At 43.7% G+C, this 204,649-nt stretch overlaps 18 protein-coding genes and 1 long non-coding RNA gene across 42 annotated transcripts; 8 read left to right on the top strand and 11 right to left on the bottom strand.

Annotated features, from left to right (window-relative positions):
- Positions 1-384: 384 nt before the first annotated feature.
- On the bottom strand, positions 385-2,283 carry kcns2 (potassium voltage-gated channel modifier subfamily S member 2). The gene has a single exon (XM_076041169.1). It carries the CDS (start codon positions 2,281-2,283, stop codon positions 841-843), a length of 1,443 nt encoding a protein of 480 aa, XP_075897284.1. The 3' UTR covers positions 385-840.
- Positions 2,284-7,852: 5,569 nt separating this feature from the next.
- On the top strand, positions 7,853-29,470 carry nipal2 (NIPA like domain containing 2). The gene is made up of 11 exons (XM_076040738.1): positions 7,853-8,264; positions 14,745-14,813; positions 15,652-15,820; positions 23,154-23,213; positions 24,256-24,377; positions 26,914-27,010; positions 27,274-27,409; positions 27,690-27,778; positions 28,444-28,507; positions 28,600-28,697; positions 28,887-29,470. Exons 1-11 carry the CDS (start codon positions 8,175-8,177, stop codon positions 28,991-28,993), a joined length of 1,101 nt encoding a protein of 366 aa, XP_075896853.1. The 5' UTR covers positions 7,853-8,174; the 3' UTR covers positions 28,994-29,470.
- Positions 29,471-30,166: 696 nt separating this feature from the next.
- pop1 (POP1 homolog, ribonuclease P/MRP subunit) lies at positions 30,167-38,494 on the bottom strand. Its single transcript, XM_076040737.1, has 16 exons — positions 38,330-38,494; positions 38,043-38,151; positions 37,606-37,734; positions 37,342-37,517; positions 36,990-37,241; positions 36,792-36,879; positions 36,496-36,674; positions 35,720-35,991; positions 35,508-35,601; positions 35,310-35,418; positions 35,097-35,216; positions 34,228-34,349; positions 33,934-34,125; positions 32,944-33,098; positions 31,901-32,146; positions 30,167-31,243 (listed from the first exon to the last, which is right to left on the bottom strand). Exons 2-16 carry the CDS (start codon positions 38,146-38,148, stop codon positions 30,565-30,567), a joined length of 2,919 nt encoding a protein of 972 aa, XP_075896852.1. The 5' UTR covers positions 38,149-38,151; positions 38,330-38,494; the 3' UTR covers positions 30,167-30,564.
- A 146-nt stretch (positions 38,495-38,640) lies between these two features.
- Positions 38,641-41,424, top strand: LOC142898025 (2-iminobutanoate/2-iminopropanoate deaminase-like). Its single transcript, XM_076040740.1, has 6 exons — positions 38,641-38,850; positions 39,683-39,788; positions 39,931-39,985; positions 40,090-40,158; positions 41,173-41,228; positions 41,314-41,424. The coding sequence occupies exons 1-6, from the start codon at positions 38,786-38,788 to the stop codon at positions 41,371-41,373; spliced, it is 411 nt and encodes a 136-aa protein (XP_075896855.1). The 5' UTR covers positions 38,641-38,785; the 3' UTR covers positions 41,374-41,424.
- A 961-nt stretch (positions 41,425-42,385) lies between these two features.
- On the bottom strand, positions 42,386-45,758 carry LOC142898026 (uncharacterized). The gene is made up of 3 exons (XR_012928520.1): positions 45,387-45,758; positions 42,999-43,064; positions 42,386-42,691 (listed from the first exon to the last, which is right to left on the bottom strand). It is a non-coding gene; the product is annotated as an uncharacterized LOC142898026 (long non-coding RNA).
- A 13,216-nt stretch (positions 45,759-58,974) lies between these two features.
- LOC142898200 (uncharacterized) lies at positions 58,975-64,198 on the bottom strand. Its single transcript, XM_076041022.1, has 2 exons — positions 63,762-64,198; positions 58,975-61,600 (listed from the first exon to the last, which is right to left on the bottom strand). Exons 1-2 carry the CDS (start codon positions 63,847-63,849, stop codon positions 60,132-60,134), a joined length of 1,557 nt encoding a protein of 518 aa, XP_075897137.1. The 5' UTR covers positions 63,850-64,198; the 3' UTR covers positions 58,975-60,131.
- A 222-nt stretch (positions 64,199-64,420) lies between these two features.
- On the bottom strand, positions 64,421-73,764 carry LOC142898180 (matrilin-2-like). 2 transcript variants are annotated; one of them, XM_076040985.1, is made up of 13 exons: positions 73,572-73,764; positions 71,913-72,057; positions 70,973-71,545; positions 70,224-70,346; positions 69,620-69,742; positions 68,655-68,777; positions 68,245-68,367; positions 67,775-67,897; positions 67,202-67,324; positions 65,948-66,358; positions 65,677-65,829; positions 65,167-65,259; positions 64,421-64,597 (listed from the first exon to the last, which is right to left on the bottom strand). In XM_076040985.1, the coding sequence occupies exons 2-13, from the start codon at positions 72,037-72,039 to the stop codon at positions 64,542-64,544; spliced, it is 2,151 nt and encodes a 716-aa protein (XP_075897100.1). In that variant the 5' UTR covers positions 72,040-72,057; positions 73,572-73,764; the 3' UTR covers positions 64,421-64,541. The 2 variants fall into 2 exon arrangements, with proteins under 2 accessions (XP_075897100.1, XP_075897101.1); XM_076040986.1 differs by lacking the exons at positions 69,620-69,742; positions 70,224-70,346 and having other exon boundaries at positions 73,572-73,763.
- A 390-nt stretch (positions 73,765-74,154) lies between these two features.
- On the bottom strand, positions 74,155-82,347 carry LOC142898182 (lysosomal-associated transmembrane protein 4B-like). The gene is made up of 7 exons (XM_076040990.1): positions 81,631-82,347; positions 80,539-80,650; positions 79,072-79,145; positions 78,794-78,916; positions 78,503-78,601; positions 77,724-77,819; positions 74,155-75,381 (listed from the first exon to the last, which is right to left on the bottom strand). Exons 1-7 carry the CDS (start codon positions 81,721-81,723, stop codon positions 75,301-75,303), a joined length of 678 nt encoding a protein of 225 aa, XP_075897105.1. The 5' UTR covers positions 81,724-82,347; the 3' UTR covers positions 74,155-75,300.
- A 149-nt stretch (positions 82,348-82,496) lies between these two features.
- On the bottom strand, positions 82,497-89,172 carry LOC142898181 (protein LYRIC-like). Of its 3 annotated transcripts, XM_076040987.1 has the most exons (14): positions 89,018-89,172; positions 88,372-88,710; positions 88,010-88,129; positions 87,170-87,251; positions 86,686-86,871; positions 86,361-86,411; positions 86,097-86,237; positions 85,569-85,643; positions 85,410-85,472; positions 85,169-85,314; positions 84,545-84,658; positions 84,218-84,331; positions 83,921-84,047; positions 82,497-83,527 (listed from the first exon to the last, which is right to left on the bottom strand). In XM_076040987.1, exons 2-14 carry the CDS (start codon positions 88,705-88,707, stop codon positions 83,463-83,465), a joined length of 1,620 nt encoding a protein of 539 aa, XP_075897102.1. In that variant the 5' UTR covers positions 88,708-88,710; positions 89,018-89,172; the 3' UTR covers positions 82,497-83,462. The 3 variants fall into 3 exon arrangements, with proteins under 3 accessions (XP_075897102.1, XP_075897104.1, XP_075897103.1); XM_076040989.1 differs by lacking the exon at positions 89,018-89,172 and having other exon boundaries at positions 85,193-85,314; positions 88,372-89,011; XM_076040988.1 differs by lacking the exon at positions 89,018-89,172 and having other exon boundaries at positions 86,698-86,871; positions 88,372-89,011.
- Positions 89,173-89,815: 643 nt separating this feature from the next.
- Positions 89,816-118,010, bottom strand: ubr5 (ubiquitin protein ligase E3 component n-recognin 5). Of its 9 annotated transcripts, none has more exons than XM_076040980.1 (59): positions 117,742-118,006; positions 112,584-112,628; positions 112,371-112,452; positions 111,783-111,859; positions 110,453-110,572; positions 109,709-109,985; positions 109,429-109,588; positions 109,115-109,282; positions 108,075-108,286; positions 107,764-107,880; positions 107,528-107,638; positions 107,108-107,262; positions 106,863-106,980; positions 106,389-106,573; positions 106,155-106,264; positions 105,615-105,727; positions 105,336-105,473; positions 105,115-105,226; positions 104,829-104,983; positions 104,536-104,733; positions 104,195-104,405; positions 103,796-103,922; positions 103,481-103,632; positions 102,936-103,031; positions 102,708-102,831; positions 102,482-102,579; positions 102,039-102,196; positions 101,357-101,448; positions 100,902-101,048; positions 100,639-100,757; positions 100,372-100,498; positions 100,123-100,252; positions 99,854-100,014; positions 99,521-99,760; positions 99,272-99,395; positions 98,954-99,065; positions 98,683-98,814; positions 98,247-98,279; positions 97,366-97,623; positions 96,971-97,239; positions 96,646-96,857; positions 96,272-96,505; positions 96,073-96,146; positions 95,810-95,982; positions 95,599-95,712; positions 94,999-95,216; positions 94,610-94,730; positions 93,848-94,220; positions 93,593-93,680; positions 93,321-93,465; positions 92,968-93,098; positions 92,778-92,838; positions 92,425-92,606; positions 92,209-92,293; positions 91,952-92,107; positions 91,390-91,503; positions 91,125-91,269; positions 90,914-90,999; positions 89,816-90,555 (listed from the first exon to the last, which is right to left on the bottom strand). In XM_076040980.1, the coding sequence occupies exons 1-59, from the start codon at positions 117,801-117,803 to the stop codon at positions 90,343-90,345; spliced, it is 8,550 nt and encodes a 2,849-aa protein (XP_075897095.1). In that variant the 5' UTR covers positions 117,804-118,006; the 3' UTR covers positions 89,816-90,342. The 9 variants fall into 9 exon arrangements, with proteins under 9 accessions (XP_075897095.1, XP_075897091.1, XP_075897093.1 ...); XM_076040976.1 differs by having other exon boundaries at positions 95,563-95,712; positions 117,742-118,005; XM_076040978.1 differs by having other exon boundaries at positions 93,875-94,220; positions 95,563-95,712; positions 117,742-118,005.
- A 4,135-nt stretch (positions 118,011-122,145) lies between these two features.
- LOC142898042 (Krueppel-like factor 10) lies at positions 122,146-125,269 on the top strand. The gene is made up of 4 exons (XM_076040770.1): positions 122,146-122,301; positions 122,923-123,144; positions 123,258-124,071; positions 124,442-125,269. The coding sequence occupies exons 2-4, from the start codon at positions 122,932-122,934 to the stop codon at positions 124,690-124,692; spliced, it is 1,278 nt and encodes a 425-aa protein (XP_075896885.1). The 5' UTR covers positions 122,146-122,301; positions 122,923-122,931; the 3' UTR covers positions 124,693-125,269.
- Positions 125,270-125,371: 102 nt separating this feature from the next.
- LOC142898016 (antizyme inhibitor 1-like) lies at positions 125,372-135,656 on the bottom strand. Of its 7 annotated transcripts, none has more exons than XM_076040721.1 (12): positions 135,500-135,656; positions 130,524-130,644; positions 129,288-129,496; positions 129,003-129,176; positions 128,478-128,650; positions 128,170-128,304; positions 127,974-128,055; positions 127,696-127,770; positions 127,440-127,605; positions 127,186-127,301; positions 126,591-126,808; positions 125,372-126,496 (listed from the first exon to the last, which is right to left on the bottom strand). In XM_076040721.1, the coding sequence occupies exons 3-12, from the start codon at positions 129,387-129,389 to the stop codon at positions 126,382-126,384; spliced, it is 1,356 nt and encodes a 451-aa protein (XP_075896836.1). In that variant the 5' UTR covers positions 129,390-129,496; positions 130,524-130,644; positions 135,500-135,656; the 3' UTR covers positions 125,372-126,381. The 7 variants fall into 7 exon arrangements, with proteins under 7 accessions (XP_075896836.1, XP_075896840.1, XP_075896841.1 ...); XM_076040725.1 differs by having other exon boundaries at positions 129,288-129,483; XM_076040726.1 differs by having other exon boundaries at positions 129,288-129,478.
- A 753-nt stretch (positions 135,657-136,409) lies between these two features.
- Positions 136,410-142,104, top strand: LOC142898018 (V-type proton ATPase subunit C 1-A-like). Its single transcript, XM_076040728.1, has 13 exons — positions 136,410-136,570; positions 136,974-137,134; positions 137,698-137,765; positions 138,469-138,554; positions 138,946-139,040; positions 139,141-139,232; positions 139,846-139,944; positions 140,033-140,101; positions 140,228-140,320; positions 140,425-140,518; positions 140,754-140,851; positions 140,960-141,086; positions 141,397-142,104. Exons 2-13 carry the CDS (start codon positions 137,003-137,005, stop codon positions 141,493-141,495), a joined length of 1,152 nt encoding a protein of 383 aa, XP_075896843.1. The 5' UTR covers positions 136,410-136,570; positions 136,974-137,002; the 3' UTR covers positions 141,496-142,104.
- A 1,108-nt stretch (positions 142,105-143,212) lies between these two features.
- spire1b (spire-type actin nucleation factor 1b) lies at positions 143,213-171,117 on the top strand. Of its 3 annotated transcripts, none has more exons than XM_076041037.1 (17): positions 143,213-143,917; positions 147,767-147,795; positions 154,211-154,441; positions 155,638-155,763; positions 159,629-159,697; positions 159,945-160,109; positions 160,219-160,305; positions 161,100-161,229; positions 164,047-164,097; positions 165,000-165,166; positions 165,275-165,392; positions 165,501-165,643; positions 167,114-167,251; positions 167,401-167,471; positions 167,566-167,593; positions 167,942-168,273; positions 169,063-171,117. In XM_076041037.1, exons 1-17 carry the CDS (start codon positions 143,506-143,508, stop codon positions 169,316-169,318), a joined length of 2,553 nt encoding a protein of 850 aa, XP_075897152.1. In that variant the 5' UTR covers positions 143,213-143,505; the 3' UTR covers positions 169,319-171,117. The 3 variants fall into 3 exon arrangements, with proteins under 3 accessions (XP_075897152.1, XP_075897154.1, XP_075897153.1); XM_076041038.1 differs by having other exon boundaries at positions 143,217-143,917; positions 165,275-165,368; XM_076041039.1 differs by lacking the exon at positions 164,047-164,097 and having other exon boundaries at positions 143,216-143,917.
- Positions 171,118-172,131: 1,014 nt separating this feature from the next.
- On the top strand, positions 172,132-180,574 carry LOC142898296 (dynein regulatory complex protein 9-like). Its single transcript, XM_076041168.1, has 9 exons — positions 172,132-172,457; positions 172,573-172,607; positions 172,710-172,832; positions 173,422-173,506; positions 173,652-173,789; positions 173,876-173,950; positions 178,457-178,585; positions 178,666-178,755; positions 180,340-180,574. The coding sequence occupies exons 1-9, from the start codon at positions 172,329-172,331 to the stop codon at positions 180,448-180,450; spliced, it is 915 nt and encodes a 304-aa protein (XP_075897283.1). The 5' UTR covers positions 172,132-172,328; the 3' UTR covers positions 180,451-180,574.
- LOC142898295 (uncharacterized) lies at positions 178,725-184,608 on the bottom strand. Of its 3 annotated transcripts, XR_012928563.1 has the most exons (4): positions 184,482-184,608; positions 182,733-184,304; positions 181,581-181,735; positions 178,725-178,816 (listed from the first exon to the last, which is right to left on the bottom strand). XR_012928563.1 is itself a non-coding variant. In XM_076041166.1 (3 exons), the coding sequence occupies exons 2-3, from the start codon at positions 184,216-184,218 to the stop codon at positions 181,665-181,667; spliced, it is 1,557 nt and encodes a 518-aa protein (XP_075897281.1). In that variant the 5' UTR covers positions 184,219-184,304; positions 184,482-184,608; the 3' UTR covers positions 181,158-181,664. The 3 variants fall into 3 exon arrangements, 2 of the variants coding, with proteins under 2 accessions (XP_075897281.1, XP_075897282.1); XM_076041166.1 differs by lacking the exon at positions 178,725-178,816 and having other exon boundaries at positions 181,158-181,735; XM_076041167.1 differs by lacking the exon at positions 178,725-178,816 and having other exon boundaries at positions 181,158-181,735; positions 182,733-184,301; positions 184,482-184,604.
- A 342-nt stretch (positions 184,609-184,950) lies between these two features.
- Positions 184,951-187,446, bottom strand: LOC142898262 (uncharacterized). Its single transcript, XM_076041116.1, has 5 exons — positions 187,304-187,446; positions 186,848-186,962; positions 186,699-186,737; positions 186,246-186,350; positions 184,951-186,039 (listed from the first exon to the last, which is right to left on the bottom strand). Exons 2-5 carry the CDS (start codon positions 186,930-186,932, stop codon positions 185,849-185,851), a joined length of 420 nt encoding a protein of 139 aa, XP_075897231.1. The 5' UTR covers positions 186,933-186,962; positions 187,304-187,446; the 3' UTR covers positions 184,951-185,848.
- A 1,389-nt stretch (positions 187,447-188,835) lies between these two features.
- rnf144b (ring finger protein 144B) lies at positions 188,836-199,812 on the top strand. Of its 3 annotated transcripts, XM_076040913.1 has the most exons (9): positions 188,836-189,128; positions 190,427-190,566; positions 191,438-191,715; positions 192,679-192,783; positions 193,267-193,327; positions 194,208-194,421; positions 196,650-196,794; positions 197,038-197,127; positions 198,635-199,812. In XM_076040913.1, exons 3-9 carry the CDS (start codon positions 191,539-191,541, stop codon positions 198,806-198,808), a joined length of 966 nt encoding a protein of 321 aa, XP_075897028.1. In that variant the 5' UTR covers positions 188,836-189,128; positions 190,427-190,566; positions 191,438-191,538; the 3' UTR covers positions 198,809-199,812. The 3 variants fall into 3 exon arrangements, with proteins under 3 accessions (XP_075897028.1, XP_075897027.1, XP_075897029.1); XM_076040912.1 differs by lacking the exon at positions 190,427-190,566 and having other exon boundaries at positions 188,837-189,128; XM_076040914.1 differs by lacking the exons at positions 188,836-189,128; positions 190,427-190,566 and adding an exon at positions 190,620-191,337.
- Positions 199,813-200,459: 647 nt separating this feature from the next.
- Positions 200,460-204,324, top strand: LOC142898133 (uncharacterized). The gene is made up of 14 exons (XM_076040911.1): positions 200,460-200,641; positions 200,888-200,964; positions 201,049-201,121; positions 201,224-201,336; positions 201,422-201,447; positions 201,621-201,758; positions 201,909-202,018; positions 202,111-202,206; positions 202,294-202,377; positions 202,459-202,585; positions 202,674-202,779; positions 203,335-203,517; positions 203,665-203,739; positions 203,931-204,324. Exons 1-14 carry the CDS (start codon positions 200,614-200,616, stop codon positions 204,012-204,014), a joined length of 1,320 nt encoding a protein of 439 aa, XP_075897026.1. The 5' UTR covers positions 200,460-200,613; the 3' UTR covers positions 204,015-204,324.
- The last annotated feature ends 325 nt before the right edge of the window (positions 204,325-204,649 follow it).

Below are 204,649 nucleotides of genomic sequence, written 5' to 3'. Positions count from 1 at the left end.
AATCTACAAGTAGTAAGGAATCATTTTCCAATTGAATCTCATCAGATTAAGTAATTAAGGGTTGCATATTTGACCTAATATTTGTGACGTTTGCTTAGTTGAGACCTTTCACTGAGTCCTAACCATGAAACTGTTGTCTGTCCTTTGTCGGGTTGCACAGCGATGCCTTCAGAATTACTTTTAGAGGCATGTCAGTCACAAATGCTTGTTGCTATGCTTGTCAGGCTGCTTTAGATAATGTGTCAGTCAGGAATTTAAATCTGCTCCCCCTCAGGCTCAGACATGTTTTCTCAATCAGTCACTCTTGGGGGAGTATGCTAACAACAACAACAACCACATAAAAAAAAAAAGGCCTCCATGCGAAGCGCGAGAAAAGTTGCGTATTTTTCCTTAGTTTTGTTTTAATCGTTTTCGTCTTAACCACACATGTTTCTTTTTTTTCTTTTTTTTCATTTTGCAACGTAACACTTACACATCAGCATTCCTCAGGAGTGATACAGCTGGAGATATTTTTCGGACAGAATTGATCACGACAGATACAGCCGGAGGGTTGACTACACTGTGACGCCACAACTACAGCATTCTCTGTCTCTGCAATCACATGAGGCCACGGTTTTTGTTTTGTTTTTTATGGATTGCGCTCTTGCACAGCAAATTGTCTCGCACGCGGCGTGCTCAATTTCTCATGACACACGTTTACACGTTATTGCACTGAGCTACAGACGATCGACATCAGTGGAAGAAAGTGGGCTTTTTTTTCTTTTTTCTACGTGTGTTGCTTTCATTTTTTTCGGCCTGCAGGAGCTTTCAGCACTGCGGACGGCTCCGCTCACCTCCCCGTCAGTGTATGGACTCGTTGAGGCTGTGTTCGCTGGGCGAGCTGCGGCTCATGTTGGACAAGCTCGCCATGAGGGACTTGACCTTGTGCGCGTAATAGTTCCTCAGGTTGACCGAGGGCACCTCCTTGATGTCCTCGTCGAAGTCGCAGCTCCGCATGGCGATCTCCAGCTGCTTCTGTCTCTTGTAGAAGAGCGAGAACTTGTTGAAGATGAGCGTGATGGGCAGCACCACCACCAGGATGCCGGCCAGGATGCACGCCGACGCCGTCAGCTTGCCCGCGATGGACACGGGCACCACGTCGCCGTAGCCCACGGTGGTCATGCTGACGGTGGCCCACCACCAGCACGCCGGGATGGTGGTGAGGTCCTCGTTGTCCTCCTTCTCCACCGTGTAGGCCATGACGGAGAAGAAGGACACGCCCACCGCCAGGTAGAGCAGCAGGAGGCCCACCTCCTTGTAGCTGTTCCTCAGCGTGGCGCCCAGCGAGCGCAGCCCCGTGGAGTGGCGCGCCAGCTTCAGGATGCGGAAGATGCGCATGAGCCGCAGCACCTGCGCCACGCGGCCCAGGTTGGCCAGCGCCGGGCTGCTCTCCGCCACCAGGTTGAAGAGCAGCGTGAGGTAAAAGGGCAGAATGGAGACGGTGTCGATGACGTTGAGCGGGTGCTCGAAAAAGTGCAGCTGGTCCGGCGCCACCATGAAGCGGGCCACCAGCTCCAGGGTGAACCAGCCGATGCCGAAGTGCTCCACGGTCTCGAAGCGGGGGTCCTCGGCTGGCTGGCCCTCGTCGTCCAGCAGGCTGAACTCGGCCATGCTGTTCATGCACATGGTGGCGATGGAGCCGAGCACCACCAGGATGGAGAGGACGCTGATGATGCGGCTGGCCACCGAGTAGCCCGGGTTGTCCAGCATCAGCCACACGCGCCTCCTCACGCTGCCCAGCAGCTGCTTGTCGAACTTGGAGGCGTCGCTGTAGAATTCCAGCAGCTCGTCGAACGACGAGGCCGTGCTGCCCTCGTCGCTCCGGTCCTCCCAGTCGTCTCGGTCCTGGTCCATTTTCCTGCAGTGGTAGGCGCTGCTGCAGCACGAGTCGATGAAGAACTCGTTGATGCCCCAGTACTCGATCTCCTGGCTGAAGGAGAAGATGCACAGCTCGGCCATGACGTGCAGCCGCCCCGTGTTGTAGAAGTTGAGCACGTAGGGGAAGAGCGCCGGGTTCCTGTCGAAGTAGAACTCCTTCTCCGTGTCGTCGTAGTCGTCGCACAGCTCCAGGATGGACTCTTTGGACTGGCAGTGGAGGAGGCGCGCCAGCCTCGTCTCGGGGAACCTGGAGAGGGTGTCGGGCTGGAGGCGCTTCTTGAAGCCGCCCACGTTGATGCTGATGGCGGCGCTGTCGTCCGCGCGAGCCCCGGCGCCCGCTTGTTTGCCCAACACCTGACCCGTCATGTCTGCACACACAGAGGGAGGCAGGCAATTTAGAGTTAAGAAATATATAGATATAGATATAGATATCGATATAAATAAAAATAAAGACGGGGTGGTGGTGGGTTGCTTAGGTTGGGGCTTGTGAACACAAAGAGAAGGGCAGACAAAGAGATGAACGCAGCTCCGGGGAGAGGAGAGGAGAAGATGCAGAGCAATTTGAGCTCGTGTCATTTAAATCCGATTCAACTTTTTTCAGGGCAAAACATGCCGCTGTGACATTCGCGGTGGTTCCACCGAGCTGCGTGGGTTACAACGGAAACAGCGTAACAACAGGTGAACTTACTTTCAAAGTGCGGCCAGTGTGTCGAATCCCCCTACAAGCGGACCCCGCACTCGGACTCCTCGGTCAGCATACTGCAGCTTTTCGGGGCCACAGGTTGCCCCCCCCCGTCCCCCCAACCCCCACTCTCCACTCCCCCCCCCCGGACTCAGCGTGTCAGCGCGTGGATGCCTCTCCCACGGACTCGGCGCGACGTCATAGGTGATGTTGCCTCCGAGTGTGTGTTTTGCCTTCCGCAATGAGAGAAAGAATTGAAAAGAGAGAAGAAGAAGAAGAAAAAAAAAACACACAGCCAGAGGCTTCGCTCGGTGTGGTGGCAGCCGCTCGTTACATCCTGCTCCCACCTTCGGGCTCCGGGCATCGGATGCTGCATTCATCAAGAGCCAAGCGCGGCTGCCGTATAGGAGGCGACACACGCCCTGGGAGCCGCTTTTGTGTCTGTGCGAGGGAATTCCTCCCTCTCTCCCTCTCTCTCTCTCTCTCTCTCTCTCTCTCTCTCTCTCTCCGCCTCTCTCTGCCTCCTCTCTATCTGTTGCTGAGCAGCAACACGTAGCTCTCGACGTGCGCCACCCTCCAGCATCACAGGGTTTGAGGGGCGAGGCTCGGAATACACGGCACACACTGACACACAACGTCGGATGGAAACACAGGAGGGGAGTGAGAGAGAGAGAGAGAGAGAGAGAGAGAGAGAGAGAGAAAAAGGCAGTTCCCATAACCTCAAGCTGCGTGCATAAAATATAGTTGAAATGTCAGCGTCAACAAAGAGGGGAAATAAAATGTCAGCGCCGACAAAGAAGCGATGATACAGTTGAATGTCAGCGTCAACAAAGAATGATAAAAAGCAAATGAAACAATATTTGTTTTGCTTTTATTATAGTTTTATGAACATGCCGAACGCCCCATCTTTTAATTTAAAATGCATATATGTATATATATATATATATATATATATATATATATATATATATATATATATATATATATATATATATATACATATATATATTTACTGAAAAGAAGAAGAAAAAACCCGACGTACACTCACGCACGCACGCAGACTACAAATAAAACACAACAACCACAGAGGTCAAATGATCATATCTGTTAATAATGAGACGTTGTTCTTGCCACACAAGCTCATCTGGTTTCATCAGACGTGCACCGACAGCCGATTTAAACCAAAACTCTGGACTAATTCTCAGTTGAAATGTCCTGTCCAAATCCAGTGTGCGAAATACACCCTAAGATTAACCCATGAGACCCCCTGAAAGCCTCAAAGCAAAATTTCAAGGGAGTCTCATAGTTTTTTTTTTGTTTTTTTTTATGTTAAAAATAATTATATATTATTGCCAACTAATATTAATCAAATAAATATTAAATAATTATATAATAATAAGTACATTTAAAAATCAGACTTTACATGTAAAAAGAGAAAATCTACCAGGGGCTCCAGGCATTGCTGCAAGTGTTTATTCTTGAACAGGATCTTTTTCATTCCCATATTTTATTCCCAGTCAGGAAGTATATTAATATTTCATATGTCCCTGTTTACCGCTCCTATCAACAGGAGCTTAATGTGAGCGTTGTAAACCAGGAATATCGTTTTCACAGACAGGGGCTCTACAATAATATCCACACACGTGTCATTTCAAGCGCCTTTTCTGGTGGTTTAAGCATACCAATCATCTTCAGGTGCTCCCAAGGTGATACTATACATCATGTTATGATCCCCAACAGATCCTCCGCACCCCTGCGGCAGCAGATCTGGAAAAACTTGAAAGCCTAAGAAGAGCCTTGAGGAAAACTCATCCACTTTCTCTTCATTAATGCATTGCTGGGAAATTGCAGACTTTATATGTTATTACCGCTTCCTAGTGGGATCCATCTGTGGTTGTGTGAGAACACTGTGCATCCATTATAATCCTTTAAAGTCTGTTGTTATCCTGGTCCAGCTGGGTCTCAAGCACGTGAGAACCATCAACAAGAATCCTTGATGTTTGGGATTTTCTTTTTTTTTTTTTTTCGGATTATTTGTCACAACGCTCCAGGCGGGGATGCTTCATAATCTCGTGCATGTTCGGATTGTGTTTTATGATTACACTATCATGTCACAGTTGGTGTTAATCTTCTGCTTGCAGCCGAAACATTTTTTTTATTTATTTTTTTTAGTATTGCAGGGTGTCAGATTTAGTAGGAAATAAACGCTCCACAAGCCACATCGGTCTCAAACGCTATCTCTGACGGTGAGTGCGCGCACGAGCACACACACACACACACACACACACACACACACACACACACACACACACACACGCACGCACGCACAAGCACGCCTCTGATTTCATTACCGTGAGTGAGGAAGGTTGACGTTTTGCATTTTCCAAGACTTGTTGTTGAGGATGACTGGAGCGGTTTGTTCTAAATGTTTTTTTTTTTGTGTGTGTTTGCTTGTTTTTAATAACAATAAGTAAATGTTCATGTCATATCATCTGCAGATTTTTTACGAGACGCTTTTCATTGAACTTGGTGCAGTTTGATTTGTTCTTCCCACATCTGCTTTCGTGCAATGCTCTGCCTTGTAGAAGAAGAATCTGTCTCCAAAACCTCTCCTACCTGTTTTCTCATCCAGATCAACCTCCAATTTACAGATGAATCTGTCCTTTCCCGCCTTTCATAATTGCCTCGTCGTTACTTAGCCATCTCCAATTGTCAGTGAAGCGTTTCGATCCTATTTTGGGGCAAAAATCACAACGCCAATATAGTATTGCCTTGCATGTGAATTAGCGCTTTGTTGTTTTTATGTAAGATGATCAGATACGATGTATCAGAAACTTGTAAAGAAACCCAGCTCATCACATAATGAATTGCGCTATTACATTGGGGACAAGGTGTTGACAAGGTGTTGCCAAGACTCCAGATATGATGGCTTGCCATTAATCCTCTCTGGTAGGATGACGATGTTGTCAAAAAGCTTTGGGTAGGAGTGTACGTGCAGCGAGGAAGAGCAAGAGAAAGGATAGACGGCGAGGACAGAATGGAGAAGAGACAGAAAATAAAAGAGTGTGTAAGAACAGGATGCGGCTACCCTCCTCTCGTCTCTCCCTCAAAGCCCGAGGTGCAGGCTCAAGAGAGAGTGTGTAGGAGTTTTTTTTTGTGTGTTGACTAAACCTGCTGCTCCCTATCTTTTTACTTGGCTGTCTATATCTACTCTGCGCGCTTCCCTTCTTTCCCACTCTCTTGCCGAATTTATGTGTCTATCTTAACATTTTATATCCACTCCCGCGCCTCTCCGCCATCATGCCCACAGCCCCGCTCGGCTCTCTCCCGACGTCCATCCTCCTGTATAGTTCGAGGTCAGGCTTTGACAATATGTTGACCTGTTCTTGACAGTCGCGTGTCATTTGAACAGTTGCCAGGGGACTTCCGTGACCATTGGGGAGACGTGCCATGAGAAAAGTTGTCAGCCAGAAATCACTCCAAAAATCTGCCAGCTCTGACAGAGCAGTCTGGGGCGGGGGGGTACATTTTTAGTCATGGCAAAAAAAACAAGATCTGTTTAGTCATGTTATTCTGAGACATGTGGAATAAAATGTGCTTACATTTGTCACCGCTCTTCCTCTTCACGGCGCAGTAATCGCATCATATGGGCCTCGATTATTATGGCAGAGAAAGCTGGCTGACTCAGGACTGAAAGCAGAGACTGGAGGAGCACAGTGAATACATATTTACACTGAGGGCGCATCTAGCATAGTTAGCCTGAGCGCTCAAATTCCACTTATCGTATTATTACAAATTACAACAGCAAAGTCCATCTGACGGGACTCATTGTGCATAATGAGCTCATCATTGTGTTTGTTGGGTTGCTACGTGTAACATTTACAAGCAGCTCTCTTGTTAGGTTTTGGAAGCTAACAAGCTCTTGGTCTAGGTTTGCACCACCACTGCTTGTCTTTTTTGTAGTGCAGCTTCATCTTCCCGCATGAGATGGAACAGAACATGTAGTCCTTCAACCAAATTGGAAAAAAGCTAATGCTGGGAACTCGTCTGCCCTGCCTCTCCCTCTCCCTCCATCCTCCGGGGATGGAATGACGTCTCGCATCAAGCCGCCGCTGACCTTTCTATCTCCAATGGCTTTTTAATTCCAAACCAATGCTGTTCCTCAAGGTTGTCCAAACTCTTCTCACCTTAAATTAATACAGCAGCACCTGTGAGCTGGGGGTGATAACTACTGTGCATCATCCACAAGGTACACAATTGGAACAAGGGCGCTAATAACAACACTTCTGTGTGATTTGTCAACCTCAAGCCTCAAAATCCCATCTTGTATGCAAGAAATGAAAATACTACTCCTCTGTGTAATGATCCTAAAGTCAAGATATGAAGGTAAGGCTGCTTTAAATCATCTCCAGCATGGATCTTTATCAAGTAACTCAATCAGCGAGTGTCTGTCATGAAAACCAGTTTATTTTTGATACAAAGCAGCAGCTGCTCGCGGCGGCAGCAGCAGCAGCAGCTTCATCTGCGCAGGGTAATCTTTTTATGTAAAAGTGCACCAGAACAAACGAGCACTCGACATTCATCTATTCAGAGAAAGGACACTAGATCAGTGGGGTTGCATGAAGGACAGACCGAAAAACAATATGTCTGAGGTCATCTCTTTGACCGAGGGCCACCGACAGCTGGACAGGCACTTGAAGGGACATCAGACACTCTGGCCTTTGTTTGCATCATCACTTTGTAATACAGATCGATTTGGATCTCTCCTCAGGTAATGAGATGACCATAAAAGAAAAGACGATTTGTGGATGGTAACATATGCACGGATTTGTACACAATGGAACACCTGTTGCACGTAGGTGAGAACGCCGTCAGCACAACAACAAGCGTGGCATAATGTCTCGCTTAAATCAGATGTGTTGTTGTTGCCATCTGGGACATTGCTTGTCGGATTTCGATGTCACTCTAAAAGTGTCCAGCAGGTGGCAACATGTTCGATATTAGCCAAAGCAGGTGATGGGAGAGTGAAGGCGAATTTGTACGCGTTGGTTCCGTGGATGTGTTACAAGAACATCCATGGTTTGTTCTTGTACAACATTGTTTGCAATGTTTCATTTAAGTCAGTATGTAGTATGTTGTGGCGAGTGTTCACTTTACGGAGGCAACAACTCGCACCTGCTTTTATTTGATGCCTTAAAGTACAGACAGCATAGTCGGGATTTTAAGATTGAAAAAAAAAAAACGACTAGTCAGAGCTAAATTACTTCAGTGTTTTGGAAGACATTCGCTACAACGTTTAATAATCTGCAAAAGTTTAAATGTGGAAAAGAGGAACTAAAAACAAGGTCCTGTTTGTGTTGTTTGTTTGTCGGTGGTTGGCTATTCTCCCACCGCCCGTGAAGTAACCACAAACTCCTGATTCGCCTCGTCAACCGCGGGGAGTTTTTCTCAAGTTTCCACTGGGCGACAAGAATGCGGTCGGACGGGGTGAGATGAGGTGAAAGTAGCGGAGCAAGATGTAATGAAATTGGGAGACAGGATTCGGAGAGATAAGCTGGAACGATAAGGGCAGAGAATGGAGAACACGAGTTCGGATCCCCAGACGGACGCTCGATTAATGATTTTCCAGTCACACCGAGCTGAGATCCTGGAGAATCCACTCCAGGTGAGTTGCATCTACTTTCATGGTGATTCACAGGTGAAGAAAGTGAGGAAGTGCCCCCCTTCACGCTGTCACCCATAATGGTGCATATCAACGGTTGTTGGTGGACATATTGTTTGTAATTCTGAAACTAGTTTCAAAATGTTCATCAAGCAATTATGTCACATTATTTTTTCAGTTATAAGTCGTTTCTGCTTGAATCATAAAATGATTAAAATAAACAAATGGTTATTATTATGAACAACAACAACAACAACAACAACAACAATTATAATACTGAAGCAATTCTTCAATGTGCATCCTCTCCAGTCTGTCCAATAGAAACCATGCTAAACCTGTTCCATTGGTTGTTGTACTGTGCTGCACTGCAGACTGCAGAGTTTTAATTGATTTAAGTTGCAGGAACTTTCCTCCTCCTCCTCCTCCTCCTCCTCCTCCTTCTAGTACAAGAGGGTAGACAAAGAAGCCCTTAAACAATATCCACAGTCAAGACACAACCTGCCTCGAGAAGCTTTTTGGATAATGAGACACTACGGTGTGTGGATGATGTATCGGCGCTGGCAGGTGTCAGGGACATTTGCTAAAGTGATCATGACTAAAGGCCTTTTGCGTTCACCCGAGCCTCATAAGTAAACACTCTGCTCATGTGGGCGTGTGTGTGTGTATGTGTGTGTGTGTGTGTGTGTGTGTGTGTGTGTGTGTGTGTGTGTACAGTAGCGTAGAGCCTGTTTCTTCAGTGTGTCTCTTTGTGTGATGCTTTTGTGTCCTCTGCCCTTTTTCTTATTCACAGACGCATGTTCTGTTTGGTTTCCTCTGTGAGACGTCGCCAGTGTGGGCGGGGGATGTGGTGGGGGTCAATGAGAGAGAAAGTAAAGAGGGGCGATCGGAGACGTGACTAATGGCCTCAGGCCTGGGATGAGAGAGAATAGGTCTACTGGAAGAGTAGTGAACAGCTGGCTAGTAGTAGCCAGTTATCTCTCTGAGAGAACATCTACACATCCCACATCACAGGGCACGATACAAGTCTGCTGCTTCATGTTTCAACTTTGTTTCCTGGAGTTTGATGGATCGCTGAGTGGTGGAACTGAGGGTCCAATGGCATATGTGAAGATGTTGTACTGGGCGGGCGTCTATGGGCGTCACGGAGCCTGCAGCGATCTCTCCAAACGCGTCTCTTTGTGGTTGCCCCACACAGCATGTACTTCGACTGTACCCACTACCTCCGGACGGAGAGTTGGAGGGCTTCACGCATGGAGCGGGTTGGCCGTCCGCGCCAAGACAGATCCTCTTTGTCAGCGGGACACAAAGGGCCGTGCTGTCTCTGTGGCCGTCCGTGGGTCAGTGTCCTGGTGTGGAGGAGGAGGAGGATCAGTGCCGTCTCTCTTCTTCATCCGCGTTCAAGCTCATTCCGATGCTGCGGTGACCTCAGACGCGGCATTCTCACTCGCTGTTAGGCGGCTGAAGATGCCGTAGGGTTTAGGTTTTGGTCGTCAAGTTTGTTTTCTGCCAGAGTGAATGAAGTGTGAAGACTGCCAGCTTGAGTTAAACTGATGCACATTTTCTACAGTCAAGATATGAGATTAAACTATGAAAACTTCTATTCTTTTTTTAATTAGACAGACAGACAGACAGATAGACAGATAGATAGATAGATAGATAGATAGATAGATGAGTACCAAGACCTTCAGTTTCTAATTATCTAATCGAGCAGCAAATAAAACTAAGCTTAAAATGAGCTTAGTTTAATTAGTTTTCTAATGGAACTGACCTGATGCAACATCATTTATGGAGGACTCCATTAAGCACACAAATTGATCAGTGTTAAAAGAAAACCCTTGGACAATGGAAGAAAAAAAAAAAAAACCCTCCCAAACAGGACTTGAGAGAAGTGACTCTGACTCAAAGTGTCAAAATGTAAAAAATAACAAAAACAAATCCTTACTCAATTTAATCCTCATTCTGTCAGACTGATGCATTATTGATTTACATTTCATTCCACAAATATATTGTTGGCTTCAGGCACAGAAGCAAAAAAAAGAGAGAAAAAAACCCATGAAATTCAAGTAAACGTACGTTTGGTGCATTATACCGAGCCTTGTTCGGCTTCTGCATTTGATGTTTGCTCAGTGAGCCTGTGGGCCAGACGCTGTCCTGCTGCGCCGACCTCGTCCGCCACCACGTCTTTGTTTGCGCTTCCTGAAACAGGAAAACCCTCCCCTTCTCTGTGGCACTGCCCTCGCTGCTCTCACGATCGCTTCTGTCCAAATAGGTCCGCCTCGGTGGGCGGAGCCTGATTGTCCCGCAGCCTGCGAGGGGTTTACGAGCCCTGCTGCGTCTGATCACGCTGACGGTTTTAGCAACAACCAGACGGCAAACAAATAAACCGAGACTCATTTCAAGTTATTAGGTTGCAGTCAATCTCTGGATGAGGCTCGCGTGAAAAACAAGCAAGTCAAATTTAATATGAGCTGGATCAGTCTGTGCACATTAAATTGCTCCATTTCTCTTTAATGACAGACTGAATGACTTCTTGGTGTGCAGACACTCCCCCCCACGCCCCCGAACCCCCCCCCCCCCCACCCAAAAGCACCAGCTTCTTTCAACATGACCCCCTCCGCCCTGCAAAAAGTAACAGCAAAGCAGTGGGTCACTTGCTCAGTCCTGCAAAGCTTGACAAGGTTATTGATCTTTTATTAGTGAGCGGCGCAGAGCCGGCGTGATTGATGATACTTTCAGTCTGATCCTGTATTACCGAGGAGGTGCAGTCATCTCTCACACAGTCAGCCCACCACGCTCTGTCTGTCTGCTCCTGCGTGTGAGGATGGAGTCTATCATTGCACTCCCACACACACACACACACGCACGCACGCACGCACGCACGCACGCACGCACGCACGCACGCACGCACGCACGCACACACACGCTTGATGTTATAACTGTCCCCCGGGGAATCTCATCATCAAGCCGCCCATCAGCTCCCCACCTCCACTTTCTAAATCCTGTTTACCTGTTACACAGCAATCATCAAACACACACACACACCTGAAATCCTGTTTACCTCTGGAGTGTGTGAGCGTCAAGGTGAATGTGACGGAGGGTTAAGGGAAAGCTGAGGTGGACTGTGAACTGGAGATGCATTATTATGGGGTGGATTTTTTTTGTTGTTTTTGCATCCAAAATTACCCAGAATCCCCTGATCTCCCCTCTTTGGAAGATGATGAGTTGTGTAATGCGATAAAGAGGGCACAGTTGCAAGTGGGTTCACTTTACTGAAGTGGGTTGTTGGATAATGTTGTGTTTTGCACACAGGCCCAGTGGAGCCCAGTAGAACCAAGTGAAGCCCAGTGAAGCCCAGTGGAGCCCAGTGGAGCCCAGTAGAGCCTAGTAGAACTCAGTGGAGCCCAGTGGAGCCCAGTGTGATTTTAGCCTTGATGTGCTCGAAGAGAAAAAACAGCAGAATTGTATGAAAATGTTGTTTCAACAACTTCCATGCAGGTTTGATTAAAGTTGATCCTATAGCTTCACGAACAAAGTACCAAAGGCAAGAATTCTGAAACCGTTAAATCTGAATGTGGATTTGCTGGTAGATGTTTCGCACTTACAGATAGGGGCTCCGTTACTTAGATTAGGTAGATTTCTAAAGCTAATGGAAGCCAGTGGTTTAACTGTCGTTCTCAATGTGACAGTTTGTAGTAGGGGCTCAATTTTTGCAAAGTCAGAAATTAAATGAAATGAACGTGTATTTTCAAGCATAATTCAGTCGTTTTGTTTGTCAGGCCGAACAAGGAGCTTGAAAGGCCTGTTATTATTCTGTGTCGCTGTGACAAACCATAATGTTCCTGTTTAATCTGCAGCATTGACGAGTTCACAGGCAGATTCCCCATGGTCATGATTTTTAGACTCCGCTACACTCAGTGGACATGTATCATAAATAATACAATGAAGAATTATGCAAACTAAACAATCAATTCAGCAAGAGACAGCAACTCTGTCTAAAAAAATCTTAGAGGAGCAGATGGGTGCAAGGGCTTTAGTTGAATGTGAGTTGGACTGAACAGTCTGTGCTTGGGACAAGTCGCCCAAATTTCTGTCTTAATCATTCTTGGCTTCTTCATCATATGACACAGACAGATGAATATATAGATAATAGGACTAACTACCATCTGATCTAGCAATTTCATTGAACTATTAGAATAATTCTGATATGTTGTGATTCGGCACAGAGGTATCAGGGGGAGCCACGACTGGACTTCAGGGGGCCTCACAAAGCAGGAATTTTGATTTCGACAGTTATTTGTGGCAAACTGACCGATTGCGTGCACAACATGGGAACCAGATATTAAATATTGATTTTGGGTCTATTTAAGAACACTGACAGCACGGAGATCTTCTGTGGTCACTGTCAGGCCTGCACCTCACCCACACTGTTCTAAATCCAGACTCTCATCCTGAGATGAGGTGAAGATGAGATGCCGTTTCACTACTCTGGTGTTGATAAAAAAGAAGGCTGATAACTTTTTTTTTTTTTTTTTTTTTTGCCCTCGACATGCAAAGCAGCACATCTCCCCGAGTGGCTTTTATTCTTTGCCCAGCAACTACAAAAAAAAAAAGCTCCTATGTTTCTTGGTGGTGGTTACGGTTAGTGTTTTCACCAGCGAGGTCTCACCATGTGCAATGCTGAGCGACAGACAGACGTCCAGGTTGTGTGGCAGATATCAGCTGTTGTGTTTGGAGATGGGAAGCATTCATTGACTTATTGTGCCAGCTGTCGTCGACGGTGTGATTATCTTAATGTCAACAGTATCACATGGATGTCACTGACAGTAATCCACGGTCTGTCACACTTCTCTCTTTCTTTTTAAATTCCATATTAAATGTTTTTCCATCTCTCCCCTTATTTTTATTTTCTATTTTCAAATTTTTCAGTCCTCTACTTTCCTCCACTAAACCTAACTTTCTTTCATTTTAAGCATCCATCACTTTTAGCCTCTCCTTTGTTTTCTGCCCTCCATCTCTTTCGTGCTGTCCTTCCAAAGGATAAATACTTGGACGTGCTTGGCTGCTGGGAGTCCTTTTACAGTGATTGAGTTTTGTTCCCGAAGGTTTTCATTATTCTACCTCTACTGTCTGCTTTTATTTCTTCAAAAAAAACAAACCCAAAAAAAGAAAAACACTTTGCCCGCCCACAGCCACCGCAATGTTTATGACCTAAAATTAAATTTCCTCTTGGCAATATTTTTCCGAGCATATGGGACACAGTGTCTGGGAGTGCTCTTGAATCACTTGAAGCAAACGGTTCCTGTTTCCCTGCGTGCAATCCACTGAGGGCTGGCACAAAAAGATACCAATTATCACTTTTCCTGGTTAAAGAAACACTTTTGATTTTGGATACGTTTTGGTGCATGTCTAAACTTACGATTAATTATTCATTAATTATCGACAAACTTAAAGTGCAGCTATTATTCCAAGAAGAAAATGCAAAGCGAACTCTTGCTATGAGAATTGTTCACTCTTTATGTATTTATTGCAGTTTGGACTAGTTCAGTTGCCTAACCATGTAGTCGTACTATGCACATGTTTTTCATACATTTAGTACATGACCAACGCATACTGCGCCACCACACTGCAAACACACAGAGATCATTTGTACATACTCATATGTCTTCCTGGGGGTATTAAGTTCACAAATACAAATTAGTAATTGTATATATATATATATATTCTCCATTGTGTGTTTTTACAAAGCGTTCAGGGTAATCAATCACAATTAAACACCAATTATTATACTAAACATTCCTATGTTTAACAAAGGTGAAGATTATGACTGTTTACCTTGGGAAATTGAGCACTGTCAGCATTAGAATCTTGGTACACATACAGTGAGGCCTCACAGAGCTTCAAATATGACACTGAGGTGCTGCTACTCCCACTGTTTATCATCAAACACCATCATCAGCATTCAGAAAAAACACGTACGCAAGTTAAATTCTGAGCTTCTGTGAGTATGAAGTGGTGAGGAGGCTTGTTAAGTGTCTTTTTTTGTTGTTGTTGTTGTTGTTGCTTTTTATGTGTTTTTTGAGTGCCAACCTGAATCTGAAAGTTATGAGGTGTCAGATAGCGTGGGAGACTTAAGAGGGCGAGGGAGAGTTCTGTATTTTTGCCCATTCCTTTTTAAAATATCTGCGTTTATGCATGAGATTAGAAAGATCTGGAGCCCGTTTCAAGGGAGGAGGCTGTCAAACTCACACACACACACACACACACACACACACACACACACACAAAACCGCCACCATGCAGCGTACACACCGAAAACACGTCTCTTTGGCTGTCGTGGCACTGACAGATGTAGCAGCTGGGGGGTTGGTGGTGGTCGGGGGGGGGGGGGGGGAGGGGCGCAGTGCGATGAGCTGTTTTGGAAATGTTGTGTGACAAGTAGAGCATCACCTCATCTTGTTGCCTGTTTACTGTTTCTTCCGACAGACTTATCTCCTGGGAATCATCATCTCCATATGTGGGAATGTCCTCATCAGCATTTCACTCAACATTCAGGTAGGCGCCGCTGGAACCCGACACCCAACAGCACAGAGCAAATACTGAACACCTGAAAGGAGCGTTTTGTTTTTGTTTTTGTTTTTGTTTGTTTGTTTGTTTGTTTGTTTTTTCCTTTTCCCAGCTCGTGGTGTGCGTGCCGTTCTCCTGCCAGTCTTCAGGCTCTGGGCGTGTTGACATTGGGTTTAGTGTGTGTGCAGCCTAGTAGTCACTTAATGCCATATTAGTTTGTTTTTTCTAGGAGTGCCGCTATTAACAAGGAGTGCAGCTCTGCGGTTAGATGCTCAAACAGCTCATGTTGAAGATGTTGTGTACTGACCTCATCGTGATCCTGAAGATGAGCAGTTACATTATTAATGTGACGCTGTTCGAAGTCATGAGGAAACACTCGCCGCCACAACTGGCCTTTCCGCGCTGTGGCGTCCATCAGTGGCTGATGGATAAAATAAAGAATTGTGTGATGTTCTTGATATCGGAAAACAATTTGGTTTAACTTAGCTAGTTCTGGAATAAAGGACAAGTTGTTTGTCTTTTTTTTTTAGACATCTCTTAAAAAGTAAAAAAAAAAAAAATTGAGATTAGCAATTTGCAAAGATAATCGATTAGCTGCAGCAGAGTATCATCATGCAATCGTTGCAGCCATGTTCCTAGTTTTGATTTCCTCTTTGATTGTTGATTTATAAGTCCCATACCACATCATGTTATGTCGTTAACTATTGCTTCTAACTGTGTAGCTTCTCAGGTCCTCCATGCATGTGTCGTATGATTGAGTTCTTTTTTTTTGTCTCTCCTCACTGTGACAAGTGCCTCGGGCTCTCTTCCTGTCTCCTCTTGGCAGAAATATGCCCACGTCCGTCAGGCTCAGCGTGGCTCCAAGCCCTACTACACCTCGGTGGTGTGGTGGTGCGGCGTGCTTCTCATGGGCGTCGGGGAGCTGGGGAACTTTGCCGCCTACGGCTTCGCCCCAGCGTCACTCATCGCCCCGCTGGGATGCGTGTCTGTCATAGGTGAGAGTGACCTTTTTTTTTTTTTCCCCCTCGCTCATACATTATCAATGCTCTGAGGCGGAACGAAAGGTTACTTCCTCGGGGAACAACGGGACGACGAACGAAGAACTTACAATATTGAATTTGTCAAATGTCAATTTTTTTCATTTTCATGTTGTCCTCCTATGTAACTCAAACACTGTCTTGGGGTATGATTATTACTAGGAGAGCAGATGTTTCAGAGTTTGCAAATTATTTGTAAAAAAAAAAAAAAAGAAGCCCTAAGAGTTGCAGAATCAGCAACCGGTTCTGGTTGCTGTCGGTGCGAACAGATGGCTCTGCCTGTCTTGGTTCCCGTTTTAATTTAACATTCACAAGCCATCATCAGTATTTTAGAACAAGGAACTGAGCATGACTTGCATTTGATATGTTGGGGAATCTATTAATATGTGTCATTGTCATGAATATTCCAATTAGATCTGCTTCTGACTGAAGAACATGACCATTAAGAGGCAACACAAATGGAATATGTAAAGTCAGGTAGCGCGAGAGAGGGTTTTCTATGACAAAATATGTCTCATTTAATGTTGAGGCTGTAAGGCTAATAAATAAAATGTAATTCTATTTATTAGTATGGTACTAAACTTATCAGCAAAATATCTGGTTAGAGCTGCTGAACTACATGCAAAATCAAACTTTATTATGTTCTTTGTACTTTATTATATGTACCAGTGTTCTTTATTATATTCAAGTACCATGGAATGATATGAATAAGAAATCATATCATTTAAGATAATCATACATTTGAATGCATTTTGATATCTTTTATTTCTACGGATATATTGTACATATTTTACATTTTGAAAAACAGGGGGACATGTTGACGTGTATATAGGGGAATCGTGTCCTTGTCTTTCCTCCCAGCTGTGCCAGTCTGTCACATTCTGTCTTGACAAGTCTGTGGCAACCAGTGACACGACCGAAAAGTTGTGCCTTTTAAGGAAGGCGTAAAAAACCTCGGTGCCACAGTAAAGCGTGGAAGTTGGTTGTTCCACTGGAGAAAAAAAAAAAACACAGGACAAAGTTATAAATAAACACAGAATTGGTTTAGTAGTTGCCAAGTTATTTGTTGCAGCGATGTATAAGAACATCCTAAACACTTGGGGGATTCACAGTGAAGGCCGACACAAACAGATTTCTTCTCTTGGTTGTTGTGGTTGTTGCCTGTGTTTAATTTGAGACCGTTGTGGTTTGTTTTATCCTGCAATTGATTAAAAAGGTATCTGGATATGTTGTAGCTAATCATACGTACACACACTGTGATGAAACACATTAAGAGTGGCTAGCATCTTTTGTAACTTAGATGCTTTTGTCTTGTAACTAATGTAATATTAGCTACGCTAATACTACCATATTAGCAATGTTAGCGATGTTATTGTAATATTAGCTATGCTAATATTAGCTATGCTAATATTATCACCACTAGGTGTGCACCTTCACCAGCGAGGCCTACACATCCTCATCTCATGCATTGCACACAAACACGCACTGCTCATGTCGCTTTGACAACCACTGTGCCCAGTGCCTGATTTGGAGAGACGAGCCACTTTCACCTCTCTGCATGCGGAGTTTTTAGGAACTCGTGCAAAACATTCGCTTAACACCGTCACCGACGACCCGGCTGCCCCACGATCGTCTCTAAAGCCCTTAATCTGAACTGCAGCTATCAGCCGCAGAGCCGGATTCACCAGTCAAACAAAACAAAGTCTTCCTGGTTTCATGAGCTGGGTGGCCGCTGAGCGCAAACATTCTTAGCGCAGGTTAAATATTTAACAGCCGCACTTCTTACCCTCGGCCTACCTATCGCTCACTGAGCTGGAGGAGGACGGGTTGAGTCACCCAAAACTAATGGCTGCTATTACCTTGACGCTCCAAAACAATTTTCTCAGAGTCTCGTCTCGTAAGTGGATGAGCGGCGGCAGCGATGCACCGCCAGCGAATCCACACGCGGCTTGTTAAGAGAGGAGCCCTGCGTGGCGCCGCGTGGCGCGTTTGCAGAAAGAAATTGCGAGCGCGCTAAACTGAGAGCAGCGACCTCTCAGCGCCTAGGTAATGAGCCCTGAGAAGCTGCAGGTAGGAACAATCACCGCGCTCATTTCCGGCTCATCCTCGTTGTTGTCCTCATTAAAAGCGTTTTTCCATGTTTTTTTTTTAAGTGGCGCCGCATTCCGGTTGTGCTGGAAAGGTTGAGGCGAGGGCTAATGAGGAGGGAGGGAAGACGTTCTCTGGGCCTCCAAAGCCGATGCACGGGGTCGCTGACGCCACCTCTCACCTCGCTCTGACTCACACTGTGCACGAAAAATGACCCAAACAGTCACAGGCTGGGATGCAGGCAGATTAGTGTGCAAAAACATCCCAGTGTTAAGGCAGATGTGCCCTCGGGGCAGAGTTGGGAAGATTGCTTTGCAAATGTTATTGGTTACAATTTGAAAGTCACCCTCTTGAAAATGTCATAGTAGTGTAACTATATCAATTGTTTTGTCAAAGTAACTTCAAATGCAATTAGTAACTAATTACATTTTTTTGCATCTTGATTACTTTTCTAGATTACTAATAAATGTTCTCAACTGACAGTGTTGAGCTTCCAGCAGTACTCAAAACAACAACAACAATAACAGCCATAACAAGGTCAAAGCTCAGTACCTCTTTTTACCATGAGATCATTCTGAGATACAAAATCAGGGCAGCATAAGCTACTATCTTGTAAATTTAGCAAAACCAATCAAATGTTTGCAAAGAGTTTTGCAAACATTGGTCAGATTTAGGTAAAAATTCTAACCCTGAATAATTCCACAAGTAACTGTAATTTAATATCATTTTTTTTTCCAGTAATGCAACTAATTACAATTATTTTTTTTAATCTAACCAATATTAACTCAGGCAGGAAATTAAGAACAGATTCTCATTTACAAATGCAGCCTGAAGAGCAAAATGTATCTTTTTTTTTGTGGTTAAATTACGTGACGACTCGTTAGCCCCATGCTTTTTAGCTCTTTCTTTAAATGACTCTTAAAACACTGAAAAAAAAATGGATGAAATACAGCTATTTCATGACTTACTTCTTATTAATATAATTTCTTCAAGTTCGGCTGGCCGGATTAAAAAGCTTAACGAGCCACATGCGGCCCCCGGGCCGTAGTTTGCCCGTGCCTGCTCCAGGAGGAAGACGAGCGTTTCAGAGGAGCGGAGGAGAGAGGAATTTGTTTGCGAGGTGAGAGAGGGGGAGAGGGTGGAGACGTGGATGAGATGTGACAACAGGCGGAGGCGCTGCAGAGCGAGCGGGGAGTCACGAGCCGACGAGGAAGAGGGCGCAATGGCGGAGACGCCCGCTGTCATCGGCTCGTCCCCCCCCCGTCCCCCCCGACGTCCCACAGCCACTCTCAGAGCAATTACCGTCGTCCCCGGCCAACACTGCCCACCGCTGCCCGGGAGGAGTGACGGCACCATCCCATAATGCTGTCGTTTTAGGTGTCCTTCCATCGGACGCCCTGCCGTCACCTGCCCGAGGAGGCGAAATAGACAGAAACCTGATTCCCTCGCGCGTGCGTCACGTCTGAACAGCCGTCTGTGCCTCTGCTGCCGTGTTTTTCAACCTTTTCTGACATTGAAAAAAAAATCCCACGGCACACTGCCAACCAGAAATATTATGAAATGAAATTTTCTAGCCTGACAGCGACAATATAGTCTCTCAATTTATTTCGATGCACACAACGCCGAATATTCCTTTTAGAGCAGTCACTCCACAATGGAATGTTAATATTTTTTTTTTTTTAGACTAATGAGGTGAAACTGGATCATTTTCACAGCACACCTGACATTATCTCACTGTACACTAGTGTGCCGTAGCACAGTGGTTGAAAAACACTGCTCTAATAAGAATAAAATAAGACTTTTTCTTTTTTTTTTTAAGGCAACTTTTAAAGGTCCCATTTCAGAACAATTTTTCTATTTTGGTTTTCCAAGATTAAAAAAAAATCCTTGGAAAACCGCATTTTATCCTCTGTTTGAAACCGTCCCCCACAAGAGAGCTTCACTTTTTGGCCTCCCGCTCAAAAATGAAACTAATCGTTAGGCTTCCCGACGAGTTCTCGCAAACCACTTTGTGAAGTCACGGTAATGCCGTCCATCTTTAAATGCAGCCGATGGTTTTTAACTCACATTTAGTGAAAAACGGGGCAAGATGAAGGATGCAAGGATGGACTTTTCTCCTCTCTGGGGGGAGTTCGCTTCACAGGCTGGAGAGACATCATTGATGTGAATTTTGCACAATTTGGGAGCTTTCTAGTTTATTTAGTTTTTTTCCATGTGAACTGAATCTGTCTGCGACGTGGGACCACATCTTCCATTTAAGCCCCCCAGGGTTCAACTTTCACTGCTTTCATCCTGCCGAGCCAGACGCACTGTAAGTGGTGAGAGACTTTTTGACGTGTGTGTGTTTTCCCATCACCTCGTGTCTATCTCTCTATCTATCCATCTATCTGGCAGAGCCGCAGAGCTAACCTGAGGCACGAGCTCGCACGTGCCACACCTCCTGTGAAATACACAGGAGCTGTGTCGGGAGCTGCTGCGCAAAGCCCCAGAGGTTCACGTTGCCACATTTCTCATTTTATCAGGCCGCCTGAATCTCACTTTGTATGGAGTTGCTATGGTTACTCGTTAGATCCAGCTGGTCCCAGAGGCAGGGAAAGAGTCCTAAACGTGTATGTGAGGACGGCCACAGTGTGAAATATTAAAACAACTGACTGCTTCTTTGGATTTGCAAAAGAAACTCTTTATTAACTTGTAATTTGGCCGCTAGCTAGTGCTCGTCCACGCCTTGTTTCACACATTTGCACAGAAAGACTCTCACTTAGTGCGATTTTAATTATGCCTTCACACGCAGAGCACGCTCGCGGAGAGAATTTGGCATTGAATGTCTTTTTTTTTTTTTTTTTTTGTTAGTCGAGCGTTCACGGTTGCGGTTTCATAAGTGATGCTGCTTGCAAATCAGCCGTCAGCTGTGGAAAAAAACAGCCACGTTCAGAAAGCTGAACGTCGTAGCCGTCGTGCGACGTTCAGCTTTCAGCAATGCCACGGGTGACGCGCCGCCCGCCCCTGACACAATACTGAGCGGTTCATGCTCCGCGGCTAATCTCCTTAAGAGGCTGGTGGAGCCGAACCCACTGCGCCCGTCTGTCTTTTTACTTTGCATCTGGCAGCTGTGTCCCCCCTTCCTGCCACTTCTGACTCCGTGTGCGCGCCGTCTCCTGCACAGCCGGCTGGCCGACTCGTCCGCCGTCTCTGTCATTCAACTCTCCCAGCAAACATAACCGAGAGCGTGGTGACCGTATTTTGATCGCCAAAAACCAGGACACTCCAAGTTCACTCAGAGATGCCTGAAAGTCTCAATTGTAGGCCTCCGAATTCAGAGTTCATCTCTCATCATGTTTTATTATTATTATTATTATTATTATGAAGTAATAACTTGGTACAAGTGGTTACAAGAATAGCTTTGAAATCTCCGAAATGAAATAATGAAACAATGTCTCTTCTGTATAAGAAAAATCAGGAAAAAAAAGCTGTCTTCATAAGTCATAGTGAGCAAATACTTAGAAAAGGAAGAAATATTCTAAATAACAACTGTTCTTTATTAGCAAATCCAACAACGAAAACCAGGACATTTTTCAATCACGTCATGAAAAAGAAAACATCGGGACCGGATGTGAAAATCAGGACCTCGTCGTCGTAGAGCATCAATGTTTGGTCAGTAAAACCTGCTGTAACAGGCCTTGGATATTCAGCCACCAGCGAGGCTGTAGAACAGGTGCGGGGCAAACTACGGCCCGGGGGCCACGTGTGGCCCGTTAAGCTTTTTAATTCGGCCAGTCGAACTTGAAGAAATTATATTCATAGTAAGTTAGTCATAAAATAGCTGTGTTTCATCAACTTTTTCAGTGTTTTCAGAGTCTTGTCAATAAAGAGCTAAAAACCATGGGGCTTCAAAAGACACATTTGTCACTTGACATTAAATCACGTTTTCTTCAAATCCCTTGATATATTGTTTCCTCCTATGAGGTGACTCACCAAAACACTCCATCCATCCGCTCCCGCTCCGTCCCCGTCTTGTCAAATTTTACAACCCATTGTGGCCCCACCAGTCAGAAAGTTTGCCCACCGCTGCTGTAGAATAACGTTCCCAGCAGTGCTGCTAAATGTTGAGGCGGCCACAGTGTGCGATGTAACACTGGACCCCTCTCGCTGTGACATGCGGCTGTCACTTTTCCTCCCTGTCAGCCTGCTGTCCAAAGCTTGTTAGTGGAGGAGATGGACACCCCACACCTTCATCCCCCACACCTCCCAGTCCATCTACACCATCATCCGTCCGTCCGTCCGTCTGTCTGTCTGCCCGCTCGTGTGCCGACATTCCCGTCAGGCTCAGCCTCTCCGCTGAGTGAGTTGATCCATCGCGCTCGGTGCGATTCCATTTCCCGGGGAAACATTAAGGACGCTAATCTGCGACTGAGCCCGCGTGGAACTGATTGCTTTTTCACAATCGCCCTTTTGACAGCGATATTGATGAATGGCTGCGTGGGAAATGTCGCCCTGCTCGGCTCCTGGGCTTTAATCTGCCGCCGGTGTCTCCAAATCCTAACGAGCTCCATTTATCAGCGGTGAGCCGGCGGATTTTATCACGCCGGTCGATACAAACGTGTCGGGCGACGCGCGTCTCGTGCTTCCGTGTGTCCGTGTGAAGCGCCCATTAGAGGTTTGGCACACAGAACGGCCTGTTGTTGGTGACTGATGCGTTTGCGCAAAATGCAAGAAATGCGTGTGCAGCATACGGATGATGTACTTGGATGCGTAATTGCGCTTGTGTTGTCGTTGCCTCACGGCAAAATGGGATTTGTCCTCATCCACTTACCGCAGAGACTTTGTTGAGTTGTTGATGTGAGTTTAATCAAATCAACATCAAAATAAGTACACACCTTTTTTTTTCCCAACTTCCAATCAATTAGCTCATATTTGTGAAGCGTTAAATCACAAATGTGTCTCAAAGAACTTTGCACAATCAAACAAGGGGGGTGGGGGGGGGATCAATGATGAATATGCAGCAATGAAGATTAAGCAGCCTTTCATCGATGATTCATTTTCATATTACTGCTGGAAAAAGGGCGGCCAGCGTGTTGTCGTCACACCTTAACTACACCCTCCGTGTCGTTTCCGGACCAGGTTGGGCTTCTTTTATATCCCAGAACAGAGGACGTGACCCGTTCTGTCTTCGCAAACTAACAGTGTTGTGTTTTTCACTCCTCAGCCAGCGCCATCATTTCTGTGGTTTTCCTGAAGGAGACGGTGCGAGCCTCTGACATTGTCGGTAAGTGCAAAACATTCTAGGGTCAGGGGCCCTGCGACAGCTGGGATAGGCTCCAGCGACCCCTCCCCATCACACACACACACACACACACACACACACACACACACACACAGAGCAGGAGGAAGTGGGTATAGACGATGGATGAATGGCTCGTTGGTGACCTTCAGTCTGACAGAAGTTTTAGAATTAAAGTAACCATCATTACACTGGAGGTTAAAGTTTAGTCAAGATCAAAAGTGTGGCGTTAATGAGAGGTCTGCTGTCACTGTTGTAGTGGCCGGTCACCAGCTGTTTGTTTTTTGTTTTTTTTTACACTCTATAACTCATCCCTGCTGTGTAGCAGATAACATTCAGAATTTTTTTTTCAGGACACAATGGCAAATATTACACTAATGGTTTTTAAAACCTCGCATAGCCTTGCCTCTGCGCAACTGACTGTCTTTTGTGCGTCTTGCTCTTGGTTTTCTGTTCTATTCTAGTTTGTTTTTAGTGCAACAGTGAAGTTTCCCTGTCTGTCTATCGATCTATTTATCTATCTGTCGATCTATCTGTGCCTGCTTGCCTGCCTGCCTGCCTGCCTGCCTGCCTGCCTGCTACAAACTATATTGTTTGCCCAGTTGCTTAATGCTGTTTCGTCAGATGACGAGAAGATGGTCACTACGACGACGCTGCAATATCAAAATGTATTCTTGCCGCCACGCAGGCCCGCACGCTGGGCTTTGCTCTACAAACTGCAGCAGCCTTTGCCGATCTCTCTCTGTTGTCTCGTAATTGCGGAGAGGTTTATCTTTATTGCCTCGTGTTTGGAAACGCCCATGAATGTTTCATGCACGCCAGGAAACGGCAGCCCGGAGAAACGTTTGTCCAACACTTTTCTGTTTGCAGAGTTTAAACATGTGGGGTAAATTGGGATGGGGGTGGGGGGGGGGGGGGAGGCGTCACAGTCTTAGTCGGGTAACTGACGGGTTATTAAACTGAACGGTGAGTTCACAGTTGGCTTGGCAGTCTAATCTCGATCCTCTCACTGCTCTCCTTATTGCAGGTGGAACACTGGCGATAACAGGAACGTACCTCCTGGTGACCTTTGCCCCCCACACATCCACCCACATCACAGCCCATCTGGTCCAATATTACACCGTCAGCTGGCACTTCCTCCTTTACCTCGTGAGTGAGGGTTTTTTTTAAACTCCGCCGCCTGATGCCCGGTAAACATTTCCCTCGGCGCGCCACGTTGCCTTGGAGCCGTGGTTTAGCGAGTTCGGCTCGGTCGCTTCGTATCGGCGTGAGCGATCATCTCCGCGCAAACAAGGCAGACTGTGTTCCGCTGCTAATTATCTTCTCCCAGCTTTTCGCCCTCTCGGGCAGAAGAGCCACCGGAGGACGACTCTTGTGGGTTAATTACAGCGTGAAACTTTTATTAATCCGCTGTCAAAGAGTTGATGAATAGCCCAACCTACCGCTCAGCACTCTGTAAATAATCCCTGCTTCTTCAAGTTCCTCCGGGTTCTCATGGCTCGTAATGATGAGGTCACTTCCCACACGAAAAGGCCCTCGACCTCATTTCCCACAAATGCGTTAACACGCCCCTGCATTGTGTCCGAATGCAGGGGTTCTCAAAGTGGGTGCCGCGTGACAGCAGGCTGTGAAATAATTAGATAATCACGATTGGAATTTTAATTCCAATCTTTGCACTTAGAATAATGATACACATTTGCATTTGATGAATAATATGGAATATGGGATAATTCAATTCAATCCCAAAACATGCAAGGAAGGTAAATTGGGAACTCTAAATTGTCGATATGTGTGTGTGTGTATATGTGAGTGTGAATTGCTGTTTGTCTTTAATGTGGCCCTGTAATGAATTGGAGACCTGTCCAGGGTGTCACCGATATCTCAATGAAAAACAAATTGGCATTGAATTAGTAAATTTAGAATATGTAATGATATGATATACAAAAAAGCTGAATGTAATGGTAAAGCATGTCCCTAAAAATATCAGCTTTACCAAAGATTAAAGGTTCGCCAGCCGCTGTCCTCTTGTCCATTACAACTCGAGCAGTGATGGCATAAACACAGCTGTTGCCATGGTGACAGTTTTGTGTTTTTTATTGATTTAAAAAGTCTTTTTACAAAAATGTAAATAGTTGCCAAAGCCTTTGACACCGGCATTTAAGGGAATGGCAATTTCAAGCACTAGTCCTCCAGCAGCAGCCGTTTCTCTCGTGACGGCGGCGCCGGCGGAGGGAGACATGGCTCTCGCTCCATGTTTCCCACCTTTCACAGTTAACCTCCCTGCACTGGAGCGGGCAGCTTTGTGCCGCTCCAAAGCGGGGAGCAGAAGGGGGCGCGAGAAGTGTGTCACCTCTGATCTGCTGTTTTGAAGAACCGGCACTAGTCCAGAGCCATTCACAAGGGAACCTGGAGCATTTCCTTTCTTCTCCTGTACCTCCATCAAGCACTCACTCGTACTCTTAGTACATCACCTGGTTTTCGTGATTCTGAGAGAGTCTCCCCTTAAAATCCTCCCATTCCCTTTTGTGCTTGAGAGAAAAAAAATGGTTATTTGCATGAGGTCTCCTAAGGCCGCCTGTGATGAAGCTAAAAGGACAGCAGCTAACAGCTCAACAGGGGTGCGAGCACGCTTGTGTAAACAGTGCTCGTGTGGTCTGGGTAGAGGTGTAACAATGGACCACAGATGCCATCCATATTCTGCCTTTCATCTTTAATATCAGCCCACTGAACAAAGTAAAAAAACAACAAAAGACATTTAAAAAGCAGGAACCTTCATAACTTGGGGTGATGAATGGACGAACAGATGTCGTCGAATCTCCAGAAAGGCTGCTAAAAACTGGAGCCTCAGTTTAGCAGGTTTATAAAGAGGCCGAAAAACGCCTGGAAAAACAACTTCAAGGTTCAGTGTGTAATATTTGGAGATTTTGAAGAAGAAACCACGACATCGAGTGGTTACATTTCAGGTTGCATCATCTTTCACTCTCCCCTCCCTCTCCTGAGCTTGCCAGTGAGCTACAGTGGCCTGCACACCCAAACCTGGATACCTCGTCCACCTTCTTCTCTGTTGGGTTATTTGAAGACGCAAGCAGCCGCCCTGTACACGAAACGCACAGTGAGGGGGCCTGGATTGTCCACACCGGGCTTCCTTAGAAATATGGCCGTGCAAGGTGGCAGCTAAGTGGGAGCAAAACCCTTGTTCTATGTATATTCTTATGTATACATGAGAACCGTTCTGAACTTTTATTGTACTGTGAGTATCCACTTTTATTATATATATTTTTTTATTATAATATATTTTTGGGCCATATGTTAAGCTTTTACCAATATAAAAATCATAAATCAAGCCAAATTTTACATACTGGACTTTTAAAGGTCAGCTCATCTAGTTTTACTCGCACTGTGACGCTGCTTTATTTCTCTTCATTAAGATGATGGCACGTTGTATCAGAGGTCCTTGCGCGGCTGAATGCCAAACTCAAGGACGGCCCCCGCGGCCCTTCTCATTTCACTCCTCCGATTCATTCCTCCCCTTTCTCCCCACACCCTGCCACGGTCATTTGGTTGAATTAGAGCCCATGTGCGACTCTTGGTGACATAGACAAAACGCTCAGTCGTCTCATTTCCATCCATCGGTCTCGGACGAGGCGCAATCAGCGCTCGCTAACCTGTGTGCATCTCCCGACAGTTCGTCGAGGTCATCATCTTCTCCATCCTGCTCTACGTGTACAAGAGGAGGAACGTGAAGCACATCGTGGTGGTGATGCTGCTGGTGGCTCTCCTGGGTAGGAACAAATTCAAGCTGTCTGGTTGAGAGGGTTATGGATGGAACCATTCCGAGCAGCCAGAGGTTGTTTTGTTGCCTGGCTACCAGAAAATTGGCCTCTTATCACTTTAGTGTTGGTGTTGAGCGAAACAAAGTGAAAGGCGATAGTACGTTAAAACGCACTAGTGGGCTACTAATGAAAAAAAAAAAAGAGCCTCAAGGGGGGAAAGTTGTGCTGCCAAGTAAAGCTGAAGGGATTTGACTGTTTGTGTTCTGCCGCAGCCTCTCTGACTGTCATCTCGGTCAAAGCCGTCTCCGGGATGATCACCGAGTCAATAAAGGGCCAACTGCAGCTCATCTACCCCATCTTCTACATCATGCTCGTCATCATGATCGCCTCCTGTGCCTTCCAGATCAAGTGAGTCAATGTTTTGTTTGGGTTTTTTCGTGTTGACTGTCTTTATTCCAACTTCCTCTGTATCGTCTTTATTGCTCAACTCCCTCTTTCTCACCAAAAACCCGATTCAATTTTTTGCTGTCCTCGTTTCTGGAGACACAGGTGGAAAAAAAAAAAGAAATATTCAAAATTACACTGTGTCAATTTTGCGCCTGCACATACTCTTAAAAAAAAAATCAAGGACATTTCATTTGTGGACGCTGTCTCATTTCCTCTTTCTTTTTTTTTCCTTTGCTCACAGATTTCTCAATCAGGCGATGAAAATGTTTGATGCCACAGAGGTGGTTCCCATCAACTTTGTGTTTTTCACCGCGAGTGCGATCGTTGCAGGTGTGTACGTCTTAAGGAGCTATTGTAGCCACTGTGGGGTTTTAAACTTTCATTCACAGCCCTCTGCTTTTCTATTAAAGTCGGTGATGTTTTCTGTCTCATTTCCATAAAAACTGGAACCGCCAAGAAAACACAATGAAACAGAGTTACTCCCTGACACAGTTCATTACGCACCGGCAGAAACAATTTAAGATCAGTGAAAACGTATAAAGAGCCACATTCACCTTTCGCTGGGTGAAATGTTGTTGCATAGAAGCAGTTTTACTCACTTGTGTTGTGCATTGACTGAACGCCACACAGACAGTTGCAAACTGATTAAAAGTTATATAATTCAAAGCTGCAAGCAGCGTTTAAGGGACTGAGACGACTGTGGCCCGCCGACCAAAAAGACAGAATTAAACCTTTATAAAGCAAATCATAGTTTCAATGCCGAACTCCTCATTTACTTGGTTGCATGTTCAAGAGGCCACTGAAATTAGACAGAATTAATGGTTAATGCGGGTCTCCTCTGTGTGAATATCCAGTTAATAAACCAACTGGTTCGTCATTCCAGCGTGTTGTGTATGCAGGATTCAAAGGGATGAGTTTCACAAACAAAGCACTCCAGATAATCGCGACTGTCTGAGAAGTGAAATGCATTTTAACGAGCGTTCTGGCTTTTGCAGGCATTGTTTTCTACCAGGAATTTGAAGGCCTGGCTCTGCTGAACATATTTATGTTCCTCTTCGGGTAAGTTTTGAACAACACACCAATTACGGCAACTTTTACGTCACGTGTCCTTTAAAGTGGTCGTCGGGTCTCCCTTAAAAACTCTTCGCCAGCTGTCTTCTGTCGTTCCTCGGAGTTTACCTCATCGCCAGGAACAGGCCCAAAATAAAACAACAGGACCGGAATTTCATCGCAATGGATAAGATACCTGGTGAGTTTCCAATCGACTCTCCCCAAAAGTAGATTGTGTCGCACACTCACCTATTGGTATCCGTGATTCATTTGCTGGGCACTGACAGTATAAAATCCACCGGCAGTGACCCTGGATTTATCCGCCTGCTAATGCGCGCAGCCTTGGCAGCGGGGTCTGTCTAATGAGCTCTGCTGTCCGTGTTCACAGGGAGCAGGCACACTGATAAGGTGCAGCCCGAGGCAAAGCCTTCCACATATGGATCACTGGCAGCCAAACTCATGTGCAGCACGGCCGACCGAACAGACGATTCATAGGACCTGAACCGTCAAGGCAGCAGTGGGTAAAAAGAAAAAAAAAAAGTGGATTTTCACCGTGATGCTTCGTCAGCATCCATATTTACAATAAAGAGTGGCTGGAATCAATTCAAACCATTTCAAGACACGCGGGAGAGTTGGTGGCCACATGGATCTGCTCTTGTGTTCATTAGAACAGGAAGAAATGTCAGATTATCTGTTGAAAAAGTGAGAGGAATGTGTTTCTTTGAAGTGATCTATTTCTAGCAGGATATTCAGAAATGCCTGATAGGAAGGAGAAAATCTCTCCATCAGATAGAAAAAAAAACACCTCAGGATCACTCTGCAACTTAATAATTAACATTAATTGCTTGAAGCAATTTTTTTTTCCTGTTTTTTTTTTTTTGTAAACATAAAATGTCCAGAAACTCACTCTGTCTTTTGCTTTAACATGTGTATTTTTTTTCTCTTCAAATCAAATAAATAAATGCACGCGTGTGTTGGATCCTTTTATTGAACAAAGACCAAATGTGACGTTTCGACGTGTGCGTTTCATACCGTGCAACACGATGCGCTACTGCCCTCTAGTGGCGGGCGACGGAGAGAGACGATCGAGGCTCTCGGAACGCGTTTGCTTAACAAAAATATTTTTTGACGTGAAATGAACGGAGATGATTCAGTAGCGGCTGTAAAAGCGTCCCCGCTCTGTTGTGGAGTCTCTTCCTGTATTGTAGAATGTAATGCGTTTGTGCTGCTCGGTGCGACTCCTGTTTCCATGGAGTCGGAACACAAAGCACAATGCAGACTGCCCGCACATGTTTACCTCACGCTACAACCACCCGACTGCTTCCAAAGTTTAGTGTTGCCGAGCAACGGCACTTTTATGTGCCACCTACACATTATGGGATGTGCAACAAACCGCAAAGGGAATTTGTGTGTCTGTTGTTCAGCGTATTGGCCTTGGGAAGTGGGTTTTTGTCATCGTGATTGAGGTGAAGTGGTGATTTTACACAGCGAAAGGTGACAGCAATCAGCCACAAACAGCGCAACCTAACTATTTTATTAGCTTGTGTGCAAACACAACCTTTTCAAAGCTTTGGCGTGACTGATGTTTTCATCATTCATTTTCACTTCAAATGGAAAAAGGGCATCCACAAGCTCTTGATAGCGAGCAAAAAAACATGGAGTGATAAATAATCATTGAAAATGGGCTTTATTTTGACAGAAAGAGGTGAAATAACCTAAAACCAAGGCCTTCATTCATTAACACCATTGAACCAATCCTTTTGTTGAGCACAAAGGCGATCAATCGGAAAATCCAAAAATAAATGTGTTTTTAAAGTCAAAATAAAGACTATTTGTCATTTCAAGACAATACACGCAACTAAAAATCAGTCCAACAGGAAGCTTATGCTGCTTTACTGCATGTACAACTGCAGAGAAAATAAAGGCACAGCCCAGAGCAATGAATCATCGAGGCACAGAGACCAAGCGTCACGCAGCCCACATCCAAGCGATTGTTGATCCTCCTCTGTTAATCAAAACAGTCAGCGCTGCCAGGGGGTTCCTGCGTTTGAGCTCGGGCACCTCCATCAGACCTCGACGTTGACTTTGGCGAAGCGGTAATGCAGGGAGGAGGGATTCCGCAGCAGCAGCACTCCCCTGCGCTCCCTCGGCTGGCCAGCGAGGGTGCTGACGAGGCCGGCGACGCTGACGAAGCCCAGGGCTTCCCCGCAGCCTGCCGACAGCGAGAAGTCGGCCTGCGTGACCCAGCCGAGGGTGACCCTGGAGCAGTGGGAGGTGACGCTGGGCAGGGGGTCCGGCCACAGGCCCAGGTCTAGGGGTGTGGTGGGGCTGGGCTGAGGGGCAGCAGGAGGGTCCGACTCTTTGAGAGGCCCAGAGGACACGGCGGGGGCTTTCTCACTGGGCTTCTTCCTGCGTTTGATTCTGCTCTTGAAGTGGTCTTTGTGGGTCGGCTCCGAGGGGCCGCTGCTACTGCTGCTGCTGCTGCTGCTACTGCCGCTGCCGGGCGCCGTCTTCAGCAGCTGCAGGTCCTCCGCTGACGGCACGCACACCATGGCATGCAGTTCCGGCTTGCCTTTGGACAGCAGGGACAGGCGGACCCACACCAGGCCGGAGCCGTGCGTGGCCAGGAACGCCGACGCGGCCGGAGAGGTGAGGGGCGGGCCCTCGCTGGCTCGACACGCCCTTTGACCTCTGGATGTGGTGGGTCGGCACCAACCCGAGAGCAGCCGCAGTGACTTGCGGTTTCTTGGGAAGTAGGAGACAAACAGTTATTGAAGGGATATATATATATATATATATATATATACATATATACATATATATATATATGTGTGTGTGTGTGTGTGTGTGTGTGTGTGTGTGTATTCTTTGAACTCCTATGGCTAAAAGCAAAAGGCTGGCAGTGCCACTGCACAGTAAAAAAAAAAAAAAAATTAATCCAACTGTTTGATCATCAGTCAGAGCTCGTGTGACGCTTTCATGATAGAGGCGACTCGTCCCCTCCGCTAATCTCTCTGATGTATTGCTGCAATTGAAGTCGGACGTGCTTTGTGTATTCTCATCAGGGACGTTATGATGAGAGCGCAGAGCGGGCAGAGAGCAGCAGCGCCATGCATCAACTCTGTCCCTACGCCCGGCTCGTCTCTACTTGTACTACAAACTAGACGAGGGAAGGTGATGACGAGAGGCCCCCCCCCCCCCAAAAAAAGAACTTTGTCGGCTGTGATTCTCTGCTCGGGGGGACCTTCCGAAAGTCAAGCGCATTCATTCTGTTGCATGTCTGGAGGTGGCGGTGTTCTGAACCGACACCGACTTGGTGTTGACAGCTCACTGCTCTGTTTCCACACAAAGAAACAAGAAACTCTCGCCGATAAATCACACCAGGGAGGCCGAGACGTTCACCTGATCACTGTGGCCGGGCTGCGAGGCTGCGACTCGACACCACCGCCGCCTCCTCCTCTTCCTCCTCCTCCTCCCTCCGCCACCATCATCGCCGCCGTCGTCGTTGTCTGCCGCTCCTCCTGCGTCGCCTCCTCTCTCCTTCCCCCAGAAATCAGCTCCCATTCTTCGGCCAGCTGTTGCCACGGGCAACGGAACGGCGCCAGACAGCCGTGCTTAATGTAATTGGCTCGTTTGGCAGGCGGGCGCCTACGGGGAGAGGTCACAAGGTCGGAGGCTGTCGAGCGGGTTTTTTTTTTATTTTTTTTTGGGTTGTTGTTGTTTTCGGTGGCCGCGAGGGAATTCACGGCGTCGTGACTGCTGAGCGCACGGCGGCGTGATGGAAAAGCTGTGACGCGGCGTCGCTTACTTGAGCTGCGGATGAGTGAATGCTGTGTTTTCCCGGCAGATGAGTGAAGAGGTAAATAATGAGATCTAGCGTTATCTTGGAATCAGCTACTGCAGATGCAAAGGGGGTTTTTTTTTTTTTTTTTTCTTCACATGACGTCCTAATGGACACGCTAAAGCTAGAGGAGACAGCGGCAGCCTGCCAGTCACCACTGGGTTTCTCAACAGATCCTATGTGGTAAAAACAGACACGGAATCTGAGCGCTGATAATTCCATCGTTCAGCAGAACATTAAAATGGAGAAACTGATATTTATCCATATTAATAATACGAGGCAAGACTGTCTAGTTTCGCTGGGGGGGAAAAAAGAAAATGATCCCTTCACATTTTGAGGGGTTATTTGCCAGTTTGCCAACGGCTGATTAGAATAGCTACTTGAATCCGTGTCCCGTCATTAAAACGGACTTTTTAAAACGACTTCCAAGATTCTGTTCTCGGCACGCAGGCCAGCGCCAACGAGTTAAGACGCCAAGATCATATAATAAGCTACACAAAAGCTTTTGGCAGCACGAGGCGTCCCGGCTGAGAACGGCTCTTATCGTGTTTCCGACAATAACAATATTAATAATAATTGGATACGGCGCTCGTGTTTAGCTGACCTCCTGAACTTGTCCAGGAGTTCTGCCTCCTGCTCCTCCTGGAAGCGGGCGCCTGCGGGGCAGTCGGGGTAATCATGGGGGAAGTGGGGGGCGCCTTTGTTCTGAGAGTGTTTCAGGCTCATGTTCAAGCCGCCGACGCGGACCCCTCTATAGATCTGGCAGAGAAAGAATACAATCAATGGTTTTCCACACAAGGTTTGACCACGAGGGCTTCGTCCCGCTATTTAAGTTGAAGCCACGTTTCTGACTTTGTGCAGTTCTTGTCCAAACAGAAAGTCACTGTCAAATGTCGTGGATTGATTCTCGTAAACATTTAAGCCATGACAGTGCGCTGTATTTTGAAAATAAATCACTCACGTTTGATGGAAAATGTATGGGAGTGCATTGCTGCCACTCCAGAAAGAAAAAACAAGGCTCAATATCACGTTATAACGTCAAACTATCACTTTGTGTCATGATCATTTGGAGTTGATTGAAAAGGAACCCACAATAGCGCAGCGATCCAAAGGACTTTTGGGGTTCTAGAATCTAGTTTAATCTAGCTCTATAATCAGTGCACAAATACTACGCACTTACCCGGTGATCTGTTCCAATTACTACGGAAGTGCATTGCTGCCACACTAGGAAAACATTGGGGCTCAGTGTCACGTCATAACGATAAATTTCACATTATAAAGTGAAACTGTTACATATTTCCGTGATAGTTTCACGTTTTAACGTGAAACTATCACAAAATAACTTGGAAATGATCACGTAAAAACTTGATAGTTTCACGTTATAACGTGATACTGAGTCCCGTTTTTTTTTTTTTTTTTTTTTCCTAGGGTGGCAGCAATGTGCTTTCGTAAAAATGAATTATGTGGTAAATAAATCTGATAATGCTGCCACGAGTGTTTCATGCTTTGAAAGCTAATAACAGAATATGTGATCCACTCAATATTAATGTTTCTTTCAAATTTTTTTCCTACTTCATTAAAAGATTATACTCACCAGTGGGACCCAGAAAGCCATTCCCCATCCTTTGGGGAGCAGCAGGTCCCATCCAGCCCCCCATAAGTTCATCTCGTGCCCCACCTGCTTGCCAGGCTGATGAACGAGCAGGATGGGGACTCGACCCTGCAGCGGAGTGGGACTCAATCTGGAGCCCGGCACCAGCACCTCGCTCCGCATACGATTTAACTCCTGCAGGTGGGGAAACATTACAGGCAGCTGAGACGTCTGCGGTTGTTTTCAGCTTTTAGAAGACAAGAGCTGCGCGACACAGCCGGTGCTGAAGGAAGAGACCTGCTCTGGTATCCTGTTTTCGGTGACGTTGTCGCGCACCGACTTCTCCCACAGGTAACTCTGACAGCAGCGCTCAGGTACGCCTCGCAGCGTCAGCTCCCTCCTCTTCTCCTCATCAACCTCTGATTTAAAAAAAAACAAAAAAAAAACACCACACAAAGCAGACTCTTGGATGAGCAGCATCAGCGGATACACAACTGATTTAGGGCAGTAGGAGTTAAATAATGACTTAGAGAATGTAAATGACTGGCTGTCACTGTTAGCTGTCGCTTCATCTGCAATGATTACCTTTTTAAAACCAAGAAGACATTTTTCATTTTAAGAATTTTAAATTTTAGGTTTGTGTTGTGGCTGCATGTTTGATATGGTGGCAAGTTCTTTTTATGGGCGACAGTCTCATATGAAATTTAGGGCCAACTAGTTACTTGTACAAATGATTAACTGACCAATATCTTCCTCATGTTGTTGGAATTAGTAAGTGAAATCAGCTGCTACGGGTCACTGAGGGTGTGTTTGGAGTACAGGGTCCTGCCAGGAATCGAACCTGGAACATCTGCATGGCCAGGCAGAGGCCCCCTGGAGCACAGAACCAGATGTGTACTCTGTGCAACAACCTCAGGACCAGAGACAGACTGATTTGGTTTGTTTGTTTGTTTGTTTGTTTGCTAAGCTGAGGATACATTATTTAAAAGCCCAGTTTAGTGCTAATGCGTACGACAGGGAGTATTTTAGTGTAACAGATAAAGTTTCTGCGAACATAATTGAATGATTCAAGTCTGAGGGCAAGGTTAGTGATTCTATGGTCTATGCACCTTCAGTGTTTGCAAACTTAGAACCTTCCAAAGTCTGGCTGTGAGGTCCGATTTTACCTTGTGCTTGCTGTACTAGTGGCAGAGCTTTAACCCTCTTTCTTGGTAAAGTCAGCCTGGGATCATCGACAGTCAGAGCCAGCACTGTTCCTGAGGGCAGCTCTCCAGTCGAATAGATGCCTAAATGAATTAAACACATTCACGGTCACGGCTTGTGGCAGACGAGAAAACCAATGAATATCTCACTGAACATTAAGACAAACAGCACGAGACCTTTTAGTATGTGGTAGACATCAGCCTGCTGTCGGTGCAGATGCATCTTGCTCTCATCTTTGCAGTGCTCGGGCCACCAGAGAGAGGAGGGCTGAGACTTGCTGGTCTCCTTTAAACAAGAAGGAAATGTGAGTTCTACGACGCAAAGCACAAACATATTCCAGGCGCTCCTGGACTTGTCAATATAATGATTCTCACGTCGCAGTCTGTGGCTGCTTCCAAAGTTTCTGCAAGAACAGTGTGGGACTGCGGTCCAATGAGGCGATAGCGCACGATCTCCATTGTTAGATCACTGAAAAACATTCAGAAGCAAAATAGAAAAGTAGAAAAGCTTCACATTCAACTCTGAAGAAAAGGTTATTGTTTGAAAATAATGCATTTTTAATTGCATTGGCGCTCTGTGTGCTTACTGTATAATTATTCCAGATGAGCCTGACTTCCATGTCACCGGGGTAGAGGGGGATCTGGTTCCATCGCCAAGGATCTTCTTAGCTGGTGGCCCGCCAGGAGCCTCGCTGGCACGCTTTCTCTTTGTTCCAGTTGGCTGCTTGGCCTCAGGGGTCTTTTTAGCCTCTCCTTCCAGTTCATGAGTCAGAACCTCAGCAGACTTCACCACTGGGACAACTGGGGGAACAACGGCTTCACCACACTGGCACACAGACTGTAGCTCAGAGAGGAGGTCCTGCAAGAGACACATGTTTAATGGAGTTGGCTGATATCCAAAGGGGATGCTGAATAAGGCTTGATGTTAAAGTCAGTATTTGATCTGATTCGGCATGTTGAGCACTTTTGATAGCAGCTGTTGGAGTAACAAGATGGCTATTGGTAAACATTTAGTTGCATACTAAGAAAATGTTCTGGTGGATAACTCAATACAATGCAGTAAAATGAATTGATGAGCACTGGACATTAATGATGACATCATGGGGCATGGCAGCACCTCCTGGCGGTTGTCTTTGTTCAGAGTAGCCAAAGTTCTTGAAGAGCCAAATATATAAAGCTCATCATTCACAGTGGTGGCTCAACTTAGCCCTACTGCGGCAGAACTCGCACAATCAAGATTTTTAAAACAAAATCATTAGCAACCTACATATCACATTGTAGTTCATTATATATTGAACTATTAAGTGCATCTTTTATTTGTACTTTCTTTTTTTCGATCAACTTTTGCTAAATCCCACTCTACCTTTTTCAGAGTGGGGTGAGCCCAGATCCACAGCTGCCTGTGTGTTGATCCTGGTGACCGGGGCCTCCAGAGGAAGGTGACTGGGCCAAGAGGCTTAGAGGGGTATTGTCCTGCTCTGTACACCACTGCGCTGCCCTGTCGTTGCCCTGATAAACTTATCGCCGCTGCAAAGGTCGGCCCTGCAAGTGTACATTCATGGTGTTCCACTTTCTTTTAGTAAATGTAGAATCAAAATTTCCTCATTTACATGTAAAACAACGTGTGTACACGTAATGGGGTGAAGGTTACGATCTTACCGGCCTCTTTGCTGGTCAGATGTGAGAGAGAAGCCAGCAGCTTTTCTTCCTCTCCCTGCAGCTCTATGCAGCAGTAGTAAGATAGATCCTGCATGGACAAAACCAACAAGGTCTTGCTTACTTTAAATGCAACACTGCTGAACACTGACATTCAACAAATTAGAGTTTAAAAAAACAACTGAGAGTTTGAGTTGACACCTGCAGCAGGCAGTGGCTGCTCATCGCTCTGTAGCAAGGCCGGTAGCATTTGTACGTTGGCCTGTCTCCAAGACAGTAGCCCCATTTCTTCACCATGTGGAAGCGCTTGGCATGCCAAATGTGCGTCTCCAGCCAAATGTTCTTCCTCTGCCTGCGGTTAAACTCCAGCAACATGTTTCCATGACGCCGACGGGCCCGGCGGCTCTTGCTCTTCGCCTGTTCCTTCTTCTTTGGCTGGAGGCTCTTTGCATGCTAGAGGGCAAACGAAATGTCAGCATCACTGTCCATATGTCACAGGCTGTCGCCGATACAGAGTTAAATGCGACAGAAATTGGAAGTTTCTAAACCTTACCACTTTGTTGGCCACTTCTCTTAATCTGCAAGGCAGCCGCTTAGTGTTGTGGCTCATGGCCCGTCTCCTCATGTGTTTGGGCAGAGCTCCAAAAACGTGGCTGCTGCCTGTTGTTTTGGTGACGGCTTTCAGCATGGCTTTCACCTCCGCCACCCTGGCCTTTGCAAAGCCTCCGGCTGAACAATGACGAGAGCAAGAAAGAGTCAGAACCACAGCGAATAACTGTTTAATGCTAGCTGACCCTTAATCCTTATTTGAACTTACCAGTTATGCGTTGGGGCATCTCCCTGGCATAGATCCCACCATCTTTCTGGTGTCCCCGTACCCAGTCCCCCCGCAGGTGTTGCTTCTTCTGTTTTCCTGATGATGAAGGACCAGCATCACGACCTTTGCCTTTGGGGAGAAGTATGAATCGTGATGTTTTAATGTGATATGTGACCACTGTCACTACATCGTTGTAATCATTTAACCTAGTGCTGATTAAAATTCGAAAATCAATCAATAAATAAACACAAATAAAAAAAAAAAAGAATAATACACATTTTTGCTTATAACCCAAGTAAACCTTCCATTTGTTGATGCATGCAGTCGTCTAGGTTAAAGGGGATGAGCTGCTTGAGGGGTAAAACAATGAGTACTACAAATAGACATTAGAGAAAACAGTAGATGACTGCGTTACGTGAACATTAGACGAGTCATACCAGAGAAGGCGCTGTCTCCGTTCTGCGTGCTGGTGGCTGGATACTGCACACTGACCGGCTGGTTCCGCAGCTTCTTCTCCCGCATCTTTGCTTTTGAAGCAGCCATTCTCTGCACATGTGGAACAATAGTCGGTCTCTATGGTGTTGTTTGTGTTTGACGTAAACATAATGACGTGCCAAACCGCTGTTGACGTTAGCTTGTTAGCTTGGCATGATGCATCAGTTTTTTTTTATTCCTTAAACAAAAAACACAATTGCCTAAAAACTATGCTTACTATTTAACTCACCAAATATGTAAAGTGTCGTAAATTCACATTCGAAAACACCTGGGTTTGCTGATGTAGGGTGAGGCTCCTTCAAAACGTGAAGGTCCGGCTGCTTCCATGTGACTTTTTCACACGCTGGTTGAAAGAGGGTTTACTTCCGGGTATGTCGTTTTTTCATGGAAGCTTTGGACTATCGGCGCAACAGAATCCCACCGTGCAAACAAGCAAACATTGTCATTAAAATTTCTTCGCTATTCCTCACTTAATTCATAACAATAGTTGCCGAAATGTATTGTATGTACTCAATGTCGAACAGCATCGCAAAAGAAAAAACATCTTTCGCCTCTATTGCGTTATTTACAGTAAAACCAGCCCTCCCTACGTCAGAACCTTCCCCTTGTATCGCAGATTGGACTCTGCTGCGTTTGTGTCTGTGGCTAATTCCGTTAAATTACGGTGTAAACGTTGGAGGAAAAAATGTCTGCACTCATCAGAAGGGTTATCAATACAGTGAAAGCTCCAGCTCCTATCGGGCCGTACAGGTGAGAGTTACGACCCACTTCAGAAACTTCGGATACGTCACGCTATGGCGGGTACATAGATGACACCTCGGCTTGATTTTCCCGACAAATAATCCCTCAAAATTCACATTTAAATGCTGATTCCCTATAAAGAGATGATTGCATTTAATATTTTACGAAAATGCCATTTCATTGATTACGTTCTTACTTCGTGAGGCTCTGAATCAAACTCCTGGGCCTCTGTTGTACCCTGAACTTTGTACCAAGCAGTAACAAACCATACCTGTGTATGCAAGGGTCAGCTAAATGCAACTCGAACTGCAACTGGAACTTTTTTTTTTTTTTTTTTTTTTTTTTTTAAGATTGATACATTCACAACATTTTTGCATGAACTGTTGATCAAGTATTACCAAAATATCTGTGCACTACCTTATTCCTCTTCACAGGGGGAAACAGAAAATAGCATTACCTACTTTGATACTTGCGTTGATAATATTGAATGCTACTCTGTGGGGGGTCAAAACAATTAAAAATAAATATATATATATATATATATGTATATATATATATATATATATATATATATATATATATGTATATGTATATATATATGTGTATATATATATATGTATATATATATGTATATATATATATGTATATATATATATATGTATGTATATATATATATATATATATGTATATATGTATATATATATATATATGTATATATGTATATATATATATATATATATATATATATATATATATATATATATATATATATATATATATATATATATATATGTATATATATATTATTGTTGTTGTTGCCTAATATCATCTTGCCTTGCAGCCAAGCAGTGTTGGTGGATCGGACATTGTACATCTCAGGTCAGGTGGGAATGGATCCTGCCAGTGGACAGTTGGTTGAAGGTGGTGTCCAGGCTCAAACCAGACAGGTAGGCTACACTGAATGCATGACCTAATCCACCCAATGTAAAGTCATGCTTAGAAGCTCTTGTTGATGTTAATTTGCCGTTTCTGAGCTGTTATAATATTAATATCTGCTGATTAACTTGAAACTCTCTCTCACACACGCAGAGCCTTGTTAATATGGGGGAAATCCTTAAGGCTTCTGGATGTAGTTATGATAATGGTGAGAGAAATGTAACTGAATGTCAGTTTGTTTTCATTTGAGTTGGAGACAGTACGAAAAGAAAAATAATCTCTGAACACATTCTCACATTTTGTTCCCCACAGTTGTCAAAACTACAGTTCTCTTGGCCAGCATTGACGACTTCACCGCTGTCAACGATATTTACACGCAGTGTAAGTGTGAATTATTTACTCGTAGTCAATTATTTTCTCAGTTGTTCCTTGCGTGACTGCAATCACTTTGCAAAGTCCGCTTTTGACACTAGGTGTCACCAAAACTCTGTGAATATATACTGCTTGCGTTCAGCTCCATCTGTTTCCGTAGTTGACTTACAACTGAGGACAGATTGTTTTTGTTGTGTTTTGGGTAACAGAATTGTAACAATATGGACTTATTGTACTTCATGAGTGATTGTAGTTGATCGTAAACATTCTTGTTAATGTCTCTGCATATATTTTCGAATAGATTTATAAAACCAACCACGGAGTATTTATATAAATCATTTGGCCCCTCCCTGACAGGTTCCACAACATAAGTAGGAGGGTGGAGAGCATTTCTAACAAGATAACCAATTAAAACCAATTAAAACCAATGTAAACCCCTTTGCGGTTTTGGGGTTTTGTTTTGTTTTATGGCCTTTTCTAGCTTGCAGAATGTTAAGGAAGTGTTTGAAATTCATTATGTCCCTGGTTATGTCCCTGGTTTAACACACTTCATCGAGTTCTCAATTGTGTCATATCGTTTCATTATAAAAGCACAACAAGTGAACCTTAAATTCTTTAATTCACATAACAAAGATGAACTCAAATACTTTTACAGGTTACTTGCACTAGTAGTTTTAGTATTCTGAAAGCCATCTTTCCTGTAAACACACGTGTTTCACTGCGTGACAACGACTGTCTTAAGGAACAAGAAATTCAAGGCCTTTACAATGTAGCGCCTGATTGGTATGTAGCGCCTGATTGGTACTTTGAAGTGTGTGTGTGTGTGTGTGTGTGTGTGTGTGTGTGTGTGTGTGTGTGTGTGTGTGTGTGTGTGTGTGTGTGTGTGTGCATGCGATGCGTGCATGTGCACATGCATATATACATATAGGCAAAGTGCTTTGAGACCCCTTTAGATGAGTTGATTGATTGAGTTGATTTGTCAACATGTCATTGCAATTGAATCAAATGTGTTGTCATATCTAGTCTTCACTTCGAACTACCCAGCCAGAGCTGCCTACCAGGTCTCTGCTCTCCCAAAAGTAAGTGTCCAATGTTCCTTTTTTTTTTTTTACTCTGCCTCTATCACATTCACATTCAAAGCTTTGTTCAATGTTCTCTCTTCAGGGTGCACTGGTGGAAATTGAAGCAGTTGCTGCTTTGGGCCCTCTGACCAATGCTCTCTAATAAACAGATCTGTCAAATAATAAAGCAAGAAAGCATTTTCACAAAAATCTACAGTATTTTCCATTCATTTTAGAAGAGAAAAGTAAAATCAAATGTCTACGTATAACTTTATTCTGAACGAAGAGCAGAATGACGGTTACATTTTAGAAAATGTAAAAGGAATAAAAAAAAGACAGAAACACTAAATAGATGTCAGACTGAAATACATTTTTATCCACTTAAACACCCATCACATCTTATGCAACTGACAGAAAGAACTTTGTTGACCCATCGTGAAGAACTATTGATAGCCTTAACAATAATATCCAGGACAGGAGATGATCTCTGCTGCACATGTTGGTTTTGGCATATCATGCAAAAACCATCGAAAGACAAAAACCATTGGATTCTGTATCACATACAAAAACCAATGTGTGCATCAGTATTGTGAGGAAAGAAAGACACCTTTTTTTCAGGGACTGAATTCCATTAGGATGTTCCAGCAATGGTGCAGCTGCACATAACTGACGTCATGCGATAGCAACATTATCAGTTATTGGATCATTTTCATCCTGAGCCCTGGAAGTGATTTGTTTTGTTTTTTTTGTTTTTTTTTTAATCTTTTGCTTGCCACCTACACAAGCAAATTTCATCCATAGGAAAAACAAAACCAGAGTTAAAACATGCATGTATTTATATGAACTAATAAAATAAGATTGAAGAATGGTTTTTAATAGAAAAAAAGATTTCACAAAAAGGAACATGTAATGTAATATATTGCTTTGCTAATATATTGCTTTAGACTATCATTAACTACACCATTCCTATATATTAATATAATTTTGTATCAAAGATTTCATGTAAATCTAAATGTGTATCTAAATGCTTACAAAAATCAATTTTGATCTCTTTTGTGTAAGTTAGGGCAGATGACAGTTGTCCGTCTGTCCTGTATGTTGTCACCTTACGCTCTGCTTTATACACACATGTATGATGTCTTTGCCTAGTGTTCATCAGAAGCACATATTGTAAATAGTCGGGAATTTCCTTCACTCCAGTATTTGACACCGCCAGAAGACATGACAAAATGACAGGATATTGCACTCACTCTGTCTCTGGCCTGCATGTAATGTTTGTGTCTGTCCGCACATATATCTCAACAGTTTGTGAGGAAATGCTGATTGTTTTTCATGTGACATAAATAATAATGGATGGTGCACACTGATGCACGGTGGTGGTTGGGCTTCTGGTTCTTCCAGTCACCTTCTTTCAGCTCCGCTGCAGCAGTGTATTGTAGGTATTTGTGTTGAATCCAGTGCGCAGGTGTTGAATGTTCCTCCTTTTGAAACATGAACAGCAATGAATAAGATACTGTATCAAATGACTTTAAATATACATTGTATGAACTGCTAATTACTATCAGCTGCTACATTTAAATGATAAAGACCATCTTGAAATTAACCATCTTAAAAAAAAAGACAGTCGTTTCAATCATTATACCTTGAAAAGATTACATAATTTCTAATTGATCAAATTCAGAAGTACCTCATTTCTATCTTTACTAATCAACACCCTAACAGAACACCTGGGATGATTAACTGCTTTTTGCATTGAGTCAGCATGCTTGGCTGTGCCTGTGCTCTTACCCACACATTCCTTCTTTTAAGTGTTGTCACGCTCTGCATCTCCACATGCCTCAATTACAGGCAGAACTGCACGAACACACACACAAAATACACACAGTGAGAAAAAAAAAAATTGTCATTCATGTCACCGACCTGTCAAATGTCAAATATAGACAACTTAAGAGATTTTCTTTCATGGCTTGCCTGTAAACAAAGTAATAACATAACAAGGAGAGAAGCTAAGGCATGCCTACTTAAGCACATCTGGTTCTGCCAAACTGGTTTGCTCGTGATTTACCTGGCTTTCGCACACACTCACGCAAAACACACATGCACACACGATTCTGAGCCTCCGGGGGAAAATCTCATAAAAGTTATGCAATACAGCAGCCACACCAGAAGACGACACGTGCTGCCCAGAGGGGCGACTCTGCCCTTGAAGTACAGCTTGTTCCCTGAGTCAAGAGCAGCTAGCTGGCCGCCTCTGCCCCAAACACAAGGCAACTGACCGACGGTTCTTTGTGTACATTTTAACACGTCCATGCAATACACATTCGCCACTACTTTAGCAAATGATGGTCGGTGTCCTCTTTTCTACGACAGTGTTCAAACATGTCCCCAACATACACTTACACTCTAAACAAAGACTATTTGTATGGTGCAGAGCTCTAACTACAGAATAATAGAGTCCACTTGAAAGAACATTGTTACATGTATATCTGTTCAAGTATATATTTTGGATTAAATATTGAATCATTAAATATTTATCTTAAATATTAAATATTTCAAATTGATATTTTCAGTTAGTGATGAAAAATAGTTGATTACAACAGAAATGGCAATGTTTGTATAATAAGTGTGTGTGTTTTTTGAGACTACTTGTTAAGAAGTATTTTAGACTTTAATCAAAAAATAACTACAAAGGAAAGAGAAATGCTGTTTCAACATACCAAACTGTTTATAAGTGGAAGACCCTGATGGATCGTCTGGTCTCACATTATGTCCAAAATTTGTTTTGTTTTGTTTTTTTCATTTTTACAAAACAAGAAGTGCGCGAAGGAAGCACTATATGAGTCATATATCACAAAACGGAGGGTCTCAAAACAGATGGAGGAATATAAAGTACAAAACCAGAATGCTGGAAAACCAGAGGACAAAAAAAAAAGATGTTTTGACACATTTAGAAGTAAACTGAAAATCTTTTTTTCATGACTTTATTGTTATGGTTTTAACAAAATCCAAAATATCACCACTGAATCAAATTACACATGATTGTTAATGGAAACATGTAGTCTGAGATGAGCATATTTGTTTCGGATAAAACTGAACCTAGGCTGTATGATAATTCAATCACATCCAGTACGACATTCTTATGCCATCTTTAGAATGTGAAGACAACAAAAATGGTTTCACTTAACACTTTTTTTTTTTTTCATGATGGCAGGAATCCGGCAGGCTCACGGAGCATTTACATTGCCTTACGTATGTAATTCGAAGCAGCAGGGCGTGATTATTCTGTAGCCCGTTCACAATGGCCCACTGCTGCGTGACTGGAGCTGTTGTGCTGACAACATGCTCCATCTATAATCATCACACTCAACGCACGCCTTTGTTTCTCATTTGGTGAGCATGTGGCTGCTTTCACTGTGTTTTCTATTTCGCCCTGTGGGCCAACAATATCCTGTTATCCGGTCAGCTGCCACTTATAACAGGAGTACAGCCAGAATTCGCGGAGCAGGGTTGGTCATTGCAAAAAGGCCCGAAGGGTTTACTCATTAGTTTGAGGGTTGCTAGAATGCTAACACACGTGTTGGTTAGGTGCTTGGTTACTTGTGACACCTCCTCTGAGGAGTTGTTATAAAAGTGTCAGCTTCTTTTTGTCTGAAGGTTGGATTGGTTAAAGACTGGTCTTTATTTACATGGATACCAACAGAATTGAATTATCTGTGAGTGAGCTATTAACATTTGTTCTTTTGTTCTTATCTTATCACTTTTGTGCATGTTCAAACCTATTGGAATGTTTGCAAAGGATCCCCAAGTAGTTCAGCCAATGGCAATGCTGAAATGTTTGAAGGCAAGACAATTTGGGTGGAGGTCAGTCTCTCCTGAAGCATTTGTATCATGTCCTGTCAAGTAACTGACATGTTACGATGCCCTAGAGTCAATGTTAGTGTGGCCTGACAGGTTTACCAGGAAATACTTCTGTGTCAAGCCACTAAAGCGCTAAACCTCATCAATTATTTCAGGACATGCAGCATTCTCTCTAACAGAGGTATCACTGATGGGAATCACTGTAGATGCATTTTTAAATACATGTGATGAATACAATTCTGCTCTAAACAGCCATTCACATTTTTTGGATGCCGTTTTGTGATGCATTGATATTTGTTAGACGCTTGAGGACCCTACCTGAAGATGCTGACAGTGCCGAGGTCTGCTGGCACGGGCTCAATCGCAGGACCCTCCCCTTGAACAGCACTCTCTGCCAGAGACTCTGAGCTCATGGTTTCTGCTTGAGGCGTTGGGTCCTCTTCTGAAGAGGTCTGCGAAGGGATCGGTAGTGATACTGGAACATCTTCCACCAGATCCAGATCAGCAGCTTCACATTCTTCTTCAGGCGCAGCGTTCGGCTCTTTGAGACTTGGTGTCCCTTCTGGTCGTTCCACCTCAGCATGTTCTTCTGTTTTCTCCTCATCAGAAGACCTGATATCAGCTTTGGAATCCTCTGTGATTGGACACGTTGGAGATGACTCAGGAGTTGTTTCTACCTCTGCATGTTCTGAAGCCTCCCAATTAACTGGGTCTTCAGCTATTGTTGCTGCAGGTGAAGTAACTTCTTGGGGAGCTACACTGTATTGTACTTCAGTTTCACATGGAGCAATAGTCACGCATTGTTCCAAAGTTTCTACTGATACTTGTGCTTCCATTAGCGCCACATCGTCACCTTCACCTTTTGAAGCATCATCATCTAGAACTCTAGCCTCCATTCGTAATGCAGACTCGCTTGGACCTGACACTTCACAAGCAGCTGCATCTTCACTCAGTGATGCCAGCGCACCTTTGCCTGGTTCCAAGGATTCAAGTGGCGCTTCTGAGGCAGTAGTGGTCCCATCAAGAGAAGCCACTTCAGGAGTGGACTCCGCTGCCTCATCTCGAATTACTGGGGCCTCTACTGGCTCAGAGGTTCTAGTGTCCTCAGGAGGAATGGTCACATCACAAGAGGCTTCAGGCCGTGGGGTCTCTTGTAGCTCAGACGTAACTGTTTCGTCGGAAGAAACAGGTCCCTCACTTGACACAAAGGTAACGTCCTCAACAACAGCCACTGCCTCTGCCTGCTCAGCTAAAGTTAATTCAGTTGAAGGCTCCGCCACAGCAGTTTCTGTGTGACCTGTATCTTCCTCCAAAACAATTTCTGAAACTGTGACAGCTTCTGGCTGAGGAGCAGTCCTGTCCTTGGCTTCTGCAACATCTTCCTCCTCTTTATCGGCCCATAATTGATGGACGTCTGCTAATGCTGCCTCTGTCACCTCAATCACCTGCGTCTTGTCTTCAACATACTCTGCATTTCCTACATTAAAAGTCGAAAATGAGAAAGGAGGGAGTGATGACAATTATTGACCGACACTTAATTTCATCAGTTGTTAGTTTTAGTTTTTTATCATCTTCTTTATCAAAAATCTAATTCTTATTCTGAAAATTAGGCAATTATGTGATTGCCAATATTAAAATATTGAGAAATATATCTGACAGGAAATCTATTAAAATAGTTATATAGTTACTATTAGTTATTGTTTTGTCAGTTTGAATTAAAAGTATTTAAAAAAAAAAATCTGTATCAGTATTTGACACTTGTTTAAGTAGTAGAGATCTATCTGAAATGTGATGATGTAGACAATGTTGAATACATTTAACATAAATTGCAAAAATTTGGAATGAGTAAAACAGAGGCTCACCTTGTTCAGAAGATTCAAATGGTACTTCTGAGTGTGTGATCCATGTCGTGATGTCACAAACGTCCTTTTCACTATCAAGGCCCTCTGCGGTCTCACTTAACACTGGCTCTTCTTCAACGTCTTCTTCAGTCTCTGAAGAAGAGATGGGACCCTCACCAGAGACAGCAGGGGTCTCTCCCTGTCTCTCCCTCACTTCCTGTACACTCTCGTCAAGTCCTTCAACCTCTTCAGAGACCACAACAGTCTGTGCATCACCATGTTCTTCAATGGAAGGTGACACCTCCACCTCACCTTCATAATCCTTGAATTCCCTATCAACCTCAGCTGAGGCAACAATCTCCAAAGCTTCCTCAGCAATAGTTTCTGGCTGAGGAGCAGTTTTTGGGTCCTCCCAGGAGCGGAGAACCTCAGTTGAGTCTGTGGGCTCTGCAACATCTTCCTTCTTTTCATCAATCCATTCCTGAGGAACATCTGTTAAAGCTGAAAAGAGGAAGAGATAAAAATTCTGAACTTTGACTTTGGGGTTGGTTTTGTGAATGAGCCCATGTACAAAGGCCAGAAATAAAACACTGAACAAAGTTTTAAGAAGATTCGCTCTGTTGATTGCGCTTCATTAGCTAATTTACCGGAGCAAGAGGCGTATAACATTTAAAGTGAAGTTCAATGTTGTTTCTGTTATTGTAATCAGTTTTATTAATTATCCTCATGTTGACTCTTTTATTCTAAAAACTATGAAATGATGTGGCTGAGAAATCGGACATTACTGTCAATCTGCTAAATGATCCATTCTGTCTTCACACAATTTAGTTAGAATTTTGGGGGGCCGTGTAGTTACATTGGAACTGGGATCTAAGTTACCGTAATTCAATTGATTTCTGGCAGAACTGATTAAACTCGTGAAACAAGATAAAGCGAGGAGGAACGGTTTCACAGAAAGAAAAAAAAAAATCGTAGTTTGGAAGTAATGTCTGACAGCCTGTCTAACTTGATTCTGATAAAACAGCTTCACCTTGTTCAGAGGAATCACATGGAACGCCAGATTGTGTACTCCACGAGGTGATGTCACAATTCTCCTTTTCGACCTCAAGGCCCTCTGCTGTCTCGAGCGCAGGGGTCTCACTTGGCACTGGCTCTTCTTCAGTCTCTTCCTCAGCCTCTGAAGAAAAGACGGGACCCTCACCAGACACGGAGGTTACCTCCTCAACACAAGCAGGGGTCTCTCCCTGCACGGCTAAATCAAGTTCAGTTGTAGACTCCTCCTGTGCAGTCTTATCAAGAGCCTCAACCTCAGAGACCACATCTTTTTGTGCATCTCCATGTTCCTTGATGAAGGGTGACACCTCCACCTCACCTTCAAAATCTTTGAATTCCATTTTGCATTCAGTTGAAGCAACAATCTCTAAAGTTCCCTGCCAACCAGTGAGAGTTTCCAACAGAGGAGCCGTTGATGGGTCCTCCCAAGAGCGGAGAACTTCAGTTGAATCTGTGGACTCTACAAAATCTTCCTTCTTTTCATCAGTCCATTGCTGAGGAGCATCTGCTAATGCTGCCTCTGTCTCCACATGCAACTGAGTCTGGGATTCAATGTTTTCTGCATTTTCTGTGACAAAACTGTTTCTGATGTCTGTCGGTGCAGGGATAAGAAAAGAGGAAGAGATAAAAATTCTGAACTTGGACTTTGGGGTCTGTTTTGTGAATGAGACCTTCCAACTATGAGCCCATTTATAAAGGTCAGAAAGAAAACACTGAAATAACAAAAAGTTTTAGTGAGATTCACTATGTTATCTCTTCATTACTTCAAGGGCTAAGAAGTCAATTATGTATCATATTTTAATTGCAATTTAACCTTAATTCCATTACCTTTATCAGGTTTATCAATTGTCAAGTTGATTATTTTGTACTGAAACTATAAAACTGTACGGCATAGAAATCCGACATTACTGTTAATCTATTAACAGGCTGTTTTATATATATATTTATATATACATATATATAGTTTTTAAACTCTGAACTGAAATGCTGAAAACTGAAAACTTAAGAAAATCTGTATTTTTACAGGACAGCTTTAAAGTGGCAATATGCAGTTTTTATCATTGTCAGATATAAGATAATAAATTCCACCTCTGCCTTCCAACAGCTGCCGTACCAACTTTATCAACAGGTAGAAGCAACTGCCTCAACAATGGGCTCAATTTCAGAAAACGCATACAAATAGCATGAGACATGCACCAAAAGAATGCAAAAATCAGCTAAAATTATGCTGGATATAATCCAAAATCCAGAGGGTTACCTGTAGTTACAGCTATCAGTGGTGGACTTGCATTAACACAGAACCCTGATCAAATTTGAAATTGGCTTAATTTTATTGTAACTGGTTTGGATGACTGAAATTAAACAAAAAGAGTTTTGGTGACGACACAACCCTACAGATTTAGGGTTCTCTTTGTATATACTAATCATCACTCGATATTTCCTTGTATGGGAGATAGACGTGTGAGTGGGAAAGCCTCTCTTTTTTCGTTTACATCAACTCTCTGGCAGTGGAAAAAAATCCCATATTGCCACTTTAAATTTGTCTTGCAATCTACAAGAAGAAATAATGTAACATTATTTCTGTCTTCACAGAATTTAGTTTTTTAACAAGTTATAAATCAAAAGGATTAGCGATTTTTCTATCTGACCTGGGATCTAAGTTACTAACTAGTTATTAAAAAACAGAACAGTTGATAAAGCAGAGGAAAGATTTAACATATTAAAAAAAATGTAGTTTGGATGTGAGGTCTGACAGCCTATCTAACTTGATTCTGAAGAGGCCGCTTCACCTGGTTCAGAAGATTCACATGGTACTCCTGAGTGTGTAGCCCAGGCACCAGTGTCACAAGCCTCCTTATCAGTCTCAGGGACCTCTGCTGTCTCGGACGCTGAGGTCTCACTTAACACTGTCTGTTCTTCAGTCTCTTCTTCAGCTTCTGAAGAAGAGGTGGGGCCCTCACCTGACACAGAGGTGACCTCTTCAGCGTAATCAGTGACCTGTGCCCGCACAGGTAGAACAATTTCAACGGCTGACTCCTTCTGTGTAGTTTCACCAGGAAAGGCATCAACCATTGCAGACTCTGCAGTGTATCTCTGCACAGAGAGCCATGCCTCCGGTTTCCCCTCATAATCCTCAGACTCGGTGTGAGCCTCAGAAGCGGTGACACCTGTTGGGAATTGCTCTTCAACGGTGACGTGTTCTGGTTGAGGAGCTGCCCGGGTGTCGTCACAAGAGGATAGAGCTTTAGTTGCCTCAAAGGTTTCCGACGTATCTTTCTCCTCTTCTTGTTGGGAATTGTCTGGGAAAGCCGTCGTCACGGCCAGCTGGTCCTCAGTAATTTCTGTATTTTCTTCGTCGCTACCCGTTCTGACTGCTGTTAGCATAGGTATAATAAAAGATTAAGCTTGATTAGTGTGGACAAGCTACAAGTATGTTGTACTGACAAAATGAAAGAAACCAACAACACAGGTTTCCCTCAGACAAATTCCTCTTGATGGAGTGGAGGAAGATGGGAAACACACATAACCCAATTTTACCTGGATCAGAGGATTCATGCAGTGCTGCTGATGCCAAAGCAGTGACCTCTGAAGTAAAACATTTCCATGTAGCAGTTGCCACCTCTTCAACTTCTTGGACCACTGTAGCCTTTGATGAAACAGGTTCATCAGCTGGAGTGGCATCTTCAGTGGAGACCTCAGTGAAAGCCCCAGTTTCGCCGTGGACTTCCTCCCCTATCAAGTCTTGTGCCTCTGCAACGGCAACCAAATCCTCAGCTTCAGTGACAGCCTCAGCAGGAGGAGTGACCCCTTGAGCTGCTTCTGCAAGGGTCGGAGGTTCTGGCTGAGGTTCGGGAGCGACAAGGAAGCGCTTCCAAGAATGCGAAATCTCTGTTGCCTGAAAGCCTTCTAACACCCACTGCTGAGCATTATCTGGTACTGGTGTTGGCACAAGAACCTTCACATGGTCCTCACTGTTTTGTGGATCTTCTGGAGTTGCACCATCTCTGGCTGTAGGTAAGGGATGACAAAAATATCTGGTTAGGAATCACAAGCCTGTGCCAAAGGACATCCAACCTTTCAGTTTTAGATCAGATACCCTTTTCAGATGATTTTACTAAAAACACCCCTTACATCCTTAATGTAATACTTTGCGGGACTAAAAATAATAGTTTCACATTTGAAAAACTCTTAACAAAAACAGGTTTGAGAAAGTTTAAAACTCTTTACAATCTTTTTAAATTGTTATTCAGTGTACAATAATATAATATTCAGGTCTCACATGAAGCCAGAGCCAAAAGATCACTTGGAGCAGGAGCCTCATCTGAAGCCTCACATGGAAACGGTCCAACAGCTTCTTCTGATTCTAGTGATTTTTCTTGAACAGCAATGGCAGTCACCTGTTGAGCAAAACTGGCGGGAACCTCCCCAGAAACCTCACATGCTACGGCTGCTGCGTCTTCAACCTCACAGACTTCAGCCAACTCTGACCCAATGGTATTGTCAGAAGGTTTGTGAACTTCAGGAAAATCCTGTGACATCGGTGCTGCCACCTCCTCAACAGCAGCGGAGGCCTGTGACCACGTAGTTACAGCAGCTTCTGCAGTGTGCTCCACCTCTATGGCCTCATCGGGTGCTCTGGCTTTTGGAGCAGTATCAACCTCTGCAGTGTCTCCAGAAACCTCTCGATCTACAGCAACAGAAGGTGCCTCTGTTGTTTCATGAGCTTCTGACTCAGTGCTAACTTCTTCTGAAGCAGCGACTTCTGGAACTGGTCCTGCAGTGGTAACAGATTGTACAGGAGGCTGAAGAGCAGCCAGGAGATCCTCCCACGTCCCGAGAACCTCCTGCGCATCCAAGCCTACAAATTCTTCATCAACTTCATCATCTGCCCAAGCCTGAGGATCATGTGGAGAATTTGTACGCACATTGAGATCAGTTTCTTTTTGACTCTTTTGTGAGTTCTCTGGAATACCCATTCTGACCACTATAAAAAATGAATGAAAAAAGAAACTTGATTAGTATTCATGACTTTAAATTTTACTGCTTTTTAAAAGTAAGTATGGTAAACAAAGTGATAAGGCCATACTTGCAAGTCCTTGCGTTGTTTCATCTCTTCTTGATTTAGCTTCAAGTAGAGCTGTAGCTTTGTTTTGTCCCGGAAAAGCAGCTCCCTCTGGCCCCAGTACTTCACCTGTGGCTTGTTTTTCAGTTGCAACTTGGTTGGAAGCATCATTTGATGCTGATGCCATTCTTTTAACTGTACCAAAATCCTCCTCTGGCACTGCCACTGTTGTTGTACCTAAGACTGGGAGTTCTCTTGGTGCTGGTGGTACTTCACATGGTGCCAGTGGCAGCACTTCGATTGTGGCATAGTCCTTGCTTGGTTGTGGTAGAAAATCCTGACTTTGGGCTAGTAGCTCAGATTCACCTTGGACTAAAGTTTTAATGTGGGCTGAAGACTCGTTTTGAATAGTTTTATCTTTAGCTGTAACATCAGATTCATTTTCTCCCTGATCAAACGCATCTGAAGCTGTTGCTGTTGTTTTGTCATGGGGTGTTGCCTCAGGTGTTAAAACAGCCGATTTGACTGGGAATAAATCCTCACCTGTTGGTTGTGTTGCTTTGGCAGAGGCTAAACCCTTAACTGTTTCCGGTGGAGAAGCTGTACCTTCAGGAACTGAATCCTCACCTGGTTGCGGTGCGTCTTTATCCTGTTTTGTTCCAAAACTTAACGCAGACCCTGAATCGTCTTCTGAGCTTGTATCCCTAACTGGGACTGTTTCATCACTTAGTTCTAGTGGTTCAGCTAAACCTGAGAATGAAACCCTGGTCGGTGTTTTTGCACTTACACCTAAGAATCCATTTCTGCCAGGTTGTGTTACTGAATCTTTAAATAGGACTGGATCCTCACTTGGCTGTGATGAAACTGCCTGGCGGGGGGATAGAAACTTGGTAGGTTCTGGCAGTGAAACTTTATTTTCAGTTGCACATTCTGTAGTTTCTAGGGTTACAGCTTTACCTGAGTCTGTATCTGTGCCTGATAGTTTCACTGAGGCAAAGCTAAAAAACACATCTTTGCTCTTTTCGAGGAGGGCACCAGTAATTGGGGCAGAACATTCTCCTGGTACTGATGGTGCTGCTTGACCTACGACTTCAAATTTAGTCATTGCTGGTAATGCTGCTCTAACATCTGTAGCTTCATTTGTTGATGATATTGTATTTTTTCTGAGGGTTGAACCAATGCTTGACAGCAGTGTCGGTGCTGCAGCTGAGACTGCATCTATGCCTAATGTTGGAACAGCTTTAACTGTAGTTGGTAGTTTTGAACCCTCACTGAATCCTGGTGTTGGTACTGTGTCTTTAACAAAGGCTTGACCCATACTTGGTGATGGTAATGCAAATTTGTCTTGGCCCGAAAATTCAGTTTTTGTTGGTACTGTTGCCTTACCACGGGTAGGTTCCATGCTTGGTCCTAGTGCCTTAACTATGACTGGTTCTTCTGCTTTAATTGGAGATGTTTTCTCAATTTGGATTGACGACGGAGAGAATGTAACTTTTATTGGTGCTCTTGCAGCAGCTACACCAAAGGCCGTATCCCTACCTCTTAATGTGACCGAATCCTTAACAGAGACTGGGCCCTTACTTTGTGATAGTATTGAAGGCCTACCATTTGCTCCATCTGCAGTGGTTGACAATGCAACAGCTTTTCCCAAAGCTGAATCAGTTTTCGATCCAAGTAGAAATGGATCTTTATTTGATGTTGGTGCTATGTCTATAACTGGACCCAAGCCTTTGTCTCGTCCCGAGATAGAAAACTTAGGTACTGCTGCCCTTGCATCTCTGTCTTGTGCTTCATTTGCTGTTGTTACTGATTTTTTGCCTAGGACTGAACTGATTCCTGATACTCGTGCAGGTACTGTAACTTGACCTCCATCTTTATGAAATGTTGGTAATGCATCTTTGACTGGAAGTGCTGCCTCACTTGTTATCGGAGGTGCAGCTAAACCTTGGAATTCAACCTTACTTAATGCCGGTGCTGCATATTTACCAAAGGTTGAAACCATATTTGATGTATCTTTACTTGGGACTGTTTCTGATATTTTAACTGAAACCAGGCCCTCGCTTCTTCGTGCTGCATGTGATGCTGATGATGTTGACACGCTTGAGAATATATCCTTACTTGGTGCCCATGCTGCAACTCTACCTTGTGTGTCAGCTTCACTTTGTTTTGGCATTATAGTTCTATATGAGGCAGTACCCTTATATGATGCTAATGGTGAACCTACACTTGTTTTAGATGTATTACTTGGTGCTAGCACTGCAGCCTTTCCTGTTGCTCCTGCCTGAATTTGAGCTGATTCTGCCGCTTTAACTGCGGCTGCACCCTTACTCATTGAAGGAGTTACTGCTTTTCTTTCAACTGCAGCTTTGCTTGATGGTGGCACTGTGGAGACACCATAAGTTGCATTTTTACTCTCTGTTGGTAACACAGTTTTAAATGGGATCAAATTCTCACTAAGTGTAGGTGATGGAATTACACCTGAGACTAGAAGCTTATTTGGTGCTAGCCCTGCACTTCTAACTGGGCTGGAATCTTTACTTTGAGTTTGTAGTGTAACCTTTCTGACCGCTTCAGTCTCGCTTGATACTTGCTCAACAGATTGGCTAGAATGCTGGCTTGGGACTGGTAATGCAGTTTTGGCTTGCAAAGAACCTCTACTTGGCCCTTGGAGCGTAACTTTTCCAGCCTCACTTGGTTCAGGTAGTGAGACTTTACCTGGAGCTTTAGATTTTGTTTGTGCTGCAGCTTCAATTGTAACAGATTTTGGCATACGCTCAAGAGCAGCCAGGAGGTCCTCCTTTGGGCCAAGAATGTCCTGGGCACTGAGGTCTTCCAACATATCCTCCACATCATTACTGGCCCACAACTGAGGTTCCTTAGATGAGGCACTTTGAACATCCAGGAGCTTCTGGTCCGTGATGTTTTGAGCATCATTTCCATTTTTTTGTGCTATTAAAGGACCAAAGAGAACAAAAGGAGAGGTTGTTAAGAATTTACAAGTTGTAGGACAGGTACTTACATGAGCCTTCATGAACTTTCATGAACTATTAGCTGAAATAATAGTCTGTTAATTATACAACAGCAAAAGTACAAAACTGTTTATGAATTAAATATTTTTGCTATTTAGTAGCAACATTTTTTAATTCAATTATTTGTCATTGAGCTTGTAGAATGAATCCTAACTACAATGTTAAACGTGTATTGAGTAAAAACATTGACCCAGCTTTGGCAGATGATGATCTGCACAGGGAGGTGCAGAAAAAATATTTCATATGAATGTTAATACTAAACTATAAACTATGTAAAATTATTTTCATTTCATAAAGTACAGGAAAATTAAAATAAAAATAAAGATTTAAATAAGATTAAAAACATAATTAATATTTAATGAGCAGAAAACATCTCTTAAATTTTGTTGCTGAACACATGGTTGATTTGGTGATTAGGGTGCATTTTATTAAGCTCTTAAGAAATAAAGAAAATTAATGATATGTGACAATGGCTTTCTTTGCTTTTGTAAACACAGCATAAAAGAACCTTTAAAAAAAAAAAAAAAGGAAAGTCATCTGGCCTTTGAAAACCATAAATAGGGAACAAATGTAGCTTTGAATAGCTGAACTAAACTTCAAACAACAGCGACACAAATCTCATTTGAACTACACGGAACATTAGGACAGTGTTTGATGGTCCAAACTGGGGGTTGTGTTTGTTGATAGTTTGACTGATGAGCTTCCTGGTTTTACTTGTGTGTCAGGGCTGATAAAAAGAGCCCAGAGTGATGAGTGGAAGGGAATGTGACGGCATGGCAACTCAAATGAAAGCGAGTCAAATTAAGAATAAATGAACATGTGTTCTTGTTAAATGAATGTTTGAAAGAAGAATGTTTATAGGCTGTGCATATAAGTAAAAGTGAGCCAGTTTTCTATGTGTTTAGAGTCGAAACACAGACAGCCTCTTTACCCACGGATTACCAACATGTCAACATGATTTAGCAGCCAGCGAGTAGCGACATCCCCAGTCTAAACAGCGCTGTGTTGAGAGAGACAAGCGAGAGACAGACAGGGAGACCCCGAGTGGAGATGGGACCAGTCGGGGCTCGAGTGGCATACAGCTGGCTCATGGGCGGACTGGACATGATTTAAACCTCCAACATCGTTTAGAGAAATCTGTCTGCCCAGCACACACAATACTAGGTTTCTTGTGCGAGTGATGTAATAGCTTGGAAAGGGCCTCAAGCTTTCCCAGGTGACCATAGCTGGCTGACCGAGGAGACAATGCCATGACACACACGTCACAGTGACATCATTGGCAATAAAAAAAAAGAAAACACTGTATGTGTCATACAGTACTGTCTGATGGCCCACATAACATAGATCTCATTTTCAAAAGAATCTTGAACACAGAAGACTGGCTCTTGAGCTCTAAAATGCCTGATGCAGAGTTTTTAAGTTGGACAGCGCAAATTGAGAGTTTACTGATTTCTGGTTTTATTTCTTTTATTGCTAAACGATGCACTCCAAAAGCAAAAAAAAAACAACTTGACATATTGTGACTAATTCGTTCAGTTATCTCTTGGGTGATCTGGATGTTTTTTGTTTTGTTTTTTAGTCTTTTGCGGTCATTAACACAGCACTTAATTTTTATACCTGCCAGTATAGATTACGTTGTCTCCCATCTCCCATCCCTTCAATTATTTTTCAATGTTTCTGTTGAAAACTTCAATTGTCTTTAACAGCAACATTGAAATTCTGGTCTTTGGAATTGTTTATAAAGAAAACTGATTGCAGGCTGAATTGTCTCCAGTGTGTTGAGTCACAAACATCAGAGCCAATAAGAGCAACAGTTCTACAATTACCAGGGAAGGAAACCAAATCTGCGAGAGCCACATCTGACAAGCTGCCTTTGACCATAGTATCCCTGCCAACCATCAGATAAATTTTCAGAGGACATCATCAGCTCAAAATCAGACTGAACAAAGTATTACATGTCAAACTGAACTTGCATTACGTGTTGTTGCTGGCATTTCAATCAATATGGCGCACAACGACCAGCGCCTGTCAAGAGTCGAACTCTAAGGCCTTTTTTACCAAATTATACAGGAAATGCCAACATGATTTTTAGACTTTTCTCTCTAAAGAACTGCTGGTGTGACGTAAAAAGAAGCAAATAAAGGAGAATCTTTGATTTGAGACACATGGTCATGTTTAATCCATTGGTTTAGTAATGACCTTTTGGTCTGTAGAAGTAGACTCAGGTTTAGTCAAGAAAAAAACTGTTAAACCAAGCAAACTTTTTGGGGGGATGGTGGTGTCACTTTAGGCGCTCTCTTTTACTTACGTTAATTACAGTTAATGTTCTGACTAAAGATGACCATCATTGTTCAGGCTTCTTTTCCTTAAAGACCTAACCTAATTTCACAGCAATATAATACCAGTTGCACATTTAAAATGAACCAAAAATCAAACGCACGCTGTTCCATGACCCCTTTCGTCACATCACTTACCTGTTTTGGCTTTTTTGCTTTTCTCCGGACTTCCATCTGGTCGTTTATTCTCCTTATCAACACTCTTTGATGAGGCGCACCCCATATTTGGAAGGAAACGTTGAAGTCAATAAAATACCAACTTTGGGAAGGCAAATTGATGTCTTGTAGCAAAGATGGAAACTGTATGGTGGTTAAAAAAAAATATAGAAAAATACAGCCAACAGATCTATATTCCTAAGAGTAGCTGGGCATCTTAATCATCGGCCCCACTTGTCTCTCTGCGCATTGATGGATGGCCTGCCGCTCCTCCTGCCCAATATCTGAAAGAGGATGCTGCTAAGCTATCTCCTCGCTATATATTCCTGACAGCCTCTTGCTATTAGTCACAAAATATTGTTGGAGAAGGAGGAGGTAAATGTGCTTCCAGTGAGTATCCTTCCTGGGAGTGACCACCCCACCCCCCTGAGGGTGTCCACCACCTGAGGGGCTAATTATGAGGCAAGTGCAACAGAGCCAGGCTCACTTAATGGCAGCTGACTCGACAAATGCTAAAGGCCCCAACTGAGATATAGCACGACATGGTTATCAGTTTAATCCGGAATCCTGCTCCAGGCTCTACATTCCCATTAAAGTGGCATTTGGTGCTTTATTTGATTCTTTGTCCTCACAAAACAGTCACGTGTCATGTGCGCAATTCAGTCGAAGCACGTTGTAATAAGCGTCAGACCTGGATCCCAGTATTTGGATACAATTGTTCACAGATCAAATTATAACATGCTTGTTTACGTCATTTGTGTGGCTGTATGTTTTTAAAGGCTTCTTGTGTATTTTGCTTATATTAATTTTGTAGATGTTCACCCTTTTAGGCTCTGTGTGTTTCCTGTAAAGGATTTCAGTTAAGCAACTAACAGTACATTGCCCTGCTGGATACGATCATCCTCAGATGTACTGATGCGTAATGGGGCATATTTGAAATAAATAGGTGTAACTGCTGTCCGCCTTTACTGTATTGTATGTATCATATACGCTGTCTTGTTTCTCTCAATTTCTACGGTGAGCAAACTAGCAGCATAGGCAAAATAAGACAAAACTTCAGCCTACACCAACTGTAATTGGTTTGTTTTTCTTCAAAGTGATCAAATTAACATATCTTTCGTAAACCTGACCTCTCATAATCTCCTTCACAAGCCATTCATAAACAAAGCAAGCTGATGCAGTTTTACGCTACATGTTTTATTTAGTGTACATCAGCACCGTGATCAAACCACTGGCCCTTCTATCCGCAAAATACGTTACTGACTAAACAAATGGTAATATTTGAGGTAGCTCAGTGTTTGTTCACTTCGATAACAAATATGTCTTGCGTGTCGGAGTAATTGTGTGTGTTCATGGTTGTCAGTAAAAGTAGTTTAGACAGAATTTTATAGCCTACTTGCTAATGGAAGAACAAAGAAGTCAGACATATAGGTGTAAAATGTTTATTTATCAGTTCTCTGTACATAATTATTTTATTTAGCATTACATTGCAACGCTAGAAAAAGCAACTGCAAGTCAAAACATTGTATGGGAAAGCATATAAATAGCTTTTAGTAAAAAGCTTTGCACATGTTTCAGCGAGGCTTACAAAGTGGGTTTGAATGGTACACTACAACTTGCATAGTTTTATGTCAAAAAAAGAAAAAGAAAATCAGTTAGAATCAGACAAGGAGCGTTCTGTTGTGCACATTAGAGAGGTTGTTTTTTTAAATTAATTAAAATAAATTAAGGAGAAAAGTACTGGTTTACTGCCTTTACTATTCCTGTCAGGTAAATTTCGGGAGGGCCATATACCTTCAATTTTTTTTCTTTTGGCTCCCTTCCAGGAGTTTTTTCACCCTTCATCTCTTTTAAAACAAAATTCAATCAAACTAATATTGGCTCCAACTCTTTGACCTGGAACAATGACATGATCAACATTCAAAACACATCAATTGTAGCATCCAGTATTATGTCTGGATTGTAAATTCCACATTTTGTATAATTCGTACAATACCTGTGGGTCCCTTTCATTGAGTTTAGATCAACTTGTAGTAGTTGTTCTTTCACAAAACATTTTACATACATGATTCTCACTTAAAAAAAAAAAAGAAGAAGACAGTGAGAGTTTGAGTCTAATTTTAAATCCAAAACCACTGATCCTCTGCTTGTCCCACCACCAACAGAAATAATACGCTTCTGCTCAAGAATTTGACTCAGCGCTACTTGGTTGAGCATGAAACGTGAAACACAGCAGAATGTGTTCGCCACTTTCAAAATACTTTGCAAAGTACTTTCCCTTCCTCTACTTATTTTGTACTCATTGTCAGGTCAGACTGGTAGGACTCTAATGTTTTCTGTTGTCAGTCTTTCTCCTTAGTCAACCAAACGTCACGCAGTACACACACGGTATTGTGTGAGGTGTGTTAAATAAAGTAAATAGCAACCTTCTAACTATTTAACTGAGAACGTTGGGTCATGGAAACACACCTATATGTTTCTGGTCCCTTGGAGAAGTTTCCTTAGTCAAAACATGGCTTTGGTCAAAGACATCACGATCTTTAGCAGTTTCTGAACCCCCGTTTAACCGTTATTGAAATGTTTCCCTATGCTACAACAGAATCAGCAGCAGGCACAGTTTCTGTAGCTTCAACGACGAGGGCTTTGGCCTCTGTGGTAGGATCAGCTTCAGGCACAGAGCCAACTTCTGGACCGACTGGAACCGTCACCTCAGGAACCGGCTCTGTTGGTGGCGACAGTGATGGCTGTGCCTCTGGGACTGCAGCCTCAACTGGTGGTGACGGAGCTTCACTTGGGACAGCAGAAGCGCTTTGAGTGGCACATTCTTGGGGCGTGGCTTCACTTGGTTGAGTCACGGCAACGTCATCTGCTTCGATTGGAGCTGCAGCTTCACTTGCTGCTGGAGGTGCCTCGTCTTTTGCTGCTGGTGCTGCTGCTTGGCTTGGTGCTGGAGGTTCCACAGCCTCACTGGGTGCCGGTGCTGCTGTTTCACTTGGTGCTGGAGGTTCTACAGCCTCACTTGGTGCTGGTGTTGCTGCTTCACTTGATGGTTGAGGTGCTACGGCTTCACTTGATCCTGAAGGTGCTGGGTCACTTGGAGCTTGAGGTTCTACAACTTCACTAGATGCTGGAGGTTCTACAGCTTCACTTGGCACTGGAGGTGCTGCGTCACTTGATCCTGGAGGTTCTGGGTCACTTGGCACTGGAGGTTCTACAACTTCACTTGATGCTGGTGGGGTTAGTACAATTGGTGCTGGAGGCGCAGCCTCACTTGGTGCTGGGGGTTCTACAACTTCACTTGATGCTGGTGTGGATAATTCACTTGGTGCTGGAGGTTCTACAACTTCACTAGATGTTGGAGGTGCTGTAGCTTCACTTGTTGCTTGGGTGGGCACTTCAATTGCTGCTGGTGCTGCAGCAGCCTCACTTGGTGCTGGTGCTGCTGCTACAGCCTCGTCTGGTGCTGCAGTCTTACTCGGTGCTGCTGCTACAGTCTCACTCAATGCTGAGGATGCACTTTCATCTGTTATAGAGGATTCAGGTGGTGCCTCTGGACCAGTAGCATTTGAAACATTGCTAATTGGAGTGTCAGCAGTCACTACATCTGCTGCCTCTTCTGTAACCACTGATTCCTCTGCTTGCTCAGAAGAAACCATTTCAACCTCAGCCAACACAGTCACCTCCTCGGCCACAGCAGGGGCCTCTGTCTTCACAGCTACATCAATTTCAGGAACAGGTTGACTCTCTTGAGGTTCACCTGGGAGTTTGTCATCTGGAGTGGCCTCAGCTGCCACCAGTTCTGCCTCAACAGGTTCAGTCCCAACTTCAACTGGGGCATCTGGGACTAATTCAAGGCAGGTGACAGGTGCTGGGTGAGGCTCAAGTGAAGTGAGGAGATCCACCCCAGAACCAAGATCCTCCTGGGCCTCCAGAGCTTCTAGCACATCCTCCACCTCGCTGGGCCATGGTTGAGAATCTGGCAAGGCTTTCTGAACAGGCAACTGCATCTGATCCTCGATGGTTTGTGCATCTTCTGCAATGATGCCGTTTTTGACTGCAGTTAAAACAAAAGGGGCGACAAAGAGAGAGAATAGTTACAACGGGACAACACAGAAAAAGAAAGCATCTTCAATGGGCTGTGCAACCATGACCACGAACCATAGTCACAATAAGAAAAACATGTATGAGATGAATTTGTGAAGTAAAATAAATGGATCAATCAATGAAGAAATCAAGATTATGTGCACGTGCACAGTTTATAGCCGATATATTTGAACAACTCCAGCTTTCGGAAATAACAATCACAATAAAACAAGAAATTTAATTAAAAATGAAAGCAGGAAATAAGCTCGCCTCAAATACACCCGTTCATTTCCGTTCTCGAAAACATGTTTCATTAAAGGTCTGCATTTGCCCGAAGCCCTGAAGAAATTCTCAGAGGAAATAAAAACACATGTGACGACGGCTTTGCCCTTTTTGGGGGCGCAGTACTTTCATTAACGTCCCCGTCCTCATAAATGTGGACAATTTGGAATTTAGTGGGCCTCAAGTGAGCAGTAAATAAGGACTAAGTGTCCAGTTTGAATAGCCGAGTTGCAGTACACACTACATACTTAAACGGCAGCCGTGTTCGTGGCTGGTTTGACTGACGAGCTTCCTGGTTTTACTTGTCTGTCAGGGCTGGTAAAATGAGCCCAAGGCGACGAGTGGAAGGGAATGTGACGGCCTGGCAACTCCCATGAAAGCGAGCCAACTGAAAAGCGCACGGAAATAAGTTGACGTGAAGTGGGTTTTCTTATTTTGACAGTTGCTGTCTGGAAAAAAAAAATGAAATTAAAATGTCGCATAATGAATCAGAGAATATGAGGCTGCTGCCCGCCGAGTGAGACGTGACTGAGGGGTTTGATTGTGTGTTTGGGTCGAGGCACAGACAGCTTTTTTACCCATGGATGACTAGCGTGTCAACACGATTTAGCAGCCAACGATTGCAGACATCCCCCAGTCTAACACAACACAGTGCTGTGTTGAGTGCAGAGAGAAGAGAGGGAGACAGGCAGGCTGGGAGACCCGTGGCTGGAGACGGGACCAGCCGGGGCTCAGAGTGGCCGCGTGGACGGCTCGGGCGTGATTTAAACCTCCGGCATCGCTGGGACAAATCAATCTGGGCCAGCGTACACAATGAGAGGTTTCTTGTCGGGGTGATGTAAGAGCCGGGGAAGGGCCTCAAGCTCCTCCAGGTGACTGGGGAGACGGTGCCCTGACACACGTGTCACACTGTGGCGTCGCAGGCCATAAAAAGTTTTCCACCTGAACAGAGAGGAATTTGACGACTTTGAAATGCAATCTGAAGTATGAACTAGGAGACCATCACTTTTTCTTTTCTTCTTTTAAAGCAATATTCAAACCAGGGCTGGGCCGACTGTGATGTCATGTGTTTGAATGGGCCGCAGCGAGAACACAATGTACACAGAGACACGCCGGGCATGACAGTTGTATGTTAACGGCATGAATAGATAATGACGGTCTGCGTCAGGACTCCTGACCGGCCTCCCTCTGCAGACAGACGGAGTCGAAGCGCACAGGACTGCAGACTACACGGTGCATTCAGCGCTCAGCTCCTTTGTCTCATAAAGAGGAATTTCTGCTTGAACAGCCTGAAGGCATTCAGGGGTCCTTTTAAAAACCCTGCCGCATTTCAGGGCGGACTAGGTCAGCTGCATTTTATGACCGTGTAGCCTAAATACGGTGATGTATCTCACACTGATTTCCATTATTGCAAGCTGCATGCAGGCACGCTTTCAAGCTTGGCAATGAACATACATACAAATGCATTTTATTCTATAAATAAATAACATGCAGTGGTGGTGAATTATGAAGTGAGCCGCACCGAAGGATGCATCTATTTTAATCATGCTGTAGTAGACTGACTGAAAATACCACACGGTCTTCAAGGTAAAGTTGCTGGGCAGAAATCCTTCCCTCTAAGGGGCACTCTGGCGTTCACTGCAGCAGCCCAGAGTGAGAAGGCACACAGTGTTCCAGACCAGTGTTCACACGCACACACAGGCACGCACGCACACACACACACACACACAACATGTTCTGACTCAATACAAGTAACTTTCAGCGACTCACAGTGTGCAACTGGCCAAGTGATGGAAATACAAACGTCAATTCTCCTCAGCAAACATTTGATCAAGGCTCGGTCTACTCACCCAGTGTGTCATTGCTGAACTCCTCTGGCTTTGTGCCCGGTTTCTTCTCTTGGTCAACAGTCTGAGCGCTGGATGAGGAGCACCCCATGATTCGAAGTCAAGACGAGGCTGAAAGGCTGGGAGGGGGGGAAAAAAAACTCTAGGAGGAAAAGACGACTCCAAGCTGCTGCTTGTTAGCAAAGGCAGAGACTGTGTGGCTGTGAAAACATGGACAAATGCTGCTCCTCAAGTCCTAAAGGTAAATGTGCACCATAATCATTATCTCCACTAGACTGTGCGTGTATGCATGGCCTGCTGCCCTTCTTGTCCAGTCCAGAGTCTGTGGTCCACAGACAGGAACCCAGTGCCTGGCTCCACTGCTGGGTCTTTCTTGACTGCCTCCTGCTTTGAGTCAAACTATTCATTCAGGAGGAGGAAGCAAGCATGTGCTCGGGTTAGAGTGTCCTCCCCTTTACAACACAGTGCCCCGGCTGGAGGACGGTCACTACCACCTAGTGGTTAAGATTAAAAACAACCATCTTATTTTGCACGCTTGCAATGCAGACTCGCTCAGTTTCAGTTTAGGCCTTGACGAGCAGAATGATTGGTGCAAACATCTATAACATAAAAGGTTTATTTGCCATTTTCTGTACACAGTTATTCATTGTTTCATCATTACACTGTTTTGTATACAAAAGTACATAAATAGTGTTGGTTGTTGTAGTCTTCAGTGGAGACAGTAGAGCAGGATTAGAGAACCTGTGAGTTCCACGCTGCAGGTTAGGGTGGAGTCCCAGCCTTTTATTTCTGTCTAATGTGATTCTCCAGTGACTCCAGCCTCTTTGACAAAGCTTCAAGTAGACACGTCAAGGAAAGATGCAGACAGAACCGAAATACTAATATTTAAAAACACCTTAATTTCTTCTTGATTCAAAGTTAGTCCTTGTATAGTTTCCACTGGTGCTTACAGTTTGTGTTCAGTTCACTGCTAAATAAATTGAATAAATAACTAAATTAAACAGCCACTAGTAAATTACCCCCTAAATGTTATTTTAGGGATTTAAAACATTATAGTCTGCAGTCTTTATGTGTTTTTACTGTGGATGATGAGCAGTCAACGCACATTCTCAGCTCTCTTTGCGGTTTGTCTCTGGAAACTGCAGAGACGCACTTGGGCCCAAGTATGTTTGGTTTTCTTTAAAACAAAAGAAGAATTTGAATATGTGACAGTGGCAGTCCTGTCACAATGCCTCCAATTGATCATGCGCCCTGGCTGCTTGGCCAAAGGGACATCCCTTTGACCGGATGGTTAAGCGTGCATGGCTATTACCCGGGAGTCTGGGGTTCGAAGCCCGCCCGGGCCCTTTGCGCCTTGCCACAAATAGAACGCCACCACGTAGTGAGAGATGGATTTGTTAAAGGATATTGTTCTGCACCAGGTTCTCCAGCTTCTCGGTGACCTGGTTTTGAAAGCGAACCACATTCCCACACTGGCACATGCTTTCATCAAGTGGTTTGTCTGCAGGGAACGAAAACAAGGAGATGAGAAGATATTTCTGTCCTTGTGGTTCACGTTCCTCCTGTCTCCTCCTTTATCTTTCCTTTCTTGCCCTCTCCCTGAACCCATGTCTCCTATCTCTTCCTGCTGTCTCCCCACCAACCGGTGCCTGTCGAGACTCCACTACTCCACTACTATACTGACAATGTGATGCTGATGTAACTGCAGAGCAAAAATGTATGGCGCATATCGTGTTGTTGTGTTGTCTATTTAAAAAAAAAAGACTGATTTTTAGTCGCAGCAGGTGGCAGTGATGCACCATTTTTGGCTGAAATGCTCTGCAGGATTAGGCCGTTCTTTATATATTTTTTAGTTATCTGACCTTTTCCTTTTCAGATTTTTTATGCATTAGCCATGCTTTCAGATCAGATACAGAACCTGTGCACATCCTGGACTTGAGCTTCTGTGTGATTTCTCCCATGTCCTTGAAATCCTGAGCGTAGTAAAGATGCTTCTCGTCAGGCTCCGAGGCTATTTCCCTCAGCTCCTGTTCTATGGCTTTGCCAACACCGACGGCGTATATCGTCACCCCTGAAAATAACAGAACGGGATGATTTAAATAACAGGACATGACAGGAAAAACTCCCACTCCAAAGAACTTTAAGAGACGCAGTGTCTCTGGCTGCCAAAAAGAATTCAATGGGTCTACCAGAGGTCTTTGCTTTGTTTGCCCACTCGGAAACGTCATCCTGCGACCTCCCGTCAGTGAACACAACGCTGACGCGTGGGATGTCGGGCCGGGCTCCTTCTTTCGCTGTGAAGCTGAACTCGAACATGTGACGCAGGGCCGAGCCGGTCATGGATCCTCGGCCCATGTACTGCACCTGCGACACGGCCCGCTGGACCTCCTGCGCCGAGGCGTACTGGCTCAGGGTGAACTCGGCGCGCACGTTGGTGGAGTACTGCAGGAGGCCGACGCGCGTGCCCGTCCTGGAAACGTCCAACGAGTCCACGATGCTGTTGACGAACTGCTTGACCAGCTTGAAGTTGGCGGGTCCCAAACTCTTGGAGCCGTCGATGACGAAAACCAGATCCAGCGCTCCGCTGCGGCACTCCGACTCTGTCAGACGGACGGAGCACAGGCGTTGTGAGTCCCTACAAGTGACCAACTCTACATTTTATTCATATGATGTATCAAGACGGTGAGATTCTGTACACATTTCAACTCTAACCTCTTTTCTCATTACTCTCATTTGTGACCTTAAGCTCCTCAGACTTCATTTCAATATCACAGGTTCTCACGTACCTGAATATTGCATGGTAAATAATTACAATATCCCTTTAATTGATGGGGAAGGGGCACAGTTCTCAGTCTTCTTAGCGGGAGCAGGGATTAACACTGACCTGGAAACTAGTCCAAAATTCATCCAGAATTATGTAACATGTAAATAGAGGGAGAGGGACAAAAATAGCTTCTGCAGCATTTAGGGACATGCTGATGACAAATCTGTTCATCAGCATGTCCCTGAGCACAACAAAACTGCTCTGCACTCATTGGCACTTTCTTATAAAAAAAAACAACAAATGAAACAATCAGAGTTGATGGACGCTGATGAACAGATACACATGAGCTGCTGCTTGAGCTTTTTGGTATTTACAGAGTGGCCCACTACATCTGTGCTGCATTATCTACCATTTATTTTATAACATACAGTATATTGTGGCGACCACATTTTGCATTGTGTTTCTGTTCTTCTATTTATTCTTGCGTCATGCGTTGACAGTGCGCTTGCGTACGTTTGGCTTTTGTGCTTGCGTTTTTTTTTTATGTGTGATTTTAACAGTGGACAAACACGCCACCTCGGATGCGACACACAGTTTTGCTGTGCACAACACACAACAATGGCAATGATGTCTTGAACTTGACCATTTACATACATCCCATCACATGACTCCGACTCACTCTGGCATGTTTTCCCATCAGGTCTGAGAATGAATCCATCCCTGCATTTGCACACGCATGAATCTCCAGCGCTCACAAACTCTTGCTCACAGCCGTGTTTCCTGTCAGCACAGGGGTCCAGCTCTGCAGGAGCAATCAGGAGGGAAATAAAGCTCCTTTATTTATTGGGGGTTATTTCAGCAGCGGTGGCTCCTCTCCCTCCCACAGTTTATTTGTGTGCGGTTACGTATGATTTCTGTGCCGCCATTTCTCTGTCCAGGTTAAATAAACATTATTTAATTGTTTGTTAACACAAATAGCTTGCAGCTCAGATTAACATAATATTACCAGCTCGATGCAGAGGTTCAAAGTGGGAATCAGAATGGGAACTTAAAAAGCATTTAAGTGACTAGTGGGGTTTTCACTCACAGCCAAGGTTTCACAGGTTTCGCAGTGAACTGGTGATAACAATTAAAAATATTGAGAGAAACAAAACACACTGCCTGCCCCAGTCACAAATAGCTCAAAATACTACGACAGTATTATGAAGGGAATGTTTCTCACTACACTGAGAGAAGAAGCTCAAACGCTTACCCTGGCATGTCTTCCCATCAGTCCTGAGGGTGAAACCCTCCCTGCATTTGCACACACAGGTGTCCTCCGTGTTCATGAAGTCCTGTTCGCACCCGTGGGTTCCGTCAGCACAGTGGTCAATTCCTGCAAGATTTATTTCAGTGGATCAAACTGATTATCTTTAAAGTCTGGACAAGTTTTCCTTGTATCCCACCCAAACAAAGTCACTTACTCAAGGGTTATGTGAAACATGGATTTTAATGGAACAGTCATAATTACTTGTTTCACACTTAATTTTCATTAAAGTCAACTGAACTGATGCAATGACATTATGTTTTTTGTTGTGACGCACCATGCAGACGGATCTAAACAGGCACAAACCTATACAAAAGTGAATGAATGAAATTAAATGAGTATAATTTTTTTTCTTTTCAGCAGATTCTTGTAACCCGTGTTTCAGAGGGAAATTGGCAAAGAGCGGACTGACTTACTTTCACATGTCTTCCCATCAGGCCTGAGTGTGAAGCCTCGTCTGCAATTGCACGCGCAGGCATCTTCCGTGTTCATGAACTCCTGTTCACACCCATGAGTGCCGTCAGCACAGTGATCGATCTCTGAAGACAATTTCAGAATGACTGTTAATGTGGTCAAACACCGAAACTCTGCTCTGTAACTGTAAATGTGCTTGGTTTTCTTTTGTTGCACTCTAAGGCTGTGTCTGATGGAATGTGTTTTGGTGATTTTTGTCATTTTAACTAATATTTATCTTACTCTCGTTCTTCCTTTACCTTCATTTCATCTATTTTATCCATTTTATTTATGCACTGCAATATGATCATGCATTCATTATTCAGGACTCTATAACAATCAAAAAGATTCCAGTCACTTTGAATGCACTTACTACTGCAGGTCTTGCCATCCGGATTGAGGACGTAGCCTTTCTTGCACCTACAGATGTAGGACGCAGGAATAGTCACACAGTCGTGCTCGCAGCCGTGGTCCCCCAGGTCACAGAAATCAATTTCTGAGGAAATGGAAAACTGTTTCAATGCCACACTCATCCTGTTACGACACCCGGCAACGCTACAATCATCTTGTCCATCTGTAGTAAGTACAGACATTTGCGTGTTAGCACAGTCATGCAAAAGGGAAAACCACACTTCAATCAACAAAGAACTCCCAAGTCAGTCCTCAGAGAGACTCTGGTCGAGGTGAAGATCTGTGAACCTAAAGCAGGCAGGATCAAGCGGTCGTTTCTTTTCTTTTGATTTGATGAAAGTATGGCACGCCTCCGCAGCACCTCAGCAGCTGCTGCAGTGATTGCAAAAGCACACCTCCTCCAGGAAATCTCCTTCACTTGAATTTCTGGTTTTCTGTTTTCCACCAGAGGAGAAAAAGGGGACCTTTTCCAGCTGTGGGTGGATGAACGTCACTCGCAGGAAAACTGCTGAGCTGAACGTCTGAGGAACACCCCCCCCCCCCCCCCCCCCCCCCCCCGCCCCCTGTCCCGGAATCATTACGGTTAATTTTTGCAAAAAGAAAATATACACCCCTCTGTTTGGCGCTGATGCTGGTAATAACAGTCTGACCTTTGCAACGTAGAAAGTTGTGTTCATGCTGTGTTTGTAGTGAGAGCACAGGTTTAAAATAGACAAAATGTTTTCTAAGTTGAGAACAAATTTTAATAATGGCCCAAACCTCGAAACTCTTTACACACAAGGCCTTTCAACACTAAAATTACTCATTTAAGTGGCTTCTATTCAAACACTTCAAAAGGAGACTGCAGCAATGGAAAAAAAGAGTGAAAGTAAGAGTAACAAGAGGAGGAAACAGGGCAGTTGCTGATAAAATAAAGAATATTATTACTGCTGCAGGTCCTCTTGTCTACTTTGAGTTGGTATCCCGGGCGGCAGCGGCACTCGTAGCCGTCAGGCAAGTTGGCACAAATGTGTTTACATCCATGATCCACCACAGCACACACATCCTTAGCTGCAGATTAACAAGATGCAAATGAATATGAACTTTAAAATAATAACTGGTGTAGATTGTTTTTTGGTCACTGTGAACAACAAGAAAGAAGTTAAAACCGTCTATCAGGCAGTTATCTTTAAAAAAGAAAAAAAAAGAAAAAGAAAGACAGAAAGAAAGAAAGAAAGATATTCAACAACAACCAAGGAAGCCAAATTACGCAAAACTGCTACAAAAGACCCTTAGATGTTCACAACCAAATGAAAACTTTCACTGTAGCAACTCTGGATGAGACATAAACTAGGTTTTTGTGATTATGTGACAGCAATCCAAAGAAGTTTCTTTAATTGGGTGAAAAAAATGCTGCTCTGTTGACTCATTAAAACTGCTCTGCCACACAAACGAGAGTTTTTGCACTTTCATTTCAATGTGGCCCCTTTATTTGGAAACCAACATTTTTTTATAAATGTAATATAAAATGAGAGACATAGAGTTATTTCACCTTTACATGTCTTGCCATCTTCATCAAGGGTAAAGCCTTCCCTGCACTTACACCTGTATGAGGCAGGGCTGCTCACACAGATGTGCTGGCACTGATGGTCCACACGCTCACACATCTCTGATCCTGGCAAATGCATGCACACACACACACACACACACACACACACACACACACACACACACACACACACACACACACACACACACACGACAACACTGACCCTCAATTTAAGGGCTCAAATGCACACACATGCATCACTGACTGTATAAAAAGATGGAAGGAGCTTTGGGTTTTATGAGAGGAGGCCAGCAAGGAGGTACCAAAAACCTGCATTCTAATGTTTGGTCAGCAGGAGTCGCCAAAGTTGGTTGCCAAAAACTTAAAAAAAAAAAGAAGCTGCCTGACAATACTTAAAGGATCTCTAAATTGATACCATTACAAACTAGCAAACATGTTTGGTTGTTTATGTTCTAAAAATCCAAAGAAATGTTTGAGTAAAATTGGCCATAATGTTGTAAAAGCAGCTAAAATTTCACCGCCAAGTGCAGTCAGCTTAGCAATGGGCACATTGTTAAGTTGACATTGCAAATTTGGAATCATCCAGTTTCAAAGCGAACCGGTAACTCAAAATGAGATATTCGCAAACCAACCGATGATGTCACGGTGACTCCTCCCAGCTTTATATACAGTCAATAGCGTTTAAATGTTAGAGGGATATTGGAAAGAATCTGAAAATTGAGCTTTGTCACCTCCACAGAACTTAGATTGGTAGACTGAGATGAGGGTCTCCATCTGACTGAAGTTAGCCACCAGGTGGACGTGCTCAGTGTGGGGCTCGCTGCCCATGGTCTTCAACGTGTTCATATCCACCCTGCCGACGCCAATGGCAAAGATCTGGATGCCTGCCTGCCTTGCCTGAGCGGCAATCTCCTCCACTTCGTCCTGAGGTCGGCCGTCTGTCACGATCATAGCAATTCGCGGGATGCGGAGGTATTCCGGCCTCGCTCCGTCTTCCTCTCTGAAGGATCTTTCCATGGTGTACTGGATGGCCAGTCCAGTCATCGTTCCTGTGGCGAGGTGCTTCATCTTCCTCACCGCCTGCTCCACCTCAGCCTTGGTGGTGAAGGTTTTGAGTGAGAATTCAGGCTGGACCTCACTGCCATACTGGATCAGACCGACCCGGGTGGCGTCCGGGCCAATCTCAAGAAACTGGAGCAGGCTGATGATGAAGGTTTTGACCTTCTCATACTCGTGGGGACGGATGCTTCGGGAGCTGTCGATGACAAAGACGAAATCCAGCGGGGAAGCTCTGCAAGGGTTCTCTGTGAACAAAAGGGCGAAAGTTTGTGGTCCATAGTGTTGTTGCAGTCAAAACTGGTTTTGTCAGTGAGACTGTCTTCAAGGCCACATCAAAGTATCTCCACAGGATTTCAAAAACCAGGCAAGTGGTGGTGACCTGTCAACGCTAACATTATTTGGGGTCTTGGTCTTGATACCTCTGATCTTGTTAGTGTCTTGGTCTTCGTTAAGTCAGTGTTGACAACAATGCTAGTGGTCAGTAGCTCAATATAGAAAATTCAATGGCACGAGCTTCAAAAGCAAGCTTTGTCAAGCTCCACGACTTTGCATCTTAAGAAAAAAGCCTGTTTGGCAAAAACACATTTTGTGGTCACCAGCATGGTTGCTTACCCGCTGCTTGGTTTTGGACAGTTGTCTCAATTGTGGCCCTGGCTGCGAGGAGTCTGGGCTGTCGTCTGTCCAGTCGAACTGCGTTACAACACAGCGAGAAGAAGAGGCTGAGAGCGAGGGCCCTCATTCTGACAAGAGCCGACAACTGGAGCGTCTACAGAGGGAGAGAGAGAGGAAAGAAAAATAACTAATGATGGCAGCTCCGTGGATTGGGCTGTGGTCTCAGTATCAGTTAGTCATAATAATGCATGGAATAAAAGATGAATATAAATGACAAATGTATGGCCAAATCAGAAACAATACATTTTAAGGTCAGAAAACAGTTAATGTTGATGCTTTCATGTCAAATAAAAAAAAAAAAACGTATAAAAATATTATAAGCTAGACATAAACGTGAGCTTCACAACTTGTCAAATTCACAGTAGCAGTGTCAAACGAAAAGAAAAAAAAGCTTCAATGGTTTAGCAGCTTGTTATCACACATATATAAGCACTGTGGACACTCCTGAAGTTAATGAGGAGACAGATATAAATAGGGAGAACTTTCACCTCCTGCATATTTGACCTCCTCAGCTTCATATTTCGCATTTTAGTCTAAACTGATTACCACGAGGAAGGATATATTTTACATTTCTAAGCCTGATTGTTCACTTATTCTGTTCACAAAGCAGCACAGCGCTTAAAAAAACGAATATATGAAGAACAGTTTATACAGACTCATCACTTTTACCATCTGCCTTCAAATGAAGTCATTGAAATCCACTTGAAGGAGCTTAAACAGTTTTTCTGCAAAGGTGGGTTTTCACGAGAGGCTTAAAAAGTAACAGATTGTTTCCCTATGTGGTACTCAGGCTAGCCGTCCATCATGGATCAGATCAGACAAAACTAACCTCTGCATATCACAAATGTGCATCTATGCAAAGCTGCGCCGCATTCATCGGCAAAATAGAACAAATCTAATCCAAGTTGTCAGAATTTAGGGATTTTCTAATAGAGACCTGAAGAGCACTGCGCTCAGGGTGATGACACCCAACCAGTGCAGTGGCTAACACGGTCCGACACCCCTGGCAGACGTATATGGTAGCAGCTGACCTGAGCTGAGAGCGGCAGGGGGTCACATGGATCCCACACCGAGCTGTTAGCCTCTGACCTCACAAGCCTGATGTTTTAAATGGGAATTTTCTCATCAACTATTTGTAGGTAAAAAACAAAAAAAAGTCTTCAAATCGAATCGGATGCACTCGCTGGCTATTTGCTGATGGCTATTTACTGGCAGACTGTGATTATTATAGTGCAAAAACATGATCCCACTCATCAATCAGTCAAAGTTTAGCATGACAAAGATCGACAGTGCACAGAATGATGAATGTTGCTGGTGTCGAGGGAGTCCAAAACTGAGGGTTGAGTGGCTTGATCATGAAGAGACGTGATCCAATCCTCAAGACCGCATGCAATCTTTTCATTTTACTTTGAATAAGAATTTCCAGCGACTGCATGAAGTTTGTGGGATTGCTAAATTTCAACCACACAGCGGCCACGTAACAACAGTCTGACAAGCAGTAAATTTTTATTTTTTTGGGGGTGGTATTTTTTTGCATGAAAAGTAAGATCATCATGATTGCACTTGACTGATGAGAAAACTGAATGTCAAACTACTCACCTCGTTTGAAAAACCAGCAGCCCCCGGAGACCTGCAGTCAAGGTCCTTGTGTGAATCCCGACTCTTCAGTCAAGAGATTTCCGGCAGAGTTCAAATAGGCGGCACTGCAGTGAAGATGTGTATATCTCCCAACTCTCTCAGTCCTTTTGTACGTGTCCCCCCCCCCCTCTGCTCTGCTCTGCTCCTTTCTCACTCCTCTCACTCGCTCCATTTACTCCCACTCTGCCTCTGACCGCAGGGTCGACCCCCATCCAGCCCCTGTGAACATCTGTGGTTTCTTTTACCACCATATAGCTGCAACTGAAGCCCTGACTTTTACCCCTATTAAATCCTGAAGAATGCCATATTAATATCCAGGTAACATGAGCACTCAAGTTAAAACTGCCCTCTAGCGGGTTTTTTTAGCCTACGTCACAGAGAGCCTAAAACCCAGATTTGTATAATTCTCTATGTATTTTAACAGGTGTGCTGGTACATTGAGAATAATGGTATGCTCCTCTGGTTTCTCTTGCTTTCAAGGTCCAAAAAAGGGCAGTTCTTTGACTTTTATCGAGGAACATCATCAGAATAAACAAACAACAGCTTTGTAGATTTTGACAATCAAATGCCACATCTTTATTATTCAAACAGCATCAGTCCTCGGGCTTGACATTTGTGTCCTCACAGGACATTTTTGTGTTTTTGCATCTTTCCAAATGGCAGCATCTGGTGAACAGGCCCGTGTGTTTGCACAGAACCGGAGCTTGCGGCCGACTTGATTGAAAAAACACAACCAGGGTCCATGTTTATCAGGACCCAGAACGTCGATGAGCCAGCTCCCTTCAAGTGACTCACTCGTTTAGGCTTTAAAGAGCAAACTGATTCCAGATCAGCGCTGCGCTACCCTGCGCCCTCCAAAGCAGATCAATAGTGAGCCCGGTACATTTCTCATCCATCTTAGAAACACACGATTACATATAAAAATGACAGTGAATCAGCACAACCAAATTGTTTGATGCACAAAACGATTATTCCTGCAATTCACGGGCACCATGTCGGGGGGGGGGGGGGTGACATGACGTACGCACACTCGGCTCTCATCGTCCCATCGCAACACTGAATGCTGGAGAAGCTTTCAAAGTGACACGTCAGGCGGGAGTCGTTAACAGCACCCAATGAAATGGAAGGTCGTACACAAAGGCAATCCAACCCTGATTATGAGTGGAGACGTGACAAACAGGAAAACGCAAGACAAGGAGTACTCACACAACACTATGGGGCACAAAGATCCTCGTTCCTACATCTGTGCACGAGTTAATTATGTCAAAACCGCATAAAATACCATGACAGGTACGCACACGCACAAGTATGAAATATTCATAAAAAATATAAAATCATCTATCAAACTTTTCTAAGCGCCTCGTTCCGTCCAGCTTCAAATGCATCAAAGTGCACATCATGTCTGGAAATTTACACAGAAACCAGATGGAAAAAAACACAGAGGAGTCACAGCATTACTGATTTCAATAAATAAGGGGGAGGGGCAGGGGGACTGACTGGTGGTGGTACAGTTTTGTGCACACGTTTGTCTGCAGTGCATGCATGGCTGTACTATGTGTGGTGTGTGTGTGTGTGTGTGTGTGTGTGTGTGTGTGTGTGTTCAATAATAATCTAACCACAAAGTAAGTGTACACTGGAGAGGCAGTGGGGTGCAACAAGTTGCACAGCCAGCAGGATGCAGGTGGTGTTTTCAGGCAGTGGCCGTGATGTAAGGCGGAGGAGCCGCCTTCGGAGGAACGCTGACGCTGTCGTCGTACGGAGGCAGCAGCACCTGGATGGATGGGTAGACGGGTAGATAGATAGATAGATAGATAGACAGATAGATAGATAAAACAGTAAATTAAATTACTTTCTGAAAAAAAATGAAAAAAATGAAAATAACTAATAGTAGAGTGTTTCTGTCTTTTCACATTAAAAGGTGGACCGATGAACTGAACTTGCCAGCACTGTGTTTTTGCCGTTGCCCAGACCAGTGGAGTTCCTCACAGTTTTAACGTAAAAGACTCGCAAGCAGTCAATTATCCCACACACACTCCCCCTTTCACTCAAGCAGACACACTCTCTTCACACTGTGAGTCTGAACCGCCAGGATCTTCAAGAGTCTCATGCACGCTGGGTGATCAATAACTCTGTGGATCAATTGTCATTGGACGGCGGCGTCGGTTTATTGACTGGGACAACAACAAAACACGTCTCTCAGGCTTGGAAAACAACAATTCCACCCGCAGACGTGTCTGGGAGTGTCGATGTTGAGCTGGTGAAATTAAATGTCATTGCTTCGCCCTCATAGTTTGTTATGAGGTCACCACATTTTCGGAGGCTATGACAGAAAATTCATCCATACTTCAAAAACCCTTTTTTTCCCCTGAAATCTTGGCAACATATGGAAGCTTATTGAATGTTATTCTTAAATTTGTATCCAAGATTCACCTCCCAAAATGTTCTTGCTATTTTGTCATAAAATTAGGCAAATCATTTTTTTTAAAGTTTCCAACTCATTTTTAATAACAACTCCAGACAAAACAATTACTAATCTGCACCTGTGGAAAATGAGGTGATGGACCAAATTATTCATTAACTTTGTGTCAGCGCCCCGAAGGGTTACTCACAATTGCCTCTTTATTGCCCTTCGGTGCACTTTACTGTGTGGGTGTGAATGTCTTTTCTCAATGTGCATTACTCATATGGAATGCATTAGTGACCCTGGGACTTACAGAAACTGTAGAACTGACGTTTTCAGCCATGCAAACTGAACTGAAAGCCACAAACCAGCCTGTTTGTCTAAGAGGAAAAACACACCTTCTAGGAGGGTGAGGCTGACGTTGGGAAATTAAGTGGCAGTCTGCTGTTTGTCAGAGCTCAGGAGTTCTGGCCGTAAGCCATCAGCCACCTTTCATATTTTTTTTGTGTGTGGAAATCCTCACCACAACATGCATCTTATAAAAGCAGCATGACTTCAGCTGTGTGCAGTGTTACACATGTGGAAAAGCCAGGTATTGAACGCTAGTATCTCAAAACTGCTCTGCTCAAATTCATGTCAAAGTAAATCAATTGCAATTTTGCTGCATGAACTGTAACACACACCATTGGTTCTCCTCTGACCCTTCCTTGCTTCTTGTGTCACTATCAAAATGCCTCTCTTATCCAAGCCTACATACGGTTTATTGTATTTTTTTGAAACAGCTCAGGCCCTAAACCAATGATTATTGGCAAAGTTTTTTCGTTCCTCCAATTGTCTAAGAAGCTATAATTAGTGTGCAGGCGGCACGCAGTAGATGCAGTGGTGAGACGGCAGAAATGAGCAAAAAGAAAAGCAGAAACTCTCCGACAGCTCTCGGTTGGTTTTTTTCCCCTCTCTGACGACTACTGAAGTCTGGCCAGTGATCGTGATGACTTTGGCAGCCTGCAGGCTCGTCCCTCCGCTTCAAGTCTGCTCGCCCACCTGTGCTAGTTTCAGAGTACCTGCTCTGACCTCTCCAAGTCTCTGCCTGTAATTTCCCTCCTCGCTTTGATGGCTTTGCGTCCGCTTGAGCGGCCTGAGCTAGAAAACCCACGCACATGACGGAAATATGAATTTCACTTTGCAGTGAAAAGGGACGTTGTTTTTTTCCCAACTGGAGCAGTCCTGTTGTTTTGTGAAGAGGAGGAAACGCAGCGAAGGAATGTGGCGAAATGTTTCACGCCGGGTGATGATAGACATTAGTGTTAGTTTACCGTTGCGTGATTATTGGAGCACTGCAGCACAGTGATCGTTTCTTTTACTCGAGTGTCTTTAATCATCATCTGCATTTCATTAATACAGGAAGGCTTCCTAAATTGCTGGGTTTACAAGTCCAACATTAAGATGTGAAAAGCATTGGTTCGGCTGCTAACCGCACATGGTGAAGGAAGTTCAGTTTGCAAAGTCTTATTTGAAACGTTATTGACATAGGTGCTTTGAGAGGGGGGGGGGGGTGTAACCTGGTTTGTGTTGGTGCTATTTTCTCGACCAGTATGCCCAGAGTCAGACTGACCAATCAGCACAAGGCACTGATCTCTCTGCCTTTGTCAAAGATCTTCCACCATATTGTGTCTCTGGTCTTGGTAAAATATTGGCAGCCCAAGGTGACTTACTGTGGTGTCATTGGTTGTCACGTAGAGAAGGATTTCAGAGGAACCTCGGCCGGTAACATATCTGTAGCAGTTCCACACGCAGGCTATCATGTAGGCCTGGAGGAAATACAGCGTCAGAAATCTCACTTTAGACAATCGTAAAAGAGACAAAACAACTTTTCTTAAATAACTGAACATTATATCAGATGAGAATAGTTTAATATGCTGATAATGCCAGAGGACAGCTGCAGAGACCTGATAGCATGGCTGTAGGTTTTAATGGCGCAGTTATTTACTGAAAATTTACTTTAATGGAAGAATATGACAAAGTTGTTTTTTCTCTGTATTTTCCCAGAAAAGCAGTGCAGTCTCTCACTGGTAGAATTATTCGTCTGAAGTCCGGTGCATCTGAGGTTTTTATCACTTTGCTTCTACTGTTTCTATGTCATGCAGACATCACATGGCTCTCAGCTTGGGCCTGCAACTCCCTGGACGACTACAACACCATCTGCGACAACCATCAACCCAAAACTAACCTTAGCTATTCAGCATCTATATTTACTGAATTAAGCATGCATAAAAAAAAAAGAAAAGGCTGGATACTATAAAAGCCCCCCACATGAATGGGCTGAGAGGGCTCAGTGGAACAGGGACAACTTCATTTATGCAAAAGAGAAATCTGACTGCCTGCATTGGTGATCATCTGTATGTTGGCACGACTCGAATTCATGGTTCAACTAAAAAATATCAAACAAACACAATCCTTCAAAGAAATTGTTCTGGCAAATTCACAGCTTTACCTTGAAGCCAAGAATACAGCTGATGAAGATAAGCACGATGAGAACCAGGCACACGTTACTGAGAGCAGCAATCTCCTCTTTGTAGGGGAAGTTATCAGGCTGTGGAAATCAGAGGGACGGAATGAGCTACAAGTCTGTGCAGGGAGCAGATATCAGATAGGAAATACAAATGCAACTAAAATAATGCCCGTCAAATAAATAACAGTGTGATATGTCATCATGTTATCATAAGAACAGAGGCAACACAGACTTGACTTAACATGAACAAAACCATCCCCAAAGGCTTCTCACCAGTTGCTGCAGGTAATCTTGTATGGTATTTGGGTAAACCACAATGCTCACAGCAACTAATGTGTTGAGAGCAAAGTCAAAAATTTGGTAGCAGAAAAATGGGATGATCCAAGCAGGACGCAGCTGAAACAGAGAGATTTGGGTTAGATAGTTGGTGGTTTGTAGTGAGGATCAAGCTGTAAAGCAGCAGACCATGTGTCTGGCCTGCTGTCACCACTACTGGTAAAAAAAAATAGAAATAATAAGTGAATATTTGGTCTAATGTATCATTGATTTACCTTGTATGCGCCATACGTTGCCATCCCACATATAAGGATCATCAGCAGAGAGATGGCTGAGGCGATGCCCATGTCTGACACAGAGAGACGTGTGAGACAAAGTCAGTTAGTCGACATGAAAAAAAAGAAAATAAAAGAAAGAAAGCTTCACGTCTTCATATTTGTCTGTTCTGAAAAGACGTTCTGTCAGAGCAGCGGGGAATCAACCACTGCTCTGTCACTCATGTCAGATGAAAAAAACCCAAATCATTTGGTTACATAAGGTCATCGCCCCACACACACACACACACACACACACACACACACACACACACACACACACACACACACACACACACACACACACACACACACACACACACACACACACACACTTCAACTCCTCTAGGATTTTATTTTTAATCTGCTCAATGTCATGGACAGGATGTTTTCTGACATTCAATGTTTTCTGAGCAGCCGGATAATATTTACAGTATATGTGTTGGAGATTTGTGGAAAAAGTACAAGGCCAGACTTTTTAGTACTTTTAATTGTTTTAAGTTTTACCAGAGTATTTCTTTACTCAAGTATCCATACTTTTACTTAACTATAGAATGCAAATACATTGATCACCTCTGCACCTCAGCATTTAAAGGCTGCAATTGTGGCATAGGAGCCAGTGCATCAGGAAGCTGCCACCGTTAACCGGCGTTCTCTCAACCTGCATGTTTGCTGATGCTGAGACTGACTCAAAGCAGCAGTGTGGCAGTGACCTTCCTCCTGCAAGCAGAAGTCCCTGCGCTGGGCTAAGTGTGCTAATGAAGGGCCGTGCAGGGGGTGGCAGCAGCTTGTCCAGCCCAGCAGTAATGGATAGGACACCCTAATCTGCTGGAAGTGGGACAATGCAGTCGTTCCCAATCAGAGCCTACTGGCAGCATGTGCTGTGAGGCCCAACTCCAGTCAGACTGTTCCAGTGTGCACCTGCTCTGTTAAGAAGGCTTTTCAAACGCACGGCGCAGATGCTCACCGGGCTTTCATTAAACCGCTTTCAGTCGTTTCATTTGAAGAAAAGCGCGGTCCCGTTTACGGACGGGTGCTGAGGCGGAGCCAGAAATGTTTCCTTGCGGATCTTGTTTCCCCAACAACAGAATCCAGACCAATCAATAAAAAGAAACGAGATACTGCACATCAATCAAGAAAAATGTGACTTGAGATGCTGTAGTGTGGAAGCGTAGGGCATTCTGTCAAATGATCTCCCCTTGGGGTGGCCACGGTAGGCCTGACAATCCTATTGAGCCCATCACCCAGAGACCCACTCACAGCTAACTGTGTCAGAATGAGGGTCTTTAAACCTGCAAGCAATTAAGTATTACAAGAAACAACAATCCATCTCACTGGCCAGAAACTGCTGCTCATGAAAAAAAAACAAAAAAAACAAATAGAATGGGTGCTTTGGGACAGTAAAAGCGGCCATCTGCGTCTACTTACTGGCATCATCCATCACATCCAGGTCATTAGCCAACTCAGCGCTGGTCAGGTGGTACTGCTCAGGATCACTGAGCGCCGTGAGCAGGATGAGTAACACGACGGCATTGATGAGCTTAGGGAGAGAGGACATATGGACGGATGAAGGCAACAATATGGGCAGACAGGTGGTGGGTCAATATGGGCAGGAGACAGTGGCACGGCCGGGATTAGAGAGGTCGAAAGGTAGTCCGAGAGGTAAAGCACTCGAGGAAATCGACATGTATTCTCATAATGCATCAACCTACAGTATCCCAATATGACCTGTGATTAAACTGAAAAGAGTTAAGCTATGCAAATCTCCATCTTTTTTCTCCCTCTGTCTCACACAGACAGTCCTGTGACAGGTGTGACAGTGTCCGATGACTCATACACCCCCCCTCCCCCCTTGACCAGGTGAGCCAAATGGAAAATTCTCAGCAGTCAGTAGGTAGCCGGGCACAAAACCCGCTACCAGAAGAGCTCGGTGTTAATGTATTCATTGCAAGAGGAGAGGGGATTTTTCCACGCGTAGCGTCTGGCTGAGCGAGCCCTGTCACGCACGTTCACTTGAACAAGAGCGACGCGTTGCACAGACGCGCTGCTGCACGACTGTGTTACATTTTCAGTACGGTGTGTCTCACCTTACACTTTCCAATCAGCTGCTACGCGCCTGAATTATAAATGGAGATTTCCGCTGGTCAGTACGGACTGAGATTGCGACTCCTTCAATTATGACCGATGGTCATTTCTGAATAAAACAACTCAATTTTTTTTTTTTTTCCTCTTATACTTGCGTGTTTACGAAAATACAAATTATTAATTGCCTAATAGCCGCATAATCTATTTGTTGTAAAAGAAGGCACGTATGAGCTTCTGGAGGTAAACAACTCTGGTTTTGGCAGCGCTGGAACCAGCTCCCTACGGTATCTACGCAAATCCACCCACTACCATATCAATACACAGTGCGCTCAGTTTTGCGCAAGATTGCGATGATGTCACGCATTTCTAAAAGACGCGTTTTTGTCGAGGGGTGTGTGTGCGCGTGTGTGTGTGCGCGTGTCAGACGGCGCTCACCATGTACCAGACCCCCAGGATGATGGTTCCTGTGCGGACATGGCAACACAGACAGCAGCTGGTGGCGTACCAGCGGTCCCAGGGGGCGAGCATCGTTCCGTCCGTCTCACTGCAGCCCCGCTGGCATTGAAAGACGCGGTCGCTAGAAAATGAACGAGTCCCCCGGCCGTCCCGTCCGCGTACACCGAGCGTCGAGCTCCCGCTTCCAGCGGCGAGATATGTCAAACACGGTCTCCGACTGCCGTCTGTCTGACCTGTCCGCTACTTATCACAGAGCGTAGGTGAACAGAGCGGAGCGGGCAGGCGTAAGGTTTTTTGGCGACTTCCGGTTTCAAATTAAAACGTCGATAACGTTTGTTGACAGTTTTTTTGTGATCATTTAATTGCAAAAACGAATCAAATTAAACAAAACTAACAGATAATAAAAAAAAAAATACAGTCGTGTCTTGTAGAAACTGCGTAGTTGCTCGTCTAATCAAACAGTTTGTCCACCGTTTAGCTGGCACTTCCGGTCGGCTCTAATTTTGACGTAACTGGATGAAAGCGTATTATCAGGTCCTGAAGATAAACACCAAATCTATTGACGCAACCAGTCCCCTAATGACAGTTATGAGAGTGAGATTAACAAATACTTAGAATCTAAAACTAAGAGGGAGAAACGTGTATTAGCGTTACTGAGGGTTTAGCAAGATGTTAATTACTTGGGCATTTTCCATAGTCCTTTACATTGTGATAAGGGACAATTAGAGGCAGATAAAACCAGCTTTTCCAACGTTTAGTATCTACATTACCAAATCAAATACTACAACCCGCCCCCACATCATTACCATTGCTATAATAGAAAACTAAATTAGAGGAAGCCCTAATAGAAAAAAACTTTGCCTTTATTAATCTTTTTACATATGGCTTTAGCTTTTCTTTTATTACAAACAGGTTTTAGAAAAGGTTCCGAAGACTGTCGACTCAACCACAGATGTCTTTTTCTTTCTTTTTTTTTTTTTGTTTTTTAAACGGTGGATGCTAATGGCAAAAATGCAAAAGTACTTTTGTCGCATCAGAGATGCCAACATTGTTCTGGCCAAATAGAAGTTAAAAAAAGAAAAGAAAAAAACAGGAAGCATGGGAAAAAGTGTCTTGAAACACTGCAGTACAACATCAGACAAAAGACAAATCAAATGGACTAAGTCGATTGAAATACAGCAGTCACAATTAAAAATGTAGAGCGGACGTGATTCCCTTTTCTCAAGTATCGTTGTAGCCTTATTTACCGTTTTAAGCCTGAATAATAGCATGAATCAAAGATTTAATCAGTCTGCTCGATTAACTCGTTGTTTGCTCATTGCTCCATTGTGGTTCACGAACGTGACAGCACATATCAAGATTCCTAAAGTAAAAGCCAGTTCATCATTATGGCCCACTGTTGTGTGACCCGATGGATGAGGACTGTTAACATTCTCCCAACAGTGAACTCCAATCAAAAGCCAACGACAATTTTTCTAAACATGATCAGTACTTTCTACACTTCTATTTACTATGATACACCTCCTCCATTCAGATATCAGAGTCAGTGAAGACAGGATCAAGAGCATGAAGTCCACACGTAAAAATCATTAACACCGCATCACATTAGATCGCACGGTACCTAAGTTGAGTTTTGACAATGATCCTTTGTCTGACCCTTGACGCGTATAAAATATCATTTTAATTTCCAGACAGACTTTTAAGGTTTACTGTATGTCCATCGCAAAGACCTCTGTCAAAGTTTGTCTCACAAAAGGTTTTGCATAAACAGGATATGAAGTCTTTTGCATACAGGAATCAGCAGAGTGGTCTCATGTCTCTCTTCTGGCTTTCTTCTTCTTTGCTGGCTTGGGCGCTTGGCTCTCCTCAGGTATTTCTGACAAAACACAAAAGGAGGAGGAGGATGAGATAAAAGTCTGTTTATCTCACACCAAAACATATACATAAATATTCTTATTGGCAGAATTCTAAGCGGGGAGCTGCTGATGTACACAGCATGTCATGCCAGAGCAGAGTAACATATGGACAACCTGCTGAGAGATGGATTAACACACAGTGGTAGGACACAGAGGAGGGTGTTGTAAGGCCAGCAAGTTTTCAAGGGTGATGAAAATCAAACAGACTTTTAGTTAACAGACATTGTTAGAAGAAAAAAACATGTTAGATGCTATGCAAGATAGATTTAACGTTTACTCTGACAGGTCACTGATGCAGACATTTGTCAAGAATGTGAAACGGCTTCAGGACTGCTAACGGCTCAAACGCTCACTTTGTTGTGTTGGAGCAGGAGGGCTGTTCTGCTTGGCAGCGGGCTCACCCTCAGTTGGTTTCTGCGGCACTTGTGTGACAGGGGCTTTCTGGGAAACTTTTTCCTTCACTGGTTGCTCCTTTCTGGCCTGTGAGAAAATGGATGGTCATTGGCTTTGCCGCAATGGCAGGAAGTGTAAGACTTTGTTACACGCAAACACTTCACATGAGTCCCTTTGAACGCTTGCGCCAAAAACTATTCACTGCCTTAAGCCTAAGCTGAGTTACTGTGCCGGTGTGTCATATGTGCTGCACTGACCCCGACAGCGGCCACTTTGACAGGCTGGACGGCAGCAGCAGCAGCAGTCACCTTAGCAGGTGGCTGCTTCTTTGTTGTGACTGCAGGTGGCAGCTCCTTCTCTGGCTCATCGCCCTTCAGGGGACACAAGGACAAACTCTATATGCATATGAACAAACTTAAATTGAGCGGCCAGGAGAAGTTTACATTTTGCAAATGATACCAACCACAGTGAATTTATAGAGATTTCACATTAAAGAATTGAGCTATGAGGGAGAAGCTCTCATTTTAGGAAAAACACCAGGGTAGAAATTGCATTCATTTGGCACTCTGGTCAGAAGCACTTACCTGGCCAGCTCCTTCCTCTGCAGACTTCTTCTTTTTCTTTTTCTTCTTTTTAGATTTAGCTGCTCCATCAGCAGCTGCCTCTCCTTTGTCCTTCTCATCATCCTCATCATCCAGCTGAAACAACACAAGTCAGCTGTCTTTTGCAAGTGGCAAAACCAGTACAGTAAATCATGAAAGAGTTTCTCAAGTTCAGGCACATCAATTATGATAACAAGCTAGGAACAAGCAGAGGTTATGAAAACTGCAGCTGTGGTGCCATCTAGTGGTTGAGCCAAGATAGCGCATAACAGTCTTACAAGAGTTCAGCCAGACTAGAGTTGGACCAAGAAAAAAAGAAAAAAAAAGAACCACAAAAGATTTATACGTGCAGTTATCAAATTTTCCTTATACAACACGTCTCTCAGACTAAAGCCAAAGCAATACTTAGTTCTGTGCGGTGCTGTGACATAGCTTAGAGCAGCAGGAGCTCAGTTAAGAACCAGGACATGCATCCTGGGGCCTTCACCCGGCGGAATAATCAATTAGCAGCAGCGTGTTAAAAAAGTGTTAAAAAAGAAAAGAAAGAAAGAACAAAAAAAAAAGCGGTCGGCAACTTTGTGTTGCCTGAAGCTGGGGAACACTTACAGCAGCAGCAATCAGCAGATTCACCTTGGCTGTCTCAGGGAGGGACTGAGACGGGGTGAGAGGCGGCTCCGCTGCGGGGTCCTCATAGTTGCCCCAGACCTCAGCGGGAGCATTCCAGTCAGAGCTGGGGTCCGCTGAGCCACCGTCTTCACAAAGCATTACAAATGTACATGTAAAAAAAGGAGTGTAAACCAATAAGTGTAACTTAAATGTTGAGAATAGGAAGTGATATTGTCCTTACTCAGTCCAGACCACTCATCATCCACTTTAGGTTGACTAAGCCAGGGAAGATCCCTCACAGGCTCTGCAGAAATACAGAGACACAGTGCGATTCAGAAAAATGCGCCATCTAGTGGCAAGCACCTGCCCAAACCTCGTTCTACCCAACTGCACCACTTGCCTGCTTTCAGTCCAGCTAGAGACACAGCATGCTGTTCAGTAGTGGGCACAGCAGCATCAATCACAGTCCATGACTCTGAAACAAACACATTTCACACGCACTCTATGATGCAGTGTCTACAGTTTAAATCCTCGTTCGTGGGATGTGATCATTTGGAAGAGGATTACACCATTTCCCCTTTAATTTGGGTTGTTCAATAAAGACCTTGGTTTGATGATGGGTTAGACGAGAAAACAAATACAGAAAGGTGAGCTTCTACTGCAATCATGTTTTCATGGCACTTCCTGTATCTTGTGTTAAAAAAAATGTATTGCATGCAACAGGCTTGGCTACTGTGCATTAAGATTGAATCTATTTTTAAAAGCTGTGGTTGCAGAGCTGCAAATGAACTTTGTACCTGGAATGGATCCCCACTACTGGCACAAAGGTTATCATGCATTACCACGCCACCACACCGCGTAAACTCTGAAGGTGCTACAATACCACATTCAAGGTTAAGCAACCTGGCCGTAGGTTAGAGTGTCTTACCATCAATGTCCCCACTCCACAGTGAAGCTGCTTCCCGACTGGCTGCCCAGGTACCCTTCTTTGGAGGAGAGGAGTGAGCAGGAGCTTTCACAGGTGCCACACTCACAGAGTTAGCCACTGGCGCTGCCCGAGTGCTGTAGACTAAAACCAAGAAGAAGACAGTCGTCACTGTTGCATCAAAAGACTGGATTTGATATTTAGAACAAACAAATAACGACTTGGGAATCTTTCTAAACTGAAAAAGCATTTGCAGCCAATACTAACCTTGAGGTGCAGCAACAGCCTCCACCTTATCTGCTTTCACCTTTGTAGTTTCTAGTGACAGGAAAGGAGGACTTGAGGTCAGGATATGCCAAGTGTACTATCAATGCAAGCCTTCTAATGAAGGGAGCATGCACACAAAAACTCAGCAAAGATTCATATCTATCCCCTAAAGCCTTGATAATCTGTCCTTGCCAACCACACAAACACACTCAGAAGGAGACATGAATATCTCTCTTGGTATCACATTAGGGATGTTTTCAAGTTAGCCTCAGAGAATAAAAACATAGCAAGGTTAAAGCAAATCAATGACAATATAGAGGTAAACCTTTAGAAGCACCTTTCTTCTTCTTCTGGTTCACAGGTGCAGGCACTACAGCGGTTTTTGGCTGCTCTGGCGAAGAGCTCACGGGTGTGTCCCCACCGCCGGGACTGGCTGAGCCGTCGCTGGAGCTCTTGTCCTTCTTGCGCTGCTCACGCTTCTCCTTGTTGCTGACCTTCGTCTCCCACGTGCCTGGTAAGCAATATTGAGGGCAGTCAGTGTGGACGTTGGTTGTGAAATACAGAAAACAGCTTCCTTAACGGATTAGTGGGGCAGCATGGTATGGCTTAGCCAATAATAAACGCAGACACATGATGGGAATGGGTTGCTGAGAGAAACAGACTAAGGTTCCGCAGTCGTATTTTACAAACATAAGTCATTTTTGTTGCGTTTTGTTTTTTTAAAACATAAAATTAAAGAAATAGATCAACAATAAAACAAGCACTGGACCAAAACAATAATCTCTATGCTCCGACTTAAAATAGTTTACCTTCTTCTGGTTCTTTGCCATCTGCAGTTTCAGTCTTGGTTTGTTTCACAGCCTGTTTGGCCTTCTTCTTTGCTTTCTTTCCCTAATAAAAAAGACAGAAAAAAATAAAAGGACAGAAAATAAAACACAAGTAGGAAAAAAAAAAAGGTGCAAAATATGATTTTAGAATAGAATAGCCTTTATTGTCCTTGTACAGGGTACGACGAGATTAGAATTGCAACTCCCTTGGGTGCCAAAAAGCAAAAACATAAAGCAATAGCAAGAGCATTAATAAAAAGCACAATAAATATATGTACATCTAAACACAATAGCAGCATGAGTCTGTACAGGTGCCAGAGTGATGTGTGTGTGATACATTCAAGAACAACTAGTAAGTTGCACTTAAACATTCAAATTGGTGTCCTTAAGCCAAGTCTATTTATAAGCGAAACTACATCCACGGTCCAAGATTCCCTAGATGGTACAGGTCCTATTTGTAAGTACTATTTCTAACTCTTACTGTACATACAATTACATCCCTGCGCCTCAGCGCCTTCAGAATCACTGCTTGTGTTACTTCACGGTGCTGGCAGGCCTAATCCAGCGGCCGTCCTCTAGGATTCGGTTTCATACGCCGGTTATCAAGTGTAACCCGACACAGACTGCTCATCGTATTACATCACTTGCTCGCTGACAGTTAGAAAAACGTGGCGTTTCTCAATTAGTCCTCGGTGGAGAGGTCTCGGGACATTGAATTGGAAATTAAAAGTGACAAACTTCTGACAGGACATAAGCGCATCAATAAAAAACAAATTAATCGAGTGGTCCTGGGAGCTTTAATAAAGGAGTACGGCAAATTACCTCGGCGTTCTTGTCAGCCTTGACTTCTGATGGAGGCGACTGGTGATGTGGCACTATCTCTTCCGCCGGAATGGCTTCTTCCTGTGGTTCGGCAACGGCTCTGCCGTTCGACTGAGCTTTCTGGAAAGAAGTGGGAAATGATTTTTACACGACTAGAAAGTGGGGCATTTTCTACTGTATTTCATCAAATGGAAAAAATAGTCGTAGGCACAGTCAGGTCAACGTGGTCTAGCCGGACCACCCATTTCCCATAGTGAGAGACCCAGCTGTCACTGTGGCGTTAGCTTGACAGCTAGCCTTGCTACAGCCCCGCTATTAGGCTGGGAGTGCAGCTAAATTCGCTTCATACACACGCTACATACCTTATCGGCCTTCTTTTTTCTTTTCTTCGGCTCTTCGGACTTGACAGGCTTGGCGACGCCTGGTTTTTCTTCGACGACGTCGTCCGCACCGCTAACAGACTGCCGTTTCTTGAAGACACTACAGCACAGCGAGGCCCACAGGGCGAGCATCAGCAGCAGCCCGGTGCACGCCGCTGAGAGGATCACCCATGGCGGAATAGCCTCGGGCTTCAGTCCCAAATCCACGCCGAGCTCCGAGTGTAGCAGCTTCAGGGCCTTGGAGAGCATTTCATTCAAATGGTCTGTCAGCAGCTTGACCTGCTCGGCGGCCGCGTCCTGCCACTTCTCCATCTGCATTGTCTTTCAAACAGAGCCGATTAGTCACGCTTTGCTTGCCGCTGTTAGCCGGCGAGCTAACACCAAGCCCCTAACACAAGCTCGCAGCGCCAGCTAAAACTAACGGTACGACTTCGACATGACGGAAGACAATAAGTGCATCCCCCTCCTCCACCAACATCAGCTAGCTCTTCGCCCGGCTAAATCGCACGTCCGCGGTGACGAGCATCTAACTAGCCACCGAGCTAGGCTGACATCGCTAAATAACGGGCCACCGTAGACTGACCGCCACAACGCATCCACACTGTGACCGCGAGTTTAACAGGTTCACCTCATATGGCTCCGTTTTAACCGGAGAAGCGTTGCCTTCAAGGTTACTTGTAAGCCAGCGACCAATCACGTAGCTTAAACGCTGACTAGCAGCGTTAGAGGTCTGTCATGGTCATAAATGCTCAGTCGGTGTGATTAAACTAGCGGTTTGCCTACGTGGCAATTATTCCTCGTCACAGCAGCTGTTGTGTTTCAATGGCTAATTGAAGAAAATTTACTGTCCAATAGCCCCGACCCCGCGACACCAAGTCGTTATACGTTCACAGCACTGCACATCAGTAAGACGGGGGACTTATCAGCTTCAGACACAAATGTAGTAAAACTGATAAATGTATATTTATTTCTTAACGCGGTTGACGGGGTGCTCGAGTTTCATTTTATTCCGAAATCACGTGAAGGCAACACAACGGCGCTCAGCGGTCCGAGCTAAATGGGTGGAGCGACTATTTGAACCGCCCTGATTGGCCAAATTATCCTACATCACACGTCTCAAGCTCCAATTCGGCAAAGATCGAACTCTGGAACGAACTCCAAATGTCTTATTGAGACCGTATTTAATAACATCGGCTTCCCTCCAGCCCTTGTGATTAGATAGTATACAATATATAATCAACCACAATGTAGAATTATTCATTTTCCTCGGAACGACGCTTGCTCAAATTAAAGGAGACCGTACATAAAGAAGGCTGCTTGTATGCAATGAGTTTTCAATGTTACCTTCACACATTCAATTCCCTTGACTCTGAACACTGCACTGACAAAGACAAGTTATAAAAAAAAAAAGACCCTTGACAACATATTTGCATCCAAGTTTATTTTGAAATTCCCTACTCCCCCTGTACAAGAAAATGAGAAGTTTTCACAAAGGCAGCAGTGAACTGTCAGTGATAGTACTTTTCTAGGGAAGGAAAACTTAATCACAGTGTGTCTTCTTTTCTTCTTTTTAAATATTTCTACTGCTGTCATCTTTGGCTGGGTTTCGGCAGACAGCTTTCTGTCAAACCACATTCCTGGGAAGCAAAGGTTTTAAGTCAATAGAGCGGGGTTGTGGGCTTCACTTTCTACAATGCCAATGCAGGAATGTTTTGTACTGTATATCCCATTTTCATTAACACAAATGAAAAAAAAATAAACAATAAAAATAACAAGCCGTTTGTGTTCACAACACAAACAAATATTACCACCCTGGGGAGATAGCGACAGTATGTCGAATTCCATAAAATTGTATAGACAAAAAATAAATCTACAAAAATGGAGCTAGGTAAATATTACACAACAGTAAACAGGTTTATTTTTTTTCCTTTTTAAACTCTTCCTTTTGGACCTCTAGACAAAACCAAAATTCTTGGTCTTGATGGCTAGAAGGAGTTTCTGTTTGAGTATTTGTTTTGAAGAATAGAGTGGCACGTAGAGACGAGAAATGCAGGTGTTGGCTGTCGGAAGGTGCTGGTCGTCCGGGGGCCGGATGGTGATTGACGGCATCGGCTGGAAGCCCTCCTCACTGGCTGGCAGGGAAGGGCTGGAGGTCCAGAAGTACACCTAACGACAAAAGAATCTCGTGCTCAGGTCTTGCATTTAAGTTTATGTTTGTGTTAAACACTTCTTTTTATCTGTGCATTGCAATTTATGTGCTTGAACTGATCATCTTACAATGATACAGACAGGCTGCAATCCTTTGTAACGGTGTCTTTGTGCATTAGGGTTACAACAGACGTGGCGTCCGTTTAATTTTTAATCTTACTCGGCAGACCATTCCTCACGGAGAAAGCTGTAATATGAAGCCGAGCCTTGAGAACAACAGCTCATGTAATTAATAGTGGTACTGTGTAACACTGCACTGCCATAAGCCCAGGAACAACTGGTCTCAAAAATATAAAACCCATGACAACCAGCTTACCAGATCTTGCCTCTCGGTCATGCTCATCTTCTCCACGATGGACCAAAACCAGCGCTTGAACTGCAACAGCTTGTCCGCATTTTCCCCTGTTGGATCCAATTCGGGTGGTTGTTTATCATGTTACAGCCAAAGCGTACAAACTGTGAATCAGTTATGACAGTCAATCGTAGCAGGAAAGCAAGAGTCAAAGGTCCGGAACCAAGCAACATACCAGATTCATCATTGAAGGAGGTGAAGCTGATGAGCATCTGGACGTTGACTTCACCGCAGCCGTTGACCAGTAGCCGGAAGTCCTCGGCTGTCAGGTCTTCCAGGGCGTTCTTGGGGAGAACATCCAGCAAACCCTTCCTCATTGCCTAGCAAAAGAAAAAGCAGATCAACGTAGAGTGTGAGAACGCTGAACCGCTGTATGGTTAACGTATCACATTTTTTTGTTTTTAAGGCCAATAGCAGAATTCGTTTGGTGTTTTACTTACATGGAGAGGCTGCTCAGCCACCACGAGCATCCTGTGCTCAGCATACTTCCTCACATACTCGTACACATTAAGAGGTGTCACCGGCACGTTGACCCCACCGGACAGAAGCTCCACCTGCACCAGGACAAGTAAGGCGTCAGCATTGGATTCTTCATTCAATGTGCATTTTTGGACAATGCAGTGAAATATCAGAATTGATGACTGATATTGAGGTAATATTAGTCCGCGCAGTGGTTAGTGCTGCCGCCTCACAGCAAGAAGGTTGTGGGTTCGATTCCGGACCTGGGACCTTTCTGTGTGGAGTTGTCCATAGTTGTGTATGTGAGGGTAAATGGGGGTTTGTCTCTATGTGGCCCTGTGATGAATTGCCGACTTGTCCAGGGTGTCACCCTGCCTTCACCCTGTGACAGCTGGGATAGGCTCCAGCAGCCCCCAGTAATGCCAAATATGTACAAAATCCTAGCCAGTAGCAGTTTCCAAGTTAACATTCCTACTTTTCACAAATGCCTGGACAAAAAAAAACGTAAACATAAAATACTGCTCGACAGTGGCATTTTCTTACCTGTCCAGCGCCTTCCTCTTTGCAGAGATCAATGGCAAAGGCCAGGTCCATCGCAGCAAACACTGCGTCTGCCTCACCAGCCTGAGAGTGGCGGATGAGCTGCCGCAGGCTCTCATACATGACCGGGTCAAAGAAGGCAAAGTCATGCCAGTTAACCTGCAGGATGGGAGATTGCAGACACAATCGTTACGTTTGTTCTGAGGGCTTCCATCATGTTTAGCGAGAACTTTATTACACTAGTTGGGTGATATTCATACCTTTCTGCCAAGCAACACTTTGATGACATGTCTGTTCAATGTAATTGGACAGAGTTCATTCTGAAGCAGACACAGTCCGAGTATCCTGTCAAGACAAACAACAACAAAAAAAGAACATTTAACTTGCTTCCTTGTGATTTAAGTCAGTTTGACAAAACTAAAAATATTTTTGTGTTTGTATTTGAATGTGTGCGAACCCACGGCCGACGTATTTACCTGCCAATGTTACGGAAGCAGTTGAGTCGAGCCTCCGTGTTCTTCCCGGGCCGAGGGGAATAGAAGCCCCGCTTGCCGGGCTGATAGAAGAGTGGAGCGTTGTCGTCCGAGTCGTCCGTGTCCTCCAGCTCCATGTCAACCACGCTGCGGGTTGAGCCGTGACGCTTGCGGTTCTCCTGTTGCTGTAATGGTGTAAAAATGGGCAAGTGTTAGAGGTCACGAGCGTTTCAGTTCATTTGCTGCCATTGAAATGAGCATCAAGCCTGGCCGTGTACAAATAAGGTGAAAATCAGGTAAAATAGTCGCTTTAAGGTGTCAGCACAGTACTGAAGGGGTACTGGTGATGAGCTTACTTGTGATTTCTCTGGAGTCTCCAGCAGACCAAGGTCCAATATGCTGTCAGCACCGTTCTCCCTGAAGAGACAACACAGGTTCAAGAGAGAATATTCAACAACTATTTCAATTTCTAGTTAAAACTAGTGGTGGCCACTTTGTTTAGCCTCTCTCTCAACCCCTTGAAGTTGTCGGGTTCATGATGGTTACCTTCCGTGTGCGATGAGAAGCTCCATGGCCTCTTCCACCCTGGCTCGCAGAGAATCTTCACTTGCGAGCAGCAACAGTAACTGGGCAGGAGACAGCTCCAGCAACATGCCAGTAATTTTACTGGCAAACGCCTGGGAAGAGAAGCAAAAGGGGCGGTCTAAGTACGCAGTAGGGTATTCAAAGACAGGAAGTCGCAGGAGTAGTCACGGTGGTTCTCAATGCACGTCATTCTTTACAGCAAACTGGCTAGTCGACAGCAAATAAGTCATCGGTTCTTGAAAATCTCAATATTGATATTATTGGGAGTTCAATACCCAGAAAAACATTGTGTTTTTAGGAGGTTAGTCCATTACCGGTTGCATTGCATGGACTCTTGGGTAGAGCCTTTCCCCCAGTGCTTGTCTGTGTGCAGGCAGGGGGTCGGGCTCATCGCTGGGGTTTCCCTCAGATGAAGGCCTGAAAGGTCTGGTGTCTATAGACAGCTGTCTCCTTGAATCTCTGCAAAAAAAAAAAAAAAAAAAAAAGGGGGGGGGCATTTGCATTAGTTAAAATAGCGATAAAAATCTGTGTTTTGCACCACGTTTTGTGTGAAACAATAACTGGAAAACGCGAAGCAGGAACCCACCTGTCTCGGTCTCTCCGAGAGCCAGCTCGAAGGCCTCCACTTCTCCTTTCTCTTTCTCGATCTCTGTTCCTCAAGCGCTGCATTAGGTCTGAAGGCAAATTGAAAAAAAACAAATGAGGTCATCATTGGGTGAAAAATAACTCGCTCACCTCTGATGTCAATTAGCGTTGAGTGCAACAGAATACCATCAAGAAATTAAAAAAAATAAAAATCAAAGTTCATTAATTCAGTATAGTTTCTATTGTAATTTCATACTTGAATTGTAATCGTGATGACACGTACTGCTGGCCTGCATGCCCTTGCTGACACTCTGGACACAGTCCAGATTGGGCAGCTTGTCGTTGGAGAGGAGGGCCAGAGCAATGGCGGTGTAGAAACTGCGGGCAACGCCGCTGCCTTCGCCTGGCTCGTCCTTGAAGGTGACCTTGACCCGGTGCACAGCCATGGGGGTGGTTGTGCAGCGCCGGCCAAAGTGTGTGTTGAGCTGACGCATGGTCTGCTGTATTAGCTGGTCGCGGTCCCGATCAACTTCCAGCGCCAGGTCGCGAGACTGCAGGTTCCTCAGCTTCTCCATCTCCCGACGGAACTTGGATTCCTTCACCTCAAAACCGCCCAGCTCAGTGAGAATCTGGGATGAAGGACAAAAAAGGAGTAGCTCAACATCTCGAGTTAAAGAGAAGGTTTGCCAAGCTTCCTCCAGCTGACACAGAGGAAAAGACCGATTCATTTTGCATTATACACTACCAGTCAAAACACACCCTACGAATTTAATGTATTTTCTTTCATTCTCAGGACTATTGAGATTGCAGTTTCTCACTGAAGGCATCAAATATGTATGAACACACATGGACTGATGTAGGAAACAGGAAACGTGTAAAATAACTCAAACACGTTTTATATTTAAATTCTTCAAAATCGCCACCTTTCATAAAAAGCATATTTATTCAACATGTTTTTCTTTGCTGGTGTGTCCAAACTTTTGACAGGTAGTGTATGTACACCAATAAGAGGACTTACTGATCCAGGTTCAGCGCCAACATCCTCCATGAAGACGCGACCAAAGAGCTCCAGTGACAGACGCCAGCGGCCCAGGAGCATGTCGTGAGAAATCATCATCCCCATGAAACTGCAGTGAGGTCTGGACAAGCAAAGCAGAAGCATTGATACAAGGTAGTGTGGCAAACACACTTTCGTAGCATATTAAAACAAAATGCTTTATTTTTCAGAACCATCTAGCGCATATTTCCTTCGGACATGTTCCATCTATCCTAATTTTAAGAAAATTCAACCGAGGCTTGTCCTTTCCTGCAAACAATCTGCTGACATTTCCAGCTTACAGCTATAAATTGTAGCGAAGTGACATTTGCCAAAATCCAAACCGGTGCAGAGCAGCTTTGGTTTGCTACCTGAAAGAAGGCAGTGGGGGCCCGTCGCTCTCGGTGAGGCCGATCTCAGCGAGGAGGCTGCTCTTTAGCTGAGCGGCGAGGTCGTGGGGTGAAGGCCCAGGTTTTGAAGCCTCCAGCTCCTGCTCTGCGAGAGGCTGGCTCCCAGAACTCCGCTGGCCATTTTCCATACTCATCACGTTTTTCAGGTTCGCAGAGTAAGACATTTTGGTGGGGAGGATCTGTGGTGGTGGGAAGGAGGGCGGGGGAGGGCGGTTCAAAGAGGTTGGTGAGGATTATAAACACATTCGGAGAGAACAGTGTGATGAGATAATGGAAAAATTAAAATGACACACAGAACACAGGCAATGTTCCGATATCCATACATCAAAATACTTGTTAATTTCTTTATCCATTTTTCCAGTTCAATAAAGTCCAACTGAAATCAATGGAGAGGAAATAATGGATTTGACTTTTGCAAATTGACTTTCAAAAATGCTTTCGAAGCTGTTTCGAGCTTGGCATTGTGATGTTTGGATATCTGAACAAAGCTGCCAGCGTGTTTGTCCAGTGAAGAGGGTGGTATACCTGAGAGGGGGAGGGTAGAGAGGAGCCCATGTTTACCTCCAGGCAGTTCCTGTCCATGCTCGCCTCAGCCAAACCCTTGGTTGCCATGTAAGAGGAGGAGTACAAGCCCTGAGAAGGACGGCCAAATAGATCCTCTTTTCTGGCATTGGGCTGTCAGAAATGATACAAAATGCACAACAGGGTCAAATGTATAAAGGAAAGCTGAGCAATTAAAAACAACACTGAGTGACTCAGTGTCTATTCTGACCTGCAGGAGGTGGGGCTGATCCGCCAGAGGGATGGCTTCAGGCAGGGGAACGTCAAAGGGGTTGGGTGGGATGCAGCCCAGGAAGGTCATGGAATCAGAGCGCCTGAAGAACGGATGGTTCTGACCCGTTTCAGCAGGAACAGGGTCCTCGTCCTTGTCCTGCAGGGTTGAACCTGGTGCCAAGCAGGAAAAAGTCAACCTTCAGCCTGCATTTTGTGATGGCCAACCGGATATTAGTCATTTATGACATTTTCCCAACTCACTCTGATTAGTGTCCTCGTCATTCTCATGTTCGGAATCTTCATTATCCAAACCCAGCTCCAAAATATCCCGATTTCTACAAATGAAGATAGATTCAAAGAAAACATTAGAAAGAATGATTTAATATAAAGCACACACTCTTAAAATTTGCTTAAATTAACAAAAATGTATCTTTAACAAGATTTCCTCCTTTTCACTTACCTCTTTCTGTCCATCTGTGGGGTGTCCAAGGTGGTCTGCTGGTTCATGGCCTTGATCCAATAGATCAGAGCCTGGAAAACGTAGGCTACGTGTTTGAGGGAGCACACGTCCAGCACGGGAAGAACGTCGGAGTGCTCGTCATTGTGGGAGCGCATCAGGGACAAGGCGTAGTTCAAAAAGTCACCCCGTGCAGACATCATGCCTTGGCGAGCTGTCAGTAGGGTGGCTGCTCTCCTGGGACACACGCAGATTGGGACAAAGGATTCAATAATAGTTTTCTTCTTTTATGGATTAAAAAGCAAACCCTGAGGGTAACCATTCCCAAGAAGATACGAACTGCTTGGTTTGACAGAAGTGCAAGCGCATTGTATCACCTTCTTCCTTCCAAGGAGCGGATGCTGGCCTCCTCCCGAGCATTGATGCGCTCCCTGCGAGCAGAGTGCTGGGAGGCATGCAGTGGGTGACTGGGGTGGCCGGGGTCTCCAGCGGAGGACAGAGCAGAGCCGTAACGCAACTGAGCCTCGGTGGAATCCATGATGGACACCATCCAGTTCCAGGTGGGAATCAGCTTTTCCTCCACGTAGTTCTGTTTTGACGACATAGGAACCAACAACTGTAATGACGCGACGACTTTGTCGAGCGACAACAATTGTTCAGACACACAGCGAGCGCGAGGAGGCGGTGGGGAGTTTAGCTCACCTGCAGGCTGACTGCGTCCTGATAGGTGAGCTTCACGGCAGCGGGGTACTGCGAGTAGACCAGGTGGTTGTACTTGGGGATTAGGCTCATGAGGTCGGAGATCTGCCTGATGACGATGCTGTACGCCCGGGCCAGGCTGCTGGCTGAGGTCAGGTAGCTGCTGGAGTTGCTGGCCTCCAGGGCGGCGGCCGCAGCAGCAGCACTGGAACTGATGGCACTGGAGCGACGCAGGTTGGTGGGATCTATGTATATGAGGCCCGTGGAGCTCGCTGAAAGAAACAAAAAAAATTACGTAAAACACTATTGCTGTAGTGCTACCCTGTAATGCTAGGTGAGCTTCTCAGATCGATGCACTTATGAATTTGTCAAGGCCTAACACACGAAGCAACACTGACCAGCTGGAGTGGAGGAGCTCGTGGGCGTGCTTCCAGTGGCCCTCTGGCTGGGGGTGTTTCTCACAGCCCACTGCATGGAGCGGGGCGCCTGAGCAGCACTGTTGGCATGGGACGCACTGGTGGTTCTTTCCAGAGGCTCGTCCAACAGGAAGGTCTCCTGGTCGACGTCGTCGCTCTGACTGCTGCTGCTGTCCGAATCGCTTGAGTCGTTGGACTGAGAGTCGTCCTCCGAGAAGAAGGCGGGGACGCTGCTGGCACCTTCAGGGGAGAGAAGATGGAACACGAAGGTGGAGGAGGGAGGGGGAGACACTGATTAGCAGTGATAGACTCTTATTGGCCACGTGCTCTTCCCTATTTGACCTGTGATCTATCCAAGCAAAAGTGCAGTTAGTGAATCACACCACTACAAGACCAAAAACCACTATCATGATGGCAAAAACCAGTCAGACCAGCTGCACTCCTCTCATCGTCCTTGCTGACTACCAATCAGCTAGTTTATTTCATCTGCCTTCCTGTATTTTGATACACTAGCAGTCAGAAAGAACGGCAACACTTTGACAATATCACATATTCTATGTGGAAATGAAATATCATTATTAGTGAGACAAACTTTAAAATGGACCAGGAGGGACAAATAAAGACCACACCTTTCGGAAAAACTACAAGCTGATTAGTTTGTTATTTAGGTGACAAAAAACCAACAATGCTACACGTGATGACAAACGTTATTAGTTTTAAATGGCAGACACAAAATGGGTGAAATGTGAGAAAGGGACAAACTGAAGGAACTCTCAGCAGGAAAAAAAAACTGTGTATGCACTTTGTAAATTCACTCTTGTCCTAGTTTGTGTGTATGCATTAAAGTAAAGAGGTGCTCCTACCAAAAATAGGAAATGCCAAGGACACCCTACTGCCTGTGAATGAAATACACGGGGTTTTCAGCCAGTGACCATTTTGTCTGCTGTATCACTTTACTCTCCAAACACAAATACCCATAATAGAAGAAAATGCTGACTTTGAGGCACTAATGATTTTTTTGAGTACTAAATTGGTTTGCAATTCAAGGAAAGAATATATATATATATATATATATATAAACCACAGTACTGTAATACAGATGTGCAATTATTCTATTCAGGGCCTTACATCAACTTGGAAAAACCACGTTTATGGAGGTCCACGACAGAGGTGACCGCATTTCCAAAGAAAAAATAATAATAGCAAAAAAAGAAGCCGTTTTATGAAACTGATGAGACAGGTTGATGTCGGGGGGATTTAAACTAAATGTAAAACTAAACAGAAAGTCTGTCGGCCAACCTGCTTCAGAGCCAGCGGTGGCGGCTGTGACGACACTCCTGCGGCCGCTGGCGTTATCCTGGTTGCTGTGGTTACTTTCGCTGTCACTCTCCGTTTCAGCTGCAGCGAGCAGATCCAGCTCCATGTCACTTCCTGAGAGTGAGGAGGGAACACAAGGGCCTTCATTCCAAGCTGTCTATGCGTTTGACTCAATGTCGATGGAAAGCCTTTCTGGCCTTGCACTAACTTTTATGTTATTCGATCTCAATTCAATTTGGAGTTTTTGCCATACCGTCCTCATCATGTTCATCGTGTTGTCCTTCTGCCTCAGCGTTTTCCTCTCCCTGCTCCTCCTGGTCGTCGTGGTGGTCTTCCTCACCCGCTACTCCTTCTACAACTTCAACCTAAGTAACAACAAACAAGAGATTACTCAATTTCAACAAAAATCAAATTACAGAACTCCACTGGGCATATCAATAAATAAGAACAATTGCTTTTTTTTTTTTAAATTAAGAGTAATTATGAGTAAAAAGAAATAAATACACAGCACTGGCCAATGTAACTCAAAATGCATTACAGCCCTCAGGTCATTTCGAGTGATGCGTCCCACCTCTTCCACATCTGCAGACACAATGTCATCTTGCTCCTCATCTCTTCCTCTGACAGGCTGAGACTGACTGCTGCGCCTGGGCTGAGGGTTCCTGATGATATAAGAGGCAGCTGTCTGACTGGAGCTGGGAAAACAAAACAAGCCCATGAGCCAAAGTAATAAACAGCAATATCTAGCCAAGAGGAAAACTTTTTTTCCAATAAGAAACAAAAAAAAAAAAGAATGACTGAAGAGACGGTAGAAACTAACCTGCTTGATTGATCAGGAGAGGGTCTTGGAGGCAGCGGTTCCACGGAGAAGAGCTCCTCGCTGCCCTGCACGGCGTCAATACTGGTGCTGGCCAACGTGAAGGGAGCCGTTGGCCTCGCGATGCCCATTCGCACAGGAACGATCAGCGACTCGGCTACGTTGCACAGCTCCTCCACCGCGTAGGGGAGCAGAGCTTGGAAGACTCGCCGGCACTTTCCGATTGGTTGAGGGATGAAGTTACTGCGTGAACAGAGCAAGGAAACAAAGTATTAGCACAAATGTATACAAATACTGTGGCTCCATGTTAAAAACACTGATGTAGCCTGTTCTTACTTTTTCTTCTTGGATGAGGCCATTTCCACACTGAGGATGACAAACACTCGAGCGACAGAGCGCAGGAACCTCCTGGTGACTTGGACGGCCTCCTCCCTCCGACCAGGGGTGTACTTGTTCTGCAGCTCTTTCACCAGTGTGCCCAGTAAAGTGTCGATGAACTAAGAAACGATTACAAACTGGAATTAATACTCTCGACTAACAAGTCCAAGTTTCAGTGTTTCTGCACGTTTTTCACAATTAAAAGGGGAGAGACTTGTGGTACTCACAGTGATGTCAGGGGCACACTTGACAATGAGGCAGTGGGTGAAACAATCAAGGCGGATGGTGCCACTCTGCTGATTCAAGTAGACCTGCTCTTCAGGCAGAAGGTGGGCAATGCGGCTGCTAGCACTAAGTCTGGAGACAAAACCAGATGATATGTCAGATGTCTTCAGAATAACTGCTGTTCAGATTGGACTGTTTTGCTTTGGGGTTTTTTTTTATTATCAAATTTGCAATTTTACTGCTTTACTTACGGGTCCTTGTTCTCTTGAGAACCAAACATGATCATAGATTTAAGGGCATTCCAGTCCTGCAGAACTCTTTCCAGGGCAAGCTGAGCAAAGCGCGGAGGTTCGAGGTCATGGTCTGGCATATCAGAATCTGAAGGAGAGCCAAAACAAGATTAATAGCTTAGCCACCAGATGCCACGAAGTAGTTTAGTTTAAAGAGTCTCCGGCACAACATGTAAACTCTTTACAGTTGGGGTGAGGGTTGAAGGGGAAAACGGGCCTGATTCTCACCTTCTGAATTGGCCACCTTGCGGTTTCTGTCTTCTCTGATGCGCGGTGGTCTGTACTGACAGTGCTCAACACTCTGCCTGGCAACAGTCTGCACAAGAAACAGCAGTATATGCTCCCCCCTGCAGACGGACAAAAACAGTTGGTTGGAAAAGAAAAACAAATCACATGAACAAATAAAGTCAACTTAGAAGCCAACTGTATTGCAAATACCGTTTTATGATATGTGCAAACATTGACGGCTAGTGCAGAAACGGTGTTCTTACCGGCTGTTAGGCGTGGTGACCAGGTTAGTGGTAGTAAGTAACCTGTACAGCAGATCGAGGCGGGCAGCCTTCTGGCCAGCAATCAGCGTTTTGCACTTGCATTTCTCCCAACAGTCACAGTATGCGGTGGGGGATGTTCTTTTAAGCCTAGTGAACAAACAGAAGGACATTTTAGGATCATTTAGAGAGAATCCCAAAATAATTTCAAACTGGACTGGTAAGCCTCACAGCTGAGCAAGTGGGTATTTGAATGCATTCAATTTATCAAATTTTATCGGGACCATGTTTTGTATGCATTTTGGAACCTCTAACAAACTTCTATCATCTGGCTGCTCTCCAATGTATTTAACATTCCATAATCTACCAGCATTCCTTCTCACCAGCAAATTGAACACAGGAGAAATGATAATAGACTATTTCAGATTAAAATAAACAATCTCAGAAGGTGAACTTACTTGCAGTCATGTCCTTTATGACACACCCTTGCACATTCGGTGCAGCAGCAAAGGGACTCAAGTAGACCACATGTGCGACATTCAAAGATATCCTAAAAGACAAAGTCGTGGACAAAGTCAGTAAATACCCCAACGCAACATGACAGGTGTCAAGTGTTTACATCATTTGTACTTTGACCAACACCAACAGGCAGCAATGATGGAGAAGCTTCATCTGTGAACCTTCCAGGGTTTTCTCAAAGAGCTTCACTGTCACAATTTTTTTTCTACAAGGTCTTTCCCAAACAGGAAGAAAAACAAATTCAACATTTTGAGGTGACAGTTCATCTGGCATGTAAGCCAGTTTCACTTTATCACTCTTACTGGTTCTTCCTGATGGACAATTCTAAAGGTGTTTGGTGCCTGCATGCCCTTGATGAGTATGAAAAGTTTTCTGTCAAAACAAACCACCAATTTGCATTACGTAATAAGTGGAAACAATTTTATTCCGTCATCTCAAAAAAGCTAACAAGGTAATTTACACTAAATTCAATTTATCCCACTTGTATTTGTAACTTCATAACAGCCTTTCTTTTCATCTTTCTTGATAAACAAAAACTGCTGCCTGAGAAGTGTCACGCCAAAGGGTGGTGCAAGATTTTTCCCTCGCTTTCAGACATTTTTCCCCTCTGTGGCCGCTGACCTGATTAATGTGCTCAGCTCCAGTCCAAGTGAAACTGCAGGTGTCATTGCAGCAGAGAACGTAGAGCGGCGAGTCGTCTGGATTGGTCCCCGAGGGGCAAATCATTTCCATAAACACAGAATCAGCATCCTCCTTTTCTGCAATGCCTGGGTCTCCCACTGGGCACAGCACATTTCGGGTCACAGAGGGAAAGTAAAAACAGAGAATGACAAGTTACAGTGTGTCTCCTTTGTAAGAAGCAGGGCAGCAAGTCATGAACGACGCCTCGGATTTACTGAACCACTTAAAACTGTATTAGAGTCGTCAAAGGGGACTCCGATAAAATATACTAAAGTATTACTTTTTTTCTTTGCACAGTCACTGCACATATGACCTAACATGTGGGTTTGCAATCACTCGCAGTATCAATTTACCAAAAGTACATAAATGACTTATAAACTTACCCTTGGCCATTTTCTGAGCAGCTTCCAGTACAGTAATGGCTGCTGGGTAAGCTCGCCCACTTACTGCCAGCATGAACGGGGTCATTCCTCGGGCATCCCTATTATGGCACAAATGTAAAAGGCTTCAGACAGACAGATTACGCCAAGATAAAAGCACCTCCATCCAATGGCATGAAGCCATTCTTAAGAAGGAATTATTCAGCTCATAAGAAAAGAGGACTCGTACTTGGCGGAGAGAAGCTCGCGTAGGTGAGGCCTCAGCACAACGCTGTCGCACATCAGCTTCAGGATAAGGTGCGCGTTGGCCTTCCTGTCTTTAGATTCCACAACAGAGGATTCGTTGGAAGGCCCTGCTCGCAAAAGGAGGACAGTTGCACAACGTGTTAATGTTAAGCGCCAACAATCACTGGACGATTCTTTCCTCTCCGTCCTTCATGATGACCTTCACGTGTACCTGGTATGGTGGAGGTGCTCGGTCCTTGGCTGGTCCCAGTGGAGGCAGTGGTGAGTGACCCCACAGCAGGGGCTAAAATGAAGTCAATGTCACCATCTAGTTGATAACAAATGATACAGTTTAGCAACATTATATAAATTACACAATTACTATGAAACGGTATTTAATAAAAAAGAGACAATTACAAAGGCCAACAAAAAAAAAATTGACAATCATTAAAATGTCTAAGATTAGTATGGTTGCTGTAACTTTCACTCAGGGAAAATATTGGATCAGCCTCACTTCTATTGCCTTCAGTTATTACCCAGTTTAATATTATGGATACTAGGAACATTTGCTAGTCTCACAACATAGTCACCATATTTCACATGATTTTAAACTGTGCTTTTAACTGAAAAAATATATATAGTGTTCGCTACATGGCAGTGCACTAAAAACAAGGAAAAATGCAGGTTGTGTGACACCTATTATGTCGGGAAAACTTATCAGAAATTCCAGTATCAACAATCACTAACAGTTCTAAGGGTAGTACAGGTGGCACTGACCAGGGTCCATGGGTGGGGGGTCAGGGACCCAACTTGGCGGTGCAATGGGTGGCGACACTGGATCCTGGTGGTCACTGGATGACTGGCCAGACTCGTGCCTCCCGAGGCCTGCTGCTCTCAACGACCTCCTCATCATCTCCCTCAGGCGAAGTCTGAAGGCAGCACAAAACAAAGCATGATGCCACTGACACCGGGGTGAACAATACATCCTTCTCAGGGTGAACAACATGCACTCCAAATACATTTTTCTTTGCATCTGGTACTACCTTATTGCATTTTAGCTTATTTTATTAATGAATGGATTATTGTCATTACCCTCTACTGCTGGAGGAGCCGGTCCTGTTCCCAGAACTGTTGCTCGAAACCACAGAGATGGCATTGGCGATTGCCTCAACGGCAGACAGACGCTCAGCAAATGTGTTTCTCTCAGACCGCTCAGCTTCTGAAATGAAACAACGTGATCAGTTTGAATAGGCACTTGTCTGTTCAGAAGGGGACTAATAAAATAAAATGGGCAAACAGACTAAAAAATAGAGAGCTGTACGAGGAAAAAAATGAATCAAAACGTTCTTCTCCACTTATGTGATAACAGTTCTATTCAACAAGACAATGACCAAAAAAAAAGATAATGAAACTTTTCTTTAAAAAAAAAATCTAACTGTATGACGTTGGCAGGTCTTTTTCCCCTCATAAATTGTCTGAGAACGAACTGACCTTCTTCCTCTTTGGTCTCCTTGTTACTAACAGGGAAGCAGACTGAGACAGCAGCATGAAGGATGTTGCGGTTTCCATCGCAGCGATGATCTAAAAGTGCTCCAAGGGCTTGGCCGCCCTGATCCAACAGGAAAGCCTGCTCAAGGTTAACAAGGTACTGCCGGCAGGCTTCATAGTCACACCGCAGAATGTGCTGCATCAGCGTCTGTTTCTGAAAGGCGCAGGGAAGACGAATTGGGAATCATTTATATCAGAAATGGACAACAATGCTTTTTGCCTTCCGCGTGGAAACCAAGCAGAAAGCACAACGTTGAAGGTGGTAGCTGAGAAGCTTTATTTACCTCAACAGCCATAATGATGATAGCAGCTTTCTTTTTAATTGTCGAGTTGGAAGGGAGGTTAGCCAGAGAATGCACACCCATTCCAAGGCTGTTTATAGGTGGCAGGTCCAACCAATCGGGATCTCGAATTCCACCCATACAGTCTTTGGCCATAGGGTAGATTGTGCCATTTCCATCTCTGAGAATGATTGGTGATTCCTGGTAGAAACACAGAATATTTATGATTTTGGAACAACAAAAAAAAACAAAAAACACCCACATTACAAATACACAGGTTTGGGAGATGATCTCACCTGCCCAGCAGTGAAAATGGCTATGTTGCGCTCACTCTGTCCCAAAAAGGCCAGGTTGCTAGTAGGGAAGTTATTTTCTTGCTCAGCTTTGCCTGTGGCCAGGTCGAAGATACAATACCTGACCCAGTTACCAGTTTTCAGCACTGCATGGACTCCTAAAAGACAGAGTTTTAAAAAGAATGAATAAAAACACACCTCACCAAAAACAACAACACACAACTACTACAAACAACTACTTCTGTAAATACACTGCAAAACAGACTTAAAATAAAATGAGAAAAAACACCTTTGGAGTCAACGTTTACAGCCAGAATCTCCGCCTTTTCTGGAATGCAGAGTTTTTTCGGTGTGCGCTGAAAACAATCTGGAACTTTGGGGGTGCCACCAGTTTTGACCACCTGCAGACACATGAAAGAGACGAATAGTACGTCAAAGCAATGTCATGAGGAGAAACACTGCACACGTATCGAAATAAAGAGATTTAGGAAAATTCATTCATGCCTGTACCTGCAGCTCATCTATTCTGAGAAGCCGACAGTCCTGCAGCAGTGACGATGGGTCTGAGTCAGCAGGAGCAGCGGCGCTCTGGCTACTCATACTGCCGGGAAACTTCACAGCCACATACGCACCATCCACTTTAAGAACCTGGAGGAAAACATGACCAAATGATGAGTGAAAGGACTTAATATAATAATGACTGAAATTAGAACAGAGACACTAAATGGAAGATTTAAAGTACAGTTTCCAACTGTGGTCAGACAATGGCCATATTTCAGAGGCACTCACCTTTCCCACAGGGACATTTTTAACGTCTTCCACGAACACAACTTCCCTGAGAGACCACTGCTCCTCGTTCACCTTCTCTTCTTCTTTGGGGGCTGGAGTAGAGCGCCTTCGTTCTACAAAGTAGAAAGTATTTACCCTTAAGCCACAGAATATGTATTTATTTAAATTAAGGCATACATAAGGTTACAGGTTTCTAAAGAGTTACATTGCAGTGCTTATCAATCAGAAAAATTACACAGGCACAGCTAGAATCAAGAATTGCTGCTCCGAGAAGAAAAAGCAGCCAAATAGACCTCAGTATATTCGGAGCTGGCTAGAGTCACTCCGCAGGAAAACATCAATGAGAAACATGAAAAAAAAAAAATTATGCTGATGAAAGCCTGAACACCATCTGTTTCAAGGGCAAAGGACGAATGAGAGCATAAAGTGGAAAAATTGGTTGTGTGCCCTGGCACCTGGGACCAAAGTCAAAAGATTATTGCCAGAAAAAAAAAAACTTGAAGTGAAAGGAGAAAAAATGTAAAAGACAGGCCAACTTACTGTAGGGAAGTGAGGCACTGCTAGCAATGGAGGAGGTATCGCTGCATGTAGATGCTGGGGAGGGAGGAGGACCCATCTCTGTCTTGACCAGCTCAGGCTTGCTTTCCGTCCTACATAGAAAAGACAACACAGTGAAATAGACTTTTTTTGATTCATGAAATCCCCCACGACTTAACTTCAAAATGTACACAAATTGGAGTGGTGTTTTTTTTTTCTACACAGAATGAAACTGACTTGATTTCCTGGGTCTTGGTGGTCTTCTCCATGTTCTTGAGGCTTTCGGGAGAGCGCAGCTGAAACCTGCAACTGTCGTTCATGTTCCAGACCGACTCCAGGAGCACGCCCACTTTGGGGATCCCAGCACTCACAGAGAAGGCCACTGCACCAGCGTGGTAAAGGGGATTACTTCTCAAACACACCTGTCAAGGAAATATATATAAAAAAAAAACACACACACACATTAGCTGCATTTCCATTACCTGTAGAATTGCGCAAAACCTAAATATCGCAATAAAAAAAACACCTGGTGATGGAAACACCTAAACTTCGAAAAATCTCTCAAATATCGCTGAAAGGTTTTGACGCCCTCATGAGGTGGTTTTTCAGACGTATCCATTTAGCGGCATATGGCAAAAGTGTCAAAGAGTGTGTCCAAAATATCAAGGTGAACAAAAGATGAGCTTGGCCTAAATCTGTGTAATGTCTGACCTGTGTTCCCACAGTGATGTTGGGTATCGATGAAATGCCTGCGCTGGACTTTGGCTTTTTGTTCTTCGCTCTGGCCTTTTCAAGCATCTTCTTGCGTTGACTAAAAGGCACGACACCCCTACAGATTGGAGGAAAATTGAGGCGTCAAAAAATGAATTCAATCATACTTTCAGAAACACAGGTTCCATCATCTGCAAAAATATTAATTAGGGACAGAACGAAAGTTAAAAGCGATTTCCACTCACCACCAGTAGAGGCTGTTCTCCAGCTGAGCACACGTGTAGAGAGCGCAGCACTGCAGTGATACCATACGTTCTCCTTGGAGTTCAGGAAAAGCCTGAGCACTGTGCTCCAGCTTAGAGGCCATGGAGCTCAGGGTGTCATCCACCCAGGTTGCCACCTACACAACACACACAGAACTCAACTTAACGCAAACAATTCAGTGAATAGATTTGTGTTATGTTGAAATTACAAATGAGCAACTACACATATTCGATTTCCTGGTCCTGGCAGAGTACATTTGATTTAAAAATTATATATTTTTTTGTAGTTTCTTATTTCTGTTACAAACACTGACACAGACCATAAAACAAATTACCATTTAGTTTCAAAACCACACAAACACAAAATATTAATTCAACAGTGATTCAAGTTAGAGAACTTACCTTATTGGTCTCTGTCGCTACAGTAGCTCTGATGCTATTGGCGGATAATAAGGTTATCTTTTCATTGGCCAGCCCCAGGAAGGACGCACGTGGATGATGAATGGAAGGATTCTGATGGGACAAAACAAAGGTTAGTTCCATCACGTCTGCAGCACATTTGGAACCGCAAGCCCTTTTCACAATTCAGTGGGTTCAGTTTGGTTATTTGCTTTTTTGATTATTTAAAAAGGTCAAACCTGTGAGTTCCTGTATGGTTCAGGTTCGCTCCACTTCCACTGATACAGTTCACCCTTGGAACTGACGGCAACCAGCTCCGAGAACATGGCTCCAATGCTTACAAACTTAACCCCATCCTAAAAAAGTGAGAGGAAATGACTGAGAATAAATCTACAAATGACATGTACAGTGAGACAGTGAGAAACACATGACACGGGCCAACCTGAAATACATTTTCAAGACATGTCGAGATAAACCATGGCAAAAGAAACAGCGAGGGGTGCAAGTCATCCAATGGGCGAAATATACCAGTGGCTGTTTGTTCTCCTACCTTGTCGGGCCACCACTGCAGCTCCTCTCCCAGGGAGACGGGGCTCTGCACAGGTATGCTCTTCTTGTCTAGGCTGGGCTCGCCTTCACGGCTGGTGGAACCTCGCTCTGTGTCAAACGAGGCCCCGTCCAGCCACCGGCGCTCGCGTAACCTCAATACAGATTCACGCTCGCGCAACAGCTCTGAGTCACGCTCTAAAGGGAGAAGGAGAACTGGTATGCAATAAGGTCACACCAGTGGGATAGAAGTAAGCCACTCTCTGGGAAAGACCCGTCAACGACATAGTGTTAAGGCTAGAAAGAGAGATAGATTCTTTATCTTTCTGTAATGCAAATCAAAATTGCAGGGCTGAGGATTGAGTGGCCGCCTAAAATAACCGAGGTGGTGAAACCAGGTGGGTGAGTCCATTTGCACGCTCATCTGTCAAAATGCAAGGTAAAAGAGGAAGTGGATAGGAAGAGTGCATGCTGGCATATGACTAAAGTGGGCGAGGTGGACACCAGAGGAGAGTGCATTAAAAGGGTCCCTGCTCAAGACAGGAGGGCCTATCGGGCCTTTCTCAGAGAGCTGACAGCATGTACGACAACCATGCACACCAAACATGTATTGCCTTGAACACCAAACACCTCAAGCACAATTAAATTGAAACAGACTTTAGAGAGGGTACGTCCGGGCAGGAAAATAAAACGTCTTTCATTCACGTGAATCAATTTCTGCCGCTTAATTTTGTGATCTTAGTGAAACCAAAATGTAACAAAGAAGAAAATGTTTTCACCCCCACAAGAAAAAAAACAACTAAACCTAAACAACTTTGTTTGAAAAACAAAAAATGCTTTTAAGTGACCAGTCTTGAATTGTTTTGAGCCACTGCAAATGAAACTGATCTGAGAAAGAAAAAATACAGAATCCATGTATCTTAAAAAAGAAAGAAAAAAAAAGGGTATAGGAGCACCATCCCCACAAACAAAAGCCATCACCAGTGTTGTCACCAAAGCCTGGCCGACACCCCGCCACTCCATCGCAAGTCAAAGGGGAAGTACCTCTAGAGGATCCAAGGCGAGACAGTGAAGAGCGTCTAAAAGAGGGGTAGCCAAAGTAGCTGATGTCCTCGGAGAACATGGCGTCGGCGTCGATGATCACGCTGGGGTGAGCTGAATGAATATCAGCATCCAACAGGGACATCAGGTCCTCTGCAAAGGAAGAAGACACTGAGGGATGGAACATTTAGGACAATTTAGGACAAAGTGCTTTTTTTCATTTGCAAAATCTTGTCAAGATTGTCGGTGCTACTTTAAGAAGAAGAAGTTTTTTTGAAGAGCGACCGATTATTATTTTGCGTTTCCTTTGAACAAACCTCCAGGTAGGTAGGACTCGCTGGCCGTGTCGTCTCCGTCGTCACCGTCTTCATCGTCCCGGCTCAGCAGGTTGTTGACGGCCAGGTTCACGTCCAAGTTGGTCCTCTGGAGTTCCCGAATGATGACGCTCCTGGACTTCCCCTGGAGGACGACCTGGGCCTGGGGGAGACGGAGAAGGAGCAGACAAATGGTGTATTGGTGTTAAGCTGTTTGCAGAGAAACCTGTTTGGCAGTGCACTAAATTGAAACTAAATTGACAATTTTTGAGTTTTTTCTCACCTGAGTAATCAGCTCCTCGGGGATGACGGACGCTGGTATGACCGGCTGAGGCTGACTGCCCAGGAGACCGGAGCCACGGTCCCTCCCCGTGCGGATCACCCGGGTCTGACGGCGAGAGTCGCGAGCCGCCGTCGATGACCTGCCGGACGTGCCTCCTCCGCCGCCTCCACTGCCTCCTCCGCCTCCGCCGCTGCCGCTTCCTGCTCCGCCGCCCCCTGCTCCCCCTCCGCTTCCGCCCCCTCCGTTGCCTCCGTTCACACCGGAGCTCCAACGACTCCTGTTGCATACAGTGCACAGCCACGATCAGGAACGATTGCATTCGCTGTCTGACAGACCAAGCAGGTAGACGTCTGGCTATGGGGGGATTCCACTGCCAACTGTTACACAAAATGCTCTAATCTAGTACAATGACCATAGCCTTGCTGTTAGGTATAGAGGTTGTGGTATACTGAATTTCCAAGTCAGAGACTAGACCAAGCATTTTGAAGAAACACAAGCACAAAGAAAACACTTCTAAACACAATTAAATAAACGAAGCAGCCCATTTGTGTGGCCATTACTGCTGATTTGAAGTCTGCTATTTCAATGACACATTTACCCAGGACATTTTAGAGCAGCCAAAAAGGTTTTAAAAGCTTGGAGGGCGCAGACTCCAAAAAAAAACCACTTCAGCATCACCGCTGCGGTCGGAGCGCTGAGCTTTGTGCAGGATCGTTCGTCTCTGTCAACCCTGCCAGGACTTACCCAAGGGTGTTGCCTGCCAGTCTGCCAAGTGTGTCAGAGCCAGACAGGAACCAGGGTGGATCACTAGTCCTGCCTGGCCTGGAGCTCCTTCCTGTCCCTGAACCACTGCTCAACTTTGAACTGGAAACAAAAGACGGGAGATCAGTTACAAACCTACAGTTGTCCCACACAGGACCAAAAATGAAATAAAAATGAAAAAAAAACATTCTTCTTTATTACCTGGGTAAACAGAAACTACATTTTCCCCAGGTATTACGATAGATTATACCATTTGGTTCAGGATTCGTTAGAAGTCCAAAATCAGGTTGTTAAAATGGGAGAGGGCAATTTGGAAACCAGCATGGCAACACCCTTGGGAATCAGAATTGTCTGCAACTCATTCCTCCTTCAAGACTTTCCTTTTTTAAAAACATTATTGGGGTCTTGTGGTTGCGGCTGCTTGCTCCTACTTCCATATATACACTTTCAAACAAATCCAAAATAAATTGAACCAACAATAATTTATATAGGCATTATTAAGAAATGTACTTAAACAGTACGTTGTGGCGGCAGACGTAGCGAACATCTCGCAGACGACTCGTTCAAAGAACAAGGCAACAACGAGCAGAAAATTTCCAAGAATACAAAGTTAGGAAACAGAGGAAAGGGTCCTGAAATTCAGATACAATCAACACGTTTACATAAAAAGTCAACAAGTTGACATAATTCACCTAACCTTTTCAACTTTGCAAAAAAATAAATAGATAAGCAGATGCAAACAAAGCCTTTAATCCAAGAAGCTGGACTGAACAACCATTAAAAGGTCAATCTAACCTTTTAAATACTATTAGCATATTTTTGCAAGTTAATGACATTAAACAAAAACCTGCATAAGTTGAAGGTTCGGTGCAGGAGAGGAGAAAGTCAGCCACTAAGCAGCATCATTCACATGCATATATTAACTAGAGAAGCTGCTGGAAACTCCTGCGCTGGCAGAAAACCTGTTTAGCTATGACAAAGCTGTGCACTCAGGAAAAATAAAATGGCTCTGTTTTTGATTAATGAACGTGCCAGCAACTGTTAGAATGCCTATTATCCCTTATAGGACAACGTTTAGAGAAAAGAAGCTTTAGATTTTACTGTTGAACGTTGCCCAGCAGCTGAAATGGAACCAAGTCTGAAGACTTTACACACGGCCAAGAAACGGCCGACTCAAAGCAACCGTCATCAGTTAGTCTGAGCATGCTCGATGCATGCTTAGCTGAATAGCTCGGCCAGCAATCCCTTTTCCACCTCGCGCCAAATCTCAAACAGTTTCCGAGACAGATCCCATCACAGAGGAGTCTCTCACCCGTCACTGCCATCCGGTTTGCTGAGCTCCAGGCGATCAGGCTGGACGGCGAAGCTGATTCGACACACACGTCCATCCTACAGAATGATGATAGAAAAAAATCATTTTAAATGTCACCCACTTGGCAAATGACATTTTCCAGGACCCTGCAAATGGGATGTGTGCGTTATTACAGCATTTGGTCAACACTTAGCCTTTCATTACAGAGTATGTTTGTCAAATGGTGCTATTATTTATCTCGGCAAAGTCATATTGTCAGCACGTCGCACTCTGTGTCATTGGATTGGACGTTTGGATTAATACCCTACTGTGTGATGTGACATTTGGGAAGAACTGCAAAAGAGAGCGTTGGGATCACATCTGACAGTGATCCAGCAGCTTGGGTGCCCTGTTTAACATGGATTATCTTCATTTGGAGCCGGCGCCTGTTTTCCAAACACAACCAATCTCACCTGTCCAGTTTAAACCCAGTTTAACACAACCAGATAGACAGTAAATGTGTTAGCTTTTGAATTAACATCCCCTACTTGGCAAATAAAAAAATAAATGAACATGACCGATTCATGCTGTCAAGTTTAATAGAATTACCTCCAGCAGAAATCCAGCATGGTTCGGGCCAACAACACATTGTTTTAGGGTGGCCTGCTCCAGCAGACTAAGATGTGGATGGCTGAATTAGAGGGAAAGAAAATACAAAATATGTATATGATAAACAAAATCCCCCCAAAATATATATATATTTTTTTCAAATAACTAAATAATGCAAAGGCATAATGAATAAAAGAGAGAACACAAACAAACCTGTTGAAGCTGTATTTGTTGAGTTTTTCTGAGACTTCGCGGAGCCTAGAAAGAAATGACCAAAAACAATATTATTACAATATTATTCATCTTAAAACAATTTATTATAGGTTATAGGAATTTGGTTAAAGAATCTGCTAAATCTGCTTTGTGATTTTCATCAATTCAGGCACAGCTGTACGACGCATTCATCGACAGCCTTTGTTAGACATTCAGGAAAGATTAAACCCATCAGATGTAGGTCCCATTCAGTAATTTCACAGCTTTTCAGCTACAAAAAAAAAAAAAAAAGGTGGATGAGCAGCTAAGGTAAACATTTCCAAAACGCAGACACACGTTTTGACACAAGTTACTGCGCATCCCCATAATTCATATTTGGGCAACTGCTGTTTTACGCCTCACCCCTTTCTTTAACTGCTGTGCTGAAAGTTAAAATATGCAAATTCAAAGTTTAGGGCAAGGAGAATGTCTTGAAAAATAACAACAGATTGATTCTAAAAAAAATATTTCAAATATCAGTTACGACATTGTATTACGAGAACAACTGTCAAATAACACAGATGCAAATACACAGCGAGCATCTCTGGCTCCAATGCAGCAGGCAAAATTTTCTCCAGATGATGACGAACAATCAACCTACAACGGTCAGGTCACTGTTGGGGAAAATGGCCATGCTGTGTGAAGTTGGGTACCAAACTGGTCAGTCATTTTTTTTACTGGGACCACCAACTACATATGTCACTTGGTTTTGTGTGTCGGGTGGATCCAGAATCTTCCGACTCCATGTTTAACAGCCTTCCTAACAACAGCCTGCCAGGATGCCAAATAGAGAACAAGGATGTGACCATGTGACTTGAAACCGAAAAGGTGCAGTCCATGTTGTTTCACCTCCGCAATACAAATAGCATGTTATTTGTTTTTTGTTTTTTATTATTTGTTTGGTTTTTGTTTAAAACAAACAAAAAAAACTATATGTCTATTTATTTAGACTTGGCTCAAAGCAGTCTAATGCTAACTGCAGACCAAAATTCATTTCTGCAACTATAGTACAATATCTGTGACTACAACATAAAAAGACCATTTATGAGGCTATATAGTATATGTGGTCATTCTACGACGGTATTATATCCTATATTATTGATATAGCCAGTAAGCAAAGAAAATAAACCTTTCAATTTGTAATAACAACCAATTTAACTTCAACTTTGCATTTGCCCAAGAGCTCACAGAGCTGGGCCCTGTGAGTGAATAATTTCTATTACACAGAGGTTCTGGTTGAATTTCAGGTTGGAACTCTGATGCATTACCCTTGACTCAGTAGATCAGATTTCTGTTATTGCTCAACTGAGAGGGAAAGACGGGAGGATAAAAGTGAAACAGCCCGAGCGACGCTAGACAACAGGACCCTATTACGAAGACTGTGTCAGCATATCATAAGCAAGAACGTAAGAATGTACAAAACGGCGTCTCAACTTACAAGAGAGAACAGACCAGACAACGTATTGCAAAACTAGACAGGTACATATATTTGTAGCCGTGCTATTCCTGTGCTTGAAAGCAGGGCTCGTGTGAAATGGCAGCGCAGCTGTGTTGCATGTTTTCGCTTTATTATTTAAACCGAGCACAAATAAACAATCTTAACATTGCATTGGGGATTGTATATCATAAAAACAGCATGAAGAGGGGTCTCTGAGGAGCCAAGAGAACAAGTGCAGGGCAAGTGCCTTGGCATAACTCTGGCTCAAAGTGTAAGTAAAGCTAAAGGCTTGTGTTACTCAGATGCAGTTGCTGATTGGCCGTTAAAGCAGATGACATTCCAACTGTTTTTAACCCCACCGCGGGTGACTCGACCTGCCGAAGTAAAAGCTATACTTGAATCAAGCAGTTTTCACTGCTGATGTATATTTTCTGTTCTGTTCTGAATACTGAAGCTGCAATAAAAAAGAAAATAGAACACATCTGATGACGACGGTGCGGGACACACAATACCAAGAGAGCGAATGCCATCAGAATGCATTAGACATATAATGTACAACTGTAATTTTTCCTCTCGCATGTGGGTCACATTCTTTGAATCGAGGCAGTTTACATCATAGATTACAGGATTTGTTTTGTTAGGTGAGTGCAGGTTTTATAGTGCCTTATAGAATTACTCAATCACGCATTAAAAAAAGAAAACTTTTCAGCATACATGTTAATTTCACTATTAAAACCGATAGAAATACAACACTAAAAATCCAGAGGTAACCAAGAATGACAAGTATTCTCATCAATCTTTTCCATTAGCTTATTTCACACCTATCACAAGTGTTCTGTTCTGTGCGTCAGCACGGTACAACTCCTCGACCCTGGCACAGTAAAGGGAGGTGGTGGACCCAACCTGGACATGACTTAATATGGAAACCATTGAAGCAAAACACCACCGTGTGCGATCAATAAACATTGTCATGTGTGACGGCTGACTATTAATGAAACGAAAAAAACAAAAAACAAAACCCAACCGAGTCATTGAAGTTAGGACCATGCTTTAAGTGGGTGTCAACCGTGCAACCGCTAGAAAAAGCAAACGTCAAGAGAAGCGTGTGCAGTATTCCAACATGATGATGCGCGTAGGGAAAGTGACCGTGATTATGCACACTTGGGATTGTGGTACACCGAGTGCAGGCCAGCAGTAAGGAGTGGGTAGGCTAAGAAAAACTGACCTTAGCGCGAGTGCGCCCTAATTTAATAATCTCTCTTTGCTCGTAGTAAGACAAACAGAAAAAAAGTGGGCAGGTATACTTCCACACTGCAAGCATGAACCTTATGTCCCCTTTTACTGTGATAAATTGGAGGTTTTCACAGTATAAAACCTGCTCACACCAAACAATCATCAAGATTTAAGGTTTTCCATTCTTTCTTCCCAAAAGAACTAAAGTAGTATCATACTGTACTGTGAAAAAAGGGATGTATTAATAGTTTAGCAACCCCTTTGGGGTGTTTTCTATTGTGGGTCACCAGTGAATTGATTTGCATGTTTAGTTTAGCATAGGGTTTTACATTGGACACCAGTCCTGACGTAACCCTTGCAATTATGTGGGCTTGAGGATCGGTGCAAAGAGGAGACTCAAAGAGGGTCCTCTTGAGACTGCATTTTTGGTGAGGTTCCCGGGTTCAATCGCGAACCCCATTATTAGTTCCCCTACAGTTTGTTCAGACGTCTCGAGTACTTAACTCTCAACACAGGTTTGATACCTCCTTGAGGCTGGGATCGAACCGGAGACCTGCAGTCTAAAGGCAGACAGGCGACAATTGTACTTACTTTAATTTTGCGCCGAAATAAGTGGACAATTGTTTTGTTTTTTTCCCCCTACGGACGGTAACCACGACGTCAGCCCGAGTCAACACTGAATTGATTCCAAAAGAGAAGTGACACTGAAAAACCTCCTTATGACACAGAAGTGCAGCATAAATCCTTACGATTGCTTCAACCACAAAACGGTAAGCGATCAATACTCGCAAGGCGGTATTTTTTTTTTTTTTACACAAAATCTCCTTGACTCAGAGAGCTTATTTTAGGTTTATTTCAAAAGCAAACCTAATAAACATTTTTGTTGGGAAATGCACTCGTACAGTGGTCGACAAACTTATCTGGGGGAGGAAATGTGACCCGTGACGTTGATGCCATACACAGGCTTCCAACGGGCAACGCTAGAACTATGTTCTCTGAAATTTCAGACAGAACCACTTATCTTCTTTAACAACTGTGAGTTCCTTCATATGAAACAGAGAGGAGTGGGGCCTCCCACCAGCACATGGTGAGCAGAGCATGACACGGCATGCCTTGGGATGAAAACGCCATGACCTTTTTACAGAGCTAATGGTCCACACCACAGTGATGTTTCAAGGGTTTTTTAAAATAGGATTCATAACCACCAGTAAGGTTCAATTTGGTCCTCTGCAGTTTGTAGTACACTAGCTTGGAAAAGACATCTGGACACAGCCCACATTCAATATTAAGTCTCAACTCACAAGGTCATTCTAAAAACAATTCCAGACCTCTTTGAATCAAAATAGAACAGCTCATTAATCAGTTCAGTCTCGATGGGTCGCACAAATAGGTAAAACATTAACCACACATTCTGCCAGAAATACATTTTGTAGAGAATTTCCAAGTTCCATCCTGCTGATGCGGAGGTCGCAATGAGTGAAACCATCTATGCCAGAAGCTCGATAATGATAGTCAATAGCGTTAGTATTTAAGAGAAAATGTTGCAGTTGAAGGAACTGGGTCATTACTGTGGACACTTAGCTTTCATCACGACGTAACGTCAACGCAAAATACATTTGACATCATGTGAACAATATGGATAAAACATGTAGAATTTGCCATTGTTAAAACACACGACAAAAGCAACGCCTTTCTCCACTTATCAGCGCAGATAACAGGATTAGTGTTTGCAATGATGCTAACCGCGTTTCATTGCATAGTTCAGATATTTATCGGCATGCGCAACGCTTAAATTCCAAAACTGGTGGGTATTGTGGTAATGACAGCCTACGAATGGTGTCATTAAGTTATCGGAATACTCTGACACGAAGGATGATAAAAACAAACATTTGGCTTTGTCCCGAGCGTGGTATCAAATACGCTTACTAGCATTAGCAGCTAGCTACTAGTTAGCTCACGTTAGCTACTTCATTGATCGTGATTAACAACGACACAACCGCAAAACAAGAGCACACACTATGTCTATTGCATGGGAAGTCGGATTATAGACATTATCTCGTATATTCTCGAATTTGTTGCGTTTTATGACCCAATTTCCCTCCCTTTTCCCCCATCCCCCAATCCGCATTGTCTATCTCAACTTTGACTATGAGCCAATCCTTCCAGAGAAGCAGGGAAACAGCCCGTGAGCGGTAGCTTTTCGGGCTAACGGGTTAGCATCATTTAGCACTGAACGTACTGTGTTTAGGTAGCAGCAAGCTAACGAGGATTGTTTAAGATGCCGGGCCTCGCTTCAACCCTGGGGGGTCATTTAAATAATTTTAAACCGAAAACACACGTATGACAATGTCAAATCCGTCTGTAAATACAACCCAAAATGAACCACAATGCGCACCATACATGCGTTAGATTTAAATTGTACTTTTCAACACGGCCTCAATAAAATACCTGTCATTGAGCTGATCCTCGGTCCCGGGCAACGGGTGAACCACGAAGTGTATAGATGTCATGGGGCCAATCCGAAATCACACGGAGGCGTGTGAAAGGTGTGGAAATTGTTGTTCTTCGATTGTGGTGTATTTGTGGATTCATACGAGTCGTTTAACGGCGAAAACCTTCGAGTTTAGATCCCAGCCTCCTCACCCACATGCCGCCATCTTAACTCTAGCAAGCTTCTTCTCTCTGTGTGTGTGTGTGTGTGTGTGTGTGTGTGTGTGTGTGTGTGTGTGTGTCGAGTAGCGCACATGCAAGCGCTCCGCTGGTTGGAGCCCGAGCACAAACAGGAAACGTGTTAAATTGAACGGGATTGGCCTCGAGAAGAAAGACAGGAAGACCGTAATCAAATTACTACACTTTCACACTCCTGAAGTCTTTGTTCTCCCGCAAGTCCTGCGACTGGACCTTTGTCGAAGAGCTTTTTAAAAAAGCACCCGCAGTTCCGTGTCGTGTCCGTTAAGTTAGTGTCCGTACAGCGGCGGCGGTGCAGCGTTACACCGCTGCCTCTGAAAGCCAAGGGGAATGACGGCGAGAAACAAACGCAGCTTGTTTTTATAAAGAGCAAAGAAGATATCATGGTCTTTGTTGTCATTCCAACAGCGGAATTAATTCAGTAGTCTAAGAATGATGGAAAAACAAAGAAAACAATCCAACACGATTTGTATCAAGAGGAGGGAAAAAATAATAATACTGAAATAATGAGATCTCTAAATCATTAGCGTGACATTGTCACGTGTGACATTTAACTTAAAAAAAAAAAAAAATCTAAATTCTAAAGTCAGAATGACCTTTTTCTTTTTCTTTTTTAAAAATCTGATACATAATACATAATGTGGTCCACAAAGGAACCATCACGTGAATTCAAGTTGTTGTTTTTGCTCATCTCCAGCCATGGAAGTAACATATTGACCAGGATACTGATTTGAATTCACCTCGTTCTATAATTATCCATTGAACAACTAAACAACAGTTTGCTGCACGAACACCTTCACCTCATTGTTTCTCCACTCTTTGCGCTCTATCCAGTGGACGGCTGAGTCTCCGCGTCAAAATCCCCAACATCGACTGGGCCTTCCAGAATCTGGAAGTTGATCGAAGATTCAGTTGTACAGGCAAGGGCTGCTCCCATTAATTGACACATTGATAAACAAAGGGGGCAGGAGGGAACTAATGTAGGTTCCAGTTAAGCACTGTGGCCTGGAGGGAGAGTGACTTGGTGGATGGTAGAGAAGACAGAAAGGAAGTCACATGAATCTAGCACAGATGAAGGATGATACCATTCCCACAAAACTATTGGCTATAGGCTATTACATTAAAGCTTAGAGTAAGATTTTCTATTTGATCGCTACGCATCTGACAAATTGTCACCAAATATACCTGGCTTAACTAAAAAATAAATAAATAAATTGCCTAGTTATTTTGGTTTCGTTTGTTTTATTTGTATGCATGTTTGCTTGACTGGATGACTTTTTACTGAGCATTCTTGCAGATGTTAGTGGCATTATTATTATTATTATTATTATTATTATTATTATTATTATTATTATTATTATTATTATTATTATTATCATCATTATTATTATTATTATTTGTGCATGTTTTTAAATCGTGTTAGATTGAATTAAAAATGTGCATATTAATTCATGTTTAACCGTTTTTATTTTAAACCACAAAATCACATCATGTACTTTGTCATTTACTGTGCTTGAGTTTAGTTTTTGTTAGTTTCCAATGTGCACTTAAACCAACCACAGCACACGAGCAAATGTGTTGACGTTTTACACCAGCAGATGGCAGTGTTTACCTTGAACAGCAAGATGAGCACATCTCTGTCCTGTATTGCTTACTGTGTGATAAGTCACTTTATAGTTTGATAAGTACAAAATTGTCAAATTATAAAACAAAAACCTGGAAGCCCACCAAGTCCACCCTGCTAATTTGCAAAGAATGACCTGTTTTAGGGAAAGCAAAGAACTTAATTTATATCATCCCGCTTTTAAAAAGTATTCATGTTTACCGCCTCAATTTAAGAACATTTCACTTTAATGCATTTTGTTCATCCACTATTATTCTGCGTGCACTACAAAGGTTAGTGAGGTTTGTTACGATGACCTACTGCAAAAACAACCTTCAGCCTTTTTTAAGGCTTACGTCAAACAAAATCTGCTATTTATAGGTCTTGGGCATTAGGTTATCGCATGGCCTCTGGTCAAGTTAAATATGGGAACAGAGCAGGAAAATGCACTGTCAGTAGAGCAAGACTGGTAAGAAAAGTGACTCCAATGTATAATAATAATAATAATAATAATAATAATAATAATAATAATAATAATAATAAATGTTGACATATTTTAAATATTTCCACTCATTTGTAAACAAGTCCCAAAAAGATGCAAAACCAGATCTCAAACTGGCCGAGATATGCAAACTTCTTTACACACAGTATCCCTGAAGTATTCTGATCAGTAGTTGAAGGGATACTTTGAAATAAATCCTCTTGGTAGTTTATCTTTTCTGAACCATGGTCACACTGGCCATAAGAGAGTCCATGTACCGAGCGATAAGTTACTCCAACCCTTTTCTCTCACCAGCCACTCAAATCCACCACAGGCTTAAAGGCAGTCATACTGGCCAACATGACCACTCTTTCCTGCTTTATCATTGGAGACAGTAGACAAAAGTATGTCACTTTTTTTTAGCAGTAACACATTTGAAATGTATACATTTATTTTTCAACTTTGGATTACAAATGTATTTCCACACACATAGCGTTTGTTTGCGAATGCATGAGAAAGTATATTCTCTCGTCTATCCATTTTCTATAACCGCTTTCTCCTGCACTCAGGGTCGCGGGAGTTTGCTGGAGCCTATCCCAGCTGTCTGCTTGAGATAGTGTTCTGCAAAAATCTATTTGACCATTGCACAATTGTACAAAGATTTTGTAAAATTCTCCTAAAAACAGCCTGCTGCAGTGCCAAAGAATCTGGGTCTTTATTACGCCATCTCTGTAAAAGGAGGGCACAAAGTTATTTTGCTAACTTGACATAAATCCTGATAATCCTCTTAAAAGTGGTTGGATGACTACAATCATGGTGTCAGTTAATTTACCGAATTGTTCATAACTTTTTAATCTACATTGATACAATATGAAACATTAAACATGTTCTAAAGGCACTTAATTGATATTGTATAACAACAATAACCCAATAATAAAACAGTGAATATAAGCTTTTATTTTGATGGATTATAATAACATTTAAACATGTCAAGAGAGGCTGCAAAAAAAAGCTGAACGATTTTAAACAGGTATAGAAAGAAAACCCCTCCTAATTCCTGGATGCTTCTGAGGAACTTTCAGCAGTGCCAGACTATGATGGCATGTGTATTTCTCCATTGTGTGTATCCACAGTTGGTCTTTTGTTCGGGCTCTCTGTGCCATGCAGGGCGGTCTAGACGGCTGACACTTACCTAATCCACATGGGTAGCGTGAGGCCATCTTCCCGGTGGATGACCTCTGTGCCCCACAAATGACAGGAAGCCTTCTAGCGTGTAGGCCTTGCAACTGCTGCTGCTAGGGTTTTCATCCAAACAGTTCTGATAATTCTGATGTCGAGTTATGCGAAAAGTGATTTTCAGGAGTTTGTTGCGTTGACTTGATACATTTACTGATTTGAAAACAATTCATATAGATTCATTGGTTTCAATATTGGAATCACTGGCAAGGTCTGCAATCTGGATAGATAGATAGATAGATAGATAGATAGATAGATAGATAGATAGATGGATAGATAGATAGAACACAAATGATAGATAGAACACAAATGTAGAAGTAGAAGTATTTTGTTTTCAGAAACATATTTATTGGTGTGGCTGTATTGCATAGTTTTAAATACAATCCATTTCATTTGTTAAATATAAAGTTTGACCATGCATTACATGCATGGTTTCACGTTCTCACATAAATGCAGCAAGGTTGTCACGCAGATACAATAAAAAAATAAAAATAAAATGTGTGTGTGTGTGTGTGTGCGTGCGTGCGTGCGTGCGTGCGTGCGTGCGTGCGATAAAAACATCTTTAGAACATATCAGAATATTATGTACAAAACATCAACAACGCCAGTAGCAATGTTGATACGTCTCTATTTAATGAGTTGAGGCTGCGAATCAAATTCGAGAAGAATTCGGGGGGGTTGGGTGACAGTGAAGTGCGCAGGAATGCTACTCTCACACGCCCCTGCTGTTGTGTACCACACCGCTTGCACGTCGCCGTCAGTCCCCGATCACGCGGCGCTTCCCTTATCTATTGGTCAGCGTCTCACACACCTTTGGTTGCCATTGGCGGGGCTCCTGACCACGCCCATCGTCTCCCCACCGCGTTTGAAACGATGAACGTGAATAAGGCGGAGGAGAGAAGTTGGTAACCACCAGTGTTTGGCTGCATGTCTCACACTCAAGACAAGAAGCAGTTGGCAATTAAAGATTCTGACGACTTGACGCCGACGTACAAACACTGTGAGTAGACCATTTCAAAAGAATGTAACTTTATTTAAAATGAATCTGTCCGTGATGAAATATTGACTTCTGAAATTAGTTATCTAACTTAACTTAAATTATCTAAGACGTTTTTGTATGTTGTCTATTATTCTCCATTTAGTCGTACCGTTGTTAAAAAAAGAAAAAGAAAAATAAATAAATAAATAAATCATGTCCCTGAGTATTCTTGTCCAAAGCAAAGTTGACCATTACATATGTAGGTCATAGTTCAAGCTTCAGCAGGGATGGTTGTTGAGTAGGCCAGCTAATGTTGGGTGTGTGTGTGTGTGCGCGCGCGCAGTGAGCGCGCCCTGAGCCCTCACCCTCGCCCTCACTGTGCAGGTCAGGAGGGGCCTATTAGTGTTGTGTGACTGTTTGTGTAAGCAGTACAGTTGGTGCTCTTGTCCCCCAAGGAAATTGGGTGAAAGGCCACAGTGCTGAAGAGCAATCCTGAGTATGATTACGTCATTTGCTTCTTGTCACATGTTCATTTAAGTAAAAATTTTTTTTAACTTGTATACACACACAAACACACAGATATATGTATAAGATGTTTTTATTTATTTATTTATTTGTTTAATATTTCTTCTCTTCTCCCAGAATTGCAGTATGGAAGCTGAGGAGCATTTCTCAGGAATCCAGGGGAAAATCCAGTCAGCGTCTTTGGCTGCTGGTGACATCGAGGCTGCAGAGGCTCTGATGTCCATGACTAAGCACTGCATAACCCTGACTGATAGGTTCAGACCGTTGACCCCATCATCCGAAGGCTCAGAAGACTGCTGTGCCCCGCTTGGGTCTGCTGGTCTACGAGATTCCTCTTTAGTAAGTGTTTAAAATGTGCTATTTATACACTTAGGATTCCACAATGATTCTGTGACTCTGGCACATTGGGTTGTTGTCTACACTGCACTGTGAACACCTGCGTTTCCTTTCAGTGTCTAACACCGCCATACAGTCCACCCCAGTTTGAGGCCACCCATCCACCCTCGGCAGCGCTCTCACATCGGCCTGGAAATTCAAACTGGAATTCAACAGAAGAGTCGCATCTGCACACACACTCCTCTGCATCCCAGCACCGCTTCCAGTGTACCAGTGTAATTCGACATACGTCGGATGGCCAAAAGAATTCCTGTAACAGGGAGGACCGATTTTCACACGTCAACGTGAAAGACTCTGTATCTGCTGCCAAAGTCTCCGAAAGGAGCGTGGCAACACAACGTGACTCTAATATAACCTCAGCGGGGAACGTTTTCACTGTTGCTTCGCCAAACGTGGTTCACGCCGCCCAGTGCCCGGAATCTGGATCAGACACACCTCAGGCAGTCCCGCCCATCACGGCTGGTGTTGCTGGGCCTTTCCCTTTTAACACATGGGAGCAAAAACCTCCGCCTACCCGACCAACGCCAAGTACTTTACAAGTGCCATTACCGGCACTACCGCCTCTTCAACCAGCAGCATCGTCTGGCCAGGTCTTTCTCGTCGGAGGTCAGGTTGCAACATGCCCTGTAGTGCTTCTCATCCAACAACCGAGAGTTCCCGCTCTTCACGCGCAGACGGCGCTGGTGACCCCCGGCGGAACCAGGTTGCCCGCCATCGCCCCTGCGCCTGGCAACGTTCCCGCCGAGCGAAAGCAAACCCCACCGCAGCCGGAAGTGTCCCGCTTACGCAGCCATATTTGTCCCCGCGACGACTGCAACAAAACCTATTTCAAGAGCTCGCACCTCAAGGCCCACATGAGGACGCATACAGGTGAGGAGGAAAAGAGTAACCAGGAGTTGGCATCAGTGTGTGGACCCACCCCCATCAACCCATCAGACCCCCTGAAAGCTTCAAAGCAAAATTTAAGGGGGTCTCATATTTTTTCAAAAAGCTGTATTATTATATTATTGTCACTAATAGTCACTAAAATGTCTTTACCCTGCCTGATATTACATTTTTAAAAATATTATTTGTATTGTTTTTGTTGCCAAGCAGAGGTGAAATGAAATGTTATAAGGAAATTTAGATTGGTATTGAGTAACAATCAGGAGGATTCGAATTTTGGAGGGTATTTTGTGCACTGGCTGGCATCATACGAGTATGTTAAAATAGTAACCACCAACCTGTCTGTCTTTCAAAGGTGAGAAGCCCTTCAAGTGCAAGTGGGAAGGCTGCGAGAGGAGATTCGCCCGCTCGGATGAGTTGTCGCGCCACCGACGCACTCACACGGGGGAGAAAAAGTTTGCCTGTCCCGTTTGCCACAGCCGCTTCATGCGTAGCGACCACCTGGCAAAACACACTCGGCGACACCTAGCGTCAAGGACGGGCCCCTGCTGGATATTGGGAGTTGCCCAGTCAGCCGGACTCCCTCCCGTGACCTCCATCAAGTAATTGGACGTTTGTTATACAGCAGTTGTGAAAATGACTGAAAGTTGTGGTTCATTTCATTTAGTTCCGAAACCAGTTGACAGCTCAATTTGTCGGAAAAAGCAAGGCGGATGAGCAGGTTGTCACATGCGTTGCTTGTTTGAGCGATAAATAAATTGCATATTGCACTGTTTTTACTTGAAGTTGTTGGTAATGATCATTGTTGTAATGGCGACTGGAATATTGAGTTCAGAACTGAGTCGAAAAGAGTTCCTCCTTACTTCAGGGAGTAATGTCGCCCATGACGTTGGAAGAAAATGTGACTTCTGTGTTGTTCTGAATAAAGTATTCATTGGTGGTTAGCATATTAGATTACTTTTTTTTTCAATGTTTACATTTACAAACTACTGCATTGCCTTACGCCAGGTGATCTTGAAAGTGTATGTGAAGTTTATATTGTTTTCCATATGAATGTGTTATCTTTAATGGATAATTGACCAAAGAATGTTTAACCTTTTGTGCCATGTGAGAATGTACCTAAGTCATGCAGAAAACTGAGCACATTTTATATCAGGGAAAACAGATGTCTATTAAACTTAACCCCCAGATTTAACCAGTTTTTTTTTTCTGGGTGCGGGTCTGATTTGAGTTACGAGTACGGTCGATTTGAAATGCTGGGTTAACAATAACGAAAGACTCCTAGTCACAATTTAGTCAGTGTGTTTATTACTGTTCATGTTGACAAGCACAGATACAAGCTTTATACATCTTTCTTTAGACACGGGCTGGGCCACAGCTTCAAGAATGACCATTTCATCAAATCATTCCACAATTTTGACGGAACTGTTCAGTTGGCGGTTGAGAAATCTTGAGAAAACCCTTTTTTTAAACATGTAAAAGAAAAATGACAGAAATAACCAAAGAGTACGGGCTCAAGCATTATAAACACTTTGAGAGACTCCATTCCAGGTCAGCTGACTTTATCCTTCAACACTTGCTTTAGTCCCCCTGCAGCACATACTGTAGAAGACCTGTTTTGTGGCAACGTGCCTGTCAACTGTATGACAAAGTGAGCGATTCTACCCCAACACTAACGGTTTGCTTGTCAACACCGAGCCAGTAGTATCTCAACCTGCTGCAGTTCAGTCGCCATGATTCATTCTTCTCCAGGAACGGACAACGTGGAAACTGCAATCACACTGGGTTTTATTTTGCATCATCACATTGGTGAATCCACCTCCTAATTCATATTTTATATATAAATGATGTGGACAAAAGACAGCTAATGTAATCATGAACCCAAAAATCACACAAAATAAACTATACAAACAATTATAAATAAACATCTTGTAGCAAAGCAGCTACATATATTTCTTTTTGTTTAAATACACCTCTTCACTCAGGGATGCATATCTTTCTTTACAAGACTGGCAACAACAATCCAACTCAAGATAATACATTTCTCAAAAAGAATTTAACTCATAGGTCATCCATTTGGCAAAAAGGGGCCGGGGCAGCTTGAGCTGAGCAAAAATAATTCATATCATTTTGGAATCAGCATTTCAGGTCTAAATATTCAATATATTGATATTAAGGGTTGTGGGATTACTTCTAGAACTTTCAACTTCTAACGGCATCATCCAAGTGGAATACAGGGCAAATTGAGCTAAAGCAGCAAGAAGGAGATAAAAAAACCCTCAAGTCTGATGACAGCTACGCTGGAACAGACAGCGCAGCCGCTGTTTGAGGGGATTTGTGGAAATATGGGACCAATGAGATATTCTTGAGTGTTGCCTCCTGGGTGACGCTAGTGTCTTGCATCTCAAACCTGGTGAACAAAAGAGAAACCGTATGAAGTTTTTCTTCTCGCCGCCTCATCTCTAATGACAGCGCTGCAAACATTGAAGATTTTTTTTTTTTACCAGTCTCCAGAGGATATGACATAGTACACAGGTGGTGGTGGGGAGTCCATGGTGGCACAGAGAGGCTGACCCAGGCTGTAGGAGCCCGCCTGGCTGAATATGAGCCAGTCGCCGATGTTGAGCTCCGGCAGCAGACAGTGTTCCACCACCTGGTCCAGGTCGTCCCCTGAGGGCCCCCACAGGCTGCTGCTGAACACCTGCGCCTCCACTGATGTGTTCTAGTATCACACACACGCACGTGCAGAGAGAGAGAGAGAGAGAGAGAGAGAGAGAGAGAGAGAGAGAGAGAGAGAGAGAGAGAGAGAGAGAGAGGTCACGTCAGTTAGTCCGACAAGGTCAATTCTTATCAGTGGGTTTTAATAGTTGGCTAAATTTTTTTTTTTTTTTTACTAATAAACAGTTGTCAATTTGGTTGCCAAACACTGCACAAGCCAAAATAAACAACAACAAAAAAAATTCTGAACTTTAGGAAGTAGTAGGGGTCTGGTTGCCTTCACCCATACTATCGACCAGACAGGGCAAAAGATGTCTTGGAATACCTTTTGATCTATGACATGCATCATTTACGGTCTTCTGGACATAGTGTGGGATTCACCTTGTGAGGAGAAGGAGTGGGAATCTGCATCTCGGTAAGTTTACCGGAGAACGATCCATATACACCCTCATTCATGTAATACTGGAACTCTGGCTCATCATCAGGGGATGGGTCGTCTGTTGAAAGAGGTGGGAGGATTATTTTACAAAATCACATTTCATTTCACTGACCCTGTCACAGCCTGTCATTAAAAGTAACACCCACATTGCATAGATGCAAATGAATGATTTTTTTTTTTTTTAAATGAAACTCACCATGTGCCTGGTCTTGGCCATCGCGCGCCACTACCTCCTTGGAGATGATGTTTACAGCGAATGAGAATGCAGAGGACACAAAAAAGCTGCCCGGCTCAGCAATGACAGAAACTCCAGTAGAAGAAGGGAAGTAAAGGTCCACCATATTCATGACTGCATTATTGACCTGCCAAAGACAATGTTGTAAAAATGTGAAGAAATGAACATGAGTTCTATTGAGTCTAATTAAAGAACAAAACCAAACACCAAAACTAACCAGTTCCAGCTGAGTCTCTGTGCCATTAAAGCCTCCTCCAATGTCCAGAATTGTCATGTTGAAGCCAATCTCCTCCTAAAGTAGACACAGACATCACATTATATTGTTAATATGATCACACTTAAAAAAAAATACAACAACTGACAACCACACAAATAAAATATTGATTGGATTTTTGTGTGCATGTAGATGTTTCAAATACATATTCTGAAGCGTTTGCTAATTTACAAAATATAGCAGGATTCCTCATTGCAAATAGTCGCTTGAAAATCACTTACTCCCATATCAAAAACGCAGCGAGCATCAGATATTGCATGAAGGTAGACCTGGTTGTCATCACAGTAGGTGGAAATATGACACCTAAGGGAACAGAAGCATTTAATGTTCAAACATTCATTTTATTATCACGGTGACATTTGTTTTAGGACGGCGATAAGGGAGCTTTCGTGTCGATTATAGTGCACGGGAACTCACCTGACTCCAACAACGTGCACGCCCAACTCCTTGGCTTTCTCCAGAAGGTGTCGACAGTCTTTGAGGGAGCAACCGAAACTCATGCTCATCTCATCAGCCTGGCTTGACGCTTCTGTTGAAACCTGCAGCAACAGCCTGAGAAAAATAAAATAATGACTTGATCATAGAATTAGGCAGACGTTGGATATTTCCAAAGTTGTTTCAACATGGCTTGACTATGGCACCATGTCAAAATTCAATTATCAGTGCTGAAGTAATCGATCTGAAGTCCCAACATCACTGGTGTGGCAACTAGTCAGAAAACTTACTTGGCTCTGGGATGGGAGCGAGAAATCTTGCGGAGCTCTGCTTCATTATCGCACACCAGAAGGTCGATGCCGTTCTTTGCAGCGTATTTAATGTGCGACACTTGTTTACAGACGCCGCTGTAGACAATGTCCTCAGGGGGAATACCGTGGCTCTGGACCAGCTCAAGCTCAGACTGAAGGACAAATACGAGACGGAACAAACCGTTATCTTCCGCTGTTGCAAAACTTCCGGAATTTTCACCAATTGTTGCACCGGTGATGCTGCGCAACGGACGCAAAACGTGTACACCGATTAATTCTTTAATGTGTAAACTCCTCTTCACACACTACTGGTAAGTTATCATGACTCCTGACCAGAAAATGGAATACACTGCACGAGAAAAAAAAGTTAAGGATGTATGTTAGCAATGCAGGATGAACCCCAAGTCTTACTAAATTCCCTTGGAGCATTAAGCAAAATCAGCAAATGCTTTTTTTTGGGGGGTGAGAATTCTGATAAAAGCAATGGATGCCATATCCTCGTACCTTATTGGCGCAAACAAATCCAGTGCCAAAAGCAGCAAGAACCTCGATAACAGTTGGACTGCTGTTGCATCTGATGGGATAATAAGGTCGAATTTGGGGCAAATGGGTTCGCCAGCGAACTTGCTGCCTCATTATAACTCCCAGGTCTGCCACAAAGAAGGCATTCTTGTCAGACTGAGAGGAGAGAAAAGAGATGTCAAACGAGGATTAGAGACAATGTAATACACCACAATAACACAATATCAGTATTAAAGACAACATGCCGGCACGCTGAACAACACCTACCAGAGTCTGTTCGTAGATGTGGTTGTCAATCACATTACAAAGGGTGACGCCCCCCTCCAGCAGGCCAACAGCATACTGTGGTTCATCAGCAGTCCCTTTCATCCTCTCCTCTGTTTTCTTCTAATCCGGCAGGCATAAAGAATGTGGCTTTTCCAAAGAGGTCTTGCTCGCTCACTCGAGCCCCCAGGGTCCTAGACTGACGGAACAAACTGTGCATAAAAAGGAAACATTAGCAGAATTCAGCCATTTAAGAAGTAAGAAAATTGTAGCTTAGTACAGCATACGTTGAAGCTTATTGTAGTTTAACACTGTAGCTAACCTGGTTCACAAAGTGCCTTATTCTGAGGCGAAGGACAAAAAGTGAATTATTCCAGGCAACATTTTATTTCTTTCCACATTTATGAGAACCCACACCCTCACTAAGAAAGCGTTTGAGTTAAGTTTTACCACCATCAATTTTTTTGTTTCGTTTTCACTTGCTCGAGCCTCAACATTCAACACATACATTTCTAGCATGCTTCCCTTCAGACTACAGAGCAGGCTTCACGTCACAGGACAGTTTGCGGTGGAGGTCTATTCTTCCAATTCATGGTGGGTTTAAAGGGAAAAGCCGCTGTGAAAACACACAGTCTGGGCCACAGGGTTCATTTACTTTACCATCAATTACTCCCAACATTCACAGTGAATCCCTGAGCTGTTGACCTGTAAAGGTTCCCAATCGTAGCTTTAAAACAGGCACAATACAGGCGGCACTGGACTCACAACGTTATTTTCAGCAGGTTGCTCAGCACATCAGAGCTACACAAAAGGCCTCGACTTGATGTGGCGCTGTCATAGCGGCTTTAGAAAAACTTAGGTAGAGCCCAACAATCGAAGAACAAGTTACAGTTCAATCAAGTGCTGATTTTCTGATTATGGATTTTCATTATTTCTATTTACAAAATTGTAAATAGGACGGTTAATTTACTTTGCTGGGTATTAATATCACAAACCAAATACGCTTTTAAGGTAACTTAATCAGGTCATAAAAATATCTGCAGATATGAGCCGACAAAATCCAAAGTGGTTAGTTATTTTAATAAGAGGGCTAAAATTAGACCATTGACAGCCGTGAGATGCAGCCAGGTCCTTATTTTAGACTTCTGACACATATTCAATTAAAATATTCCAATGATTCGCGTATAAAAGAAATTCTTCATCAAGCGATTCAGAGATATGTTTGAGATGTTGACTCACATGGATGAGTCCTGGAAAAACCCGTCCACTATCAGCTAGGATCCCAAGGTGGCTCGGCGTTGAAGTCGAACGGCTCTCTGTATAGAGCTGCCCCTAGGTCCTCAGGATAGTTGATGTACACCTGCACAGAGAGAACAGCTGTTCACACAGGTTCACCGGAACTCTTTTAACATTGAAAGTACATATGAAATTGTAAGGAATCAATCTGGCGACCAATCGTATGCGTCTATACAAGCCTAGCTTGCTGCATAGACTGCCAGCGTTACTTAGTTCTGCGTTCATTTTTGACGTTAGCATATTAGCTTTTTCATTTTTTTTTTTTAACGTGTTGCAGCACACATTGTATTACAAAACACGCTGCTCATCAATAAAAGGGGCAAATAACGACATAATCTAAGCATATTTAAACATTACATGAACATCATGAGTAAGATAAAATGTATGTTTAATTTAACATGCTAAGTAGCATGCTAAATCGCGGTTTGCTAACGATACTTACGTCTACGGAAAACCCAACAATGGGGAGGGAACGCTTTTTCTTTTTCGGCGGAATTTTTAAAGAGTTGTGTGGGTACTTAAAGAGAAAATTATAATTTCCATGGGGCAACAGGCTTGTTCCGAAAAGCGTCGATCAACGTTTCGTCAATAGGTTAGCAAGTGCAAATAATTTGAGGCGTCCGTCGCAGGGCTCGAGTGTGCGGGACAGACGGACGGAAAATAATATGGTCGTACTAACAGAAAATATCCGGTTATATTGTCAAAATAAAGTCCTCATTATCCACCAGTTTGCATCATTTTGCTTCATGCAAGGTACTTGCGAGGACATCCAATCCAAAGAATGATTAAACAGTTCAATAAGAAATCTGGAGAACTGAAAGGAAATTAACTACAGATACTCATATTGTCTGTGAATTTGAATGTTTATAAAATAGACTGCGTTTTCCGTCCCGTCCCGGTGCTTAATACTTCCATTTTACATGGGCGGGGTTAAGGGCTGTCAAAACTGAGAACAAACGTCACAGTTTTACAATATAATAACAAATGACGTGGAGCTCCCAATAATATCGTTTTTAAATTAACAATGGGCTACCTTAACCTAACATAAAGGAAGCATGAACATTTTAATTAGTCACAAAGATAAAACAAACAAACAAACAAACAAACGTTACTATTCATAATGCATAACGTGAAGCAAACGTAAGCATGAACAACGACATCAATAACATCTATCACATTAAGAACAAAAATCTATATTTTACCAGATTTACCTTTGCTATGTCTTCATTGTGTTTTCCTTGGTTCAGCAATAAGGACAAAATCTTGTCCAATAAAATTTGCAGTATTTTTGTCTTGTCAAAAAACAAAAAAGAGTAAGAGTTTCAAAGTATCAGTCCCTCGAGTGTAAGGTTGATCGATGCATGTCTGGCTCAGTGTGTGTGTTTCTGTCCTGTTGCCTATATGGTGTGACTTTGACAAGTTGCGCCTGCCTCTGAAAATGCAGAGTCCCCGGCAGCGTTTTTTTCTAAGGAGATGCATTTGCATGTCTCCCTCCTCATCACCCAAAGAGGAGGGTGCATATGAACTCTTGCTGTGTTCTCCCATGTTTCTTCCCCCTTTTTAAAAAATTACTTCAAAATAGTTTCTCAATATAAATACTAACGAGTGAAAGGTGTTTTTTTTTTTATTTGTCTGCTAATCTGCTAATGTATTGCTACCATTAAAAAGTAGAGGGAGTATATATAACTTTTCACGATAGTGGAAATTGTCTGAATACTGTCATGAAATTTGTCTTTGTCATACTGATACCTGTAGGTCTGCTGGCATCAATGTCTTTTTTCAATGTTATTTTTGCAACTTTTGGCAGTGACCAGATGGCTGAGCTTGTTAATTACATAGATCATCACTGTTGCCCCCCAGGTAAGTAATGAATGTGCCACCTTAAACTGCCCTTGAACAGCTATTAACATGTCCATCACCTTGAAGTACTATCAATTTTCTGAGGCAGTTGACATATTTACCTGAGTACCTTACCTACTCAAGGACTCCTCTGAACCTAACTTAAACGAGAGCTCCAACTATATTTTTTTGGACCAGCCAGAACAGAAGCATTTTTGTGGACTTTCTGAACATACCAGACAAGCTTAGAGTACTCTTCAGGGAAAAATAAACAATAGCTGCACTTGTTGCACTATTAAAACATTGCTTGCGCTCCATTGTGAAGGCTTCGGAGGCAATGGCCTTTCCTGTGGCTGCGACACAAAAAGCTGTTCCGTGTTTTGTGCCTGTTTGTTGCGCGACACTAAGTGAGAGTGCTCACTGTATACATGAGTCTAATCACGCATAGCATCTAAAGTGGTTTCCAGTAAAGCACAATGTTTGATTTCCATTGTTTCGATCAGAATAAGCATTGCAGCCAGCGGGTATGCCACAGCGAGACATGTGTACCACCCACGGTGGGAGAAAATACTCCAGTGGCTGCATTGTGCCGCAGGAATTCGTATTTGCAAACATTGCAAACAGATTACATCAACACACAGATTTAGAAAGTCCCAGCATGGAACAACCCAGGACAACCAAAACATTTCCACTTATTAGAAAACAAATCTCATGCACTATTGATTAAAAAAAAAGGAATAAAAGGACTAAGGGTTAACCAAAAAAAGTTGGTACAGTACTTTTGCTTAGAAAACGAAATTCAACAAAAAATAAATAGATAAGTGTATGGACTCGAATAACCTTTCAGACCTACCATGAATTAGTCTTATGCAACAGACTTTTGTGTTCTAACTGTTGTGTCACTGTGACTGAGGTTGCTAAGTTAACGGAACGCAAGCAAACTTCTCTCCAAGCTGATCTGAATATTAAGCAGTGTTTCACAAACTTACAAGCAACTTTTTCCAGTAATGTATCAAATATGTAAGAGCGACATCGATGTGGATTTAAGCAAACTTGGCTGCTGTCAGGATCAGAAAATCCAGACGCATTTGAGAAATTAGAAACAATCTTTCTTTCAACCCACCCAACCATTAATTGTAGAGTGACTCTGTATTTGCAGTCATGATTTGACACCTTAGAGGAAACAACTTTATCTCTGGGCTCACCCAGTACATGTCATATTTAACAATAGCAGGCTATCAAAGGGGTGGAGAGGGACAGCTAGATTGACCACGATGCTAAAAAAAAATTAAAATAAATAAATAAATAAAAACTCTGGGTAACAAACAATGCACATTTCACCTCTGTTTCCTTTCTGTCAAGATAGATTGCAGAATACAAAGTTCTAACAAGCTCATTACACTGTCTTTGGTGATTTATTTCATGTGTAATTCAATTCACTATAGAAGACCACTTCTGGGAAGGTGGTCTTAGCAGGAAATCGTCGTCACTCTCACCACAGAAAGGCTTCAAGTGTTGCCAGTTGGTTTAATTTATTCTCAAATAAATCTTGTTTATGTGTGTTTTTGTGACTCACACACATTTAAAGGATTTTGGTTTTATTACCTGGACGTATGAGTGGGCCAGGGCTTACTAAAGGAATGGAGGAAGGACAGAGGCGACGTCTGTATGCTGTGTGGTGCCACATTTTGTGATCTCACAGCTGATGATATGATGATTCAAAGAATCATTCTATTAAGAAAATAGTCAATATTTTACTAGTACTAGCAAATGCTAATAAACTATCTGAAAGACAAATTTTGGTTAAAATGCATATTAAAAAAGTGATGGTTCATTAGAACTGTCTAAATCTTCTCATTAGACATTTAACACTCATTTACCAAACTCAAGCTACCTAATTAAACAGTGGTGCATCATACATTGTGTGTGGGTGACAGACTAACTAAGACATGCGTGTGTGCTTGTGTGCATGTGCGTGGATGCATGCGCGTGCGCTTACATGCATGCGTGTGTACGTGTGTCGATAACATCCTAGCAGACTGGCTACTAGCCAGCCATGGGCAAGCTCACCCTGCCGTTTGATGTCGTGGGTTGGCTCCAGGCAGACCAAGCATTGTGTCCCAAACAATGAACCCCAGACCCGCTGCACTATAAACATGTCCCTTTGGGGGCGTTTTCCATAGACATTTTGCAGGAGACACCCAAACCCCAGGAAGTCTGACCCCGACATTTCCAAATTTAGTCGCTCTCAAGCTTCAAATACTGCTGACTTGGCATTTATGAGCGACTGACTCCAGTTCAGTGGTAATGCCCTTGGAATTTTGTCAGTTGAGTGCATGTTGGAGGCATTTCTGTTACAATAACTCACAAATTTGTAAGTTTATGCTGTTTGGCTGCTCTGCTTTAATGTCATCTGTACAGTACAAAACGCCACTGAATGACAAGGTTGTGGTGATCCGCTTATTCTAGGCATGTACCTATGTACCTGGCAACAAACAGCTAAATATTACTATGAATTCATGATTTTATCCTTAAATTTGAGCCACAGTGGACTTCGATGAAAATTCAGAAATTATTAAAGCAGAACGTTCAACGACTAAAGATATTTTTGGTTAAACATTGCAAAAATAAGTACAGTGTAATCTGATAAATTAATTAAGAAGTAATTAATTATTTTTCTATTCTTACGGTTTTGAACAAAATTATTTACAGTCTTACAACTTTTAGCTAAACACCTTCTACATACAGTCATATTAATCAATGCAGAAATAAATAAGATTTTGGTAATTGCCAATGCTGTGAATTCAGGGGCAGGACATTTTTTTGTGGTCTAATAAATTTGCTAAGCACTGTATGACACTCTCTGGAGTCATTCTGGTGATCGTCAAAAGGTAAGTCAAAGGCAACTTCTAGCTCAAGGAAATACTTAGACTCCATTGCATGACAACGCCACAAGGTCTCATTGTGATACCTTGAACCTTGAGTATTAAATTCTGCCTGGCAAGGCAAGGGTGTTTGTAATGTGTGTAGCGACTGTTGCTAACAGACCAACTCCCATCCAGATACTAAATTGAACTTACTTGAAGCCTGTTGACAGGCATGTGGGGCATGCAGTCAGGTCACACTTGCACACAGAATAATGCAGAGGACTTAAAGTAGATTTAATTGAACACGATCCCACTTTGTTCCGGCCTCCGTTAGTTCTCGCAACAACATACTATAAAGTTACAGTGTTTTGGTCAGAGGAGAAAAAGCAGCCGGGGCTGCCATGAGTGCCTCCCTCTATAGTTATGCTGATATACAATGAAACACTTTGATGAGTAGGATTAAAGGCACTGTAGCCTTGAGGTGGCAAAAGGAAACATCAGAAATTTCCTCTTGGTCTTGGAGAAGTGGCGTCGTGTAGACTCTCCTCTATATTACTCTAGTCTACGCCATATGGTAACATAGAGGAGAGAAGGGAAGTGAAGACGAGAAGCTTCTACGTGTTTGTAGAAGAAATAAAATGTTCATGAAACTTTTTTCTGTGTTCTATATCAACACAAATTACAAGGTGTTGTGTTTATACCTGAAAAGGCTGTACTGTTGTTGCATTTATATGTGAATCTTCACATATATTGAGATATTTTTTAACATGTGATTTTGGACCTCAGGAAGAATAGTCGCTGCTAAGGCGGTGAATAATGGTGATCCATAATAAACTAATAAACTGCTGTAAATACAAACATTTGACAATATAATGAATTAAATAATTTATGTTACATTAAATGTACGTTGTCAAGTTGTGTTTTCAAATTCCATTTTTTTTAAAGGTTAAAAAAAGCGATTATTTGATCCAAGAATTGCCTATATTTTTTCCAATCACTTTTGGTTTGAAAATGAAATGAAAACTACTTTCTTAAATTTTGAGAGAATGACCGTCTTGAGCGCTAACAGCATGCAGTACCCAATGGGTGCAGCTAGGAGCGCTGTTGAGTGCCTTCACTTGCGTGAGGCCTTCCGGTTCCTCTGGCAGATCAGCTGACTCTGATGCTGCTGTCAGGACGCCTCACGAAGTGCATTGAATGGCAAGTATGAAAATAAACGAGCCCTAGAAACCACCGCGACCTGCATTTTCCCACCACTCGCGGACACCGTTTTGGTATTTACGGGTGAGTAAAATCGATTAAATCCACAAACATCGCATCCAGTATTTTGTTGTGGTTTTGAGGAAGGCTAAGTGGCTAACGGGAACTGCTAGCTAATCCCTTCTCTACATCTCCTGACCTTAACCATCTTTTCGCTAACTGTGAGTTGTAAACATGTGCGTCGCATTCTTATCCGTAGATGTGTTAGATAATGCAACCCCTCCAAAATGTCAGAGAATGCCGTATACAGTACCCGGGAATCAGAAACGTCAGTATTGTGACCTATGCATTGAATATCCCCTGGTTCAAGTACATCATTGCGTTGCTTTCTGTTGATGTCCATATTGTTTACACTACGTTAGGAAGAAGCTTATTAATCCACGTTGTATCATCGATAAATAACTGCATAACTACGCATTTCTCCCAGACTTCTGTGGCGGCAGCCGCGCTGTTACAATGACAGAGTTTTGGTTGATCTCTGCTCCGGGCGAGAAGACCTGCCAGCAGACATGGGACAAAATGATGGCAGCCACCACACGAACCAACAATCTTTCTGTTAACCATAAGTTCAACATCCCGGACCTCAAGGTTAGCTATCAGTCTCTGTTTGAGCCAAGTAAATACATATTGTTCAAATAAAAAAAACAACAACAAATACAAACGTTGTTTTTAAGACTTAAAAGTATCTCAATGTAAATGACTTACCTCTTATAACCACTGTCAAGAATTCACTGCTGGTGTGTGTGGGACACAGCCTTTAGCCAGATCCGTTGTCTGCATGTTGAAGTGTTGGTCTGGTGAAGTTTTCATCCAAAGAGCAGCTCAGTGTGTCTAGTTTGGTCCCCCTCGGTGGTGAAGGTGAAGTAACCCCACTGACCTCACTGCCATGCCGGCTGCAATGTTCTCCTGGAATTGTTAGCGATGCATGAATAACTATGGACAAAGAGGCGCTGTCCTAAGCACATAGGGCCCCCTGGATGTCACTGCAGACTGCAGACTGCAGACTGAACTTCAGATGTCACTGTTTAAACACAACCCTGCTGACACAACTTTCAAAAAAAAAAAGAAAAAAATTGCCCTAGATGTTAGCACCAATGAGTCAAAAGTCATAATGTGCTGACATTTATCTTTCTTCTTGTTGCGCTGAACAGGTGGGAACACTGGATGTCTTGGTGGGGCTTTCCGATGAATTGGCCAAGCTAGACTCCTTTGTTGAAAGGTATACTTCAGCTGTGTTTGTATTTGAACTTCAATCACATTGTTACTTGGTATCTTAAAATTGTAATAAATTCAAATCTCTTCTAACATTTGCATTATTTGCACTGCTTGGATGCAGCTGCTTTACCACTTGTTAATCCCCATTCTTTACTTTATGACACTGAGGAATTTCACAGGGGGCTGACGATAACGGCGGGTCTTTTACTCTAAATTTACAGTCAGCTAAAGCATCCACAGCTATTTTTGTCATATTTACTCATGGCAACTGATGTCCCACTTGCATGTGAGTTTGTTGGAAATATTGAGATCACAGAGTCACACCTAGCCAATAGCGACAGCTCCGCTTTGCTTCCTCTTTTGGTTTTTCCAGCACTCTCAGAAAGGCAAGTTAAGCAACATGGTGTCATTGATTTTTTTTTTGTGCAGTCTGTATGGTTTCGTTTATCAAAAGTGAAAATAACTCAAACAACTCAAATACTTAAAGCTGTGATTGCTTTTTGTTTTTCTTTATTACTTAATATATGTTAAAATTATCATTACAAACAGTAATTTTCCTCTTCTGTTAATGCAGCCATGCTTTTATGTTTACTGTTTGCATAATGTTTGTACCACAAGGTTGTGTGAGTATATAGTTAAAACCGACGTTTTGTACTGGCAGTTTGTGTTGAGCACAGCGTGATTTGATGTCTCCTGCTTGTTCACAGTGTGGTGAAGAAGGTTGCTCAGTACATGGCCGATGTGCTGGAGGACAGTCGAGACAAAGTACAGGAGAACCTACTGGCCAATGGAGGTACAGTTTACAACAGAACGTCTCGCTGTTATTTTGTGATGAAAATCTTGTGAGGAGTGAGTGTGAAGCCGGGTTTGAAAGGCGATTATATTGTGACAACTGTTTTCTGGATCAGCTCATATAATTTCATATATATATAGTTTCATGTCTTTTGTAGTGCCTGATGATCAATAATAATATTTCTTTTAACTGGTGTGCAGTTTTGCATTGTTTTGTTTTGCCAAAGAGACATCGGTGTACAAAGATATGACATTAGCTGTTTATTTAAAACACCAAAATCCAACATTTGGAAAGTGCCATATTACTGTGTTTTATTTTAATTCTATACGATACAAAAAAGTAACAAATAACCCCATAGCTAATTAACCTTTTTTTCCCCCTCTTGTTATAGTTGATCTTGTCACCTACATTACTAGGTTTCAGTGGGACATGGCAAAATATCCCATCAAACAGTCACTCAAAAATATCTCGGAAATCATCTCAAAGGTGCGTCTGCGTTTGCCAAAAGCACTGTTCTCCTCCTTTCCTCGACGAAGTGGCTGCGCAGGTTTGCCTTAAGTTCATGACCGCTCTCGATTTATTCCAGCAAGTCACTCAGATTGACAACGATTTGAAGACAAGAGCGTCAGCCTACAACAACCTGAAGGGGAACCTGCAGAACTTGGAGAGAAAGAATGCGTAAGTCACAGCTAAAGTTAATAAATCATTATCTCATGAAGAACTCATCAGCAGTAATTGTGTTGTCTATGTTTTGTACTTTTTACCGGAGCGTCAAAATTGAGTTTAACTAATTCAAAAAGATTCTGCTTTTCTGAAATTTAACCTCAGTGTGTAAACATAACATTCTGAATCAAGCAGAAGAAGTGTTCATTTTATTTGATCAACTATTGCCAGGCACCATAACATCAAATTGCATTTAAAATCCGCTGGCACTTTTAAATATAATTCATCCTCGCTCATTACCTGTGTTTTTGAATTACTGGCTAGGGTTCTGTGCCCTACTGTTGCTTCTTTTTTTTTTTTTTTTTTTTTTTAAACAAAATTATGTAAAAAAAAATGCATGTAGTATGTCAACATGTCATTCCTATTCTAATCACTAGAACAAGATATATTTCATAATGTTCTCTCAGAGCTCCATCGGCTATATTTCTTGTTTATCTGTTTTGGAAATGAATATGTTCCAAGATTTAAGCCAAGTCCGAGTCAGGAAGACGGATGAGTCCAGGGAGCTCAAATAACGAGACGAGGAAATTCTTGACCGTGTTGTTGTAACACTGTTGTCTGCCACCAGGGGGAGCCTGCTAACCAGGAGCCTCGCCGGCCTCGTCAAGAAAGACGACTTTGTACTTAATTCAGAGTACCTCATAACTCTTCTCGTGGTTGTACCAAAGTGAGTGTGGACTCTTTAGGATCCCGCTGCAGTGAAGTTGGACCGGAATGTTGATCGGTTCAACAATGTTTATTTTTTTCCCCCTCAGGGTGTCGTACGCCGACTGGCAGAAAACATATGAAACGCTGGCTGAGATGGTGGTTCCTCGCTCATCGAAGTGAGTGATGTGTTTACGCCAACTCCGCTGGATGAAAAGCATTTTCAGACACCAAATGAATATTGTCGCGTTAACTCGAGAATCAGTATGTGAGAGGAAAATAGCTGACACCACGTTTTCTTTCAGTCTGCTGTTTGAAGACAGTGACAGTGGGATGTTCAGTGTCACTCTCTTCATGAAAGCTGTTGATGACTTCAAACACAAAGCCAGGGAGAACAAGTGAGAGCTTTTCTGTCAGACTGACACCACCAACTCAAACTAAATGTGCGTGAGCTGCAATGAACAAGCGAACCTGACTCCTGCCGTGAACTCTGCTTTCCCAGGTTCATGGTGAGGGACTTTCAGTATAACGAAGAGGAGATGAAGGCTGACCAAGAGGAGATGAACAGGCTCTCAACTGATAAAAAGAAACAGTTTGTAAGGAAGCAGGATAAGTTTGATATTTCTTCTTTATTCTCGTCACTGTTTTGTTCACCAGAGATATGGGCGTGTTGCCTGAAGAGAAACAGAGCCCTTTCTATTGAGGGTCTCTCTTTGAGAAACAGATGGTATATATTGTTGGTTGCACAGGTGTAGCTTGTACTTCTGGTTAACACTGAGGCACTGCCTCATCTAAATGGTAAAACCTACATTTCGCCTCTGTGATCTGCAGGGGCCACTTGTCCGATGGCTGAAAGTGAATTTCAGTGAGGCCTTCATTGCATGGATCCACATCAAAGCTTTGAGGGTCTTTGTGGAGTCCGTTTTAAGGTCTGTAGATCTTAACAACAAACAAGTTAAAGTATATTCTGACAGGACCGACAACCATTGTAATTTCTTTTTTTTTTACTGAGCGTATTATGTAATGTATCTCTCCAGATATGGGCTGCCCGTGAACTTTCAGGCTATGCTCCTGCAGCCGACCAAAAAGACCATGAAGAAGCTGAGGGAGGTGCTCAACGACCTGTACAAACATCTGGACAGTAGTGCAGCAGCCATCATTGATGTGAGTGTTGAGATAACTTTATGTAAATTTTTCCTCTCCTTTTGTTTTTAAAAAAAAACTGAAAAAAATTTGAAATTATTGTTCAAACAACAAGAACACCTGTTTGGGATATTTTTAATTTGTCACATTTAGTTCAGAAAAAAAATAAGGAAGGTGTGATTTCTTGTCTTCCTCACTGGTTTTTATCAACATTGATGGGACCATCAATGTTGGGATTGTCCCATACCCGCTTCTTCTAATGAATGAATGAAGTTTTAGATGTCATTTTTATATTAAATTTCACTAACCGGCAATATGTTTCCCTCTTCAGTCTGCGATGGACATCCCCGGCCTTAACCTGAGCCAGCAGGAATATTATCCCTATGTCTACTACAAGATTGATTGCAACCTGTTGGACTTTAAAGTGTAACCACTTCCATATTTTGCTTTCATTTGAAGTGGTCATTAAGTGGAGTTTTTTTCCCTGGTACACAGACTGCCCCCCCCTGCCCCCCCCTACCCCCCCTCATGCTTTTCAAAGCTTCACTGCCATCTTCACCCTCATCACCTGCTTAAATGTCAGCACTGCATGTCAATTCCTCGTGGTGAAAAAAAAAAATTCATCAGAAATCGCGAATCACTTTTACAACAAAGGGACGGAAAAGTCTTTTAAATTATGTTTTGTTTACAGCGTATTTATCTGTCGGGCCGCACTGATGAGTGTTGATGTGAAACGGATCAAAGGAATCGTACGAGGGAGTCGTGTCCTTGCTGTGTCATTCCACGTGTGCTGGTGTATTAATTACCACATCTTTTTGTGTCTGTCTTTTACATGCGGGTTATGCTTCAGTGTGTCGTTGGAAACCATAACCGATGTGTGTTTCTAAGATTGTGGCTGTCCTTGCAGACATTGTGCAACAAAGATGTGATGAGTGTATGTTGTGGTTTTATGTTGTGTATATTTACTGTCAAAAGAGATCTGTATAAGAGTACTGTGGACGCCATTGATTAAATAAATATAATTCATGACTGGAACAAATGTCTTTGTGACCGTGAATGAAGAACGGCTGTTGTGCGTAGTGTGCAGAATTGAGGGTAGTTTCAACAGCAGAGCCGGTACAGGGCGACGAGCATGTGCGACAAGAGGATAATAGTCTGTTGTGAAGAGGAATCCTCTGCAAAGTCTTGTGCTGACTGATGATCATATGCTCTGCCTTGAACCACTTCCAGGAAGGCTTCTCTTCTCGTGATCAGAAGGTCGGCATACCCAGACCAACTGGAAATCTGGGTGGAAAGTGGCAGCCGCTTGTCTCCACCCTTACCACTACCACTGAGGGTGCCTGAGCGGAGGCCCCTGCTGCTCCTTGCGTTAACTAAAGTTAACAATGAATAGGCTGGGTCAAATGCAGAGAGTTCTTAGAAACATTTAACAAGACCTCAGTGGTGCGAGTTAAAAACTGATAAATGAATGAAAGAGTATCACAAATCAACTATAACAGAGGCGGGATTATGTTCGTAAGCGCAATATCATTATTATACAATAAAGGAAAAACAGACACATTAGACATTATAGACATTGTGTCCGCTTCAGTATTGTCTTACCTCGGTACTTGCTACCAGATATTTGTCACCAATATATCAGTATTCCGTGAGAGTCGGTCAATCATTCTATTATTGTAGGCATTCCTGTATGCCTTTGCAATGTAAACCAAGAAATTCCTCTATCTGCTTTAAAAAACAAACAAAACAAAAAAATTGTTGCCTTCATTCAAGCACCTGCAAACAATAAACTTTAGACATTTCAACACAACAAGATGATGGTGTGATAGTGTTCAGCAGTAGGAGTGGAACATACAGTAATTTTAATAATCAAAAAACTTTATGAACAACAACAATAAATCACTTAATGAATAATTTAATTCAACAAAATTCCATAAATCCCTAAATGGATGCATTTTGTAATTTAACACGTATGACAAGCCAAATATAGATGTGGAGACGTTTTGCGCGCGCGCGCGCATACACACGTGTGCATGAGAGCGTGGGAGTGAGAGAGAAAGCAGGAGAGTCATGTGATGATGGACTGAGCTCGCCTCCTCCTTGCTGGGTTGTGATGCGAGACGCGCACGGTGCTGGTCGACGCCACTGAAACACATAGCAGGCAGGCAGCCCTCACACACACACACACACACACACACACACACACACACACACACACACACACACACACACACATACACACACATACACCGCCTTCACTCCGCCTCTGCCGGCGGGAGAGAAAACCCTTCTCCCCTACAGCCGCCACCGCCAACACCGCCGTTGCACTGCTGCCGTTCCGGGGAGGAGGGAAGCAAGCGGGAGCGCATCGATGCCTCCGGGTCCCCTCGACCTACTCCTGTTCTCATCATCGGGCCTGCCGCGCTGAGATAATGAAAGGATGGCCGAGCAGCGATGCGGGGACCACGGAAGGGTGACGGATGCTGCGGCGGCGGCAGCAGCATCAGCAGCAGCAGCAGCAGCAGCAGAGACTCGCCGGGCTGGGCATCACCATCACCACCACCACAGCGCCATGAACCTGACCGAGGAACCGGCCACCGAGTGCCTGTCCCTGGAGGAGATACTGGGACTGTACGGTCAGCCCATCAACGAGGAGCAGGCTTGGGCCGTGTGCTACCAATGCTGCCGGACGCTGGCGAAGGGGCACCGGAGCAGAAGGAGCTCCTCCGCCGCGGCCGGAGCATCAACATCAGCGGCGGCAGCGGCGGCGGGCGCGAGGAGGATCGAAGGACCGGGGGACGTTCGGATACAGAGAGACGGCTCCGTGCGGGTGGAACACCTGGGCTGTGAAGGTAAGACGCGGTTTTAAGACATGGTTGGCCACGCAGCTGTGCGAATCTAGGGCAGGCCAGGCCGCCGCTTACATTTGAATGATGGAGCTGAAGTGTTGTGATTTTTTTTTTTTTTTTTTTAACAGGGCTCTGTAAATTCTAGATGGGTCTGTCAGAGCAAAGCACTATCACCTGCACACTTAAAAAGGATCATTCACAGTCAAACAACGACACCGTTGTTAACATTGTGTTTGTTTTCAGTGCATGTACGCCCCATAATTTGTAATTTACTGTGTGTGTGTGTACAAACATGAATGCAAACATCAGCCAGGTGATGGCTTCATTGCACATGAGCTGACCAGTGATCAACAAAGGAACACCACAGTACAGGCCCCCATTGCTCCTCATCCCATCTTCCTCACCTCAACCAGTGCTTTTACCGAGGGAGGGAGGGCACGTGCACGTGTCATGTGGTTCCCCTTTCTTGTTAAAAGCCTCTCAGTCTGTTTGCCACTTTATATCCGATCAGTGTGTTCATTCTGCTTAGTGTGAGAGGAGAGCATGTGATGTGCAAGGGCCACTGATCAGATCAAGGTGTGGGCGGATATGAGAATAAGATACAGTGCTGGTTTAGCCAGCTGTTATTATGGTCACTGTGTTCATATTGGATGTGATGCAGTCCAGCTGTGTGATTTTTTTATTTTATTTATTTTTTTACTTGCAAGCTGTAAGAATGCACATATTGAGTTGGGGTGGCAATGAAACCAGCTGGGCACTTCTGGTTTGATTTTGCCCAGTATATGGAAGAGTTCCAGTGTTTTCTTGGTGTGTTTCCACTCTAATTTAGATCAAAACAGTTGGATACGCCGCACATTTTCAGCAAATGGATGTGCACCTATTTTAAAAATAAAATCCCCCCAATAGCGTTGCTAATTCGCTGCTATAATCACACGAAGGAATCACACCCAGTGCGCCCAGAGAAGATTGATAAACTGCTTCCTATCTGTCGGCCTAAGCCTGTTAGAGATGATACTTGAGGGCCTGAGGGATGTGCTTTTAACTCGGCCGTAGAATGCTGCTGAGTCAATGTCAGGGATTTTAATTCAAAGGATGCATTGACGGTTCGGTTTAATCAAGTTTCCTGAGCAAATCTTGGAGGCACAGCTGCGCTGATGAGGATGCCGATGGTTGTGACCAGCACGTCTATATGCTCAGTATGAATGGGCTATTTTTAGGAGCATGGAAGCATCCATTAGAGAGGGGAGTCGGGCCTTGTTTTCCCTGCTGCCCGAGCAATTTTTTCTCTCTCCATATTTTTGTGTTAGCAAAAGAGCTGTCAGATTTGCTTTTTGATGATACCATTGTAGTATTTCTTGTTTATAATTTCTACATTGTTACAACACAGGGGAGTCATAAGATTGGACACATTTAATCGCTTTGACTGTGGTACAATGTTTTAAAATGCATTCTGTGCAATGATTTGGCTTTTGAATCAGGTTGCTGCAGATGAAATACAATTTCCACAGCAGTTTGAAAAGAATTCAGCAGAACAAACATCCCTCATTTGCTGTATAGGAGGCATATGTTCACACAGCAGCCATTATTATTCTAAACTGGACGTTATGTAACACTATGAGTAGGTGGAAATAATGTTTTTACATAATTGTGTTGTGAGTTTGTGGTTGGGCTGTTATTAATTAACATGCATTGCTAAACAATATGAAACCCTCAAGCTGCATATTTCAATCAGTTATCCCCTAATCTATACTATAAGCTAATATTTGCATGCATGAGCTGCTGGTTCTTCTTTACATGAAGTCACTGGCGGTTTACAGAGATACCATTTACTTATACTTGGTCTGATGTGTAATTATATTGGAACAGTATGTAACAGAGTAATTTTTCATGCCATGTACGAGTCAAATAGTGCTACACTGTACAGATTGAAATCCCATCTGCTGTCAGTAATTAATTAAACAAAGGGAACCCTACCTTGATATATATATATATATATATATATATATATATATATATATATATATATATATATATATATATATATATATATATATATATATATGTATATATACATTGTTTTTTCCAAAAGATAAAAATCCTCAGCAGTAGGCAAGTCTTTGGTTGGATCGGGTTAGTTGAATGTTTAGGTGGAAACACGTTAATTGGTCTGTTTGTCAAACATGGTCAAAATCGGTCTAAATTCTCTTCTCAAAATCAGCCCCGGCAGCTGGTAGTTGCAGCGTTACATAGGCGCCGTTGTCTTCATATGCTTCCAAGTTAACTGAACAGTGTTTTTGCTGGGCTATGATCAGAGAAAACCACAAGAACTCCTCCATTTCTGGGGGGTACTTTCACAATCTTGTTGTATCATATCCTCAGTTCTTTTCTCAGTCTCACAGGTTCTGCAAAAGTGATTGTACTCAACTTTAAAAAAAAACAAACAGTTTAAGCATCTAGTTTTGCCAGCTTTAATTCAGTTTGTCAAAACCTACATTTAAAAATGACACGAAAAGTAGGACGCCTATTTGCTATGTTGTGAATCAGGTGTATTGTATTGATAAGTAATCTTTTACATCACAAACACGGTCAGGACAGGAGGACACATGCCACAGTGTTACGGCTGTATCATGCAGCAGTTTGGCATGCATACGGTATCTTATGATGCAGTCCACGTCACGATGATGTCAGAGCTGCTGGAGTGTTGCATTGCCGCGCGTTTCAACACAAAAAAGCTGTTTGTCGACGGAGTCATCTGTTTGCAGGATGTTTGTTCGTGGGGTAAAAGCTGTGCGACTGTAGCCCGGAGACACATTAAAGTAGGCCTTCATGTTCAAGTGCCTACATTCACGGATGATTTTTGTCAACATCCGTCACATGCTCCATAGAGCACTGACGTCACGGGAAGAAAACAGGGCTTTTCATTAAAACAGGTCCAGTTTGAGTAACGATGTTCCGGGAACAGCAGGTTTAATGAGTGAAGGGTTTGACTGATGAATAAGATAAGAGTTTGACCGCAGCAAGATGTGGAGAAGACGGCAGAAATTACAACTGTGATTTTGTTTTTTGGTCAGTTCCATTGGTATGGGTCAGTTTGTTCAGAACAGGTATATTCCTGTCCGTATGTAAATTAGCCTACCGCTGCGGTGGATGGCGTGTTTCTTTTCCCATCATGACCAAGCTCATGCCATTTTGAATTACTCACAATATACTGCCGATTTGAAAACATGCATCCTATTAGGTCTCAGCTAAAAGGCGCAGAAAATGCCTCTGCTGTTGTGAAACCTACAGTCAAGGGGAGTCATTGTAGGGAGGTACAGGGTTTTGCCAAGAAAAATAAACTCCTATCTGTGGCCTAATTTTTTTTTAGAGGTCTGCATCATGAATAGCCCTATGCGTTGCTTTAGGTCATGCATATCTACAAAGGTACTGGTAATACTGATAATGAACCCTCCCCCCTGAAAAGAAAATTCTAGCCTTATTTTTAAATGTACTATCGATTTATTTTCCTGAAAATAAGAAAATCTAGGCCTGGTCTTTATTACAATAAACCAGTTCTTTCATGTTCCTACACCTAATTGCTAATTTAGTGTATACAAGTGTTTATGCCCCCTGTAACTACTAGCAATCAAGTAAATGTGCCTTTTTGCTCTTATAATCTGTGTTGTTCACCCTGTTTAAATTTTTGCAGGGATTTCAGTGCACCCATGTTACATGCATGGCTAACATGGATGATGAAAAGCAAAAGCACAAGCAGTCAAGTGTGTGATACAGAACAATGACGTGTGTAATCTGCTTCATGCTTGCGCTTGCATGTACCGCCTGTTATAACACTGTTTCCTTGTTTCCCCGCAGGTAAATACAGCCCTTGCACAACAACGGCGGTAAGTAACCTCCTTTAATAATGTTTACAGTGAGGCCTTTCGCCATCGCAGGATTGCAGTGGTTTCAGGAGTTTTGTGTGGAAATATGTACTTGCGTGCAGTATCAGGCAAGATGAGGAAATAGGAGCAAATAATAAGGAAATAAAGTCTTTGGTATGTCAGACGGAGCACAACCTCACTTACTATTATTACAAGGTAGTGGAAGCAATATGATACTTAGTTTTTTTTGTCAGTCATGTACATTAATAGAATTTTCTTCAATGTTTTTTTTTTTATTACATATACAGTGCAATACAGTTGCTATTGTTTCCTCTGGATACTCCAGAAAGCCTTAATTGCAGGTTGGGAAACTCCGTTGCTGTGTATTGAGTGGGTGGAATGGAGTTAAAGAGCCATTGACATATTAATGAAAGGACGCATCTGGTTGTGTGGTAATACAATAATGAGAGTGTGAACTGAAGAAAGGAGGACATATTGCACTAAAATACGCAACCTCTGTTTGTTTTGGCATCAGCCGGCTGTGGGCAGACAGTCTGGAAATGAGAAATTACGCATACATTGGAAAAGGTGATTTGAAGTGGAACCACTGTCTGACAGCACTGCATGTGAAAAGATGTCTCAAAACAAGATCATATTTTTCCTGGTCCCAATAGATGATCAGCTTTTCATAGACATAAACAACACAACATAATCATCTCTTCATTCCTATTTAAATTCACCAGTAATCACCTTTGTCCAGGTACTGTGATAACATTATGCATCCCAATTAGCCAGGTGAAATGAATTCAGGCATAGCATTTGTTTGGTGCTTTAAAAATAAGGTAGAAAACATATTCTATTGTTTGAACGAGCATGACTGCTGAACATCCTTCTTTACACTGGGTTCGTAGAGAAAATGTACAAACTACCCTGCTCACACACACACGACCAGACATAAGACAGACGTTGCTGGTTAGCCTCCCATACTCTCCTCCCTTGTTCCGTCTCTTCCCAAAGCTCCTCTGCCACAACAGCCTCTTAGCTTCCTGCTCTCTCCACCGGCACAGTGGTTGGAAATGTCACCCAGCCCGGCCCCCTGGCGACGGCACCTCTGGGAGCCGTTTCAGACCTAATTAAAGGGCTCCTGTACAACCGCTCTCTGTTCTCTCATCAGCTGATGTTAATTGCGGTGAAAGTAGCGCGCTGGATGTACTGCATTCTACTATCGCCTTTAGTGATTTGATTTTTTTGTTAGTAGCTGTAGGCCAGAGTGCTAGAGGCTGCGTAATCTCCATGAAGGTGAACTGAAATATTATTGATCCATTTGATTACAGTGAGGATGCTGTTTATGTTTTTGAAGTGGGACTCTGAGTCACACTGCTGTGTAAAAAGGGGCCGCAATACCAGATGGGTGGCAAGTAAAGATCACCGCGGGTAGCAGGGAAGGGAATATAACTGTGCGGGCAAATCCCAGCTAAGCAGCTTTGCCCTAGAAATGAGTTCTTCACAATACAGAGTGTTACAGGGCGGCAGGCAAAACTACAGCCGAGTTATTGGAGCTGCCTGGCGCTCAGGAGCTTGAAACCCTGCCACAGGTGCACTCTGAAAACATACAGTCTGAAATTAGCCCAAAACTGGATGAACAGGAGCGCATGTGTAGTCAGTCGTTTTTGAGTTTCCCTGAAAGCTAACAAGCAAGTTTTTTTTACTTGTAAGAATCCTATTATTTCGCAAAACAGTCTCCTATTAATATGTTGCCTTTTGCCTGGAAACGGAATCACGCCAGCTACTAGTTCGTAACCTCAGAATGTGTGGATTATCCTCAATCACGTTCCCCTCTGTCGGAGTTTAACTGTGCATGGTTCATGGCGTCTTCATGAGCAGGGCTTTGAAGTCTGGGAAGGATTAGAGTTTAATGTCAAATTAATATAAACAGAGAATCCAGTCGGGGGATTCGTTTCCATTTTTCGTAAGAGAATTGGCTGCTTCGCTCCTTATTGAGCAGCACACAGAAAAAAATAACATTAGAAATGGAAGAAATTGTGTTTGCAAGCATTCGTTTTGGGCGCAGTTGTGTGGCAAGTCCAAGGAAAGGAATTTCCGCAGCATGTGTTATGAAATGTGCTTTGATTTGCCTGTTTCCTATCACTTTGGTGACCGCTCTACACAAATAAAGCCAAAAGGTCTTTTGATTTTCTTGCTCTCATCCAACGCTATTGTCATCAATGGATACATTGATTTTTACTTTGATCCAATTAGCTGGTGAATTGGACAAGGAGTTCTGTTTTGGTAGATGGCATTTTCAGACATTTGGATATGAGGACAGATTATTCTGCTTTATCCACATGGTACAATATGACTTTGTAAAATTGAGGTTCTTCCATTTGAGGTTCCCATTTCCTAGTTTGTGCCACCTGCAGGTAGAAATGTGTTAGTAACGAGCTACAGATTTATCAGGAATGTTTTTTGTCGTCTTAAAGCAGACACAAATAGTGAAAACAGTTGAATAAAAGAAAAGAAATGAAAACACTGAAAAAGGCGCTAATCATGACAGATGATTCTTCAGCGTGTTATAATGGTACAAGTATAAAAACTCTTTTGCAAACATTTTTTTTTTTTTTACATTTCAAGCAGAGAGACATTTCCTGGCAGGATATTTCCCTGCTCAATTTCACTGCCATGACCCAGTTGATTTAACCAACTAATGTGTGAATTTACATGCTACAAATCCTCATATTGTTTAGACAATCCCTTAATTCTGAAAAAGAAATCTGCTGACCCTTGTAATCCGCTGCCAGTGTGTTGGTGGTGATGGATGAGAGGCTGCAGAGTAGCAGAGGATAAATAAATGTTTGGTGACTCAGCTTAACTCAGAGTTGTTGACTGCGTAAATTTTCTTGAACCGTGTTGCTCTGCGTAATTTCTCACTGACTCTCCCTGACCACCAGGGTGATACTTCATCTCGCACTATTGCCCCGTTTTTTTTTTTTTTACAAAAGAGACGTCATCACTTCCAGCAACTCGATGGATTTGCATAGTTTAGAGAAGACATACTTTAATGTTTCAAACCTTTATAAATGATACACTGTAATTGGTTACCTAATAAGCACTTAGTATCATTGTTATGTTTTCTTGGCAACATAACCCTCTAGTGTTGTCACATCCAGTCTGATCAGTCATCCCTTTCGGTCACATACAACATCAACTCAAATACTGAGACAAAGCGTTAGACCCCTTCATTGTGTGAGTAAACCGATGTGTTGCATGATGAAGAATTACCGACCAGTCGGTGGATAATTGACAAATCCTCTTGTGAGACTATCGTCATTGCTGCTTCACTCTCATCAGTGAGAATGAGATGAGAATTGAAGAAAATCACCATTGGATCCTATATATATATATTTGTCTTCTTTGAGCCACTGAGGCTTGGCAAACGTTCAGGTGAGGTTATGAGGACAACAGCTTTGGGGAAATGCAGTAAAAAAACAAAAAAACAAAAAAATATCCCTGTGTGCGTCACACTGGGTTGTATTTTTCCGAGCTGCCGTCCTCTCCGTGACAAGAGTGCTGAAATTCCAGCCCAGCCGTTTGAAGTTCTGCTGTGTGTGATGATGGCCACCGCCGCACTTTGCATGGCAGGCAAATCTCCTCTGGTTCACGTCTTCGTCTCTGCTCCTCCCTGCTATCCTTTTTTCCCTTCCAACACCCCCCCCCCCTCTCTCTTCTCCCTCATCTCCTCTTCCTCCTCCCCCCTTCCTTCTGATCCATCTGGTCGATTGCCCATAAGCCTGGGAACCAGTCTGGAAGATTTCTTTTAGGCACAACTGTCCTCTTATTTTTTTTGTCACAATTTGCAGCAGCGCTCTGCAGAGCTGTACTGCACAGTTCTGAACACAAGAACTGAGCACGGATCGGTTCCAATTATGCAAAGGTATTTTCCCTCTTTAATTAGGGGGAGAGAAAACACATCTGTTAAATGTGTGTTTTGGCTTGAAAAATACATAATGCAGGCTGTCAGCAAGGACTTGCATCAGATATAATTATCTTCTGCCCACCATGAGACCTACTAATGGCTTTTATTGCCCAGTCCTGATTTTTACACTTGATATCCCTTCAGGTTTTAATTCAATGTTTCTAATTTGTCTAATTTTGGGACTCTTGTTATATCGTCCTGAGCAGCCGCACCATGGCTTTTACATTGTGCAATTGTTATCAAACTGGAAAGATTACTGCCCTCTTTTCCAAATACAAATAGTATGCATATTTACTATTAGGAAAAGAATATGGAAAAACCTGCATTCTAACATACTGTACATGTATTTTTTTTGACACGCATCCAGAAAGCAGAAGAACTACGTCTTCAGCATACTGAAGTCCTCTGCAATACATTGAAGCAAAGTGTGCGTTTTTATGTTTCCTTCAGTATATGTATGTGTGTGTGTGTGTGTGTGTGCCCGCCCCCACAACCCTGTGGAGCCACAGCTGAGACAAAGAGGTGGCATTCAGCCAAGCAACCCCCCCCCCCTCCCCAGCTCCTATGTGCTGATGGGAGACTGAGGCCCAGATGTCTCATATGACGCCTCCCCTCCTCCTTCTCCGCCTATTAATTTACCTTTGATTATCATTTCCACAGTCACTCCCCCACCGACCCCCCACCCCGTGACCTTTCTGACCCGTTCAGTGTCTCTATCATTTCGCTCTTCCTGTCGTCTGTCTTTGATCCTTTTCTTCTGTCGCCCTCAGTGAAGCCTGAGACTATTTTTTCTCTCGGCATTTTATATGCTGCTTTCCCCCCCACCAAGCCCCCCACGGAAAAAAAAAGAAAAAAACCATCAGGCTTTTCTCAATGCTCAAGGCTGCAGAATAATCCCATGTGTGACTTACTGCTCTAGTCTTTTGTCTCAGCTTTGACATTGCTGCCTCTATGCACCAAAACACCCCAGGGCAGACTGACGCTACAAACTAAGCTGCTCCACATCGACGGGCACCAAAGACCAGAACTGAAAATGTATTCAGCACGAGCTTCACCCAGGAAGTGTGTTTTTCATGGATCGTTTAGTCACTACTTCACTGTGGGCATTTGGGAGTTCTTATTGGTATTGTATGCTAACCAAATAGTTCTCCTCGGTACATAGTGTGTACATTGTGTGGGAGAGTGAGTGCAATATTGTATCGTTGAATTATTGGACTGCATGGTATGGCCTTTATAATTGGTGTATATTTTATCGTACTGCAACAGTGTGGAAAAGCCCGAACAGGGACTTGAGTTGAGAATTAGCATTAGCTTTAAACTCAACACACAACACATCAGCTGCAAGCTTGTATCTATGTTTAAATGCATTGTCCCTGTCAAATAAATAAATAAATAAATAAATACATAAATAAATAAATAGATAAACAAATAAGGGGACCCCACTGATTGTTTATCACATTTAAATTCTAGTGAAAATGCAGTTTTAGCAACAGGAAACATTTCACTGAGAATCAATTTCACTCAGTTCTCTATCTTGTTCTACCAGATGTTTTATTTTTGTTTTTCACTCTTTTAAGTATGACCATACAAATTGAAAATTGTAGCATTCAGCCGTCTCGCCGCTGCTATATCATCTTAGCTTTCCTTGACATTGACTCGGCGTTGTGATAATGTAAAGCTGCATCCAGTCGTTTTAAGATATCAAATCTTTAACCAGCTTCAGGGGGCGTTTAACTTTTGGATCATTGGACCTTTACATTGCACAGCCACATTTCTCCTAATAAACGACCGGCAAAGTTGGCACATGGGACAGAGTCAGAAAGGAGTAGATTTTGCTGATTGAACATGATGCAATCCATCTACACCTGAGATGAAGTGCTGATAGATTAGAGTTACTTCTTGTGGATGCTTACATTGGGTAGGTGCTTACAAGTCACTGTATTTGATGGGCCTTCCCTTGCAAACAGTACCCAAGAGTAAAAATTGCTAATGTTCACCTCAGATGAACGTGACATCTGAATTACATCACGCTTTAAAAGCCTGACCCTACATGATGATGTTGCATACGTCTGTCCATCACAAGACCGCTAATCTGCTCCCAGCGTGAGCCAAAATGCCACAGGGAGAATGTTATTTGCTAGCGTGTAAATGGCAGAGTGGGGTCTTTCGTCAAAGGTCGAGACATGAGGTCACGGCATTACAGCTGTTCAGCTCAGTGCTGGCACACAATGGCAGATCGCATTACATAATAGAAACACAAGTCCGTGTTTGTTTCAGGCATGGGAAGGATGCACAAGAGAAACAAATTGATGCAACCTGTTGCTTAATTAATCCATCTGGTTTGATCATGTTTCACTTGTTTCACAGAGTGTTCTCATTGAAATCTGCAACTGGAAAAAGAAAGAGAAATGTCTTCCAATGCAATGATGACCAACACATCATGCATCTCTTGTGCCTCTCCAGGTGATCGAGTCTCTGGGCATCATGATCTACAAGGCTCTGGATTATGGACTCAAGGAGAACGAGGAGCGGGAGCTGAGCCCCCCTCTGGAGGAGCTCATCGCTTTAATGACCAACATGGTCGACAGTGACACCTGCCCCGACGAAGGCTATGAAGCCCCAGAGGAAGAGGACGAGGCGGAGGACGACCCCGACAACATCAGCAGTGTTCACGGCTACAGAGACATCCTGGAGGTAGGCACTGAAGAAATGTGGCCGGGGCTGTCTTTACTTGTCATTAGACCACATGCTCAGTAGTGGTCGTAGTAGTAGTAGTAGTAGTAGTAGTAGTAGTTGCAATAGTAGTAGTAGTAGTAGTAGTAGTAGTAGGCATTGTGTGGCTGATTAAATCCACTCTCTTGCATGGCAGCCCTCAGATTTTTAAAGTTGATCCTGTCCTGGAAAATGTCTTTACAGCCAGTATGATACAGGCAAAGAAACAATGAATTAAAAAATATACATATATACTTAATTCTTCAATAAAAAACAAGCTCCAATGGAATTTCTACTGTCATATTCTACTGAAGTACTTAGTATGTAAAATGAATGGAGTCCTTGTGATGTCACCCATTGGTGACAAACAATTCTGGTTTGTGTTGAAATTGGATGATTTCATATTCTTTCACTAACTTGTGCTATCAGAGGTGGGCAATGATTAGAGCGTGACTGCAGCATGAGACCCAATTCTGGTCAGCCAGCAAGTACTTGGCTACTAAAAGGTAGCCACGGTCACAACTAACCCAGAACTAGACCACATCTGACAAAACGGACATTAAGGCCTAGTTAAGGATTTTTTCCTAGTGATTTAGACAAGCCAAAAAAAAAAAAAATCCAGTTTGTAAAGGTATGAATTTATTCTTCCTTTCCATGTCATTTTTTGTCATTTTGCAACCATTTCTGGCGGCCTCTGCTGGCCACAAGGTAGAATGCTAATTTTTGGATTTTCCCTTTGGAATTTCCCCTTTGAAAGTGGAAGCACCGTCCATATTTATATACTGTACAGTGGATGGAAGTTTGTCATCAATGTTGTCCTGTGGGGTTTATGTCTCTCTCCCTCACACACACACACACATACACGCACTAGTGGCAGTCTGAGTGGCCTGTTGGTGAACTAGCTGTCATTCTCGTTTGCCATCTCAATGTTTACTTGACTCGCTACACTGACTCGCTGCCCCTAGGTTACCTTTTGCCCCACTGTATTCGAACCATGTGACCAAGAAAACATTATTAAAAAACATAATCCCAAAGGTTGATGTAAAAAAAAATTGACTGTACTTTTATGTTGTCCTGTTATGAAAAAAAAAATCCTAAACATCGTCCTCATTTGAACTATGAGGTAAACAGTCCAGTGTGCACTGAGTGTCCCCCCTGCTTCACTCTCTGCCCTGTAGCTGTGCACGGCTCATCTTCCTGGCCTGTCTGACGCCTCCAGTCACTACCAGGCAGTGTGTCGGGCGCTGTACACAGAAACCAGGGAGCTCCACACTTTCCTGGAGAAGATAAAGAGTGCCAAAGAGGTGAGTTGTCATCTTCATCACCGTCATAATCAATCAAACGCTCATCATGACTGTCATGATTATTATTATTATCTTTTTTTTTTTTTTTTTTTTAGCTTGTATTGTTGTTCTTTTTTCATATATCAGCTGCAGTTTAGCAGATGCCCCTGCCTTCATGAACCCCATGGCAGTGTGAAAACTCTAGATGTACTGTCTTGAAGGTTTTAGGTTTTAGTTTAAAGCTTCTTCAGTTCTGGATGACTAACAACCTTGCCCAACAGAAACAAATTAGCTGTGGTTGTGTGGTGACAGCAGTCCTTTCTGAATACACTTTGCACCTGCAATGAACCACAAATAAGGCAACTTGCAAACGTGGCATCACGGTGGTGCAGTGGTTTGCACTGTCACATCGCAGTAAGAACGACGCGGGTTTGATTCCCGGGCATGGTCTGTGTCTGTTCTCTCCGGGAACTCTGGCTTCCTACCACAGTGGAAAGACACGCACACTCAGACAGGCCAACTGGCAATTCTGTATCGTCCGTTAGTGAGTGGAAAGTGGATGGATGGATGGATGAGCCTAGCAAGGCACCTCAGAGACTGGGGCCCGGAGGGCAGCATGTAATACAGTGTTCAGACAGTTTGCAGTGTGACAGAACAGAGGCAGTCAGCGGATGCACAGAGGACAATGCAGCCGTGGAAATGGCTGTGGAGGGACGGAGGGATGAATGGACACATCAGTGTGCGGTCTATACTCCTCCAGCTGTGACATAACGTCCACAACAACTGACTCACAGCGTATCCGCAAAGTCTCTCGCGCATCAGTTGGCGCTCGTTTTCATTTGTAGCACGTGACATCGGACAAATGCTGAGAATGTGCACCAAATACCTGCAAAGAAGAAAAGGTTTCACAATTATCTTGAATCTTAAATAATTCTTATTTACACTATTTTTTTTTATTAATGGTTGCATTAACTACTTTACATGTTCTATAATTGTCCCCTAACAGTTTCATAGCTTTTGTGAGTTGTATACATTTACATGTGTATTTTAATTGACACGGATACAGATTTTTTATACTTTACTTTCCATTTTTGTTTTTCTCTGATTTCAACGTGCATGGAGTTCGACTGGCAAAAAGGCAACAGGGAAATATTTTCACGCCATTACTTATTGCTGGACTTATTAACTGCATTTTATCACTTTATGAAATATTAAATATGCTACATTTTGTTTTTTTTTGTTTAACTAAGTGAGGGTCTCCCCTGATTAATGAAGAACGAATAAAGTATCATCATCAAGATTCATTTGGCCAATTCCAATAATGTCAGTCAGAAATTCCTTTAGTGAGGTAACTAGAATGATATCATCGGAAACGATTCAGGATTTGATTTGACTCTCTCCCTTCACAGCACACTTGGCATAAGAAAGGTTCAGAGAGTTTCCAGACAGCTCATAAATTTGAAAGTTCAAAGTTCAAACGCATGATCGCCACAAGTGATGTGCGTGCACATCACGCACAACCTTTCAGACCTCAGTAAGTTAGCGCCTGAGCGAAATATAGCCGTAAAGTCACTACATATAAAAGTCACCCTGTACTACCATGTACTAACAAACCATTCTGGGGTCAGAAACAGCACATCGGTGCTTTGAGCGGATCCCCTGAAAATGTTTGTTTCAACTGATATTTTCCTGAGTAAAAACATGGACAGAAGACTTGCATTTTTACATAGTTGAACAGATCTCCCACACGACTCTATAAGCTTTGTCCATGTGAGGGTGTGTCTCTGGTACAACGTGCAATGATTCAGCCACTACGGTAAAGTGCTCAGCCTGAAACAGCGAACGGATGAAAATAGCCGATATCTCCAGCTTTCGTGCGAAAGGTCCTCTTTCCTCTTGCTGCGGAGTAATAAAAGTGGGCGATGCAGTTGTTTGGATGACGGGCCCTGCTCCTGCCCGCCGCCCGCTGACAGGACAGAGTGGGTCTCTGTGAGGGAGGTTGACAGAGATGTCAGACAGAGACGGAGAAGCCCTGTGGATGCGCTGACTCTCGGAGAGTTCAGGTTCTCTCAGCTGAAACCCAAACAGGCACGATGGGAATAATCGCGTGCAGCCGGAGGTCCGTATGTGCTGGCGGGAATTTCTGCTCTTGTTTCTTACCCTGTTCAAATACCATAGAGGATTAAAATCCTCCCGCAGCGTGTTTCTGGTGCGCCGCTCGCTGTGGGTCATGTGACCGTGTTCGGGAAGGCGTCTGGCGTCTTGTTCCACTCGCTTCCTTGTTATGCGTAGCAGGTTTTTACAGCTGCGGTGTTTAACAATCCCAGCATTATCCGCCAATGAAATTGGTTGAGGGGAAATTGCAATGGGCCCATAAAGCATTTGTCATGTCAAGGATGGACAACGTGATCATTTTCCAATCAAGTTCCCACGGAGACTGTTTCTCTTCAACTTCTTAAGGCTGTTTGGCTGCATGGCTGAGTCTCTGAGTCATTTTCTTACTTTGTTCCCACCCCCCCGGGCCATTATGGAACTCAGCTTCCATTCCCATGAGTTGTGTGTGTGTGTGTGTGTGTGTGTGTGTGTGTGTGTGTGTGTGTGTGTGTGTGTGTGCGCCAGTTTCAGGCTTCCGTCCTGCTATACAGCACTGCTGCCGAGCGGGTAATGCATCTGAATGAATAGAGGGGATTTGGTCGGTTATGCAACTCACAGGGCCCTGACTGCCGGGTCAGAAAAAGGCTCAGAAATCCACCTAATGAAGAGGACAGATGCAGCATGTTTAACTCAAGCAGTGTTTGCAAATGATTGTGGCTTTGGGGAAAAAAAAAAAAAAATCAAATCCAGTTGTAAAGACAGATGCAGTCGAGATGTGTGACAAAATCAAGTGCGCAGAACACGCTTCTCCGAACACGCTTCTCAGTTGACGTTACAAATGTCAGACGTTGTTACGTGGCCTTCAAATGCAACCTCACTCTGACTTGACTCTCCTATGGTCATTTGTGAAATAGCATTAGTGCTGCTCCTGCCATGCAAAGTATTGTGTTGCGTTAGGATGTGCTGCTCCTAGCAGAGGCGGAGTCTGATCCCATATGAACGCCTATATTTTTATGCACGCATGCATTCGTGCATGTATGTATGTATGTAAGCTTTACATTGCGTAAACAGTCCTCAGCACCTCCCCCTCCCCCTCTGGCCAGTCTGTCAGGTTGAACTGTGTTGATCCTTGGCTGGGGATCAGCCACGGCTGCCAAGCAGTCGCTTTGTTGCTGCAAAGAGGCCTTCTGCTGCTGCTGCTGCTGCTGCAGATAAATTAGTGGCAATTATTAATACCAATGACAGGAATTGAACAATCCTACCAATAGAATATTGACAAGGAGATTACTTAATGTGCATTTGCAGTGTTGCGATGCAGCACGTGCATGGTTTTCCATATGTTTGAAGAACTAAAGGCAGAAAATAATGTGTTTGGTGCATAACACTGCAATATACCAGAGGCAGTCTGTGAGAGCTTCACTGCTGGGACGTGAAATGCCTCATTCGCACCAAAAATATTAACGAGATAGAGATTCGGAGTTTGCTTCCTTCCTCGCTTCAGTTCGCTCTCTGCTAGTCTCTCTGACAGCCCGTCCACCGCTGAACTCAGCAGCAGGAACAGCAGAGGAATCAGCCAGGCTGTCAGTGTTAGGCAACACGTTAATAGCCTCACGTCGTGCAGTTTCAGGTTCACTCATAGTTCAGGATGGAGGAGCCGTGCCCTCACTTGACTTCTTCCTTTGGTCGGAGAGAATGTTTGTATCCTATGAAACAAAGACAATGTGAGATATGGAAATCTGACTTTTGGACAATTACAGATTATAGTTAAGTCGATTCCATTTTCCCTCACCAGAACCTCCGGAAAATGGAGGACTCAGAGGAGCCCGGCCGAGACCTGAATGAGCTGCAGAACGCTGACTGGGTAGGCTTCCACACCCTTGACCCCTGACCCCTGACCTCTCTCCTCAATCCTCAACGCCTGACAACAAAGTTATCCAAAGTGCAATGAAACACATTATATACTGTATTTGGGTTTAATATAATCAAATCTCTATTGCTATATTTTTTTTGCACGCAAACAAAAACACCATCGCCGTCATCGTTGAAATGAGGCGTTTCACATTTTCTCATTCCTCTTTCCTTACGCTGCCCTTCGACCGGCCTGCCAGGCTCGATGCTGGGTTCAGGTGATGAGGGGCCTGCGCGATGGAGTCAAGCTGAAGAAGGTGCAGGAGCGCCAGTACAACCCCCTGCCCATCGAGTACCAGCTCACCCCCTACGAGATGCTCATGGACGACATCAGGGCCAAGCGCTACAAACTGCGTAAAGTCATGGTCTGTGTTGCTGCCCCCCCCTAACCCAGCACGCACACAGTCATGTCTTTCTCAAGTAGCATTGATTGAAAGAATGAATTTGTGCCTTTGCACTCTGGTGGCATTTCAGGTCAATGGAGACATCCCCCCCCGATTAAAAAAGAGCGCTCATGAAGTGATCCTGGAGTTCATCCGATCCAGACCACCTCTCAACCCTGTAAGGACACAACCACACAAACAATGGAAACTTTACCCCCAATAGATGAATTATTACCCAACACATACTTACAGCCATTCCCAGTACATCAAAGTAGACAAAATACCAACAAGTATTTAATAAAAACAACATATATTACCGGTCAAAAGTTTGGACCCACCCTTTAAATTGAATGCCTTTTCTTTCATTCTCATGACTATTGACATTCCAGTTTCTCACTGAAGGCATCAAAACTATGTATGGACACACATTGAATTATATAGGAAACAATTAAAGTGTAAAATAACTCAAATAAGTTTTATAATTAAATTCTTCAAAATGGCCACCTTTCATAAAAAAGCATATTTAGAATCATTTAACATGTTTTTCTTTGCTGCATAATTACAAATATCTTGCTCATATATTTTATGTCTTCAGTATCTATCTGCAGTGTAGAAAGTAGTGAAGATAAAAAATAAAATGCATGAGAAGGTCCAAACTTTTGATTGGTAGTGTACTTAATTCTAGCTATCGTAATTTTTCAGCATTGTTGAACAGCTTGTGCTCCTCTCGCAAAGTTCAAAATTGCCTCTTTGCAATTGAAGTTTTTCGCAGCGCACTAAATCAGGAAGGAAAGGCTGCAGCAGCCACCAGATCTCAGGTGTAAATCTGACTGCGGAGCTTGGAGTTGCAGTTTCAGTGGGCGGCTCCGGGCTCCATGCCCCGACGAGACGGACTGCCGCAGGGGGAAATGAGGAGGAGTTGACAAACAGCTCTGCAGGCCATAAACCTAACTGCGCTCCTGTTGGTGGCAGGTATCGGCCCGTAAGCTGAAGCCACAGGCGCAGGCTCCGCCCACGCTGCACGAGCGCATCCTGGAGGAAATTAAAGCCGAGAGGAAACTGCGACCGGTGTCGCCCAGTGAGGTCCGCAGGGGGAGGCTCGGTAAGGAAACCTGCTGCTTCTTTGTTCCACCACAAAAAAAAACTTGGCTAAATAACATCATGTTTTTGTTAAAAATGCTTTAAGCTTAAATATGGTGGTAAATGAACTCACACACTTCACAAACACACAGTTCCATCATTTCAAGCTAACTGCTGCTTGCAATTTTCAGCCCTGTTTTTTATTTATTTATTTTGCCTTGGCTGTTGAAGCTAATTCTTCCCAATATTTCACTCTTGCACCCTAATTTGTCTTAATGCTCTGTCGTGGCTGTTTAGTTGAAGTTGTACATGGACAATAATGCTAAGTGTGTGCAATTCCATTAACGCCACTCATGCTTGAACCTCAGCTGCACTATCAGTGATCTCCCACCACTGGCTGTGGACTTCTCCCAGAAAAGTCTGTTTTTTTTCCCTTTGGTGATGTGAAACTAGACAACAACCATGTGATGCGCCTGCTTTTGTTTGACTGCACTAACTCCTAACATAATCAATCCCTCAATCTCAACCAATGACTGTTTCTCATTGCAGTACTTCTGCCACTTAGCATGTCTTTCAGTTTTGATGCGTCAGGTATAGTCTGCCTCGCTGCTTTCCTGCTGACCTCCTGTTCCTTTGAATCGCCTTATTTTCCGCCGCTCAACTGCCCTCCCCGCCTTCCACGCACAGCACACACATCAATCATCCATTGCCAACACACATCTCCTGTCACGCTTCAGTGGTTGATGTTGGTTGGCCAAGGCCTGCTGAGGTGAAAAGAGTGGTGATGAGAGACACTGGTTCGCATTGGGTCGCACCCATTGACAGGATATAAAGATGGACGTTGTCATTGTGACGTCACCCATTGCTGTGCGAATACCGTTTTGGAAGCCCTAGATATTTAACAATATCATGGTCTTACAGTCAGCGACATTGAATTTCTGTTTTTAAAACCAGAAGTTTCCATATTTGGATGTGTGGGTGGTACCAGAGGTAAGCAATGGTTTGCGCAGTCTACTTTGTGGCCATTTTTACCTAAAATTTGACCAAATCAAAGAAATTGGACATAATAGCTCATTTTATTTTTCTAGAGATTCAGACCAACATTTTTCTCACCTATTTATAATAGTTTGAATTTAGATCTTCTTTCCTTATTGACAAACAATTCTTAGTCTTTTTGCAACCATCTTTGGCGGTTCCTGCTGGCCAAATGATAGAATGCAGGTGTTTGGTACTCACGGAAGCTCTGCCCAACTTTTTAAATGAATTTGCTTTTTGCCAATCGAGTTAAAGAGACAGCACAAATTTCTCATTGGCCTGGCAATGGAACACTGCTGCGAGCTATGAATGCTGCATTATTTATGAAGCACTGACACAGACAGTGTTTAAGAGCTGCATCCTTGGTGAGGACAGCTTATCCTCGTGTGCTCTTCAAATCTTTCATCGAGGACATCATGTGATGGCATAATCTGAATGAATGACAGATCAGCTCGCCATTTCTGCAGTACAAACAAAACAAACAGCCCTGAATTCTATCCATGCTAAAGTGATTCTAAGGCACGGGTTTGGCCAGTCACGGTTGCTGCAGTAATGCAAAACTCGTGTGCGTGTGCAGCCAGAGCTTGGTCATCAAAGAAGAGATGAAAGACATCCTGCCACCCATGCCTTCAAGATTCATCAGTTTCCTACAGCAGGGTCTTTATACTCCACTGGGACATGGCAGAATTTAATCAGCACACAGATGAACAAGAGTGCAGCCTCATCCTCTGCACTAGAATGCGAAACGCTGAGTGAGTGATTTGTTCTCTCAGTTGTGACAGACAGGTGGCTGTAAATTTCTACAGCCAAATCATGGGAGGGATTAGATTGAGGCAGTGGAATCACAATAAAGATGCACACTGCTGCTTAGGCACAAAATCAGTGTCTCTCATCTCACATGTTTTATCACCTCACAATTGTTCATTTTGCTTCTGATATTCTGTTTGCCCCTCAATATCTGTATATCTCAGTGTGCACTTTGACTTTCAGTTTTCTCCAAATCTCAGCCATAACTGTCGTCGAAGTTTAATCACAGAAATGCAAAATTATTCTTGAAGTAGACAATATTCCACAACTGTTGGTAATAAGTTGTACACTTTGATTGTTTGTGTGTGATGATGTTTTTCCTCCAGTGATCTGTAACATCCAAAAACATGTTGGCAACTTGAACTTGGCAACAATGGATTCACTAATATATTTTAATATATTTTACATATCTAGCATTACCAGAGAAGATCAGCACCATAACTCAGATTATAACTCTGCAATAAATCTGATCCAAGAACCAAAGTGATAGCTTAATTTGGTTAAAACCCAAAGCAATGTAAGACCCACCAGCATTGGTCATGGGAATTCAATAAATAAACAAACATGAGAAATTACAAGCTAAAACTTCCTTCTCCAGTTGCTCGCTATTCAAAGACCAATTCAAATATCCACCTCTCTATAGAGTCATACAAATCTGTGCAGATAACATGAAAACATCATAATTAACTAGTAATCTTTGACGTGATGCACAATAATATGCCAGTGAATTCCTTCTGTGTGTTAAGTCAGGTTAACTAATTTTGTTTTGTGGCTCCAGGCCCAAAACACTTGGAAAGTAAGTGGCTTGCTTTTCTAATTTTCTGCCTGGGTGCCTCAGACAGCAAATGGCTCATTACTGAGGTGCACTCCAGACAACAAAATACCACAAAAATAGTCGAAATTACCAGAGTGCAATGGCTGTACTTATCTTGACATGTGATTGGTGTCTAATCAAGCAAGTGACAAGATTCTAACGATAAAGAGGTGTTCCTTTTAGGCGTTTGCAAAACTCGAAGTATGCCACAAGATTTGTTCCGTATCGGACTAGGTAAAGTACAAGCTGCTGTGGCCTGGATGCTGTTGTTTATCCCCCAAACATAATGGCTTTGTCTGTCCACCTCCTCGGCTGCGAACTAACATTCCCCTACCTAGAATATTTGAATATCAAAACCCAAACAGAGCACAGGTCAGATCCTTTTTTTATTCTGAATAAAAATGAGTAGCTAGGTTTTTAGCGATGAGTCTCTGAGCAACAGAGACAGGAGAAGTCGCAATGTCGTCTAGATATTGGTCACCCAGCCAAGAGACTAAACACAGGACAAAGAGAAATTACAGGGCTTTAATAGATCCAACTTCTTCAGCTCTTCAGCTCTCTTTGGACAGCTCTTCTGCTTCAATCTCTTCTTTTCAAACCTTCTTTTCTGACTTTCTGCACCCCAACGAACAGCAGTTAGTCATTTTGTCAGATAGTTGATGGTCACAAATTGCTATAACTGTGGACATAGTAACCACTGAAAGGTACAGTGACCCACTTTGTCTGTTTAAAAGATCCAACTCTCAGCAAATTGTAGCTCTCATGGTGTAAGTAAGAAAAAAATAAACTCTTTCAGAGTTTAGAAGTTTAGTATTCCATTAGAGAGGCATCCATGCTCTGTGTTTAACATCAGCCTGATCCTCTGCCTCCCCTCAGACCAGCTTAACTCACCCCTCCTGGGCCTCCCTAGGTTTAGATGGATCTCAAACCTCAAGCCTCTGCTGAGATTAATTGCATCTTTGACACAACTGAGAAAATCCAGCGTGATTTGAACGCAGCGAGCTCTCGTTGAGCCAAACAGTCTGAGATACTAAAAGAACAACAAAGGATGCAATGAATCAGATGAGTATGAAGGTTGAGGTCCATCTCAAATGCCACTTCCCCTTTTGTCTAAGCGGGGCTCGTTTTGTGTGCAGATGATCAGTTCAGTCCCTATATGGGAAGGAGATCGTCCAGCACCATGTCTCTCAACAACAGCTCAGCGTCTCCCTGGGAGGAACCGTCAGGGTCTCAGTCTGTACCTCCAAGGAAGAAGCTCCTGAAAGCTCCCAGCCTGGCTGAGCTGGACAGCTCCGACTCTGATGTCAGTATGACTATGTTGGGGTTATTTTTATTTGATGGATGGACCATCACACTATACCTCTAGCATGTGCAGGCGAAAATAATGCATTTCTTATGTATTGTACCCCAGGATGATTTTGTTGGGCGCAGATCAATAAGCAGCTCCAGCGTGGCTACATCTTTGATGGATGACACGTCCCCGGAGTCGACAGTGGGAAAGAAAAGTACAAAAAAAATTCTGTTACATTGTAATAACTACGTCAATCAAGCTATTTGAAAAAAAATAAAAAAGATTAATTTTTGAAGTTAGCATTTGCAAGTTAGATTCATTTTTGTTTTTTTTCCTTCCTCAACAGCGCCCCCCATGTTCCTGCCCATATCCTCGACACCCCAGCCAGAGCGGCGTCAAACCCCCCAGAGGAGACACTCCATTGAGAAGGAAACCCCGACCAATGTTCGACAGTTTCTGCCGCCCACCAAACACAGCTCCAAGTCTCTGGTGAGTGTATGCATCGTATCCTCAATCAAGCACATTTCACATCAGATGGTTCAGACCAAGTGGCACAGCGGTGCAGTGGTTAGCACTGTTACCACATAAGAAGATGGGCTGTGGGTTCAATTCCTATGCTTGGGGCCGGTTGGAACTTGCAGGTTCTCCCGGTGTGTCTGCATCGGTTCTCTTTTGGCACTCCGGCTTCCTCCCACAGAGATAAAAGACAGTCTACATTCGTCTAGCCAAGAGTCAAACACATCCAGCTCCAGCTCAGGTCACGCTGACATGTAACCAGATAATGTATAGTACTTGCATGCAGATAAGATAAGGTCAGACAAGGAGACGATTTACGGAAGAGACTGGATAGAGCTTATAGGGGATTCAGCTTGTCATTATTCCACTACACCTCGCCGGGGGACAGCTGCAGTAGGCTCCAGCAAACTCCTGCGACTCTGAGTGCAGGAGAAAGCAGGTGCAGAAGAAAAATTATTAATTAATGAATGGGTCAGACCAAGTCATTTGATTGGACAGGGGGGACTATCGCTACTGTGGGGGAAAAAATAGCTTCACACTCAGGGTTCTGCTCTTGCACTAAGTATCAGCTCCCTCTTTTAAAGCAAGGATTCAATTGTTTTTTGTTTTTTGTTTTATGTTTTTTTTTAAGGATACCCTCTCAATCGCGAGGGCCAGATGACTTTTTCTCATGTATCCATCTGGTAAAAAGAAAAAAAAGCCCATAAACAGCATTTGTAAAGAGGCGATATACTGGGGCTGATTGCAGGGGATAGGCTGCAGGTGTGCTGATTAACTAAGTGAATGCAGGTGTGGCCTGAGCAGAAGAAGGCTCCGCAGTGTAAAGGTGCTGAAATTAGAGTGAGTGACTGTGACAGATACAACATGCACTAAACTCAACTGATTTCAAACCAGCCTAAATTTTGCCCAATTTGGTCATTCAGCCCAACCCAGTATTGAGCTGCAAAGTGAAAGCCTTAAATGGACCAGTTTGGCAGGAAACCTCCTAATCTGGCAACACAGCAAGGAATCCTTGAACGATTGAAAACACTTTCTGTTAAAGGGGGTTTGGCAAGATTTTAGACTATCGAGAATTTAGAAACTGAAAAATGTGGCGAATTTAGCAGCAAGCAAAGTTAATATTTGTAGTTAGTCTTCAACAACCTCGAGCCCTGTCAACAATGATTGCATTCTCAGGACATGAAAGCAAGGACTGGGCCACCTGTCTCAGCCCGATTTTGTCCATTATACATGCGTGCACTCAATCACAGGCACATATTTGGACTCTTGACTAAAAAAGCATTCTGCTCACACAAGCTAAAATCATGAGGTGGCGAAAGACAGACGTCCAAAGCGTGTGTCAGGCGGCAGGAGAGTGAGAGTTGGCAGTCGCGCAAATGTCGTGACTCAGATTAGTAGCAATAGTTCTGCTTTTATCCATGAGCTACTTGTGCGTTTTCGCAGGAGGAATTCTGCTTCCCCGTTGAGTGTCTATCTCTGACAGTGGAAGAGGTGATGCACATCAGACAGGTGCTGGTCAAGGCAGAGCTGGAGAAGTTCCAGCAGTACAAAGACATCTACACTGCAATGAAGAAGGGAAAGGTAACATCCGCTTTCATGAGACCATCTTCATTAGCGCAGGACCTGGGCCTTTGTATTTCCGTTTCACATTAAACGTCAACAGATTCGAATTTTGGAATCTTTGCTTGCACCCATTCCTCTGACATCAACCTCCTTGTGTTTTATTGCAGCTTTGCTTCTGTTGCCGAACTAAGAGATTCTCCTTTTTCACCTGGTCCTACATCTGCCAGTTTTGCATAAAGTAAAACATGTCGTCTTTACCATTTCAAATAAGGTTGAACCTGAGCGACCCGAGACCGTTGTTGCTCATCACCTTTTCTGTTTGTCCCTCACAGGCCTGTGTGTTCACAGTGCTGCAAAAAGGTAGGTCTGTTTCTGAGACGTGAGAATTCAAACTGGCAGTTCATTTTACTGATTAGTGAGCTGACAGTGTTTTGGTTCATGTTGTCAAAATCGATTTTCCTTCGTTCATCCTTTGTTTGTGATGATGTGCTGGAATTTCACATGATGGTTAATCATGAGCCAGGCTTTGCTGAATAACAATCGGCTTTCATCAACTTCAGTCAACTCTTTGCAGCACGGCTACAAGTTATTTTGTTCAAGAAAGGGCAGAAAAACAAAACAGTAAAGTAAAAGTGTTGTTGTTTTTTCTGCTTGATTCTTGATTATCACTGGTCCTCTTCCTCCAGTAATGACTTTTATCTCCAACAGATGCGACTGCCATCCAAACCTTATTCCAGCTTGCCCATCTACTCCATCGGCTCAACCAAAACTCTGCCCAGGGAGAGGCTAAGCGCCATGGCTTCTGTGGGACAGGCGCTCTCCGTGGCTGGAGGGTCGGCGCTGTCAGCAGAGAGTGGCGCCGCAGCGCCTGTGGTGACACAACGAGCGACAGCAGGAGCGTCCAAAGGGCCTGAAAAAGGAGCAGCAACAGGAGCAGCAGCAGCAGGAGCAGGAGCAGGAGCAGCAGCGGCAGCTGCAGGCAAATCCGAGAAGTCCTCCGTCAGTCCTCGACGCCACAGTATACAGAAGACCATGTCCAAGTAAGACCTGCACGAATATTTATAATATTGTCAGTCTAGCAACAGATAATGCGATGACATAAGATGTTGCATCCTGTGCAAAAGCTAATAGACAGTGAAACATTCACCATAACTGAACAATACGGTTTTTGAATTTGTTCTTTTGGCATTTGAAGTCTATGTTCACACGGGTGAGATTTGATATAAGATGTTGCTAAAGTTTTGTTGACCATTGCAGGTCACACACTCAAAATAAACAAAATGCTAGAATATCTATAAATTGCCAAGGTCGTAAATGATTGAGGTTGCGGGAGCACGTTGACTTTTAGAGTCAGTCAGGATTCCAGATCCATTAACTCAAAACATATTAAACTTTAATACTTTTACTTTTCTGAAAGTGTGTCCTAAAGTAAACGGCGCCTGGGGTTTGTTTGTTTGTTGTCTTTTTGCATGTATATGGAAGGTGCAACAAAACTTTTTGATTTGGGTTTTTTTGCAAAAGGCCGTAAGCAGCGGGCTAAATATGCTAGTGTGTAAGTCTTTGCAATGAGGCAAAAATAATAAATAAATAAATAATCAAATACAGGACCCATACATTTTTTTTTTTTTTTTTTTTTTAATGAACTACTACCACAGAAAAGAAAAAAAAGGTTATTCCTCATTCTCCTGAATCCTACAATCCTTACATTTGAAATCATGACTCCAATTGAAAATACAATAAGTTTGGTCAGTTTTTTTTAAAGGCAACAAAAACGGTTGTGTTCACTGAAATTACCGACACCAAAGCCGCCTCTCTTGCGTTTGTCGAAGGTTGTCTAAACACGGCTCCCTAAAGTCCCACGAAGAGCTGGAGCTTCCCCCGGAGCTGACCGAGGACTGGGCCACCATGGAGGTGTGCGTGGACTGCAAGAAGTTCATCACTGACATTATCGCCTCCAGCAAGCACAGCCTGTCGCTGGCCACCAAGAGAGCTCGCCTAAAACGCAAGACCCAGTCCTTCTACATGTCCTCGCCCAAGGGGAGGGAGGAGTACCGGCCGTCCGAGCGGACAATCAAGGAGATCTAGAGGGAGCTCCGCCCCGCTTCCGACTGCCTCCAGCTCCGATGGCACAATCGTAAAGACTCGACACTGGACGCGACCTCTCTGCTCATGTGTTCCTCGGCCGCTCGCGATGCCGGGACGACCGAGCTGAGCTGAACCTCAGTGGTGGACGGTTTGGTTTCGTCGCTGCGTCCTGATCATTGTGAGCAGCCCATTCACTCAGCAGGACACTTTAAGAAAAAAAGCCAATGCTTCCTTGACCCTTCATCCCGAGCAACTGTCTTTGACTCTGATGGCACATCATCGTGGTCCAACACAATTCACACTCTAATCAATAAGCACAAGAGGGACTGATGTGTTTCTGACCTTCCAGCAGGGGGCAGTGTGGAATATCAAACTGTACAGTTTCTATGGTTATCTTTTGGTTCGTGGCTTTTTTTTTTTTTTTAACTTTCGGTACAGTAAATGATTGTTCAATGGAAGATCTTCTTTTATAATTTACAAGGTCATCTTACTGATGATGCTCAAACAGAGCTTTGGTTTATTTTACCAGGACAAAGCAAACTAAAAGCATTCCGTCATTCTCAACTTTTCACATGTCATCTCATCTGTTATTTCTTCATGCATTTGGGAAAATGTGTATTTTATTTTCTGATTTAGTGCCAAATAATGATTTCACTCAAATCTCTATGCCACACGAAGAAAACTTTGCTGACTTTTGCTTCCCTTTTATTACAGCACAATGTTTTAACCCTTTTGCTTCTAATCCATTGATATCTCTGTTAACAATTCAAATAAATGTGCACTAACGTCTTGATAATTTGATGTTGATATCTGTCAAATAATGCAATATTACATGAGATCATACGTTTCTCATTCTGCCCTTTTTAAATAGTAGGTGAAGCACAAGCTGAAAAAAAAACCCCGTCAACATTGAAATTTTTTTTTTTTCATTCAACTTTGAATTTTGCACCATAATGCTAATACTTTGTAATGTAGCTGGGTCGCAGAGATTTCAATTCTGAAATTAGGATTTGACAGGTTGAAACCACGACAGTGAAAAGGCCGATGAACAACCTCATGTCTTATAGTGAGACGCCGATACACCGGCTACTGGTGTCTCTCACTAGTATATGCATACTTCTTCTTTTCAGACTTGCCTTGACACAGTTCGCAGGACATATCTGCATTTTATTTTTTAAAAATGGTAACAAATGTGTTGTTTGTTCTTGTGCATTTAATAGGCAATTCATAGTCACACAACATATTACGTTGACGCTGTTGAAAGATATACACCTCACGTGGCAGTTAATTTTGCAGGCCAAATAATTAACTCAACTGTAATCGTTCTTAAATCGTACTTAAGTCTCAATAAAAGCCTCCATCATTCCGAATCCTGTCGGTGGGAAGAATGGACAGACTTGTGGACGCTGTCTCCAGTTCTTCTTCACCTTCCTCATCTTCATCCTCAAGATGTTTCTGCCTTAACAGCTGCCTTTTGTTAGTACACTCAGACGTTGAACAGTCCTCTACTGTAACTGTACATACATTGTTTATCATTCCAATGTTTGTCCGTGAATCAACTGTGTGTTGCCTCGGCGGTATCTCAACAGTGAGGGTTTGGGTTATGTGTGTGTGTGTGTCACTGAGAGAGGGTACGGCGTGATCAGGGGAGGACTTCCGCACAAGAGAGCTCACACAGTGTGACGGCATCGTGCATGTACTACAGTGTAGCCTCTACCCTCAGCCTGTATTACCTTTAAGCTGTAACTCTATGTGGAGAGTGCAACAAATGATGACTACAACAATAAATTGTAATGCAGTACCTAGTCAGAAATCTCATTTCATCTCAGTTTCATTTTTGTTTCCTTTCTCCCTTCGCAGTATCTTTCTCGAGTCCGTCTAATGACTGTGTAATCATAAGAGTGCTGTCATTGGAAAATTACAACGATAGATAAAGCCACAGAACCACCTTCCCATTTAACGTCCCTAAAGTTGTAATAAGTGTTCAGTCTACCCTGACCCGTCAACAGAACCCAGACTGTTGACTGTCTTGGAGATGAAATGCATCCCCATATAATACTAAAAGACATATTGCAATTATTTACTTCAAATAGATAATGTTTCTCTTTCCCTAAAACACCTAAAAGTTACTTGGGCGTGAATCGACCATTTATCATCAAAAAATGTAATAGTTTTTTCCTATTACATTGACCTGATGAAAAAATCACTATGGCTACTAAAATGTGTTTAGAAAATTAAATGTAGTTGTGTGTTCAGGGACAATAAATGACCTGATAAAAATACGATGCAACTGTACTGTGGGCTGCGGCCTGCAGTGATAAAAACTCCCTTGTTATCTGGACAATTTGAGTTCTGTCAGTACAAAAAGGTGCAAAACCCCATAATGACATCACATTAAAATAAATGTCATCGCAAATAAAAACTAGCACAAAGGTCAAGAGCAGCTAAACAAAGAAATTTTTATTGTACTCTCACTCTGAATAAGGTTGCTATGCCGAGGGAGAAAAAAAGCCTTGTGTGTTACCATGGTGACATGTAAACTGTGCGACGAGGTGCCTCCCCTTCAAGGCAGTGCAGTGAAGCTAAAGTAAGTCACTTTCTCTCATGCTGTTGCTGCCAGTGCAGGGTTAATATCTTTTATTTTCAAGGCTTTGCTCGCTATGACTGCGTTCCAGGTTCTTGGGCTGCTCTACTCACCAATTGGGACACGATAACATGCATTCCTGATGCAAAGCAAGGGCTGTTCTGTACTACGAACGATAGCAGGTGAGACGGGAAGTACACTGACTGACAGAATTCTGGCTCTGAAGTTTTGACTTTAATGTCTCGGAATTCTCACCTTGAAGTTCCACCATATGAATCAGAATTGTGGCCCTGGCTTCAGCGCCTCCTTCTAAACACAAACATGTTTACGTGGCTGACCTCAAACCCCTTCCATATGGGGTAGAGTCATAGGCGCCAGTTTATTTGAGGTTACTCACTATGCTTACGTGTGCGTAAACTCCACAGGATGTCATTATCCTTGATTCAGAGGCTAAGGCTGGAAGCCATACTGGAAGACTGCAGCGACCAACTGGACATACTGGGACACAGTCTGACTCTGCGGCTCAGCCGGGAACAAGGACCTACATCAGCCAAGGCGAGCTACCGTTTCACCTGTTGCTCACGGTTCACTGGACCATCTGTCTACCGGCTGGTCTTCTTAATACCATGGACAGATTGAATCAACTTTGTGCCTCTGAATGTGTGTACAGGAGCAGGCCAGGCTTACCAATCTGAGGAGTGACTGGTCAGTAGGCTGGACAACAACGACAACAAAATATATAGGGTGTCATATCACATCATCATTGGTTTCTTCATTTTCTCAGCTGTTTATTTCTTCTCCTCTCAGCGAGTCCAACTCGCAGAATGTGTGTCAGTTGCACTTGGAGCTGGAGGAGAATCTGAGCTTCAGTTTTGTGCAGCATGAAGTGGAGGAAGAAGAGGAGAGGGAGAAGGCGGAGAACATACGATGGTTGGTCGTGAAACTGACAAACTTCCTGTGTGGAGTTTTGCTTGTTCTCCCTTTGTCTGCGTGGGTTCTCTCTGGCTTCCTCCCACAGTCCAAAAACATGAATAAGGCGAATTGGGAAGCCTAAAGTGACGGCAGAAGTGAGCGTAAGGTTACTAGCAGTGGTGGTAAAACAATTCACATTCTTTACGGATACTTGTGTTAAAAAATACAAAAAGTAAAAGTCAAAGTAAAACTAATGTCCTTTACTCAAGTAAAAGTAAGGAAGTACGGGTTAAATAAATTGTAAAACAAAAATGTTATTTACAATGTATTATTTTTTTGTCATTAATTAAACAATACATTCGTTGATAATTTTGCAAAAATAAAAATGTCCTGACATAATAATTTAGGCCGAGCTGACAAGAGGTCTTGCATGAGCATCTGGATCATTGTAAACATCTTTAATACTCAAAGTACTACAGTTTTTCAATAGAAAATAGAAAAAAAAATCTGTACACATCTGATATAATATTTGACTGCCAGTAAATTTCACCCTGTTTAATAAAATCAAAAGCCCAGTTTTAAAGGAGGCATTTGTCTCTTCAACTAGCGAGGTGAAGAGAAAGTTGGAGCAGAGGAAGAAAACCCAACAAAGGCAGCAGGATGAGCACCGGCAGAAAACTGAGCTACTGCAGGTAATGTTTGAACTGACTGATGGATGGTACGTGGTTCAATTGTGGTCAACAATAAAAAATACAGTTGCACTGAAAACTAATATCCAACCTGTTTTGCTGATTTTGGATATATTAAAAAGTGAGAAATACCTGCTCTTGACCGCAGGAGATGGACCAACACATCAAAGACCTGAGGCAGGAGGTGAACGAACAGGTGTCAAAGATCATTGGCATCGAGAATATCCTGGAGCTGACGCAGAAAGAGAGAGACCACTCGGAGGAGCAACTGATGAATAAGCTGGAGGTAATTATTCTTCCCTCAGAATCTCAGAGTGTAAAATGAAAAGTGTCCGCTGCATGACGTCTTTTGGTGCCATCTCTTTCTCCCAGCTGCTGAATCAACAGCTGGAAGAGGAGAAAAGGGTTCACATGGAGTCCGAGAAATTCCTGCAAAAGAAATTTGAGGTTGGTGAAACATTAAGAGTTTGAGGCTGTTTGAAATTTTCTTGTGCTGTTTCCGCTTCGTTTGTCCTTGGAGAAAGTGCGCTTCGCTATCTGGTTACATGTTGACTTGACCTGACCTGGAGCTTCCTGATTGGATCGCATAGTGAAAACATATGAAATAAGTGCAAGCCGTGACCTTTTTCCATAAATTGTGCCCCTGTCTCGTGTAGCAGCACATCCACATGTTTATTCCCATTCTCCCCACGTTCATTTAATGCAGTGTTTCTCAAATGGGTGGTGCGCCCCCCTGGTGAGTGCAGAGTTTCGAGCGCTGATAGAACGTAATCAAACACCTTTGCATCAGTACGTGATCTACGCCGCGAGTGGCAAGATATTATGACTTAGTGCACGCAACGCTCAACGTGTGGCAGGTAGAAAATGTGATGTTTTCGCACGACTGATGTTGATGTGGTCAATTTCATCAAAACAAGACCCCTGAAAGCGCTGCTATGCTCTGCACTTTGTGAGGAGATGGGAGCACAACATAAAGCTGTGTTGGGGAGGGGGGGCATGAAAAACTTTCTTCCTCCAAAGTGGGGCGTGACAGAGAAAGTTTGAGAACCACTGCCCGAATGCCATGCAAGTCTATGGGGTCAAAAGTCAACTTTGTCCTAGAGACATGGGGCCACTTGCAGGTTCATCGGGATCCCTCAAGACACGGCCACGTCAAATTTGGGGCTTCTAGCCCATGAGGAACCCCGAAACCCTAACCCTAATTCCAGCAGTAACCCTAACCCTAACCCTAATTCCAGCCTTATCGCTAACCCTAATGCCATGCAAATCTATGGGGTCAAAAGTCAACTTTGTCCTAGAGACATGGGGCCACTTGCAGGTTCATCGGGATCCCTCAAGACATGGCCACGTCAAATTTGGGGCTTCTAGCCCATGAGGAACCCCGAAACCCTAACCCTAATTCCAGCAGTAACCCTAACCCTAACCCTAATTCCAGCCTTATCGCTAACCCTAATGCCATGCAAATCTATGGGGTCAAAAGTCAACTTTGTCCTAGAGACATGGGACCACTTGCAGGTTCATCGGGATCCCTCAAGACACAGCCACGTCAAATTTGGGGCTTCTAGCCCATGAGGAACCCCGAAACCCTAACCCTAATTCCAGCAGTAACCCTAACCCTAACCCTAATTCCAGCCTTATCGCTAACCCTAATGCCATGCAAATCTATGGTGTCAAAAGTCAACTTTGTCCTAGAGACATGGGACCACTTGCAGGTTCATCGGGATCTCTCAAGACACGGCCACGTCAAATTTGGGGCTTCTAGCCCATGAGGAACCCCGAAACCCTAACCCTAATTCCAGCAGTAACCCTAACCCTAATTCCAGCCTTATCGCTAACCCTAATGCCATGCAAATCTATGGGGTCAAAAGTCAACTTTGTCCTAAAGACATGGGACCACTTGCAGGTTCATCAGGATCCCTCAAGACACGGCCACGTCAAATTTGGGGCTTCTAGCCCATGAGGAACCCTGAAACCCTAACCCTAATTCCAGCAGTAACCCTAACCCTAACCCTAATTCCAGCCTTATCGCTAACCCTAATGCCATGCAAATCTATGGGGTCAAAAGTCAACTTTGTCCTAGAGACATGGGACCACTTGCAGGTTCATCGGGATCCCTCAAGACACGGCCACGTCAAATTTGAGGCTTTTAGCCCATGAGGAACCCTGAAACCCTAACCCTAATTCCAGCAGTAACCCTAACCCTAACCCTAATTCCAGCCTTATCGCTAACCCTAATGCCATGCAAATCTATGGGGTCAAAAGTCGACTTTGTCCTAGAGACATGGGACCACTTGCAGGTTCATCGGGATCCCTCAAGACACAGCCACGTCAAATTTGGGGCTTCTAGCCCCCCCCAAATTTTCTTCCTCCAAGGTGGGGTGTGACAGAGAAAGTTTGAGAACCACTGATTTAATGCAATATAAGTTCTATACATATGTTTTCTCTGAACATTGCTGTTGGCCTCTTGCTCCTTTTGCAAGACTTTTTTTTCTTTAACTTCACTTTGTAATGGAAAATTATTGTGCTCATATTATTACATGCGTTATCTCATAGTCATTCTTTATTCTCATTGCATTATCCACACACGTTTTATGTCATCCTATACTGATCGAGAGGTACCGCCCTGTATACATCCGGGGAGGTGTGGCTGATGTTTAAGAGATACAACCGTGCTAAGAATTAACTGCCTTGTTTTATTACATCCTGTATCATTTTCTTTGCTAGAATATGCTCCTCATTTGACACGTAGCATACTGTGCTCAGTGAGTTATCATCTTGTTACATTCTACACACTCACAGATGTCTGGTATCTCCTGTTTGTCCAGCAACGGAGAGAGGAGCAAGGCCACCAGAGACTCTGTGCGTGTGTGTGTGTGTGCTCAGACTCTTCTTGAAATCCTTTTTGCAGCTCCTCCTCACATTGGAGTGACCGCTGGAAAGCAGGCCCTTCCCTCCACAGCGTCGTGTGTGAAGATGCCATGCTAAACTCCTGTTCAAACCTGTTTTGAATCATGTGCTGATTCCTGACCTCTTGCAGGCCATGCTTCTTCCTGTCGCCATTGCCCTTTGCAAATGTTACGCTCACAAGGAACTCCACAGAGCCATTGTCACGTGGAGCTGGTGGGGACGAGGTGGACAGGGCAAGGGGTGGCGATGGCAGGACGGATGCTTCCTCTGTGGTGCCTACGACCACTGGATGAGGGACTGTCCTCAAAACGCCGGCTACAAGACGCAGTTTTCCATTACAACTTCCACCAGCCATCGCTCACCAAGTGGATGCAAAGAATTTCCTCAACACTAGACCAACATTCCTGCCCTTTATCTCCTGGGACAAGGCCATCAATTCTCTTGTGTTTTCGTGCCCTCTTCTATCACGCGAAAAAGCTCACACTACAAAATCTTTCTCCCTCCCTCGCTCACCAGTGATTAACCTAATCTGAAACATCATAGTATATTTCAGTTCCGTTCAGAAAGCTTTATTTACAACAACAACAACACATTTCTTGGGAAAACATTAACAGAGGTGGCGATGTGTAGCGAGAGAGAAAGAGAGAGTCGAACAACCAACTGGTCTGCATTGAGTTTATTCAGCAGAGCTCTGGGCAAGCGTGCACACAGGGGAAGTGTCTGCAGGTTGCAAGGACGGATCAGGATAAGACAACTTTTATAGGACAGTTGTTTACAGAAGTGGGCAGTTGCGGGGCGTCTGTAGACAGCAGACAGGGCAGGGGTGAGTTCATGCAGAGTGCGTGCACAGGTGGAAAATTGACAGAAACCAGACAAAAACAACCAATACTGCCTTGCAAAACCACAAGGCTGCCTCAAGGCCAATTAATGCATTTCCATTGCAGAGTACAAAGGAATAAAGAAGCATGCAGCAACAACATTCAACCTAATTATGACTCAAGTGCAGTTCATGCGGGGTAAAAACTTGACTTCAACACTGAGTTGATCGTTTGGCCTGATAGTTTGAGTTAACACAGATACCCGTTATCTTCTCTGTACCACGGGATTGGGTGCTAAATCCTGGCGCTCATCTATCTTCTTCCTGCGACCTCATTCTGTGACCTTGCCATGCCTCCACCGTGAGGCACGCAGGGGAGGGAGCATGCATGTGTATCTCCGGTAATGGAAAATGAAAGCTCTGACTGCTTCGTCTCTAGTCCCTGTTTTTCATGCTGATGGAAGTTTCAGCTTGTGCCTACATGACTGCGAGTTCTTGTTTTCTACTATGGGCGCATTCAGACTGGCAGCCAAAACCCAATTTTTACCCTCATCCAGATTGAAACCGGGTGGCTCGTTTGTAGTCTGAACAGTCACAAATCACAATGAAATCCGATTTTTTCAAAATGGAATAACAAATAACTGTTAAATAGTAAAATTAGACTACTGTACTTTCCAAGTCCACAGGGAATTGTGAATGATTTCCAACAACAGTTTTTTTCTTCAGTCTGTGATGGATGAAAATGTTTTTGGCAATTGGATGTGATTGTCGTTGTGGAGTTTTTCACATGAACAATATTTTTTCTACTTCAACTGTAGAGCAACATTGTTAATAAGCAAAACAAACATCTTTTATACACTTATCATGTTATGTTATTGTTATATTATAATTCTCTGGCTCCTCCTACAGCCAAAAGACAAGCACATTATTTGATAATCAACTCTATATTGCGTGCCAGTGTGAATGTGCCGGTGAATGGCTCTGTGTCCGTTGGTTCTGCCATGAACTGGTGACTTGTGACCTTGAGACGCTTAGTGCAGGATTAGTAGTAACAGCAAAATGGATTGACGGACAGGAAAAACAATAAGCTTGACTTTCTGAACTCTTAATGCTTTGTAAATGACTTAATCTATCTTTTTTATTTTCTTTGGTTGAAGAAGTGATGTGTTTAATATGTCTTCTATTCTTTTGACACTGCTACAATAGATGTTGTGTTGCTTACGTTCCAGGAGTTGCAGAAGCTGAAGCACTGGGAGCAGAGCACCGAGCAGATGATGCAGGAGAGGGAGGAACTGCTGAACAGCATCGGCTCCAAGAGAACAGTGAATTTGGACAGACTGGCGGAGATGAGGAGGAAGGTGAGCGCTTGTCAGATTAAAAAAACAACAACAAAAAAACACATTACGGCGTTAAACTCTGACGTGCTGGTGTTGTTCAGTTGGCGGATATGCAGCAGGTGGTGATGGAGGACAGAGATGAGCAGGAGCTGTTGCTCACCATGGAGGCGGAGGAGACCGCTGCAACCAGGGTAACGACATCCACTAGATCACACATTAAACCCTTCGGCGTGGTCATTTCGCGTCTTGGTTCTGTAATGGAAAATAAGCATTCTTGTGTTATTCTTCTATTCTGTTTAGCAAATGCTATCCATAGAATCACTACTAGTGCATGTAGTCTGTTAGTTTCATCAGTATAGCCATGTGGCCATCATTTAGTGACCGCGAGTATTGCACATGACGCTCAGGCATCCATGTCTATAAGTTACCCTTGTGTGAGTCCTTTGTCATTGGCTACACATGTGCATATTGTATTCACCCTGGTGCATATGCTGTCATTCATGTGCTCGCCTGTCGTGCCTTGTAACGTCTATGAGGTCCTTTGTAGTCGTCGGAATCTCATGATTCCTCTGTGCAGTACATTAGGGGTTGACCCTCTCTCTAAGTGGTTGACCTTCCGGAAGCTTCTCCTCGTGTTCCGCAAGGGTGAGCTGTTACTCTGTCCAGCTAGTCTTATATTCTTTGTTTTGTCTCCTCTCATTCTCCCCCCCCCCCCCCCGGCCCAAGGTATAAGAGACCTTCACTTTCCTTATGTCTTTGCACTTGTACTCGCACACACTCGGGCGCCTGCACTTGTTGCTTCTGTTCGGTTGTTTGTCCTGTGCTTGTGTCTCGGAGCTCTGAACCATTTCTCCATAAAATTGCTCATTACTCGGCACTTCTGCTTCAGTATTGTTGTGGAAAAGAGTCAAGATACTGATGCCGAAATACTGAGTAAATAAGCAATTTAATGAACAGGAATTAATGATCGGAGCTCCGAGACACAAGCACAGTACAAACAACAGAACAGATGCAACAAGTGCAGGAGCTCAAGTGAATGCGAGTGCAAGTGCGGAGAGATAAGGAAAGTCAAGGCCTCTTATACCTTGGACCGGGAGGGAAAAGATGAGGAAAGGGGAGGAGAGGATGAGAGGGAAACATAGCATTGAATTAAAGTACAGAGGACAAACTCATCCGGAGGTTTTATGGCTTCCTCTAGTGGACCACGAGGACAGGTCTCTGAGAGGTCAGCCCCTAGGATGGAGGTCGACTTCAAATGCACGGACCCCCATCACGAGACCATGATGGCCCTTTACAGTCGTTTTACATGTTACAGTGGATGTGCTTATGAGCAATAAACATAAAGATGGGACAGACCTTTAACTTGCCGTAGCTAAATGACAAAGGATTCATACAACAGACTCAGGCAGGAACCGGCAGGAACATAAACATACTAACAAAGTTAAAGAAGTTAAAGACGGGGACTTCTGGTCATCATGTGCCCCACGCGAGGTTCGTTATATTAGTAAGCTCAACAGACTATATGCATTAGAAATGAGTATATGGATAACAAAAGTTCAAACAGAATCAGAGAGTAAAACAGGAATACTTATTTTCCATTACAGTATCTTTATTCTTTCCACAACAGTTCAGATAAAGCATGTTTTTCCCCCAGCACAAGTTATTTGTGTTTATAGCTGTCAGATCGCTTTATTTTTTGTGTCGTGCTGACGATTCGCGCCTTCATTACTTACTTCTGAATGCGGAACCCTCTCTATGAACTCTCACCCCTGCAGATACAGGCCTGGTGGAGAGGTTGCATCGTGAGGCACGGCGTCAATGTTTTGAAAAAAGATGAGGAAGCCAAAAAAGGGAAGAAGGAAGGGAAGAAGAAGAAGAAGAAATGATTTTGCTGCAGTGCTCCAGTGAGATACAAAAGTGATTTTATTTCATATGTTCTGAATACAAAACAGTACAAAGAACATATCTGTGGAATCTTGCCGTGGAAAAAATAAAACCCTTTGACCAGGATCAACGTGTAAGAAGTTTTATGCAATAATAAAATTCTCGGGCACAAAGCAAATGAACAGCAATGCGGTCAAGATGCAAGTACAAGTGCAAATGCAAGTGTGAGGAGACAGACTGTGGAGGGTAATTATAGGAGGAGAGGAGATGAGATAAGGAAGAACAAAAAGGGTTGCGAAGAGTACAAGCACACACACACACAGGTCGTCTGGTGGCCTTGCTCCTGTCTCTGTTGCTGGCCTTCCAGGAGATATCAGACACCTGGAGGTGTGTGGAAGTGCAACAAGACAATAGCACGGTTGTTGGGAAAATACACATGTTTTTGCTTTTATCCCATACTATGCTTAAGGAATTTAAATCATGCATGAATGAAAAATGTACAATGCATGCCATTGTGAAAGTATTAACAAATGTTTTGTCCATGGGGAACCGATTCTCTTAGGGGGGAACTACTCCAAGCGGAGGAAATGTTAACTCAGTAAGAAATTTGACTCCAGTGACCCCAGTGTAACCTTATATAGGCTATATATGTTTGCCCAGAGTGAAAGAGACAAATCATCAGCCATATGTAACCAGGGACTGGCCCTAATGCAAATCAAAGAGGTCTGTGGGACGTAGGCACTTCAGAGTGATGTGGACAGAGCGTGACTGAAGTTGCCTGCCGTTCCTGCTCTCCTCGCGAGAAAGACATACTTGACTCCTGTGTGTTTGTTCATTACATTCGATACGTTATGTGACAAAATGGGGGGCATAGTCTGGTCAAGAAGAGGATACAGGATGTAAAAACAAAAGGAAAAGAGGAAAAGAAAGCAGCATTAAAACCCAATGGATAAGTGTAATCAGTTATCAGTTATTTACAATGCAGCAAACCCAGCTTTGGAATAATAGTGAGGCAAACCTACAGCAGGAGGCCCAAAGGGAAGTGTTCAAGAAATGAAAAACAAAACAAAACAAAACAAAAGGTACGTAAAAGGTAAAAAAATACAACAAAATCTGCTCAATATTGAATTACATTTGTGTAAATCACTCGCTAAAAAGCATGTGATGGGATTCCTCTGCTAGTGTGATCCGTCACACCGGAATCCATGTCGCTCTTTCAGCAAATGGCCAGACGGTTCTGGGGTGGTCCTTCACAGAGATAATTCTCATCTGCATCAGAGTAAAAGCCTGTATGAGAGAAATCAGTGTCAGGACTTGTAGGGAGGCTTAGCATAGGAAAACACACAAAACTCAAAAAAAGAAAACAGTCCACATCCCCTAATGCCCACTGCTCTGCAGACTGCTCCATACTCTGTACAACCTGTCCCTTAAAACCTAAACTAAAACTAATTTGGTAAACTAATCTAAGTATACTATACTAATCTAGTATAGTGTCTGACATATGTGATAGCTATTTCTACTTTGCCCCTGCCTGTGTAAACAGCACACCTCTTTAATTCACACATCAACAGTTTCCCACAGTACTCTCCTGCTGTGCACTAGCCCATTTCCCGTGGCATGACTGCCGAACCACCTCCGAACCATTTGTTTAACCAGTTGCCCTTCCAGGATCAAACCACCTTTGAACCTCTTGTCCTTCCCCCTTTTACCAAACATGCATAAAACCTGACTGTTCCCTTCTTCTCCACACGCACACTGAGCCTGTCTCGGGTGCGTGTCCGGAGCTCCGTAATAAAACTCTCAGAAGACTCTGGATTCCTCTCGCAGGTCTTCATTTTTCCCACCACACGTATCTTACACAATACGTCGTAAGCCATAGGACGGAAATGAAGTCAATCATGCAGTCTGCCAGTGGGTTACTTCTAGCCAGATAAAGCAAGAATGTAAACTTAAAGGCAGAGGTTTCTCCGCGCCCTATACATGATGTGATATGTCAAACATTTCACATGCATGTTCTGTAAACCACCCCATTCTTCCCAGGACAGCCCCTTATGTTCCCTTAAAATGACATATGTCTACGCATTAAGATCTGTGTGCATAAAACTATGATGCTGGAGCTGTATCTTTGGAGTTGTTCACAGTTCACAGAGCCGGTGCCTGATAGGTGCCTTACTTCTCTTGTAATAAACTCACTTCTATATAATCAAGTCGATGTCAACGAGGATTCCTTCTTCATCATCTACACATCACAGCTCACTGACAAAACACCACAGTTAGTAGTTACCTATGTGGCGTCCCCGCTGTCGTGAACGGCAGCCAGCGTTTTGAGGACAGTCCCTCATCCAGTGGTCGTAGGCACCACAGACGAAGCATCCGTCCTGCCGTCGCCACCTCTTGCCCCGTCCACCTCGGCCGCCTCGGCCCCGCCAGCTCCACGCGACGATGGCTCTGTGGAGTTCCTCCTCCCTTTGGATGGCCTTCTTCCTGATGGCCTCTTGCTGACATTTGTAGGCGTGCGTGGCGTGGCGGGTGACCATCTCGAGGTCGGTTGAGTAAGGGAGTATGCAGGTGGCCTCCACACCCTCCCTGACTTGCGGCAGGAGCCCCTCCAAGAATTTATGGATGACGAACATCTCGTAGGCACTTGAATTTGAACCGGTGTATACATCGGGCCTCAGGATGCCACTGTGCTCGTCGCAAACGGCATCCAGGCGAGATAGAAATTCTCTGGGGGTCTCACCTTCCCGTTGGGTGGTGCTCTGGATAAGCCGGAGGTCGACTTTTTTCGGAAAAGCCTTCTGGATGGCGTCGCACAGGTAGGTGATGGACTTCCTGTAGGCGACGTTGGCCTTGTGCTCCCATTCGGGATTCATCGGTCTGCTGTCGCCATCGATCTTCTCCTTTATCTTCAGATACTGCGCTGGGCCGAGGTGCATGGCCACCAGGTATTTTACCTGGGTGATGGTGGGCATGAGCACTTTGCAGAACGTTAAGAATTCTTTGGCAAACTTCTCTCCGTTGGGAGTGACAGGAGGGAGGTGCTTCATGGCTTCCTTCATGTCTTCGATTGTCCAGAAGGGGTCGGCCGGCTCGACCGTCGGTGCTGCAGGGAGTGCTTTTATATTCCGACTTGGAATTGTTGGAGGTGAGCGCCGACCACTCACCTCTGGTTGTTGTCTGGCTTGGAGTTCAGTGCTGGTGGATCCCGGACTTTCAGGTTTTCCTTCTACTCCAGCCTCCAGCGCCTGTCGTGCTGCTGCTCCTTCTCCTCCAGCGGTGCTGTTGCGCACGAGGCAAGGAGTATGCTGTCCCGCTGGTGGTGGCGGCAGCAGTGGTGGGCTTCGCTCATACGCGTAGGACTCGTGGATGATTATGACATTTGTAGGAGGCGTCGGCGGCGCTTGCACATGTGGAATGGGCATTGAACGAGCTACCGTGTGTGTATTGTCTTTGGATTTCTTCTTTTTTTCTGTCTTTCTTCTCCTATTCTCAGCCTCCGCCTTCCACATTTGTAAAACTCTCTGCATGTCATCTATTAATATCAGAGTTTCACATTTTATTGTTTTCTTTTTAAATTTCCTCCTTCTTTTTTCGTTCAGCTTTTCCTCCAAGTCGTTTATTTTTGACTCAGACAACGAACCATTTTCGGGAAACTCAAATTGATCGTGCCAGTACCTCAGAAATTTCACAGCATCCAACCCATATTTCTTCTTCATGTCATCCACAATAGGCCCGCAGGCCTCTGTGGGTTTGCTTTGAGAAGATCCCATATCCAAACTTGCAGATACCCAAACCGCCTGGACCTCTGGTTATGGCGTCCTCCCTGAGCGGCCGTTGAATTTTGAGCTCCCACCTACTGGGCACATATTTGACATGACCATCGTATATTAGCAATAGACAGTTGCTAAAACTATTACAGATGCCGAATCTGTTATTGACCAAATACACTGCTTAAAAAAGACACACAAAAAAAATAGAAAACAGGACCAGACTACTGTGGCATTTGAAAAAGTAAAATCCAATTTTCACTCACCGATTTCAGAGTTTTTGAGGATTCGTAGGATCCGAGTGGTTACAACTGCAATAGGTTCTCTGCTCTCTGATAGATTCCTTTTTGAACTAGTTCAATCAATCTCTGTTGGAAGATGATCCTGCGTTTACTTGGGGATCTCACTGAGGTCCTTTAATGCAATGCATGCAATTTGCTGGCTCAACCCACTGGGAGGTGCCTGAGTTTGCAACATGAGATTATCTGTGTCTCATCAGCAGAGGCACTCTTCTGTTGGCGAAGAATGAAACAGACTTCTGCCATCTGACAAAGTTTTTATGTTCTTTGCAACGAAAAGGTCAATCAACACATGAACTGTCAGTATGAAGAAAGACCCCCATTTCGGCACCCTACACAGAGCTTTCTCTTTTTTTTCAGATATTGGTACAAACTCCCTAGGGTGTGTTTCACATCTGGCGTATGGTTGTGTAAAAAATAAAACATTGAACAAAAGTCAAGGTCTAAGAAGCATTTATTTCTGGAGCTCCAAGGCACATACAGCGACAGCAAGGCAGTCAAAATGCAAGTGCGAAAAAAGGAAAGACAGTCAAGATCTTCTTTTTTTTTTTCTGCGAGGGAAGAAAGAAGCAAGATCACAAGTTTGGGAAATTCTAAGCAATACCAGGCACAGTCTGCAACGACCTTGCTCTCGACCCCCGTTGCTGGGATACCAAGAGATACCAGGCTGTGCAGGTGTGAGAAGTTGAGAACAATAACTCTTAGTTATGAGGCACAAGCTGTAACCTTTCCTTAGTATAAACAACAGAAACTAGAGCTGAAGCTGTCACAGCAATAGCCAGAGCCCTTTTTAAGGATAAAATATAAAAATAAATACAATAAAACACAACACTCACACAACACTCATCAGTTAAGAACATGTCTTATGTGGAGTGTGATAAATCCGAGCAGCTTCACTGCTTAACCTTCATTTATTCAACACATAATGTCCAGCATAAATAATTCAATGAATTAAAAAGTAATAAAAAGACAAGAAGACAAAAGAAACAATTAAATATATAACATAATGAAAACACTACTACGTAGTATACTTTTTTTTTTAGTATAAGTTTTTTTTTTAACTCATTGAATACTAAAATAAATAAGAAAAACTTTAAAAATAAATAAATAAGAAAAACTTTAAAAAAAATAAATAAATAAGAAAAACTTTAAAAATAAATAAATACAATTTACGAAGACATATATAATTTCACGTATATCATTGTAACACACCTTAACAGAAGAAACTGATCAGATAAGAGAGCATGAACTCAGATGACGTGACGCTTGAGTAGGATTGCTCCCTTCCCCACATTAGCTCCTTCAGCGTGTCGGGTTCAGGCTTGTCGTTATTCTTATGCTTCATCTGCTTCAGCCACAAGTGTCTGCTGAGTGCACATGGTGTTGTTGTTCCCTATGATGACCCACTTGAGATCGGAGTCATGAATGTTGATGTAGGTAGGCTCAGTTGATGGGTGAGGAGGAAGAAATGGGGGATAAATGGTCTGCCCTGCCACCTGCTGTCCCTTCCTGCAGCTGCATGTACCTGGACATAACGTCAAATTAAGAGAGGCTCTTACATGTGCGTCTATATGCGCGCGCGCGCGCGCGCGCACACACACACACACACACACACACACACACACACACACACACACACACACACAGTTCTGCTTTGACAACACAAAATGTGACAATAAAATACACAAATCTTTGTTTGGACCTTCGTCGGTTCTCTTCCTGACTACTGACCTCCTGCCACTGTTGGCGGGATGATACCATTCCCAATGATGCAGTTGTTTAGAGTAGAGTTGCTGATGTTCACAATCAGGAGCGTTGGTGGCGGACTGAACCATGCTGCATGGGTGGGTGAGGAAGGAGAAAGGGAAATGGAACAGAATATGAGAAGGGGAAGTTGCACTTTCGGTTTGATGCAATTCTATAAAAGCGTTAGTTTATCACTATGCCTAAGGTGAAAACGTGAAAAAAAGACATTAAATATGATTGATTGATTGATTGATTGACTAAAGATTATTTTAGTTATTTAAAATTCTCGGTTTAAGAGTTATGGGAAGTTGAATTAAAAGTGCCCTCAGCGAGAGAGCTAGAGACCCGTATGGCAAATCAGACCAGTGATAATCTAAACAATAAATAAATAAATATATAAATAAATAAATAAATAAATAAAAAGTAACAATAACTTACTTTGTGCATGCCGGTATTCCAGGAACTGAGGATTTTCACCTTGGAAACAGAGAGATATTTAGTGGCATTAAAAAATCAATTTAACTGCTTATCGTCATGTAAACGGACTAGTAAAGGAAGGAGGAAATGTGTGTATTATATAGATTTACCTCGACTCCCTGGCAGCCTTTCATTCAAATGATAGTCCGGGCAACAAAAGAGCCGGAAGACTTTTCGGCAGGTCTTCTCCACCATACTGCGTACTATCCTGAACCGCTTTTCTGCCTGAAAACAACAGAACATAAAAGAAGGGAGTCAATAGTTTCCTCTCCAGGCTAAAAGCTCACTTTTTTTTAAATAAAAAAAAAGGAAAGAAAAGAAAGAAAGAAAAGAAAACATGTTTAGACCGCAACGCCACGAAAAACTCCCAAAACGAAACGACAATGGAGCAAAACTCTTTTCAACAACAAAATAATTGGGTTAACATTTAAGCATGCACGTACTTTACACAGTATGATCGTATAACGACATACGTACTATTACTCGATTGTTTTCTTTAATCGGTCGGATCGCACCTGCCAGGAAACAGTTTACTTCGACCGTAATATAGTTTTGGGTTTACACACCTAGTTGGACGCTGTTCTTTCAATCCACTTGGTTATGTTAAGAAGTGTTGCGGTCTCATCTGGATGCACCAGGTCAATAAATCCTGGTGTAAATGACAAATACGCGATGAAAACCTGTCTATATAGGCATATAGGCTTCCGAACTTTCGTCAGACCGGCGCAGGCGCAGGCGCAAAGCCACAGTGTACTGCTTCCAGCGCGCGAAACACCAGAGTCGGTATAGAGAAAAATGATAGAAATGATGAACTATGACGAACTTTGGCCTAGTCCGCATGCTACTCTGCGAAGAACTGTTGTTCCTTAGCTTTAATTTTTTTTATTTAAAGGTACGTCACTATGAGCAGTGGCGGTCCTAGCTTAATTGGCGCCCCCCCCCAGATTCCCCTCAGAGAAACAATAATGTGATACCAATGATTGACGTGACAGACATATAATGAATAGATATCGATTTACGGAGCAATTTATGTATATATTTTGAAACACCATGTTGCCCTCTTGTCTCCCTGTGCGTCTGCGCATAATACGCATATAAGAGAGCAACTTCTGGCATTATTTTGGCGGAGTTGCAATCAAACCAGTCCTGGTGATATTTCCTTGAGTTCTTCCACAGCTATGCTGTGGATGGTGTCTCGCCAGGAGCCGGCCAGTCAGTGTTCTCTAGTGGGGAACATTCTAGGACCTGTTAGGCACCAAAATAATAGGTATTGAATAAACAGAATTTTTATGTTCTAACATTTTTATGCTCTAACTGACAAAAGAGCCAACCAGTGTCATCAGTCTGCTTCTGCAACATGCTTTACTAATGTGGCTAAAAGAATTTGAAGTCGCCTCAGCATCAGTGAGACAGGTTTATAGGTATCATCTTGGACAGCAGCCTTGACAACAAGCCCCGGTTGCCAATGAATGCCCTGAACTATCCTGGTGAAGCTGTGTGATGTTGTGGGCCAGGTGGAGTTGCTTCAGAGGAACCAGGTGGAAGTTCTCTACAAACACTGCCAGTCACCATTCTGTTGACTACTCTTAGCCAATCCAGCAAGGTGGGGGCTCATTTAGTGTTGTCCCGGAGAGCATATAACCTGAGAGAATTATCACAGCCTTTCAAACATCTTGTCCTTTTAAAGAAAGAAAGAGAGAGAGGGGAAAAAAAAGCCTCAAACAGATGATTAAAATGACTTGTGGTTAAGGTGTAGTTGTCTTTGTTGATTGTTCTGTTAAGTTTAAATTGGTGGTATGTAAACTTCAGCATTGAGGAATATTAACACGAATGGAGGCTGGAGCTAGTTTTGCCGAAAGCTACTGAGTCATTAACGAGATGGGTGGGGTGGGGTGGGGTGGGGGACACACAGCGTTTTGTATTTTGTATTTTTATTTTCTAATTGCCACCTTTGGAATTATTGTTATCTTTCATGGGGGTTGAGGGGGTTGCGGTTCTTGACAATGACAATCTCTCCTTTAGTCGCTTATGACACTTGACGTGACGTGTCCCGATTTCCCGTAAACGCAACACCGCTGTGGCGAACTAGCCGGCAGGAGGAGCAGTCATGAGTAGTAAACGAGCGTAGAGCAGCAAGAAGCAGGGCAGCTTCCTGGATGCCAGCGACTCATGATCGAGACAGTCTGACACGGTCCTATTTTGTGTTTCGAGGCCGACCCGTGTGTGTCAAAGGCGGTGCCTTGGGCGGTAGAGACGGCACTAAAAAAAAAACCAAAAAAAAACAAAACAAAAAAAAAAACAGGCGGTATTTACACACGTGCCCCAGTTGGAGCACTGCGGCTCTGAATCCGGTCTTAGGCAGCTCATACACCCCGCTGATCTGCTGGCAAGGTAAGTCCGACCCTGTGTGCACCGCTCCTCCTCCGGCTCGTTCCATGATATGTTGCGGCAGAATCTCAGTGTGCGCGAGCTGAAGCGACAGTGCAGCCTTGATGTTTTTCACGGTCGATCCATCGAAGAGGATGCTCCATATGTGTGATCAGACGGCATCCGCACCGTTTCGCCGCAACTGCACTGCACTGCACTGCACTGCACAGCTTTCCTGTATGCATGCAACGCGAGTAAATCTGTGTACATTAGCGCTGGCACAGCTTCCTCCCAGAGTGATAAATGGATTGAAGTGTTCATCCACGTCAGTGCTGCGCTTCAACTTTGTGCATAGCCTCGGTCAGGCTGGGCCGGGTGGGGGGTTACAGAAATCCAGCGAGACACAGAAGGCCAGTGATTGCAGCTGTACAAATGACTGCATATAAATTCTGCTACACGCCGAGCACGCAGCCCCAGCTGCCTCCTTCCCAAACACAGAGGCGGTCTGTGCAGCAGCAGCAGCAGCAGCAGCAGCAGCAGCAGCAGCAGCAGCATCTCCTCGCAGAACAGAACAGGTCAGGTTTTCTCCTCCTGCCCTTACTGAGGTTTAGCAGCGATGCCTTGATTATTTGGGTGCAGCTATCTTGACTTTCAAACACTTACAGAGTGGTCACATCTACACCTCACCGAGGAACTGTATGCACGTGAGCGTGTCTGAATTCGACAATCTTGACAGTGGAGGTCTCAGTTGGCATGTGTAGCGAGTCAAGGATTTTTGAAGACTCCTAACCTTGTTCTGTTGTAGATTGTCATGGTTGACATTGACACGTGTTTAACGAGACATTTGGGAACGTCTTGTGGCAATCCTCATGTTCACGTTAGCCCTGTGTTAGGTGCACTCCATCAGATGAAAAATAATTTGAGTTGCAGACAGTGTCCCCGGTAATCACAAGTTCCTCCAAACTGTGAAGCACACATGTAATTAACACTCAAGTTTGGAGAAAGGAAAGCTTGCTCGACAGAAAAACCTGTTATTTTCCATCTGCTTCTGCTCGGAGGGCACCAGCGTCAGCCAGCTCCGACGGGGCCGCCTCTCCAGGCAAATACACGGTGACGGTGCAGAAATGCCGCCGCCGCCGCCTGCGATCTGCACACGCTGCCGCAGATCAATAGGACATAATAAGAGCACGCCTGCTGAAAAATTTAGGACATAGCTGGTGGCGGCAGGCCGTATCGACTGGATCACTCCAAAAGTTTTTGGGTTTTTTTTGCCCCACATTTTTTTCAACCAATTGCTGAAATAGACCACTTGCTTTCAACAGCTGAATCAGACTGCAGAGTGTTTTCCACACGGCTGAGTCCTGTCCCTGCTTGTCAGACCAATGTGACCCGCGGGATTAATCACAAATCCAAGATGAACGTGACTGCTCATGCTTTGGGAGACCTGACAGAACCAAAAGAGGTGACTTAGAGGCCTGGTCTGTGAGCTCAAGATGACACCTGATCGGACACGTGTTGATTCCCTCCTCTCTAACTGCTGCCTCAAGCTGTGCGACTGAAGGTGGAAGCCACACAGTTGATAGTTTTACCCCTTTAAAAAGAATTGTTTGTTGCTTTGCATCAGAAATTTTTACAAATTAAAGTGTTAATGCTTGGAAGGATGTTTTAGAAGATTTTACTTATGACTTTGATTTGTAGTACCTGCCACTTTACTTTTCATACAGCCTTAGGTGTATATTGCTGAATTATTTTTTAACTTGCTAGCCAATAGACTGCACACTATGAGCCTGCGTGGAACTACCACCTGGTCAAGTGAAAAAAAAGAAGAAGTTAATTTTTCCAATGTGGATCTTGGCATTCTTCTTCTTTTTTTTTTTAAGTCATTATTATTCAAAGTGTGTTCAGTGTTTGTTTGAGTGAGTCATCGTTTGATGGTTTTTCCACCCGGCTGCTTATGTTCCCCTTCCCTGCCCCACCAAACAGAACAGAACGAGTGACAAGCCACATGCCAGTTAGCTGCTGACCTGCGTTTGAGTCTTACAGCTAACAGTCAGTTCTCACTGCCAAAACGAATAAGGACCCATTTGATCACTAAAAGCTGTCTCAACAGGCCTTGGACGTAGGCCTTAAATAATGAACGCCACAATGAGAGAAAATGCCCTACAGATGTTATGATGTTGTCCTACTAGTTGGTATGCTGCTAACCAGGAGAGATGCTGGGTCCCCAATAACCGTGTGCCACGTTTTGTGGGCTTTCTGCAGTTACGGTTACAGCAGACCAATAAATAAATAAATAAATTCATTAATTAATAAAAACCTTCTTCTTCTTTCAGAATCATGGAGCAAGACTGTAGCTCCTCACCGTCCCCTGCAGAAGTTCTAGGAGCGTCCTGAGCCCCTCCCACCTTTCCCTTCCTGCATAACCGACTTTAGAATGGCCAGCAGGAGTTTCACCTCCGGTCATGAAGTTGGGGAGACGGCAGCGAGTGCCCCCGATGCTGCCGCCACACCTCGTGAGGGTCCGGAAGTGTTCTGCAAACTGTGCCTCAGTCAACAGCCATCCGCAGCCACCACAGAGCTACAGAGCTGCAACTGTGTCTTCTGCACCGTGGTGAGTGGAGACGAGTATAACGTGTTCTTCCAGGACATTTACAGTCAAAAGTGCTCAACATCAACAATCACGCTCTAATAAATTGGAAACGGGAGCTCATAGGTCCTGTGGGAAATGACTCTGCTACTAATTCACAATTACCACCAGGCCATTACTACCTCCCATTCATATTGCTCATACTTTGAGTCACAGCAGTTTCGCAAATAGTGATCCAACTGAAAACTTTACGTCAGGCAACTTAGGCAAATCTCCGGTGTTTAGGTTGCATTATGGGGTAGTAATCTTTCTTGCAGCACCACTTCCTGCATCAGTTGACCTTTGAAGAGCCGAATCTTGAGTCTTGATCAAAAACAAAACGGGGCTGGATTCTCCCGCACGTTTTACCTTCCTCATCTATCAGAAAGTGTCACGATGTATCATAGCTGTCGTAAGATTCCCTGGAACAGTGACTTATTTGAGTGTCTTACGTACACTTTTTATCCGCTTGCCGTATAAGACACTGAAGGCCAGCGTTAAGCCCTGGACACACCGAGGTTGCAGATAGTGGCAGGTGTTGATCTGTGCTCAGGCCGGCTTAGGAGTCGGCGCTGAGCCCACAAGGTGGGACAGATAAAAGAGCGGTGACTCTCTGAAACACATGTAAACGCACTGATTGTCTCCTTTTTCCAGACCTTTTTTAAAGGCCACGAAGGACTGCCTGACAGATTTCACAACAGACTTGTTGTTTTTCAAGTGAAAATTTCATCGTTTTCATTTTCCCTTCCTCAAACTATCTGCCCTTGAGTAATATTGACATAGCTTTTAACATGTGGCGATGCGCTCATGAAAACGGAACTCTTAGCACAAGATTGGAGTTTCTACGCTGGTGTGCTGATTTTTTTTTTTTACTTGGAGTGGACAATTAAAGACATAGTACTGCACAGTTCTCCCCGCATTCACACTGTGTGCTTTTTTTCTCCCCAGTGTCTGCAGCAGTATGTTCGCTTGGCCATCAAGGAGGGCGGGGGGGCGCCCATCACCTGCCCAGATATGGCCTGCCAAAAGACTGGAGTGCTAACAGACCCCGAGGTATGCCCTGCTTAAAACAATGACATGTAGGTCAGGAGTGAAACTCAAAAAAGCCTCCAGGGGCTATAAAAACTACAGCAATAATACGTACCCAGTCCCTGGAGGAGCAGCCTTTGAATTTCTGAGTTGCCTTTTGACAGCATCAACTTCCTGAAAGTGGAACTTTTCACTATGTGCTGGCAGGAATCTCTAGGATTTAATGTTGCTCACGCGAATCTAACGTTTGGAGACGTTTGTGGAAATTCTCGCAATTCTCGGAAAAGACGAGGCAGTGTGATAAAGAAAGTGAATTAACAAATTGGAAATTCTGCACCATGGTGAAGTTTTCCTCAAATTGTTGTAAGACAGTAGCTGGAGTCAAATCCCTACAGACAATTTAAAGAGACTTTATCCTTTTTCGCACCAGCGCGTATTTCATCACACTGTGAATGAACAAGGTGTCGTTGTCGCCAGCGCTAAATCTCCTGTGTTGTGTGACTGCAGGTCGCCGACTTGGCCCCAGAAGATCAGGTGGAGCTGTATCAGCGGCTGAGGTTTGAGCGAGGTGTGTATTGTTGTGGCCGGTGACTGGCAGCGGGCTATTTCAGGTCACATGTCAGCCGGTGGCGTTCTGCTAAGTGGCCTCAGCGAGTGCTGAGCTTCGCATGCCTGGGACGCTGCGCCGGCCTGAGGGGGGCATTTCTGTGTCAGCCGCATTTCTCTCTCAGTTTTTTTCGTCGGTTCCGAAAAAAAACTGCGACTTACTTACGGCTTTCATTCATACTAGACATGGCCGGCGGGGCGTTTGACAAAGGATCCTCAAGCTACTCGGACTGATATGAGGTCATGAGTGTTTTTAGAACTGGGGAGTTGTGTAACAAATGTGTGTCACGAAGTCAAACTGTGTCTCTGTCTGTCCTGCACCAGGAGTGTGAACAGATTGCAAACTGAGCTCACGTTGCTCTCAGTCCTTTTTCTTTTTTTTTCCACATTGTGTCGCGAAAAAATTAGTTAATGTTTGCTCTGGCTGTAAATCATAGGGGTTTTAATATTGAGGCATAAACAGGTGCAAAGTACAGACCGCTTCGGGTCCCTGCTGTGAGTCACAATTACAACATGGAGCGAGGACAATCACAAAAGCTCCAGTTCTTTTGTTTTGGTTGTGAAACAGCACTGGGAAAGGATTCAAGTGTCCTCAGGAATTACTCAGAAGAATGTTTGCCTTTCATACCACGGTTTAGGAACAAATCCACGCTGAATTCTTCACGTTATTGTCAAACTTGAGGGACAATTTGACCGTGATTTAAACAGATCAATGCAAACGCAAAAAAGTTCAACAAACTTATAAATCTGGCGCAGTTACTACTCATGTTGCCGTGCTTCGTGAAAACCACTTTTTAACTCAGAAATGTCCATTCACCTCCAGTGCCTTGCTCTCCCTGCAGGAGTGAAGCTGGACCCCAGCAAGGCCTGGTGCCCGGTGCTGGAGTGCCAGGCAATGTGCAGCCTGCAGCTGAGCACCGAGGGCGAGCCCACCGCTGTGCCGTGCACCGCTTGCCGCAACGTTTTCTGCTCCGGCTGCAGAGGGATCTGGACGGACGGCCACGTCTGCCCCGAGCACCAGCCCATGATGCCGCCCTCGCCGCCTCACGCAAACGGGTCAGTAGGCGTCTCGGCGTCCCGCAGATTCTGAGCTAAAGGCAGGAGGCTTTACGTGCGTGTGTGTGGAAACTCACATTGCTCTTATATTTTAAAGTGAATCTTTTTTTGATTCAGCATGGAGGGTTGGTCTAATTGGGATGATTACAACAACAGCTCCATATAAAAAAGTATGTAAAAGGTCCATGTGCCATTAAATGGGGAAAATATATCAAATAAAAAAAAAGAAGAAAAGAAAAATATGGGTTGCAGACAAAAGTCTCTAAGATTTTGGTAAATTGCACTGCATATGTTCCTGTCATGTCATGTATAAGTTTGGCCTACTTGTTGCATTAATACTTATATTCAAATTAATTTGAAATAATTTTCCCTTTTTGTATAGAGAGAAACTTAACAGGCTGTACATTGTCTTTTAGAAATGCACAGTTATTATAGCTAGCGAGCTATAATAGCTAGCTATTATTACTTGTTCATTTTGCTGCGTTTCCATTGCCTCGAGAATTGTGCAAAACTTGTGGAAAATTGTGGAAACACCTAATCTTAAACCTAAAAAGTAATCAAAGAACGGGACGAGATTATGTGCTTCACAACGTTCAATGGAAACACCTGTAAATCGTAATTGTACTTGCTTTTATTTTGTGAAAAACTGTAATTGAAGTGCAGCTACTGTTCAGTCTGGATTTAGAGCACCTTTGTTTAACCAACTCTATATTTTTGTGTTTTTCCATGATTCACTTCATGGCTTTTGTTTGAATGTTTTAACATTTATGTCATATTTTGGTTCTACAACTCCAAAAAGCTCTTTATAAAAAGGCTTGACTTACACTGGTATGATTATGTGTCAGTGACTCAAATTGGCTCTGAAAATCCGACAACGCTAATATTGTTGCGAGACACGTCACAGAGAAAATCAATTATATTGGTGATATGGGGCTCACCTTCCCTGGGAAGCCCCTAGTTGTACATAAGCACTATTTAGAGTTCCCTGCTCCTCAGCAGTGGCCTGGTTGTCGCCCCGGTGGTACGGCGACGCCGCTGCGCTGCTCGGGGCTGTGGCTCCACCAGCCTGACTGATGTCATCGGCCAGTCGCTGACATTTATTGGAATTCCATTGTCTCTGTGCCAGAGGGAGGAGGGGAGTGGGCTCTGAACCAGGCGGCCTCGCCGCACAGAGGGAGTGTGTTGGTGCTGTGGACAGGAAGTGGGCTCTGCAGCGTGCAGTGGAACAGTTAGGGGGTCAATTTCAGACTTGAACCTGAAAGTTTGACACACACATTTGGCCCACTGACCCGGCCGGCAGTGTCGCGCGTCAGACATAATCTTGCGCAACCTGGGGCGCCAGTGTGACAGCTGCTCTTGTCAGTATTTTGATCAAAGTGATTGAGTCAAAAATATCAATTTAGTCCCCAAAAAAAAGGCTTACGAAAGGAAAGTATCACAGCTTGTGTCATAGATTTTAAGGTGCGGCGGATGTGTAAGTGGAGAAATGCCAGCGATTCAAGACACCTCAATTACATAAGCATATCTATTAATATCAGACCATTACATCTACTGTAGACCTGTCAATATAATACAGTGTGTTATGTCCAGATATGGTCCAAGTCTATAGTGAGTCTGTTCTGCAAGTGTGTGCCAGGTCCCTTTTCCACTCGCAGAGGCCGGCTGACACAACTTGTATCTTCCAGTGTTAGGTGGCAGAGTTAGAGATATAGATCACTTCTTTATTAGCTCAGATTGGAGTAGCTTTATTGAATAGGTCCATGTCTTCTCCAAGCTGGTCTCATCTCAGCTGTTTTTTACCCCAAAGATCAAATGTCTGGTGAAAAATATGGTGATTTTTTTGTGCGGTCAATATGCGGTTAATATTTTGTTTTAATGGCAATATTCGCAAAATTGCCATTACCCTACTGTGTTAAAATGTATTATAATTAATCAATTAATATCAATCAAATGAAAACAACAAAAAAAAAGAACTTGTTATAAAAACTTATATTACATAAAGACGGTTGCTGTGGCCATGTGTCGGGCTGAAAGAAAACTACTGTCATAACCTTTGAATCCCAAAATAATCAACCTAGTTCCGAGCGAGCGCTGACCCTTCACTCTGCTGCTAAATAAAGACCTTTCCTCTGCCCGGAGAATAATGAGGCCTGCATGTCTCCGGGCGTAACTTCCCGGGTTAAGCCTGACACGTGTCCCTCTCTGCTGCTCTCGTCCCGGTTGCGCAGGGTCATCGCCGACGGCGGTTCGGACCTGCCTATCAAGCAGTGCCCCATGTGTGGCACCTACATCGAGAGGAACCAGGGCTGCGCGCAGATGCTGTGCAAGAGCTGCAAACACACCTTCTGCTGGCACTGCCTGCAGAACCTGGATGTGAGTCTTCAGGGTTTCAGTGAAACCTGTCACTAATGTAACGACCAGGAGCACCCGTGTATTTTATTTAAAAGTGTTCAATTACAGTGTCATCTAGTTCCTCCATGACTGCTGAGCCCCATGGAATCCTTCTGGTTTTCACGGGCGCTCCAGCTCACGAGGCCTGAGACATTTTTTCCAAATATCTTTTTTTGGTGTGTGAATATACTCATCCACTCTTTCATGTGGTCTCTGTAATTGCAGGGCGATATCTTCCTGAGGCATTATGATAAAGGGCCGTGCAGAAACAAGCTGGGACACTCCAGGGCTTCACTTATGTGGAACAGAACGCAGGTGAGGATAATGAAAGGCGGCGCTGTGGGCAAGCAGCGCTAATGTCAGGGTGCCAGGGACGCATCGGAGCGCACGCACACACGCATGAAGTTCGCTTACTTTGCGTGTGACCTTGATTGTTGTGAAAACTGGGTCACGGCACCAAGAGAACTAGAAGGGAGGATACTGGACTCCAAGCCGAACTGCACTGTCCTGACTGTATCCCAAACAAAGTCAAGCTTCCTGCCTCACCACAAAAGTTGAAAACATAAACATTCAGCTCTTTTCAAATCTTTTTTTTTTTTTGCAGCTTGGTGGAAACAAGATTTATTTTTTCCCCCCCTCTTCTTGTCATGAACGCACGTAAATGCTCCACAATGTGCCGAAACAACCCAACATCAGCCATTAAGCCGGACTGATCCGGGCAATAATCTCAAATTCCTAACCCTGCGGTGACGTCATCCGTCCGACTAAAACATTCCTCCTGGCCATCAAACCAGACTTTCTTTCCGCCTTCCCAGCTCCAGCACCACAGCCGCATGATCGGCGTTGACCTTGCCGAGGACCTCCTGATTGTGTTGTGGCGCGTCCACCCGGCCAATTCCGAGAGAACACAAGTTCAACTGTTTAGTTGTTCACTGCAAAACAGCACATGACGAACTTGGCCACGCTCTTGCCCAACGGTTGCCATGGCCGGAGAATTAGTGACAATCTGATTGTAAAAACTCAATCCACTCCTCATTCTGTTTACCCAAGCAGCTCTCTTTTCGCCTTTTAAAGTGGGTTAAGTTGAGGGATCTGCATTGCGTAAGGTCTCTGCTGAGAAACAAGATAATACAGAATCCTGGTGCTCGTTCCCAGACAGAAACGGTTAAACCGACAAGCGGTGAGCACGTGTCCTTTGCGAAATGCCCAGCTCCTGCTGTTTGATGACTACAAGGTATAACTGGCAAGGTTGGGCACAGGTGGCTGGTGACACACTGCACCTACAGTAGGTATTGCGGTTTACCCAACAGGAGCCAGATGATTTGAGGTTTAGGTGGGGTCAAATCTTTTTCCACAGCGCTGGACCTGAACACAGCAGAGGGAACCATGACTGCAAAGTGGGATATTTAGCTTTGCAGTGATACAATTTCATACTGTATGCATACGGTTTTATGTTTTATTTTGAATATAGTAACACAAGTCAGTATCCTCTGGCCATTTGGCGACTGCAAACCTGTGAACATGGATATAATGGTAAAAACATGCCAAAACACAGAGTCAGTCGCACAGCTCTTTAAAGTCTGGATGTTTTGTCGTCATCAACAGGTCAGGCAAATCAAAGTTGCAATCGCTTGCTGTCAATTTGTTAACCGCTTGTGGGAAGTAAGTCACATCCTGTGGTCATCAGTGACACAAACTGCCTGCAAGAGATGTTTTTTTTTCTTTTTCTTTCTTGGGTCTCTTACTACAACGACCTTTCACATCACCTCCAATGATTTCCTCAAGTTCTATTTATTCAAGATGTTTTTATGTCGTGCTGCAGGTGGTGGGTACCCTGGTGGGGGTCAGTCTTCTGGCCCTGTTGACTTCGCCGCTGCTCCTGCTGGCCTCGCCCTGCATCCTGTGTTGTGTCTGCAAGCCCTGCGGTGAGCAGAAGAAGAAGAAGAAAAAGAAGAGGAAGAAGAGCGCCAGCCAGCCGGATTCCTCTGCGTCGTAGCGCTTCCAGCTCTGGCCGGCACAGCGCAGGATCACTCTGCTCAATGAGGGTCCAAGGAAACTTTGAGAGCGCAAATGCAGCAAGGAGTCAAAAAATAAATACTTGCTGCGAGACTGTGGAAAAGCGGACGACCGACGACTCCAAGGGCTGGACATTACAGTAGCGTTGGGATGAGCACAGGAAGACTTTGCTAAAAAAAAAAAAAAAAAAAAGCAACAAAAAAGCCTCTTGTTTGTACCTTCATGACATGTAGATATGGGGGGAATGAATGTATGTTACTGGCCTACAGTAGCTGTTTTCACATGCACAGTAGGTGGTACAGTGAAGATGGCAACTGTAAGAGTTTCTCTAGAACAGGGCTTTTTATAATCCCCTCTACACACACACACACACACACGCACACACGCACACGTTCTCACATAACTTAAATGCAACGCCACTTTCATGTGCTAAACATTATGATGCCAAACCAGAGGTGTTGGGTGCTCAAGTGCCTCACTCTACAGTGCCTGGTGCTCGCTTATGTTTCTTTTTGCCTTCCATATTGCTCTTTCTTATGCAAAACCTAGTGCATCCAGAAAATGGACAACTACTTGGGCTTGCGCGTTTTGATATCGCGTTTGATTCACACATTCTGTGAATCCTCAAGACTGAATGCAGACAAGAATGCAAACCATTCTTTCAAAAAAAAAAAAAAAAAAATGTAAGCAGGCAAACGGCATCACGAGTGCGCTGTGTATATACTGCACAGATAGAAAATCTAAAGAGGGCTTTATTGGTGCACCGAAAAAACAACAAATTCTGCGCTTGGCATGTGTCCCAGACCAAAAGGCTCCAAGGAAAATATTTAGTTTTCTGAAGTGGGCGTCGATTGGTGTTTGAGGTCATATGTTGGCATTTCTATGTTTTCTTTTGATGTTTGTGCATCAGGTGTTTTCTAAGGATGCAGCTGTCTCAAAAAATAAACGTGCATCTGATGCTGCTGGGTTTTCCAGTGACATTAATCATTGTGTGGCCAGTTGTTCTTCCGTTACAGTCACCCGAAGAAGGAAGCAGAAGTTGACACTGCAGAAGTGAAAATCCAATTTCTCCACTTCACAGCCGGAGGTTTATTTGTCATGGAAAAAGGGCTCCTGATAAATGATCGTCATGTGATTTAAGGCGTTGTGATGCTGATGCACAACGCCTTAAATTAACTCGGGGTTTACTTTCGTGTTGTTATCTATGAGTGTTTTCATAAAATGGGTGAAAGTATATCTTAAAAATAAAGTAAAAGTTGTATTTTAGGGGAGAAAAGTATACAAATTCCCCCCAAAATGGTTGTGTAGGAATACAGGAAACAGACGCTCATTTTTACCCAGCTCAATTTTGGAAAGTTTAAATATTGATAATTAAAACTATTACAACAATGAAGCCAACATATGACTATGTCCGCGTTTTGGCTAGTTTATACAACCTCAGAAAACAGTCGTTTAAAAGCTGTCACTATTGCTCTTAATGGAGACTTTTAGCTAATATTCAGTTAAAAAGAAGTACCAGATGATAAATATCGACTACATAAGCAAGTAGGATGTATACAACAACAATAAGAGCATGATCGTAATTTGCAACAGAAAGAAGGGAAACTACTTTGTTTCACTTTTGCATCGAAAGCAACGTAGGCAGAGAAAGCCGAGTCTCCGAAGGATACTTAGCGACACCTTGTGGTCTATGAGAAAACTGCGTTCATTCCTCCAGAACGTACGTGGACAAAAAAAATAAAAAAAAAGTGTCGTCAGGAAAACTTGAGTTGTCGCGGTCGAGAAATGGCAACGCCGGGGGAGTTTTTCGCGGGTGAGCGTTGCTACATCGAGACCCAAAGTTAATTCCCGTGTGGTTCGAAGTGTATTTTAGTTTTTGTGTTGAGCGCGAGAGACGAACGACTCGAAGCTAGGCTAAAAAAAAACAACGAAAAAACGCGACCACGCCGTTGTTCTCGATGCTAAAACCGTTGCGCCCCAGTCTGTTTCTCCTGGTGACGACTGTGTGTGGTCCCAGATGTCGAGGTGGTTGTTTTCACACGCTTGTTGCTCCCTGCAGGAACACCCAAGATTCCCTACCGACCCACCGCTGGGCCCGGAGAAGTCATGTGCTTCAAGCACTACAATGCAGAAGAGGTGGGTGGGGGTGCATTTTAATGTCACGTCGTGTGCTTGCGTGCCATGCTTGCTCTGATTAAAAAGCAAACATGTCGCGCGCAGGTGCTGATGGGGAAGAAGATGGAGGACTGGCTGAGGTTCTCGGTCTGCTACTGGCACTCCTTCTGTGCAACAGGTACTGAGGACGCACTGGAGAGATTTGCCTTACTGTTTTATCATGCATTAAACTTGGGCGTTTCATCCAGAGCCCTCTTGTGGGGTTATCTGTCACACGCAGGAGCTGATCCCTTTGGCTTCCCAACCCTGCACCGGCCCTGGAATGAAGGGACGCCTATGGATGCAGCCAAGAGGCGACTCCAGGCAGCTTTTGAGTTCTTCACCAAGCTGGGAGTGAGAGACATTTCCTTCCGCTCTGGCAGTTACACGGTTGATTGTGAATGTCTTTCACACTGCGCTTTGTCTGTCTTTTTTTCAGGTGAAATATTATACGTTTCATGACAGGTAACCCACCGTGAACGTAGATGAAACGGTTGACTGATGTACGCAATCACTGTGCACAGTATGGTAGAGTAACGAGCCAAGTCTGTTCTGCTGTTTAAATGAACACTTTATGTGTATGAAAACACAGTAGTGGTTTATTTGTAGGGTCTAAGTGATGTCTGTTTCCTCTACAGGGACATGGCTCCTGAGGGCTCAACCCTTGAGGAGTCCAACAGGAATCTGGATGAAGTGACGGACCTGGCTCTCCAACTGCAGAGCCAGACTGGGGTCAGGGTGCTTTGGGTCACCTGTAATCTCTTTGCCCACCAAAGGTCATTATTTTACGATAGCACTCAGGAGAAAAGTAGAGTAAAACTTAATGTGATGCCTACTTGAGAAATTCATATGGAAAATAAAATAATACTTTTCTTCCGAAATGGCAAGTAAAAGAATAATATGGGGAGGTTTTTGTCGTGTGACAGGTACATGAATGGTGCAGCCACTAACCCTGATTGTCACGTTCTGGCTTATGCTGGTGCTCAGGTAAAAAAGGGACTGGATATTGCCAAGAAACTGGGTGCAGAAAATTTTGGTATGACATACATTGTCCTTATTCCAAACATGCGTCTGTCTTTTAAGTTCTGCAGTATCATTTTTAATCCCGTTCTTCTCCTGTCTTCACAGTGTTTTGGGGAGGTAGGGAAGGTTTCCACTCCATCCTTAACACTGACGTTGCCTCTGAGCTGAAGCACATGGCCAGCTTCTTTAGAATGGCTGTTGGTAGGTGTGTGTAGTTATACATGTAACAAAATGAATTTTCCAAGCTTTTGGGATGCCCCTCATGACTTCGTTTATCTCTGTGAGCAGATTACAAAGAGAGGATTGGACTCAAATGTCAGTTTCTGATCGAACCTAAACCGAAAGAGCCCTGCAAACACCAGTACGACTATGGTAGGTTAGAAAAACAACAGTGACACAACATGTGTGTGGCCTATGCATTAAATGGAACATCAAATACCTTTTCTCTCTTAGATGCCATGAGTGTGATAGGATTCCTGAAGCATTACGGTCTGGATAGACACTTTAAGCTGAACATTGAACCCAACCACACCACCCTGGCGGGACATTCATATGAACACGATATCGTCATGGCGTCTGCGTGAGACATCTCAAACTTAGCGGACACTTCTGACCTCTGATGCAATATCCAGTGTCCATGAGGTTGTATCATCTATGTTTCCTGACAGGTTTGGCATGCTGGGTTCAGTTGACTCAAACACTGGTTCCCCAGACCTGGGGTGGGACACCGATCAGTTCCCCATGGATGTCAAGAACACTACACTGGTCATGAAGGTGAGCTTATTGCTTTTATGTCATGTTTGGGCAGAGGTGGGAAGTACTGAAGTACAAATTGTTTGTGACTGTGAGTCAGTGAGTAGATTTTTTTGGTATCTGTACCTTATATTATTATTATCTTATTGTATTTCTTTTTCTGACGACTTTTTACTTTTACTCTCTACATTTGTACACAAATATCTGTACTTTCTACTCCTTACACTGGAAAAGTCATGCTGGTTATTTTGTGTTTAAACATGGTTGGTTGTGTTACTGTTGAAAAATAAAATACAATATTGAGAGTATCAAAACTGTTAAAAAAAATAAAAAAAAATAAATCAGATACTCATGCAAGACTTATAGTCAGTTCAGTACAGATTATCTTGACATAACTTTTTCATTTTTGCAAAATTATCCTCGAAAGTATCAGCACTTTCTTACTTTGCTTTCCTAAAGGAGTTGAATCAGTACTTTTACTTTTACCAGAGTATTTTTTTACACAATACTTTTCCTTGAGTTCAGAGAGTGAGTATTTTTGCCACCTCTGCTAAATTTTCTCAATGATCTTCACAGAGCATCGTGGAACAAGGGGGCGTGCAGCCTGGAGGCCTGAACTTTGATGCCAAGGTGCGCAGAGAGTCCACCGACCCAGAGGACCTCTTCATCGCCCACATTGGGGCCATGGATGCATTTGCACGGGGGCTCCGCAATGCTGTTCACATCATTGAGGAGGGGCTCCTTGCTGGTATGGTGAAGGTACGAATCAAGTCTGTCACTTTATTCCAACCGTGTTGCTGTAATACTTGTCACTCCACCAGGGGTCGCCAGAAACCATGTACTTGTAGCTTCGCAACGACCATAATGCTGTTAACTAGGTGTATAATACCGTCTGTTTGGAAACAGGAGCGATACTCAAGCTTCAGCCATGGCATTGGTCAGAAAGTAGAGGATGGATCTGCCACCTTGGAGGAAATGGAGGTATGTTTTTAAGTTTACAACTGTTTTATGTAAACTGTGTCATGAATTGATTGAACACCAAACCCATTTATGAAAGGAAACTCATTCACAAAGTGAATTATGGGTCTGATTTACCGTCCGTGGCCTTTTACTTCTATAATCCTTTAAGTAAATGTAATGTCATGTATGTAATGTAAATGTTCTCCCTTCAGGCCTTCGTCAGGCAGAATGGTGAGCCAAAAGTAACGTCAGGCAAGCAAGAGAAGTATGAATCCATCTTTAATCATTACGTATGAGAACATCAATACAGCGCAAGCATCTGTTAATGACTGACTTGAAGTAGAAGAGGTTCTGCCTCCATGGTGCTTACACATCTGTAATTGTAATGCTAGGCAGGTGGGACAGGTATTAGAAATTGCACTTGTTTTTTTTTTCTTACCGATTTCAAGGATACTAATTCAAATGCGACAAACTGTCACTGTCCATATTATTAAATCCTGGGATGTCGCTCTTATATGTTGTTAACATTCAATGTAACATACTGAGAAACTGACGTTAAGTGATGACTGCTTCCACCTTGCAATAAAAACTCTATTCTTACCTCAACGTGATTATTTTTGACATACTTTATTATTATTATTATTATTATTATTATTATTATTATTTTATCTTCGTTTAGTTTAGCTTAGTTTAGTTTAGTTTAAGTGACTTGCAGTTACTGCTTCAAAAAAGGAAATATTACCAAAATGTATCCAAAAAAAGCTCAACGCATGCATGCTTTGGATGTGGATTTGAGATTTAAATGAACTAACTCTTTAAAATCAATTTTTCTTTTTTTTTGTTTTTTGAAATAATCCCAAATTTAGACAGGGCTCACTGACAACAAACAGAACTCACACTCCAATTCACATTCACAAACTCAATGTCAAAG

This window comes from Nelusetta ayraudi, unplaced genomic scaffold (assembly GCF_046127955.1).
Source record: "Nelusetta ayraudi isolate G7.1 ecotype Tasmania unplaced genomic scaffold, CSIRO-AGI_Nayr_v1 ptg000063l, whole genome shotgun sequence".
NCBI classification, from domain to species: Eukaryota; Metazoa; Chordata; class Actinopteri; order Tetraodontiformes; family Monacanthidae; genus Nelusetta; species Nelusetta ayraudi.
This window is presented reverse-complemented; position numbering and strand designations above follow the sequence as displayed.

Coding starts and splice junctions, on each gene's coding strand:
- kcns2 (XM_076041169.1), bottom strand. CDS start 2,283: ATGACGGGTCAGGTGTTGGGCAAACAAGCGGGCGCCGGGGCTCGCGCG.
- nipal2 (XM_076040738.1), top strand. CDS start 8,175: ATGGAGAACACGAGTTCGGATCCCCAGACGGACGCTCGATTAATGATT. Junction 27,779..28,443: donor CGCGAGTGCGATCGTTGCAG/GTGTGTACGTCT, acceptor TGGCTTTTGCAG/GCATTGTTTTCTACCAGGAA. Junction 28,508..28,599: donor ATATTTATGTTCCTCTTCGG/GTAAGTTTTGAA, acceptor ACTCTTCGCCAG/CTGTCTTCTGTCGTTCCTCG.
- pop1 (XM_076040737.1), bottom strand. CDS start 38,148: ATGGCTGCTTCAAAAGCAAAGATGCGGGAGAAGAAGCTGCGGAACCAG. Junction 35,992..36,495: donor CTCACCCCACTCTGAAAAAG/GTAGAGTGGGAT, acceptor TGTCTCTTGCAG/GACCTCCTCTCTGAGCTACA. Junction 31,244..31,900: donor AGCCCGGCCACAGTGATCAG/GTGAACGTCTCG, acceptor CTACTTCCCAAG/AAACCGCAAGTCACTGCGGC.
- LOC142898025 (XM_076040740.1), top strand. CDS start 38,786: ATGTCTGCACTCATCAGAAGGGTTATCAATACAGTGAAAGCTCCAGCT. Junction 39,789..39,930: donor TCCAGGCTCAAACCAGACAG/GTAGGCTACACT, acceptor TCACACACGCAG/AGCCTTGTTAATATGGGGGA. Junction 40,159..41,172: donor CAACGATATTTACACGCAGT/GTAAGTGTGAAT, acceptor TGTCATATCTAG/TCTTCACTTCGAACTACCCA.
- LOC142898200 (XM_076041022.1), bottom strand. CDS start 63,849: ATGGGGTGCTCCTCATCCAGCGCTCAGACTGTTGACCAAGAGAAGAAA. Junction 61,601..63,761: donor GTTCAGCAATGACACACTGG/GTGAGTAGACCG, acceptor TTTTAACTGCAG/TCAAAAACGGCATCATTGCA.
- LOC142898180 (XM_076040985.1), bottom strand. CDS start 72,039: ATGAGGGCCCTCGCTCTCAGCCTCTTCTTCTCGCTGTGTTGTAACGCA. Junction 68,778..69,619: donor AGACAAGAGGACCTGCAGCA/GTAATAATATTC, acceptor CCATTTCCTCAG/AAATTGATTTCTGTGACCTG. Junction 66,359..67,201: donor TGATGGGAAAACATGCCAGA/GTGAGTCGGAGT, acceptor TCCGTCTGACAG/AGTCGGAGTGCCGCAGCGGA.
- LOC142898182 (XM_076040990.1), bottom strand. CDS start 81,723: ATGCTCGCCCCCTGGGACCGCTGGTACGCCACCAGCTGCTGTCTGTGT. Junction 80,651..81,630: donor TCCTGGGGGTCTGGTACATG/GTGAGCGCCGTC, acceptor TCTCTCCCTAAG/CTCATCAATGCCGTCGTGTT. Junction 78,917..79,071: donor CAACGTATGGCGCATACAAG/GTAAATCAATGA, acceptor TCTCTGTTTCAG/CTGCGTCCTGCTTGGATCAT.
- LOC142898181 (XM_076040987.1), bottom strand. CDS start 88,707: ATGCAGATGGAGAAGTGGCAGGACGCGGCCGCCGAGCAGGTCAAGCTG. Junction 86,238..86,360: donor GGCTGTTGCTGCACCTCAAG/GTTAGTATTGGC, acceptor TCTTGGTTTTAG/TCTACAGCACTCGGGCAGCG. Junction 83,528..83,920: donor TCCTGCTCCAACACAACAAA/GTGAGCGTTTGA, acceptor GTGTTTTGTCAG/AAATACCTGAGGAGAGCCAA.
- ubr5 (XM_076040976.1), bottom strand. CDS start 117,803: ATGACATCTATACACTTCGTGGTTCACCCGTTGCCCGGGACCGAGGAT. Junction 97,624..98,246: donor CTTGGCATTTCCTATTTTTG/GTAGGAGCACCT, acceptor TCTCCCCTGAAG/GTGCCAGCAGCGTCCCCGCC. Junction 96,858..96,970: donor AGGACGCAGTCAGCCTGCAG/GTGAGCTAAACT, acceptor TCGTCAAAACAG/AACTACGTGGAGGAAAAGCT.
- LOC142898042 (XM_076040770.1), top strand. CDS start 122,932: ATGGAAGCTGAGGAGCATTTCTCAGGAATCCAGGGGAAAATCCAGTCA. Junction 123,145..123,257: donor GTCTACGAGATTCCTCTTTA/GTAAGTGTTTAA, acceptor GTTTCCTTTCAG/TGTCTAACACCGCCATACAG. Junction 124,072..124,441: donor CCACATGAGGACGCATACAG/GTGAGGAGGAAA, acceptor TGTCTTTCAAAG/GTGAGAAGCCCTTCAAGTGC.
- LOC142898016 (XM_076040721.1), bottom strand. CDS start 129,389: ATGAAAGGGACTGCTGATGAACCACAGTATGCTGTTGGCCTGCTGGAG. Junction 128,651..129,002: donor GATTTGTTTGCGCCAATAAG/GTACGAGGATAT, acceptor TTTGTCCTTCAG/TCTGAGCTTGAGCTGGTCCA. Junction 127,606..127,695: donor CAGAGACTCAGCTGGAACTG/GTTAGTTTTGGT, acceptor TGTCTTTGGCAG/GTCAATAATGCAGTCATGAA.
- LOC142898018 (XM_076040728.1), top strand. CDS start 137,003: ATGACAGAGTTTTGGTTGATCTCTGCTCCGGGCGAGAAGACCTGCCAG. Junction 138,555..138,945: donor GAACCTACTGGCCAATGGAG/GTACAGTTTACA, acceptor CTCTTGTTATAG/TTGATCTTGTCACCTACATT. Junction 140,102..140,227: donor GTGGTTCCTCGCTCATCGAA/GTGAGTGATGTG, acceptor GTTTTCTTTCAG/TCTGCTGTTTGAAGACAGTG.
- spire1b (XM_076041037.1), top strand. CDS start 143,506: ATGGCCGAGCAGCGATGCGGGGACCACGGAAGGGTGACGGATGCTGCG. Junction 155,764..159,628: donor AGATAAAGAGTGCCAAAGAG/GTGAGTTGTCAT, acceptor TTCCCTCACCAG/AACCTCCGGAAAATGGAGGA. Junction 160,306..161,099: donor CCAGACCACCTCTCAACCCT/GTAAGGACACAA, acceptor TGTTGGTGGCAG/GTATCGGCCCGTAAGCTGAA.
- LOC142898296 (XM_076041168.1), top strand. CDS start 172,329: ATGTCATTATCCTTGATTCAGAGGCTAAGGCTGGAAGCCATACTGGAA. Junction 172,608..172,709: donor ACCAATCTGAGGAGTGACTG/GTCAGTAGGCTG, acceptor TTCTCCTCTCAG/CGAGTCCAACTCGCAGAATG. Junction 173,790..173,875: donor AACTGATGAATAAGCTGGAG/GTAATTATTCTT, acceptor TCTTTCTCCCAG/CTGCTGAATCAACAGCTGGA.
- LOC142898295 (XM_076041166.1), bottom strand. CDS start 184,218: ATGGGATCTTCTCAAAGCAAACCCACAGAGGCCTGCGGGCCTATTGTG. Junction 181,736..182,732: donor ACAGCGGGGACGCCACATAG/GTAACTACTAAC, acceptor TCTCTCATACAG/GCTTTTACTCTGATGCAGAT.
- LOC142898262 (XM_076041116.1), bottom strand. CDS start 186,932: ATGGTGGAGAAGACCTGCCGAAAAGTCTTCCGGCTCTTTTGTTGCCCG. Junction 186,738..186,847: donor AAGGCTGCCAGGGAGTCGAG/GTAAATCTATAT, acceptor TCTGTTTCCAAG/GTGAAAATCCTCAGTTCCTG. Junction 186,351..186,698: donor GGAATACCGGCATGCACAAA/GTAAGTTATTGT, acceptor CCACCCATGCAG/CATGGTTCAGTCCGCCACCA.
- rnf144b (XM_076040913.1), top strand. CDS start 191,539: ATGGCCAGCAGGAGTTTCACCTCCGGTCATGAAGTTGGGGAGACGGCA. Junction 192,784..193,266: donor GAGTGCTAACAGACCCCGAG/GTATGCCCTGCT, acceptor GTGTGACTGCAG/GTCGCCGACTTGGCCCCAGA. Junction 197,128..198,634: donor TTATGTGGAACAGAACGCAG/GTGAGGATAATG, acceptor GTCGTGCTGCAG/GTGGTGGGTACCCTGGTGGG.
- LOC142898133 (XM_076040911.1), top strand. CDS start 200,614: ATGGCAACGCCGGGGGAGTTTTTCGCGG. Junction 200,642..200,887: donor GCCGGGGGAGTTTTTCGCGG/GTGAGCGTTGCT, acceptor TGCTCCCTGCAG/GAACACCCAAGATTCCCTAC. Junction 202,378..202,458: donor CAAACACCAGTACGACTATG/GTAGGTTAGAAA, acceptor TTTCTCTCTTAG/ATGCCATGAGTGTGATAGGA.